Source organism: Petromyzon marinus, chromosome 43, assembly GCF_048934315.1.
Source record: "Petromyzon marinus isolate PM22_M1 ecotype Great Lakes invasive population chromosome 43, UKy_Petmar_22M1.pri1.0, whole genome shotgun sequence".
Lineage (NCBI taxonomy): Eukaryota > Metazoa > Chordata > Hyperoartia > Petromyzontiformes > Petromyzontidae > Petromyzon > Petromyzon marinus.
This window is the reverse complement of record NC_133709.1, coordinates 671,953-960,310: the sequence shown is the minus strand read 5'-3', so window position 1 is coordinate 960,310 and position 288,358 is coordinate 671,953. Positions and strand designations below refer to the sequence as shown.

The 288,358-nt window shown below is 51.0% G+C and overlaps 1 protein-coding gene and 1 long non-coding RNA gene across 4 annotated transcripts; one reads left to right on the top strand and one right to left on the bottom strand.

Moving 5' to 3' along the window:
* The first annotated feature begins 64,878 nt into the window (after positions 1-64,878).
* On the top strand, positions 64,879-233,561 carry CA10 (carbonic anhydrase 10). 3 transcript variants are annotated; one of them, XM_032970236.2, is made up of 10 exons: positions 64,879-65,759; positions 68,470-68,627; positions 87,745-87,828; positions 155,803-155,945; positions 209,467-209,652; positions 212,148-212,243; positions 213,292-213,364; positions 218,791-218,945; positions 229,347-229,521; positions 230,602-233,561. In XM_032970236.2, the coding sequence occupies exons 2-10, from the start codon at positions 68,564-68,566 to the stop codon at positions 230,622-230,624; spliced, it is 999 nt and encodes a 332-aa protein (XP_032826127.1). In that variant the 5' UTR covers positions 64,879-65,759; positions 68,470-68,563; the 3' UTR covers positions 230,625-233,561. The 3 variants fall into 3 exon arrangements, with proteins under 3 accessions (XP_032826127.1, XP_032826128.1, XP_075929797.1); XM_032970237.2 differs by lacking the exon at positions 64,879-65,759 and adding an exon at positions 65,826-65,849; XM_076073682.1 differs by lacking the exon at positions 64,879-65,759 and adding an exon at positions 65,911-65,933.
* LOC116951545 (uncharacterized) lies at positions 148,702-150,454 on the bottom strand. Its single transcript, XR_004404254.2, has 3 exons — positions 150,325-150,454; positions 149,237-149,317; positions 148,702-148,828 (listed from the first exon to the last, which is right to left on the bottom strand). It is a non-coding gene; the product is annotated as an uncharacterized LOC116951545 (long non-coding RNA).
* Positions 233,562-288,358: the final 54,797 nt, after the last annotated feature.

Below are 288,358 nucleotides of genomic sequence, written 5' to 3'. Positions count from 1 at the left end.
GGTATAGACGGAGCGTCAATTTGAGCGCTTGCTAATGACTCGATTCTTGCGAATGTCCGTGTTGTTCAGGAGCTCCTGAAGAAGAATCCGCGGACGCGTTCTTCGTCAGCCGCGTTCCATTCGCGTAGCTGCCATTCCATCGCCGGTCTCGACCATCGGTCGTCACCAAACAACAATTGCATTGATAATGAAGGACATGACTCTTATCATTTTTACGGTTATTAAATGGGAGCGGGGAGACTTGATTGAGCTACCCACTATTGTTTAGAGGTGGGGGCGAAGGTAGATGGATGTATGTTTGTTGAACTTCTTTCACACCGTAGGTAGCCAACTATGCTACGGAATAACGGTTATAGAGGCAGCAGCGGAGTTGTGAATGAACCCTAGGGATGGAGCGACAGATGATACGGAGCTTTTGTTGTTGTTGTTGCTGCTGTTGATTTTTCCACAAACAACGTGGGGAGGAAAATACTACGGAGCGTATTGCGTTTTATCACGGAGTGTTTCACCACGGAGTGTTTCACCACGGAGCGTGTCACCACGGAGTGTTTCACCACGGAGTGTTTCACCACGGAGCGTGTCACCACGGAGTGTTTCACCACGGAGTGTTTCACCACGGAGTGTTTCATCACGGAGTGTTTCAACCACGGAGTGTTTCACCACGGAGCGTGTCACCACGGAGTGTTTCACCACGGAGTGTTTCACCACGGAGTGTGTCACCACGGAGTGTTACATCACGGAGTGTTTCACCACGGAGTGTTTCACCACGGAGTGTTTCACCACGGAGTGTTTCATCACGGAGTGTGTCACCACGGAGTGTTTCACCACGGAGTGTGTCACCACGGAGTGTTTCATCACGGAGTGTTTCATCACGGAGTGTGTCACCACGGAGTGTTTCACCACGGAGTGTGTCACCACGGAGTGTGTCACCACGGAGTGTCATCACGGAGTGTTTTATCACGGAGTGTGTCACCACGGAGCGTGTCATCACGGAGTATTTCACCACGGAGTGTTTCACCACGGAGTGTTTCACCACGGAGTGTGTCACCACGGAGTGTTTCACCACGGAGTGTGTCACCACGGAGTGTTTCATCACGGAGTGTATCACCACGGAGTGTGTCACCACGGAGTGTTTCACCACGGAGTGTTTTATCACGGAGTGTGTCACCACGGAGTGTTTCACCACGGAGTGTTTCATCACGGAGTGTGTCACCACGGAGTGTTTCACCACGGAGTGTTTCACCACGGAGTGTGTCACCACAGAGTGTTTCATCACGGAGTGTATCACCACGGAGTGTGTCACCACGGAGTGTTTCACCACGGAGTGTTTTATCACGGAGTGTGTCACCACGGAGTGTTTCACCACGGAGTGTTTCATCACGGAGTGTGTCACCACGGAATGTTTCACCACGGAGTGTTTCACCACAGAGTGTGTCACCACGGAGTGTGTCATCACGGAGTGTTTCACCACGGAGTGTGTCACCACGGAGTGTTTCACTACGGAGTGTTTCACCACGGAGTGTTTCACCACGGAGTGTGTCACCACAGAGTGTTTCACTACGGAGTGTTTCACCACGGAGTGTGTCACCACGGAGTGTTTCATCACGGAGTGTTTTATCACTGAGTGTTTCACCACGGAGTGTTTCATCACGGAGTGTGTCACCACGGAGTTTTTCACCACGGAGTGTTTCACTACGGAGTGTTTCACCACGGAGTGTTTCACCACGGAGTGTGTCACCACGGAGTGTTTCACTACGGAGTGTTTCACCACGGAGTGTGTCACCACGGAGTGTTTCATCACGGAGTGTTTTATCACGGAGTGTTTCACCACGGAGTGTTTCATCACGGAGTGTGTCACCACGGAGTGTTTCACCACGGAGTGTTTCACCACGGAGTGTTTCACCACGGAGTGTGTCACCACGGAGTGTTTCACTACGGAGTGTTTCACCACGGAGTGTGTCACCACGGAGTGTTTCATCACGGAGTGTTTTATCACTGAGTGTTTCACCACGGAGTGTTTCATCACGGAGTGTGTCACCACGGAGTTTTTCACCACGGAGTGTTTCATCACGGAGTGTTTTATCACTGAGTGTTTCACCACGGAGTGTTTCACCACGGAGTGTGTCACCACGGAGTGTTTCACCACGGAGTGTTTCACCATGGAGTGTGTCACCACGGAGTGTTTCACCACGGAGTTTTTCACCACGGAGTGTTTCACTACGGAGTGTTTCACCACGGAGTGTTTCACCACGGAGTGTGTCACCACGGAGTGTTTCACCACGGAGTGTTTCACCACGGAGTGTGTCACCACGGAGTGTTTCACCACGGAGTGTGTCACCACGGAGTGTGTCACCACGGAGTGTTTCACCACGGAGTGTGTCACCACGGAGTGTGTCACCACGGAGTGTGTCACCACGGAGTGTTTCACCACGGAGTGTGTCACCACGGCGAGGACGTGCGGCGTCACAACCCCCGGGGTGCACGCGGAGACTCAAAAACGCCGCCTCCTCATTCACAGTCACCGTCCGTGCGTCTCCATTATTATTTTTATTTTTTCCGCTGAAAAAAAGTCTGCACAGTCACAATTTAAACGCCATCAAGTATATTGGAAGATTATTCGCCGCCCGGCGGTGTCAGCGTGCAGCGGTCGCCGACTCTGAGCACACGCGCGAAACGTGAATTTCGAGCGAATAAAAAACAATATTTGGGGGGGACGGGGTGGAAAATTTACGACGCCTTTACATAATGTGCGCGTGTTGCCTGTGCACGTGTGCCCGTGCGTCGCGCGACGATCATTTGTCCGTGTAAAACTCCGCGCGTCTCGCTCTTTATCCGTCGAATGCTGCGGGAGCGCATTGGTAAGTAAAACACACACAAAAAAACCTCGCAGATGCATCCATAAATTGAGACTCCGTAAACATAATTACGCATTTGATCATATTTATGGCCCGCCACATTCTAAAGCCAGTCAATGATTTAATTCAAATGTAGCACGCGGGGCCGCGGTAATGATATGCCAACTGCGCGGCGGGTTTGAGAACGGAGCCGTGCCCAGATGGCGGCCACCTCGCCACTCAGAGGGCCTCTTGGCACGTCGACCCATGGCGGCGTGCAGCGAGAGACGCCACCGCTTCTTCTTCTGCTCAAACACGAGTGACATTCAACTTAATTAATTGAGAACTCCTCTCATTGACATTATGTTGCTGTTGTTGCTATTGCCGGTCAGTTTCGGCACGCGTTGCGCATCCCTGAAACATCAATTGCGTGGGCAATGCCGGCGTCTGCTGCCTGGCGAGTGTTTGAAAAGTCCTCGCTGCGAGTGACTCCGTGCAATGGGTGGCAGTGTGGCGCTCAGACTCTCGTGTTCACGGCGAGGCGGGCACGGGGGTTTCATCCCTAACCTGGGGGCGCATTTCTGCGCCGAGATGTTTGTATTCTCTCCTCCTGTTCTTCGCGGGTTTCCCCCTGGGGGGGTTTCAGATATTGAACCAAACATCGCGAGAGCTGAACAATTATCTGCCAATTACTCTCTTGGGATCACTCCCAGGAACATTGAACCCCACCTGTGAAACTGAAACTGTGAACACTTGGTAGGACCCTCCTGAAGAAGAGCATTGAGACTCAGTGAGGCTATCCTGGCTCAACAAGCATCATCATCATCGTAATAAATAACATGATTAATAATAACAACAGGTTACTCGGTGCAGCGTCTGAATTATTCACAACATTATTGTTACGTGAGCATCGTGTAAAACAATTATATACAAAGTTACTGAACACATGCCTAAAGGTCCAAAATGTCAAACGGCCAGAGCAAAGTTTGCGCCGTGAAATTTGTGAGAGATAGCAGTGAGCACTGTCGATAACAGTTAACATGTCTTAAACTGAGCAATGTTGATCCGAGACCTTTGCGACGAGGAGCAGAAAAATTATTGTTGTTACCTGCAGTGTGGTGAGTGTGTGAAGGAGTTAGGGAGTGGATGGGTGAATGGGTGGGTGAGTTAGTGGGTGGGTAGATGAGTGAGTGGATCGGTGAGTGAGTGGATGGGTGAGTGGGTGGGTTGGTGAGTGGGTGGATGGGTGAGCGATTGGGTGGATGGGTGAGTGAGTGGTTGAGTGAGTGGGTGTGTGGCTGAGTGAGCGAGTTAGTGGGTGGTGGGTGGGTGTTGTTGTGACATGTAGTGCGGTGGCGGTGATTGACCACAGTGTGGTGGATGAAACGAAACGGTCAATGTCTTGGTAGCCCGAGTCCTCAACGTGGGTGGAGGGAATCAATGGACACGAATGCGCGCTGTGTAACGTAACCGAGGGCCGTCACGTGATCGTAACACGAACCGTGGGGTAGCGAAGGGGCGTGCGTGTGAGGCAGTAAATGCACCACACTACAGGGGGGTGTGATAGCGAGGTTAAGAGACGCATCGCATTCGCAGGGCGAGTTTTTGATGGATTACCCAAAACCATTCCAGTCGAGCACGGAGGTCAACTTTGGCGAGACGCGTGTAAGAGGCGAGAGTCGTGTCTCTGTGCTTTTTGTACAGGTCAGAAAGTTGGACCGTAACAAAGCAACGAGGAAAATAAAACTCCCCCCCCCCCCCACCATTGCTTACTGGCTCCCGTGGATATTGCCACGAATTTCATGTAAGGATCTGGTCAGCCACGAGGATGTGTGGGAAGAGGAGGTGCAGGGAATGCGTTGTGGGGCAGGAGGCCACGCTGCGGATATGACGTGCGCAGGGTGGAGGAGGAAAGGCGTCGAGATGAGACGCGCAGTGGCAGCCAGGACCTAGAGTGGTGGTGCTGGTGGTGCTGGTGGTGGTGGTGCTGGTGGTGGTGGTGCTGCTGGTGCTGGTGGTGGTGGTGCTGGTGGTGGTGGTGCTGGAGGAAGTGGTGGTGGTGGTGGTGCTGGTGGTGCTGGTGGTGGTAGTGGTAGTGGTGGTGCTGGTGGTGCTGGAGGGAGTGGTGGTGCTGGTGCTGGTGGTGCTGGTGGTGTTGGTGTTAGTGGTGGTGCTTGTGCTGGTGGTGGTGCTGGTGGTTCTGGTGGTGCTAGCGGTGGTGGTGCTGGTGGTGGTGGTGCTAGTGGTGGTGGTGCTGCTGGTGGTGGTGCTGATGGTGGTGCTGGTGGTAGTGATGGTGGTAGTGATGGTGGTGGTGCTGGTGGTGCTGCTGGTGTTGGTGCTGATGGTTCCGTGTGCTCCGCAGCCACAGATGGAGCGCCGCTTGCCTCGTGGTTCACGTCCGCGTGTTTCGAGTCGCCCCGTGTGAGTGAAGCGTCTCTGCTTGTTCCCCGCTCCCTCCTCTCTCTCTTCTCGTGCTAAACATCGGCCCACTCAGTGCCCCTTCCTGGCAGCCTCGGAGCCTCCCGTGGCTCGCCATCCTTGGTGCTCGTTTGAAGCGAAACGACGAAGCGCTGCTGCTGCCGCACTTTGATGTCGATCCGAACAACGCATCAGCTGTCTCCTAGTCACTGGCTGCTTGTGACTCAGCTGTCTCGTAGTCACTGGCTCCTTGTGACTCAGCTGTCTCCTAGTCACTGGCTGCTTGTGACTCAGCTGTCTCGTAGTCACTGGCTCCTTGTGACTCAGCTGTCTCGTAGTCACTGGCTCCTTGTGACTCAGCTGTATCCTAGTCACTGGCTCCTTGTGACTCAGCTGTTTCCTAATCACTGGCTCCTTGTGACTCAGCTGTCTCCTAGTCACTGGCTCCTTGTGACTCAGCTGTCTCCTAATCACTGGCTCAGGACCAACTTTCAAGAGGGTCCCGCTTCACCCCATCGCATGGCTGTATGGCCAATTGCGTTCATGGCAGTTTGGCTTCTTGATGGGGGAAATCGGAGAGCCCGTGTCTGCAACACTGCTGTGTTTACAGCAGCAGTAGCAGCAGCACAGTGTTGTTATATCGATCTGTTTTGCTTGACGGAAATTAAATACAAATGCGTCGCACACTTCAGATCTCACAGAGGCATCGCGTGTGCGTGCGTGCATTTCCCTCCCCTGCAGGATATGAATATGTGTAATATTATAATAATAATACAGTAGTAGTAGCATCAGCAGTCGTAGTAGTAGTAGTAATAATACGTAGTATAATTAAAGTCTGGAAGGTGACCTTTTCTGCAGATGGAGAGAAATGTATGAAATTAAGAATTCATGAATTCATATAGGTCGCAGGATGGCTTGTGAAAGGATGCATGATGATGATGGTGGCGGTGGCGGTGCGGGGTTTGGCATCGCTCGCTCGGCTGCCGAGGCTTCTCTGCCGCCGCTGCCACTTTCACAACCACAGCAAAGGCGCGCGCCGAGCGCTGCTGCGTCAGAGGACTCTGGGTTCGAGAGGGCCCTGTCGAGCCGGGCAGAGCCTCTCACCGCGTTGAGCAGCTTTTGCCGGGAGATATTTCCTCCGTACATCGCGTGCCGTGTGAAGAAGTGTAAATCGTGCAAGAGCGTCCGTGCCGTAGGGATGAGCTTCTATTCATTCCGATCGCTCACATCGCGTGGAAAATGTAACGCGACCGTTCCTGCAGAAGTGACGTGGGCCGATGTCCCATGACGCTCACTTTTTATCGGGAGACATCTCCGAGGGTGATGGAATTTGTGGCGTACTTTCTTCCCGTGATGTCATACTTTCGGATCAATACAGACAATTATTTGTAATTCGCATCATCCGTATTTCATATCGAGGCCCGGGTTTTTTGGGGATTAATCCAAATATCGGGAACAGACCCCAAGGGCATGCGTATATATTAATAATGCGCGATTTGTTTGGAGGAGTGGTGGTGCAGCGGTTAGCGCACTGCGTTGGAAGCCTCGGTTCGCTCTCCAGGCAGAGCAAACGAGTGGCGAGTGAATTTTAAACGAGATCCGCCCCCCGCCACCCCCCTCCACCACCCAACCTTCAGCAAATCCCCATTGACCATCGCGGTGAAGTATAGTCAAACATTCTCCACGACCGACACAACGTTGCGGGGGGGAGGGGGGGGGGCGGAGGCGTTCATCCAGCAGTGGATCACAAAGTCCCCGTACGTTCATCAAAGTGAATTCCACTGGCGGTGCGTCTCCCCAATAGGAGCGACGTTTGTTTATTTATGTACTTCCTCGCGTGTTTCTCTGTGGTCGGCGACTTTAAATGTCGCAGCCGAGGCCGGGCATCCAAACTCTTTGCTTCTTTCGGGCACCCAATTTGGCCAAAATAAAAAGAAAACCTCCTCGTGACGCAGCGCAAGGGGCCGCGTCACGAGCCGCGTCACGAGTCGCTCCAAGCGGCGCTCCTCGTGACGCAGCGCAAGGGGCCGCGTCACGAGCCGCGTCACGAGTCGCTCCAAGCGGCGCTCTTTATCAGATTCACAAACTGCTGCTCTGAGGAATGGCATCGTCGTGGGGTTGGGGGAGGGAGGGGGGGCATGGGGGAAGGGCTGAGGGGGGGGGGACGAAGTGGGGATGGGGGTTGAGGGGGGGGGGCTGGATGCGTGCGACGTTTTCCGTGTCGAACGCTCGCCGCCTTTGTCTCCCCAGTGGCGATGTTTACACACCGCACAAGGTCCTCATTTAAGGATGAGCCGACCTAGCGGAGGCCCAGAACCGGTTCAAATAATCGTCACTGGTGATGTTGGCGGTCGTGAGCGGGAATCGAACTCTGGCCGCCGGGTTCGTAGCGCAGCGCGCTAACCTCTACACTGCCCCTGCCCACTCAGTACACAGACACACACACAGACACACACACAGACACACACAGACACACACACAGACACACACACAGACACACACACACAGACACACACACAGACACACACACAGACACACACACTCGTACGTGCAGACACCCCTGCCGTGATTGAGCGATTCACTCCCTCGAGGTTCCATCTCAATGGTTGCGATTGAGGGTCACGAAGCGTGCCACTTTGGGCACCCGGAGCCAGCCGTGGCACAGACGGCGACTCAAACCCCCCGAGTCGCGACTACGCAGGAGGAGGCATCGTCACAGCGGTGCACGACTCCCACGACTCCCGGCGCAATTGTCTGGCTCAACCAACTCGACGTGACATTGTCGATGTTTATACTCTCTGGTTCTATTCGGTAAAGTCACGTAGGTAAAAAATAAAATAACAAAATTCTCACGACGTTTCGGCCACAACACAAGCGGCCTTCATCAGGTGAAGGGACCAGGCTGTCTCGAGGACAGCGCTGGAGTGAAACACAGCCACGCTCAGACCGCGACCTTTAAGCTGTGTGCGAGGAAACAAGGTGCCTTAACAAATGAATTAGCATAAAAATTAGCATTTGATTGGCCGCCTTAGCATGATGAACGGTGTAGAGGTGGTGTACATGCGGGTGAACATGCCGGTTGGCGAGGGGGGGAGGGGGAGTTTACCTATTGATGGTGTGAAAAGGGAATTTTTAAGAGCTGCGAAAGTTTGGGGTAACACTACTTGAAAAATATACTGTACCATTGAAAATTAGTTTAATGTTTGGTTCGATTTAGAACATCTTTCCAATGGTTGCTTAATTTGAAACCATCTTCTCGGTGGAAATTGTGTCTGTGTTTGTAGATCTGAATTGCCTCGTGAACAAATCTCTGATAAAAACCCGTGGGTTTGCAAAGAACCTTGGTATCGGAGAAAATTATATCGTGATCACCCACAGCGATGTAACAGTGATCAGCTGCGGCAGAAGAATTAGTTTTGCCGTGTTTCAAATCTGATTTGTGCTCGCGAATTCGGTCAGAGACATGTCGCTTTGTCTCCCCGATATAGCAATGACCACAGGTACAACTCAATTTGTAAACCCCGGGGTATTGTAAGCCAGGAATGACATCCTTCACGGATGGGATCAGATCACGAATTTTGTGTACTGTATTGAACCGGATCTGGATCTTGTGTTTGTTTAGAATTTTGGAAATCTTTTTAGTAACGCCTGCTATATATGGTAGTGTAATGGTTTTGACCGGAGTATCAAGTGGTTGTTTCTGTATGGAGGGAGAAACAGCTTGGCGGATGGTACGGTCAGAGTATCCATTCCTTTTGAGGGCCAGGTGTACATGTTTTAATTCACTGGTCAGGTGGTGTTGGTCCGAAATGCAATGAGCCCTATGGTCTAAAGTTTTGATGAGAGAATTATTTTGGGCTGGGTGGTGGTGGGAATCAGGTTTCAAGTAGGAATCTGTGTGGGTGGGTTTCCTGTAGACAGAATGCCCCAATGAGCCATCAGGTCTCCTCTCAAACAGAACATCTAAGAATGGTAGCTTGCCATCTTTCTCCACTTCCATGGTGAATTTGATGGCGGGATGTCTGGAATTGATGTGATGTAGGAAAAGGTTCAGAGCTGGGAGGCCATGTGGCCAAATGACGAAAGTGTAATCCACATATCTCTTCCACAGGGAAGGTCTGAGGGTGGAAGTCTGGATGGCGTCTGATTCAAATTTCTCCATGAAAATATTGGCTATCACTGGTGACAAGGGGGATCCCATGGGGGTACCCTCATTTTGTTTGTAGAAGGAGCCATTCCAAGTAAAGTAGGTATTGTTGAGGCAGTGCCTAACCAGTGCAGGTGTGTCGGGGTCTAGTCCATGTTGGACCAAATTTTCAATTATTTCCATGGTATCAGGTACTGGGACCTTGGTGAACAAAGAGACCACATCGAAGCTGACAAGGATATCGTCAGGGGACAGTACAACGTCTTTGACCATAGAGACCAATTGGGCTGAGTTAAGTACTGTTGAGGCGGTCTTGCCAGTGAAAGGCAGCAAGGTATCTGACAGAAAACGGGCTAGTCTATAGGTAGGGGAGTTGATCGTGGATACGATGGGTCGTAGTGGGGTGCCTTCTTTATGAATCTTGGGAAGACCATATAATCTAGGGGGTCTTGCAGCAGAAGGTTTTAGGGAGGGACGTTTAGTTGGGTCGATTAGGGAGGTCGAACTTGTGATGATCTTGTTGTTTTTTTATCGCTAGGCTATTGGTAGGGTCATTTTTTATTTTTGAGTAACTTCCATCGTTGAGCAGATTCTGGATTTTGTTGTTGTATGAATCTTTATCCATAATTACAGTAGTGTTGCCTTTGTCGGCTGAGAGGATGACTATATCACTTCTGTTTTTTAAATTCGCGAGTTCAGAGCGTTCATTTTTGCTAATGTTACTAATGGGTTTCTTAGCATTCTTAAGAATAGTGGCTATTTCAGCTCTCGCAACGTTTGCTTGGATGTGTCCTATGCCTTTGAGGGCTACATCGACCTGAGAGATGATATCATCTACTGGTATGTGTTTTGGGGTGACAGCAAAATTCAGTCCCCTAGCCAGTACTGTTTTCAGATTGTCCGAAATCGGGGTGCTACTCTGATTAATGACGATTTTGTTAATATCTAGTTTTGTTATATGTGTAACTGGGTTCTTCTTTGATAGGTGGTTGAATTTAGAAATCAGGTTAGCTTTACATTTGACTGACAGTGAATCAGCAGAAGAAGCAGTCATGTTGTCTACGTCGATGTTTCTCAACGTCAACATCAGCAACGCGAAGAAGTGTCACGATTATTAGATTCACGAATCGATAATGTTGTCTGTCTCCCCCCCCACACTGTGGAGAGTGTAGCAGTCTCTGGCGACCCCAAGTATCTTGCAAACGAAGTCATCGCCGTCGTCAGCAGCCCGCCACGAGGATTGTTACCCCTGTCGGACTAACACGATTTGCGCTCAAAAGTTTCCCGCTCGCGAGAGAAACTTTTCGCGCTGATTGCCGCTGCCCCCAGGGTCCCCCCCGCACGGACGAGAGCGCAGAGGGGAGACGGAGCCACCGCTTTTAATAAAAAAAACACGAACGAAACGCCTTCGCTGTCTTTTCTTTTCGTAGCCGCAGAGCAGCGCCCCGCGCGACTCGTGCCGCAGATTTACGTCGCGCGCGATATCCTCCGCACGAATCCCCGCGACCGATGTAAACATTGCGAGGGCCGAGAGGGTTATCTTCTCTCTCTCTCTGTGCAGAATCGTCCTCCCCGCTCCATTATTGCCTTCCGTGCAGGAGCGGCGGCGGCTGCGGCGGCGCCACCACGAGGTGACTTATCGTCTCTGGGGCCCCGTCTCCTCCTCGTCCGAGAGGCGACCCGCAGCGCCTCTCCCCCCCCCCCCCACCGTGACACCTCCGGCCCTTGAGATGAACACCGCGGCCGCTGAACGATGCGTTGTTGTATTCGGCGAAATTAGTACCGCGTGAGGCCACCGGGTCACTCGCTCCGCGCAAGCTTCCATGCACCAGCTCACACCTGCACCACCACCGTCATCATCATCCCCCTCCACCCCTCCTCCCCTTGCCGTCTTCCTTCCATCCTAATGTTGGCTCATATTACTAATTAAATCACCAGCTGCCATCCGAGCTGCTGACATTGTCGGGGTGACGTGGGTTTGTAAAGAGAAGGTGGCCCTTTTCCTGCTCCTCCGAGGATCTGCGTTTGCAGCGCTGAATGAGGGCTCAGCACGCTGAGCGTCAGCATTCTCCACCACCACCACCACCACGCTCATGGTTATTTCGTGTGTGTGCATTGTTTAATTTAACGTCGAACTAGGACCCCGTATATATATTAGAGGAGATCTGTGCCTTCAACGTCTGGCAGATCACAAGCGTTGGTTCAAGCTAAGCCTGACACTGCTGATGAGACGCCGTGCGTCGAAACTTGGTAGAGTGTTGTTTATTCTCAATCAATGCTGCTGAAATGATGCACTCCCAGAAGGCTGTGTGGCCGATGTGCTTTGTGAATAAAAATACACTTTTAATGTGTTTTATATTGAAAGACTAATTTGAGAAGGAGACACTGCCTACTTTTTTTATTTCATTGCTTATATTCTTCACAAGGATGCTAATGATTACTTTGTGTTGCTATCAGCAGAGCTAGTAGTTATTTTAAACCATTAAGGACCAGTCAAAGTTAATACTGACTAATTACCGCTCAGCTTTGATTAATGCTGATTATAAACGCTGACACTGTGAAATATGGGGATATTTAGCTGACCACCCTATTACTTTGTGACCCTATTGATTTACAGGGTGTTTCATTTAACATCATTAATGATTTAAGCCTTTACCATTAGAGTGTCCTTACCTCTCTTAGCAAAATATTTATTTTGTCTCACACGTGACCTCTGACCCTCTGAGGCCCCCATCTCCCTCCCCTCCGGTGTTTTCAATGGAGAAGCGATTTGGTTTTTTTTGGCAGTTGAATTATTTTCCCATAATACGGCCCCATTTAGCGATGTACAACTGGGTCTACGCCGAGGCCCAGCTGGTGCTGTGGAATATAACGTTTGTTATCCAAGAAAGCTTCAATTTGTTTTATTTATCTTTCTCCAGGTGAGAACTCGGGAGACTACGATGAGTCTCATTTGCAGGACCGAGCTGGGTCACCAAAATGACAGCAGCGATGACGTGGAACCAAATTACAGCGAAGACAAAACGAGAGCACAAAAACCACCACGTTACAGGAGCTATGCAAATAAAAAAAACACAGCGTTCATATTTACATCGCTCTTGTATTAAGTACTACGCTGCATTCATTGCAATTTTCAATAAATATAACAGATCATTAAATGTGGATCGTAGCCCCGAATCACGACAATCCATAGGATTATCATGGGCAAAAGCAAAACGTGAATCGATTCTTGAATATAATTCCATCACCCAAGGCGTGACAATTTGATTGACCTGCTGGGTCTGGGTGGGAGTGGTGAACGGTTACACCTGTAATTTATGAAAGTGTATAAGGTAATTAAGTATGATTTTAGCACATTAGATGTTAAGCGTGTACACGAAAAAAACTATAAAGACCACAATCAGCTATAATCCATTGAACCGAAACAGCGCTGTATTTTAGTAATTCGTTTAATTACATGGCTCACTTGATTGAACGCAGCCTAGTCAGATTGTCTCATAATATAAGTTTTGTGTATCGGCTATTTTCTTTCTCATTGAAAGCGTGGTTGTGCTCATTTTGTTGGCCTCCGCAATTATTTGTGTCTTAATATGGCCATTTAAATACGTGAACGGATTGTGGCCGAGATCCAAAGGAGTTTGCAACATCTGCTGATATTGCACAGTCCGCCCAAATCGCGTTGCCTTCTGCACGCCGAACACGAAGCCTCGCAGGAGCGAGAGCCATAAATCTGCGCCGGAGTCCGGGCTCGCGGAGCGAGGGTCTCGGCAACACTCAGAGAGAGCCACAGTCCCTCCTGCGACACGGGGAGACACAATCCCAGCGTGCACCACTGTCAGCCGCGATTGGCGAAGCTCCGCACCCTCGACAACACCGAGGCGAGAGGAGCTATTTCCGTTCACGAGCGAGGGATGGACGCGCTAATTTTATTTCTTAATACAATAACTGTCGCTGTAGGTAAAGGCGCAGCCCTGCACGTTGCTCGTTCACGCCGCTGCTGGCAGATGGGCCTCCATCACAGGGGGTCTCTATAGGACCCCACCTGCCCCACCCTGTCGCGTGGCTTCACGTGCCTACTTTAACACGCTGGCCAGACGCCTGGGGGTTGGTGGAAGGACCCACACTTTACCCCACCACACGCGGGCTGCTGATAGACTCATCGTGATGAACCCCCTTGGACTGCTCGCGCGGGTAGGAGGGGGCGGGGCTGCTCACGGTGTTTAAATTGCCGCGCCGGGAGATCGAATTGATGGCCAATCCCCCACCCGCACTCACTCGCGCTGGTGAAGTATTTACTATTTTTCATATACCAGGTAAGGCCCACTGAGCTATGTAGCTATTTTTCAGAAGCGAACTGGCCACAAATGATAGCCCAATAAAATAGCTTATCGCGTGGAAATGTGTAGCCAAACATCCTAAACGCATGATTTTGATTATAAATGTGGGTCGGGATCGAACCCGCGACCACGTGTATACCTGGCGAGGTAGTTAACATCTAGCCATCATGGCGCCTTTTGTGGGTCACAGTGTGAGTTTGTGTGTCTGTGTGAGTCTATGGGTCTCTGTGTGAGTCTGTGGGTCTCTCTGTGTGAGTTTGTGGGGTGTCTGTGTGTCTGTGTGAGTCTGCGTGTCTCTGTGTGAGTATGTGGTTCTCTGTCTGTGGGTCTCTGTGTGAGTCTGTGGGCCTCTATGTGTGTCTGTGTGAGTTTGTGGGTTTCTGTGTGAGCCTGTGGGTCTCTGTGTGAGTCTGTGGGTCCCTCTGTTAGTCTGTGTGAGTCTGTGGGTCTCTATGTGTGTATGTGTGAGTTTGTGGGTTTCTGTGTGAGTCTGTGGGTCTCTGTGTGAGTCTGTAGGTCTCTATGTGTGTCTGTGTGAGTTTGTGGGTCTCTGTGTGAGTATGTGGGTCTCTATGTGTGTCTGTGTGAGTTTGTGGGTTTCTGTGTGAGTCTGTGGGTCTCTGTGTGGGTCTGTGGGTCTCTATGTGTGTCTGTGTGAGTTTGTGGGTTTCTGTGTGAGTCTGTGGGTCTCTATGTGTGTCTGTGTGAGTTTGTGGGTCTCTGCGTGAGTATGTGGGTCTCTATGTGTGTCTGTGTGAGATTGTGGGTTTCTGTGTGAGTCTGTGGGTCTCTGTGTGAGTCTGTGGGTCTCTATGTGTGTCTGTGTGAGTTTTGGGGTCTCTGTGTGAGTATGTGGGTCTCTATGTGTGTCTGTGTGAGTTTGTGGGTTTCTGTATGAGTCTGTGGGTCTCTGTGTGAGTCTGTGGGTCTCTATGTGTGTCTGTGTGAGTTTGTGGGATTCTGTGTGAGTCTGTGGGTCTCTGTGTGAGTCTGTGGGTCTCTCTGTTAGTCCGTGTGAGTCTGTGGGTCTCTATGTGTGTCTGTGTGAGTTTGTGGGTTTCTGTGTGAGTCTGTGGGTCTCTGTGTGAGTCTGTGGGTCTCTATGTGTGTCTGTGTGAGTTTGTGGGTCTCTGTGGTGAGTATGTGGGTCTCTATGTGTGTCTGTGTGAGTTTGTGGGTTTCTGTTTGAGTCTGTGGGTCTCTGTGTGAGTCGGTGGGTCTCTATGTGTGTCTGTGTGAGTTTGTGGGTTTCTGTGTGAGTCTGTGGGTCTCTATGTGTGTCTGTGTGAGTTTGTGGGTCTCTGTGTGAGTATGTGGGTCTCTATGTGTGTCTGTGTGAGTTTGTGGGTTTCTGTGTGAGTCTGTGGGTCTCTGTGTGAGTCTGTGGGTCTCTATGTGTGTCTGTGTGAGTTTGTGGGTCTCTGTGTGAGTATGTGGGTCTCTATGTGTGTCTGTGTGCGTTTGTGGGTTTCTGTGTGAGTCTGTGGGTCTCTGTGTGAGTCTGTTGGTCTCTGTGTGAGTCTGTGTGGATTTGGCGGAGGGGAAGTGAGCGATGGCGAGACGTAGATGTGTCCCCGATGACGTCTCGATCTTGAGAAAGATTTAAAAAACCCATCGACTTCACCGCCATTCCACAGTAAAGGTTAAGGAGTTGTGGCGTTGAGCGAATCGCGTCGTAGTCGCTGTGTCCCCCTCTGCTCGTCGGCCCGTCCGCGTGTGTCGCTTTGTCATCGTATCCGCCTCCCGGGCGCGCCCCGTCCTCGCCCCCGACTTCGCCACGCGTCAATGACTGCGACGCTCTGCGGAGCGTGGCACGTGCGCGGAGTCTCGCCCGAATTACCGCAGCGCCCGGCATAAGGGCACGGCCGTGAAAATAGACCATAAATAATCGAGACTGCTCATACCGCGATGGGGTTCTCTTACTGACGCACGCATTGACTCGCGCGCGGTGAACTTACCATTTTCCGCATTGCATTTCCTTTTTCATTTAAACAAACCTCAGAAATTGCCCTCGGCTCACCGAGTCGGCCTCAAGCATCCCAATGAACGGAACGAGCTGAGCGGTCGGCGTTAGGCAACCCCAAGAGGCCGAGAGACAACCACGGAATGCGTACTTGTGTTTTGCCGCACCTACGTTTAGCACCGTTGGCTACGTACGGTGTGAAAGAAGTTCAACATGTAAGGACTCAAAGCTTTCGTGACTGCAGTAATTCATATTCTTAGTTTTTTCGGTATTTGTTGTTTCCCTTCAACGTGACTTTACCGAAAAAACTAAGAATATGTAAGGACTCCTCTACTCACGAACATTCGACTTACGAACTTTCAGAGGTACGAACAAACCTGTCCGTATGTCCAGTTGCCTGCTCGGACCGAGAGTCGTAAGTTCAACCGCCGCGCAATAGATGGCGGTGGTGGCATCTACATCTGTAGAACATTGAAGAACCAGTGCCATCTACATCTGCAGAACGTGAAAAACCAGTGACATCTACATCTACAGAGCGTGAAGAACCAGTAGCATCTACATTTACAGAACGTGAAGAACCAGTGGCATCTACATCTGTAGAACGTGAAGAACCAGCGGCATCTACATCTGCAGAACTTGAAGAACCAGTAGCATCTACATCTACAGAACATGAAGAACCAGTGACATTTACATCTACAGAACATGAAGAACCAGTGGCATCTACATCTACAGAACGTGAAGAACCAGTAGCATCTACATTTACAGAACGTGAAGAACCAGTGGCATCTACATTTACAGAACGTGAAGAACCAGTGGCATCTACATCTGTAGAACGTGAAGAAACAGCGGCATCTACATCTATAGATCGTGAAGAACAAGTGGCATCTACATCTGTAGAACGTGAAGAACCAGTGGCATCTACATATGTAGAATGTGAAGAACCAGTGGCATCGACATCTGTATAACGTGAAGAACCAGTGGCATCTATATCTGCAGAACGTGAAGAACCAGTGGCATCTACGTCTGCAGAACATGAAGAACCAGTGGCATCTATATCTGCAGAACGTGAAGAACCAGTGGCATCTACATCTGCAGAATGTGAAGAACCAGTGGCATCTACATCTGCAGAACGTGAAGAACCAGTGGCATCTACATCTGCCGAACCTGAAGAACCAGTGGCATCTACATCTGCAGAACGAGAAGAACCAGTGGCATCTATACATCTGCAGAATGTGAAGAACCAGTGACATCTACATCTACAGAATGTGAAGAAGCAGTGGCATCTACATCTGCAGAACGTGAAGCACCAGTGACATCTACATCTGCAGAACTCGAAGAACCAGTGACATCTACATCTGCAGAACGTGAAGAACCAGTGGCATCTACATCTGCAGAACGTGAAGAACCAGTGGCATTTACATCTGTAGACCATGAAGTACCAGTGGCATCTACATCTGCAGAATGTGAAGAACCATTGGCATCTACATCTGTGGAACACGAAGAACTAGTGGCATCTACATCTGTAGAACGTGAAGAACCAGCGGCATCTACATCTGCAGAACTTGAAGAACCAGTAGCATCTACATCTACAGAACATGAAGAACCAGTGACATTTACATCTACAGAACATGAAGAACCAGTGGCATCTACATCTACAGAACGTGAAGAACCAGTAGCATCTACATTTACAGAACGTGAAGAACCAGTGGCATCTACATTTACAGAACGTGAAGAACCAGTGGCATCTACATCTGTAGAACGTGAAGAAACAGCGGCATCTACATCTATAGATCGTGAAGAACAAGTGGCATCTACATCTGTAGAACGTGAAGAACCAGTGGCATCTACATATGTAGAATGTGAAGAACCAGTGGCATCGACATCTGTATAACGTGAAGAACCAGTGGCATCTATATCTGCAGAACGTGAAGAACCAGTGGCATCTACGTCTGCAGAACATGAAGAACCAGTGGCATCTATATCTGCAGAACGTGAAGAACCAGTGGCATCTACATCTGCAGAATGTGAAGAACCAGTGGCATCTACATCTGCAGAACGTGAAGAACCAGTGGCATCTACATCTGCCGAACCTGAAGAACCAGTGGCATCTACATCTGCAGAACGAGAAGAACCAGTGGCATCTATACATCTGCAGAATGTGAAGAACCAGTGACATCTACATCTACAGAATGTGAAGAAGCAGTGGCATCTACATCTGCAGAACGTGAAGCACCAGTGACATCTACATCTGCAGAACTCGAAGAACCAGTGACATCTACATCTGCAGAACGTGAAGAACCAGTGGCATCTACATCTGCAGAACGTGAAGAACCAGTGGCATTTACATCTGTAGACCATGAAGTACCAGTGGCATCTACATCTGCAGAATGTGAAGAACCATTGGCATCTACATCTGTGGAACACGAAGAACCAGTGGCATCTACATCTGTAGAACGTGAAGAACCAGTGGCATTTACATCTGTAGACCATGAAGTACCAGTGGCATCTACATCTGCAGAATGTGAAGAACCAGTGGCATCTACATCGGCAGAACGTGAAAAACTAGTGGCATCTACATCTGTAGAATGTGAAGAACCAGTGGCATCTACATCTACAGAATGTGAAGAGCCAGTGGCATCTACATCTGCAGAACATGAAGAACCAGTGGCATCTACATCTACAGAACGTGAAGAACCAGTGACATCTACATCTGCAGAACTTGAAGAATCAGTGACATCTACATCTGCAGAACGTGAAGAACCAGTGGCATCCACATCCGCAGAACACAAAGAACCAGTGGCATCTACATCTACAGGAGATTATACAACTTTTAAAGCCAGTCCCCGTGTTTAGTTTACATGCCGTACAAAATGTTTGAAATTGACAAGAATAAAGTTGGGACTTACGAAAAGACCTCTGCAACCTTTACTCGGTCGTAAGTAGAGGAGTCTCTGCACATAGATACTCAGTGACAAGCGCTTATGGAGTACGGTCCATCAACCCGAGCGACTGACCCAGCGTTCACGGGGAAGCCTCCATCCATCAATGGGTTGACAAAGAGCTCTAGAATACAACAACCATGGCCCTCTGTGCTGCGCAGATAAATACAAAAGAAACGTATCATGCGCATTTTGGGGAAAAGGCTACTTTAGCTTGCACTTTTAAAGTACGTTTGAGTCGTCCCTGCAACAGATTGCCATGCAGGTTCGGGTTTCTGTACGGGTTTATTCCACGCATTGGTTAAATACAGGGATTCACACAGAACAGGAGAGTGCGGGGTCTTTGACCGCGGGAGACGGTTCTCATCCAGCAGTGGATCGACAAAGCACCCTGCACACGGACCCTCGCTAGGGTTGTTTGTTTATTCTTTAACCTTTGCTGCTGGGAGCATTGCAGTGAATATTTACCAACTCGACCGCTGCCGGGAAGGTGAGAGAGAGAAGAATGAATGAATGTTTGAATAACCCAGCCGGCAATGGGTCCTCATTGTAGTTTAGATGCATTCCTTAACTCCGCCCCCCCCCCCCCACTTCGCTCGTGAAGGGCTCACGAGTGACGTCATCACACCCACGCCTCTATTTAAGGAACGAAACAGGAGGAGGAGGAGGGGGAGGATCTCGACACAAATCTGGCTGATGTCCGCCTGATGATGCCGGTTGTAGTTACCTGCGAAACGTCACAGCACTCAGATTGTGAATGTTGTGGCTTTGCTCCCCAACACACAACCCGTGGTGCAGTCCTAGTATTCTACACTATACACTACACTATACACTACACTATACACTACACTATACACTATCATACACTACACTATACACTACACTATACACTACACTATACAATCTACTATACACTGCTATACACTACACTATACACTACACTATACTATACACTACACTATACACTACACTATACACTGCACTATATACTGCTATACACTACACTATACACTACACTATACACTACACTATACACTACACTATACACTACACTATACACTACACTATACACTATTATACACTACACTATACAATCCACTATACACTGCTATACACTACACTATACACTACACTATACTATACACTACACTATACACTACACTATACACTACACTATACACTATTATACACTACACTATACAATCCACTATACACTGCTATACACTACACTATACACTACACTATACTATACACTACACTATACACTACACTATACACTACACTATACAATGCACTATATACTGCTATACACTACACTATACACTACACTATACACTATACTATACACTACACTATACACTACACTATACACAACACTACACACTATTATACACTACACTATACAATACGCTATACACTACACTACACACTGTACTGTACACTACACTATACACTACTATACACTACACTATACACTACACTATACGCTGCACTATACACTATACTACACACTACTATACACTACACTATACACTACACTATACACTACACTACACACTATTATACACTACACTATACACTACACTATACACTGCTATACACTACACTATACACTACACTATACACTATACTACACACTACTATACACTACACTACACTATACACTACACTACACACTATTATACACTACACTATACCCTACACTATACACTGCTATACACTACACTATACACTATACTATACACTACACTATACACTACACTATACACTACACTACACACTATTATACACTACACTATACACTACACTATACACTACACTATACACTGCTATACACTACACTATACACTACACTATACACTAGTGCTGTACTAGTAACGAATTGGCACGTTCTGTTTACGTGGCAACCCTTACTGGTTGGCCGTGTCGAGTGGTGGCGAGTTTAACGACACAACGTTTATATATTTACGCGACCTAACCCCCCCCCCCCCCCAAAACCGAAATTATTTAAGAATGTTTGTTTCCTTGTAAGGAAATAAACAAATAACAGTGAGGTGGGATAATAAACCCTCTAGGTTGTGACCGCTGTCTCATCACGTGGCTGCTTTCTCGCTCCTCGTCTGCGGCTCTTCCTCCCACCTCTCTCCTCTCTTTCGACGAGAGCGAGCGAGCGAAGGTTATGCGGCGCGTTCCAAGTTGAAACAACAATGATTATTACCACCACCACCACCACTGTATGCTAACCACTCAGTAATGGAACTGGCAAACAAAACCTCCCAAATGCAGACCGATTCCGACAAAGAGTCCGAGCCTCGCTCCCGGAGAATCTCATTTGTCTGGAATATCTCTGAGGCCACCACACGGACGAGGCTGCCTGGGAGTCGCACACACGTGGGGTGAAGCGACATGGCGACCCACACCCATTGGGCGCTAAGCGGTTAATCCATCTGACCCTCATTTTCATGCATTAGAACAGCCGCTGTCTGCGCTAAGACGGTATTAATGGCTTTAAAAGTTGGGTAAAACGAAAGACACGCTTATTGATTTTTCTCGCAAATATTCCCAAAGCGAATATAACAAGGGGGGGGGGTCGAGTTTTTTTGGTTTCGCTTCGCGGATATTGTTGAAGCGCACAAACACGCGCAACCCCTGCCGCTTGAACCTCGGATATTACAATCTCCGTCTCCGCATTAGCGCACTGCCGCAAATAAATATCGACGGCGTTTTGTTTTGCTTTGGAGAGCAGGGAGGAAGCACATAGACGCGTGATATTCAATAAACAAGTGTGTGTGTATATATTTAGATATTGCCGATGGCCGGTACCAGCGGTGTCAAGATTGGCCTCTGTGGCGTAGGAGGCTCGTGAAGGACGCTGCTGCTAGCGGGCATTTGGAGGCAGTCGCCCTCCAGCAACAGCGAAACGCCGGGTGGCTAAAACGCATCAAGGTGGTACGGTAGTGGGCACAGGTGGTGCATCTGCCAGTCATCTCAGTCAGTCGACCCATAACACATGGGTCTGTCCTGCGAACGACTGACCAGCCTTCCTCACTTGGTGTGGCCTCCAGGTGTACCTAGCCTGGCACATATTCTGTGGAGATAGCACCACCACTTAGTGGCGAAAGCCGGTTGTTGTTGTAGTATAAATCTGAGCTGAATTAATCGCGAGCTGACCTCGGCCGAGCAATATAACCTCTTTGTAGCGCAGATTCTGTTGTGAACGCTGCACGCTGGAGAAGAGCTGGGCGGCAAGCCAGCTGAGACATTGGGCAGGTTTGTGAGATCCCTGGATCCACTGCCGCCGTCTCTATCCACCCAGCAGCATACGTGTGGGTTCGCTATGGTGGGGGGACGTGTTGGTACGCCCATCTCTACAAATGCTTCCGATATTAGCAAGCCACCCGAGCTATGTACTTTAAAATCTCGATTGAAAACTCATTACTTTACAACTGTCTTTTATATTTTTATTTGTTGTCTTTCCCCCGCACCTCTGATTAGCACGGTTGGCTACGTAGGGTGCGAAATAAATTCAACATACATAGAACATGAATACAACATACGTAGTACGTGAATACAACATACATAGAACATCAATACAACATACATAGAACATGAATACAACATACATAGAACATGAATACAACATACATAGAACATGAATACAACATACATACGAGAACACCTGGCCAAAGTGGAAAGAGTTGGCAAGGATACCCTCTCGACAGACCCTCGAGAGCTCCCGATAGTGGAGGCCTTTTCGCCAGCAGTGACTTGAGCGAGCCACTGCAGGGCTGCGCCTTTCCTCTTCGTATCTCTGCGAGGCGATGCTGATTCAGTGTCCGTGGGGTATCACGTGGCCCGCGCGTGTGTCTGTGTGTGCCTGTGTGTCTGTGTGCGTGTGTCTGTGTGCGTGTGTGTCTGTGTGCGTGTGTCTGTGTGCGTGTGTGTCTGTGTGCGCGTGAGTCTGTGTGGGCGTGTGTCTGTGTGCGTGTGTGTCTGTGTGCGCGTGTGTCTGTGTGCGTGTGTGTCTGTGCGCTTGTGAGTGTGTGTGCGTCTTTGTGCGCGTGTCTCTGGGTTTGTGTGTGTGAGTGCGTGTCTGTGTGTGTGTCTGTGTACGTGTCTCTGCGTGTGTGTATGTGTGTGCGTGTTTGTGCGCGTGTCTCTACGTGTGTGTATGTGTGTGCGTGTCTGTGTGTGCGTGTCTCTACATGTGTGTATGTGACTGCGTGTCTGGGTGTGCGTGTGTCTGGGGGAATCTCCATATGGTACAGATATAATGGGAGGCTGATCGATGCCCGGGTGCGGTCAAGGGATGGCTCCCTATTGCTCAACCACGTTATGTATGCTGATGATTTGGTTATAGCTGCTCATTCAGAGGAGGAGTTGGAGACGCTGCTGCTGAGACTGGAGCGTGCCACTAAGAGGTGGGGCCTTACCATCAGCCCCACCAAAACTAAGCACCTGCCTGGGTATTTTGTACCATCGGACACTCCACCCCCACAACTCCCAATCGGTGATGGGGCAGTTGTGGAGAGAGTGGAGAGTTTCCCATACCTGGGCAGTGTGCTTATGACCGGCTCCAGTTTAACAGTAGAGGTCTCACTCCGAATCAGTCGAGCGGCCATATCTTTTCATCGGTTGCATAACGCTGTGTGGAAGCTACTTGGTCTGCCGCTCCGCACTAAGCTTCAAGTCTTCTCGGCCACGGTCATTCCCTCCCTTCTCTACGCTTGCGAAACGTGGACCCCCCTAATGGAACATCTTCGCCGGTTAGAAACATTTAGGCTGGCCTGCCTACGATCCATCTTGGGTTTAACCAGACTGGATTGTGTGAGGAGCTCACAAATCCTTGAAAGATCTTGGCAAGGTCCCATCGGTGAGCTCCTCCGGCAGGCAAGGCTGCGATGGCTGGATCATGTAGCCCGCATGCCCAGCCACCGCATGCCGAAACAGCTTTTGTTCGGCCGGATCGAGGGGGCTAAACGGGCGCGGCACGGGCTAGAGAAGAGATGGAGTGATGTGGTATAGAAGGACGTGGAGCTGAGTAGACTTGCCGATGACTGGTACCAGCGGTGTCAAGATCGGCCTCTGTGGAAGAGGCTCGTGAAGGACGCTACTGGGCAGTTGGAGGTAGTCGCCCTCCAACAACAACGGAGGGCGGAGGAGCGACGCTCACAACAACGAGCGGAGCGCCGGGTGGCTAAAGCACAGCAGGTTGGCACAGTAGGGGGCACAGGTGGTGCATCAGGCAGTCATCTCAGTCAGTCGACCCGTGGCACCTGGGTCTGCCCCGTGACCTCCTGCCAGCGGGCGTTCGACACTCCACGTGGCCTCAAGGTGCACATAGCCTGGCACAAGCGTCGTGGTGACGTCACCGCCACTTAGTGGCGAATGGCGGTTGTTGTTGTTGTCTCTACGTGTGTGTATGTGTGTGCGTGTCTATGTGTGCGTGTCTCTACGGGTGTGTATGTGTGTATGTGTGTGCGTGTCTGTGCGCGTGTCTCTACGTGTGTGTGCGTGTCTGAAAGCGTGTCTGTGCGAGCGTGTGTCTGTGCGAGCGTGTGTCTGTGCGGGCGTGTGTCTGTGCGCGCGTGTGTCTGTGCGCGCGTGTGTGTCTGCGCGCGAGCGTGAGTTTGTGCGAGCGTGTGTCTGTGCGCGCGTGAGTCTGTGCGAGCGTGTGTCTGTGCGGGCGTGAGTCTGTGCGGGCGTGAGTCTGTGCGCGCGTGAGTCTGTGCGAGCGTGTGTCTGTGCGGGCGTGTGTCTGTGCGCGCGTGTGTCTGCGCGGGCGTGAGTCTGCGCGCGCGTCTGTCTGCGCGGGCGTGAGTCTGTGCGCGCGTGTGTCTGCGCGCACGTGTGTCTGTGCGCGCGCGTGTCTGTGCGGGCGTGTGTCTGTGCGCGCGTGAGTCTGTGCGAGCGTGTGTCTGTGCGGGCGTGAGTCTGTGCGGGCGTGAGTCTGTGCGCGCGTGAGTCTGTGCGAGCGTGAGTCTGCGCGCGCGTCTGTCTGCGCGGGCGTGAGTCTGTGCGCGCGTGTGTCTGCGCGCACGTGTGTCTGTGCGCGCGCGTGTCTGTGCGGGCGTGAGTCTGTGCGGGTGTGTGTCTGCGCGCGCGGCCGATCGCACCGATGCTGGCAAGTGGGTAAATGTCACGGCAGATGCTGCGCGCTTCCTATCTCGCGACGCGAGAACGTCCGGCGAGCCACGAGGGATTCGCGTGGCCGCCGCGCTCTGCCCGGCGCGTCAGATTAAGAGGGGACGCGGAGCGATAGCGCCGGAGACTCACGGGAGAGTCGCGACGCCGCGCTACGGCGGCAGCCGATAGCGTTTTGACCGAACAAGGAACGCGACACAAAGTCGGAGTGATGATAAGCGGCTCAAACGCCAGATGCCACACGCCAGATCAAATGATTCCAGCGCTTAATGTCCCTCACACGTGTCCGCACGCGCCCATCCGGGAACAAAGGTTACTCCGCCGCTATCCGCGGGGTTAGAAAGCCAGAACAGTGCCATACCGCCATCCAAAACGTATTTGCAATTTTATAGATACAGTAGCTTCTGAAGCCCCCCTTCGTTTTAGTGAACTTCCTGCAGAAGTCGCCATCGCAGAACTACCTCCGAGATCAATTCAAGTGACGTCAAGTCCACACAGTAGAGGGCAGCATTTCCTCATCCACTCTGCACGTGACAGTAATGTTTATCAGATGAAATGTAGGCCAATGTTGCGCAGCACGGAATGTTAATGCTTTGGGTTGGTTATTAGTGCAGTGAACAGCGGCTGGTCTGAGACCGCCAAACTCAGTGCACTTGATCACCACCTGGTTTAATCACAGGCGGCTGCTAACCCGTGGCCCCAGTGGCACCAGAGACAAGCGCCCTGACATTCTGAGCCAGCTGAACACTTCTGTAAACCCACGTTGAGTTCACCGCATTGCTAGCTGATGCTGCGTTGGCAATGACGCAGACGATCCCAGTGGTGCAGAAGATCCCTGACTGAGATCTTCCGTGAAGACCATGGGACACACATCCCCTGAAAACTGCATCGTCCACACAAACCGTGGCAGTACATGCTGATTATCGATGCACAAATGGAGCATTGTAAACTCTCCGCTCAGTGTGCGGAGACTGTGGTCCCCACTCAGAACGACTCAACGCGCGATTCACAACACACGAAGGAGCGGGCGTCTTCGTCGTCGTCATCGTCGTAGTCATCACAGCGATGATTCACCACTCCGCTACTCCTGACGCATTCATCCGACTCGTGAGCCACCTCGATGTAGAACCCCAGCTGCTCATCTCGACGTCGACGTCAGCCATGCGAAGAAGAAGAAGTGACGCACGATCGCAAATAAGTTGCAACTCAGCGCATTCGTCAAGAACACTGCCTTAAAATAACATAGGCAGGGTGGCGTACACGTCAGGAGACGCATGGTCATTTCATTTATTTTAACATTGGCAGTCAAATATGTTTATGTGGGCGCCGCGGAAGCCAGATGGGTGAACGTTGAGCTGCTTTCTCACCGTACGTAGCTAACTGTGCTCTTATTTGTGCAGATGTCAACTACCTCGCCTGCTATGTAGGATGTCGTGGGTTCGATGCCGCCCTGACGCCTGCTGCTGCTGTATATTTGGAGTTTGCGGTGTCTCTCTCTCTCCCCGTGGTGACGTGGATTTCTCTCCAGGTCTTCCGATTTTCCCCTCCACATTTAGAATGAACATCACCACGCGTGTAGAGTATTTGGCTGCTCTAAATGTCCACGTGATGAGCCACTTCGTGTCGCTATCATTTGTGGTCAGGTCGCTGCTGAAAAAGAGCAACACAGCTCAGTGGGCCTTACTTGGTAAAATAAAATAAAAATTAAATAGTTTAAATAGTTTATTCGTTAAGTTGATATTGTATCTGTTATCATTATTAAAATATCGATTGATCTCCTTCCTTTTCAGATGATATTGACGAAACTCGACAACCAAGGACTCGGAGCACATTGAAACGAAACGTAATTTTATTAACGTTCATAGGTGACAACTCCTAACAAAAAGAGAGTCCTGAATTCATCGCAAAAATATAATTCATGCATCGTGCATTCATGTTAACGGACGTTGGTTTGAACAATCGTTAAACTACGTGAAATAGCCTGAAAGTATTTGTGAACATAAATAAGATAGCCCTAAATGTGTCCTGGCTTGTGGGCCACCCTGTACAACAATTAACATTTTGCCTCATCAGAATCAGAATCTGTATTTATATCGGAGGAAGAGGAGGAATCCGATGAGCTATGGTGCTCTATTTCACAAATGTCCAGCACGGGTTCAGAACATTACACAGACGTCCTACAACAGCACCTGTCAAGGGTACTGTTGTAGTGAGTCTATGAACTGTGGTAGTGAGTCTATGAACTGTTATAGTGAGTCTTTGAACTGTTGTAGTGAGTCTATGAACTGTTGTAGTGAGTCTATGAACTGTTGTAGTGAGTCTATGAACTGTTGTACTGAGTCTATTAACTGTGGTAGTGAGTCTATGAACTGTTACAGTGAGTCTATGAACTGTAGTATTGAGTCTATGAACTGTGGTAGTGAGTCTATGAACTGTTGTAGTGAGTCTATGAACTGTTGTAGTGAGTCTATGAACTGTTGTAGTGAGTCTATGAACTGTTGTAGTGAGTCTATGAACTGTGGTAGTGAGTCTATGAACTGCGTTAGTGAGTCTATGAACTGTTGTAGTGAGTCTATGGACTGTGGTAGTGAGTCTATGGACTGTGGTAGTGAGTCTATGAACTGCTGTAGTGAGCCTATGAACTGTGGTAGTGAGTCTATGAACTGTTGTAGTGAGTCTATGAACTGTTGTAGTGAGTCTATGAACTGTTATAGTGAGTCTATGAACTGTTGTAGTGAGTCTTTGAACTGTTGTAGTGAGTCTATGAACTGTTGTAGTGAGTCTATGAACTGTTGTAGTGAGTCTTTGAACTGTGGTAGTGAGTCTATGAACTGTTGTAGTGAATCTATGAACTGTTGTAGTGAGTCTATGAACTGTTGTAGTGAGCCTATGAACTGTGGTAGTGAGTCTATGAACTGTTGTAGTGAGTCTATGAACTGTTGTAGTGGGTCTATGAACTGTTATAGTGAGTCTATGAACTGTTATAGTGAGTCTATGAACTGTGGTAGTGAGTCTTTGAACTATTGTAGTGAGTCTTTGAACTGTTATAGTGAGTCTATGAACTGTTGTAGTGAGTCTATGAACTGTTGTAGTGAGTCTATGAACTGTTGTAGTGAGTCTCTGAACTGTTGTAGTGAGTCTATGAACTATTGTAGTGAGTCTATGAACTGTTGTAGTGAGTCTTTGAACTGTTATAGTGAGTCTATGAACTGTTGTAGTGAGTCTATGAACTGTTGTAGTGAGTCTATGAACTGTGGTAGTGAGTCTATGAACTGTTATAGTGAGTCTATGAACTGTGGTGTTGAGTCTATGAACTGTGTTAGTGAGTCTATGAACTGTGGTAGTCAGTCTATGAACTGTTGTAGTGAGTCTATGAACTGTGGTAGTGAGTCTATGCACTGTGGTGTTGAGTCTATGAACTGTTGTAGTGAGTCTATAAACTGTTGTAGTGAGTCTATGAACTGTTGGAGTGAGTCTATGAACTGTTGTAGTGAGTCTATGAACTGTGGTAGTGAGTCTATGAACTGTGGTAGTGAGTCTATGAACTGTGGTAGTGAGTCTATGAACTGTTGTAGTGAGTCTATGAACTGTTATAGTGAGTCTATGAACTGTTGTAGTGAGTCTATGAACTGTTGTAGTGAGTCTATGGACTGTGGTAGTGAGTCTTTGAACTGTTGTAGTGAGTTATTGAACTGTTGTAGTGAGTTTATGAACTGTTATAGTGAGTCTATGAACTGTTGTAGTGAGTCTATGAACTGTTGTAGTGAGTCTATGAACTGTTGTACTGAGTCTATGAACTGTGGTAGTGAGTCTATGAACTGTTATAGTGAGTCTATGAACTGTTATAGTGAGTCTATGAACTGTGGTAGTGAGTCTATGAACTGTTGTACTGAGTCTATGAACTGTGGTAGTGAGTCTATGAACTGTTGTAGTGGGTCTATGAACTGTTGTAGTGAGTCTATAAACTGTTGTAGTGAGTCTATGAACTGTTATAGTGAGTCTATGAACTGTGGTAGTGAGTCTATGAACTGTCACCACTCCCCCTGTCCACTCCATCGCAGAGCCACGAAGCGCAGCGTTGAAGCTCGTGCACGCAGCAACATCTCAGGTGCCACGCTCTAGACCGGAGCTTGCATTGATTTCGGAAGCGGCTTCGGAATTCCAGAGGCGTCGTACCATTTGGCGATGCTCACGCATCACGCGTTGACCTGGCGTGACCCGGCCGTGGAAGACGTGCATCGCTTCTCACCGATGCAGGCGATTTACTATGCCACGACAATTATCTGAGAGCTTAGGCGATGTATGCATCCTCGTGGGATACGCGGCCCACGCGGTCCGCGACACAAGGCTCTCTGTCATCCCCTTGAGCTGCAGTCAACGCGTCACGCCGTTGTGTGCGCCTTTTGTGATTGGTGCTGCAATTACGATCCCTCAACACCCCCCCCCCCCCCCCCACTGTTATTGCTTTATTTAATTATTTCCCTTGGATTTGCAGCGTATTGTTAGTACATTATATATATTTATTTTGTTATGTTTAAAGGTTATGCTGCATTTGTGACCGTAGTGGTGTCACAGCCACGGCGGACGTCAACAGCGGCAGCTGATGAACCTGAACCGCGTCCTGGGGGCATCTCCTTCACCAGCCTCTACTGCCCAGTGTGGTGAAGTATGGTCAAAGCAACCCCATAACTGATACAGAGTGGGGGAGGCTTTCACACAATCGTTTATTTGGCAAATAACCTGTAAATGATTCTTTATTATTTGTATTTGTATTTATGCGAAGTCCTCCACGAGAAGATGAGCGGTTCATATCACAGCCCTTTGAGATCAAGCATATCGTTGTTTAATTGTGCAGTGGTTTTACATGAACATCATATTACTTACACGAATTTTATGATTCACCGCGTCATGTATCTGGTCGGCATGAATGGTATTTATTTAATTTGTGCATACATTATCATCAAAACACAGTCGAAATTAAATAAGAATCATATACAGCCCTTTGTCAATCCACTGCTGGATGAAAGCCTCTCCGCACCATGGAGTTATTCAACCATACTTCACCACGCCGGCCAATACGGGTTTGTGAAGAGGATGAGTCCCAGGAAAAGATCGGATATATTTTTTCTATCGATGTTAGCCACGGCTGGGATTCGAACTGTGGCTGCTGGGTCCGTAGCACGGTGCACTAGCCACTGTGCCATCACTCCCCGAGAAGTCTCTTATTACAAATATGAATCTAACGATTTACCACGCTTTATAATTATATATACCGGTGTGGCATGAATTGTATTATTAATCGTAATAATAAGAGCAGCATCATCATAATACAATAGGGATAATGAAAGGGGATATTTCATGGGAGTGCAGTGCGCAGACAGAGCCCTCCGAATCGCTATGCCACGCGTGCCCCGCACACTGCATTGGGGTCACAGGTTATACTTTAAAACATTTGATGTCGTGAATTCCATCGGGGGAAATGCAGCACGTGGTGAAGGTTATGTCACCATTTTCTTTTTGCCTTTGTTCGGTAATGAACATTCAAGATGGTAGCACATGAAAAGTGTAACGAGAATTATGTTTCCTTCTCTCTGCGCACAGAAACTATTGATTTATTTTTTCCCCAAAGTGAGATTATAATATTATTGCAATAAATATTAACGATGTCCTCTTTCCTTCATCACGCTGGGGCTGTGGGCCCCACCGCGCTGTGAACCCATCCACCCTGAGTTCAACTCTAGGTCAAGGCTAACATCAGTGCTGACTGGTATCTGGAGCCCATCCACCCTGAGTTCAACTCTAGGTCACGGCTGACATCAGTGCTGACTGGTATCTGGAGCCCATCCACCCTGAGTTCAACTCTAGGTCACGGCTGACATCAGTGCTGACTGGTATCTGGAGCCCATCCACCCTGAGTTCAACTCTAGGTCACGGCTGACATCAGTGTTGACTGGTATCTGGAACCTATCGGGTCTGAGTACACAGGCAGGGAGTATACAGGCAGAGGTAGTGGTGACGCAGTAGTGAGCGAGTCAAAGTTCCCAGCTCACGGCAATCGTCAGTGGCGAGTGACCACCAAATCCGCCCTGGACCGCATTGGCGAGGTATGGCCCAGCTACCCCCGTGACCACCGCGCAATGCATCATGGACGTGATGATCCATTCAGGCGAGCCCACTGACACACCTACAGCGAGCTGCGTCGTGTGGTGACATGTTTAATATTAACACGGTTAAATTAATAGTGTAGCCTTATTATAAAGGGCTCACGTAAGCTAATATTTAACGTTTGCATGCTATATATACGGTAGTGGCTTTTTTAATTCAGTCGAGCTATGAATGATAACATTTAAAAATATATAATATAATCGAATGTTGTGAAATCGCACCTGAGGAGCGCTTCAATGAAGCGGGTCACGCGGCTGATGTGGAGAGTGACCGCTGCAGCGACTCATGTCGAGTGACCCGGTGAGGATTTCCTCCCGGCTCAAGAGTGAAGCGTTGTGGTCATCCAGCACACCGGAGATGACACGGAGTGTGCTCCTCGCTCTCGCGATCGGCGCACTCCCTCTGTGATTTACATCGCCGGTTTCCACCCCCCACCGTGACCCCCCCACCGTGACCCCCCACCGTGACCCTCACCGTGACCTCCACCGTCACCCTCACCGTGACCCCCACCTCGTGGCTCAGAGGAAGACCCCGCGAGGTTGGATCCCCGACGCCTTCCTGCTGTGCCGCTTCTCCCCGCCGCTCTGCAGGGTGTGGGGAGCGGTGGTGCAGCGGTTGGCACGCTGCGCTGTGAACCCCGGCCACTTGAGTTCCATGCCTGCTCACGGCCAACAACATCGGTGACGAATATCTGGGCAGGTCTTGGGCGTCGCGTAGGTCGACTCAGCCTTAAATCAATGCCTGGTGCGCTGTGTAAACATCGGCACTCGGGAGACAAATGTGGCGGGACGTGGTGCTGACGACCAAGCCCCTGGTGTGCCGTGCCGGCCTTCATAGCTGCTGCCTGCTAACAGCACTTGCCCCAACATAGGGGGACCTTTGTCGATGCGTGTGCATGCTTTGTTTACAAAATACGACTACGATTGCTAACAAGAGCACGACTTGCAATGCTTTCTCCTCCCTAGATCAATACTGCACACGATGCGTGTGTACGTGCATGTTACAAGATTCGTACGCATTGATATGCAATGCGTGCTTTTAGATTTTGCATGCTCCATTAGCAACGTAATTATATTAGTAATAATGCACGGACAATTGTTTTCCATGTTCTACTGAGCTATCAGGTAGGGCTCACCGAGCTACGTAGCTCTTTTTCGGAATCGACTTGACCATAAATTATAGCTCAACGAAGTGGCTTTTGGTGTGGAAATATACAGCAGCCAAATTCTCTACCGCTGGATGAAGGCCTCCCTATACCATGTCGGTCACAGGGAACGGGGGTGGTTTGGCCATACTTCACCACGCTGGTAGTTGATGCGGTGAGCCCACGACCAGTTCAGGTATCACTCGCGAAGTGATATTAGCCGTGGTTTGGGAATCGAACTCATGATAGTGCAGTGTGCCAACCACTGCACCACAATATCTGTGCTGGTGTCTCTCATCTCCACAGCATCCCCCATATCCCGTGTCGCTGTGTGGAGTGCCTCCACCCGAGTTGGAGATTAGGAGATTATGATATTTGATCCTTTACCTTTATTGATTATTTGTGTGCTAATTCCAGCTGTAGATATGTACAACCGAATCAATATCTATGATGTTGTTGGTATATGTGTGACCTTTATTGCCATCGCGTTCTGTGGAGATTGCAAACTCCCTTTTTGGACCTAACCCACGGCTGAATGGGGACGAACTTCTACCTCCAGCCGTCAAGGGCAGCCCCGCCTGAGTTCGCGACCAGGCCATGGAAATCACATTTCACAAATGATGGAACATCCGCTGCAGCCGACTCCGATGTGATGATGCGAGATGATTTTTAAAAAAAATAAATGAAAAATGATTTAACCCGAAACGCAGCTGTAACATGTTTGTATGTAGGGGATACATTGTATATATATGTGCACGTTGAGGGCACTTCACTTCGTGGCGAATGGCGGTTGTTGTTGCTGTTGTAGTTGTGGTATATACACGGTGTCCGAAAATGAATAGACCAAGAAGTAAGTTCAATAGTTTTATTGTTTTAACACGTAGGCGGCTGTCACGACCAATATCGTCCATAATATATCCATAATATATTGTGGATGTTATTCGAGATATTCTAGATACAGACATACGTTGTATATGAATATATACACTAAAGCTGTAAGTTTTAGTTTGTTGTGAATATTGATTGGTATTTTCTCTTTCAGGAGAACCCCCATTTTCTGATATAATGACAAGTCCGTCCGTTCACCCGATTTCTTTTTAAAGTGAAGTCTACACTGGGAAACCAAGGGACCTTGAAGATCGTTGATGCTGCTGTGTCATGATTCATCCCTACAGCTGTACTGGAACATCTTTTCTCAGAGTTTGAACCCCGAAGTAGATTGAATGCAGAGAATGATTGATTATAGTGAACGACGAACGACATGCAGAAGTTGATTAGAAATTCGAGAATACCTAATCAAAAACATAAAACATTAAATCACCTTACAAGTCTATTACATGTATTCACATTACATTTATACCAGTGTCTCGAATAACAATACGCCTTTCAATATTCTTTCTGGTCCATTCATTTTCGGACACCCTCTGTGTTTGTGTGTGTGCACTGTGAACCGGTAATTAGTCTTGTGCTGTGACAGACTCTGGAGTCGGTGATTAATGTCCCCGTGTCCCCGTGCCCTCTCTCGCCGTTGTCTTCACAGCGGCCTCCCCAGCCCCGCCGCTCTCCCTGGCGCGCTCGCTCTCTGCTGCTGAGGTCACCCCAATGTTGAAAGGCATGAGAACATAATAATAATACAACAACAACAAAAGTACAATACAATAAAAACGCTTCACATCGTGGGGGGAATTTCACTGCCACGTGGTTATGCACGTGGTGCGAGCCGCGCGGCGCTATGCCTGGCGCGCTGCACTGCGGACCCGGCCACCACGGTGGCTAGGAGATGTTAACTACCTCGCCTGGTGTACAGGAGGTCGTGGGTTCGATCCCGACCCCTGACGGCTGCTGCTGCTGCTGTATATTTGGAGTTTGCGTGTCTCTCTCTCTCATCATCATTATCACGGTGGCTAGGAGATGTTAACTACCTCGCCTGGTGTACGGGAGGTCGTGGGTTCGATCCCGACCCCTGACGCCTGCTGCTGCTATATATTTGGAGTTTGCGTGTCTCTCTCTCTCATCATCATTATCACGGTGGCTAGGAGATGTTAACTACCTCGCCTGGTGTACAGGAGTTCGTGGGTTCGATCCCGACCCCTGACGCCTGCTGCTGCTACTGCTGTATATTTCGAGTTTGCGTGTCTCTCTCTCTCTCCTCGTGCTCGTGTGGATTTGTCTCCAGGTCTTCCGGTTTTCCCCTCCACATTTATAATTAATTATTATTAAAATTAATTAAAATTAAGAAAAAATTGATTATAATTAATTAATTATGATTAACACCACGCGTTTAGAGTCGCTGGCCGCTATACATTTCCACGCGACAAGCTACTTGGTTGAGCTATCGATTGCTTCTGTAAAAGAGCTACACAGCTCATTGGGCCTTGCATCGGTGGCGAGCGCCACCGGAACCGGTCTTGGGGCCTCCCGCGGGTCGGATCAATGGGGCGCGTAAACATCAGCAGCGCTGGGAGAGACAAAGGCGGCCGAGAGGTGGTGCTGACCTCACCACCTCCTTCACGCACCATGCGCGCCGTTCGCTGACGGTCCTCGCCCCAACAGTCCTCCCAGGCTGACGTGGGATGGTCGCGTCTGCTGTACGTGGACAGCACACACCACGGTGGCCGTGTGCCCGTGCCTTGCCGCCTACACCGTGGGTCTGCCATTCGAGCCAGAGTCATGAACTCTCCCGATGAATTCTCTGCAGGTACTCGACAGCCCTCGGTGGAGGCATTAAGACTGCCGTCCCATCTGCCTCCGTGTTAAATATATAAACAAAGGCACACGTGTACGAGCAGGTCACACCGCGCGTCTGTTGCTGCCGGATAAAGCAAGGTTGACACACAGCCGCCGTTGCGCAAATAGGGGGCTTGGTGCATTGGTGGCGTTGGGTGAGGGCGGCATAGAGCCTGGGACTACACGGCAGCTTCACCGACCTGCGGTGTCACAGAGTGCAAGGTAAAGGGGCAGCCCTGCAAGTGCCACGGCTGGTGGAAGGGTCCAGAGCTCGCGAGATAGCTATAGAACCCCAAAGTTATACTTCAGCCGAGTCTACCACGCTGGCTAATGCATATTGTAAGCATGGGCGAGACATTCTAAGGAAGTAAAACTCAGTTTAATACACAGCGCAATTCACACCCGGCCTCGCAGCGCTTTACAACACAATGCCAGTAGAACAAAAAAAGCTCCTTAACAATAAAACTAAGAGTAAAACAACCCTACACAGACGGATACGCAAGCGAAAATAAATGTGTGTGTGTGTTTCAGACGAGCCCTAAAAAACCCCGACCAACGGAGCGTCCCTAAAGGGAGCGGGGCATCGGTGTTCCCCACAAGCGACGCGCCTGGCTGTTGGCATCTCGATCACCACCGGTCCAACGCACATTTTGTCCGTAGCCTTCAGCGTGCCTCTGTCCGTGAAATGTACTCAAAGAACTCAGCACGAGAAGACCCGTCCTCCCCCGGAGGCATCTAATTGCTCGTCTAATTTCTGGCGTGCTCTATTCGGTGCCTTCCCCAGGCTGTCACGCGGCAGAACATTACATCCCGTACTCATTGGTTCTATTCGGTAAAGTTGTTTTATTTTTAACCTACGTGACTTTACCGAATAGAACCAATGAGTATGGATCCTTGCAGTCACGAAAGCTTCAAATCTAGAATTACATCCCGTATCTTGTTGATCTCATGACATGTCCGAGAACTCTATCTGGACTTTCTCGAATGATGGAGAGATCGAGTGGATTGTGAGGGTTGGAGACTGCACTTAACGCCACGGGCTCTGACGAGAATTACATATGCTAACATAGTTTTCCCATGACCAGTAATATACATTGGCATATTAATTATGTAGTTACATAATAATTTCCGTTAACATACGAAGCCTACAGTAATGTTTTTTTTTTGTAAAAAAATATAAATAAACGCATTTATATTAAAAGTGAATTTGGCATCGTATTGCATAAGTTGGCAATGTGAACCAAACCAGTCAATCCCTTATCAGTGCCTCCTACCTCATTACAGACCAATTCAGACCTTATTGGTCACCCCGTGTCCCTTATAAATCTCAACGTTCATCCTACAAAGTCCCACCACGAGGGAGAAACACAAACAAATAGACATTTCTCGTCGTTAGCCCCTAGTGAAACGGCTGCACGCCGTATGGACCTGAAAACTCAATGTCCCTATACAAAGATACGGGGCAAACCGTACGGATTGACAGTCAGCTTTGGTGCACACACTCGATACGAGTTGAGCGGTGAGAAAGTTCGAGGCGCAGCAGGGAGACCACGTGGGGCGCGGCAGTGGGTGGGGTTTGTATCGAGCCTTCCACACACACAAACATCTGCCTTCGTCTGTCTTCATCATTACAAACAATACACAATTGTTATTATGAACAATTGTTTCTGTTTGTTTGGTGGTGGTGGTGGTGATGTTGCTGATGTTGCGTTGGTAGTGGTACACGAAGGCAATTAACACACAAACAACAACGCGGTACATTTGTCAATAAGACTGTGGTCTTAAAAGAAAATAATCTATAAAAGGCGACGTTTCGGGCAATGGCCCTTCTTAGCAGATAGAGGTCAGAGTGCAGTCTCCAACTCGTACTGACCCTTTCTTTGGCCTCTCTGTGCTCTGAAGAAGGCTCATGGCTCAAAATGTCGCATGTTGCAACAATTTCCCCATTAAGGCCACACTGTGTTGAGCTTTTTGGTCTTCATCCCAGCTCTGCTCAACGACAGCTTTTGTAAGATCCCGAATGAGGTTAGAGGATAAATCACACAATCATTACTGTCATCGTGAGCAATGCAACCTAATAAACAAGCAGACATACACAATATACGAGTATTTTTGTTTACACATCACATCAACCACACATCCCATCAAAAAAGATGGTAATTTATTTTTTATTGTTATATATAAATTGTGATGTATACACTGCACAGTATATAGTTTAACAACGCTCGTTTAGAGAGTGCATCGTCCCCCGCAGAGCGAAGTGCGTGAGGCCTAGCGACCGCCACGTGTCGAGCTGAGATGCCCGCGCAGGAGATGCCCCAGGGACAGGCTCCCGGGATCTGTGCACGCGAGGCGCTCGCTCGCTCCGGGGCTTTCCGCGCCGTTCCAGCCCAGCCACCCACCCCATCAATTATAGACTCTGGCATCGAATATCCATTTTCACCGTCCTCCTCCAGAGCGCACGGCCGGGATGTCTTCACTTCGGCTGTGCGGCGGTGGTCCGTGCGGCGTGCGGCGGCGCAGGGCGGGACGGTTCACTGGGAGGGCCCCTGGGAGGGCCCCTGGGAGGGCCCCTGGGAGGGCTCCTGGGAGGGCCCTGGGAGGGCCCCTGGGATGCCCCTGGGAGGGCCCCTGGGAGGGCTCCTGGGAGGGCCCCTGGGAGGCCCCTGGGAGGGCTCCTGGGAGGACCCCTGGGAGGGCTCCTGGGAGGGCCCCTGGGAGGGCCCCTGGGAGGGCTCCTGGGAGGGCCCCTGGGAGACCCCTGGGAGGGCCCCTGGGAGGCCCCTGGGAGGGCTCCTGGGAGGGCCCTTGGGAGGGCTCCTGGGAGGGTCCCTGGGAGGGCCCTGGGAGGCCCCCTGGGAGGGCTCCTGGGAGGGCCCCTGGGAGGCCCCTGGGAGGGCTCCTGGGAGGCCCCTGGGAGGGCTCCTGGGAGGCCCCTGGGAGGGCCCCTGGGAGGCTCCTGGGAAGCCCCTGGGAGGCCCCTGGGAGGGCCACTGGGAGGGCCCCTGGGAGGCCCCTGGGAGGCCCCTGGGAGGACCCCTGGGAGGCCCCTGGGAGGGCCCCTGGGAGGCCCCTGGGAGGCCCGTCTCGCCCCTCGTCGCCCTTGGCTCGGCCGGCACCGTGACGCACACATGCGGCCCCGCCCGCCACGACCGCTCATAGCAGCAGCGTCCGCGCGGCGAGGGGAGCGTGGGGCGCACCGCCAAACCCCCCCAAATGCGACTCTCGCCCTGCTGCCCGGAGTCCCCACCGGTAGAGCAGGGGGATGGACACATTACAATGTAACGCAGCAGTGGGGAGACTCTCCTCGGTGAACCCCGCGTGCACTTCATCCGACGAGCGGCTGCGGGAGCGCCGCTCCCACGGGAGCGAGGCCGTGTCGCCCCGAGGCACCGCTACGCCTCCACGCGCCGCGTGGACCACTCCGGAGCCGAGTGGCTCACAAGGTCCGATGCACAGAGGCATTGTCAACTCAGGAACGCCTCACTGAGTCTCAAGACTCTGTTTTTTTTTCAGGAGGGTCCTGCCAGGTTTCCGCAGCAGGGGACGATGTTGCTATCGTTAATCCCGACTGAGTAATTTTCAGGCTGTTATTCTCCATTGGGATGTTTGGTTCAGCACCAGTTACATTGTGTGTGCGTGTGTTGTTGTTGTTGTTGTTGTTTAGCTTTGGGAGGAAAGCGGAGAACCCCGGAGGACACCCGTGCAGAACAGGGGGAGAGAACAGAAAGGCGCCCCAGTCGGGAATGGAACCACGGACGCGTCTTGCTGTAACACGCGAGTGCTGACCACAGCGCTACCTCCCTGCCGCCCAGATGGACGACAACAGATGTGGAAACTCGGCTCTGATTGGTACGACAGACGCAGTGCGGGATGTTTTTTTCCCCGGATGATTCTGTTGCGCGTAGTTATTTTAAGATGTTCTCTGTTCATGTTATTGCTTGTTGCGGTTCCGCCCGAGTCAAGAGCCGCGTGGCTCACAGGGCTATACCTAATAAATGAAACTGGAACTGAAAACAGGGGCATCTGCAGCAGCAGCAGCAGCCGCCGCCTTGACACCCATCGGGTAGGCAAGCGCATTCAGCCATGCGCAGCTAACGCGACGTCAGCCAGCCTGGCGGCTTTCCCCACAGCAAGAGGCTCAGAGTTACTTCCTGCTCTTAACTTTTATTTCCGACGCGTAGTGTTAGCCGCTCTCGCTCGAGATAATAAATAGCATCTCTCTTGGAATTCTGCAAGGTGCTGCATCATTCTGTCTCGTTGGAATGTGGAAACAATAATGGTTATGTACACAAATATATATACTCACGGGCGTTTGGCGCTGCAGTTCACATGAGTTCGATTCCAGGCCACGGCTCACATCGGCGGCGAGATGTATCTGGCCACCCCCACCTCACCAACCCGCAGTGACCGGCGTGGTGAGGTATGGCCAAAACAACCCCCATGACTCGCACGAAACGGGGACGCCTCCTCTCTCATCAGTAAATTGACACCGATCTGTACGTACACTTGTGACTGTCAGGACCGTTGTCAGGCGATGGGTTAATTATGTAAACGTATATCGCGATACCATGTCATGTTTTGCCAACCAGGTAGTCGGAACAATATTGTGAGCGTTACCTCGAGCTAGCGGATTGCGCGAGGTGTCTGTAGGTGCCGTGCGGTGACCACGAGGCAGAAGCCCACAGCCTCGGCAGCGCGGGGCCCCTCGCCTCTAAGAATGTCAACAGTTCGGGAACAATGCAAGAATGAGACGCGCAGGGCTCCTAACAGAAACACGTTTCTTTTAAGGCGCATATGAATAATACTTATTTTTTCTCTTCTTTGGTTCTTTCGGTAAAGTCACGTAGAATGAGAATAAAATAAAAAAAATTGATAAAATAAAATAACACAATAAAATTCTCACGACGTTTCGGCCACACCACAAGCGGCCTTCATCAGGTGAAGGGACGAGACTGTCTGGAGGACAGCGCTGGAGTGTCCTCATGCATGCACGTTTGTATTCTATATACACTATATATTTGTATATATTTGTATTATATATTGACAGTTGCTGAGCGCAGGGCCCAAGGGCATAACACGTCGAATGGCCAGCAACAAAGAGCACGATCAGAGTGGCGCTGAATACAAAGAGTATGAGCTTGGGGGAGAAGAGCACACGATGGTGGGAGAGGGGCTCGCATCGTGGAGCGGTGCGAGGGAAGCAGCAGAACGAGAAGTGAGGTGACCTGCGGTGTGGTGAGTGGGTGGGTGAGGAAGACAATGGGTGAGTGACTAAGTGGATGGTAAGTGAGTGGGTGAGTGTGTTGTTGTGACCTGCAGTGTGGTGGTGGTTAAACACAGGGTGGTGATGATGGTGGTGGTGGTGGCTGAACGCTCGCTGTGAGCAGCCACGAGAGTTTCGATCTCACCCCGAGCCTTCGCTCAGCTAAAGCCAACGGCTGCAGGCGCAAGCCTCGCTAGTTCCCCAGGAGGCTCCGTCTGGATGTCTCTCTCACTTTGTTTTTATCGCAACCCCCCGCACACCCCCTTGCCCCCCCCCGCTCCCCTTTGCCCCCCCCGCACACCCTCTTGCCCCCCCTCCGCCCCCCTTTGCCCCCCCCGCCCCCCCCGCACCCCTTTGCGTCCCCCGCCCCACCCGACCCCTCGTAAAAACCCCATCCAAGCTGCCCGACGAGTTGACGGACGTTTGACGTATTTGAAAACGAACAGCCTCTTACCAATATATAAAGTGTTTTTTCTTTCTACATTCCATCAGCAACACGCCCACCCGAGAGTGATGTTTTTCTTCCCACCAGCATTGGATTCATCCGAGCAAAATCTGAACATGTTTCGACATTCAGTGTCTCATCAGCAGGGTCAGGCTGGCTTTAACAAATGACTGCTGAACTGCAAGATGTTGAAATGCAAGGATCCTCTCTCTTAGACATGGGTCCTAGCTCAACGTATAACTTTGTAATACGCAAAATGAAGATCACATTTAATTGAAGATGACACTTCACACGTAAAGTAAAAATATATTCTGGGAAAGAAACAGAGAGGTTTACGTTCGAACTTGCTTTAGAAATATAAATAGAAAACAGCATTCATTATACGTTCGCAGTAATGCTGCAGTGATTTCCATGGGATTGTAATCGTTAGCTGTTCATCTGCAGATCGCCACAAGTAGCAGACCTCACGCCGCGATAATTCATGATTGTCACCGTCCTTTGGAAGGTACTTAATAACGGAGGTTTAGCTCTTTTTTCATTGCTTATCTGGTTAAAATTGAGATAAAATTAAATGTGTATTCAAACATCTTCCAATTAAATTAATGCGAACCTCTTAATGAAATAGCTAGAAACTGCTTACAAGGATAAATGAATATTATCCCAGCCCTTCATTAATATGCATGTTTGCATACGTAATTTTTCGTAGCGAGACTTGTGAAGGGAAGGGCTCCGCAGAGGCTCCAGAGTAAAGAATATTACAACGACCGCACGCCTTGCGGGGAAGGCCCAAGAGTGGCGCTTCCTCCGACAAGAGAGAGAGATCTAGAATCCACTTCCTCCCATGAGGGTTCTGTAGAGGCCACAGTGAAGAGCCATGCGAAGTGGCCCGAGCACAGGAGAGGACATTGCCAGTCCAAATCTGGGCAGCAGGGTGGTGGTGTCAGGATGGTGGTGGCAGGGTGGTGGTGTCAGGGTGGTGGTGTCAGGGTGGTGGTGGCAGGGTGGTGGTGGCAGGGTGGTGGTGTCAGGGTGGTAGTGGCAGGGTGGTGGTGTCAGGGTGGTGGCGGCAGGGTGGTGGCGGCAGGGTGGTGGTGTCAGGGTGGTGGTGTCAGGGTGGTGGTGGCAGGGTGGTGGTGGCAGGGTGGTGGCGTCAGGGTGGTGGTGGCAGGGTGGTGGTGTCAGGGTGGTGGTGGCAGGGTGGTGGTGGCAGGGTGGAGGTCTGTTAAGACTATACAGGGGATCTTTGTCTTTGATCTTTGTGTGTGTGTCCTCTTGTGTGTGACTGTGTGACTGTGTGTGACTGTGTGTGTGTGACTGTGTGTCCTCTGGCTCCCACATTATTTAACACCTATTTTGACCACGTAGTTCGTGAAGCCTTCAATAGCTGTACCGGGGGAATCTCCATTTGGTACAGATATAATGGGAGGCTGATCGATGCCCGGGTGCGGTCAAGGGATGGCTCCCTATTGCTCAACCACATTATGTATGCCGATGATTTGGTAATAGCTGCTCATTCAGAGGAGGAGTTGGAGACGCTGCTGCTGAGACTGGAGCGTGCCACTAAGAGATGGGGCCTTACCATCAGCCCTACCAAAACTAAGCACCTGCCTGGGTATTTTGTACCATCGGACACTCCACCCCCACAACTCCCAATCGGTGATGGGGCAGTTGTGGAGAGAGTGGAGAGTTTCCCATACCTGGGCAGTGTGCTCATGGCCGGCTCCGGTTTAACAGCAGAGGTCTCACTCCGAATCAGTCGAGCGGCAATATATTTTCATCGGTTGCGTAACACTGTGAGGAAGCTACCTGGTCTGTCGCTCCGCACGAAGCTTCATATCTTCTGGGCCACGGTCATTCTTTCCCTTCTCCACGCTTGTGACACGTGGACCCCCCTAATGGAGCATCTTCGCCAGTTAGAAACATTTAGGCTGGCCTGCCTACGATTCATCCTGGGTTTAACCAGGCTGGATTGTGTGAGGAGCTCACACATCCTTGAAAGATCTGGGCAAAGTCCCATCGGTGAGCTCCTCCGGCAGGCAAGGCTGCGTTGGCTGGGTCATGTAGCCCGCATGCCCAGCCACCGCATGCCGAAACAGCTTTTGTTCGGCCGGATCGAGGGGGCTTAACGGGCGCGGCACGGGCTAGAGAAGAGATGGAGTGATGTGGTACAGGAGGACGTGGAGCTGAGTGGACTTGCCGATGACTGGTACCAGCGGTGTCAAGATCGGCCTCTGTGTAGGAGGCGCGTGAAGGACGCTACTGGGCAGTTGGAGGCAGTCGCCCTCCAACAACAACGGGGGGCGGAGGAGCGATGCTCACAACAACGAGCGGAGCGCCGCGTGGCTAAAGCACAGCAAGTTGGCACAGTAGGGGGCACAGTTGGTGCATCAGCCAGCCATCTCAGTCATCTCAGTCAGTCGACCCGTGGCACTTGGGTCTGCCCCGTGACCTCCTGCCAGCGGGCGTTCGACACTTCACGTGGCCTCAAGGTGCACATGGCCTGGCACAAGCGTCGTGGTGACGTCACCGCCACTTAGTGGCGAATGGCGGTTGTTGTTGTGACTGTGTGACTGTGTGTGTGGCTGTGTGTGTAAGACTGTGTTTGTGTGACTGTGTGTGTGTGTGACTATGTGTGTGTGACTGTGTGTGTGTGGAAGGAGCGGTGGTGCAACGGTTAGCGCCACGCCACGCTACGAACCTGGTCCCGAGTTCGATTCCCGTTCACGGTCATCACCAGTGACGATTATTTTAACCGGTCCTGGGCCTCCCCTAGGTCGACTCAGCCTCAAAATGAGTACCTGGTGCGGTGTGTTAACATCGCCACTGGGGAGACAAAGGCGGTCGGGCGTGGTGCTGGCCACCCAACCTCTCGTGTACCGTTTCGGCCTTCATAGGTGCTCGCTAACAGCACTTGCCCCTACAGTCTGTTAAGGCTATATGGGGGATCTTTGTATCTTCGTGTGACTGTGTGTGTGGAGGGAGCGGTGGCGCAACGGTTAGCGCCACGCTGCGCTACGAACCTGGCTTCCCGAGTTCGATTCCCGTTGACGGTCATCACCAGTGACGATTATCTGAATTGGTCCTGCACCTTCCCTAGGTCGACTCAGCCTCAAATGAGTCCCTGATGCGCTGTGTAAACATCGTCACTGGGGAGACAAAGGCGGCCGGACGTGGTGCCGGCCACCCATCCCGTGCCGACCATCACGGGTGCTCGCTAACACCACTTGCCCCAACACTGCGGTACGACTATACGGGTGGTCTTTGTCTTTGGCGAGTCGCTCAGTAATTTAATCGTCATCATTTGCGCCTCACTCGCGACGCCAGCCATGTGTTTTGTTGTTGAAAATCCCGTTTTCAGACGCGCCTTTGTGTTGATGTTCTCAAATTAACAGCTATTGCCCGACTTACACTGGAGCGAGAATGAGCCGTGCTCGATGCACTTTAATTGATACAGGTGCGTATGTTTGCTAATATTAAGGGCTTAGTTCTAATTGCAGGCCTCCCCTGCTCGACGGAATTTCCGCGAGAAAAAAAGGACGACGTACAGTGTTTCACGTGGGACTCATTAAGAGATAATTATGCTCTATATGCAAATTAATACATGAATTGTCGCGCACGTGTTATGAGACACCGCGAGCGCTATTTGAAGCTCGCGTATTTGTTTTCTTCCAGCCACCATCCAAATCAATCTGTGCTGCTAGTGCTGCCTGTACTGATGTCTACGTGCTGTGTGTGATGCCTGTACTGGTGTCTACGTGCTGCGTGTGATGCCTGTACTGGTGTCTACGTGCTGCGTGTGATGCCTGTACTGGTGTCTACGTGCTGCGTGTGATGCCTCTACTGATGTCTACGTGCTGTGTGATGCCTCTACTGGTGTCTACGTGCTGCGTGTGATGCCTCTACTGGTGTCTACGTGCTGTGTGTGCTGCCTCTACTGGTGTCTACGTGCTGCGTGTGATGCCTCTACTGATGTCTACGTGCTGTGTGTGATGCCTGTACTGGTGTCTACGTGCTGCGTGTGCTGCCTCTACTGGTGTCTAAGTGCTGTGTGTGATGCCTCTACTGGTGTCTACGTGCTGTGTGTGATGCCTCTATTGGTGTCTAAGTGCTGCGTGTGATGCCTCTATTGGTGTCTAAGTGCTGCGTGTGATGCCTCTATTGGTGTCTAAGTGCTGTGTGTGATGCCTCTACTGGTGTCTACGTGCTGCGTGTGATGCCTCTACTAGTGTCTACGTGCTGTGTGTGATGCCTCTACTGGTGTCTACGTGCTGTGTGTGATGCCTCTACTGTGTCTACGTGCTGTGTGATGCCTCTACTGGTGTCTACGTGCTGTGTGTGATGCCTCTACTGTGTCTACGTGCTGTGTGTGATGCCTGTACTGGTGTCTACGTGCTGTGTGTGATGCCTGTACTGGTGTCTACGTGCTGTGTGTGATGCCTCTACTGGTGTCTACGTGCTGTGTGTGATGTCTCTACTGTGTCTACGTGCTGTGGGTGATGCCTGTACTGGTGTCTACGTGCTGTGTGTGATGCCTGTACTGGTGTCTACGTGCTGTGTGTGATGCCTCTACTGGTGTCTACGTGCTGTGTGTGATGCCTCTACTGGTGTCTACGTGCTGTGTGTGATGCCTCTACTGGTGTCTACGTGCTGCGTGTGATGCCTCTACTGGTGTCTACGTGCTGCGTGTGCTGCCTCTACTGTGTCTACGTGCTGTGTGTGATGCCTGTACTGGTGTCTACGTGCTGCGTGTGATGCCTCTACTGGTGTCTACGTGATGTGTGTGATGCCTCTACTGTGTCTACGTGCTGTGTGTGATGCCTCTACTGGTGTCTACGTGCTGCGTGTGATGCCTCTACTGGTGTCTACGTGCTGCGTGTGATGCCTCTACTGGTGTCTACGTGCTGTGTGATGCCTCTACTGGTGTCTACGTGCTGTGTGTGATGCCTCTACTGATGCCTACGTGCTGTGTGTGATGCCTCTACTGGTGTCTACGTGCTGTGTGATGCCTCTACTGGTGTCTACGTGCTGTGTGTGATGCCTCTACTGGTGTCTACGTGCTGTGTGATGCCTCTACTGGTGTCTACGTGCTGTGTGATGCCTCTACTGATGCCTACGTGCTGTGTGTGATGCCTCTACTGGTGTCTACGTGCTGTGTGTGATGCCTCTACTGGTGTCTACGTGCTGTGTGCTGCCTCTACTGGTGTCTACGTGCTGCGTGTGATGCCTCTACTGGTGTCTACGTGCTGTGTGATGCCTCTATTGATGTCTACGTGCTGCGTGTGATGCCTCTACTGGTGTCTACGTGCTGCGTGTGCTGCCTCTACTGTGTCTACGTGCTGTGTGATGCCTCTACTGATGTCTACGTGCTGCGTGTGATGCCTCTATTGGTGTCTACGTGCTGTGTGATGCCTCTATTGGTGTCTAAGTGCTGCGTGGATGCCTCTACTGGTGTCTACGTGCTGCGTGATGCCTCTATTGGTGTCTAAGTGCTGCGTGGATGCCTCTACTGGTGTCTAAGTGCTGTGTGTGCTGCCTCTACTGGTGTCTACGTGCTGCGTGTGATGCCTCTACTGGTGTCTACGTGCTGTGTGATGCCTCTACTGGTGTCTACGTGCTGTGTGATGCCTCTACTGGTGTCTACGTGCTGTGTGTGCTGCCTCTACTGGTGTCTACGTGCTGTGTGATGCCTCTACTGGTGTCTACGTGCTGCGTGTGATGCCTCTACTGGTGTCTACGTGCTGTGTGTGATGCCTCTACTGGTGTCTACGTGCTGTGTGTGATGCCTCTACTGTGTCTACGTGCTGTGTGTGATGCCTCTACTGTGTCTACGTGCTGTGTGTGCTGCCTCTACTGGTGTCTACGTGCTGTGTGTGATGCCTCTACTGGTGTCTACGTGCTGTGTGATGCCTCTACTGGTGTCTACGTGCTGTGTGTGCTGCCTCTACTGTGTCTACGTGCTGCGTGTGATGCCTCTATTGCTGTCTAAGTGCTGTGTGTGCTGCCTCTACTGGTGTCTACGTGCTGCGTGTGATGCCTCTACTGGTGTCTACGTGCTGCGTGTGATGCCTCTACTGGTGTCTAAGTGCTGCGTGTGCTGCCTCTACTGGTGTCTACGTGCTGTGTGTGATGCCTCTACTGGTGTCTACGTGCTGCGTGTGATGCCTCTACTGTGTCTACGTGCTGTGTGTGATGCCTCTACTGGTGTCTACGTGCTGTGTGTGATGCCTCTACTGGTGTCTACGTGCTGTGTGATGCCTCTACTGGTGTCTACGTGCTGTGTGTGCTGCCTCTACTGTGTCTACGTGCTGCGTGTGATGCCTCTATTGCTGTCTAAGTGCTGTGTGTGCTGCCTCTACTGGTGTCTACGTGCTGTGTGTGCTGCCTCTACTGGTGTCTACGTGCTGCGTGTGATGCCTCTACTGGTGTCTAAGTGCTGCGTGTGCTGCCTCTACTGGTGTCTACGTGCTGTGTGTGATGCCTCTACTGGTGTCTACGTGCTGTGTGTGATGCCTCTACTGTGTCTACGTGCTGTGTGTGATGCCTCTACTGGTGTCTACGTGCTGTGTGTGATGCCTCTACTGGTGTCTACGTGCTGTGTGTGCTGCCTCTACTGGTGTCTACGTGCTGTGTGATGCCTCTACTGGTGTCTACGTGCTGTGTGTGATGCCTGTACTGGTGTCTACGTGCTGTGTGATGCCTCTACTGGTGTCTACGTGCTGCGTGTGCAGTCGTGCATAATCACAATTAACAACAACAACACTCTCGACACATTCGTCAATAACAACGCTGCCATTCTAATACTGTATGTATCGTTTCGGGCAATGCCCCTTCTTCATGTACCTAGAAAGAGCAAAATAGGTGACATCGTCCAATGGAACTTCACGAGCTATGAATAAGAGGTGTTGCCCGAAACGTCACCTTAACGCATGGAGACGGCACGTCGCCTGAAAAGCCGCCTGCAATATTGGTAAAGATCGTCTTAGCTCGATAATCCTTGCCTGAAACAAACTAACGGACTGATACACTTCTCTTTTCGAGGCAGTGTTAGCGATGACTGCGTCGCGTTTTCGCTGCGGTTGTTTGGTGCTGTTGCGATCACCACGGGAGTGTTGACGACCACGGCGCAGCAGACGGCGCGTGACATCTCGACGGTTTAACGCACCCGCCCGAATAACCAGGGCGACCTTCCCGGCCCGAACCGCGAACCTCTTGCAACGGAGCCGCGAACGCGCTCCCGAGGGGCCACTGTGACGTCACCGCTGAGTGCTGAGCAGCAGCCCATGGGGGAGGGGGGCGGGGTGGGGCGGGGGGTGGGGGCGGGGGGCTTCCTCCTCTGTGGATCCATTCGTCAGGGCGCGGTGTCGACGTGGAAACGGCGACAAACCAACCGAGGGCTTTGCCTTTCGGCAACATCCCGTGACCGCCGCGTGCCCCGGTGGGAGGGACCGCTGATTGCTAATTCCAATAAAAGCGGCAGTTCATTTCCATTCAAAAAACAAGAATGGTGCTGGGGAAAGCAGCGCATTGCGCAGAGGCGAAATGGGAAATTAAAGACAGGCCACAGCCGTGCGATTGTGACCACGTGACCCAATCTATGGACCACAGAGTAAATCACTGTGGGGCTGTGCTCTTTGAACAGAGGAGGAACAGCGACACGACACGAACTCTCTCTCTCTCTCTGCTGAAGTCCTCTCGTCGTGGCCAGCAGCAGCAGCAGCAGACCTCGACAATGGCACCAACGAACGCGTTGCTGCTGCCATCACACGCAAGGCGGCTCGTTCTAGAACCACGATGCCGTTGTCTAGGATGTGAGTTGTTCTGAGCGCCGTGGCGATAGGCAACTGGGGACCGGTTTCGTCATCACTGGGACTCATCAGCACAGTACAGTCACCAACGTTCACTGTCTGCTGTCGCTCACCGTGGCCTAGGACAACGAGACCACAATGCACATCCCGAGGGCATGCTGATGCACAGAAGCGGTTCGCTTTGAACACATCGTTGTCGTGTCTTGGATCAATAATATTAATTGGTGCCCGTGTCTGAAATGTCCTCGGCAATGCAGACCGGGCAAGATCAGTTCTAATTAAAATTTAAACATCCCAAACTTTAATGCCCACGGGCCATACATGTGAACGCATTGACTCATGCCAGTAGACACCCACGCACGCAGAGTGACAACCACAGGCGCCCGTGGCCTTGCCTGCTGGGAGCGGCGCTGGCTTCCCAACTCGTCGGTGGAACCTCGTTCTGTTCCCGTCTCTTTGTTTGGAAGATTCTCCCTGCTCCCCCCCCCCCCCCCCAGCTCGAGCCATCGTTTATCAATCCGGAATGGTGATGTCAACATCTCCACTCAATGTTCTTTTGTAAAAAAATAAAAAAGGGGGGCACCGAGCCTGCCTGTTGTGGGGGCCCAGTGACCCGGGACAGGGGCCTGCCAGTCGGGGGCAATGGTTGCCGCTGCGTCATCCCAACTCAGTCATTTGCGGTGTCATTATTTTCGAAATTGGGCAAATGCGGACCCTGACGCCGGCACACAGCGGCCGACTCTTGTGAATTACATCAGGAGATCTTCAGCGTCTTTACGCTGATGGCGCGTAGTAGTGTCGTTATTGTGGTTATTATACATCGCAGTAGTATCCAGGGCGGCCCGCTTGATGAGAACCGTGAATCTCTACAACGAGCGGCGAGCGAGCGACCTCGGAAACGCGCCACTGCCCTTGTGCTGACGAGTGCCTCTACGAAACATCTTTAGAAAAAGAGCTTTATAGCTCATCTGATTCCTCCAGTAGAAATACATCATCTGATTCGTCCAGTAGAAATACATCATCTGATTCGTCCAGTAGAAATACATCATCTGATTCCTCCAATAAAAATACATCATCTGATTCCTCCAGTATGAATACGTCATCTGATTCCTCCAGTAAAAATACGTCATCTGATTCCTCCAGTAAAAATACGTCGTCTGATTCCTCCAGTATAAATACGTCGTCTGATTCCTCCAGTATAAATACGTCGTCTGATTCCTCCAGTATAAATACGTCGTCTGATTCCTCCAGTATAAATACGTCATCTGATTCCTCCAGTATAAATACATCATCTGATTCCTCCAGGAAAGATACATCATCTGATTTCTCCAGTATAAATACGTCATCTGATTCCTCCAGTATAAATACATAATCTGATTCCTCCAGTATGAATACGTCATCTGATTCCTCCAGTAAAAATACGTCATCTGATTCCTCCAGTAAAAATATGTCGTCTGATTCCTCCAGTATAAATACGTCGTCTGATTCCTCCAGTATAAATACGTCATCTAATTCCTCCAGTATAAATACATAATCTGATTCCTCCAGTATAAATACGTCATCTGATTCCTCCAGTATAAATACATCATCAGATTCCTCCAGTAAAAATACATCATCTGATTCCTCCAGTAAAATACGTCATCTGATTCCTCCAGCAAAAATACGTCATCTGATTCCTCCAGTAAAAATACGTCATCTGATTCTTCCAGTAAAAATACGTCATCTGATTCTTCCAGTATAAATACGTAATCTGATTCTACCAGTAAAAATATGTAATTTGATTCCTCCAGTATAAATACGTCATCTGATTATTGTACTGCACGCACGCCGCGCACGCAGGGGCTGCTGCTTTTCGATCTGCTCGTTTGCGTATTTATTTATTTACTTACTACGTCTGAGTTAAACCGAAGGGGGTTGTTGACCAATTAGAGGGCCAATTACAGCGGCAAATTGAACGTGCCCCGTTAACGGGAAGGCATCGAACTGTGGCGCGCAGGAAACGTTACACGGGCGATTAGGCGCGTCAGCATGTGTGCCCGCGCGCCCTCTCTCCAGCCATGTCGACCCTGCTGCTGCTGCACATGCTGCTGCTACACGTGCTGCTGCTGCACGTGCTGCTGCACCTTCTGCTGCTGCACGTGCTGCTGCTGCACGTGCTGCTGATGCACGTGCTGCTGCTGCACGTGCTGCTAGCGAGCACCTCGTTAGGGCTGCCACCGTGCGTCATTGTCGAGGGGTGGTGTCGTTACCACCACTGCCGCCGGCTGTCTCCCCACTTTCGATGTTTTACACCCCGACCCAGTCACGCATGCAAGGCTCAGTTCGACCTCGGGGTGGCCCAGATATCATTCGCCACTGTTGTTGTGTGGTTGGGAATGGAACCCAGGTGAGCAGGATTGTAGCCTAATGCGCTAACCACTGCGCCACCGATCGCTCCACACAAAGACAAGACAATCCCATATAGCCTTGAACAGACTGTTGGGGCGAGTGCTGCTCGCGAGCTCCTGTGAAGGCCGGAACGGCACACGGCGGGGGTGGGGTGGCCAGCTCCACGCCCGGCCACACCCACCCACAGACACGCGCGGGTACGAACGTGACTCAGATGCACACAATTATTTAATGAGCAACCAGCATCATATGACAATTGGCCATACCCCGGGGGTAGGTTTTGTGCGTGTGTGTTTTATTCATCGTTAAATTAGTTGCGCTTTCCAAGGACGTGTCGCGAGTGAGTGCCATCAGACACACATTCATCACCACGCGAACGCAGCAAATGCAAGTGGCCGCATTTCCCGGGCACCGCGCTCCTCGATTCCTCTGCCCCCTCATCCTCCTCACTCCTCCTTCTCTCTCGTCACTGCCGACATTCGTCACACGGCGACTGACGAGGAGGTTGCATGAAATGACGCGGCCTACCCGGTGTGATGGTGGTAGTGGTTGTGGTGATAGTGATGGTGATAGTGATGGTGGTAGTGGTGGTGGTTGTGATGGTGGTAATGGTTGTGGTTGTGATGGTGGTGGAAGTGATGGTGTTGGCAGTGATGGTGGTGGTAGTGATGGTGGTAGTGATGGTGTTGGCAGTGATGGTGGTGGTAGTGATGGTGGTAGTGATGGTGTTGGCAGTGATGGTGGTAGTGATGGTGGTGGTTGTGGTGGTGGTAGTGATGGTGGTGGCAGTGATGGTGGTGGCAGTGATGGTGGTGGTAGTGGTGGTGTTGGTAGTGGTGGTGTTGGTAGTGATAGTGGTGGTAGTGGTGGTGGTGGCAGTGATGGTGGTGGTTGTGATGGTGGTGGCAGTGATGGTGGTGGCAGTGATGGTGTTGGCAGTGATGGTGGTGGTAGTGATGGTGGTAGTGATGGTGGTGGTTGTGATGGTGATAGTGATGGTGGTAGTGATGGTGGTGGTTGTGATGGTGATAGTGATGGTGGTAGTGATGGTCGTGTTTGTGATGGTGGTGGTAGTGGTGGTTGATGGTGGTAGTGATTGTGGTAGTGATGGTGGTGGTTGTGATAGTGATGGTGGAAGTGATGGTGGTGGTTGTGATGGTGGTGGTAGTGGTGGTTGATGGTGGTGGTAGTGATTGTGGTGGTAGTCATGGTGGTAGTGATGGTGGTAGTGATGGTGGTGGTTGTGATGGTAGTGGTGGTTGATGGTGGTGGTAGTGATGGTGGTGGTAGTGATCGTGGTGGTAGTGATGGTGGCGGTAGTGATGGTGGCGGTAGTGATGGTGGTGGTAGTGATTGTGGTGGTAGTGATGGTGGTAGTGATGGTGGTAGTGATGATGGTGGTTGTGATGGTGGTGGTAGTGGTGGTTGATGGTGGTGGTAGTGATAGTGGCGGTAGTGATGGTGGTGGTAGTGATAGTGGTGGTAGACAGGTGGTGGTTGTGATGGTGGTGACAGTGATGGTGGTAGTGGTGGTTGATGGTGGTGGTAGTGGTGGTTGATGGTGGTGGTAGTGATGGTGGTGGTAGTGATGGTGGTGGTAGTGGTGGTTGATGGTGGTGGTAGTGATTGTGGTGGTAGTGATGGTGGTAGGGATGGTGGTGGCAGTGATGGTGGTGGTAGGGATGGTCGTGGTAGTGATGGTGGCAGTGATGGTGGTGGTAGTGATGGTGGTGGTTGTGATGGTGGTGGCAGTGATGGTGGTGGCAGTGATGGTGGTGGTAATGATGGTGTTGGTAGTGATGGTGGTGGCAATGATGGTGGTGATAGTGGTGGTTGATGGTGGTGGTAGTGATTGTGGTGGTAGTCATGGTGATAGTGATGGTGGTAGTGATGGTGGTGGTTGTGATGGTGGTAGTGGTGGTTGATGGTGATGGTAGTGATGGTGGTGGTAGTGATGGTGGTGGTAGTGATGGTGGTAGTGATGGTGGTAGTGATGGTGGTAGTGGTGGTTGATGGTGGTGGTAGTGATTGTGGTGGTAGTCATGGTGGTAGTGATGGTGGTAGTGATGGTGGTGGTTATGATGGTGGTGGTAGTGGTGGTTGATGGTGGTGGTACTGATGGTGGTGGTAGTGATGGTGGTGGTAGTGATGGTGGCGGTAGTGATGGTGGCGGTAGTGATGGTGGTGGTAGTGATTGTGGTGGTAGTGATGGTGGTAGTGATGGTCGTGGCAGTGATGGTGGTGGCAGTGATGGTGGTGGCAGTGATGGCGGTGGTAGTGATGGTGTTGGTAGTGATGGTGGTGGCAATGATGGTGGTGGTAGTGGTGGTTGATGGTGGTGGTAGTGATTGTGGTGGTAGTCATGGTGATAGTGATGGTGGTAGTGATGGTGGTGGTTGTGATGGTGGTGGTAGTGGTGGTTGATGGTGGTGGTAGTGATGGTGGTGGCAGTGATGGTGGTAGTGATGGTGGTAGTGATGGTGGTAGTGATGGTGGTGGTTGTGATGGTGGTGGTAGTGGTGGTTGATGGTGGTGGTAGTGATGGTGGTGGTAGTGATGGTGGCGGTAGTGATAGTGGCGGTAGTGATGGTGGCGGTATTGATCGTGGTGGTAGTGATTGTGGTGGTAGTGATGGTGGTAGTGATGGTGGTAGTGATGGTGGTGGTTGTGATGGTGGTGGTAGTGGTGGTTGATGGTGGTGGTAGTGATTGTGGTGGTAGTGATGGTGGTAGTGATGGTGGTGGTTGTGATGGTGGTGGTAGTGGTGGTTGATGGTGGTGGTAGTAATGGTGGTGGTAGTGATGGTGGTGGTAGTGATGGTGGCGGTAGCTATGGTGGCGGTAGTGATGGTGGTGGTAGTGATTGTGGTGGTAGTGATGGTGGTAGTGATGGTGGTAGTGATGGTGGTGGTTGTGATGGTGGTGGTAGTGGTGGTTGATGGTGGTGGTAGTGATAGTGGCGGTAGTGATGGTGGTGGTAGTGATAGTGGTGGTAGTGATGGTGGTGGTTGTGATGGTGGTGACAGTGATGGTGGTAGTGGTGGTTGATGGTGGTGGTCGTGGTGGTTGATGGTGGTGGTATTGATGGTGGTGGTAGTGATGGTGGTGGTAGTGATGGTGGTGGTAGTGGTGGTTGATGGTGGTGGTAGTGATTGTGGTGGTAGTGATGGTGGTAGTGATGGTGGTGGTAGTGATGGTGGTGGTAGTGATGGTGGTGGTTGTGATGGTGGTGGCAGTGATGGTGGTGGCAGTGATGGTGGTGGTAGTGATGGTGGTGGTTGTGATGGTGGTGGCAGTAATGGTGGTGGCAATGATGGTGGTGGTAGTGGTGGTTGATGGTGGTGGTAGTGATTGTGGTGGTAGTCATGGTGATAGTGATGGTGGTAGTGATGGTGGTAGTGATGGTGGTGGTTGTGATGGTGGTGGTAATGGTGGTTGATGGTGGTGGTAGTGATGGTGGTGGCAGTGATGGTGGTAGTGATGGTGGTAGTGATGGTGGTAGTGATGGTGGTGGTAGTGGTGGTTGATGGTGGTGGTAGTGATTGTGGTGGTAGTCATGGTGATAGTGATGGTGGTAGTGATGGTGGTAGTGATGGTGGTGGTTGTGATGGTGGTGGTAGTGGTGGTTGATGGTGGTGGTAGTGATGGTGGTGGCAGTGATGGTGGTAGTGATGGTGGTAGTGATGGTGGTAGTGATGGTGGTGGTTGTGATGGTGGTGGTAGTGGTGGTTGATGGTGGTGGTAGTGATGGTGGTGGTAGTGATGGTGGTGGTAGTGATGGTGGCGGTAGTGATAGTGGCGGTAGTGATGGTGGCGGTATTGATCGTGGTGGTAGTGATTGTGGTGGTAGTGATGGTGGTAGTGATGGTGGTAGTGATGGTGGTGGTTGTGATGGTGGTGGTAGTGGTGGTTGATGGTGGTGGTAGTGATTGTGGTGGTAGTGATGGTGGTAGTGATGGTGGTAGTGATGGTGGTGGTTGTGATGGTGGTGGTAGTGGTGGTTGATGGTGGTGGTAGTAATGGTGGTGGTAGTGATGGTGGTGGTAGTGATGGTGGCGGTAGTTATGGTGGCGGCAGTGATGGTGGTGGTAGGATTGTGGTGGTAGTGATGGTGGTAGTGATGGTGGTAGTGATGGTGGTGGTTGTGATGGTGGTGGTAGTGGTGGTTGATGGTGGTGGTAGTGATAGTGGCGGTAGTGATGGTGGTGGTAGTGATAGTGGTGGTAGTGATGGTGGTGGTTGTGATGGTGGTGACAGTGATGGTGGTAGTGGTGGTTGATGGTGGTGGTCGTGGTGGTTGATGGTGGTGGTAGTGATGGTGGCGGTAGTGACAGTGGCGGTAGTGATGGTGGCGGTATTGATCGTGGTGGTAGTGATTGTGGTGGTAGTGATGGTGGTAGTGATGGTGGTGGTTGTGATGGTGGTGGTTGTGATGGTGGTGGTAGTGGTGGTTGATGGTGGTGGTAGTGATTGTGGTGGTAGTGATGGTGGTAGTGATGGTGGTGGTTGTGATGGTGGTGGTAGTGGTGGTTGATGGTGGTGGTAGTAATGGTGGTGGTAGTGATGGTGGTGGTAGTGATGGTGGCGGTAGCTATGGTGGCGGTAGTGATGGTGGTGGTAGTGATTGTGGTGGTAGTGATGGTGGTAGTGATGGTGGTAGTGATGGTGGTGGTTGTGATGGTGGTGGTAGTGGTGGTTGATGGTGGTGGTAGTGATAGTGGCGGTAGTGATGGTGGTGGTAGTGATAGTGGTGGTAGTGATGGTGGTGGTTGTGATGGTGGTGACAGTGATGGTGGTAGTGGTGGTTGATGGTGGTGGTCGTGGTGGTTGATGGTGGTGGTAGTGATGGTGGTGGCAGTGATGGTGGTGGTAGTGATGGTGGTGGTAGTGGTGGTTGATGGTGGTGGTAGTGATTGTGGTGGTAGTGATGGTGGTAGTGATGGTGGTGGTAGTGATGGTGGTGGTAGTGATGGTGGTGGTTGTGATGGTGGTGGCAGTGATGGTGGTGGTAGTGATGGTGGTGGTTGTGATGGTGGTGGCAGTGATGGTGGTGGCAATGATGGTGGTGGTAGTGGTGGTTGATGGTGGTGGTAGTGATTGTGGTGGTAGTCATGGTGATAGTGATGGTGGTAGTGATGGTGGTAGTGATGGTGGTGGTTGTGATGGTGGTGGTTGTGGTGGTTGATGGTAGTGGTAGTGATGGTGGTGGCAGTGATGGTGGTAGTGATGGTGGTGGTTGTGATGGTGGTAGTGATGGTGGTGGTTGTGATGGTGGTGGTAGTGGTGGTTGATGGTGGTGGTAGTGATTGTGGTGGTAGTCATGGTGATAGTGATGGTGGTAGTGATGGTGGTAGTGATGGTGGTGGTTGTGATGGTGGTGGTAGTGGTGGTTGATGGTGGTGGTAGTGATGGTGGTGGCAGTGATGGTGGTAGTGATGGTGGTAGTGATGGTGGTAGTGATGGTGGTGGTTGTGATGGTGGTGGTAGTGGTGGTTGATGGTGGTGGTAGTGATGGTGGTGGTAGTGATGGTGGTGGTAGTGATGGTGGCGGTAGTGATAGTGGCGGTAGTGATGGTGGCGGTATTGATCGTGGTGGTAGTGATTGTGGTGGCAGTGATGGTGGTAGTGATGGTGGTAGTGATGGTGGTGGTTGTGATGGTGGTGGTAGTGGTGGTTGATGGTGGTGGTAGTGATTGTGGTGGTAGTGATGGTGGTAGTGATGGTGGTAGTGATGGTGGTGGTTGTGATGGTGGTGGTAGTGGTGGTTGATGGTGGTGGTAGTAATGGTGGTGGTAGTGATGGTGGTGGTAGTGATGGTGGCGGTAGTTATGGTGGCGGCAGTGATGGTGGTGGTAGTGATTGTGGTGGTAGTGATGGTGGTAGTGATGGTGGTGGTTGTGATGGTGGTTGTGATGGTGGTGGTAGTGGTGGTTGATGGTGGTGGTAGTGATAGTGGCGGTAGTGATGGTGGTGGTAGTGATAGTGGTGGTAGTGATGGAGGTGGTTGTGATGGTGGTGACAGTGATGGTGGTAGTGGTGGTTGATGGTGGTGGTCGTGGTGGTTGATGGTGGTGGTAGTGATGGTGGTGGTAGTGATGGTGGTGGTAGTGGTGGTTGATGGTGGTGGTAGTGATTGTGGTGGTAGTGATGGTGGTAGTGATGGTGGTGGTAGTGATGGTGGTGGTAGTGATGGTGGTGGTTGTGATGGTGGTGGCAGTGATGGTGGTGGCAGTGATGGTGGTGGTAGTGATGGTGGTGGTTGTGATGGTGGTGGCAGTGATGGTGGTGGCAATGATGGTGGTGGTAGTGGTGGTTGATGGTGGTGGTAGTGATTGTGGTGGTAGTCATGGTGATAGTGATGGTGGTAGTGATGGTGGTAGTGATGGTGGTGGTTGTGATGGTGGTGGTAGTAGTGGTTGATGGTGGTGGTAGTGATTGTGGTGGTAGTGATGGTGGTAGTGATGGTGGTGGTTGTGATGGTGGTGGTAGTGGTGGTTGATGGTGGTGGTAGTGATGGTGGTGGTAGTGATGGTGGTGGTAGTGATGTGGCGGTAGTGATAGTGGCGGTAGTGATGGTGGCGGTAGTGATCGTTGTGGTAGTGATTGTGGTGGTAGTGATGGTGTTAGTGATGGTGTTAGTGATGGTGATGGTTGTGATGGTGGTGGTAGTGGTGGTTGATGGTGGTGATAGTGATGGTGGCGGTAGTGATGGTGGTGGTAGTGATAGTGGTGGCAGTGATGGTGGTGGTTGTGATGGTGGTGAGAGTGATGGTAGTGGTGGTTGATGGCGGTGGTAGTGATGGTGGTGGTAGTGATGGTGGTGGTAGTGATGTTAGTGATGGTGGTGGTAGTGATGGTGGAGGTAGTGATGGTGGTGGTAGTGATGGTGGTGACAGTGATGGTGGTGGTAGTGGTGGTTGATGGTGGTGGTAGTGATGGTGGTGGTAGTGATAGTGGTGGTAGTGATGGTGGTCGTAGTGATGGTGGAGGTAGTGATTGTGGTGGTAGTGATGGTGGTGGTAGTGATGGTGGTGACAGTGATGGTGGTGGTAGTGGTGATGGTTGTGATGGTGGTGGCAGTGACGGTGGTGGCAGTGATGATGGTGGCAATGATGGTGTTGGCAGTGATGGTGGTGGCAGTGATGGTGTTGGCAGTGATGGTGGTGGTTGTGATGATGGTGGCAGTGATGGTGGTGGCAGTGATGGTGGTGGTAGTGATGGTTGTGGTAGTGGTGGTTGATGGTGGTGGTAGTGATGGTGGTGGTAGTGATAGTGGCGGTAGTGATGGTGGCGGTAGTGATGGTGGTGGTAGTGATGATGGTGGTGGTAGTGATGGTGGTGGTAGTGGTGGTTGATGGTGGTGGTTGTGATCGTGACGGTTGTGATAGTGGTGGTAGTGATGGTGGTGGTAGTGATGGTGGTGGTAGTGATGGTGGTGACAGTGATGGTGGTGGTAGTGGTGGTTGACGGCGGTGGTAGTGATGGTGGTGGTAGTGATGGTGGTGGTAGTGATGGTGGTGGTAGTGATGGTGGTGGTAGTGGTGGTTGTGGGCGGTGGTAGTGATGGTGGTGGTAGTGTTGGTGGTCGTAGTGATGGTGGTGGTAGTGGTGGTTGATGGTGGTGGTAGTGATGGTGGTGGTAGTGATTGTGGTGGTAGTGATGGTGGTGGTAGTGATGGTGGTGATAGTGATGGTGGTGGTAGTGGTGGTTGATGGCGGTGGTAGTGATGGTGGTGGTAGTGATGGTGGAGGCAGTGATTGTGGTGGTAGTGATGGTCGTGGTAGTGATGGTGTAAGTGATGGTGGTGGTTGTGATGGTGGTGGCGAATGCTTTAATGCAGACATACATTTCTCGCATTTTTGTGGCGTGAAGAAGGGCCATTTGCCGAAACGTCGCCTATCGTTTTTTTTTTGTTAATTGTGCTCGTGCACCACTTCCAACGCGGCAGCATCACCAAATAAAGTATTGCTGGTAAACATGGAGGCCAACGTTAAGCCAACGTTGGGCCAACATTCGTCCAATGTTGGGCATCAGCTCTTGTTGCGCGAGTGGTCACCGCACCTCGTTGGCCTTCGGCCACGCGAGATCGCCTGGCCACCCGTGGTTGCTTCGCTCGCCGGCCTCCAATTCTCTTCGCGCGTCCAAACCAGCGCAGCGCGCGCGCCCCTCCGTGTGACCCCTGCTCGCAGCCCGGACCGCGACTGAACAACGCGGCAGAGCAAAGGGAGGCGTTTGCCAGTGAGGAGCAGGAGGGGATGTAAGCAAGGGCAGCGGGGCAGATATCCACTCGACAAACAAGACCGGCGGTGTTCTCATCCCCGTTGCAGGGAGAGAGATGGGGGGTAGAGACATCCGATCGATGTGCAATCAATTCGGCATGAAAGGCACGGACGCACGCACGCGCGTGAGTCGCACACACACACACACAGCCACCGCATGTGACCATCACGTGACATTGTGTTTAACAACAATGACCCAAAACACACGGCCAAGGCAACAAAGGAGTGGCTCAAGAATAAGCACATTAATTTCCTGGAGTGGCCTAGCCAGTCTCCAGACCTTCATCCCATAGAAAATCTATGGAGGGAGCTGAAGGTTCGAGTTGCCAAACGTCAGCCACGAAACCTGAATGACTTGGAGAAGATCTGCAAAGAGGAGTGGGACAAAATCCCTCCTGAGATGTGTGCAAACCTGGTGGCCAACTACAAGAAACGTCTGACCTCTGTGATTGCCAACAAGGGTTTTGCCACCAAGTACTAAGTCATGTTTTGCAGAGGGGTCAAATACTTATTTCCCTCATTAACATGCAAATCAATTTATAACATTTTGACATGCGTTTTTCTGGATTTTGTTGTTGTTACTCTGTCTCTCACTGTTCAAATAAACCTACCATTAAAATTATAGACTGATCATTTCTTTGTCAGTGGGCAAACGTACAAAATCAGTAGGGGATCAAATACTTTTTTCCCTCACTGTACGTGACATGTGACATGTGACGTGCTGGGGCAATGGCTGTTCTGCATAGCACACGCACGTGCACACGTGCTATTGCGAAGGGCCATTGTCCGAAACGTCGCCGATTATCAGCTTTATTTATTTATATTCAGGTCACACAGTGCGATTGGCGAACGTGTTGAGTGTTGTTGTTGTTGTTGAATGTGTTCGTGCGTCACTACCAACGCAACTGCAGCATCACCAGCTCGTGTTTTATTCACGACGGCGTTGCGAAGTGTCTGCTTTGTTCTCTGTGAGGTGATGTGAGTTGTTTGTCTTCTTTCCCATCAATGGGATGGAAACAAATTATTTGGAGCTCTCACGTTTACAAATCTCGAGGGGTGGGGGGGGGGATTAACAAATTTCATTTTCTGAGTTGTAATTACATTATTATTGACCCAGGAAGGCCTCGCCGAGTCCCAAGACTCGTTTTCACGTTTTCAGGAGGGTCCTGCTACATTGGGACGTTGGCCAAATTAATTTCTGAGTGCGATACACAGTACACATTTATTTGACGTGATTCCAAATGTTGAGAAAAAAGTTCATATTCATTTTTGTCGATTAAATCGATGACTAGACTGATTGTAATTGACAGAGATACACTCACAGAGATGTACAGGAAACACACGAGTACCTTCAGACTCACACCGAGACCCACAGACTCACACAGAGATCTACAGACTCACACCGAGACCCACAGACTTACAGAGATCTACAGACTCACACCGAGACCCACAGACTCACACCGAGACCCACAGACTCACAGAGAAACCCACAGACTCACACCAAGTCCCACAGACTCACACCGAGACCCACAGACTCACACAGAGATCTACAGACTCACACCGAGACCCACAGACTTACACAGAGATCTACAGACTCACACCGAGACCCACAGACTCACACCGAGACCCACAGACTCACAGAGAGACCCACAGACTCACACCAAGTCCCACAGACTCACACCGAGACCCACAGACTCACACCGAGACCCACAGACTCACACCGAGACCCACAGACTCACACAGAGACCCACAGACTCACACCGAGACCCACAGACTCACACCAAGCCCCACAGACTCACACAGAGACCCACAGACTCACACCGAGACCCACAGACTCACACCAAGCCCCACAGACTCACACCGAGACCCAGAGGTCTGCTCCTACAGCACCCCAGAATCTGCTCTCAGACCTTCCCCTTGCTACCCGGACTCGTGGCGACCTCGAGTCCGGGTAATCGGCCGTCCCCCATCCTGCACGTGTCTGAGAGCCGGAGTTGATGAAAGCCTTGGGCTGGTGCGTGGCGATAAGCACCAGGCTGAGGTGGCTGACCACACTCTTGTAAAGCGAGGCAGCACAACATCACACAAGGGGGCATCAGCGGCATAGACACACACGCACGCACTGAGAATCGTGGGCTATGGCAGCCCGGTGACAAAGCGCTGTATATCGCGAGCCCCCCATTCGCTCTCGGGAAGCAGCCAAGGGTTTCATTTTTCAGACGGAGCACTCCGGGGCAGAGCTCCGGAAAATATGTTGCGCCCCCCCCCCCCCCCCCGTCTGCACCAGTTTGTATGTGGGACGGGGTCCAGAGGGTTTGTTTGTCTTCCCCAGAAAATATTTCCCAATGAATGAATCTCAAGACAGGGCCATCCATAGGGGGTTGCGGGGCCCGGGCCAAACCCCACTGTGTGGGACCCCCCCCCCCCCAGCACCTTCAAACTAAATCGGAAGTGTTCCATCTGACACCGTCACGTCGACGCGCGCCCCCCTCCCCCCCAAAGCGCGGGGCCCAGGACAGTCGCCCCAATTCGCCACACCATATAGACGGCTCTGTCTCTACGTATCGATTTGTTTTGTTGGTCTCACGAAGCATGCATCGCATCTCGTGCGCAAATATCGAGAACTTACAATGCCATGCAAGTTGAATGCAAATGCTGTGGCTCGTGCATTATTACAGCTGCACGAACGAGACGACACAAATGATCCAAACGAGGAAATAAATAACAATAATATACCCCTCTGGCCTTTCTGTGTGCTGTGAAGAAGGGTCATTGCCCGAAACGTCGCGAATTATTCGTTTGCTTTTAAGACCGGAGTGTTATTGAGGAATGTATCGAGGTTGTTATGTGTTCTCGTGTACCACTGGGAACACAGCAACATCACCAAAACAAGCGATGTTTTCAGTCGAATTGTGATGCTTGAGACAATCCCTGGCATTTGGACGGGGAGGTGAACGGCCTTGAAGGTGGCTCACACGCGGAGCGAGCGGAGTTTACGCCGTTAAGGCGGTGGTGAACGTGAGAACTGCAGAGCAAATAGCAAACACAAATGAACCGTGGCAAAGCGCCAAGGTTTTGGGTGAGTGTGAGGGTGAGTGGGTAGCACTGCACATAGCCTCAGCAGTGAGCTTCTCACGGAGCCCGCATGCCCTGCCACCGCATGCCCAAACATCTTCTGTCTGGCGGGATAGAGGGGGCTAACCGGGCGCGGCACGGGCTAGAGAGGAGACGGAGCTGATTTGGTACAGGAGGACGTGGAGCTGAGTGGATTTGCCGATGGCTTGTGCCATCGGTGTGCCTCTGTGGAGGAGGCTCGTGAAAGACGCTCCTGGGCAGTTGAAGGCAGTCGCCCTCTAACAACATTGTAGGGTGGAAGAGCGACGCTCACAACAACGAGCGGAGCGCCGGGCGGTTAAAACGCAGCACAGTAGGGGAGTACAGGTGGTGCACCTGCCAGTCGTCTCAGTCAGTCAACCCCAGCGTGCCTTCGACTCTTCACGTGGCCTCAAGGTGCACCTAGCCTGGCACAGGCGACGTGGTGACGTCACCGCCACTTAGCGGTGAAGGGCGGCTGTTGTCGGGATAGCACGAGCGAGCTGCTAGGGGCTCTGTCTCACGTATCAGACGGTGAGGAACGTTGCCGATATATCTGGCAGTACACCTGCATTGCTTTAAATAATTCGAACTGCTCATCAGACACGAAATAAACACACCGAAAAGGCCCTGTGGCTGATGGGATCTGTAAAAGAATTAGAATTACGTTATATTGTATTTCGATATTTTTTTGTATGCGGAGAAAGATATGTGCAAGGAGACGTCGCGTTCTGCTCATGTATTTAGTTGGGGTGAGGGTGAGTGGATGGGAGGGAGCTCCTGGCTGGCTGGGGGAGTTATTGGCTGAGTGATCCACACTTCAAACTGCTAGCTCTCACCTCCCCAATGCATATGTTCCACTCTTTGATTCCGGTGTTTACGACGCTTTGCAAGGCCGGCAGCAATGTAGCTGCCTTGTAAGACGCGCGGCTGGGCGGCAGAGTGTAATTGAGGGATTATGAAGCAAGCCACGCAACGAGGAGCCATGGAGGTTTCTAAACAGAACGCACGAGTGAGTCCCCGGTGGAGGAGGATCAGGGAGAGGTGGATACCGATTTGAAAGAGATAGATAAATAGATAAATACATCCTTCGAAATAAATGAGAAATGCCAACGTGGCCGAGGTAGCAACGAAGGCGTTGCAAAGCGCGAGCGAAGTGAGCAGGAGGAGTGAATGGGCAGGTAAGCGGTCGAAGGACGTTGCATTCTAAATAGAACTGGGGTAATCGATGATTTAAGTCATGGGTTACTCGACCGATGATTATTAATCAGTCCGAGTAATCGACTCACGAGACCACATCAAGATAGTTGGGGGCGGAAAGGAAAAGTCTCGCTTCGTTTTTCACGACGCGTGCCGCTGGACGGGAGGTGATACGAGCAGGGCTTGGCCATGTAATCTGCATAAGCATCCGCGTTACGCTGAGCGTGGCATATTGTGGACAGGGGAGGGGGGTTTCCCGCCTTCAGGGTGCAGGATGTGTGGCCGGTTGCCATTTTTAAAGGGACTCTGGAAATCGACGACCAAGGCAGCGAGTGGCGCGTCACTGCTTTTTTTGGATCGACGAATCGACGTGGGGGACGAATTGTCCCCCCCCCCCCCCCAGCGCCGAGTCTGACCACGGGTGGCACTCTGGCGGAGGGCACACGCTGTGCTCGGGTCGGAGCTGTCGATTCAGGACGTTGGCCTCGTGCCGGCAGCCGTGTCGAGTCTGCGACGGCGCGCAACGTGAAGCGGAGCACGGCCCCCCGAGGAGAACGCCTCGCGCGTGGCTACGTTTAGAGCACGAATGCATACAAAAAGCCTCCGTACAAAAGCACAAACGCAACCGACGGCACGTAGCGCTGCAGCTGGCCAAATGCAATTCCCAGATCTTGTATAATGTCACGGGGAACATCGTGGCTGCGACATACCTAGGACTAAGGATGTTGTTTTCGTGAGAGCTATGTTCTGGTCGTTGTTTGCGATGCTGTGCGGCAGCGCGGTTGTAATGGTGCGCGCGAGGGAGGAGGCTCCCTCTCTCGACTGGTTTGCCGGCTTGTACCACCACCACCACCGCCGCCCATGTTGTTGTGGTGGTTGTTGTTGTTGTTGTTTCCCTGGCTCCACCGCTTCTGCCGAACGCACGCGATGGTGAGACCCGGTCACTGTTCGCACTCACCACCCCCCTCCCTTATTTATTTAATTCATGTCGCACGTGTCATTTAATGATAATTACTTCATATGTAATTGTAGGGGTTGATTGTGGCTCAATAGCTGCTGCGAGTCTGGCTACTTATACGCCTATTTGATAAAAGTGGAGATTAGTAAACGTTGCAAAAAAAATCTCTCATCAGGCCCCATGGTGTAAGCGAGTGCACTCTCCAACTTTGAACGTCTACCCTGCGTCTCTCGATGAATGTGCTATGTAGGAGGCCCAATGCCCGAAACGTCGCCTGTTATATATATTTTTTAGATTACAAGGCGCCAGAGTCGTCGACGAATGTGTCGAGTTATGTGTTTTTTTAATGTTTTGTTTGAATAATTATTAAGGCGTGGCGCCGGCGTGAAGGCGAACGCAGCAGTGACGCTGTCTTCTGGCCCCTCGTGGAGACTCTCAGTCGTTTCTTCGCCGAATTCATTTTTGAGCGCTGATGATTGATCGTCCGGACCAAATAAACCCACCCACACAACATAGACAGGCGGAGGCTGGGGGGGGGGGTATGTGTGTGTGGGGGGGGGGGGGGTATGGAGGGTGCTACGCGGTGGGGGTGCTATAGGGGCGAGACAGACACGCACGCGCACGCAGCCACGCGCGTGCACACGCGGGCGCTCCGGCGAGCGGAGCGGTGCGGAACTCGGAGCGCGCGGCACGAGAGGCAAAGCGTTGGCGCCGTGCGACTCCGCGTCGGAGTTTTTGGAGTGACCGGATGAAAATTTACGACGGAGAGAGAAGAGAGAGAGAAGAGAGAAGAGAGAGAGAGAGAAGGGCCCATTCATAATAAAGGGAACGACCGAGCTAGGGAAGAACACGGAGAGAACTAGCGGCGAACACGCGGTGGTCGTGGTCTCCAGCCAACTATCGGCTGCTGCAAGCATCGTGTTAGATAAAATAAATATATAAATGGTGCGTTACAATTACATAGTGTATATAATATAGTTCTGACACACCTAATATAAATGCCATTCTTGCACAAGCACTAAACGCTATATATCGCCATATATACACAGCAAGCTGTGGAGTTGGACGACAGCCCGTGTATAAAACGCGAACGCGCCCGCGTGTGTCTGATGCACATCTCGCGCACGACGCGCGCGAGCTCCGCGCGTCCAGCGGCAGCGGCGGAGTGCGGCGCGGGTAGCCGGAACCCTCGGGGCGGGTGGGGGGGCGACCTCGAGCGCGGTGCTCGGAGGAACGATTCCAGCGGCGGTGTCGGTGACGACGCACGGGGCACACGCCACGCACAGCGCAGCAGCAGCAGCAGGAAGCATGGTGAGCGGATAACGAGCAGCTGGTAGCAGCAGCAGCGGCGGCATCAGCAGCGGCTGCAAGCGGCAAAAACGCAGGCGGAGACAATTTCGCATTCTTCGCCTGCAAAAGTGGATCCTCCTCCCTCCAGTTCTTCATCATCGTCGTCATCGTCACCATCGTCGTCGTCGACACCACCAGCCGGACGGCCTGCCAGGTGCGCAAAGCGAGGATTGCCTTCAGTCTGTCGCGACTTGTCCCGACCGGGCACCCTGACGGAGCGTCGCGACGCTTGCCCGAGAGAGGAGTGAGTGCAGCTGCGGGCGTCCGCGCGTCCACGCGTCGCTATCTGCCCGCCTGCCTGCACGACGCGTGTCTGTGTGCTCTTCCCGTGAGTCTTGTTATCACCGTCGGCAGCCAGAGTCAATCTACTGCTGGATGAATGTCTCCTAATAATCCTCCTAGCTCCTGCAACACGCGCTCACGTGCGCTGTGTCGACTGCGGTGGTATTCGGCCGGCGTGTTGGACGCCAGGCGTCCGATATGTTCAGTGTATGCAGGGATTTAATGCGGACGTTTATGGGGATATTGATTGTTTGTGAATATGCGGCACGTATATACAGGATACACAGGGATTATGTCGAAAAAGGGATAGAGGGACGCGCGGATTGGAGAACATACGCAGGCGAAAGACGTCAGCCAAAACTGCGAAGGAAAGTCAAATTGGGCAGGGCGCGTCGCTACGAGGGTTGAAGAATGAAGACGAATGGAGGAGAGGCAGCCGAGGAATGGGACGCGTCCGAGAGGACGTGAACCGTAGGGAGATGGAGCGGCGAAATCCGCTCGTGGTGCGCGGGTGCTGGGTTCATTCTCACGTCGCAGGACCGTCGGAGATGTCTGTGGTTTGGGGGGACGCCTTCATCCAGCAGCGGTTTGAGCATGGCTGTTGATGCTGATGTAAATATTGAAATGCGCATGAAGTGAGGGAATGCGTGCGGTGCACGTTCGTGGCTAGGGTTGGTGGATCACGCAAACGCGTGGAACTCCCGAAAGGAACTCAGCAGAGCTTCTAGGTGGCCAGAAGATGGCAGTACAGCAAAGTGCGTTCAATGAGTCAATGAGTCTGGGTTCAATGAATCTGTGCGGAGCCTGGAGTGCTGTCATCCCCTGGGGTGCCGTGGCGTTGGGATTCCCGCGGGTTCGAAGGTTTCCTCCCAGGTGAAGCCAAAAGTCTCAATTCTTGGGATCGGCCAAAAGATCCCAATGCAGCACTCTCCTGAAAATAGTCTTGAGGTTTTTTTCCTGAATAAACAGAGGACACTATTATCAATGTTCTTGGTTCTTTCGGTAAAGTCACGTAGAAGGGAAATAATAAAATAATAAAAATAAAACATAATAAAATAAAATTCTCACGACGTTTCGGCCACAACGCAAGCAGCCGTCCTCAGGTGAAGAACAGAGCTATCCTGGACGCTGTCTTTCCGACAGCTCTGTTCTTCACCTGAGGACGGCTGATTGCGTTGTCGCCGAAACGTCGTGAGAATTTTATTTTATAATGTTTTATTTTATTATTTCCCTTCTACGCGACTTTACCGAAAGAACCAAGAATATGAATCCCTGCAGTCACGAAAGCTTTAAATCGAAAATTATCAATGTTATTATTATTCAAAAGTTGTATTGAAACCAAGGGCGCTGTTACACTTGAAAGTGAAATACTCACGAGAAACCGGAACGCGCCTTCAACCCGACCGTGGCGGTTAGCGGTGCCATCAGCCGGTCACGGATTCCTGGTTCACTAATTGGTTAAATGTGTTGAACGTGAAGTAGCAGAACTACGAACGCGTGCATTAGAGGCGAATAACTAACGAGCGACGTCTTTTTATGAGTATCCGCTTTACAGAGTTTCGCACGACTAAAATTAAGTAATTGTATGAACACTGAGGGGCTCGTAATTAAAACTCACGAATGGGCGTCGTGCGTGCATGAGTAGAGCATCACTTAAAACCCAGGTACCGCCCCCACTTCCCCCCCAATCACCCCCACCTCCCCCACTTCCCCCCCAATCTCCCCCCCCACTTCCCCCCCAATCCCCCCCCCACTTCCCCCCGAATCACCCCCAACTCCCCCCCAATCATCCCCCCCCCAATCCCCCCCCCCACCTCCCTGTCGAGGGGAGGTGGGGGATATTCCATAATAATTTGTGAATTCTTTGTAATTCGCTCGGTTGGCAGTGGTGCACAAAGAACAAACTCGCCACATCCGTCAATTACACTGTGGCCTTGAACATTACAAAAAACAATCTATCATAGGCGACGTTTCGGGCAATGGCCCTCCACATCATATAGAGGTCAGAGAGATGCAGGCGTTGCTCTATGCTTTCTGAAGAAGGGCCATTGCCTGAAACGTTGCATATAATGCACTGTTTTATTGACGAATGTGTGGTGTTTTTTTATGATGATAATTATGCCCTTACCCAAGCATGCCTTGCTTGATGAGTCTCGAGGCTGTTTGTCAGGCGCGTGTGCCTGGTTGGACTGTGTGGCCACTTATTGCATCAAACGTAACCCGAACCGGCGGGTGATACTCAACAACCAAAACAACTCCGCACAGATGCACTCAAGAATCCATCGCTGCACTCCCGTCTCCTAGTCACCTCCGCAAGCCGAGCTCACAACACCTGCTCGTCCCCCCATTCCCGAGGCTGGGTGCCGCATGACGGGCTGCTAATCCGGCTTAGCGGCGTTGCTTTGCTCCGGAGATCGGGCGTCGTGAATGCAGTTTCACTTCGGTCTGCGTTCCACACGCAAACGATTCTCTTTCTCTCTCCCTCCTCTCTGTTCTCTGTCTCCCCTCTCTCTCTCTCTCCCCTCTCTCTCTCCCCTCTCTCTCTCTCTCTTCCCTCTCTCTATCTCCTTGCTGCCGTGCAGATAATCACGCTGGACCTATTAACGGAACGCAGCTAAATCGCGTTCACGGACGGGGGACTCTCTCTGGAGTTGATGCACCGCATCGGACGCAAACATGGGATGTTCTCTAGAAGTGCTGCTGCTGCTGCTCCATACGAACCTGCTGTTGGGCTCTGCAGGTGAGATTTGTTTCCATAGTCCACGTAAGCCGCGCGCGCCGTTTGGTACAGCAGAACGTCACCCCACGAATCTGGTTATCCACGGGAGTTGTTGAGTCGTTCCTCCAATTATCCGCGATTGCTCGCGGTCCCCCACCTTGCGTTGTTGATTTTCGGGACGACTTCCCTATTGTGCGCGGATAAGAGAGAGTTGGAGCTTCAGAATCGTCCCATTATCTGCTATTTTTCAAAATAGTCGCGTTATCTGCTGATAAAGCCGCGGGTGACAGGATATGTAGCGTATGGAGCTGTGCTATTGATGAAATATTTATAATTAATATTTCTGAAAAATGTCCGTATAGCCTTTAACAGACTGTTGGTGCAAGTGCTGTTAGCGAACATTAATGAAGGCCGGCACGGCACACGATGGGGTGGGTGACCAACACCACGCCCGGCCGCCTTTGTCTCCCCAGTTCTGATGTTTATACTACCGCATCATGTGTTCGTGTAAGGGTGAGTCGACCCAGGGGAGGCCAAGGTGGGGTTCAAATATTCCCCACTGATGTTGCTTGTGAGCGGGAATTGAACTCTGGTCGCTGTGTTCGCAGACGCAGCGCGCTAACCACTGCACCACCGCTCCCCACTAACACTACAATTCACACGCGTTCTATGTAGGCTGACTCGGGCATTTTCACCAAATGTTGCGGTTTGCCTATCCTATTAGAACCGAGCACGTGACAATATAAAAATAGGTCATTATGTAACTATGTACAGCACTGTATATATAGACACACACCCCAATGTGACATTACCCAATGGGTAACTCTCGTCCATTATTATTATCCATGGCAATAGAACGACCCAACAAATCCCGCGTGTGTGCATGGTAGTCGTGTTGATGTGTGTGTGCTGTGCGTAGCTGTTAGCGCGGCCAATCCCAGTAACAATTATCTGAACCGGTGCCTCGGTGAACTCGGCCTCAAATGAGTAGCTGGTGCGATGTGTAAGCATCGCCATTGGGGAGACAAAGACGGTCGGTCATGGAGTAGCCCACCCACCCCCTCGTGTGCCGTGCCGGCCTTCATACGTGCTTGTTAACAGCACTTTCCCCAAACGTCCGTTAGGGCTTTACGGGGGATCTTTGTCTCTACATTTACACACCCGGGGTTGAAATCGCTTCATGTGGAGGTGCTGGATGGATTGTTTCATCCATCGCAGGATCGAGACAGCTGGCAGCGACTTGAGGAGGCAATGGATTGACCGTTGACCGATCCAGCAGTGAATTGATCAGGGGTGATGTTGATTGGTTAATACGTTATAGATATGTGTGTGTAGCTCGGTGATTGATTACACGGTAATAACATTACAAGGACAATGCAACCAGGTGTACATGAATAATTATCATCGCTCCGTGGCAGGCTGCTGTGCAGGAAAATGTTAAATTCATATTAATTCACAGCGCTTTGTTATTCCATCGCTGGTGAAAGAGATCTCCTCCATGCTGCGTCCGTCACGGGGCACTGTTGACTATACTTCACTGAGATGGTCAGAATGGGTTTATGAATTGAGTGTGGGGGGGAGGGAGCCATGACTGCTTCAGACATCGCTCGCCACTGATGTTAGCCGTGGCTGTGAATAGCAAATCGGGTCACGAGGTTCACAGCGTTCCAGCCACGTCGCCACTGTTGGCCGTGAACACGATTTGAAACTCGCAGCCAGAGGCCCCAACGATGAATGTGACAATTGTTGCCATCTTCACGTATTTGTATTACCTGCTGTAATTCCGTGACGGTGGAATTGGCCATAGCCTACTGTAGCCACGCATTACATATTCTTCAATAACACGCTGGCCTTAAAAGTAAAAATATATAATAGATGACGTTTCAGGCAATAGCCCTTCTTTATAGCACATCACAAAACCTCACTTATTTTATATATATTTATTTCCAGGCCAGAGTGGTACTGACGGATGCGTTCGTAAACATGTGTGTGCTTATGCGCCATTGGCAATGCAGCAGCAGCACCAAATTATATAAATATACGCACGGCGCGAATGCGTGCCATGCCTTGTGCAATGGGTCCTTGGGAGAGGGTGCAGCATTGAGCGCTGGAGTCGGAGTGAGCGGCGACCACAAACTCCCTCCCCGGCTTCTCGAGCCAGAAGGTGCCGCAAATCCACGTGGATAAGTGCGCGCCGCGCTGTCGAGGGGCCATCATCCGCGGTGGAGGCGCACCCAGAAATACAAACAAATAAAGAATCACACAAACACCGCGGTTCAAATCATTCCACGATACTACATTTATTGCACGTAAAAAGAGAAAAGTCTTCATTAAGTAATATTACATTTTGATTAAAAGCGTTCGTGACTGCAGTAATTCATATTCTTAGTTCTTTCGGTAAAGTCACGTTGAAGGGAAACAATAATATAATAAAATATATTTTAAAAAACGTCGTGAGAATTTTTTATTGGTTTTATATATATTTTATTATTTTATTGTTTCCCTTCAACGTGACTTTACCGAAAGAGCTAAGAATATAAGTAATATTACATTAAGTAATTTTACATTAATTAATATTACATGTGTATAAAATGCATTGGGAATGATACGTAGTTAATTTAGGATTTTTACGCGTGTGAAACATCTCAAATGGCTCGTGGCATTTCTAATAGCTGTCCAAAACTGTCGAGTGATAAACTCCCCCCCCCCCCCACTCACACCCCTCCTCATCCGTCCCCTCCCCCGTCCACCTCCGGCTGGCTACACCTCTGCTCCACCGCACATGCTAATGTCATATCATGGGGGCATGCGTAGCTGAATTTCAAATGAGTGTCAGATTGCACATCTGGGTCATTTTTTAGTGTGGCCCCCTCTCTCCCCTCTCGCCCTCCCTCCCCTACCTGCCTACCTCCCTTCCTCTCCCTCCTCCCTCCCCACTCCCACCTCCCTCCATCCACTCCCTCCCCTTTCCCCCTCCCTCCCCTCTTCGCTTCTCTTTCCTCCCCCCCCCTCCCTCCCCTTCCCTCTTTTTAAAGCGTATTATATTAGCAAAGTCACGTGACGGCATTTAACGTTTTGTCATCTGCACGTAGCGAATGCAAGAGAATAACAACGTTCGTCGCGATATCACTGCCGTGTGAATGGCCGCTGGCTCATTGAGCAGTGAGCGCGGTTTCCGTGTCTGCAGCGTGAACGTCTGCAGGTGACGGGGCTATCGGCCGTTTCCCACGAGGGCGTCGCGGCTCTGTGAGAATGCGGAATCGGGACTCTTTGTTTGGGACCGTAGGAGTGCACCTGTCCCATCGGAGGCGTCGGTAATCCACGCATCGTGAGCGCGGCAGCACCCCGTGGCATAGGGCAGTGGGAACGCGAGCCGAGCATTGGCAGCGGCGTTAAGACCGCGCGCGCGTCTGCCGACGGCGGCTACATTACTAATAGAGCCAAGTCGGGCTCCCCGGAGTTGGGTGGGGGAGGGGGGGGGGGCTGTTTGTTTGCAACATTAAAGTCGCGCGTCACTTTGGATCCCACTGTTAGAATTGTGAACGTCCCACCCCCCCCCCCCCCCATCCACACAAGAAGCGCTCGGAGTGAGGCTCGGCGAGCCGGCTGGAACTACAAAACGAGCGATTAGCTCAGAGTCTGTCGGTGCCTGAGGCATTCTCGCCGATTCCTCTGAGAGCCGGGACTCTGAGCGTGGCGGCGACACCTGTAATTGAACCGCAGTGCGGGGGGGGGGGAGGGGAGGGAGGGGGTGAACTTTGGGCCAATTCCTCCGGCGGGGTCCCAGGATTCACAGCCCCACACCTTCCCTGCATGGCCGCTGTTACATGATAGGAATTACCCGCTTGGGTAATTGTGGGCAAATGAGAGCGGGCGCATTACACGTACCGCTGATAAATAAATACCCCAACTGCTATGAGAACAGAGCGTGGGGCCGCCTCGCCGCAACCTGTACAGCTGCCACAACGAGAACGCGAACAAACACGCACGTGGAGCGAGCCGGCGGTAATTATCGGTGTATTATAAATCCCCTGACTGCCACCAAGAGAAGCTCTGCATGAACGCGTGCGTTGTCGTAATGTGCGTGCGTTTGGCGTCGAAGCGGAAACGGATGCGCGGCGCATGCGACCGGTTGCACACGCGTGGCTCGGTGCGTGGTTCACGCGGTACACGCGTGGTTCACGCGTGGTTCACGCGCGATATACGCGTGGTTCACGCGCGGTATACGCGCCGCAGCGGAATGAAGCAAAACCACTCGACAAAGGTTCCGTGTCAACAACACTGTGGCCTTAAAATAAAAATGCATGTATAATCGATGACGTTTCAGGCAATGGCCCTTCTTGTCCCTTCTTCTTAGCACATTTATACCAGCAGTGTAATAGAGACGGCAGCCGCACACACACACACACACGCACACACGCGCGCACACACACACACGCGCACACAAAAACACACACGCGCAAACACACACACGCGCACACATAAACGCACACGCGCACGCACACACGCACGAACACACACACACACACACGCGCACACAAAACACAACAACAACAACCGCCATTCGCCACTAAGTGGCGGTGACGTCACCACGACGCTTGTGCCACACAAAACACACACACACGCACACACACATACACGCCCCGGTGTGGATGTTCGCGCCTCGCGTTGATGTCAGCTCTCGCTCGCTCCGCGTGCCGGTGCCGCTCGCGCGAGTCTCGTCGCTGCCAGCGTGCCCGAATGACTGCTGCTGGGAGTTGGCGAGTTGGTGGATTTCAGGCAGGTGGCGGTAGGACGCAGGTGCTGACTGTTGGGGGTTGCCCGGTGTTGGGGTTCGGTGTGGGGTGGCTCTGGTGGAGCCCCCCCCCCCCCCCCCGGCTTGGAGCCAGCCGGAGAGCGCGCGAGCGGCTGTTGCTCGGCTGCGCCCGCTTGGGTGTCCACGGCGGCACGGGGCTGTCGCTGCACGCTCCCCGCAGCCGGGGGTCGTCACGGAGTTGAGGTGCGGAGGAGCGAGGGGATGGCATTGGTTTTGGCACCGTGCACGGTTGTGCTGCGATTACTTTCCATTCTCTTGCTGACTTATTGACTCTGGACTCACTCGGTAATTCACTATTTTATTTTACTTCTCTTTAATAGACTTGCCATTTTCCCGTAATGGAAATATTTTTGGTTAAACTCCTATTAAAAACTCCACGCGCAATAAAGATTCAACCTGAATAATGCTATAATTAATCATGCATATCGTTTCAGCTCTGTGTTACTAACTGGCTTGGGGGTGGAAGGGTGGGGGAGTGGAACCGGTGGTTAGCGGGGAGTGATTGCTGCCAATTAGTGCAGACCGAGACACGTGCAGCAGCCAGCTATTTATCTTGTACACTTATTTATAACCCCCCCTTCCCCCCACATAACGCCATTGATCAAATTACATCTCACAAACGCTGTAGGATTTTTGTAACGTGCACAGTTTTCGCACGGAGGCGTGGGAGTGAAAATCCACGGGCAAAGCGGCGGGAGGACGGTCAGAACCGGCGCCAGTAATTTCCCGAGCTCTGTGATCCTACATTGGGGTTGTTTGGCCAGCCCCTGCGGACGCCCGCTCGTCTCCACAGTGGCCACGCGGCACACTCTTGCTGGGCGCCCCAGTTGCAAGCCCTCATTGATGAACCCGCTGGGCCCGTGCGCCTACGACCGAGAGACCCTCCGTGCCCAGCGGCACAACAACCAAGAGTGAAAGTTCATGCTGTGGTGCCACGTGCGCCTGCTGTATCCTCCGCCGCTCAGGCCCTTGCCAAACCTCCTGGGTGGCTCGGGCGGCAGCAGTTTTCTTGCAAATTGGCGAATGTGTCTGCGAGAAAAAACAAAACGAATACAATAAAAAAGAAAGCATCGATACATCTCTTCCCGTGGGTCCAGTTTTGTCGCTGCCTCCTCCTGCTCCTCCTCTTCGTCGTCCTTCAAATCGTGACTCGTGGAAGATTCTCGCGAAGCACGCACGTTTCTCCACTGCTGCTCTTTCATCGGTCACGTCTTTTTTTCTTTTGCGAACAAAAAAGCGCATTGTGGTCCGCTTGTCTTAGTTCACCACGAAAAATAACTTTGAACAAATATGACCGATTAATAGCAGCAGTGATGCAGTGACAGATAACTGAAGACCGGTTTCATTATTACAGTGAGGGAAAAAAGCATTTGATCCCCTGCTGATTTTGTACGTTTGCCCACTGACAAAGAAATGATCAGTCTATAATTTTAATGGTAGGTTTATTTGGACAGTGAGAGACAGAATAACAACAAAAAAAATCCAGAAAAACGCATGTTAAAAATGTTATAAATTGATTTGCATTTTAATCAGGGAAATAAGTATTTGACCCCCTCTCAATCAGAAAGATTTCTGGCTCCCAGGTATTTTTTTATACAGGTAACGAGCTGAGATTAGGAGCACACTTTTAAAGGAAGTGCTCCTAATCTCAGCTTGTTACCTGTGTAAAAGACACCTGTTCACAGAAGCAATCAATCAATGAGATTCCAAACTCTCCACCATGGCCAAGACCAAAGAGCTCTCCAAGGATGTCAGGGACAAGATTGTAGACCTACACAAGGCTGGAATGGGCTACAAGACCATTGCCAAGCAGCTTGGTGAGAAGGTGACAACAGTCGGTGCGATTATTCGCAAATGGAAGAAACACAAAAGAACTGTCAATCTCCCTCGGCCTGGGGCTCCATGCCAGATCTCACCTCGTGGAGTTGTAATGATCATAAGAACGGTGAGGAATCAGCCCAGAACTACACGGGAGGTTCTTGTCAATGATATCAATGCAGCTGGAACCATAGTCACCAAGAAAACAATTGGTAACACACTACGCCGTGAAGGACTGAAATCCTGCAGCGCCCGCACGGTCCCCCTGCTTAAGAAAGCACATATACATGCCCGTCTGAAGTTTGCCAATGAACATCTGAATGATTCAGAGGACAACTGGGTGAAAGTGTTGTCGTCAGATGAGACCAAAATGGAGCTCTTTGGCATCAACTCAACTCGCCGTGTTTGAAGGAGGAATGCTGCCTATGACAGTTTAACACGTAGGCTTTCGCGACCAATATTATTCATAATAACGGTTTTTGGGTTAGATCGCGTTTATTTATAAATGTGTCGTAACCCTCCACCACCCGACACGGCCAATCAGCAAAAAAAGTGTCACGTTGACAAAAGACAAATAATTCACTACTTTAGCCCACCGGTGTGTTGAAGAGTGAATCCACATTTACAGTTTGAGTACGACGTTTCGCTGGTAAATACATCCAGCATCATCGGGCAATTCGCCAGAATGGTAAAGCCCTCGCTTGCTCCCGGTTTTATATAGAGCAGCAGGGTGACGTCATCACTTAACTCATATCAGGTGCAGTGATTAGAGGCGGAGGGGGGGGTATTGTAATTATATAATCGATTAGTAATCAGTCATTGGTTATGATTAATAATGAGTTGTAGATTAGTAATTCTTTAAATCAAAATGTAATGTGTATTATTTAATAATACGCTTCCAGGCCGACACCAAGAACACCATCCCCACCGTCAAACATGGAGGTGGAAACATTATGCTTTGGGGTTGTTTTTTCTGCTAAGGGGACAGGACAACTTTATCGCATCAAAGGGACGATGGACGGGGCCATGTACTGTCAAATCTTGGGTGAGAACCTCCTTCCCTCAGCCAGGGCATTGAAAATGGGTCGTGGATGGGTATTCCAGCATGACAATGACCCAAAACATACGGCCAAGGCAACAAAGGAGTGGCTCAAGAAGAAGCACATTAAGGTCCTGGAGTGGCTTAGCCAGTCTCCAGACCTTAATCCCATAGAAAATCTGTGGAGGGAGCTGAAGGTTCGAGTTGCCAAACGTCAGCCTCGAAACCTTAATGACTTGGATAAGATCTGCAAAGAGGAATGGGACAAAATCCCTCCTGAGATGTGTGCAAACCTGATGGCCAACTACAAGAAACGTCTGACCTTTGTGATTGCCAACAAGGATTTTGCCACCAAGTACTAAGTCATGTTTTGCAGAGGGGTCAAATACTTATTTCCCTCATTAAAATGCAAATCAATTTATAACATTTTTGACATGTGTTTTTCTGGATTTTGTTGTTGTTATTCTGTTTCTCACTGTTCAAATAAACCTACCATTAAAATTATAGCCTGATCATTTCTTTGTCAGTGAGCAAACGTTCAAAATCAGCAGGGGATCACATACTTTTTCCCTCACTGTATTTACTGTGCTGATGAGTCCTAACGAGGACGAAATCGGACCACAGTCGTCTATCACCGTGTCGCTGCTGTGCTCATTCGGTCACAATTGCTCAATATCATTGTGACGGTGACCCAAGACGAGAGGACCACAATGCACCTGCAGAACGCAAAGTTGCTGTATGTTCTCGACTGGACACGTTGCTGTGTCGCTCTTCATGCTTCTGTTTTTGTTTTTTCCCGGCCTGCACGCTTATTTCGTTGTGCTGGGGGTTTCTCATCGTCAAATATATTTTGCAGCTCTCCAGATTTCCACGGTGAAGTTAACAGAGAAACCCAGAAATGACGGCAGGCGCGCTAACTCATCACCACCTTTTATTTGTGCTGCTGTTCATTAAAGGGAGCTGCTACGTTGCTCGCATTGCAGATCGTTGGTTGCAATGCAGATCGTTGGTTGCAATGCAGATCGTTGGTTGCAATGCAGATCGTTGGTTGGATTGCAGGTCGTTGGTTGCATTGCAGGTCGTTGGTTGCAATGCAGATCGTTGGTTGAAGTGCAGGTCGTTGGTTGCATTGCAGGTCGTTGGTTGCATTGCAGGTCGTTGGTTGCATTGCAGGTCGTTGGTTGCAATGCAGGTCGTTGGTTGCATTGCAGATCGTTGGTTGCATTGCAGATTGTTAGTTGCATTGCAGGTTGTTAGTTGCATTGCAGATCGTTAGTTGCATTGCAGGTCGTTGGTTGCAGTGCAGATTGTTGGTTGCATTGCAGGTTGTTGGTTGCAATGCAGATCGTTAGTTGCAGTGCAGATTGTTGATTGCAGTGCAGGTCGTTGGTTGCAGTGCAGTCTCGTTGGTTGCATTGCAGGTTGTTGGTTGCAATGCAGATCGTTAGTTGCATTGCAGATTGTTAGTTGCATTGCAGGTTGTTGGTTGCATTGCAGGTCGTTGGTTGCAGTGCAGGTCGTTGGTTGCAGTGCAGATTGTTGGTTGCAGTGCAGATCGTTGGTTGCATTGCAGGTCGTTGGTTGCAGTGCAGATTGTTGATTGCAGTGCAGGTCGTTGGTTGGATTGCAGATCGTTGGTTGAAGTGCAGGTCGTTGGTTGCATTGCAGGTCGTTGGTTGCAGTGCAGGTCGTTGGTTGCATTGCAGGTCTAACCAGTTCGTTCCTGCAGTGCGCCTCCTCTTGTTGACGCGTCATCTTGGCGCACGGTGTTGAGCCCAGATGTGTCCCTGAGTGGTTGTTGTGTTTGCTGTCGCCCGTCTCGCGCATGCTGATCACTCCCCTACCCTTGGCTCTGTTCGTCTTCTTTCTCGTTAACATTTTTGACATTAAATTGTCGTTCCAGCGTTCCGCGTTTTGAGATTGGAATTTGCGCGAATGGCGCTATCGGGAAAAAAAAGCCCCACATTATTTATAGGATTTGCAATTAATGCAGGCGTTTGCGATGTTTCTACGGCGCGGCAAATTAATTATCCACGAAGCAACTTTGTATCCGTGGCACGCCACGGGAAGGGGTGGAGTGAAGGGTAATATGCGTGGGGATGAAGACACAAGGAATGGCGGGAAGGGAGAAGAGAAAGGATGGGAAAAGGGTCGGAGAAACGGGAGCGAGGGGTCAGGCGAGGTGAGGGAGGAAGAGGCTGCACCAGGAACTCAACGCTGCTGTACGGGGCAGCGGCTGTTCTCACAGGGGGCGGGGTTCAGAGTGGAGGTGGACACACGCCGCCCCCACTTTGATCTACACTCACAGTCAGGGACGCGTTGTCTAGCCCAGACGTCCTGGCGAATAACATAATTATGGGATTATATATATTATTTCGGGGAGCGGTGGTGCAATGGTTAACGCAATCCACTGTGAACTCGGCCACGTGACTTCAATCACTAACTCTGAAAAGAGCAGTAAAGAAAATGCATCAACACGCTTGTACCCCTAAAATAATATAATTTAAAACACTTTATATCAGCGTTGACAACAATAATTTAAACTCGGAAAGTCAGATTCATGGCCACGGCTAACATCAGTGGCGAATGATATCTGAACTTGTCGTGGAGCTACTGTACCTCCTTTTACCAACCCACTCTGACCAGATTGGTGAAGTATGGTCAAACAATCCCCGCGACTAACACTGCATAGGCAACGCCTTCATGCAGTATTGGATTAACATAGGGCTGTACGTTGTAGTGGTATTGTAGTGTTGTGTTCTTCAACGGAGATGCACCATTGAATAACGTGGTGTAATGAAGGTGAACTATGAAAGTTGAGGCTCCCTGTGATAGCGCCAAACTGCGGAAGCGTGGTTATTAAATTAGTTCTAAAGGGCAGGTCTGGAGCCGATTCCTAATTGACCTTCATTTGCTCATTTACAAGTGGCACTTACAAGGTCAAGAGAGCAATTAGCGAGGCTCGACAAAATGTGTCAACTCCCGAGTTACCCAAGTAGTCGACCCGTGCTGGCTGATCGATTACTTGGGTAGTCGATGACTAAGTCAGGGTGTAGCACTGCAATACGTGGATTATGTTGAACGGCGCTGATTTGTGGCCCCAGCAGCACAACTGCAATGTTATGTTGGGGCTGCAAGCAAGCAAAAACTGAAATAGATGGCAATACGATTGGGATGGGATTAGTGAGTCAGCACAGAGCAAGATACCTGTGGGAAACACCCGAGGTGATGTGACTGACTTGAGTGGTTTACAAGTCTCTTAATGTTGTCAATAACGGTGAACGAATGACGTGAGAATCATCTTGAAATGAGTGGCGTTACCAAATAATCACTCTTATTCCCTGTACGGATACATCGGCAGTGCTTCAAAGTCTGCTCTGGGCCAGGCCAGTGGGCCGGGTCAGTGGGCCGGGTCAGTGGGCCAGGCCAGTGGGCCGGGTCAGTGGGCCGGGTCAGTGGGCCAGGTCAGTGGGCCGGGTCAGTGGGCCGGGTCAGTGGGCCGGGCCAGTGGGCCGGGCCAGTGGGCCAGGCCAGTGGGCCGGGTCAGTGGGTCGGGTCAGTGGGCCGGGTCAGTGGGCCGGGCCAGTGGGCCGGGCCAGTGGGCCAGGCCAGTGGGCCGGGTAAGTGGGCCGGGTCAGTGGGCCGGGTCAGTGGGCCGGGCCAGTGGGCTGGGCCAGTGGGCCGGGCCAGTGGGCCGGGCCAGTGGGCCGGGCCAGTGGGCCAGGCCAGTGGGCCGGGTCAGTGGGCCGGGTCAGTGGGCCGGGTCAGTGGGCTGGGTCAGTGGGCCGGGCCAGTGGGCCGGGTCAGTGGGCCGGGTCATTGACCTCTCGTTCTGCTCGTATGACAATGGGAGACGGGGAGGCGGCAGGTGACTGCTGTCTGGCGGCTCAAACAGATACCCGACGACCCTAAGGTCGCCGGTTCGATTCCATCTCCCGACACGGCAGTGGAATTAACGGCGCACGTTTCTAAGACCCCCCCCCTCTCCGCCTATGTCCACCCAGCAGCAGTGGCCACGGGTTCAACCGCGGGCGATCGCGTGGCCAGCTGGAGCTCACAATTTCCCAAGCTTTGCGGTCCTCTATATATTAAGGTGTAATCGGCCACATTCAACGAGAGTCTTCCCGCACGATTAACGAATGTGTGTTGAGCTATGCAACGACCGACGTCATCTTTCGTCGGTACAAGGATGCCGCTGTAGACGATGCGTGGCACTTGGCTGGCCACACGGCAATGGTGATGTATTCGCCGTTGTTCGGCCTTCTCTGTGGCAAGCGCTTGCACACATGCTGGGCTGAAATACAAATGCAGGCCATTAAGTAGCAACAGGTTACATTTTGATTTAAAGTTTTCGTGACTGCAGGGATTCATATTATTGGTTCTTACGGTCAAGTTACGTAGAAGGGAAACAATAAAATAAGAAATATATAGTACTAAACTGCATTGTTTTTTTATTATTTTATTGTTTCCCTTCTACATGACTTTGCCGAAGGAACCAAGTATATAGCAACAGGTTATTTATTGGGATGACTATCAGTGCCGGATTATCCTAGTAGCAAAAGTAGCTACATATTTAGTAGCTACGGGCCCCGGACTTTTAAGGGCCCAGTGCTAAATCCTTTCAAGCTGTCAACTCCGATTCAGTGATTCTGCACTTGCTCTATTACTATAGTACTATACTGCCTTCAACTTGTATGAACGACTGGGTCTTTGAGGTTAGCGATTTGTCGTTTACCTGGCTGTATAGCAAATGAAAAAAATACAATTACTTTACTATGCAAGTTAAACATTTACGTGTTTTAATATTTATGTGCTTATTTTATTTAGGGCCCCTTTATAACATTTGCTACAGGCCTCGCACTAGCTTAATCCGGCACTGCTGACTAGGGGTGACTAGGGATGACTAGGGGTGACTAGGGATGACTAGGGGTGACTAGGGGTGACTAGGAATGACTAGGAGTGACTAGGGATGACTAGGGGTGACTAGGGCTTACCGACCGCCAGATGAATTGTCATTCATCTCGTTTCTCTCCTCCCTAACCACTGTCCCCTAGACTCGCTTCTGGCACCCACCACCCCATAACGATCCCTCCCCTCCATTGTACCTCGCTTACATCAACAACACAATATACTTTAACCTGTAAGTTTTGAACGTTACAATATATATAAGTGCTTAAGTACGCCGCCGTCTCTTCTACCGTTTCGATTTTATTCTCTTGAGACTCATTGCCCATAATTAGTATAGATGTTTTAGAGTATTTTAGTATTTTGGAGTATTTAATGACGTGCAGAATTGCATTATCGCATTTCTCACAGAATGTTTAAAGAATATATATTGACCTATTTCCCTTGCTTTAGTAGCCTCGTCCACTAGCACATTACCAATATTGACGTTTTACCAGCAACACATTTACTAATTAAAATACCATAACGCTTAGGCTACAGCTCCTGACTTGTGATGGACCGTTGCCCAATACATCGCTTATTGTCCACTTTTATTTTGAAATAAATATTCTTCTCATGATTTTCCATTCAAGGCGTTTTCTATGATGAACGTCTTTTTGTTGTTTTGTTACTTCTGCTGCTGCACGACTGCCAGGCTAGCATCGCCAAATAGTTTGTAAATGTATTTGGCCATGGCAGGAAATTGGGACACGGGCCATCATAGCCCGGTGTGGAGGGGACGGCATGTGGGGGGGGGGGGATCTGAGAGGGGGGGATCAGGACGGACGATTCTTCCTGCCCCACGTGAGTCATCTATTCAACTGCTTCCGTGTCCCATTGGCGCTCAGGACCTGTGCTGTGGACGCGCGTGAGGCGCCATATCACGTCATGCATTGCTGGAATGTAGTGTTTATACATGTGTAGTGGCCTTATTGACGACGGAGAGTTATTCTTTGGAGGCAACACGTATTTATTACAGACACTTCACTGTACAGTGGCTAATCTGATACTTGAAGAGGCAACGGCCTCTTCACCCGTACTCTATAGAGGGAACGTTCCCCGAGCCTTAGCCCACGCTGGCTCCCTGGTTCCCTCTATCCTGGTCCTCTCTCAGGAGGCTGTCTGACCTGGCCCAGCTTCGGCGCAGGTCCCGATCACCAGGCACACGAGTCCGGCCCTCAGAAGGACATGGGGCCTCGTGGCTCTGGGTCACACCCTGGCTTGCCTTGCCCGGCCCTCAGAAGGACATGGGGCCTCATGGTTCTAGTGTCACACCCTGGCTTGCTTTGCCCGGCCCTCAGAAGGACAGCGGGCCAAAGGAGTTCCAGGGTCTGGCTAGTCGATCTTCTCTCTTCACTGGCTCTTCATCTTGCTTGAGTCGAACTGCCCCTCAGCTCTCCGGGTCCCCCTTTTTATACTGTCCCTCACTGAGGGGCGGGGCTGGGAGGGATCACAGCATCTCCCACAGCCCCCCAGGGTGGTGGCCGTAGCAGACGTGTTTGTGGCCACCGCCCTACAACCACGTGTCACCCTCCCGTAACACCTCTACACATATTCTTAGCTCTTTCGGTAAAGTCACGTTGAAGGGAAATAATAAAATAATAAATATATATAAAAAAATATCACGACGTTTCGACCATAACACAAACGACCGTTTGTGTTATGGTGAGAATTTTTTTATTGTGTTTATATATTTTATTATTTTATTGTTTCCCTTCAACGTGACTTTACCGAAAGAGCTAAGAATATGAATTACTGCAGTCACGAAAGCTTTAAATCAAAACCTCTACACATGTATAACACTTGTTAACCCAGCGAAAGGCTCGCCGAGTCTCAACACTCTTTTTCAGGAGGGCCCTGCCAATTTTTTTCGGTAGGGGGTGGGGGGAAAAGATCGCTATGCGCGTTTCCCTAATTGAGTAATGTTCTCACGTGCGGCTAGCTTGGACCCACGTCGCCGGCACACAGTGATCCGACTCTTCCACGGGCGCCCTCGCGGGATCTCTCGCGTGCACTGTGAAACAGACGGCGCGTGCTATTTTTCGGTGCAATGCGCGTGCAGTGTTAGCCAGGGCGGCCTTCCGGAATGGAACGGCGAAGCTCCGCGAAACGCCACGAGCGTGGCCCACGCTGTGCCGCGTCACCGCCCCGTAACGACGGTGATGGTGATGATGTAGAATGGGGTGGGGAACGTCCGGCCCGCGGGCCGTATAAGGCCCGCGAAATCATTTGGTCTGGCCCTGCCAAGGAAACCGCACGACTCGAAATTCAATGAATCTCGGAGCTTTTTTCAAAGCAACATAAATTTAATTTTGTATGGCCCGCGAATGATGTTATAAATATCCAAATGGGCCTTGGCAGAAAATGGTTCCCCATTGGTGAGTGATAATAATGGCGATGATGTAGATGATGGTGATACAGATTATGGTGATGTAGATGATGGGGATGATGTAGATCAGTGACCTTTCCTGCAACCATGCACCCCTTTGGTTCTCAATCGTAAAAAAAATGTAATAATGTTAAGAAATACAGAGGGTTTGATGAAACAAAGTAGTTTTACTTACGTGTCCGTGCTTAATTTGTTTCGATGATTTGCCTTGTAAAAAAAATCTGGTAATGTCTCGCATCCCCAGAAAGGGCATCTCGCACCCACAGGGGGTGCGTACACCTCAGGGTTTGAACCACTGATGTAGATAATGTAGATGATGGTGATGATGATGTAGATGGGTTCCTGGCTGGGGCGGTCCCCCTAGGCCTGGTTAAGGATTCAAGGTTAAAGGTTCAAGGGTCATCTTCACGGGGTCACGACTCCGAGTGAATACTGCGCGGGTTCTGAATCTCACAACCCCTCCTTCCACGCCCCTTGCCAGGAGTCAATAAATTGTCACAAATCAGGGTGACCTGCTAATCCTCCTTCGTCTTATTTACGTGTTTCATCTCCTCTGCACTGCTGGCTGTTTAAGTTGCTCCACAACAGCAGCCAACGCCATTCGCCACCAAGTGACGGTGACGTCACCACGGCGCCTATGCCAGGCTAGGTGCACTTTGAGGCCACCACGTGACGTGTCGATGGCTCGCCGACAGGAGGTCTCGGGTCAGACCCAGCAGGTGCCATGGGTTGGCTGACTGAGATGACTGGCAGATGCACCAGTTGTGCCCCCTATTGTGCCAACTTGCCGCATGTAATCATTCTCCGCCCTGCTCTCCGTTCATTGTTGTGCGCGTTGCTCCTCTGCCCTTCGTTGTTGTTGGAGGGCGACTGCCTCCAACTGCTCAGAAGCGTTTTTTTTCACGAGCCTACTCCATATGCGAGTGTAACAGCGGCTCGTGGTTTTCATATCGATCGACTTCTTATCCCGCGTGCTTCGACGTGCACGCATCATCAGCGCGATAATCGGTTTAATATTCTAAATGGGAGAACTGCCCGCGGTGCCAGGTGGATCGTGGCGGAGTGCCGTGGCCACAGCGGCGCACCCAGCGACATGCGCGCGGTGCACAGCGTTTGGGTAATTAATGGATTGACAACGTGTGAAATAAAAAGAAGGAATCCTGTTAACTAGAAACGATCACCAAGGCAACACCGCTCATCCCCTCCCCCTCTCTAGTCCAGTGTCCCAGGGGGCACCCGCAGTGGTGGAGATCATGGGGGGGGGGGGGGGGTGCGGGGGGAGAGCTTTGAGCTAAGCCTTCTCATCAGCAGTCCCTGCTTAGTCTCACATGTTATCTTCCACTAGCCCCCTGGAACATATTTCCATCATCAGCAGCAGCAGCTGCTATGATCAATCTACTGCTGGATGGACTTTCCATGCCGCCGCCATCTCACGTGTAGCCGCTATGTAGGCCCGTGGCAGACCGTGAGGGTGCCGCTGTGAACCGCCACCACGAGCGCCTTGGCAGGCGGCCCCGGCGACGAGAGACGGCGCTCGATCGCCCGGCTCCGCGCGTCACCTTGCCGAGGGCGCAAAGAACAAAGGCGCTTTGATTTTGTAGCCCTCTTAACAAAACTCCGCGTGCAATGCGCAGGGCGTGCAGACGCACACGGGGTGGAGCGCGCGGTCGCCTCCACAACAGCCCCAGGCCGTTGTGGCGGTAACCCGTTCAGGCGGGCACGGCGCACCGGGTTGAGGTGGGAGACCCGGGTGGAGTCTCCACTCGAGCAGCGCGCAGACGACGCAGGAGTTGTTGAGAATGTACCAGGAATCTAGCCAATCGGGCACGACGTTGTGCGCTACGAAGAAGGGACATTGCCCGAAACGTCACGTAAAAATGTTTCCTTTAAAGGCCACAGCGTTATCGACAAGCGTGTTTCGAGCGTGTTGTTGTTGTTGCTGCTGCTGCTGGGTGCATCTCAGTGCCAACGCAGCTGCATCACCAAATAGTTTGTCAATCTATGTTGTCACGGCGGGGTTTACTGCGTGACTCCTCTGGCAGTGTGCACCATACTTAATGTCCCCCTGCATTTGCCGGGGAGAGTCCCTACGGCGTCGGCCCCACGGGGGAGCAGAAAGAGTCCACGGCGTGGGGAGCTCGGGGCACGCGCATCCTCCCGGAGCGCGCGGGGGCTGCCAACTCGCGGGTCGAGGGTTCTGTCCGACAGGAGGTGGCACGCACCCCTCCCCGCTCCCCTGAGGCTGCCCCGCATTATATTATTTTGATTAGCTAAAGCGAGTGCCCAACGGAGCGGGAAGTTAGCGACTTAAAGAGTCGCACGAGTCCCACGATTTGAAACAAAAAAAACACACCCGTCCGAGTGGCCCGGGGCGCCTGTGTCGGTGTTGGTGCCGCCACGTGCGTGTGGCAGGAGCCCTGGGCCCGCTCGCCGCACACCGCCACGGGCGTGCGCACCCCCCACCCCGGCGCCCTCCAGGAACGCTCTCCGACAGCCCAGCGCGTTCCCTCCGCGGCGCGAGGGTAATAACGATCAAAATGACAAGGGCATTAAATAGTGATGCACAATGCGAATTACACACCACGCAAAAGATTTCGTCAATACTTCAGTTAATGGGCCTTCAGCAGCTCTCGCATAATGCCGCCTTGTCCGGCCTGCTGTCGTGACACTCGCCTAAGTTGGCATCGGTGGAATTCCTTTTCTGCTCACCGTTGGGGAGGAGACGTGGAGGGAGGGGGGTTGTGTGGAGCGGGCGACTGCCAATGCAAGAAGTTGGCTACGATCCAACGCCATGGTCTTCAGCGGACGCATTATTGGCGGTCACACGCAGCCCTGCAGGAGAAGCGAGCGACTCCGTCGCGTCTCAATTAAGCCTGATCTTCGCGTTGGGGGAATTGTTTTAGATTGCATTTCTGCGTTGCGGGAAATTGGCTGGGGGGCAGGGGGGGGGGGGGATTGCTGAGCTTGGCATTACCACCGGCCCTGTCACTGCGATGTTGAGGAACGGCTAAGTGTATGTACTTTGCTTCATAAGCGTCGAAATAAAATGCACCGCTGTGCATTGTACGCAGTCAAGCGTGTGTGCTGCTGCTGCATGTGTACTATGTGTGTGTGTTGACTAAATAGCTGCAAGGCACGTGTGTATTTGGCAGCAAACAGACTGCATATTTAACTCCGTTAACTTCTTCTTTGGTTCTTTCGGTAAAGTCACGTAGAATGAGAATAAAATAATAAATTGATAAAATAAAATAACACAATAATATTCTCACGCCGTTTCGGCCACAACACAAGCGGCCTTCATCAGGTGAAGGGGACGAGACTGTCTGGAGGACGACTTGTGTCGGCTTGCTTTGAAATGGGGAAACTGCGTGGGTGCATAATAATCGTGACTTAATAAACGATCGCGTCCTCAGCGCCGCGGTATGAGCAGTGCATGCAAGCCGACTCGGGCTTTGACGTTTTTTGTAAGCTGCTCGTAAATCTCAAAGCTGTCCCCTGCTAAATGGAGACACGAATCAAATGAATTGAGAAGCCCACCAAAGTGCAATGGTTGCGTGCAGGGACGCACGTGTGGTGTGTTTGTGGTGTGTGTGTGGTGTGGTGTGTGTGGTGTGTGTGTGTGCGATGAACGGAACGCACCGCTACCGCGGGCTGCTAAGGTTAACGTGGATGTGGAACAGAAGCAGGCGTCCTCACCTGTTGATTCCTGCGTCGAAAAAGGTGCCTCATTAAAAAAAAACCAGAGAGACAGAAAAGCCATCCTTTAATTGGTTCGCTCGACATTTTGCCTACAAGTACTTGAACTCCAGCGGGGCAGCAGCGGGGCAGCAGCGGGGCACGCTCCCGCGGTGGAGTAGACACGTGGTGTGTAACACACAGACGACCTCGGCGCTGGCAAAACAACAAAAACCGCTCCCCCTCGCCCGACGCTGCCAAGAGCGAGAGCGGAGGAGCGCGTGGCAGGGCGAGGATGCGAGGGCGCTGGGCTCGAGTGAAAGGTCTCCACTTCTCATCCCCTTCTCAACCCCTCCTCACCCCCTCCTCACCCCCTCCTCACCCCCCTCTTCGTCCCCTCCTCACCGCACCCCCCCGCCCCCTCCTCTCCGTGGTTGTGTCGTGTGCGCGCCCACAGGCGCCGCAGCTCAGTACAGCTCTCAGAGAATACAAGACGACTGGTGGACCTACAAGGAGATCCCGAATGGCAACTTTGTTCCAGGTGCGTGCGCGTGGCTATCGTGTAAACGATGTCGTGTGGCCAGGTAACCCGCACGGACACCTTGAACCCCCCCCCCCCTCCACTGGACTCCTGCATGTCGACATGTGTAAAGGTGCAGCCCTGCAATTGCTTGCTCACGCACGCCACTGCAAAGGGAAAGGTTCTCACTACATGGGTGCTCACAGAGGGCCTCAACAAGTGGGTGCTTTGGCCTACTCTTCCACGCCGGCCACACGTGACCTGCCGATGTACTAACTGGTACCCATTTAACTTCCCTATGCTTTGCACTCCTATCGTGGTTTTTGTACTGTTTGTTGTTTTAACGTTCTGACCCACCCCTCCCGGACATCTGTGAAATAAGAGCTTTATAGCTCATCGGATTTCTCTATTATGAAGAAATATTCTGATTATGAGGCAGAATTTGTTTATACTCGAGGAATCCGATGAGCTATAAAGCTCTTTTTCACAGATTTCCAGAGGACATTTTGACGAATGGGTGGACAGCGACGGGGGGCGTAGGGGAGTGTGGTGGGGGTGCGGGACGTGATTTGCTTCAACTACCGTGCCGTGACATGGAATCGAACCGGCGGCCTTTAAGTGTTCAAGCCCGGTGTGCTTGACCCATTACACCACGCAGCATTTAAAATTGGTTTGCAGCAGGTGATGTGGATTGTGAAATATTCATGCTTGAGAGCTGGCTCCAGAACGACCTGTACAGCTCGAGAGATGTGGTCAGCTTAGACTTTGTCAGAACTCCAATTCCATGAGGGCGGTGAATTGAGACGGTGGAACGTCGTAAAGTCAGGACTTTTTAATCCCCTATTCTTGTTCAACCGATATTTAACAACATGTGCCATAATTATAACACGAATATTTACAATACCATTATTCCCCATTTAAAAAATAACACAAATACAGATGGGGCATTCGAGGTCTTTATCTGAGAAGCTGCGAAGGGCATTCTGGGAAATCGCTCAGTGGGTTGATGATGCTATTGGCCGGTGTGAGGAGCTATAAACGCCTCATAATTTTAAGTTTATGGGTGAGATCGCGTAAATATAAATATGTCGTTAACCCACCACCAACCGAAACGGCCAATCAGAAAGGTTTGTCACGTAAGCAAAACGTGCCAATTGGTGGCTACTTCAGCACACCGGTGTGTTGGAGAGTGAACCCACAATGTCTACATTCCGAGCACGACGCTTCTCTGGCGATTACAACCAGCTTCATCAGGCGATTTTAATAAGATTGGTCGCTAAAGCCTACGTGTTAACCACCACCTGTCCTTCTGTAAGTTTGTTGATTTCTGAACCTCTGAATCTTGTTCACGGGTTCCTTTTACCGGATTTAACGCCTAGCCTGATGTAAATGCGGAAATTATTTTGAGATTATAATTATTACAAACTTAGGGGTAGTCAGGACAACGTGTAGGTCAATTGTCAAAGTAAAAAATTATGCTGATAATTCATAACATAACTTCATGATAAAATAAATAAAACCAACAATATCTACATCATTAGACCTCCTTTGCCAGTACCAAAATGTAATAATAGGGTTTTTCCCCTTTTTTTGGCAACAAAACTGAAACCTTTTTACGAGGATTCATGTCTGCATTTACCACGATACCTGCAGTCAAAATGCAAACAAAAAACATACTATGATAATATATGCATTGTTCTTGAAACTGATTGGTCCACGCCAAGGGACGGCTTTCTCTTGAGCCTCGACCCAATTGGTGCTCGACCAGATGACGCCTTTTGGCGTTGGTGCTCGACCAGATGACGCCTTTTGGTGTGGACCAATCGGTTTCAAGGACAATGCATATATTATCATAGTATGTTTTTTGTTTGCATTTTGACTGCAGGTATCGTGGTAAATGCAGACATGAATCCTCGTAAAAAGGTTTGTTTTGTTGCCAGAAAAAAAGTGGAAAAACCCTATTAAAACCAATAATAGTTACAATGACATATATAACGAATATAATCAACATTAGAAGCATACATATATTTACCTCGGCCACATACCTGTCCATGTTGCATGGCGTTGTGATTGTGGCAGATGATTGGCGGTGGGGGTGGAGACGTCATTCTGAGCAATGACGGCAACGCCCACAGCGTTGTCATCTCGCGAGGACGCTGCAGTTATTTTTTTATTTTACAAAATTTTACGCGGAATCGCAGAGCCTTTTAAGAGCATTTGCCGCCCTCAGGCCCTTAGAGGTCACGTTTGTGCAGCCGCTGCGATTTCCATTTTTGCATTTTAATCTCGATTTATTTTTCATTAAAAAAAAAATTTCCCTGCTTGAAAGCGACGTCGAGCACTTTCATTTTTTCTCGTATTGGTGAACAACAGTAACGACTGTTAAGAGTGGTGGTGGTGGCAGAGCCGCCTCACGCATCCGCAGGGTGATAAAAGCAGCAACTATAACACGTCATCTGCAGGCTTTAAATATCTTATGTTCAACACGCACAGTGTAGAAACTAAAAATATGACTTAATGTGGTGGCGGCTGAGTAAAAGCTAATTCATATTGCATATCCCTTATGCGTTTTTCACGAAACTGTCCTCGATTTTAAACTTTCATTTAAAACAATTTTAGTCAAATACTTTTAGGTCTGGCATCAAACCTAAAATGAGGCATTGCTCAAAAACATTACTTTGAGCAGGCGAACATGTCACAGTGTGTATATATAAAACGCAGCTTTGATCAGAGAGCATCGTATAAAAAAAGTATTAAAGAACAAATGTAAAAACTGATGACTGACTGAATATCCACCGTAGTGTCACCTACCGTCGGTGCAACTACGCTCGCCGCTTGCACGATGGATATCTCAACAGACGTATCCGGAGTCGCGTGGCTGCGCTGGGGTTAATCGATACCGCACGATGAACCTGGCAGCCTTCGTCAGATTGCCGACCACGGCTGACATCGGTGGCGAGCGACGGGAAATGTCCCCGACTGCGCGGGGCGCACCGCTGACGTATGGCGGTGGGGGTGGGTGCGGGACACCTTCCCAATTTTTCGTTTCCCCGCATCGCTTCTCTCGCTCACAACGCACGACGACGCTCCTCTTCCTCCGCTGCTGCTGCGCGCGCCACGTGGCGTTCGTCTGCTGGTGCGGCGCCGCTGCTGTGCGTTGGGGGGTGAGGGGGTGAACCTCGACCCGGAGACTCGACGAGGCGAGGCGCGCGCGCTGCCGAGTTAAGTCCGGCTCGCGTTAACTCGGCGGCCCTAGTTAATTTGCAGGGTTTAAAAAAAAAACTATTGTTGTCGTTGCTGCTGCCGTTGCTGCATAGCTTTGGTTTAATTCCATACGAGTGGGAATTATTTATACCGATTTTAAACCCAACAGCCTCCCTGGAGAGGCTGTGCAGGAGAGTGGAGCATGGCAGGGGGAAATGAGCTGTACACACACACACTCTCTTTAGAAGAATGTGTACACTCACACACTCTCTGTAGACGACAGACAAAGGAGAAGAAGGAGGAAGGCCAAAAGCCTCTAGGGGCATGGAGTTGACAGCAGGAATGGTCAGGGGAAAAGAGTTCCAGATGACCTCCCACTGAACGAAGGTTGAATATAGTCTTTGAGAAAACAGCCGTGGTTGCTGGAGTGAAGAGTGCGTGCAGGAGATAGTAGAGTGGGTTGGGAGAGATGATTGGCGCGTGTGCCAGTCCGTGGAGGATCTTGAACACGGTTGAAGGCTGTCTTGAAGTTGATCCGGGATTGCATTGGGAGCCAGGGGAGGGACCGCAGTCCGCGGTTGATGAGGCCACATTCGTGGCAGCAGCTGAGAAGTGCGGCAGTAGTTAATTTAAATTAGCTGGAGTTTGTAGACGAGGGATTTGGGAAATTTATAGAGGAGAGAGTTTGAAAGTAGCCCCTTCCATTATTTAACCGGGGAATTAAATAAGCGCATTGAGATGCACGAAGGAGCCTTACTGCTTTTGCGACCTGAGCGATGAAAGCGTGGACGCGTGTCGCAGCAGCAGCTGGGGAAGGTCAATGCCAGATACGAGAGACGTTGTTCAGGTGGAGGGACAAGGTCCTGCAGGATGAATATACGGGGAATGGAGGGATCAGTGTCAGCTCCGAGGCGTCGCAACACCTATTACCAGTGCGGTGCCAGGCTGTATGGGGCGCAGGCTCAAACTGCTGTGTGCACCATTTGCCACCGAGGGGTTGGTCCCCTGGCGTTTAAAAAAAGAAGATCTTTGTATCCGGACAAAATTCGAAGCAATCCAAGATGAGACCACGTCAAGTGAGGATGTGAGCGTGGACCGAGGGGATGAGCTCGTGCTGTCCATGGCGACGCAGATGCTGGCGAAGGAATAATCGTTGACATGAACACTTTAGCCGGAAGGGAGAGAGATCTATGAATTAGAGCAAGGGATCCGAGCACAATAATGAGAATAATCTTCTTTATTTATAGACCGCCTTTCATACCACAAGGTTCAAGGCACTTCACACAAGTGAAGATAAAATGAAACATTTACAAAGACAAATGTTCTAAAGACACTCACGAAATAATGAAATACATGAAGTGCGAATTTTCTTTTTTTTTACGAAACAAAACTGTGAGATGCCAGAATAAAATAAGACGGCAAAAATTTTGTAGATAGGCCTCAAGCCTTTGTTTAACTGGAGCGACTGCAGACTCGTGGACACGCGCAGGGAGCGAGGGAGGAGTGAGTGGTCTGTGGAGTCGAACATAGCTGGAAGATCACTAGAGACCACTAGAGGCCACGAGACACCACGAGAGACCACCAGAGACCACGAGACACCACGAGACACCACGAGAGACCACGAGAGACCACAAGAGACCACGAGACCCCACGAGAGACCACGAGACACCACGAGAGACCACGAGACACCACGAGAGACCACGAGACACCACGAGAGACCACGAGACCCCACGAGAGACCACGAGACACCACGAGAGACCACGAGACACCATGAGACACCACGAGAGACCACGAGACACCACGAGAGGCCACGAGAGACCACGAGACACCACGAGACACCACGAGAGACCACGAGAGACCACGAGAGACCACGAGAGACCACGAGACACCACGAGACACCACGAGACACCACGAGAGGCCACGAGAGACCACGAGACACCACGAGACACCACGAGAGACCACGAGAGACCACGAAACACCACGAGAGACCACGAGACACCACGAGACACCACGAGAGACCACGAAACACCACGAGAGACCACGAGACACCACGAGACACCACGAGAGACCACGAGAGACCACGAGACACCACGAGAGACCACGAGAGACCACGAAAGACCACGAGACACCACGAGAGACCACGAGACACCACGAGACACCACGAGACACGACGAGGGACCACGAGAGACCACGAAAGACCACGAAAGACCACGAGAGACCACGAGACACCACGAGAGACCACGAGACACCATGAGAGACCACGAGAGACCACGAGAGACCACGAGACACGACGAGAGACCACGATAAACCACGAGACACCACGAGAGACCACGAGAGACCACGAGAGACCACGAGACACCACGAGAGCCACGAGAGACCACGAGACACCACGAGAGACCACGAGAGACCACTAGACACCACGAAAGACCACGAGAGACCACGAGAGACCACGAGACACCACGAGAGACCACGAGAGACCACGAGACACCACGAGAGACCACGAGACACCACGAGACACCACGAGAGACCACGAGACACCACGAGAGACCACGAGACACCACGAGAGACCATGAGACACCACGAGAGACCACGAGAGACCACGAGACACCACGAGAGACCACGAGACACCACGAGAGAACACGAGAGACCACGAGAGACCATGAGACACCACGAGAGACCACGAGAGACCACGAGACACCACGAGAGACCACGAGACACCACTAGAGACCACGAGAGACCACGAGAGACCACGAGACACCACGAGACACCACAAGAGACCACGAGACACCACGAGAGACCACGAGAGACCACGAGACACCACGAGAGACCACGAGACATCACGAGAGACCACGAGAGACCACGAGAGACCACGAGACACCACGAGAGACCACGAGACACAACGAGAGACCACGAGAGACCACGAGACACCACGAGACACCACGAGAGACCACGAGACACCACTAGAGACCACGAGAGACCACGAGAGACCACGAGACACCACGAGAGACCACGAGAGACTACGAGAGACCACGAGAAACCACGAGAGACCACGAGACACCACGAGACACCACGAGAGACCACGAGACACCACGAGAGACCACGAGAGACTACGAGAGACCACGAGAGACCACGAGAGACTACGAGAGACACTACGAGAGAGACTACGAGGGAGACTATGTTATATTATGAGAGACTACGAGAGAGACTACGAGAGAGACCACGAGAGAGACTACGAGAGAGACTACGACGGAGACTATGTTATATTACGAGAGGCTACGAGAGAGACCACGAGAGAGACCACGAGAGACTACGAGAGAGACTACGAGAGAGACCACGAGAGAGACCACGAGAGCGACTACGAGAGAGACCACGAGAGAGACTACGAGAGAGACTACGAGGGAGACTATGTTATATTATGAGAGACTACAAGAGTTGTTTGGTGGTCGCTGCCTCTCAGAGCAGTGGGGCCAGCCCGTTACAGAAAGTAACATTGCATCTGATATTAAAGCTCATCTGTCTCATCTTGTTCAGTGTAGTTTGGATTGATGTAATATCTGTTCCGATTTTGTAAAACGCTCAGACGGGGTTTCCCGTCACTTTTTTGGTGTTTCGTGCTGAACTAAACCCCTCTGATTTTGCGTTTTTCCGAAGTAAATTTATCTTTCAATATTGCCGATCGAGAGGCGTTGATATGAGAACTGTTAATTGTCACTCGCAAATGTGCTGCGCAACAAACCCGGCGACCCGAGTTTGATTCCTGGCGACAGCTAAGACCAGCGAGCAGTGATTCATCGTCTGGTCCTGGGTTTTCCCATCCTTAAACCCGCACTGACCAGCGTGGTGAGGTATGGTCAAACAACCCCCACGATGACACGGTGTGGGTAGACCTTCATCCAGCAGTGGATGGACAATGAACTGCGAATTATGCATTTTTTTTATTTTTCACTCAGATGCCGGCAGCGGCTGTGGTTCGCGTGAGCAAACCAAGCAAAACACTCAGGGACCCAAACAACTTAAAGGCGTTCATACAAAAGTGGATCACCAAATCTAAACCCTCATGCAGAACCCAAATAAACATAAGCCGATTAAACACAGAAAGGCGAATGAACCTCTCCTCAGGTATATTGTCAACAGGTTTCTCGTCGCGTGACACTTTGTTATTGAACATTGCTTTTCTCTCGGCTCGATACATCGCTCGTGTCCCATACCTCTTCTGGCATCTCACTGCGACTTCAATAAATAGCCGAGCGCCGCCCCAAGCCACATGGGCCGGCACCGCCTCTGGACGCCTCTGGACGGTGCCGGTAACTCGGACGTGGCACGCGCGGCGCGGTCAACGAGGCCCCAACCGCCACCCCGAGACGTCTCCCCCTACTGACCCCGCGGCCTCGTCCACAGGTCGAGCCCGTGCCCCGACAGCAGTGGTCTCCACTCATTCTCAGAAGGGGGGGGGGGGGAGGCACTTTGGCCACCACACATTTGAAGCCACTAGGATTTGACAGCAGCACGACGATGGGGGGGGGGGAGGGTGTTCACCATCTGTGTATTGTCGGGGGCCGCACTAAAGGCCACCGTGGGCCGCCAGTGACCCGCGGACCTTGCGATGGAGAACGCCGCTCTGCAGGGTCGGAAGGCGGGCTGGGTGTGTGGGGGTCCTGCCATGCGGGCGGGCGGGCGGGCCGCGGTGACGAGTCCAGGGAGTCTCGTTAGCCCGAGGCCATCAGGCCCCGCTGCACCAGGGAGCCACGCGGCTTGGTCTTTGTTCTCCACCTCTTCTGGGCTCGGGCCCCGGGCCCTGGAGGGGCCGACTGTGGCCCACGGCCGCGTTGTGAGCCCCTCCCCCACCCCCACGAGCCACCATTGAGCTGTCGTTGTGTGACAGAGTTTGTTGATAACATATTAATTTAATAATTAATTGGTGTCCTGTTGTGGAGTAAAGTGAGGTGAACTACGCTGATGAGGTGGTAAGAGAAACTGAAATGTGTGGATAGAACACCAACAAACCGCTGTCATCATCAGCCATGGCCAATCCACTGCTGGATGAAGGCCTCCACAAACTTCAGTCATTAATGCATGGGGCAGAGCAGACATTCGTACCGCTTCAGATATCAGGACTCTGGTTGTCACCGATACAGCTATTCATGCTGCCAAAGTTAACTGTTTGATGATCTCACTCATTCAAAACGGTTACCGCGTGATTCACGATTATTGGCCACGGGGATAACATCGGACACCACGAAAGTGATACCACCTCGGGCGGAACTGACGAGTGACGTCTCTGATCTGGGCTTGTCACCGACACGCATCACGTTCATCCACCTCGCACCCTCACACGAGCTCATTCGATCGCTCCATCTCCCCGGTGGACAACCTCTCCGATGCGTTTCATTGGCCATCGTCCCGTGCAGCCGTGACGCACGCGTCCTGCCCAAGGCCCTCTCACCGCTCCGAGCGGTGTGATCTGTGTACGTGCAATGCGTATGTTGAACCTCTTTCGCACCGTACGCAGCCAATCGTGCTAATCGCCTGCGCGTGTTCTCTCGTTCACGCTGTAAATAATTTGCTTGGCTCCGTTGAGTTCACGCACTCTGCTTTGATGTTGTCGTGTGTTTTTTGTATATCAAGGGTCCTTTTCGGAACGGTCCCTGTCCAAGCCTACTTGAGGTGTTTGACGAGCGAGAGTGGCGTGCACAATCTGTGCTTGCTCCAGTGGTCCATGCAACCCATTCGCGTGGCCTTGTCTTTATACAAACTCAGACGGGCAAGAGGCATAACGTGCTCAATGTTAAACAAACATTCAGGACATGTTAAATGCTGAACAGGATATGCGTAATGATGCGATCCGCCGTTGCTTGCCGTGCTCTTAGAATTTGGAATGGTAGAAGGGTGGGGAGGGGGGCCGACTCTTTCACAGATGTCTGCCGACGTCTGTGAAAAAGAGCTTTATAGCTAATCGGATTCCTCCAGTATAAATAAATGATTCTGGCTCCACGGGTATCTCGCGGGTGCGAGAATCCCCCGCGGGGTTTGTTGAGTCGCCGTGAATCGTGGTCCGCGTTGTCTGCGCAACCCCAGAGTTGTGTCGGCCGCGATCTCAATCCCGGGCATCGTTTCATCAGCCCAACGTCCAGGCGAGAGATGACACCACGGGCGGCCGCGGTGTCTTCTGGGTACAGAGAGTTCCCTGTTCCCACCGGCTCTTTCGCCGGGGCGAGGAAGTCATTTCGGGTGAAATTCTGCTGCGCGTACCTTTAGCGACTTAACGGCACGCAATTTTGCCGGGGAGATTAATCGTGCCTATTAACCAAATGTGCTTATTCACCGCTGGTAATTTGCACACCTGCTCAGCGTTATTGGCACCCAGGTGAGTGCGTCTCTCCGGGGGAGGGCTTTCTCCGTGCTCGAGGACCGCGTGAGCGTTTTAGAGGCAGCCTCGTTAGATCGTAGGGGGTGCTGCCGTGGGGGAGTGGTTAGGGCGATGGAATTGCAATCCACAGGCGGCCGCTTCGATCTCCCGGTGAGGCAGCTAAAGCACGTGAGCGAGTTTCTTAAATCTCCACCTCCTACACCACCTTTGAAGAGCTGTCACTGGGTACGCGCACGGTTGATCGATGGGGTAGAATGTGGGTAACCACCGACCTCTCCCCAGACGTTGGACCAAATTACTCCGCTAGGATGGGGCTCTGGAGAGCTCTCCCTCGCGGAGGGCCTTTGCTGTCAGCAGTGGTGTAGCAAAGCGATTGCAGGGCTGCACCTTTAACCTTTGATGTAGGCCTTGGTGGAAGTCGACATTCTGGCCAGGTTTTTTTTCATTTGTTCCAATTGTTTGTGTTCTTATTCAGCTCGGCTCAGGTCAGACCTAAAAGGGTTATAAAGTAGATTCAAGACAAGAGGGGCCTTCCTCCAGAGATTAAAGTTCATTTTGTTGTGTTGACAAATTCCCGTTTTATTTTGTGTTTTGTTTCCATGCCCTCGACACACGACGCCGTTATTGCACTTTTCTTTTCAAGCCACACAATTTCACGGCCCCTGCCGCCCTTCACACATCGCTACGAAGAAAAGTTGCTCTTTCTCTCCCCAAACGTACTTTCGTAATTTGACTAACATGTGACAACTTGACTTTATTGAGTGCGCCGTTTTATACAATTTGTATTTATATGGCGTCTGAATTCATCTCAAGACGCTGTGCAAAGTGCAAGTGCCATGTGGCATGGAGAGGAGTACTGTACACACACTTTCTTGAAGGAAGACACGGGCAGTAGAGGTGAAGGAAGGACATGAGCCTGGACTTGAACCGGTACTAGGAGTTGAAGGCAGCAACAGGCATAGGAAGAGCATTCCAGACTAAGGGGGCAGCAGAGGAGGGAGTGACCTCCCACAAAGCGATGGCTGATCGGAGGCTTTGATAGAATGCGTTGGTTGCTGGATCGAAGATTTGCATGAAGGGGAGAGGAGTGAGATGAGAGGGGAGAGGTAGGCAGGTGTGGGTCCATGGTGGATCTCAAAGAAATTGAGTGGAATATTGAAGTTGATCCCAAATTAGATTGAGAGCCCGGTGTATTGGGAGCCAGTGGAGAGATCACATAGTTAGGGGTGATCTGTTTGAAGTCTGCCAGTGGCAATATAGATCACCTGGAGTTTGGAGATGAATGATTTGGGTAAGGCCGCAGGGGAGAGAGTTGCAGGAGCCAAATCAAGAGGCGATGAAGGCACACATGTGGTGGTGTTCTCAGCAGCATCAGCAGCTGGGCCACAGTGGCAGACAAAGTAGTTCGTTGAGGTTTTTTGATATTCCCGTGAATGCTCGGAGCTTACATTTGAGAATCCCGGTCCAACGGAATAAGTAAGCGCTTGTGAGTAACTCTTCACAATGAAGTAACGGTCACACTTAACCGTGCGGGTTACATCCATCACTTGGCGATGCTGCCGCTGCTGCTGCGTTGGCAGCGGGTGCACAAACAACAACAAACAACAACAACAAGAACCCCGACACTTTCGTAAATAACGACACTGCGGCTTTTAAAGGAAACGTTATAATAGGCGACCTTTTCGTCAACGACCATTGCGTACGTGCTATGAAAAAGGACCATTGGCCAAAACGTCGCCTATTATAGGTTTAATAATTATTATAATTAGTTTCCCTTTACAGGCCACGGTGTTGTTACTGCTGAGTGTGAGCCCCGTGCAGGCGGCGAGTGGAAGCGGCGTGCCAACGGCCCCCATCACCATCCGCCCACCCCACACAGGCGCTAGGGGCGCGTTGTAGGGGCGCGTTGTAGGGGCGGTGGAGCGAGAATTGGGACGGGGGCGAACAGCAGCAGCGCGGCGCGCGCTCTCCTCCCAAGGACCTTTTCATTCCTTTTTTTTTAAAACGCCGTTGAACGGAAGAAAAAAACACGTTATGAAACGACCGCACAAAGCAAATTGGTGACCCGAGAGACAGCGAGAGAGAGAGAGGAGCGAGAAACGGAGAGACGGAGGAGCACGATTGCAGCAACTTCAAACTCGCTCTGTCCTCCCGCCTCTTATGGAAGTGCCCCCCCCCCCAACTCCTCCTTATTTTTGTATTTTGGTCGCTCCGGCAGCTTCGGCAGCACCGAGAGGATATTGGAATGTACGCGGGGAGTGGCGAACCCCTCTTGTGCGGGCCCAGCCCGGCCATGCCCTGCCCGTTCCTCGGGCCCAGCCCGGCCATGCCCTGCCCGTGCCTCTGGCCTTGCTCTGCCCGGCCTAGCAGGGAGGGGGGGAGGCGCCGCCGCCGCCCCCGCTCGTAGCGTCGCTCGCTTCTTCGTTGAGCCCCGCCCCTCGAGTTGTAAGCGATTATCGACGTTTCGCTGCTCCGGGCATACACGGCGCAACGAGCCGTTGTGTGCTGTCGTGTTGCAACCAGTACGTAGACTGAGTCGCAGCGGTTAGTTAAGTAGCTCGTCACTCCGAATTGGTTGTTGATCAACTCGGGGGAGCCCGACTCTGTGGGGGTCAGGACCCGTGGCCGGGAGGGTCGCGCCTTGGGACGTTGTCACGGAGATCTCGCGAATGAAGTCAGCCGCCTGAATGCCTGCGGGGCACCTCAATGCCATGCCAGGTGTGTGTCTCTTGCAATGGCTCCATCTCTGCATAGTCCACCATCTCTCAGATCGACGACACATGTGCCCCACCACGTAAACACAAAGATCCCCCGTGTCGCCTTAACAGGCTATTGGGACGAGTGACATTAGCGAGCACCTAGTGAAGACCGACACGGCACACGACAGGGTGATGGAGTAGCTCGCTTGATGCCTGGCCACATTTCTCTCTCCAGTTATGGCCACCGTTTCCACAGTCGACCAACACGGAAACACGTGTCTCAGTCAGCACGAGGTCTATAAACACTGAACACCGTTTACTGGCATCAAGTTCAACACGGAAACACCGACATCACTTCTCGGCACAAATCATTTCCTGCCACCCGAACACAGAGGCCAACTCCTGGACCATCTGGGTCGAGCCGTGACAAGTGGCAACCCTCCCAGGACGAGTCTGGTGACCAAGGGGAAGGCCTGAGGTCAGATGCTGGGAGACTGTTAGAGCAGGTCTATGGGTCTCTGTGTGAGCCTGTGGGTGTATGTGTGAATCTGTGGGTCTCTGTGTGAGTCTGTGGGTCTCTGTGTGAGTTTGTGGGTCTCTGTGTGAGTCTGTGGGTCTATGTGTGAGTCTGTGAGTCTGTGGGTCTCTGTGTGAGTCTGTGGGTCTATGTGTGAGTCTGTGAGTCTGTGGGTCTCTGTGTGAGTCTGTGGGTCTATGTGTGAGTCTATGAGCCTGTGCGAGTCTGTGGGTCTCTGTGTGAGCCTATGGGTCTCTGTGTGAGCCTATGGGTCTCTGTGTGAGTCTGTGTGTCTCTGTGTGAGTCTATGGGTCTCTGTGTCAGTCTATGGGTATTTCTGTGAGTCTGTGGGTCTTGGTATGAGTCTATGGGTGTCTGTGTGAGTGTAAGGGTTCCGATACGTTTCTGTAGATCTCGATGTCAGTATATCTAATGCTAGATGCTGGGAGACTGACAGGGCAGGTCTATGGGTCTCTGTGTGAGTCTGTGGGTGTCTGTGTGAGTCTGTGAGTCTGTGTGAGTCTGTGGGTCTCTGTGTGAGTTTGTGGGTCTCTGTGTGAGTCTGTGGGTCTCTGTGTGAGTCTATGGGTCTCTGTGTGAGTCTAAGTGTTCCGATACGTTTCTGTACATCTCTCTGTGAGTGTATCTCATGATCGATGCTGGGAGACTGTCGGGGCAGGTCTCGGAGGTGGCTCTGTGTCTCCTGCGCCGCAGCCGTGGGATCAGGCGGCGGGGAGCACGCGTGGGGGTGGCGTAACGCGTTGGCCGTGGTGACGTCTTGGTCTTAGCCGTGGCTGGAGATCGAACAGAGGGGGCTGCGTTCGTAGTGCAGCGCGCCTGCTAACCACTGCGCCACCGTTCCCCGATGGATGTTCAGTTAGTGTTATATAATATTTCTTCATGAAATAATCATTCAAGGCACGGAATTTTCGGGACAGAATGCGCACAACTTGTGACCACGCTCTGAACTGTTTCATTTTCTTTTCGGTAATGTAATGTCGATGTAATTGGCGCGGAATTTCGTTTTTATGAGACATTACCATGCGCAGACTCGACAGTTGTAACTCAGCGAGATTTTTATCTTTTTAAAATGCCGCGTTTCATTAATTCTTGTTCATATTGCTCTCGTGGCTTTTTTTGCATTTTCCTCCCAATCCATTCGCTCATCAACCCCATTCCCAGGCGTGTATTCGTTCGTACGATATATAGCATCAGCAGCAGCATCAGCAGCAGCATCAGCAGCAGCATCAGCAGCAGCATCAGCAGCAGCATCAGCAGCAGCATCAGCAGCAGCATCGCAGTAGTCGTAGTAGCGCCATATCGCGGAAACCCTTCCGAGCTGCGCCGGCTACGGGAGTGCTCTCTCGCTCTGATCTCTGAGTCAGTGATGGGGTGGGGGCTCAGTGTAGTCACTGGGGGGGGGGTAGCGAGGGCTGGGGGTGGGGGCTCAGTGTAGTCACTGGGGGGGGGTAGCGAGGGCTGGGGGCTCAGTGTAGTCACTGAGGGGGGGGGGGTAGCGAGGGCTGGGGGCTCAGTGTAGTCACTGGGGGGGTAGCGAGGGCTGGGGGCTCAGTGTAGTCACTGGGGGGGTAGCGAGGGCTGGGGGTGGGGGCTCACTGTAGTCACTGGGGGGGGGGGGGGTAGCGAGGGCTGGGGGGGGGCTCAGCGTAGTCGCGGGGGGCTCCTGCTGTGTAATTATCTGGCCGGCTGCGTTGTTCGCAACTTTCCCCTCGCAAGCCGCGGCCTCCCCAACGCATCAGCGCCAAACCTCCATCACGCCAAATCTCTTCCACCAAATTGCCTAAACACTCGCATTGATTTCTCCTGAATCCTAAGTGGCCGAATGTTCAAACAAAAACATTCGGCCTGCGTGTGTGTAGCGTGCGGCCGCTACTTAGAATGCATAAGGCTGCTTTAAAAATATAACGGTTAACTAAATGGTGGTTTAACGTGTTCGCGGGATATAGTTCATAGTTCATAGTTCCATTTATTTGGTTCGGCTCTTGAATCGGGTGCAACCGCAACAAACAAAAAAACCAAAACAATAACGAGAAAACATCTTAAAGTGACGATGTGACTGTGCAAACAGAAAATCCAGGAAAAAAAACATCAAAATATTCCTGAAATAGCACCGTACACCAACGCTGTGTGCAAAAATCCCAGTGGGATGCAAGTCAAACAACAACAACAAACAACCACAAGACAACTAAGATTAAGGCCATCAGTCTAACTCCGTACTACAATAAACAAAAACATGTCCAAAACAAAAAAACTTTTCGAAATCACCAAAATAAAGCCATAAATGCAATGTAACAGTGATCATAGGAACTGTGACCGAATTTTCACAATAAACGACATAAACAACATGCAACACCAAACCCTGGAGCCATAGCTGGCTGCATGAGTCACTCCACAACAACAGAAACATCAGTCGGAGTATCACATTTTTCAATGCACCTTTAAGATCAGCACACTAAATCAAAATACAGATAATACTTTGCAGCGGTCATCCGGAGCGAAACATTTTATTTTATTTTAGGCCACTGAATAGCAGTGGCAGCTAGGGGTGGAAAACTCCTCTTGAGCAGTTTTGAGTGAAGATCTCATAAGTAGTGATTCAAGTTGCAGTTTATTGGCAATAGCATTCCAGACCCTGGGGGCATCAATAGCAAAGGCCCTGGTGCGTGGCAGATGTGGGTGCGTGTGTATGTGGGTTGACGATCAATGTTGCCGATAAGCAAAACTGATCGCTTTGATATTTCGAGCATCACAAAGAGGCCCAGAACAATTCCACAGACGAGACGCACGACGTGCATCGTATCGCAGCGTTGGGAAGGTCTTCCGCTTCCTGCGAGTGGATACGGGCTGAGTTGCAACTATAAATCCGTGTCCAAGTGGTAAATCTATCGGCTGCTGCTGGCTTGAGAGGACAGCGATGGTCTCTACCGCTCGCGCTAGCGGAGACCGCTCGCAATGTACACACAGAGGCAGAAAGACTCACACGGGAACACGTGGACTCACACAGTGACACGTGGACTCACACAGAGACACGTGGACTCACACAGGGACAGGGAGACTCACACAGTGACACGTGGACTCACACAGAGACACGTGGACTCACACAGGGACAGGGAGACTCGCACAGTGACACGTGGACTCACACGGGAACACGTGGACTCACACAGTGACACGTGGACTCACACGGGGACACGTGGACTCACACAGTTACACGTGGACTCACACAAGGACACGCGGACTCACACAAGGACACTTGGACTCACACAGTGACAGGGAGACTCACACAGTGACACGTGGACTCACACAGTGACACGTGGACTCACACAGTGACACCTGGACATACACAGTGACACGTGGACTCACACGGGGACACGTGGACTCACACAGAGACACGTGGACTCACACAGTGACACGTGGACTCACACAGTGACACGTGGACTCACACAGGGACACGTGGACTCACACAGTGACACGTGGACTCACACAGTGACACGTGTACTCACACAGGGACACGTGGACTCACACAGTGACACGTGGACTCACACAGTGACACGTGGACTCACACAGGGACACGTGGACTCACACAGTGACACCTGGACTCACACAGTGACACGTGGACTCACACAGTGACACGTGGACTCACACAGTGACACCTGGACATACACAGTGACACGTGGACTCACACGGGGACACGTGGACTCACACAGGGACACGTGGACTCACACAGGGACACGTGGACTCACACAGGGACACGTGGACTCACGCAGAGACACGTGGACTCACACAGTGACACGTGGACTCACACAGTGACACGTGGACTCACACAGTGACACGTGGACTCACACAGGGACACGTGGACTCACGCAGAGACACGTGGACTCACACAGTGACACGTGGACTCACACAGTGACAGGGAGACTCACACAGTGACACGTGGACTCACACAGGGACACGTGGACTACACGGGAACACGTGGACTCACACAGTGTCACGTGGACTCACACGGTGACACGTGGACTCACACGGGAACACGTGGACTCACACAGTGACACGTGGACTCACACAGAGACACGTGGACTCACACAGTGACACGTGGACTCACACAGTGACACGTGGACTCACACGGGGACACGTGGACTCACACAGAGACACGTGGACTCACACAGGGACAGAGAGACTCACACAGTGACACGTGGACTCACACAGTGACACGTGGACTCACACAGTGACACGTGGACTCACACAGTGACACGTGGACTCACACAGGGACAGGGAGACTCACACAGTGACACGTGGACTCACACAGTGACACGTGGACTCACACAGTGACACGTGGACTCACACAGGGACAGGGAGACTCACACAGTGACACGTGGACTCACACAGTGACACGTGGACTCACACAGGGACACGTGGACTCACGCAGAGACACGTGGACTCACACAGGGACAGGGAGACTCACACAGTGACACGTGGACATACATAGTGACACGTGGACTCACACGGGGACACGTGGACTCACACAGGGACACATGGACTCACACAGTGACACGTGGACTCACACAGGGACAGGGAGACTCACACAGTGACACGTGGACTCACACAGTGACACGTGGACTCACACAGTGACACGTGGACTCACACAGGGACAGGGAGACTCACACAGTGACACGTGGACATACACAGTGACACGTGGACTCACACGGGGACACATGGACTCACACAGTGACACGTGGACTCACACAGGGACACGTGGACTCACACAGTGACACGTGGACTCACACAGGGACAGGGAGACTCACACAGTGACACGTGGACATACACAGTGACACGTGGACTCACACAGTGACAGGGAGACTCACACAGTGACACGTGGACTCACACGGTGACACGTGGACTCACACAGTGACACGTGGACTCACACAGTGACACGTGGACTCACACGGGGACACGTGGACTCACACAGAGACACGTGGACTCACATAGGGACACGTGGTTTTACAGAGATCCACAGACTCGTGACAGTGAGCCTCCTTGATGTGTTATGAAAAATAACCATTGCCCAAACTTAACCCATTACATGTTTTTCATTTGAAAGCGGCAGTGTTATTGACGAATGTGTTGAGTTGTTTTGTTGTTGTTGTTGTTGTTTATTGTGAACCAGTTCCAACGCAGCAACATCGCCAACTTAATGCGTTTGATGGAGATTTGTGCGAATAGCCGGAGTGGGCGGTGCTTTGTGACGTCACAATCACAGCCCCCGCCCCCCGTCACCGCGTGGGGAATTTCCCGCGTTTCGGTGGCCGGAAGCCTCCGGCGCTTGCCATTTAAAAGTGGTTTACAAATACTAATCGTTTGTCAAATATTACATCGTATTAACTTTTACATATTTTACTACGTAACGTAGCGGGGGGGGGGGGGGGGGGGCGTGGGAATAATCCAGAAGAGGAATGACGAAGATCGAGCAAAGCGACGATGCTGCCTCGATTAAGACAACCGCGATGGAAATGAATTCGGTCCCGTCATCGACGGAAGCGAGCAATGACCCCGACGACGCTGACTCATTGTCGTCGAGTCCTCGTTCCAGGACCCCGCCGGTCCGGCACGGCAGTGCCTCGGGCTGCGGGGATCGATACGCCGCGCCGACGCCGCTCCCCGCACGACGAGGGCTCGCTTTTGACGTGCGGGGCAACCGCGAGCGACGGTTGCGCTGAGAGGTGCACGGGCGTTGAGTGCCTCCCCGATCGATAACCTATCGGCTGCCGTTTAAGCAGGAAAGGCAGGTAATCCAGATTCCCGATCTCTCCCCATTAGGGGCCTGCTCCTGCGTGCCCGCGGCCGCTGCAACGGCGTCTCGCTAATTCTCTGGACGTGTAATTCCGTGCATCGCTAACAAACAGTAAAATCACTGCGCCGAGTGTCGTGGCTCCGGGCGACTTTGTGGAATCTCCGCGGTGCTCCCCCCCCCCCACCTCGACCCCCCACCACGACCCCCCACCACGACCCCCCACCACGACCCCCCACCACGACGTCCTCGCGTGGAGGAGGATGCCGCACGTGGGTGCGGTTGTCAAGGACTTCGACTCCCCCACGTGTCTCGGGCGCCGTGATGACACGGTGCAAATCAAGGCGTCGCACCAAATAAATAAAGAAGTCGTCGGCTAAGGTGAGGACAGCATAAGAAGTGTAGACGCTAATTGAGAGAACGGAGAGAGAGAGAGGGGGGGGGGGTCAATGAGTCTTGCGGTGAGGTTTGAACCGAATTATGAATCTCGCCAGCCCCGAGGGACAATGAGTTTAACTGACTCGCAGTGCGCCGTTTGTGAAGTGCTCCTGGATTAAAAGTCGTCTCTAAAGCTTTTGAAGATGTGTGGCAGGTTTCAGTTGGACAGTGTTGCTTGTCTGTTTTTTGCCAACGCAGACCTCTCTAATTGCCGTATTTTGCATACCTAACGAAGTAATGCATTCAATCGGCATTTACATTCTCGTTTGGTTGCAATTAGCGCCTCCATGAAAATGTTATTACGGTCCCTTGTTTGATACAATATTGATTGTAAAAAAGATGTCAAAGTACATTTTCTGTTTGTATCAAAGTCATCGCGATGAGGGTCAGAAACGTTGCATCTTAAAAAGTACGCAGATTTGTGCTTTCAAACGGTTCGGTGGCCGTGTTGGTGTGCGCGGCGAGGCATTGCTTCTCAAGCTCGCATCTGTGGCTGGGACATCAACTCGCGCAGCAGCAACAGCAGCAGCGGTAGCAGCAGCAGTCGTAGCGGGAGCAACAGTAGTAGCGGGATATGCAGCAGCAGTAGTAGCAGCAGTAGTAGTAGCAGCAGTAGTAGCAGGATCAGTAGTAGCAGCAGTAACAGAAGTAGTAGCAACAGTAGTAGCAGGATCAGTAGTAGCAGGATTAGTAGCAGCAGTAGTAGCAGCAGTAGTAGCAGGATTAGTAGCAGTAGTAGTAGCAGCAGTAACAGAAGTAGTAGCAACAGTAGTAGCAGGATCAGTAGTAGCAAGATTAGCAATAGTAGTAGCAGCAGTAGTAGCAGGATTAGTAGTAGCAGCAGCAGCAGTAGTAGCAGCAGCAGTAGTAGTAGCAGCAGTAGTAGTAACAGCAGTAGTAGCAGCAGTAGCAGCAGTAGTAGCAGCAGTAGTAGTAGCAGGATTAGCAGTAGTAGCAGCAGCAGCAGTAGTAGCAGGAGCAGTAGTAACAGGAGTAGCAGGAGCAGCAGTAGTAGCAGGATCAGAAGTAGCAGCAGCAGTAGTAGCAGTAGTAGTAACAGCAGTAGTAGCAGCAGCAGTAACAGCAGTAGTAGCAGCAGTAGTAGCAGGATCAGTAGTAGCAGGATTAGCAGTAGTAGTAGCAGCAGTAGTAGCAGTATCAGTAGTAGCAGCAGCAGTAGCAGCAGTAGTAGCAGCAGTAGTAGTAGCAGGAGCAGTAGTAGTAGCAGCAGTAGTAGCAGGATCAGTGGTAGCAGCAGCAACAGTAGCAGCAGTAGTAGCAGGAGCAGTAGTAACAGGAGTAGCAGGAGCAGCAGTAGTAGCAGGATCAGTAGTAGCAGCAGCAGCAGTAGCAGCAGTAGTAGCAGTAGTAACAGGAGTAGCAGGAGCAACAGTAGCAGGATCAGTAGTAGCAGCAGCAGTAGCAGCAGTAGTAGCAGGAGCAGTAGTAACAGGAGTAGTAGCAGTAGCAGCAGTAGTAGCAGGAGCAGTAGTAACAGGAGTAGCAGGAGCAGCAGTAGTAGCAGGATCAGTAGTAACAGCAGCAGCAGTAGTAGCAGGAGCAGTAGTAACAGGAGTAGCAGGAGCAGCAGTAGTAGCTGGATCAGTAGTAGCAGCAGTAGTAGCAGTAGCAGTAGTAACAGGAGTAGCAGGAGCAGTAGCAGTAGTAACAGGAGTAGCAGGAACACTAGTAGTGCGTGGCAAAATCTTGAGAGATCGGATAGCTCAACACGTGGCATACTTGATCACGCAATATTGTGCGTGTTGTGCATTATATATAGAGAGCTTTGCATCGAACTAAGGCCTCATATATATCATTGTCCTTAAACTACTGGAAATTCATCAGCATTGGTTCGAGAAGAATTATATTCTTCTTTACGCGGAGGAAAGAAATGGTTAGGAAGCATTTTGTTGGTTAATCTCTTTAGTAACTTGAATGTAGTGGCGTTGCTGTTTCATTATACAAAGTGCAAAATGTAATGCGGCTTATGATCTCTGAATCGTGTTGTGCGCTGTGCGCATGCCTCAACCACTGTCCGTAAATATTTAACCACGTGCCCAGCGAGGCTGTGCCCGGCAAAATATTGTCAGCTGCTGCTGATGACTTGATTCGGCTTTTGTTTCGTATTGACATCGCGCGATTCGTTATGGACTGCTCAGCTCTTTGTCTGTTGCCTGCATTAAGTGTTTGTTAAATTGATGCAACCACATCGGGCTTCAGAGTAACGCAGTGCATGATGGGCAATAAATCGTGCTTTTACAAACATGAACTCGCTGTTGATCATTATTACTCCGCTTGTTTACCAAGGAAAGCCTCGCTGAGTCTCAATAATCTTGTTCATGAGGATCCTGCCAAGCGGGGCGCTATTGCTGCGATGTGTAATCTTCATCGACTAGTCTGCAGGCAATTTCCCAGCATTGAGATGTGGTTTGAGCCATACCAGTTACTGTGTGTGTATGTTGTGCTATGGGAGAAACCCCATGCAGAACTGGGCGAGAGAGAACATGCAAACTCAAGACAGAAAGGCGCCCGGGTCGGGGATCGAACCCAGTGCCTTCTTGCCGTGAGACGCGAGTGTTACCACTGCGTGCCACCACCCTGGCCGCCTCATTAATTGTATTGATTTGTCTTCGTCCTCCACCAATCCTGAGCTGCCAAGCACCGTTGTCTTGTGCGTTCAACGCTGGTGACGCCTCATCCCAACGGAGCGAGCGATGGGGAATGGCCTGGTCACGTGGATGGCACTGCACGGGGACCTGGGTTCGAGTCCACGTTTTAACAGCCCGTCATTTAAACCGGGTCCTCAAGTTGATGGTCTTAGCTCGATCGCAAACGACCGCTCAAATGCACCCCCTTCATGCTGATATTTTGTGTGTCACCACTGAATGTGTCTGAATGCCAGTTCTCAGAATGATTAATGTTGATTCGCGTGACATGCGGTGAACACGATCTGCAGGGCTTGCATGCGGTCGAGTGCGCGCCCTTGTCGGTGTGAACAAAGAGGCTGTTGGAGCGATTTTTAAAGTAGTTCTGTGACGTAATCTTCCAGGGCCATTCGCTGACATGGGGTGGGACACCGCTTGCTGCCAGAATTTGAGTGAGAAGTAATTTCGTTTCATTGCCAATGCCACACAAAAGCGGCATCATTTAGAACAGAACAAAACAACTCGAGAGAGAGATACAATTCAATATGGTGAACATGTCGCGAATGGATTATGAATTCCGGTGCCACACACGGGGCCAATTCCCAGAAGGCACTGCGGGCCTCCCCACTGCAATCTGCTGCTGTGCTCCCGCAAAGTGCCGACGCACGAGGCGACATTTAGCCAGCGAGACGACAGACCATCCTCTTAGCCTCCTTTGAAATCCTTTCTGGGCAGATGTTTGAATATAAATGCGAATTTTAATAGTTTATGCTGGGGTACTGAATGTGTTTGAATCTCATTACTTAAAAGTGGATGTTGTGTACCAGTAGCATCCTTCCAGAATTCCCAGGACGGGGGGGGGAGTTAAATTCTGCAGAAACAAAGGCGGAGGAGACATCGCCTCCGGTGGTGACACTTTGTGTTGTTGTTTGCTCCAATCGTGCATATGTCATTGCCCGTCGCGCGCATGTGAAATGTACAGTACGTTGTTTTGCGATTTTCAACGCAACGAAACGGGGGCTTTAATCAGTCAGCATTAAATCCGGCTGCTGTCGACTTGTACCTGAATAATTAATCAGGGCCAAAAGGGTTGGGGCCAGAGTTGAGGCCGCACGGGGCAGATTTGGTCATGGAATGAAGGCGCGGGACTTCCCATGACCTCTGCGTGACCTCCCCCCACGTAGCACCCTTCCATTACGAGCTTGGAATCCCCACGGGGGTCTCCATGGAAGGAACTGCTGTCTGGCGAATTTTGTTTTTATTCTTTCCAACTTTCAGCTCTCATTACATGACTAAAATGTGCAACTAACTGACTTGCAAATTGAAAATGTGCAACTAACTGACTTGCAAATAAAATATGTGCACGATGCTGAAAACTAATTTGGTATTGTTATGCGCCCACGTAAATTGGCAACTTTGAAAATAATGCGCGGCAATTTATATCTATCTGGTTTATTCGCTGGGTTTGCAGCAAAAATGCAATTAGAGAGTGAGCTGATTAGTCTGGTTACACACGTGTGGCCTTTTTAAAATGTATAATACTTTGCTTACGTATTTGTATTTGATTTCTTTCAACGCATGCCCTGATAATCCTGCATCGGTCACTAGAATCGTCTTTGCGAGAAACGCGGTTTTTAGAGTCAGTTGGCCAGGTGTAAATATTCGACATTTGCAGTAAATCATGCCATTTGTATACTGCGTGAGTGGGTTGTGAGCTCGGTTGTTACTTATCATAGTGATGTTGCAGAGTTTTACCTTTCGTGGACTTTCCAAGTGGCAGGATATCTAATGTCTATTTTCCTGACCATTCCTGTTTGGCAGGCCTTGCTGGAATTGTGGATTGACCCTGCGACCTCTGACCTTCACCCTGAAATGCCTGCGAAGACAAAATGGCCCTGTATCGAACCATCCCTCAACATTCCATTTGTGTTCATCAGGCGCTTCCTGAGACACTGGGATGGATGGATGCATGGATGCGTGGATGGATGGCGATTTGAGAGGGTATCGTGTTAAACAGAATCGTTCTGCAAATATCTCCCATATTCATCGTCCACCAAGGGGATGAATCCCACTGACAGGTTTCCACGACTTTAACCGCATGGCTCAGTGGTAGGGGAAGCGGCTCGCGATTAAAGGTCGCCAGTTCAAATTCTGGCTGTAGGTTGACTCGGCCCATCATCCATCTTGGCTCGAAAACATAGGTACCACTTTGTGGAGAAGTCTGCATTGTTTGTCCTATGGAGACACTTCCGCCATACCAAAGTGGAATTTCCACCACCATCTCAGGAATGGTAACTAAAGATCAGCACCACCTCAATGCTCATAGGAGGAGGAAATCACTTTGACTTTGAGTACATTGGCAAATTAATTGAATACATAAGTACGCATTTAAATTATAGAAATGCTTAAGTCTATCAGGGCTGCCTTCCTTTAGAAAAGTATCTGCCATAGCAAAATGCATCATTCACAAATGCCCAAGGTTATACAGCTTACCGGTGCATTAACTCTCCAGGCACTTAGATGCATGACTTATTTTCAGCGATAAATGTGAGACAGAAACAGGCAAAGCTATAAACAGCATTGCCCCAAAGATGCTGTATTTGGAAGATGTCCAAAATGCAACTTGGGTATCATTTGTGTTAAGCTGGAGAGTGTATGTGTGTCGTCTGTGCAGTCCCCGGGAGACGGCAGTGACGCTTAATGGGTAGCGTGAATTCGATTTTTAAGTTTCAAGCAACGCACATTCGCGTATGGTAGAAAAAGCACCCGGCCTTTGTGCATTGTGCAAAAAAAACACATCAACGGTTCCTGAAGCACTGCATTGTGGGTGAGCAAATGTGACCGACCGACAGGGGCAGGTGAGAGAGTTTGATTCCTCTCCGAATTGGTCCTGGCCACCCCCTCCACCCCCACCCATCCACCAACCCACATTTACCAGTATGGTGAAGTATGGTCAAACACCCCCCCCCCCCCCATAGCCAACACAGCGCAGAGAGATATTCCAGCAGAGAGATATTCCAGCAGAGAGATATTCCATCAGAGAGATATTCCATCAGAGAGATGTTCTAGAGGAGAGATATTCCAACAGAGAGATATTCCATCAGAGAGATATTTCAGCAGAGAGATATTCCAGTGGAGAGATATTCCAGCAGAGAGATATTCCATCAGAGATATATTTCAGTGGAGAGATATTCCAACAGAGAGATATTCCAGTGGAGAGATATTCCAACAGAGAGATATTCCATCAGAGAGATATTCCAGCAGAGAGATATTCCAGCAGAGAGTTATTTCAGTGGAGATATATTCCAGCAGAGAGATATTTCAGTGGAGATATATTCAAACAGAGAGATATTACAGCAGATATATATATATTTCAACAGAGAGATATTCCAGCAGAGAGATATTTCAGTGGAGATGTATTCAAACAGAGAGATATTACAGCAGATATATATTTCAACAGAGAGATATTCCAGCAGAGAGATATTCCAGCAGAGAGATTTTCCAGCAGAGAGATATTCCAGAAGAGAGATATTCCAACAGAGAAATATTCCAACAGAGAGATATTCCAACAGAGAGATTTTCCAGCAGAGAGATATTCCAATAGAGATATATTCCAGCAGAGAGAAATTCCAGTGCAGAGATATTCCAGTGGAGAGATATTCCAGCGGAGAGATATTCCAGTGGGGAGATATTCCAGAGGAGATATATTCAAGTGGAGAAATATTCCAGTGGAGAGATATTCCAACAGAGATGTATTCCAGCACAGAGATATTCCAGTGGAGAGATATTCCAGCAGAGAGATATTCCAGTGGAGAGATATTCCAGTGGAGAGATATTCCAGTGGAGAGATATTCCAGTGGAGAGAAATTCCAGTGGAGAGATATTCCAGCAGAGAGATATTCCAGTGGAGAGATATTCCAGCGGAGAGATATTCCAGTGGGGAGATATTCCAGAGGAGAGATATTCAAGTGGAAAAATATTCCAGTGGAGAGATATTCCAGCAGAGAGATATTCCAGCAGAGAGATATTCCAGCGGAGAGATATTCCAACAGAGATATTACAGCAGAGAGATATTCCAGTGGAGAGATATTCCAACAGAGAGATAATCCAGCGGAAAGATATTCCAACAGAGATATATTCCAGCAGAGATATATTCCAGCGGAGAGATATTCCAACAGAGAGATGTTCCAGTGGAGCGATATTCCAGTGGAGAGATATTCCAACAGAGATATATTCCAGTGGAGCGATATTCCAGTGGAGAGATATTCCAACAGAGAGATATTCCAGTGGAGAGATATTCCAGTGGAGAGATATTCCAGCAGAAAGATGTTCCAGTGGAGAGATATTCCATCACCACGACGCCAAAGCGCTGTCAGGTTTTATCTCTCCGTACTGTACCTATCAAGGTGATTAAAAAGTAAGTATCGGTGTCGCGGTTTGGCCCGTTAAATTTTTCAGCTTACTGACCCCTCCATCTCCAGAGCTGGCTGGAGGCTTTAATGAACAACAGCGGAGTACCTCATGCTTGGCTGCCGCTGGGTGGGACGTAGGGGACTGACGACGTGCAATTTATGTATGTATTGAGACGACAGGTGAGGCTCTTTGAGCCAAACTTCCCCCTCCACTGAAGATTCAGGAGGGCCACACAATCAGAGAGGGTCCTTTCTCTCGAGTAAGATCGGCAGGTCACCCATCATTGCTTCGGGCGAGCTGGACTGATGAAACGGTCCAGAGTGCTGCTCGTCTTGATCCGTGCTGCGCAATGTACGCACTCCCACAAGGCCGCGTGGCTGGTGGCTTGTGTACGAAATGCTTTGTGTTTGTTTCTACGTGGAGCGATGTATACGTGAAGGAGACGCATTGTCTGCTTTTCCGTTTAGTTTTTGCAAATATTGGTGGTATAATTGTTTTTCTACAAGGCATAGGTAAGTGTGACCACGTGGTAATATTTTATTATGATGTGTACCAAGCCTCGCGCAGTGATATGAGTACATCTGCATTTCTGCCATAGTCCTCTGTTCATGAGGAATTCGATATTACCGCAGCATGTAATTTATGTGGTGCTGCATTCCCAGACGTACACTCTCTGGCCTATCCCTCTGTTCCGTGAAGAACGGTCACTGCACAAAACGTCATCCTAGGATATTTACTTTTCTTTTCAGGGCAGCGCTCTTGACGAATGAGTTGGATTTTTACGTATTGCTCGATGTAAATTTCCTCCCAAAAAGTTGTCCTCCCTCGAAACGAATAGAGTCAATCCATCCAGCCACGGAATTCTGTGTTCAAGGCTATTTTAAATTGAACATGTGGTTGCCCCGCTCCTGCAAAATATATACAAGTGTACGGCAGTAAATAATGTAAGTGCGCATCTGTCGGCAAGCGCATGAGAGAATTGGATGCATTTTATTATAAGCTGGGATATTAAAAGTGTGGCTGAATTTTCAGACTCATAGGACATCATCCTTCTCCTAACTAGGGTGCTGCAGCTGCTGCTCCTTAGCCAAAGGCTGCTGCTGCTGCCCAGAACCATATTTTATAAAATCTCTCAAATCAAGCAGGGCTGGATCTGGCCAAGGGTGCGGATTATGGAGAGCAGCTCAAATCATGGGGAGAACAAAGACTCCTATTCACGTCAGCAGTCCTGCTGGGTCTTCCGTGGGGGCATTGTCACAATGTATGTCACAAGCAGAGGCACGGATGAATGAATGAGTGCTTGTCACCATGGCCATGGGAAATGAGACCCGTGCCGTGCCGAGCTCTTCCACGATGAGCCTGGCATGGTTCGTCTCCTGTCCCAATGCTCCGTGGACTTCCACTCCTCGCACCCACCCCCACTCCCCTGCCCCCTCCCCCACTCCCCTGCCCCTCTTCTACACGGTTGAGAGAAACAATCATCATTATTTTTTAAACAGAGTTTAACGTATTCTTCAGCTTATGCTATCCCAAGCGATGCTGTATTGGAGTCACTTTTAGCCATGCGGTTTAGAATATTCAAAAGTATAAAGCCCTGACGTTGTCCTGCGACAGAGGTGGTGGCACCTTCTCTCCTGCGGCCCCGCTAAGGATGCCGTGAGTCGAGCCCCCTCGCTCACTGCCCACCCCTGGCCAGGATACCAGATGTATTGTGGGCCCCTTTCACCTCTCGGGGTCCGCTTGCTCTCCCACTGCCCACGCAGCACCCAGCGATAGTCGACAGGTGAACACAAAGCGCGTGGGGGTTGACGAACGCCTTCCCCCGTGGTGCGGATTGTATAGAGCAATCCGCCGTGGCTTTTTTGCAGACTGTCCGTAAAGCGCGTGAGAGCAATTTCCCACGAAGGATTACGTATTGCATCACCGATGTAATAAAAATGAAATTTAACGCGTGCCGGGCACGTGTGTGTTATACAGGGTCGTTTTGAGGAGCTCGTGCTTGCTACGAATGTTCCATTTGCCGAGGCTTTACGACAATAACGTTACAATAAATCGTGTCGGGGGAGAAAAAAAAAGCACGTGCTCAATACGGATGTTTCTCACTCATAGTGGCCCTTTGATGGCTGCGGTCGGTGCCGTGCGAGCGTGAGGCAGGGCCCTCTGTGGGACGGGGAAAGCGGCCAGTCGTGTGCGAGCATGCGAACGGGCGACATTTCTACGCCAAACGTCGCGGTCGTGTCCGTCGTCTCGTTCATAAATCGGCCGCCCATTCGTTTGCTTCGGAAGAGCCCCACGTGATCGGGAGCCGCGGTCACGTGTCTTGCCCGCTAACCCGCTCCTTTGAGCCGCAGCATCCGTCGTCGTCGTCACCGCGCGCGAACCGCTGAGTGTAGGCACATGTTTTGTTTTAATGACCGAGCTGTGTAATGCGAGTGAACGAATGTCAGTCGCGGTGTGCGACACGGGCTCGCTCGCTCGCTCGCTCACGCACGCACGGACGCACACACGCGCGTGCCTGGGTGTGATCCTGAAAGTGCCGAGATCCCTGCTGGCCCTACGAATCCCTGCGCAAGGAAGAGACAACCCGTCTCTCGGTGGAGAGAGCCGGGGGGGGGGGGGCGGCGTGGAGCGTTGGTGTGGGGCGAGGGCCGAATTCCGCCACTCCCAACAGACACGGGACGTGCGTCGCGCCATGAATCGTGCATTATGAAATCGGGGGCGCGAACGTGAACAGGGGGCGCGTGGCGCCGGAGGGAGCAGAGGGCATTGGGCGGTGTGCGGTGGTGGAGGAGTCGCCTCGTGTGGCGGCCCTTGCCGAGCTGCGCCTCCTCAGCGCGGCCGCAGCGGCGGCGGGCTGCCACCCACCCGGTCGGAGGGAGGCGGCCACCCCGGCTCGCTGCCTTGGCATTCGTGCCAATTCGCGAGTGCGAGATGCCCGACCCTGAACTCCCTGTGACGACCAAGCCAGAACGGTCTTCACCGCAATACCGCGACGTGCACCGGGCGGCTTTCTGTCGAGCTCAACGGCGGACGCACTGCACCAACGCTTTGAGACGGGGACTCTTTGATTCTTTCGGTAAAGTGAAGTAGAAATAAAATAAAATAAATAATTAGAATACGACGTTTCGATTGCAACACAAGCAACCGTCATCAGGTGTGAAAGATTGCAAGCTCGAAGAGAGATACATATACAGAGCGAGAGAGAGACAAACACAGATACGGGGAGAGACACATACACAGAGAGACATACACAGAGAGAGTGTTCGTCTCTCTCTGTGTGTGTCTCTCTCTCTGTATATGTGTCTCTCTCTCCGAGCTTGCATTCTTTCACACCTGATGACGGTGTTGCATTCGAAACGTCGTATTCTATTATTTATTTTATTTCTACGTGACTTTACCGAAAGAACCAAAGAGTAATTCCTGCAGTCACGAAAGCTTCAAATAAAGATTTGAGATATATGTATTTTTTCTTCCATCGGGTAAGGCCACGTAACGATCTGGCCACGTTTGTTGTTGTCGTGTAACCCTGCACCACCCGACACGGCCAAACAAATACAATCCTCGCGCGGTGTACAAGCGTGTAACAACGCGCTAGTTAGCATTGTATCAGCTCATCCTCTGGTAAAGTTGAACGATTGTAACAAGCAAACAGAGCAATTCGATATTCGACGTTTCACTTGAAACGGTGTCGAGCATTCTCAGGTCAGAATATGTGTGTACAGTACGTTGAACTTCTTTCGCACCGTACGTAGCCAACCGTGCTAATCGGAGGTGCGGTGGAAGGACAACAAATTTAACACAAAAATCAGTTCTAAAGAAATGAGTTTTCAATCTCGTTGATTTTAAAGTACATATCGGAAGGAAGAACGTTCCAGACGGCCACAAAGCACATCTGAAAGCGCGCGATGCAGTGACCGTCTTTGGTCGATGTCGAGCCAGAAGTCGCTGCTGTGAAGATGTCCGGAGTTGGCGTGAGAGTTGACGAGATCAGGAAGATCGGTTCACACTCGTGACCGCGAGCACCTTCGTGTTGAAGTGCCACTGTGGTGAGTCGTGAGTCCACTGTGGTGAGTCCACTGTGGTGAGTCCACTGTGGTGAGTCCACTGTGGTGAGTCGTGAGTCCACTGTGGTGAGTCCACTGTGGTGAGTCCACTGTGGTGAGTCGTGAGTCCACTGTGTTCAGTTCACTGTGGTGAGTCCACTGTGGTGAGTCCACTGTGGTGAGTTCACTGTGGTGAGTCGTGAGTCCACTGTGGTGAGTCCACTGTGGTGAGTTGTGAGTCCACTGTGGTGAGTCCACTGAGGTGAGTCCACTGTGGTGAGTTCACTGTGGTGAGTCGTGAGTCCACTGTGGTGAGTCCACTGTGGTGAGTTGTGAGTCCACTGTGGTGAGTCCACTGTGGTGAGTCGTGAGTCCACTGTGGTGAGTCCACTGTGGTGAGTCGTTAGTCCGAGCAGCCCCTGCATCACGTGATCCGAGAGTGGCAGTGGTGCGGAACAAGTGGAAATTTAATTACTGCGAGTATGGAAAGGCCTTCATCCGCCAGTGGATTTGATCGACAAGCGGGTTCTCTCGTGGTACAGCATGGACGTTCGCTCGATTGAGCAGTGAGCTAGTCCGCGTGAGTGCGTGCGGTGTGCAGGGGCACTGCTGGACATTGACTGCGATTTAGTTTTGGTCACAGAACGCCTGTGATTAATAACATCCTCCAAGGCAAACTAAACAACCAAGTTGAAAGATAAATATAAAATACAAGGACGTCAAATGAGTGCTGAGAAACCGCCTCAATGTCTGTTGTAGGGGTGGGTGGATGGTGGTGGGGTGATTGTGGTGGCGATGGGGGCGATGGGAGGGTGGTGGTTTTGTGGGCGGTGGTGGTGGTGGGTGGGCGGTGGAGGTGGCGGCGATGATCGATGGAGGTGGTGGGGGCCCGTGGATGGTGGTGATGGAGCGGTTAGCGCGCTGTGCTGCAAACCTCACGTCCCGAGTTGGATTCCCACTCAGGGCCTACACCAGTAACGATTATCTGAACCGGTCCTGAGCCTTCCCTATGTCGACTCGGCTTCAAATGAGTTCCTGTTGCAGTGTGTAAAAATCGCCATTGGGGAGACAAAGGCGGTCGGGTGTGGTGCTGGCCGTTCACCCCCTCGTGTGCCTTGCCAGCCTCATTCATAGGCGCTCGCTAACAGCACTTCTCCTCCAAAGTCTGTCGAGACCATGGGGGGGGGGAATCTTTGTTTCTGGTGGTGGAAGTGGTGGCGGAGGGAGGGTGGGTGCTATCCCATTTATCTGGCACGACCCTCGCGGGAGATGTGCCCATTGAAGCCACCGCGGATTGCAGAGGAAGCCATCAATCACTCAATTAGCCGTGCTGACGAGCCGACTAAGAATAGACTCGGAGCAGAGCACTTCTGATCAAGATTTTAAAATGACAGATTAAAACAAAATATTTCGTACACATGTTTGCAAGGGAAGGCCTGGGGGGGGGGGAGAGGGGGTGTTGTTCTCCATGGAAGACGAGTAGCCGTGTGCGCTCTAGAGATGGTGACGTTTAAGTAACAACATGACATGCGTAAGAGAGGGACAGAGTATTTCTCACACGATCACGGTTGTAATAACACGGAGACAACTTTCAATTACGGACGCTGTGTGTGTGTACGGTTGCCATTGGAGAGAGAGGGTATGGAGTGTCCCGAGCATCACTCGGCGCGGAAGGGCACCGTGCCTGCTCCTTGTCAGCGCCTCCTGGCCCCAAGCCCGACCCTCGTTATTTCTGACCTTGGCAACTCAAGCACGGCACAATCATTCATTTAAACTCTTCCAAGGTTTCTTGCGCAGCGAATGGCCAAAAAAATAAACGGAAGAAAAGCAATCCCTTCTCGACTCAGATGTTGTTGTTTACCTTATATAAACATCACTGAGTCTCAAGACTCTGTCACGATGGGACTGTTTCTGCAGCAAGGGACAATGCTGCTGCCGCGTTGCGTGTGATACCCATCGAGTGTTTTGCAGGTAGTGTTTCGGCATTGGGGATGTTTGGTCAATACCAGTTCCACTGTCTGTGGTTGTTTTTTTTATTTGGCTATGGGGGAAAAAAGTGAGAATCTGGAGGAACGCCGTACAGACAAAAAGGCGCACGAGTCAGGACTCAAACCCAGGCGCTTCGTGCTGCCAGGCACGAGTCTCATCACGGCGCTGCCACGCGGCCAATGAAAGTGTCACGTGTTGATCATCATCATCATCAACCCAGCCTCTCGCCTTCCGTGTGCAAAGTCACAGCAGTGCAGTCGCCGCCTTGAGAGGCGCAGCCCTGCAACTGCCAGCCCCGGCCACCGCTGGGGTAGAGGCAGCGCCTCCCTGCCACGCAGGCCGAGGAGGGGGGGGGGGACCCCACCCACCCCCCACCCACCCCCCACCCACCCCCCACCCACCCCCCACCCACCCCTCACCCACCCCTCACCCACCCCCCACCTGCCATTTGCACGCCTGTAAATGTAAATAATCAGGTGAGCTTAATTTAATTAGGCGATAATTAAGCATGACTAAGTGCCGGTGTGAAATGAAAACCTCGGCGATGGTGATTTAATTTGTTGCTGTGAATCTGAATTTGCTCCTGAGCATGAATGTCAGAAGGGTGTTCTGCGTCGCAAGCTCCGTGTCTGTCGATGGGGGGTAGGGGGGGTTGAGGTTTGGGGGGGGGGGGACGTCTCTTACCCTGGGGTAACTCAGCAGATGTGATTCATTCACCCGATGTGCCTTCAGCTGAGCCAGACTAATTAAACACATTCGTTGGCCACACTGCGCTGGCGGAAGTGCACAGGCGCATGTAGCACGAAGCCACTCAGCACAGCCTGGACAAGGAGAAGTATCCAGGACACGTGTGGAGCTTTTCCGTTTGTTTTGTGTTGTGACGGCGTGGCCAGGTGGATCGGCGGAGGGGCTCGCGGCTCGCATTCGGAAGTTCGCGAGTTCAAATCCTGGGTCACGAATTGGCTCAGCCCATTATCCTCTTGGGGTCGATACTAAATGAGCAGCACTGTGTGGCAAAGTCAACAGTGGTAGTCGGATGTTACAGACGATCTCGCACCATTGGAATGTGGAATGTCCACATTGGAATGAAATGAGCACCGCCTCGATGCTCGTTTGTGCAGGAGGAGGAACCCTCGGTGGTCAGCAGAGCCGTCCCCAAGGGCATGGCGAATCGGGGCGACCGCCCAGGGCCCCGTGCTTTAGGGGGGGGCGTTTCGACGTTACGGTGTCATTGGGGAGCCCACACGGTGTGAGTTGCCCCGGGCCTCGCACTCCCCCCCCCCCCCCCCATGGACGGCCCTGACTGTGAGTGTCTGGAGGTGCGTGGTCTGAGTAGAGGGGCGTGGTATGAGTAGAGGGGCGTGGTCTGAGTAGAGGGGCGTGGTCTGAGTAGAGGGGCGTGGTCTGAGTAGAGGGGCGTGGTCTGAGTGGAGGGGCGTGGTCTGAGTGGAGGGGCGTGGTCTGAGTAGAGGGGCGTGGTCTGAGTCGGGGTGCGTGGTCTGAGTAGAGGGGCGTGGTCTGAGTAGAGGGGCGTGGTCTGAGTGGAGGTGCGTGGTCTGAGTAGAGGTGCGTGGTCTGAGTGGGGGTGCGTGGTCTGAGTGGGGGTGCGTGGTCTGAGTAGAGGGGCGTGGTCTGAGTGGGGGGGCGTGGTCTGAGTGGGGGTGCGTGGTCTGAGTAGAGGGGCGTGGTCTGAGTAGAGGGGCGTGGTCTGAGTGGGGGTGCGTGGTCTGCGTAGAGGGGCGTGGTCTGCGTAGAGGGGCGTGGTCTGAGTGGGGGTGCGTGGTCTGAATAGAGGGGCGTGGTCTGAGTAGGGGTGCGTGGTCTGAGTAGAGGGGCGTGGTCTGAGTGGGGGTGCGTGGTCTGAGTAGAGGGGCGTGGTCTGAGTGGGGGTGCGTGGTCTGAGTAGAGGGGCGTGGTCTGAGTGGGGGTGCGTAGTCTGAGTGGGGGTGCGTGGTCTGAGTAGAGGGGCGTGGTCTGAATAGAGGGGTGTGGTCTGAGTAGAGGGGCGTGGTCTGAATAGAGGGACGTGGTCTGAGTAGAGGGGCGTGGTCTGAGTAGAGGGGCGTGGTCTGAGTGGGAGTGCGTGGTCTGAGTAGAGGGGCGTGGTCTGAGTGGGGGTGCGTGGTCTGAGTGGGGGTGCGTGGTCTGAGTGGGGGTGCGTGGTCTGAGTAGAGGGGCGTGGTCTGAGTGGGAGTGCGTGGTCTGAGTAGAGGGGCGTGGTCTGAATAGAGGGGCGTGGTCTGAGTGGGGGTGCGTGGTCTGAGTAGAGGGGTGCGTGGTCTGAGTGGAGGTGCGTGGTCTGAGTGGGGGTGCGTGACACCGACCCCTCGCTTCTTCATCAAAGCCGGATTTGCGTCGCTACCATTATCCGCCGGCAAGAACGACGTTTCTGACAGCGGAAAAAGCACAAACAGAAAGTCCCGGCGCGCTCTGAGCATTCCAAGATCACGACACCAATTAGATGCCGGAGACACAAACAAACAAAAAACACCTCTCGCCGTGCGTCGGCAGTCGCTCGCTCGGGATGGAGCCTCTGTCAGAGGACTCCGCGTGCGCGAGGCGGATGGGAGAGCGACCTCGCGCTTGTCGGGACGTTCACGAGGGCAGCTTCACCCCGCGCGGTCAGCGTGTGGCCGTCGGTAGAGCGAAGACGCAGATTTTAAAAAAAGGAAAGAAAATTGTGCGAAACGTATCACTGGATTCGTGTTTCCTTTGCCTCCGTCCTTGAGTTGATGCCTGCTTTGAAGGCAATGTCGCGAGAAAAAAATTGGCTAATTTTAACTTGTTAGTGTTTGCGAGATGCTAAATTGCGTGCCCTACATCCTTTGCCACGTTACATTTGTCATCGTCTGCATGCCGCTCGTCTCGACAGCTGGATAATTACATTTCTTTGCTAAATGTGCAAAACTCGATATATATGAGTGTATGTAAAAAAAAACAACTAAATATGCTCAATGAATACATTATCAGCGCCGTGAAGTTGACGCGTTATTCCGGTTGCCGGAGACAGACGGACGCCCCAGAATCGTGAATCGGTTGGCGGGGTCGCGTGGCCGCGTGAGCCTCGAGGGAAGCCGCCGCGGGCTCCGTGCACCCGCACGGAGGAAAGTGGCCGATTAATCGCGTGCGGTTTGATGACGGGAGGGAGGGAGGAGGGGGAAGGGAGGGAGGAGGGGGAAGGGAGGGAGGAGGGGGAAGGGAGGGAGGAGGGGGAAGGAGGAGAGGGGAGGGGGGGAACGAGGAGAGGGGAGGGGAGGGAGGGAGGGAGGAGAGGGAAGGGAGGGAGGAGAGGGGAGGGAGGGAGGGAGGAGAGGGGAGGGAGGGAGGGAGGAGAGGGAAGGGAGGAGAGGGGAGGCAGGGAGGGAGGAGAGGGGAGGGAGGAGAGGGGAGGGGGGAGGGAGGAGAGGGAAGGGAGGGAGGAGAGGGGAGGGAGGGAGGGAGGAGAGGGGAGGGAGGGAGGGAGGAGAGGGAAGGGAGGGAGGAGAGGGGAGGCAGGGAGGGAGGAGAGGGGAGGGAGGAGAGGGGAGGGGGGGAACGAGGAGAGGGGAGGGAGGGAGGGGAGAGAGGGAGGGGAGGGGAGAGAGGAGACGGGAGGGGAGGGAGGGAGGGAGGAGAGGGAAGGGAGGGAGGAGAGGGGAGGGAGGGAGGGAGGAGAGGGGAGGGAGGGAGGGAGGAGAGGGGAGGGAGGAAGGGAGGAGAGGGGAGGGAGGGGACGGGATAGGAAGGAGGGAGAATGGAGAGGGGAGGGGAGGGAGGAGAGGAGAGGGAGGGAGGAGAGGGGAGGGGAGGGAGGGAGGGGAGGGGGGAGGGAGGAGAGGGGAGGGGAGGGAGGAGAGGGGTGGGGAGGGAGGGAGGGGAGGGAGGGGATTTCCCTAGCTCGGCTTGTCTATCCCCAGGATTGTACTCTCAAGTTGTCATCCCTGGAGGGAGGGAGGGAGCGAGAGATAACCGATGTTGAATATCCAATGCCAGGGCTGGGCCTGGTGACTGCTCGCGTTGGAGAACAGGAGGTGCTGCAGGATTGGGTTTGCCTGTGTGGTGGCCTGGAGGAGATGGGAGCAGAGCAGTTGATTCTTGAATCACTCGGTGTGGAGTTTTGAATGTCACCCCCTTCCTGTGCTCCGTGGGTTCCCCCTACAACAAGGCAAGCACTCATTATTAGGTTTGGTCAAACAACCCCGATGTAGCAGGCCTCATCTGTTTGACTATACTTCACCGCGCTGGTCAACGTGCGTTGCTGAAAGTATTTCTATTTGATCCCTCGCAGTGGAGAGTTGACAGATCGCGCACTCCTCTCGCGGACATTCAAACACCCGCACGGCGCGCACATGGCGTTCTTCCCTTCCCATCTCCCATCAAACCATCAAACCCATTCCCATCTTCTCATCTAGCAAACCATCTCCCACCAAACCATCTCCCACCAAACCATCAAACCCATTCCCATCTTCTCATCTAGCAAACCATCTCCCATCTTACCATGAAACCATCTCCCATAAAATAATCTCCCATCTTCAGATCTCCCACCAAACCATCTCCCATCGCCCATCAAACCATCTCTCATCAAATAATTTCTCATCTCCCATAAAACCATCTCCCATCTTCTTATCTCCCATCTTCCCATCTCCTATCAAACCATCTCCCACCAAACCATCGCCCATCAAACCATCTCCCATCAAATAATTTCTCATCTCCCATCTCCCCATCTCCCATCAAACGCCGGCAAGTGGCGTTCTTCCCTTCCCTATCAGTACATGTGTCTATCAGTACAGGTGTCTATCAGTACAGGTGTCTATCAGTACAGGTGTATATCAGTACAGGTGTCTATCGGTGTCTATCAGTACAGGTGTCTATCAGTACAGGTGTATCTCAGTACAGGTGTATATCAGTGTCTATCAGTACAGGTGTCTATCACTACATGTATCTATCAGTACAGGTGTCTATCAGTACAGGTGTATATCAGTACACGTGTCTATCAGTGTCTATCAGTACAGGTGTCTCTCAGTACAGGTGTATATCAGTGTCTATCAGTACAGGTGTCTATCAGTACAGGTGTCTATCAGTACATGTGTCTATCAGTACAGGTGTCTATCAGTACAGGTGTATATCAGTGTCTATCAGTACAGGTGTCTATCAGTACAGGTGTCTATCAGTACAGGTGTCTATCAGTACAGGTGTCTATCAGTGCAGGTGTCTATCAGTACAGGTGTCTATCAGTACAGGTGTCTATCAGTGCAGGTGTCTATCAGTACAGGTGTCTATCAGTGCAGGTGTCTATCAGTACAGGTGTCTATCAGTACAGGTGTCTATCAGTACAGGTGTCTATCAGTACATGTGTCTATCAGTACAGGTGTCTATCAGTACAGGTGTCTATCAGTGTCTATCAGTACAGGTGTCTATCGGTACAGGTTTATATCAGTACAGGTGTCTATCAGTACAGGTGTATATCAGTACAGGTGTCTATCAGTGTAGGTGTCTATCAGTACAGGTGTGTATCGCCGCGCCTGCAGGCGTTACCTATTCTCTTTTATAGGCAGGTCGTGGCCTTCTTCGAGATGCCGCAGTTGGCGCGAGGTTCATTGCGCCAACCAGCAGATGCAGGCGACATATACTGCCTCATTTGCGTATTGATGCCCACATAATTTACATGTAAATGGGAGAAAACTGACGGGATTGTAAAACTGGACCCCCCCCCCCACCACTGCCACGGTATCCCTCGGTGGTCCTTGGCCCCCTTCATAAATGATGCACGGATCCATTTTCTGGGAGAGATGTAGAGATGCGTGCGCCAGTAGCGCGCTGGAGCAACCCCGCTGGAGCGGGCCCCTTCGCGGAATGCGCTGTGAGTGTGAGGGCCTCCCGCCTGGGGCCCTCCGTGACGTGCTGGAGGTGCGTCGCTTATATAATCAGCGCAGCGTCGCCAATGAGACGGTTCGTCAGCCTCGTGTCGTCTCGTCTGTGTCTTGCGACCTTCAAGGAAGGCGCCCGGCACCCTTCCTCGGGCTTCAGACATCCTGCTCCGGCGTTCCGTGCCACGTTCTCTGGATTGTTTTCATTTGTTCTTGCGTGCCCATGCGTGTCATCAACACGGGGTCAAGAGTAAACACGTGGTCAAGAGTAAACACGGGGTCAAGAGTAAACACGTGGTCACGAGTAAACACGGTGTCAAGAGTAAACACGTGGTCACGAGTAAACACGGGGTCCAGAGTAAACACGGGGTCAAGAGTAAACACGTGGTCAAGAGTAAACACGGGGTCAAGAGTAAACACGTGGCCAAGAGTAAACACGGGGTCAAGAGTAAACACGGGGTCAAGAGTAAACACGGGGTCCAGAGTAAATACGTGGTCAAGAGTAAACACGTGGTCAAGAGTAAACACGGGGTCAAGAGTAAACACGGGGTCAAGAGTAAACACGGGGTCAAGAGTAAACACGTGGTCACGAGTAAACACGTGGTCAAGAGTAAACACGTGGTCAAGAGTAAACACGTGGTCAAGAGTAAACACCGCCCTGCTTGCAGATGAATAATTTTGCACACGAGGTGGCCGGCTGACTCAGGGGGTCAGACACCCTGAGCCAGTTCCACTGAGATTCTGGGTTTGAATCGAGGTTTCCGCCGCCCCGTGATTAAAGCGCCTTCTCGAGTGGGGCAAGTTGATTGTCGCAGCTCGGTCACCATTGACTGCGCAAGTTAATTTTGGTTGTGGGCTAAATTCCAGCTCTGATTATAATAAAACTGCTGTGTTGATTTGGCTACCACGTGGCGGACGTGTCTCGGCAGCCTGGCACGTTCGGATGCATAGCAGCGCCCTTCGGCAAACGAAAGGTCCCCTGAAAGAATCTCTCTTAAGCACGGGGCGATGCACCGCTCGGCAAATGCGACGATTTAGATGGATGTGTCCGTGGCATTATGGAAACCGCGCAGTTGGGATAACGTTGGGAGGGGGGACAGGACAAAAACAAATAAATAATTGACGTGTCACTATTCACGACAATCACCACCGCCACCACGGACCTGTGATTCAGAGACAACCCGCTTCTTCTGCTCAGCCAGAATCTACGGCTCCCATTCTCTTTCTCCATCTCTGCTTCTATTCCGTGCCAGGCCTCTCGTCATATCTCGTTGAACCGCGTTTTCCCCAATCCAAAACTAGGCTAAAAACTAAACTATTTATTTTGTATTTTACCAGGTAAGGCCGACTGAGCTACATATCTCTTTGTCAGAAGCGACCTGGCTATCGCAAATGATAGCTCAATAATGTGGCTTATCATGTGGACATTTATAGCAGCCAAATACTCTAAGCACATGTTTGTAAATGTGGAGAGAGAAAACGGAGGCCCCGGAGAAAATACCAAGGGAGAGAGACACAAACTCCAAATATACAGCAGCAGTAGGCGTCAGGATGAGGACCTAACCCACGACCTCCTGTCCACCAGGCGAGGTAGTTAACATCTCCTAGTCACCGTGATGATGAGAGAGAGAGACACACGCAAACTCCAAATATACAGCAGCAGCAGGCGTCAGGATGAGGATCTAACCCACGACGTCCTGTACACCAGGCGAGGTAGTTAACATCTCCTAGTCACCGTGATGATGAGAGAGAGACACACACAAACTACAAATATACAGCAGCAGGCGTCAGGATGAGGATCTAACCCACGACCTCCTGTACACCAGGCGAGGTAGTTAACATCTCTTAGTCATCGGGCCGCCCTCACGCTCGCTCTCACTCTCCTCCTCCTGTCCTGCACCGGTGGCATTTCCAGAGCCTTCTCATCGACGGGTATCACTGTGGCTCCGTGGCTCTCTCGATGCACATCTCTGACTCTCCAATGGACTGGCCTTGTCTTTAAGCCCCGAGAGCAGCCCGGAGGGCAGGAGGTGTCTCCTCTGGCTGTCTCCCTCCCTCGCCTTGTGTCTACTTCATCCTTGGGTCCACTCGTCCACGCGCCGTGCTCTGCGCCAGGAGGCAGTTCACGAGCACCGGTGGCCGCGGTTTGGTTCCATCGGAGGCTTCAGGCCGATCGGCCGTGAGTCGCCGCGCTCTTTGCAGGAGGTAGAGGCCAACGCCTTCGCGAAGGGAGTTCGCGAGAGACCGGCAGTGTGGCCTGGGTGGAGGTGCTGATGATTGAGGCAAAGGCGGGGGGGGGAGAATCCTGCTTGTAGATCGGCAGCCTCGTGCAAGCACCGCACGTGGTGGCCTCGTGCGGAGGAGTGAAGGCGCGACGCGGGGTAGGGTGGAGCGAGCAGGAGGCGAGAGTCGGTGGAGAGTCCCAGCGGTCCCCTCTCGAGTAGAGCAACCGCTCGAGTCGCCCTCTCGGTGCGGGGTAACGAACGGAGTCGTCCTCCCGGTGCGGGGTAACGAGCGGAGTCGTCCTCTCGGGGCGGGGTAACGAGCGGAGTCGCCCTCTCGGGGCGGGGTAACGAGCGGAGTCGCCGGGCTGCCGCGCGGGCACTGCAGCGCATCAATGGCGCCGTTGTGGTGGTTGTTGTTGTTGTTGTGTTCGTGTTAATGTAATCAAACATTTCACGCGTCAGATCCCCCTTGCGATGCAGCGTCTCGCTGGCAGAAGTGTCCAGGCGACTGACGCCCGCAAAGCGAACACGCGGTGACACGCGCACACACACACACAAGGCAACTTATCTGCATTCGTGAAACTGAATTTCACACCCGGCCAGCCACGCAAATAAATAAATATAGAGAGAGATAATTAGACAGTTGCAGATGTTGCTGTGCGCGAGTTTTGATTAAAGGGTTCAACTCGCACAGAGCCCGGGACGTGACTGGGGGGGGGGAGACCGCCCGGGTCCCCGCAGCCCCAACTACCTCGCCCGATGCACCTTCATTTATAACCCCGTAAAACTTTCCCAACCTGTCAACAGATGCCAATAAACTTTGCGGCTGATGAATTATGAATGTCATGATGCTCAGCCTGTGTCGGACGCCTTGTTTTTTAATGCGATGAAAGTTTCCCGCGGTCTTGCAGAGGGAGGCTGGGCACTACTGTCCTGGCGAGCGGGGCATTCAAATTTATAGCCGCTCATTTTAAATTATACGCGACGTTCTTCTTCTTTAAGTTTTTTTGTTGTTGTTGCGTCTGGATCCCTGACCCCTGTATCGCTGCTTCGCCGGGACACGAGGGCAGGCGAGGATGGGGCGACGTGGGAGCGGGAGAGTTTGAGCAGCGGGCAGCTGGGAGCGGCGTTGCGAGTGTCGCGAGTCATCCCGAATCCCTCCCCTGCACCGCTCATGTACCCACTGCTGCACTTCGCACGGACACAGAGCAGACGTATAGTGCACATGCAGGGACCATAATGCGGAATGTGTCTGCCTTGCATTTCCTTGTTATAAAAACAATCTATCCTGAAGTGTACAGCGTGTGTCCCGTGGAAGCAGTAAAGTTCGTCGTTGGCCGGTGGTGGCGTTCAGCTGCGCCTGGTGAGTTCGCACACAGAGGGTGCTGATCGCTGCAGATGCAACGATCGCATCGCGAGCTGAGTGAGTCGCTGTCGATCAACGCGAGCCAAGAGCGAATCGCTGCGCTTTAATGCGTCATTTTGGTGGTCCAGGTCACCCTTTAAAATGAGACTGCATCGGTGCCTGCGGAGTTCTCGCCTCGTGAAACGAAGTCAACGTTGAACTCGATCGCGTCGCGCTGCGTCTCCGGGACTCTCGTGCACCCAGCTCGTCTCTGGATTGGCACACCAACAACACCGAAGCCGAATGGGTACCCAGGTTGGGGCTTCAGAGCGCTGCGACCGGGATTCAGTGTCTCAATGGACGTTGTCAGGCTCGCTGGTAGAACTGGAGTGGGCGCGTGAACGGTGACCATAGCTTGGCGGTATGCTGGATGTGGTGTGACGGCTGCAGATTTATTTTCCGGGTCAGAGACCCGGGCAGGCCCAGCTGTAATCAAAGCCCTGATTGCAGCGAATGCGTAACCTGTTTCTGTCCATATACGTTCGCAGATAGAGAGATATCCACATTTGTCACGTTAATCCACTGCTAGATGGCAGCCTCTCCACGCCATGTATATGGTAGGGGTTGTTTGACCATACTTCACCAGACTGGTCAGAGTGAGTTGGCCAAGTGGGGTGGTCTCGGTCCGGTTCAGATATCACTGATGTGAGCTGTGGCTGGGAGTCAAAGTCGGGTCGCTGGGTTCACAGCGCAGCGTGCTAACTGCAGCGCCACTTCTCCACCGCTCCACGCTGACTCTGATCAATCCACTGCTGGATGAAGGCTTCCCTTCCCAATCCGGCGCCATATCTTATGTTCCCGCGACAGTCACATGACCGCTCCCGCGTATCGCCCTCTAACTAACCTAACTAAAATACAAACTAAACTACTAACTAATCAAATAAAATGAATCACGACACACGGACGCTTGTGTTGCGCCCGAAACGTCGTGATTTATTTTATTTTCTACCTACGTGACTTTACCGAAAGAACCAAAGAGTATGGATTCCTGCAGTCACGAAAGCTTCAAATCAAGATTAACCTAACTAAACTACTAACTAAACGAAACTATATTCATTTTATTTAACCAGGTCAGGCCTACTGAGCTATGTAGCTCTTTTTCAGAAGCGACCTGGCCGCAAATGATAGCTTATGTGGACATTGATGTGAGCCAGATACTCTAAACACAAGTCTCTACGTGTGAAGGGAAAACCAGAGGACCCGGAGAAAAACAGCACGAGCACGGGAAGAGAGACACCGCAAACTACAAATATACAGCAGGCGTCGGCGTCGGGGTCGAACCCACGATCTCCTGCGTACCGGCGAGGTAGTTAACATCTCATAGCCACCGTGTTGATGATGATGAGAGAGAGAGAGACACCGCAAACTACAAATATACAGCAGCAGGCGTCGGGGTCGGGATCGAACCCACGATCTCCTGCGTACCAGGCGAGGTAGTTAACATCTCATAGCCACCGTGTTGATGATGATGAGAGAGAGAGAGAGAGACACCGCAAACTACAAATATACAGCAGCAGGCGTCGGGGTCGAACCCACGATCTCCTGCGTACCAGGCGAGGTAGTTAACATCTCATAGCCACCGTGTTGATGATGATGAGAGAGAGAGAGAGACACCGCAAACTACAAATATACAGCAGTAGGCGTCGGGATCGAACCCACGATCTCCTGCGTACCAGGCGAGGTGGTTAACATCTCCTAGCCACCGTGTTGATGATGATGAGAGAAAGAGAGACACCGCAAAACTACAAATATACAGCAGCAGGCGTCGGGGTCGAACCCACGATCTCCTGCGTACCAGGCGAGGTAGTTTACATCTCATAGCCACCGTGTTGATGATGATGAGAGAGAGAGAGACACCGCAAACTACAAATATACAGTAGGCGTCGGGGTCGAACCCACGATCTCCTGCGTACCAGGCGAGGTAGTTAACATCTTATAGCCACCGTGTTGATGATGATGAGAGAGAGAGAGACACCGCAAACTCCAAATATACAGCAGCAGGCGTCGGGATCGAACCCACGATCTCCTGCGTACCAGGCGAGGTAGTTAACATCTCGTAGCCACCGTGTTGACGATGATGAGAGAGAGAGAGACACCGCAAACTCCAAATTTACAGCAGACGTCGGGATTGAACCCACGAACTCCTGCGTACCAGGCGAGGTAGTTAACATCTCCTAGCCACCGTGTTGATGATGAGAGAGAGAGACCGCAAACTCCAAATATACAGCAGCAGGCGTCGGGATCGAACCCACGATCTCCTGCGTACCAGGCGAGGTAGTTAACATCTCATAGCCACCGTGTTGTTGAGAGAGAGAGAGACACCGCAAACTACAAATTTACAGCAGACGTCGGTGTCGGGATTGAACCCACGATCTCCTGCGTACCAGGCGAGGAGGTTAACATCTCATAGCCACCGTGTTGATGATGATGAGAGAGAGAGACACCGCAAACTAAAAAATAGCAGGCGTCGGGGTCGGGATCGAACCCACGATCTCCTGCGTACCCGGCGAGGTAGTTAACATCTCCTAGCCACCGTGTTGATGATGATGAGAGAGAGAGACCCTAAACTCCAAATATACAGCAGGCGTCGGGGTCGGGATCGAACCCACGATCTCCTGCGTACCAGGCGAGGTGGTTAACATCTCCGAGCTGCCATGTTGGCGGTCACGCCCAGGCCCCCCCTCCCCGCGCGTTGTTCGTGCAGCGCGTCTCGACACGCCGCCGCATTGAGACAACGACGGTGCTCATCACGTGGTCACCACGTGGTCACCACGACGGTGCTCACCAAACGTGGTCACCACGACGGTGCTAACCACGTGGTCACCACGACGGTGCTCACCACGTGGTCACCACGACGGTGCTAACCACGTGGTCACCACGACGGTGCTCACCACGTGGTCACCACGACGGTGCTCACCACGTGGTCACCACGACGGTGCTCACCACGTGGTCACCACGACGGTGCTAACCACGTGGTCACCACGACCGTGCTCACCACGTGGTCACCACGACGGTGCTCACCACGTGGTCACCACGACGGTGCTAACCACGTGGTCACCACGACGGTGCTCACCACGTGCTCTCCACGACGGTGCTCACCACGTGGTCACCACGACGGTGCTCACCACGTGGTCACCACGACGGTGCTCACCACGTGGTCACCACGACGGTGCTCACCACGTGGTCACCACGACGGTGCTCACCACGTGGTCGACACGACGGTGCTCACCACGTGGTCACCACGACGGTGCTAACCACGTGGTCACGACGACGGTACTCACCACGTGGTCACCACGACGGTGCTCACCACGTGGTCGACACGACGGTGCTCACCACGTGGTCACCACGACGGTGCTAACCACGTGGTCACCACGACGGTACTCACCACGTGGTCACCACACGCGTCGTCGTTATTCAAATGGGTTGCGGCCATGTTAAGTTCTCACAAAGCGAGACGTAAACAAACAAAAGAAATAATTTAGAAATCAAACATTATTAAACACGAAATTGAAACGGCTACACGGTGAAAAATGTCACCTCTTTAAACGCCTTTAATCAGCGGCGTGCCTTAAGCTAGCGATGGGCGCCGCTCGAGCATTATTTAAAACGAGCCGTCCGTCTCTGGAGGGACACTTGTGCACACGGACATCAGATTGGGTTCACAGCCATACATAATTCAGCAGATTCATGCAATATTTAGTATTGGACGTGGGCGGGGGTGTGAAGGAAGCGGGGCCACGCGCAGTGCGAGATATAATTTGGTTTAATGTATGCTGCAAAAAAAGAAATGGGTTTGCGGCAATAGAACCTGCGACTTGGCTCGGATTCGTCTGGAGGATGCTCCTGATATATTTCTTTCTCTGTGTGTGCGCCTGAAACACACGGCCGAGATTTAACCGCTTCATGGACGCACACTTACACATTCGGGGGTCCCTACAAAGCTGCCTTGGTGGGGGTGGCGGGGGGCATTTTATTGTGCCTCTGGTAAACTTTTTAAGCAACAAACTCCCGCACAGGAGTCGCATTCAATGTATGATGAACGCAAGAGAGGCGGTCGCTTCTGCCCTGTTTCCACCCCCCCCCCCCCCGTAACTACTAGGTCAACAATGAGTTAAAACGGTTGCGCAATTTTTTGCAGGATTTTTCGTATTCTTTCGTTCTTTCGGTAAAGTCACGTAGATAGAAAATAATAATAATAAACTAAAGTGAATACAAATTAAATAATACAAATCTAATAAAAAATTAAAATAATTTGAAAAAAACACTAATGTAGACTGTAGCCTGGTTCTTAATCGGAGTGAGTGTACTGGCAGTCTATAATATAGACTGTAGCTTGGTTATTAAGCTGGGTGAGTGTACTGGCAGTATATAATATAGACTGTAGCCTGGGTTTTAACTTCGGTGAGTGTACTGGCAGTCTATAATATAGACGGTAGCAATGGTTATTAAGCTGGGTGAGTGTACTGGCAGTCTATAATGTAGACTGTAGCCTGATTTTTAACCTCGGTGAGTGTACTGGCAGTCTATAATGTAGACTGTAGCCTGTTTTTTTACTTCGGTGAGTGTACTGGCAGTCTATAATGTAGACTGTAGCCTGTTTTTTAACCTCGGTGAGTGTACTGGCAGTCTATAATGTAGACTGTAGCCTGTTTTTTTACTTCGGTGAGTGTACTGGCAGTCTATAATGTAGACTGTAGCCTGTTTTTTAACTTCGGTGAGTGTACTGGCAGTCTATAATGTAGACTGTAGCCTGTTTTTTTACTTCGGTGAGTGTACTGGCAGTCTATAATGTAGACTGTAGCCTGTTTTTTACTTCGGTGAGTGTACTGGCAGTCTATAATGTAGACTGTAGCCTGGTTTTTAAGCTGGTGAGCGTATTGGATTGTTCGCGCCATGGGACAAATAATTTCATTGAACTGAATGAGGCCACGCCACAGCAGCGAGAGTTAATGATTAGTGAGATAATATTTTTTGCCGAGCCCTGCAAGGGAAATGATAACAAACGCATTGCTCGCCGCTTAATTTATTACCTGCCACATCTTTTCTTTTTACAGCCCGACATTTTACTGTCTCCTTCAGTTGGGGTTTGAGGGCGCAAGTGACACTGGGGAGGGAGGGAAAATATATAAAGAGGTGTTTTTTTAATGTTAGAAAGAGACTCAAATGCACGCCCTGAAGCCCATCCGAAGGGAGCACAACCAATGATGAGTAATTAAGATTTATGAATGCATCCTTTCTTTTCATTACTTCGTAAAATTCCGCAGAGGAGGTGAAATGTTTTGGTCGTTTTGTGTGTTCGTACGAAAAGTGCCCGCGAATGGGAGAATAAAACGTACGGTGGTGAGAGGGGTGGCGGTCCGTTCTGTGGTGACGGACCGTTTTCGAATGGACATCTGAAGTTTCACGTTTGCGGTGTTCAACATGAATACATGCGCTGCAGAGTGCTGCATGTGTAAAACACCTTGCGTGCTGCTGCTGCTGCATTGGAGTGGTGGTGCACAAAGTCACAACAACTTTCATCAAAAACAATATGGCCTTCAAAGTAAAACTATACAATCGGCAATAATTATGGCAATGGCCCCTTCTTCCTTAACAACACAAAGAGAGAGAGAGAGTCCAGACAGAGATACTGAGTGGACCCGAGTTGGAGCCAGCACATTATTACATCGTGGGGCCTGATGAGAATTACACGCACGCAGATGTTAAATTGGCACACGAATCGCTACCCAACAGCAACTGTTCCGCATGAGTAACGCCCCGTCCGCCTCCAGGGGGTACCCCGAGAGGTCGAGAGGCGTGCGGCCTGTGCGGGCCTCGTGACTTGGAGCGGGATCCCACTGGGGCGCCGTACGTGGAAATTGACACCGTGCGGACACGCTCACAAACGAGAGATGTCATATTCTTTGAGTCTTTCGGTAAAGTCACGGAGATAGGTTCAAAGGAAATCACAAAATAACCGCTTGTGTTGTGATCCGAACGTCGTAGTTTTTTGCTATTTTGTGATTTTCTTTGAACCTATCTACGTGATTTTACCGAAAGACCTAAAGAATATGAATTCCTGCAGTCACGAAAGCTTTAAGCGAAGATTAAACGAGATGTCGGTCCGTATCGAGGGATCTCCCACGTGCAATATTTGAAGACATTTCAAAGGAAAGGCAGTCAACGGGCCACGTGGGAGCAAGTGTGGGCGTGCTCTGCGATTGGTGGTAAGGGCAGTGCTGAAACAGACGCCACCTTATCCACGGGACACAGCCGCACGTGTGCTCCCGTCAAACCTGGGTCGATCAAAGCTGTTGCTGTAAACTGTCGCAAAGTTCAAGGTAATATCAACTGATCTCAGTGCAAATCAATTTGCTGCCACCCGAACGCAGCAGACGCCGATTCCCGGACTGCCCGGGTCAAACTCAATGCCCAGACTGCCCCAGGCTACCCCCGGGCAGGTGGTGACCATTGTGGGGAGGTGTTTAGCAGCGCAGAGCTCCGTGTGATGCGGAGCTGAGGCTTCGCGTGTTGGACAAAGTACATTGTGTGGGACACGCATCTCATCACTCTACCGCGCCAGGGCGGAGTGGTGGCGCAGTGGTTGGCTCACTGTGCTAATAACCGTGGCGACCATCAGTAGCGAGTTGACATCTGAATCGGTTCTGGACCAACCCTTGAAGTCCGGTCAAAAAGAAGAACCCCCAAGACTGACGCAACGTTCGGAGGCCTTTGAACAGCAGTGGAACGGCAAAGAGATGCAACCCATTATTTAGATATTTCCACATAAACCATGCCTTTCAGAAACACACGAACGAGCTGAATGTTCTTGTATCCCCCCCCCCACCTCCCCGCTCCGTGTCCGCGGAGACGCGTTCGCTCATGTTTATTGAGACGTGGACCTACAACCCCAGCAGCGCCTCTCCACCTAATTATCTTTTTTTTTAAACCACATTTCTGGAATTTGCCTTTCGCGTCCCTCATTAGCACGCAACCATCGGGCGAGAAGTCGCCGCGTGCAGCTGTCGCGCACTCACGAACGACACGGAAGTCGCAGGGAGCCCACCAGGAGGCGGCTCCACGTCTTCCTCCACGAAGGTCATCCCCACGCAGGGGGCTTTGATCGCGGGCGATGCCCCCCCCCGTCCCGGGGGACTTTCCCGGGACGAGGGGGGGGGACTCCTGGGAGCACGACGTCGCCTGCGAACCCACGGGTGTCATCGTCGTTCTCGGGAGGAGGAGGAGGCCGCCAGGCAGAGCCGCGCGCGCTCTGGGTCTCTGTTGGAGGCTGGAGACTCGACGTCTTTGTGTCCAAGGTTTTGGCTCGCATCATTTTAAGTTGAATTCATGGGGGAGATACGTCCTCTGCTCGTTACCACTGCCCCCTCTCCACCTCCCCACCTCTCCCCGCTGATTGTAATCGCTGCACGGAGCTAACGGACCATCGTGTAGCACGAACACGCACGCGAGCCAATGTTTAATCGTTGTGAAGTTACTCGTTAAAATAGTAACGGTATTTCGTTAAGAGAGGACACGAGTGAAGAAAGCTCCCGTGGTGTTATCATGTCCCGCCCTTGGCAGTGGGCTGCCGGATGAAGGCCATGGGCGTTGTTGACCATACTTCACCAGGTTTGGTGAAGGGGTTTTAACGAGTTCACACGTCACGGTGTTGGTAGGAGTGGATGTCGGGGCGCGCGGTTTGAAGTGCGTTGCGTCCACCACTGCGGTCCAGCATCCCCGTGCGCTGTGTCGCGGAGCTGTGAGAATGTTGGGGTGGACGGTGGTAATGCTGCGGAGCGCTCGACGACGTCCGACGTTTCGCTCAACGCGCTGGGGACTTCTCCGGGAACTGAATTGAGCAACTCAGTTCGTGAGTTCGCAACACGTTTGAACGCGATCTCACATCGACGCGGTACTAAAATATAAACAGACGCCTGCAGAGATGTGGAGGAAAGGCGAATATTGTATTTTAGGCGAAGGGGGTAGACAGAAAGAGGGCGGCACTGTGGGGAGAGGATCCCAATCAGTCACGAGACATTTGGATGCCATGAAAACGGTCAGTCACGGGCAATTGCGCTGCACAATCCATTCCCTTAATAAACTGCGGGCAGGCGGAGCGGAACGTCGGACATCGTGCCGAACAAACGAGCCGAGAGCGCGTCGGTGAGCCGGACGGCGCAGCGAGACGGCCGCCGTGCAGTGGGGCGATCGGCGCACTGGGCGGCCGGGAGCGCCCTCGGACGTGGGTCTCTCGCAGGGACGCGGGGCCCTCGCAGGGACGCGGGGCCCTCGCTGGGACGCGGGGCCCTCTCAGGGACGCGGGGCCCTCGCTGGGACGCGGGGCCCTCTCAGGGACGCGGGGCCCTCTCAGGGACGCGGGGCCCTCTCAGGGACGCGGGGCCCTCTCAGGGACGCGGGGCCCTCGCAGGGACGCGGGGCCCTCTCAGGGACGCGGGGCCCTCTCAGGGACGCGGGGCCCTCGCCGTGCAAAGCGGCCGCCCTCGTTCGCGCCGATCGTCTCGGCTCACCGGTGCCAGGAAGCGGCTACCGACCCACCCGTTGGTCGCCCTGCGAGTGGCGCGCGGGTGAATTCACTTTGGCAACAAATAAGAACAAATAATACGTCGCGGAGCTCTGTAAAATAAATGTTTCCGAGTCTAACTTTATTTCGAAGAGCGCTCACCAATTATGCAAAAGCATGTCTTTATAATGTCACTCACCGCACACGCGATGCGTGCCCGTGCCGTGTCAGCTGCGGGTGATGTTTACCCACCGCGCAGAAGGGCACGGAACGCACAAACCGGGCTGTGGTTCGTTTTCAGCGGTTATGAAATGTTTTACAGAGATTAAGAAATCCGCTGCAACTAAGAGGCACTTTTACACCACATTTTCCACGGCATGCCATGCTAATTTATTTAAAGTGCATCGCTAATTATGATGGCAACCAGATTATTAAAGTACCACTCTGGTTTTCAGTTTAACATCGTCGTGTTTACCTGCTCGACGTATTAGTTAAACAGGTCGCACTCATACATATTCATACGAGTTATTCAAATTTTCATCGACGCAGTTACTGGATTATGATTTGACCAATTACGAGACCGTAATTTGGACCGGCATGCACGAGCAGGTCGGTTATTGCTGCTTTTCATTTGGACGGCTGTAACGATCTCTTTTCGCCGTCTTGACATCACAGGAACGCCCACTCGCGCTCCTTCTGTAGGGATGGAGCAGCCGTCACAGCACCGCGTGGTGCAGTAGCGGGCGCTTTGTCACGCGACAGAGTAGAATTTCAACGTCCGGGAGAAAGCATTGGCTGTCACGGCTTTACAAGCGCGCCAGTAATCGCTTTGAAAGCTCCTGAACGTGCAACACGCCTGTTATCCTCGTCTACTCGCGTTTCAATGCGTCGTGACAGTCTGTATTAAACGACGGTGCTTGAGCATCGCAACGTTTCAGCTTCTTTGGTCGTGACGCCGGTTCCACCCCCCCCCCCTCCCCCCCGCTGGTAACGTCGTCACCGCGCCGTCTCGGAGCTCCCTGGATCACGATTGGATGAATACACGTGCTCCCAAAACAACAACAACAACCCACGCCGGATGGCCAAAGGAACAAAGCACCGTCGACTCGTAATTCTATCGACGACGGAATGAGAAATTTGAATCTCGGACACGTGATTAACCGAGCGAGCTTTCATCTGAGCCGCTGAACCCAAATCTTAAGCTTGAACCCAAATCTCAACCACCGCCATCGCTTGGATGGAGAGCTTGCTCAGGGACGACGCGAGGAGCCTGCCCCAGGCCGAGACAGAGAGGGGCTGCTTCGGACCGAGTGACGAGGTGTCGTGGTGTGGCGCTCGCCAAGCCCGCCAGAGGACACTTGACTGGCACATCCGAGCTGCCCCAGGAGGAGGGCAGGGCAGGGGGGTGAGCGCACTGCGCTAGCGAACGATCGAACCACGCTTTGATTGCCGGCCACGACGTCACGGGTGGATTTCCTCTGGAAAGACTGGCCCCTGTCACACGAACATGGAACATACACCACGGGACCAGGGCTGTGAAGAGCAGATGAACTCCACCGCATTGTGACGCGAGTGGGTCGTCACTTTGACCTTGTTTGTTGTTGACACAGCCGTTACAAAACCAACGAATGCAAGCTGCGTAACTCTCCTCGGCTGAGCGATCGCTCCCTCGCGGGGTCAATGGGAGGGCGGCGTTGCCTTGTGTCGGTGCGCTGCGTCGAGGACTCATCAGAGCCATGCAAGTATTCATTAAGGGCCAGGCGAAGATTGTGAACGGCTCCGTCCTCCTCCCCAGTGATTGATCGGGAAGCCAAACATTTACATCCATTGGAAGCCACCGCACGGGCCTCGCGGGAGGCGACATTTGATCCAAAGCGTTATTAACGCGATCCCTGTAACCGGCGTCATTAGCATAAACTGAATAGCCGTAAAGGTCACCTGTGGAGATCACATTTCTCGCGAAACGTCCGGCGGCCGAATTGCGAACGGAGGTGCCGCATGGGTGTTGGAGGGCTGGTGTGGGTGCTCATGTGGGGGAGGGCTGGTGTGGGTGCTCGTGTGTGGGAGTGCTGGTGTGGGTGCTCGCGTGTGGGAGTGTGTGGGAGGGCTGGTGTGGGTGGGAGTGTGTGGGAGTGCTGGTGTGGGTGGGAGTGTGTGGGAGTGCTGGTGTGGGTGCTCGTGTGTGGGAGGGCTGGTGTGGGTGCTCGTGTGTGGGAGGGCTGGTGTGGGTGCTCGTGTGTGGGAGTGCTGGTGTGGGTGGGAGTGTGTGGGAGGGCTGGTGTGGGTGCTCGTGTGTGGGAGTGCTGGTGTGGGTGCTCGTGTGTGGGAGGGCTGGTGTGGGTGCTCGTGTGTGGGAGTGCTGGTGTGGGTGGGAGTGTGTGGGAGGGCTGGTGTGGGTGCTCGTGTGTGGGAGGGCTGGTGTGGGTGCTCGTGTGTGGGAGGGCTGGTGTGGGTGCTCGTGTGTGGGAGTGCTGGTGTGGGTGGGAGTGTGTGGGAGGGCTGGTGTGGGTGCTCGTGTGTGGGAGGGCTGGTGTGGGTGCTCGTGTGTGGGAGGGCTGGTGTGGGTGGGAGTGTGTGGGATGGCTGGTGTGGGTGCTCGTGTGTGGGAGTGCTGGTGTGGGTGCTCGTGTGTGGGAGGGCTGGTGTGGGTGCTCGTGTGTGGGAGTGCTGGTGTGGGTGGGAGTGTGTGGGAGTGCTGGTGTGGGTGCTCGTGTGTGGGAGTGCTGGTGTGGGTGCTCGTGTGTGGGAGTGCTGGTGTGGGTGGGAGTGTGTGGGAGGGCTGGTGTGGGTGCTCGTGTGTGGAGTGCTGGTGTGTGTGCTCGTGTGTGGAAGTGCTGGTGTGGGTGCTCGTGTGTGGGAGGGCTGGTGTGGGTGCTCGTGTGTGGGAGTGCTGGTGTGGGTGCTCGTGTGTGGGAGGGCTGGTGTGGGTGCTCGTGTGTGGGAGTGCTGGTGTGGGTGCTCGTGTGTGGGAGTGCTGGTGTGGGTGCTCGTGTGTGGGAGTGCTGGTGTGGGTGCTCGTGTGTGGGAGGGCTGGTGTGGGTGCTCGTGTGTGGGAGTGCTGGTGTGGGTGCTCGTGTGTGGGAGGGCTGGTGTGGGTGCTCGTGTGTGGGAGTGCTGGTGTGGGTGCTCGTGTGTGGGAGTGCTGGTGTGGGTGCTCGTGTGTGGGATTGCTGGTGTGGGTGCTCGTGTGTGGGAGTGCTGGTGTGGGTGCTCGTGTGTGGGAGTGCTGGTGTGGGTGCTCGTGTGTGGGAGTGCTGGTGTGGGTGGGAGTGTGTGGGAGGGCTGGTGTGGGTGCTCGTGTGTGGAGTGCTGGTGTGTGTGCTCGTGTGTGGAAGTGCTGGTGTGGGTGCTCGTGTGGCCGCCCTCCTCTGCCCACTTACAAAACAATAATTAATTAGTTTTTCCGTCTCTCATTTATAGTTTCAAAATTTTCAGGTTAATTTCTACACGTTTTGTTCGCCGCGCTTGCTCAAGAGAACGTGAGCTTGTACGTCGCGTGTCATTTTCACGAATCGACCAAACCTCCACGCCTGCGAACCCGACGGACGCACCGTGCACGGCTACCGGGCGCTGTCACTCACCGCCTGATGCGCCCCTGCGCCTCTACACCCCTGCTAGGCCGGCCCCGTTCGTCTCCGGGGCGTGCCTCGTGTGTACGCGCACGTTAAATACCCATTACTCCATCGATCCGTGCGCGCGTGGCGCAGCCCTGTTCCAATGCGCATTAAGCGCTGAGAGGTATTGACGCCTGCGTTGAACGCTCCTGCCCTGTCCTCCCCGTTAAACCCCGGCCCCGTCGTGGCGCGCTGTCCGCCCTGCGCGGCTGCTCGATGCCGGGGTTATTTTCCTTTCCTCTCTCCAGGAAGGCGCCGCCGACCTCTCTCGGTCTCCCATTCGCGAATTCCCTTGCGCAGAATTCGCGACCCGCTACGCGCCGAGGAGTGCATCCCGCGCGATCCGGCGGCACGCGGCGTCCACGACAGCCTTGAAGCTATTTGTCCGTCGGTATTCGATTGGGTGTGTTATTCATTGCATGCATCATGCATAATGCATAAACTATATATTAATTCGTTTGTATACTTTCCATTGCTCGTGAGCTACGCACGTTGATGGTATGCGTCAGTCGAAACCCTCCTTGACAAACGAGACGTCCCATCGTCTCGAGGCGTTTCATTTTTTTCCCGGTGGAATGTTTCGGTAAATGGTCGGGACATGATGACCAGTGTGCGCGCTCCTATAAGGCCTCTGAGCGATGCTGTGGGCGGTGCTAATTAAATAGTTAAAATAATATAAATAATGAAAATAATATAAATAATTGTAATAATTGAAATAATATAAATAATTATAATAATTAACATCGTCTCTCCCGCTCTTTGTGCCAACACCGCGGGCGTTTCATCGCTCAGCGTAAATCAAAAAAATGTGAGTGAGTTTCTCAGCGTGTGGGGTCATTTTTTGAATTAGAGAGCAAAGGGTTCGGGAACTTTACGGCATCATTTGGAGTAAAATTCATTTTCATGTCGTGAGAGGTTCATTTTATTTTATTATTTCATGAATAATTTAAAGAAAAAGTCTATTCCTGTGCCGCGAACCTTCACACACGCGGTCGCTCCTCTAGAGGCATCGATTGCGCTCAGCGACCGAATGGAAAAAAAACATTTCCACCGCTCAACATTTATTTCCAGAAAGCCATCACAGTGGTGAGCGCTCGACCCGCTAAACGCCCTTCGTTCATGAAATAGGGTATAGCAATTGCAACGTGATGCGGAACGTTCACGCATTGATCAGGAGACGCAACACGTGTAAGCATTTGGCTATATAGAATTGGGGTGAAGAGGTAGAATGCGTCGTGAGTTCTAATCGCTCCTTAAAGTAGTCGGCTGGCGGTCACGTGGCGACCCTCGACGAGTGAGGAGCTTCGCGAATCATTAAACCAGCGGGGGACGTCAACAACAACAAAACGAAATCTCCCGCACGCACGGTTCACGCGCAGCCCTGGCGAGTCTGCCCGCTGCTCGTGGGGCGTGAACCGTGAGTGACTGAGTGAAAAGCGACGTCTTTCGCGAGCCATCGGTGGAGACTGTCGAGGGCTTCGGTGGGCCGACGCTGGCCTCGCCTCACAGCCTTCTCCGGGGTCTTCAGATGCCCCTGCAGGTGGCGGCGGGTCTGGCCGTGGCGTGTGCGGGGGAGCCGGGAGCGCGTGGCCGTGGTGGGGGTCACAGGCTGGAGAGGAGACAACTGACGGATTGCGTGATGTTATTGTTGTTGTTGTTGTTCTTTGTGGCGGGGTTTTTTTTGCGTGTAAATGTTCACCCTGTCGCTGACGGACGTCATCCATGACAGCCACAGAGCTCGTCAAAAGTCAACAGTGGGCCCTGTTTATAAATGTCGCTAAAGCCAATCGCTCTGTGTGCGCGTGCGGAGCGGTGGCGCAGTGGTTAGAGCAACGCGCTCCGAACCCGGCGACCCGAATTCGATTCCTGCTCACGGCCAACAGCAGTGGCAAATATCTGAACCGGTCCAGGGCCTCCCCTAGGTCGAGTACCTGATGCAGTGTCGAAACATCAGCAATGGGGAGACAAAGATGGCAGGGAATTGTGCTGGCGACCCATCCCCTTTCGTACTATTCAGGCCTTCATAGGCGCTACTCGGTAACAGAACTTTTCCCAACCGTCTGTTAAGGCTATAGGGGGGATCTTTGCCTTCATGCTGGACATATCTATATTATGTACAGGTATGAAGTATGTATCGCAAAGTGTGCCTGAGTGACTGGGTTCCATTTTACTGGTGTTATTGTAGGGCACCGAAATGTGCAATTTGGCACAATAATATTTGACTCTATGCTTATGACTCAAAACAAAAATGGTTTTAGAATATCAGCTAAGCACTGCGCCACTGCTCTCAACAACCACGCGCTAATGCAGCATCGACAGCACAGTTCGCTATTGAACATTTCTATCACGGGACCTTATTACGCCCTTGTGGTGTTCTGTGTTGGGCTGTGAGGATCGGTGCGGGCCGGGCCCCTGTGGAGGTCAGCGGGCAGAGGGGTGGGGGAGGTGGCGCAGAGGGCGAGGGGCTGCGAGTGGGAAGGGCTGGACGCGGTGGAGCAGGAGGAGCAGGAGGCGGTGGAGGGCGTTGGCCTTCGACGCTTCAGCGATCTGACAGCTGCGCAATTCGGTTGACTCCAAAGTGCGCCGGTCTCCTCGCAGCGGAGCCCGGACAGGGCCTCTGCCACGCGCCCTGCACCGCGAGCGCTGCCCTCGCTCGGCGCTGCCCTCGCTCGGCGCTGCCCGTGTCGAACGGTGCCCGCCAAGGGGTCGTCCGCTTACAATTGGACATCGGGTTTCACGAGTTTGCTGAAACTACACAGACACAGATTCCCCGGGTAGGCTGTAACATGCCGTTGGGGCAAGTGCTGTTAGCGAGGCACCTGTAAATGCCAGAGTGACGTGCCGTGGGCCGGGGGCAGCATCACGCCCGGCCGCCTTTGTCTATCCTTCGCTAATGTTTACATACCTCACTCAACCTAGGGGAGGCCCAGGGTCGTTTCCAATAGTTGCCACTGATGTTAGCCGTGGCTGGGAATTTAACTCGGGTTACCGGGTTCGGCGCGCTACAAACACGCAACACGCACTTGGTAGCTTGAAGATTTTATCCTCAGAGCTAAAATTTCCCCATGCTCCACGCGTCCTCCAAGGCGCTGGTGACATCGTCTCGAGATGTCACGAGACTTCCTGGTGCTCGGCAACATCTTAGCTGTGCTCGCATTTGTAGACAACGATAACCAAAAAAAACACAATGCTCGTGCAGGCTGGGGAAAGAAAAAAAACCTGTAACATTTCACACTTAAGACGTGTCCGGAAACCTCTGTGCAATATGGGCAATAGCCATCAAATTGATTGTCACATCACAATTGTGTCACTTCACAATACACTTGAGTAAATGTGACCGACAGCAGCACTGGTGCAGACATGAGACGGCTGCACTGGTTTCGTCACACTTAGGACTCATCGGCACAGTATATTTACCCATGCTCACTGCTGATGACTCCTAATAACGATCAACCGCTCCACCGTTGTATCTCACTGCATCACTACTGCCTGTCAGTCGGTCGCATTTGATGAACAATTTGTTTATCTGACGGTGACCGAAGGTAACAAGGAACCCAGTGCACTTCTTCAGGAAGTGCTGGCGGTATTGGCAGCCAGCATTGCCATCTCCATCTCAGCCGCGACTGATTCCAGTGCCTCTGGTTCCACGCTGTTGATGATCGCTTCGGGGTTTTTGTGTTGTCGGGTAAAACGACCAAAGAAAATATGCAACATGAGAAACATGTTGGCACATTTTCTAACGCGCACTTCAAACTGCAGTCTAATTATAATTCTATTCTTAGCGCCGATACATTTACGGACACGCGTGCATTTTCTTTTCACAGCTGACGAGGCCCCGCGCGGAGAGACCCTTGACCTTAGTGGATGAGGCGCATCACCGCGGCACCACGAGATGCCGAGGTGCTCTGTAACAGTGTTGCTGGGGCCCCTGAGCAGCCGTGGAGTTTGCACTCACCCCCCACCCCACCCCACCCACTGTTAGAATATAAACTCCGAGTGAGATGACAGAAGCGATGTAAACAAGAGACATAATCACAGATAAATACTGCAGTCGATGCGCGGTGATTCGGTGAGATTCGACGTTTCGTCGATGAATCGCACGAGGCTTGGCGTCAGTCGAGCCACAGCACCGAGGTGTGCTCCCCGTGACCCCCCCCCCCCTGCCCAAGAGCCTTCCACCCCGTGACCCCCCCCCTGCCCAAGAGCCTTCCACGCTTCCACGCTTCCACGCTTCCACGCCACGTGGTGGTGGCGGGCGGCCTTGCTGCTGCCGCCGCCACCGCTCCGCGTTGCGCGCCGGGAGGCTCCGTGAGCCCTCGCGGCCCGGCGACCCCCGGCGGGGAGCGGCCCCTGTGGCTGCCAACAAGGCGGCTTCGTTTAGCGAGGCGGAGTCGAGAGACCGGGGATAGAGGCGTTCTCGTTTGCAAGGGTGACCTGGGGCATCAATCAGTCTGCCGGTAGGAGGCGATCATTAGCTGCCGCTCTGTGCGTCGTCCCGATCGAGTCGCTTTGCGAGAAACGTTTTAATCTGGGAACGTTTGGCGGCTGTCGTCGACACGCAACGCCCTGCTGCGACTTGCGAACTCCTTCAGGGGCTCTCTTCGGGTCCACGGCGACATGGACGGCGCCATTCGTTGTTGTTAGTTATTTATTACCGTGGTTATCGCGGCCGCAGTAATAATCGGGGCGGCCGCTGCATTCCAACCGTGAGCGGCCACCGCTGGGCCGTCGTGCGGGCCGTGCGGGTGGCTCCTGCACCCCCCCCCCACGCCCCACGTCCCACGGTGTCCCGCCTCCTACGCTCGCTGACTCGCGGCTGCCCGACAAAACGCGAGAAAACATTTCCACCGCGGATGTAAAATACCAAAACAAAAACGCAGACAAAAACATTCGAGCGTGGAGAGAGAGAGAGAGAAGGGAGGAGGGGGAATTAATTCTGCAGTTTGACGAAGTGTCAGGGCGCCGTGTCCTGTGGCCCACGGGGGCCGGCAGCTCAGCTCCCACGGGACGGGTCGCCTCGATCCCCGCGGTTCGCACGCCGCCTACGGGAGAGGTGGAACCCACGCGTCGCTCCGACTTGGTCGTTGAAGTTGCAACCTCGCGTGGAATCGCGCGCGTGTGTGCGTATCCACGTGCGCGTCTTGTGCACAATGGGCTAGTGCGCTACCTCTGCTGTGCTACCATTCACCCCGATGGTAAACAGAGAGTTCGGTAATAGAATGGAATCGTCACTGAATTGTGACGAATCATTGGAGGATCAGTGGTGGTGGGGTGGGGTTCCGGACTCGCCATGAGATGTGAACTCGTCCTGTTCCATCAGTGTGGAATCCAGTGTTGCCTCCTCGCATGTGTGGCTTTTCTCGGGGTGCTCAGTTTTCCTCCTCCTCCTCTCTTCGAGGGCGAGCGTCTACTGTGCGGTGGGCCGCAGCCCAGTACAATTTGAAATTGTTTTTATCGCTATTTAATTTGTATTGCATCGCAACAAATGGTGGGATCGCTGGGCGAGGTGAATCTCACTCTCTACGAGAGGCGTGACCGAACTGCGGCTCGCGAGCTGCGTGCGGGCCCTCTGGCAGTTCAATGGAGAAACAAAACTCGGATAATTTGACGTGGTCGCTTGTAAAAGTTTCAACACAATCGTCGATTTGAAAGAGGAAGAAATCTGCGGAAGCCAGTGCAGCTCGGGGCACTCGCGAGCGGCTGCCTCCTGTCGACTCGCGACCGCTGCTGGCCTAGCGGTAGGACACGTGTCGTGTGGTCGTTAGCAACTCTGCAGGCCGGCGGGTGAACTCGCCGCAGCAACTCTCTTGGATTTCATTCTCAGCAGGCCGTGACCGCCGCTTGGCTCTCTGCGTGCGGAGCCGCGGGCACGCGGCCCTGGGGAGCGGCGACGCGGGGGGTTCACGCACAGCCCCCCCCCCCGCCCCCCCCCCCCCCCACGAACCCGGCCACCCGAGTTCGATTCCCGCTCGTGGCCTATATCGGTGACGAAAGTCGGAACCGGTCCTGGGCCTCCTAATAGAGTCGGCTCAGCTTTACAATGGGTACTTGGTGAGGTGTGTAAACATCAGCACTGGGGAGACAAAGGCGGCTCAGCTTTACAATGGGTACTTGGTGAGGTGTGTAAACATCAGCACTGGGGAGACAAAGGCGGCTCAGCTTTACAATGGGTACTTGGTGAGGTGTGTAAACATCAGCACTGGGGAGACAAAGGCGGCCGGGCGTGGCGCTGGTCACAGCCTCCCCTCGCATGCCGTGCCGGTCTTAATTAGTGCTCCTCGCTCACAGCACTCGCCCCGACGGTCTGTGAGACGCGATGGGGGAGTGGGTTGTCTTTGTGTGCGGTACCATCTGTGTATGTGGGAGGTGTGGAAACTAATAAACAACAAACAACAACAAGAGCTATGTCAGAGGTGCAATGTTACCTCAATTTGGCAAATTTTCAAACCAAACGCGTTCAAACCGACGGTTGCATTCTCTTGCACATTTCGGGGTGGGAGGTGGGGGGTGTTTTTGTTACTTTTTTTGTAATCCGCTTGCAAACCGCGCCGCGCTTCATCCCTCGCGGCCATCGCCGCGTGACTGACAGCGCAGGAGTCGGGTCAAGGGTCACGGTAATCTGTGACCCTCTGCATCTCTTTAAGGTCACCGTCTCACTCGTGTCAGCGCTGGACGAGCGCTTCCGTAACAGGAGAGAGAGAGAGCGAGAGAGCGCTCGCCGACGGGAATAGCGGCGTGGAGCCTCGCGCCTGTTGGCTTGGAGCCTCGCGCAAGTGGAGGAGGTGGTGGAGGAGGTGGTGGAGGAAGTGGTGATGGTGGTGGTAGTGGTGCTAAGGAGGGCGCGATGCGCACGGCTCGCAGGGAGCGCGGCAGAATTCATGAATCGCATCTCGGATTTCGACGACAAACGTAATCCATTTGTTACAAATTAATGAAGACGTGTTTGTTGGTGAAATATTTGCGTTTTTCTGTGTTTACTCGGGCTTTGATTGTATTTCCCTTTGCGGCACCTGCGTGAAAATCAAAACAATTTGCCGTCTGATAGCAGCGGATGCGGCGACGCGCGCGGGGAAAAGGCGCCTGGATTAGGGCGTCGCGATCCTCGGCTCCCTCGTCCCGTGGCACCAGAGCCCTTTGATTTCGAGATAAGAGTCGTCACAATGGCATTTATGGCACAGTGTTCATCTTTTATTCATCTCCAGCCCTTCCGAGAGTGGAGCTCGCTTGAGCGTCATTTTCCTGCTTCCATTTTCGCGCGATGTATCGGGGTTGTGTTTTCTGCTTTTAAAGTTCCTAGCGTTGGCCACAGTTCTCTGGTTCACGGGGAGAGAAAAAAACAACGTCAGTTTCAAACACTGAGCTCACTTTAAACACATTTTATAATATGAACGTATATTTATAAAACACATGCTCAACGTACTTTGAAATTACATGAACTGGTCTGGAGGACATTCAGAAAGACCGAGATGGCAATACGAACGTGATGTTCTGCTTAAGGTCACGCGCTGTCTGCAAGCGAAGTGTTTTATTTGTAATCTAACCTGAAGTAAAAAAAATACATGCGTCTCTGTGTTGCTCTCAGAAAATCAACTTGGGTTTTTTTCATTTACAGATTAATTATGCGTGTCTCGATTCCGTACATATATTATTTATATGATGGCAGTGTGCGTGTATGCATTATGTATGTACTATATATACACACACAGACACACGAGACCTACTTTTTTGACTTGAGTATAACTTTCAAGATGTAATCGTGAAGAACTCTGAGCTGTTATCTTGAGAAGTAAGTCCCTGGTGGCCTTTATCAAATGAGAGGCAGAACAAAATCCCATTATGTCGCGAGAGGAATCGGCTTAGGTTCCAAACCGATCGGAAACGGCTCACGTATTCTCGCTGACATTTAAAGAATGATAAATAAAGGAGTAAAAAAATATAGCCTTGCAAATAAGTTAAAAAAACCCCACCCCCAACAGGAAAGAAAGCGAAACACTTCCCCATGCAAACATCTCAGAGAAATCAAAGGCAGCGTCGTTCTCGGGAAAACGCCCGTGAATAATTCATGAGCTGGGATTTTTGTCCACAACACAAACTCCTTTTAACCTTCGTGACCTCTGGCAGTGCTCTATTTTCCTCGAGCCGTCCTTGCGCTAAAGTCCCGCTCGAGGAGAATGGCGGAGCAGAGAGCGGCGCGGCGCGACATGCAGCGTGAGCGTCGCCTCGCCGTGGTGGGGGCCTGGCGAGAAGTCGTCCTCCCCTGCCACGGCGAGCAGCGAGCCGTCGATGCAGGATGCTTCTTTCTCAAGGCTCCTGCCGTATACAGCAAAGTGACTCCCTCGAAATAAACATGTTGAATCTCCAGGGCACAATGGTTCGTCAACTTTGGCCCTCGAGTCATCGTGAATGCGTTGTCGCCGCCGTATGGTAGGAGCTATAATGATGTTGAACATTCATTCGTTATTCGTTTCTTTTCGGTTTGATCATTGTGTGGGTATAATGGCAATATTTAACTATTGTAGCACTTCACTGCCCGACAGAGCCAGTGACATTGAGTTGTCACGTGGGGCAAATATGCCAATTTAGTTTATGGACACAACTGTAATATAGAAAACAAGCAAAATGTTAACAATGTTAACAATGTTAACAATGTGTACAAACACGTTTCGCTGGAGACCACAACCACCGCCATCAGGCGCTGGTTGTATGACCCGACTTCCACACAGGTCAGTGCGGATCACAACATTAAATCTTAAATCTTCTTTTTCAATCCCAACCCCCTCCCTTCTAATACAGTATTATCTCATAATACCTTTCCTCGGGACCGTCTTGCACAGCCTCAGACATCCGAGTCGGAGGTCAGTTCCCCGCTGGGCCGTGGCTGAACATTATCCCCGCTCCCTTCTGCCCGCCGCTTTTCTCGGCAAGGAACCTGCAGCTCTCAACACGCTGCTCTTTTTCTCAATGCCCCCGCCTCTGCCCCTAATCATAGCCCCCCCCCCCCACCTCCTCCTCCTGCCACAATCGTAATGTGAATCCAGGGAAGGATATTTCTGCTCACGCACGCCCTTTTAACCGTTCGGTGGTGTCCGGCCTCACCCAGGCCCGCGTTTCTTACAGTGAGAGAAAAAAAGTATTTGATCCCCTGCTGATTTTGTACGTTTGCCCACTGACAAAGAAATGATCAGTCTATAATTTTAATGGTAGGTTTATTTGAACAGTGAGAGACAGAATAACAACAACAAAATCCAGAAAAACGTATGTTAAAAATGTTATAAATTGATTTGCATTTTAATGAGGGAAATAAGTATTTGACCCCCTCTCAATCAGAAAGATTTCTGGCTCCCAGGTGTCTTTTATACAGGTAACGAGCTGAGATTAGGAGCACACTCTTAAAGGGAGTGCTCCTAATCTCAGCTTGTTACCTGTATAAAAGACACCTGTCCACAGAAGCAATCAATCAATCAGATTCCAAACTCTCCACCATGGCCAAGACCAAAGAGCTCTCCAAGGATGTCAGGGACAAGATTGTAGACCTACACAAGGCTGTAATGGGCTACAAAACCATTGCCAAGCAGCTTGATGAGAAGGTGACAACAGTTGGTCCGATTATTCGCAAATGGAAGAAAAACAAAATAACTGTCAATCTCCCTCGGCCTGGGGCTCCATGCAAGATCTCACCTCGTGGAGTTGCAATGATCATGAGAACGGTGAGGAATCAGCCCAGAACTACACGGGAGGATCTTGTCAATGATCTCAAGGCAGCTGGGTCCATAGTCACCAAGAAAACAATTGGTAACACACTATGCCGTGAAGGACTGAAATCCTGCAGCGCCCTCAAGGTCCCCCTGCTCAAGAAAGCACATATACATGCCCGTCTGAAGTTTGCCAATGAACATTTGAATGATTCAGGAGGACAACTGGGTGAAAGTGTTGTGGTCAGATGAGACCAAAATGGAGCTCTTTGGCATCAACTCAACTCGCCGTGTTTGGAGGAGGAGGAATGCTGCCTATGACCCCAAGAACACCATCCCCACCGTCAAACATGGAGGTGGAAACATTATGCTTTGGGGGTGTTTTCCTGCTAAGGGGACAGGACAACTTCACCGCATCAAAGGGACGATGGACGGGGCCATGTACCGTCAAATCTTGGGTGAGAACCTCCTTCCCTCAGCCAGGGCATTGAAAATGGGTCGTGGATGGGTATTCCAGCATGACAATGACCCAAAACACACGGCCAAGGCAACAAAGGAGTGGCTCAAGAAGAAGCACATTAAGGTCCTGGAGTGGCCTAGCCAGTCTCCAGACCTTAATCCCATAGAAAATCTGTGTAGGGAGCTGAAGGTTCGAGTTGCCAAACGTCGGCCTCGAAACCTTAATGACTTGGAGAAGATCTGCAAAGAGGAGTGGGACAACATCCCTCCTGAGATGTGTGCAAACCTGGTGGCCAACTACAAGAAACGTCTGACCTCTGTGATTGCCAACAAGCGTTTTGCCACCAAGTACTAAATCATGTTTTGCAGAGGGGTCAAATAATTTTTTCCCTCATTAAAATGAAAATCAATTTATAACATTTTTGACATGCGTTTTTCTGGATTTTGTTGTTGTTATTCTGTCTCTCACTGTTCAAATAAACCTACCATTAAAATTATAGACTGATCATTTCTTTGTCAGTGGGCAAACGTACCATATCAGCAGGAGATCAAATACTTTTTTCCCTCACTGTACATCTTGTGCAGCCCGCTCGCTCCCCATGCACCCTCTGGTCACTGTTGCAAATGTGAAGCGTTGTTCTGTGCGGAGTTTGTCTGTATGGTGTTTGTCTGTGTGGTGTTTGTCTGTGCGGAGTTTGTCTGTGTGGTGTTTGTCTGTGTGGTGTTTGTGCGGTGTTTGTCTGTGTGGTGTTTGTCTGTGTGGTGTTTGTGCGGTGTTTGTCTGTGTGGTGTTTGTGCGGAGTTTGTCTGTGTGGAGTTTGTCTGTGTGGAGTTTGTCTGTGTGGAGTTTGTCTGTGCGGAGTTTGTCTGTGTGGAGGTTGTCTGTGTGGAGTTTGTCTGTGTGGTGTTTGTCTGTGTGGTGTTTGTCTGTGTGGAGTTTGTCTGTGTGGTGTCTGTGCGGAGTTTGTCTGTGCGGAGTTTGTCTGTGTGGTGCTTGTCTGTGTGGAGTTTGTCTGTGTGGTGTTTGTCCGTGTGGTGTCTGTGCGGAGTTTGTCTGTGCGGAGTTTGTCTGTGTGGTGCTTGTCTGTGTGGAGTTTGTCTGTGTGGTGTCTGTCTGTGTGGTGTTTGTCTGTGTAGAGTTTGTCTGTGCGGAATTTGTCTGTGTGGTGTTTGTCTGTGTGGTGTCTGTCTGTGCGGAGTTTGTCTGTGTGGAGTTTGTCTGTGCGGAGTTTGTCTGTGCGGAGTTTGTTTGTGTGGTGTTTGTCTGTGTGGAGTTTGTCTGTGCGGAGTTTGTCTGTGCGGAGTTTGTCTGTGTGGTGTTTGTCTGTGCGGTGTTTGTCTGTGCGGAGTTTGTCTGTGTGGAGTTTGTCTGTGTGGTGTTTGGCTGTGCGGTGTTTGTCTGTGTGGTGTTTGTCTGTGTGGTGTTTGTCTGTGCGGTGTTTGTCTGTGTGGTGTTTGTCTGTGTGGAGTTTGTGCGGTGTTTGTCTGTGCGGAGTTTGTTTGTGTGGTGTCTGTGCGGTGTTTGTCTGTGTGGAGTTTGTGCGGAGTTTGTGCGGAGTTTTTCTGTGTGGAGTTTGTCTGTGTGGAGTTTGTCTGTGTGGTGTTTGTCTGTGTGGAGTTTGTCTGTGTGGTGTTTGTCTGTGTGGTGTTTGTCTGTGTGGAGTTTGTCTGTGTGGTGTCTGTGCGGAGTTTGTCTGTGCAGAGTTTGTCTGTGTGGTGCTTGTCTGTGTGGAGTTTGTCTGTGTGGTGTTTGTCTGTGTGGTGTCTGTGCGGAGTTTGTCTGTGCGGAGTTTGTCTGTGTGGTGCTTGTCTGTGTGGAGTTTGTCTGTGTGGTGTCTGTCTGTGTGGTGTTTGTCTGTGTAGAGTTTGTCTGTGCGGAATTTGTCTGTGTTGTGTTTGTCTGTGTGGTGTCTGTCTGTGCGGAGTTTGTCTGTGTGGAGTTTGTCTGTGCGGAGTTTGTCTGTGCGGAGTTTGTTTGTGTGGTGTTTGTCTGTGTGGAGTTTGTCTGTGCGGAGTTTGTCTGTGCGGAGTTTGTCTGTGTGGTGTTTGTCTGTGCGGAGTTTGTCTGTGTGGAGTTTGTCTGTGTGGTGTTTGGCTGTGCGGTGTTTGTCTGTGTGGTGTTTGTCTGTGTGGTGTTTGTCTGTGCGGTGTTTGTCTGTGTGGTGTTTGTCTGTGTGGAGTTTGTGCGGTGTTTGTCTGTGCGGAGTTTGTTTGTGTGGTGTTTGGCTGTGCGGTGTTTGTCTGTGTGGTGTTTGTCTGTGTGGTGTTTGTCTGTGCGGTGTTTGTCTGTGTGGTGTTTGTCTGTGTGGAGTTTGTGCGGTGTTTGTCTGTGCGGAGTTTGTTTGTGTGGTGTCTGTGCGGTGTTTGTCTGTGTGGAGTTTGTGCGGAGTTTGTGCGGAGTTTTTCTGTGTGGAGTTTGTCTGTGTGGAGTTTGTCTGTGTGGTGTTTGTCTGTGTGGTGTTTGTCTGTGCGGAGTTTGTCTGTGCGGAGTTTGTCTGTGCGGTGTTTGTCTGTGTGGAGTTTGTCTGTGCGGAGTTTGTCTGTGTGGTGTTTGTCTGTGTGGAGTTTGTCTGTGCGGAGTTTGTCTGTGTGGTGTTTGTCTGTGCGGTGTTTGTCTGTGCGGAGTTTGTCTGTGTGGAGTTTGTCTGTGTGGTGTTTGTCTGTGCGGTGTTTGTCTGTGTGGTGTTTGTCTGTGTGGAGTTTGTGCGGTGTTTGTCTGTGCGGAGTTTGTCTGTGTGGTGTCTGTGCGGTGTTTGTCTGTGTGGAGTTTGTGCGGAGTTTGTGCGGAGTTTTTCTGTGTGGAGTTTGTCTGTGTGGAGTTTGTCTGTGTGGTGTTTGTCTGTGTGGTGTTTGTCTGTGCGGAGTTTGTCTGTGTGGTGTTTGTCTGTGTGGTGTTTGTCTGTGCGGAGTTTGTCTGTGTGGTGTTTGTCTATGTGGTGTTTGTCTGTGTGGAGTTTGTCTGTGTGGAGTTTGTCTGTGCGGAGTTTGTCTGTGTGGTGTTTGTCTGTGTGGTGTTTGTCTGTGCGGAGTTTGTCTGTGTGGTGTTTGTCTGTGCGGTGTCTGTGCGGAGTTTGTCTGTGCGGAGTTTGTCTGTGTGGTGTTTGTCTGTGTGGTGTTTGTCTGTGGAGTTTGTCTGTGCGGTGTTTGTCTGTGCGGAGTTTGTCTGTGCGGTGTCTGTGCGGAGTTTGTCTGTTACTCCGCCTGTTCTGCCACTAGATCCCCAACCCCCGTAGCTGAAATCTACATGTAACAATCGTAAGATGTAACCGGAATTTGGCCAAAAACATCGCAACGCTGCATAATTGACTTGCAAACGACTCCACTGCCGATCACAGACAGCGGAACCATCGCCACCCTCCTCCCCCTACTACGACCAAGTTGGCAGGACCCTCCTGAAACAGTCTTGAGACTCGGCCATACGTTTCCTGGCTAAACAAGCGGAATCGCCGTCATGAAGTAGAACTTGAAACACAGCTGATGGGTTTACGTCCATGACTCGGGAATGTGCCATGATCGCGCGCACACGACTCGTGCCAATATTTTTGTTACTCGCTAAACGAGGACCACGTTAGCACATAGGCAAAGGCGCAGCCCTGCAATGGCTCGCTCTCTTCACGGTGGGCAGAAACGCCTCCACGAGAGGGCGCTCCAGAGAGCCCCTGTAGGAGGTATTCGGTTTACCCTTCCACGCTGCCCAGACACTTTGAAAGAGGTGAGAGTACCCACACTTTAACTCACCGCCTATCCACTAAGCGCGCCGCACGTGGTGTGGTTACGCTGCTGCTGCTGCACGCACAGAGGCGGTGGTGGAGGGAATTTCAGAAACTTGCGGGAGATCAAACGAACCGTCGGCCTCCCGAGTGCGCCACCCAACACTGAACACCGCTTAAGCGCTGCACACCGCGGTACACCGCTTAAACACACGCACGCTGTGTTCGTCGCTTAATGAAGAGGCTCCCCACCACTGCGCCCTGCTCTCGAGTCCTTTACAGCGGCTCGTAAAAAAAAAGTGCCAACGATGGCGCTTCATGGAGACGAACGCGGCGCGCGAAGCGTCCGGTTTTGTTGCACGCAGCAGGCCCACGGAGGCTCCTTACGACTCCCCCCCCCCCCCCCCCATCTCTCTCTGTCCACAGGGCCGGCGTTCTGGGGGCTCGTGAACTCCGGCTGGAACTTGTGCTCCGTCGGCAAGAGGCAGTCGCCGGTGGACGTGGAGACGGGACGGATGATCTTTGACCCTTTCCTGACCCCGATGAAGATCAACACGGGCGGCAGGAAGGTAAGGGGCTCCAGGCAACCCCTTTTGCCAACCACGCGAATTGGTGAAACGCGCGAGCGACTTCGCTGAATCAGCGCAGTGCCGCCCGCTCGCCTCGTCTGGGAATCATCGAGGCCCGGCGCCGGGCGGTCGCCGCCCCCGGCGAGGCGTGAATGGCGGCGAGGCTTTCGCGGGGCGCGGTGATGATGAAGCCCGCTGGGATTCTCGGACCCTCTCGCTTCGTGCGAAAGCGAAGGGTCTCGAGTCGTCTCCTGGGAGAGGCCACACACTGGAAATGGCAACGACGTTGACTCATCCACGCAGTCGGGGGGGGGGGGGGGGGTGATAGGCACGCGGCGCCAATCGTTGCGAGCCACATCGCCTCGAGTCGCTTCGGAATGCGCCTTGAGTTCATACACGGAGGGTCGTACACGTCAGATTACTACCGCGTCTTCGGTAGGCGGTATGTACTGACGTTTCAAAAAACTCACGTGTTTTTATCGTGCCACCTGATTTTGAGGACTTTTTCTTAGCAGCCCATCATCTTTTCACGGTCGATAACATTGACACCACTTTGTGCTAAAGTAGATGCACTCCCCCCGGCCATAGGAATGTGGAATATCCACGGCTGGCTCAGGGCTGTAAACAGGAGATAAGCACCAATGCGCGAATGCTCATTTGAACAGAAATCGCTTTGACTTTGCACACCTTAGCTGATGAGACGAGGTGCCCTGGTGGAGCATCAAACGTTGTGTGTGTCATCCACCAACCCTCACTGCCTCCACAGTGCGAGATTACAGGTCACTTGCAGCATGCACTACAGCGTGTGTGTGTGCGCATGTCTACGTGCGTGTGTGTGTGTGCGTGTGTGTGTGTGTCTACGTGAGTGTGTGTGTGTGTCTACGTGCGTGTGCGTGTCTACGTGAGTGTGTGTGTGCGTGTCTACGTGCGTGTGTGTGTCTACGTGCGTCCGCGTGTCTACGTGTGTGTGCGTGTCTACGTGCGCGTGTGTGTGCGTGTCTACCTGCGTGTGCGTGTGTGTCCACGTGCGTGTGGGTGTCTACGTGCGTGTGCGTGTTTATGTGACTGTGTGTGTGCGTGTCTACGTGCGTGTGTGTGCGTGTCTACGTGCGTGTGTGTGTCTACGCGTGTGTGTGCGTGTCTACGTGCGTGTGTGTGTGCGTGTCTACGTGTGTGTGTGCGTTGACAATGATACAATTCAAACAACAATTTCTCCACGGTGAAAACCAGCATTCAAATGAAAAAAAATCTGTGCTAAAAAAAGACAAAAACACACAGCACTCCCCCTTCTCATGGCGTATGCCGGCAATGCAACGTGTCCAAGAGTTTACAGATACCATCGTGATAATAAGTAAATATTAAAACAGAAAATTGGCATTTTCAAAATTAAATCTGTTCACCGATGCGGTGGGCATGCTCCTTCCCTTGGGTTGGTCGCCTCTCTGTCCATCGGCTGTCATCCCCTGTGAGCACGTGTCCTGTTCACAATGACCGAACGTGTGGACGCGGCACAGCTGCCCAAGATGGATTGCGTCCACGCGAATGACATATCGAGGAGAACAACCAGGCCGTAGAGAGCCGGGGCGAGGCGCATGCTTGGAATGACATTGGGAAGGCAGAGGGACGCATGGATGAGAACACGTGCGCAGGGCAACGACTCCGTCATCCACACCGCAGTGTTTAAACAATGAAGTGGACGATGGTCAAGATTCATAATTGAGTGACGGGCAAGGAAATGGAACGCGTCCGATGGACACGTCCGCTCCAGGAGATGGAGCGATGACATCGGTTCGTGTGCTTGGCGCTCGACAGATCGTCGCATCGCGGGGGGTTTCTTGAGAGGCGACGTCGACTTGGCGAGGCGTTCATCCAGCAGTGGCTAGACCACGGCTGCCGATGACGAAGACTCCCTCAGCCGTGTACGCGGCGCGCACGTCCGTGTCGCGTGCTGCGCCTCTGGCGGAGCGCGCGGTGCTCACGATAACCGCGGTCGTTCCGCGTGACTCCGCCGACGTGGTGGCAGGAGGCGCGCGGCAGCATCGCCTGCAACGGACTAAACTTTTTCGCGCGACTCGGGTGACTTCGTTGCTTGACAAAATACCGAGCCCGCGATCAGTTGGTGGCCGCGTGGATGATTTGCGGCGGGGTTTGGGATCGCGAGCGCGAGTGAAGCTCTCCCAAGGCTGCTGGCCAGCAATGAGTGCGGTCTCTCGTCGCCGGCTGTAAACGGCTTCTTACGCAAGAGTCGCAGTGAATCTCCACTGCTTTGTCGACGCGTGCGTGAGTGAGCGCGTGAGTGTGTGCATGTGTATGTGAGTGTGTGGGTGCGTGCGTGAGTGTGAGTGCATGCGTGTGTGTGAGTGCGTACGTGAGTGTGTGAGTGAGTGCGTGAGTGTGTGAGTGAGTGCGTGAGTGTGTGAGTGAGTGTGTGAGTGTGTGAATGCGTGCGTGAGTGTGTGTGCGTGTGTGTGAGTGTGTGCGTGCGTACGTGTGTGTGAGTGAGTGCGCCAGTGTGTGTGTGTGAGTGCGTGAGTGTGTGAGTGAGTGTGTGCATGAGTGTGTGAGTGAGTTTGTGAGTGCGATAGTGTAGCGGTTAGCGCACTGCGCTATGAACCTGGCGACCCGGGTTCGATTCCCGCTCACGGCCAACTTTAGTGACGATTATCTGAACCGGCCCCGGGCCTCCCCTAGGTCGACCCAGCCTCAAATGAGTACCTGGTGCGGTGTGTAAACATTGCCACTAGGGAGACAAAGGCGGTCGGGCGTGGTGCTGGCCACCCAACCCCTCGTGTACCGTTCCGGCCTTCATAGGTGCTCGCTAACAGCACTTGCCCCTACAGTCTGTTAAGGCTATATGGGGGGATCTTTGAGTGAGTACGTGCGTGAGTGTGTGAGTGCGTGCGTGTGTGTGAGTTTGTGTGTGAGTGCGTATGTGCCTGAGTGCGTGCACGCGACGAACTGCAGATCCATCCGCCGTTCGCGTGAAATTCACGTGACGATATATTTTATTGCACCCTAGACACCCTCACAAACAAGATGTTCCATCCAAATGGATTATTATCCAAGTAAAAATATTCTGTCTCGTTAAGTCATCTACTTGTGGTGATATATTTAATGGACTAATTGCTCCAGATCTGAGATGTGTGTAAACTATATTCGTTGTATTTCCTTGCGCGTGATAATAGCAATAGTCATTCACTGCCTGTTTCGTCAGTCCACTGCTAAATTGAAGGTTTTCCTACGCCGCGTCGCACGTGTAGGATGCGTCACCACGCGTCACCACGCGTCACCGCACGTCACCACGCTGGTCAGTGCTGGTCGATGAAGGGGATCTCGTCAGAGCTGGGAAGCTAAGCAGGGCTGAGCCTGGACAGAGCTTGCGATGGGTGACCGCCGCCATGCACACAGTAGACCGGTGTAGTCGCCGTTCTGGGCAGCGCATCGAGACTCACTTTGTTCTACCCCCCTCACTATCGCCAACACGATTTTTTTTTTACCAGGTAGGGCCCACTGAGCTATGAAGCTCTTTTTCAGCTCAACGAAGTGGCTTATCATCACGTGGAAATGTATAGCAGCAGCCAATCACTTTAACGCACGTTGTTGATTTAAATACGGGGAGAGAAGAACCGGAGGACCCGGAGAAAATCCACGCCACCACGGGAAGAGCATGCACACTTCACATATACACCATGCGTCAAGGTGGGGATCGAACCCATGGCCTCCTGTACACCAGGCGAGGTAGTTAACATCTCGCCACTGTGGCGCCACCAACGTGGTGAAGTATGGTCAAATATCTCTCACGGCCTCCAGAGCATGGCGGGGAGGGGGGCGCTTCCAGCAGCGGACTGACGATACCGGGGGCTGCACTCCTGCGGTGGCACTCGGCGAGGGTGAGCCCGCCCTGTGATCCACTCCTGCCGAGGCTCCGTGACTCTGCATCTGTCACGGAGGCAGGGACCCTTGGGGGGGTCAAACTGCCACAGGTCAGTGTTGGTCACGTGCGCTTGTGGGCACGTGCAGGAGGGGCGCGTGCGCGGGACAGCGGCGCACGCGCCTAGGAAGGGGTGCAACGCTGGGGCCAACGCTGCACCTTTACTGGGCAGTCGTGTTGACAAATTAGTCTGCGTAACAGACACGACGCGTCGCCCCGTTCGTGAGGCGGAACTGAATAGTGGCTGTCACTAGGCCTGAAGCAGATGAGGGCCTAAAGTTGTCATGAATCTTGAATCATAACCTCACGGCAGCCCAGCCCCGGCGAAGCTATTGGCGCAATATTAATTAGATGGTTTGCTCAAAATACGCGGCATTTGCATGCGTGTCATAGCAGGAGATTATGGTTGATTGTATTTCGCTTTCCTGAAGTGCTAGGTGGCAGGAATCGCTCATGCTGCGTTCACGAGAGTGGAGTCGGCTCTCCGCTTGTCTCGCCCTTTGTGGAGTTCATCTCTCACACTGGGAGTTTTATTTCTCCGGTAATGCCACGGTGAGCATTTGTTGGAATGCTCCGAACTGAAAGGTGAGATCGTGAAAAAAATGTGTATAAAAAATATAAATATAATCGTGGGGGGAAGGGTGGGAGTGGGCAGAGGCTTGCGGGCGGGCATGGAAACAGAATTTAAATCAAACTGCGCCGCAGCTCGAGTACAAAGCGCGTTGATTTGCTCGCTCAAAGGAAGCCGTCCCGATATTCCAATCTCTGGGCTCCAGTTGCCTCTGACATTTTACGGTGCGCAAACATGGCGGCGCATTTAGCCGTGTGGAAGGCAACGGTGTTGTGTGCGCGCGTGTGAAATGGAGTCGCCATCACATCCTTTGGGAATGAGCCAAGAAGGCGCCGCTCTCTCATCCGCCCCGGTAGACGGTGGCGATGCCGTTGTCCCAGCGATGTCGTCATCGCGCGACCCTGTGTGTGACTGCGGGCCGTGAACATTGACGGCGCGTCGTGTCCAGCACCCCGGAGGCCCAGCAGCCCTTAACCTGTTCAACTTTCAGCGGAGCACTTTAGAACTTCACCTCCGACGAGCGCGGTGTTTCTACGGAAAAGAAGTTCAACATACATGTGGACGAAGTTACATTGTTACAGGCAATGTGGGAGTGGCGGGGCAGGGCAAGGGCTCTTAAATGTATTGCCAAGTTCTGAAGAGTAACTTAATAGCCACCCATAGTGCTTTGACTGCTGGTTTTAATGAACCTTTCCAAACGCATTTGTTTCCAGTGCGCGTTCGTTTTAAGCAAGACAAATGAAAGCCAAGGGTTCAGAGAAATTAACATTTGCTGTCAATTGTGTTAAACTCGTAAACGCATTTTCTCTCCCTCGCCCGAGTGAGGCCACGCGGGAGGGCAGCGTCGTCTCGATTGTAGCAACAACTCCTGCTCGAAGCCGCGCGATGTTCCCATTGTAATTGAAAGGAACGTTTCCGTCGTCCCCAGCGCTCGAGCCAGATCGTGGCTGCCGTGGCGCGCGATGTTTGTGGTTGTTTCACTCCGACGCCTCTCTTCCATTCCCTCCCGCCGACTCGCGGCTCAGTCTCAACAACAATCCGTCACCACGGCGGAGCGGCCGAGCGGCTCCTAGCGGGCGAGGTCCGGTGCCTGTCGCCTCAGGCAGGATTCTCCTGAAAAATAGTCTTGAGTGGTCCATTCCTAATTCCTGATGTGTCACACTTGGTAAACAAGCGGGATGATTAATCGTGATGACGACGCGTTGAGAACTTCTTCAGAAACTGAACTGAGCAACTGAAGAGGTGACGGCGAAGAGCCGATGATGTTGAGTTTAGATTTGTGTTTGCGTAATCGTCCCCTCATCTCTGCCAAGACAGGCGAGCAGCGCGGAGGGAGAGCCCTGAGGCCACGGGCCCTGAGTCCGGTCATGGGGGGACTCGTCGACGATGAGCGATGGCCCCGTTTCGCCACCGACCACGTGCGCTGGCCACGTGTTTTAGACGAGGGGGAGCGATGGGGAAGAGGGCAGCGCTGTGAAGAGAGCGAGTGACGAGGCGTGGACTCGAGCAGAGAGACAGTCCGCCATGCAGTTCAGTTCGTAACGCTACGCTGCCGTCTTTTATGAACCTCGCTACTTTTGTTATTGGTGGAACATAGCTTTCCCCCGAATTCCCTTGGAGTTTTGTAACAATTTAATAATTTTATGCTGGGGGGGGGGGGGAGGGTTCCTGTTTTAATGCACATTTTTTTCTTTACGATCTTCATTTCCAAAACTGGCGGAAAAAAGAATCTATCGGTTTAATTTGTATTTGCCAAAAGCGAGCGGAGGAGCAAAAAAAGAAACGAATTTAATGTGAGGGGTTTTTTCCCCTCTCTCTCTCTCTCTGCAGGTGATTAGTGTCTAAATTAGCGGAGCTGCACGTTTTGCATCTATGCATAATTCATGAAGGGCTCACATTCCGTCACTGGCTGAGGCCTACAGCCCCATCTGCACTTCCACTCTCCACCGTCATTAGATTGGGCATCTCGTGAGTAAGAATACGGGGGGGGGGGGGGGGTGGAGCGGTGGCACAACGGTTGGCGCACTGCACTTTGAACCCAGCAACCCGAGTTAGATTCCCGGCCACGGCTAACCTCAGGGGTAAAGTGATGTCACACCTGGTCCTGCCTTCCGCTACCAACCACCAACCCCCTCCCCACCACCTCATTCACCAACCCGCACTGACCAGCGTGGTGAAGTATGGTCAAAATACCCTGTGATTGACATGAAGTGGGGGGCGGGGGGGCGTTCGTCTATTGGTGGACGGAGAATGGGTCGAATGTATTTACTAAGTATATTATATTGGGAATTCCGTGAGTAATACCTCCGATTGCTGCAGAGGCAGCTGATTAAGCATCCCCCTATGGGCTGCTGTGTGCACGCGTGCGTGTGTGTGTGTCTTTGGAGCAGCGGCGTAGTAGTCAGATTACTGCGCTGCAAACCAAGCAAACCCGAGTTCGATTCTCGCTCACTGCCGATATCGCTGATAGATATCTCAACCAGCCCTCAGCCTCCTCTGGGTTGTCTACTAAGCACACTGCTAATTGTGTACTGTACGTCAATTGTGTACTGTACGTCAATTGTGTACTGTATGTCGATGGTGGTCTAAGACAAAAACAACGACGCACTTCTTTGGGAAATGCCGCTGCATGTTTGCAAATGCACAAAGGCCGTGATTTGTGCACGGTCATGTGTGTGCTTTTGGAAGGACGTGAACCTGAACCTACGCTTGCGTCTGAGCCTTGGGGTGCATGAGAGGAGAGCCCCGATGGCGAATTATTTTTGTGTACAGCTCAGTACCCTCGGGTATAGAATCATATTTTATCAATGCGCAGCGCTTGCAGTTAAAATGTTAAACCTCCCCAGAATGCATGGGCAATGTGCAGCCCTTTGCAAGCGCTGCACATTGCCACGGTGAAAATGCCTCGTGTAAAAATAACGATAAAATAGGAATGTATGCCCCTTTGCATTCCACTGCTGGATGCAAGCTTCCCAACACGTTCCGGTAATTGAGGTTGCGTGACCATACCTCACCACGCCGGTCGGTGTGGCTTCGTGAAGGGGAGCACCCAGACTGGACCAGCTCAGAAATCACTCGCCACTGACGTTAGCCGTAGCCGGGAATTGCATTCCGTTCTCAGGGTTCATATGCTGCAGCCCGCTAACCACTCCACTCCTGGGCTAAAATTGCATCGTGTTATCTCCGAATTCCATGACACAGGAGATCTGCAGGGCTCTGGGTTCACTTTGTTCAGCTAATTATTTACTCGTGTTCGTGATCACACGTGGGATATTTTTTTTTTAAACCAAACTCAATTTGATTTCACCACATTGGCACTCTCTTATCGTGCTTTTTGCCTTATTTTTGTCAAATGCAGACATCGCACACGTATTAGGGTCCCGATTAACGGAATCTCACTCGCAAATTTACTCGGGCCGAATAAAACAACATATTAAATACGAACCTCCCTTTAATATTATGAAATACCTCTTTAATATTCGCAATGCATTGCACGCGGTGCGCGAGGTCAATGCTCACATTGCTGAAGGGGGATTTTGTGGACTGCGGGGGTAAAGATTTCACCCTCCCGCTGTGGCGACGTTCACCCACTGCTGCTCCCGCCAGGTGTCCTGGCGGGAGCAGCAAAAAAAAACACACAAAAAATCCCCCGCGTGAAAAACAAACGTGGCGTGAACCAGAGCGGCGCAGAGCGGCGCAGAGCGCCACCCGGGCGACTCCGATGGTCGCGTCAACGCAGCGCCGCCGATTCCTCGCCGCCCCTCACGCCGACCGCACGTACGCCACGCGGAACTTCCTTCGCGCCGTGCGCCATGCGGAACGTGGCCCAACGGTGCTCGTCGACTGCTCAGTCACGAGCCGCTCTGGAAGCCGAGTGGCTCGTGACTGAGCGCCGACGCCTGCGGCGATCTGGCGACGTCACCCCCGCAGCGAAGCAGTTTGGATCGAGCAAAGTCATCGTCGTTGTTTCCTTCTTCCTCTTCTTCTTCTTCCTCTTCTTCTTCCTCTTCTTCCTCTTCCTCTTCTTCTTCCTCTTCTTCTTCCTCTTCTTCTTCTTCTTCCTCTTCTTCTTCCTCTTCTTCTTCTTCCTCTTCTTCTTCTTCCGACCAAGAGTGAGCACCAAGTGAGAAGCATTGCTCCTGAGTTGTTTAATGAGGGGCGGGTCCACCCCCACACAGAGATAGTTTCGCAAATAGGTTTAATGAAAATATTTCACACGGAAAATCCATTGACGTCAAGCGCCTCGCTTGCAAGAGTGTCCAGCATGGGGTGTCAGCTGACGCACGGACACGGAGCAAGCGCGTGGTGACGCAAGCACACGCCTTACTTCTCAATCTGTAACCTACCCAGCAGTACCCACACACGCCTTACTTCTCAATCTGTGACCTACCCAGCAGTACGCACACACGTGCGTTCTCAATCTGTGACCGACCCAGCAGTACCCACACACGTGTGTTCTCAATCTGTGACCGACCCAGCAGTACCCACACACGTGCGTTCTCAATCTGTGACCTACCCCAGCAGTACCCACACACGTGCGTTCTCAATCTGTGACCTACCCTGCAGTACGCACACACGTGCGTTCTCAATCTGTGACCTACCCCAGCAGTACGCACACACGTGCGTTCTCAATCTGTGACCTACCCCAGCAGTACCCACACACGTGCGTTCTCAATCTGTGACCTACCCCAGCAGTACCCACACGCGTCCAAACGCACAATTAGATGTGTTAGAAATTAAGCGGTGCACGCAGCCGGTTCGTACCGAACGTAGTCTTGCCGGAACGGTTGCAAATGCCGTGCAAGTGAATTGCAATTGAGCATTGAGAGCGCTTGAGAGCGGCGTTGTGGTCGTTGGCGTTGTGCGGGAGATGTCTCCGCGTGGAGGCGTCGCTGCGTCTGAGCGGGCGCCTGCCCCTGGCTGCTCCCTCGCTGCCTGTCGCCGTGATTAACGACGCCGCTCCACTAACCCAAATGTTTTCGCCAGAGTGGACGGGCTTGTTGGTGCCAATTACTCCGGGGCTGGGGTGGCTCCGGCTTCCTCCACCTTCAGCCGTCTGTGCCCCCCCTCACCCCCCCCCCCCGTTCCTAACCCGCGTCTCCACCCGCGGAATGAGCCGCGCGCGTTCCTCCTTCTCAGGAGTTCTCCTCGCACCGAGAGGCGCCGTGCAGTTGTGGTGAGCGGAGCCCTAGCACCGGCACGTCTGTCCCACTTCGACCGCACCCAAACAAAAGGAACGACATTCGTGAGGATTTCATTCCGCGCCGTTGTGCGGCGCCTCATCTGCCACGCCACACAAATGCCCACGTCTCGTCGTCGTGGTCCATTCGTCAGCCCTTGGGTGTTATCATCCTGCAGCTTTTGTCCGCGAAGGCACCGCTGGGCGATCGGTTCGACCTCGCGGGTCTCGTCGGCAGAGTCGGGCCTGCGAGCAGAGACGAGTCACGTGAAATGAGGGAAGAGTTGCTAAGAGCTGCGACTCGTGGGCGGTGCGATATCAGCTAACTTCTCTGCAATACCAGATGCGTTAGCAGAAGCTTCACCGGGACGGCTGCTCAGAACCGGCAGGTTTCTAAGAAACGTGCCAATGCCTGCAGCACCGACGACTCCGTAGCAGATGTACAGTCATGCCGCTCTTCTGAGTAACAGACGAACAGATTGAAGGCGTTTTAAAGGTGGTTTCATGTTGTACGAATCGCATCTAGTGATGTTGATTTTCAAAAAGCGTTTTGCACTTCAATCAGGACTTCAATGTCTATACATTTTATATTTGACAAAAAGCTGAGTAAATATGTAATAACTCATTATTATTATTATGAGTATGTCAAAAGTACATGCATGCTCTCTACATTCTATTAATGAGTCTGGCACAACATTTAGGAGCTAAATGTAAATTACTGTACGTGTACGTCTATCAATATGGGTTTTTTTTTACTTTAGCAGTCCACTCCTAAATGTAAGTCCTCCTCATGCCGTGTCAGCCGACGGAGTTGTTTGACCACACTTCACACCGCCGATCAGCGCGGCTTTGGTGAAGTGTGGTTTTTACTTTACACGTTTGATGTGAAAAATAGCTCCATAGCTCATCGGATTTCTCCAGGATAAATAAAGATTCTGAAGTGGAGGGGGGGGGATGGTGCAGTGAGAGAGGCGGTGGCGGCGAGCCATGCCCCACACCGTCGCCGATGTTATCCGACGTTAACCACGGCCAAGATTCAAACTCGGCCCACTGGATTCGTGCCCTGTTCGTATAATCGCGCGAATAAACATCGCCGCTGAAAGTGATTTGTGAATGTAGATGATGCTGTCAGCGGTCTCACGCCGCCTCATTATCCACGGACATGAGCAGGGTGGGTGGATGGGTGGGGGGGGGGCTACACGGGAACTTTTATTGCACGCAGCCTCTTGAAATTATGGAGTCCAAATTTACTTCGAAAGCGCCTTCATGACGACGCCATGCCAGTCGTGAGTTACGTGCCAAGGCGCACGAGGCACTGCACAGCCTTGGGTTTGTTTGTGTTTCAGTGAAGACGACGGCGCAGACGACCCGGGGTCTCTGGCAGTTCGGCGGCATTGTGCGCTCCGCAGAAGGCCAAGTGGTTGATGGGATGCAAACAACTACAAAATCTGAAACTTTTATGTGTTATCTGGAGGGACGGGTTTGTGAAAGAGGCGCATTGTCTGCTGGGTCCATTGCGCTGCTGTTGGTAGAGTTTGCTGCCACTTTCCCAGCACTTTTACTTTGTGATCAAATTCATTCTTTAAGATCAACGGCAAATATCGGTGGCACCACACGCGGTTTAATTGATGTATATTTACGCAAACCCAAATGCTGCACTAAACTTTTTGGTATGATTTAATCATCGGCCACGTTCTATCCACCGCTGGATGAAGGCCTCCCCACGCCAACGGAACTCCCCCCGAGTCCAGCGAAGCCGCCACGGCTGTCTCGCTCCTGTGCACGAACCGTTGACCACACTTGACCACGATGGTCAGTGCGGGTTGGTGGGGGCACGGTTGATGGACGTGGAGAAACATATATTAGACAACAACAACAACCGGGGATTTTGCTTCACTGCCCTCTGTTTCCCGCAGCGCAGCACTTTGACAAGCTGTCACGGGGTATAAATAGATAAATACCCAGGCTGTATATCTCCTTCACACATCTGTCCCTTCGCATTAAAAAAAATTATCGCATTTTTCCTACGAATCTCGTTAACTACAACATCTCCTGGGAATGCAAAATTTCAGCAGCATTGATCCAATGCAAGCAACATCTTGACCGGTTTCGACACAGTGTCTCATCAGTCAGGCATGCTTTCAGCAATGCTCGTGAAGTGTCGATGTTACAGGCAAGGACCCTCTTTTTAAGATATGGGTCCCAGTTCGATGCAATGTATAATAGTACGTAACATTCATTTGCGTCGTTGTGGAGAGTAGCTTATACCTTCTCTAGATTTAAAGCTTTCGTGACTGCAAGGATCCATACTCTTTGGTTCTATTCGGTAAGGTCACGTAAAAAACAACAAAAAATAAAAAATTCACGACGTTTCGGCCACAATACAAGTGGCCTTCATCAGGTGAAGGGACCGTGCTGTCATGAGGACAGCGTTGGAGTGAAAACAGCCAAGCCCAGGTCGCGTCCTTTAAGCTGTGTGGGAGGAAGCAAAACGCTTGACAAAGGAATTAGTATAGAAATGAGCACGATATACGTAGGAGGTGCATGGGCCATGATGGACCAGGAGCGGGTGGGGACCATGACGGACCAGCAGCAGGGGGGGGGAGTAGAGTGAGTGAGTGGAGTGAGTGAGTGGAGTGAGTGGGTGGAGTGAGTGAGTGGAGTGAGTGGAGTGAGTGAGTGGAGTGAGTGGAGTGAGTGAGTGAGTGGAGTGAGCGGGGTGAGCGAGTGGAGTGAGTGAGTGAGTGGAGTGAGTGAGTGGAGTGAGTGAGTGAGTGGAGTGAGTGAGTGGAGTGAGTGAGTGGAGTGAGTGGAGTGAGTGAGTGGAGTGAGTGAGTGGAGTGAGTGAGTGGAGTGAGTAGGTGGAGTGAGTGAGTGAGTGGAGTGAGTGGGTGGAGTGAGTGAGTGGAGTGAGTGAGTGGAGTGAGTGAAGGGACCAGACTGTCCAGAGGACAGCGCTGGAGTGCACACAGTCAAGCTCAGACCGCGACCTCTAAGTTGTGTGAGAGGAAGCAGAGCGCCCTGACAAAGGAATTAGCATAAAAATTAGCATTTCATTGGCGGACTTTGAATGAAGGACGATGTATTGTTGGGGAGTATGTGCAGACAGGCGAGGGAGAGAGGCGGGAGCCCACATATTGATGGTGTGAAAAGGGAATTTAAGCAGCTGCGAAAGTTTGGGATACCACTACTTAAAAACATATACTGTACCATTGAAAATTAGCTTAATGTTTTGTTTGATTCAGAACATCTCTCCAATGCTTGCTTAATTGATGGACCAGGAGCGGGTGGGGACCATGACGGACCAGCAGGGGGGGGGGAAGTAGAGTGAGTGGAGTGAGTGAGTGGAGTGAGTGAGTGGAGTAAGTGGAGTGAGTGAGTGGAGTGAGTGGAGTAAGTGGAGTGAGTGAGTGAGTGGAGTGAGTGAGTGGAGTGAGTGAGTGGAGTGAGTGGAGTTAGTGAGTGGAGTGAGTGAGAGGAGTGAGTGGGGTGAGTGAGTGGAGTGAGTGGGTGGAGTGAGTGAGTGGAGTGAGTGAGTGGAGTGAGTGAGTGAGTGGAGTGAGTGGAGTGAGTGAGTGGAGTGGAGTGAGTGAGTGGAGTGAGCGATTGGAGTGAGTGAGTGAAGTGAGTGAGTGGAGTGAGTGAGTGGAGTGAGTGGAGTGAGTGAGTGGAGTGAGTGAAGGGACCAGACTGTCCAGAGGACAGCGCTGGAGTGCACACAGTCAAGCTCAGACCGCGACATCTAAGCGGTGTGAGAGGAAGCAGAGCGCCCTGACAAAGGAATTAGCATAAAAATTAGCATTTCATTGGCGGACTTAGAATGAAGGACGATGTACTGGGGAGCATGGGCAGACAGGCGAGGGGGAGAGGGGGGAGCCCACATATTGATGGTGTGAAAAGGGAATTTAAGCAGCTGCGAAAGTTTGGGATACCACTACTTAAAAAAATATACTGTACCATTGAAAATTAGTTTAATGTTTGGTTTGATTCAGAACATCTTTCCAATGGTTGCTTAATTTGAAACCATCCTCTCGGTTGAAATTGTGTCTGTGTTTGTAAATCTGAATTGACTCGTGAACACATCTCTGATAAAAACCCGTGGGTTTGCAAAGAACCTTGGTATCAGAGAAAATTATATCGTGATCACCCACAGCGTTGTAACAGTGATCAGCTACGGCAGAATAATTCGTTCTGCCGTGTTTCAAATCTGATTTGTGCTCGCGGATTCGGTCAGAGACATGTCGTTTCGTCTCCCCGATATAGCAGTCACCACAGGTGCAGATCAATTTGTAAACTCCGGGGTACTGTAAGTCAGGAATGACATTCTTCACGGAAGGGATCAGGTCACGCATTTTGTGTACTGTATTGAACCGGACCAGGATCTTGTGTTTGTTTAGGATTTTGGAGATCTTTTTGGTAACGCCTGCTATATATGATAGTGTGATGGTTTTGATCGGAGTATCAAGTGATTGTTTCTGTATGGAGTGAGAGACAGCTTGGCGGATGGTACGGTCAGAGTATCCATTCCTTTTTAGGGCCAGATGTACATGTTTTAATTCATTGGTCAGGTGGTGTTGGTCCGAAATGCAATGAGCCCTGTGGTATAACGTGTTGATGAGAGAATTCTTTTGCGGTGGTGGTGGGAATCAGGTTTCAAGTAGGAATCTGTGTGGGTGGGTTTCCTGTAGACATAACAAACACAAGATCCTGGTCCAGTTCAATACAGTACACAAAATCCGTGACCTGATCCTTTCCGTGAAGGATGTCATTCCTGACTTACAGTACCCCGGAGTTTACGGATTGATCTGCACCTGTGGTGACTGCTATATCGGGGAGACAAAACGACATGTCTCTAAACGAATCCGCGAGCACAGATCAGATTTGAAACACGGCAGAACGAATTCTTCTGCTGTAGCTGATCACTGTAACAACGCTGTGAGTGATCACGATATAATTTTCTCCGATACCAAGGTTCTTTGCAAACCCACGGGTTTTTATCAGAGATTTGTTCACGAGGCAATTCAGATTTACAAACACAGACACAATTTCAACCGAGAGGATGGTTTCAAATTAAGCAACCATTGGAAAGATGTTCTGAATCAAACCAAACATTAAACTAATTTTCAATGGTACAGTATATTTTTAAGTAGTGGTATCCCAAACTTTCGCAACTGCTTAAATTCCCCCTTTTCACACCATCAATATGTGGGCTCCCCCCTCTCCCACTCGCCTGTCTGCACATGCTCCCCCCCAGTACATCGTCCTTCATTCTAAGTCCGCCAATGAAATGCTAATTTTTATGCTAATTCCTTTGTCAGGGCGCTCTGCTTCCTCTCACACAGCTTAGATGTCGCGGTCTGAGCTTGACTGTGTGCACTCCAGCGCTGTCCTCTGGACAGTCTGGTCCCTTCACTCACTCCACTCACTCCACTCACTCCACTCACTCCACTCACTCCACTCACTCACTCCTCTCACTCACTCCACTCACTCACTCCACTCACTCACTCCACTCACTCACTCACTCCACTCACTCACTCCACTCAACCACTCCACTCACTCACTCCACTCACTCACTCCACACACTCCACTCACTCCACTCACTCCACTCACTCACTCCTCTCACTCACTCCACTCACTCACTCCACTCACTCCACTCACTCACTCCACTCACTCACTCCACTCACTCTACTTCCCCCCCCCCCCCCCCCCTGCTGGTCCGTCATGGTCCCCACCCGCTCCTGGTCCATCAATTAAGCAACCATTGGAAAGATGTTCTGAATCAAACCAAACATTAAGCTAATTTTCAATGGTACAGTATATTTTTTAAGTAGTGGTATCCCAAACTTTCGCAGCTGCTTAAATTCCCTTTTCACACCATCAATATGTGGGCTCCCCCTCTCCCCCTCGCCTGTCTGCACATGCTCCCCCCCAGTACATCGTCCTTCATTCAAAGTCCGCCAATGAAATGCGAATTTTTATGCTAATTCCTTTGTCAGGGCGCTCTGCGCTCTGCTTCCTCTCACACAGCTTAGAGGTCGCGGTCTGAGCTTGACTGTGTGCACTCCAGCGCTGTCCTCTGGACAGTCTGGTCCCTTCACTCACTCCACTCACTCACTCCACTCACTCACTCCACTCACTCCACTCACTCACTCCACCCACTCACTCCACTCACTCACTCCACTCACTCCACTCACTCCACTTACTCCACTTACTCCACTCACTCACTCCACTCATTCACTCACTCCACTCACTCCACTCACTCACTCACTCCACTCACTCTCTACTCCCCCCCCCCCCCCCCCTGCTGCTGGTCCGTCATGGTCCCCACCTGCTCCTGGTCCATCATGGCCCATACACCTCCTACGTTCATCATGCTCATTTCTATACTAATTCCTTTGTCAAGCGCTTTGCTTCCTCCCACACAGCTTAAAGTACGTGACCTGGGCTTGGCTGTTTTCACTCCAACGCTGTCCTCATGACAGCACGGTCCCTTCACCTGATGAAGGACACTTGTGTTGTGGCCGAAACGTCGCGAATTTTTTATTTTTATTTTTTGTTGTTTTTTACGTGACTTTACCGAATAGAACCAAAGAGTATAGCTTATACCTGTTTATTTTGTGACTTCTACTCTCCAGAAGAACAGAAACGATTGTTGTTGCGTCATAGAGCTGCCCTGGTGGTCACCCAATCCCAGCACTGTCCAGGCTCCAAACCTGCTTGGGTTCGGAGATGTGACAATCGGGAAAATCCTTGCGTGAACTCAGCCACAGGCACTGGATATCAACTATTTTGCCCAAACCGTACTGAGGATTAACTAGCAGGACGCTCTGCTGGAATTGAGCTAGTTGACTTGACACCTGGCAATGGGCTAGGAAATAGACTGCAGATGCATCGAGGCCCTATATTGGTATATAACTCCTACATCGTCCTCGCAAACCAATAAACATTGCGACGAATACATTAACCGGTTACAGATGGGCGCGGTTAGACTCACAACGGAAAACAAAAATAAACCATAAAAAAACACTTCCTCAAATAAAATTATAATGACATTACATGTGTTTTGCCGGGTGTCATTTGTCCCCGTGCAATAAAGTTTTTTTTTAATATATATAATGTCCCATCGTTGTTTTGAGGTCATTCTGCCGTTAACCCTCCCCGTACACGCGACGCCCACGTGACGCCCACGCGATGCACACGTGACGCCCACTGATGCACACGTGACGCACACTGATGCACACGTGACGCACACGCGACAGAAGCACGCGAAATGCGAGGTGCTCATCCAGGGTCCAATATTGCAAAATGAAATTAAGAATGTGCGTTGTAGTTTGCGTGGAAGCGTGGCGGCTATGACGGGGGGATATAACTCTACTGGCATTCCAAGATCTGCGGCGGAGGCCAGGTGGCGGTCTGAAAATTAGAATACGTTCTTTTATCTTCACATTAGTTTGCCGAGTAAACATCGATTACTACGATAAATATAAATTGCAGGGTAGGTGCGATGTATTTTTCTTATCCTTATCCCGGCCGCCGAGTTCATTAATACAAACATATGTCAATCGACTCTGGTTAGTCCCTGTCTCAAACAGCGATGTGTGGAAGCGTGCGCCAAGTGTAAACACTTTATAACCCAATCTCAGCCAAGGCATCTTCATACGTAGGATTTGTGGATGATATTTTTGTTGTTGTTGAGGACAATATCAGATCTTTTAGCGCATTTTCAGATGCTTTACACATGCTAAAGTTAGAGGCCTATTGAGATCACGATAGTGAGGTCACCTGACGCCAAGTGTCGTCGCTATTGGCGGGAAAAAAGCACAGAAAGTGATTTCATTAAAGTCAAACGCATTTGTCAATAACGCTGTGTGGCCTTAAAAAGAAGACATATCATAGGCAACGTTTCAAGAAATGGCCCTTCGACCTTGAAAGTCACTTCCTGTGACGTGTTTTTGAATCAATCTCAAACGAAAAAATAAATATATTTCGTTTGCCTAAAATTTCAATCAATTTGCAGATTTTAGAGATTTTAATTCGAATCTATGTATGTTGAACTGCTTTCGCACCATACGTAGCCAACCGTGCTCATTGGAGCTGCTGAGGATGGACAACAAACTCAGCACAAATAGCAGTCCTAAACAAATGAGTATACAACTTTGATTTAAAAGTGCATAGCTCCAGTGGATTCCTAATATCAGAAGGAAAAATGTTGGGAACGCATCCCTAATATCGTTACATCGTTACACACAGTCCACGACCCCCATGGTCTTCCCAGGGGAGCATGTTGTGTGGCACTGTCCTGCTGGCACGACGACTTTGACGGGGCCAGTGGCGTCCCAGTGAGCATGCAACGGTGGGCCATCGTTGCCATCCATTGACACACAAACGTTGGCTCAACGTTGGCCCGCGACGTTCCGTATTAACCGGAGTGGAGCCTTCGAGTGGGATGCCGCTGCGCTCTGCGATGCGTGCAGGTGGTGGTGCCACGCTCGGCCGCCCGTCCCGATTTCTCGGCGGCGCCAGCGCCCGGGCGGCCACAGCTTGGCGCTCGCCCGAAGGGGTTAAGCCGCAGCGTCTGCGAGCAGGCATATGGGCCGCGGTATTGGCCTGGCTTAATTGATCCCCGATGTGCACAGCGCAACATGAATCTTATTTTTTATTGCCAAGTCGTGGGGATGCCCGGCAGGCGGGCGCAGATGTGAGGCGCCGCGAAACGCGCACGTCGAGCGAGCACACGCGGCGCACGCGCACCCGTGCACGTGCGGTGTTTGTGCGCGCGCGCGTGTGCACGTGCGGTGTTTGTGCGCGCGCGCGTGTGCACGTGCGGTGTTTGTGCGCGCGCGCGTGTGCATGCGTGCGGTGGGGAGCGGTGGCGCAGCGGTCAACGCTACGCTGCGTTACGAACCCGCCGACCTCGGTTCCGATCCCCGCTCTCGGCCAACACCGGTGACGATTATCTGAACCGGTCTCGGGCCTCCCCTAGGTCGACTCAGTCTCAAATTAGTACCTGGTGCGGTGTGTAAACATCGCCACTGGGGAGAGAAAGGCAGTCGAGCGTGGTTCTGGCCACACACCCCCTCGTGTGCCGTGCCAGCCTTCGCAGATGCTCGCTAATAGCACTTTCCTCAACAATTTGTTAAAGCTATAGGCGGATCTTTGTCTTTATTTGTGTGTGCCCTTGCCTGGGTGTGTGTTTCTTGGTTGTATGTGTGTGCAAGTGTGTGTGTGTATGTGCTTTCCTGGGTGTGTGTGCGTGCGTAGGCATGCTATTTCACATGCACAAGTGTAATTGAAACCTGATTAATCATAATGCAAATTAAAAATGCATCTCATTTTTGTGCAACCAATAGAAGCTCAGTTTAGCACTTGAATCTGCTGACAGGTCGTTTTTTGCATTGTCGATGTAAACTGGATAATTAATGGTTCGTTTAGTTTTTTGTGGTAATTTGAATGTACAGCCATTTTATCAATCCACTGCTGAATAGGGCTTCCCTATACCTTGCCAGTGGTGTGGATTATTGGACCATATTTCACCACGCTGGTCAGTGTGGGTTGGTGAAGTGGTATCCCTGGACCGGCACTTGTATCACAAGCGACTGATGTTAGCCGTGACCAGGAATCAAACTCGGGTAGCCAGGTTCATAGTGCAGCACGCTCACCCACTGCGCGCATTTTCTGTGTCCTGTCCAAAATCTGTTCAACCAACAAACTTGTTACACGGGGGTGAACATTTGTCACGGGGCATTTGAACAAAAACAACAAAAACCATCGATTCGCTTTTAAACAAACCTCAGTCGGACTTAGTGGCCGATTTGTTACCACCGCTAACAATGTTGGAGCAGTCCGGTCGTTGGGAGATTCTGCATCAGTGCGTGATGTGAAAGAAAAAAGTGGACGACAGCGAACGACGCTCGAGACACGGGCACGGGCGCGTCGCACAGAGCGCCGGTCCCCGACCAAGGTCCATGGGGCCCCACCGCTCTCCACCGCTGCAGTGGCAGGAAGCACTCCAAACGCCTTCGCACAGGAGACTCCAGCGCCGTAAGCGAAGGTCCTGATTTTGCTGCCCGGGGCAGGAGAGGCATCGGCTGGCGGTTTTGCTGTTCGCTTTTAGGTCAAAAGGCGCGTTTTGAAATTGCAACGAGGAAATCGGCAGCGGCAACGACATCGACGGGCGGAGAAGAGGACTTGCGGACATTTGTCGCCGTCCGTGTTTCCCTGCATTCAGGACAAATTTGGCGCGGCGTAGGGACTGGATTTCGATTCACGGCTTAATGATCTCGGCAGAGAGCAGAGTGTCTGGGCGCAATGTGCGATGAGAAAAATCACTTTAATATCTGGAGTGCCTTGGCCCTCTGTAATGCTCCGTTTAAAACGATTGTTCTGAATTCGCCAGTTACCGTTAATCTTCCCCGCTTCCAATTGGAAAACGTTCTGGCATTATAGGGTGGGCAGATGAAAAAAAACACTATGTTTATATATGCGCGCACGTGCGTGTGTGTATAGAAAATAGTATACGGGGAGCGGTGGTGTTGCGGTTAGCGTGCTGTGTTCCGAACCCGGCAACCCGAGTTTGATTCCCACTCATGGCCAATAGCATTAGCAGCGAATATCTAAACCGCTCCTGGGCCTCTCCTATCTCTACTCACCCCTTCAAATGAGTACCTGGTCCAGTGTATACCAAACATTAACACTGGGGAGACAAAGGCGACCGGGTGCGGTGTTGGCCACAACACCCCTTGGTAGGTGCGCCATAGCAGCCTTCATAGGTGCTCGCAAACAGCTCTTGCCCCAACCGTCTGTTGGAGGCTACACGAGGGATCTTTGTCTTTATATAGAAAATAAAGCAAAAATAAACCACCCTCAAAGGCTCCCCGGTGATTTACCCTCGCACAACAAACTCAAAGGGATCTGTTTGCCCAGGCAATGCAAATGTGGGCCCCGCTTATCTCTCGCCTTCTCTGTGAACTCCAAATCGTTTCAACGATAAAGTCCTCGCTGTCAGTTTTGTTCGAGCTGCTATCAAAAGGCGGTTGTCCTTTAAGTGTGAAATCTGATCGTCGCAGAGAGCGTGCGAGCGGGTGAGCGGAGACGTGGTGGGGTGGGTATGGGGAGGTGGTGGTGGAGAGTGATATCGTTGGGGTGTTGATCCTTTGTTAGCGGCATCGCTCACCGCGGCGCGATACGAGGGGCACAATCAATCAACGCGACTTGCCATCGTCACAGAGGACGCGAGAGAGACGACCAACGAATGCGCTTCGGGAACCTTGCAACTCGCGTGGAAATGTCATCGCACGACGCTCCGGAGCGACGTGGAGAGACGACGCCGTGCGTCTGGATGGACCGGCTGGTGGTGCCGTGGGTAGGGCGAGGTTCTTGAGGACATTTATCCGAGCTGGATTTCCAACCACGGCTAATCGTGAACCCTACACGAAAACCTACTTTTTTATTTGACCAGGTAAGGCCCCACTGAGCTAAGCGGCTCTTTTTCAGAAGCGACCTGGACAGAAATGGCAGCTCAACCAAGTGGCTCATCGTCACGTGGTAATTTATAGCAGCCAAATACAAATAAAAACCCGCACTGAGCGAACGCGGGTTTGGTGACGTATGGTCAAACAATCGCATTTACCGAAATGCGCTGTGAGGCATTTCACCAGCAGTGAATGATTCATTATTACCGTATTCTCCAGGTTAAAAGACGCGCGATTTTCCCTCTGCATTTTAGAGCAAATGTTAGACGGAGTCTTGCATGTCCAAGCATCGTTTGATCTGCAGAATACGGTGTCTCTAGAAAGGACGTGTTGACTGGTGTGTGTGTCTGTGTGTGCATACATACATGAACAATCGTGCAATGTTCAGGAGTGACTAAAAGACGAAAGCGTCGTTTTTGATCCTGGCATCATCTTCTGAATAACAAAAAAAACAGTCCGTGGAGCCATTTCAGAAACCTCCCAAGGGGGACAGTCCCGAACCCTCAAGCTTGGTGAGAATGACATTCCGTGCATGTTTCTGGTATATATCAACAACAACAAACAAAAATGTTGGGATCTCAAAACCGGGGGGCTCGACCCCATCTCGACCCCTCCCGCACCACTGTGGACTGAGGCGTATGTCACGATATTTGCCAGATAAAAGTTTGCACATTTAGCCGACTGGGCTTACTGCTGCTGCTGCTGCTGCCTCGTGTGAGAGTCCCCGGGGTCACGACTTCACGCTCGGGCAGAGGGTCGCGGGCGAGGAACTCATCGTGGTTGACGCTGCGGCCATGTCACCTCGTCGTCCTCGCAGCGAGAGTGCGATGGGCCACTTCCAGGACGCCCAACGTCGTAGCCAAAGCCGCGAGCAAGACCCCCTGGGCCACCGCTCAAGGGGACGGCCGCGGCTGAGAAGGGCCCCGCTCCATCGGGGCATTTTCCGTGCAAGCCAAGGCAGAGAGGCACGTTGAGTGGACGATTCATATGTATATATATATAAAACACACACAAGTCCTGGGCTGCTGTGTCTGATACTGCACTACACGTGACCTCTATTCAACACCAACAGGCACTTTACTTGCGACAGATGGATCCCCCCCCCCCCGCCTTGGTAATTATTTGACAATCTAATCCCAACACTGCCATGTTGGTGGTTGACATTTTAACGCGCTGGCCTGCACACAACAACGCGCCGTTATGTCGTGCATGTGAAATTGACATAATCAGCGTTGTGTCCGCGTGATTAACTGAGTTAGGGTCGGGGTGGGTAGCGGTTCTCTGCGCGCCCCGGCGTAATGAACGCGATCCGTTCCCCAGGTGCATCGGCCCGCCGGTGTAGTCATCACCCGTCAGCGTTCCCGATCGCGCGCTTGGCCCGTTTGGTCTCTCATTCCGCGCCAGATGAATCGGGAGCTCGGGCAAATGGAAGTTCAATAGACGGGGGCGTTGGTCGAACAAAGGGACGAACGGATGGATGGATAATAATAGTAACGAGCATAATAAGAACGACGTGTTAGGTCACAGCGTTTGTGTGGCCGACGCGATGCTCAGCAACTCCACGCCAAGTGGCTAGCAACTCCGCGCCAAGTTTCTAACAACTCCACCCCAAGTGGCTAACAACTCCACGCCAAGTGGCTAACAACTCCACCCCAAGTGGCTAACAACTCCACGCCAAGTGGCTAACAACTCCACCCCAAGTGGCTAACAACTCCCCGCCAAGTTGCTAACAACTCCACGCAAAGTGGCTAACAACTCCACGCCAAGTTGCTAACAACTCCACGCCAAGTGAGTAACAACTCCCCGCCAAGTTGCTAACAACTCCCCACCAATTGGCTAACAACTCCACACCAAGTTACTAACACCTCCCCGCCAAGTGACTAACAAGTGGCTAACAACTCCCCGCCAAGTGACTAACAACTCCCCGCCAAGTGACTAACAACTCCCCGCCAAGCGCGGCGAGGTACGGTCACGGATCCTCCGTGACCGACACTTAAGTAGTGGCGGAGGACTTCGTGCAGCGGTGAACGCGCTGTGAATTCGTACTTTATCTATTTATTCGTGGACCACGTTTAATCCCCCAGGGGGCCACTGGGGAATTGTAAGGCGGCCGGTGGATTCGTTGGGCAGCTGCGGCGTCTGTGAGGGCCGCGTCTACCATCGGCGCGTTCTCCACCGTGCAGCCCACGCAGCGTCCCAGCACAACTCGCCTGCTCCTCACCCCAGTGTGGAAACAACACGAGGAGGCGGTGGGGGGGGGGGCAGCTGGGGGGGGGGGGTGATGGAGGGGGAGGGGCAGCAGAGCAGGGCCGTATGCTGTGCCCCCTCCAAGGGCCCCCTTGACTCCCATGGCTGCTCGCTCCACCACCTGCAGCCTGCAAAGTTGCTCCCTCGTCACTCGATTGGGTGGCCAGGCCCGGCGCGTGTATCGCCCGTTGCCTTCGCGTTGCGATTGTTCAGTCAGAAGTCCTGGCTGGCCCACGTGTCCCTGGCCACGTTGCCCGGCGGAGCGTGCGAGGGGCGACGTGCAGCTTGGTTCCTCCTAACGCCGATGGAGGTCGGATCCTGGCACGTGCACGCGTTTGGTGCGCAGCGCCTCGCAGCGAGAAGGACCTGGGTTCGACTCCTCAACTCGGGCGGGCGCATATCCGTGCGAAGTGCACACTTCCTTCCTCCGTTCTGCATGGGGTTCCCCCGTGATCTCCGGTTATCTCCCTTAGGCATGAAAACGCACGAACATTATATCACTGGTGTCGGTCAAGGATCCCAATGCAGGAACTTCCTCGCTGTGGCTTTCCTGGGAAAGTGACTCATCATTATTCTTTTATTATTTGGATGATTTCAGCTAACAAGCCGCTGCTAAAGCCAACCTTCAGCGCACCGAGCGTCCGCTCACCCCGAGAAAAACCGATAAATATAGCGCAGCGTAACGTATTTACTTGGCCTGCGTGAGCTGTACGGATGTCCTTCCTTGTGCGGCGGGGACGACGCGGCGTGGAGGGAAATCGATGCTCTCATATTGATTTCGGGCCATGCGGTTGAACGCATCCGTCCTGTGCAGAGATATTAAAACAAAATCACGAAACACAAAATTGATATCGCAAAGGAAACGCGTGAGGAGCTCGGGCTCGACAGGCGGGGTGGTGGTGGGGGGGGTGATCGCACCAGGATCCACAGACGCATTCGGCCGCCAACGACGTGGAACTTTGATTCAACTTGGATCCGCTGGAATTTACCGGGCCGCTTACCCTTTATTATTTAGCCCAGCCGTGCCCAGCGTTATTACGTTTTTAACAGCTTGGGGAATTACCGCTCGGGATTTTGTCTCGCGGCGTTATTGAGAAGTCGTGCTCTCTGCTCTGTCGGTGAAGAGGCCTGCAGCGCGTTGTGCGACCCATCCGTGCCGGGAGTGTCGTGGCGCCAGCGTCGGCATTGTTGTACAGGGACGCTCTTTTTTTATTTGGCTGATAGACCCCCATTGTGTAGAGGGAGTACCCCAGTCGATTACGTGTGGAAAAACCAGCGCAGCAGTCCTGTGTGTTAGCAAGCCTGGCTCTGCTGATGGGGCTGAAAAGGTTGGAAGCGGTGAGCTCGTTGAGAGGCATGCGGCTGGTTGACAAGGCCAGTAGGTCACCACGAATAAGACGATGTTCTTTTTCTTCTTTGGTTCTTTCGGTAAAGTCACGTAGAATGAGAATAAAATAATAAATTGATAAAATACCGAAAGAACCAAAGAAGATGAATCATTGCAGTCACGAAAGCTTTAAATCGAAATTTAACGATGTTCTTTGTTTCGTAGGGAAACTGTACAGCACGCATGTGGGTTCATTTCGCTACCAAGATCAGAGTAAAAAAGTTAACGTATTCTGTCGGAATCCGATAAGCTATAAAGCTCCTTTTCAGAGATGTCCAGTAGATGCTTCGCAATGTCGCATGTTGAGTAGTTACGCTTGGTGCAATGGGACGTGTCCGAGAGGACGTCTACCTTGGAGATGGAGCGATCAAATCGGCTCACGTGCAGGGCTCTGTGCGGATCGTTCCATCGGTCGCAGAGCCGCGAGGGACAGCCGCGACTTGGGGGAGGCCTTCGTCCGGCCGTGGTGACGATGACGACGATAACGACGATGGTGACAATTACAGCGATGCGATGATCTCAACTTACTTTACCCCTGTTTTTTTCCTTCCATCGTTCTCAGGACAGGGTCACGTTTGTGCTAACAGGCTGCGCTCTCAGAAGAATATTTGATATTTAATCGGGCGGCGAGCTTTATATGCAAATACATGCAAATGATGAAAACCCACACGCAGGGGCACGCGTGTGCCTCGTCTAATTGTCTGAGTCATATTTCAAAATGTTCAGATATTAGCCGCCAGAGCTAACGACGGAGTTATTTAGTTTATTGGTCATATCGTTTGTTGAATGTAGAGACAGCCCTGGGTATTCAGGAGAGAATAAGCCTGTAAAGTGGACATTTCAAATATCATATTTTAGAATTCTTAAAAATTACACGAACGGATCCATGAATCATTTGAAGAGCTCTCCCCTCTCGAGCGTCAGAGGAGGAGACGAGCGAGCGTACGACTGGCAGCGGCACGAGCCTGGGGCCCGGCTCGCCACGGCGCGGAGGACCAATCCCTCGGAGCCCGCCGCTCCGAAGCTCTCGAATGAAAGCAGAACAAAACAACAACCGCCAATAAACACAGCATCGTTAAGGCTTATTTGATTAATTTGGATCTGTTTTTAGACTTGTGAGCTTTCGTTGAGGTTATTTCTTTTTTGGCGAGAGTCGACCAATAGTCTACGGTGACCTTTCGTCCCCACCTGTGGCGGCGTCGATGAGGTCAGCAGCTGAGATCACCACAGCTTTGGAGATGGGCACGTCGTCGTACGGTGCATCGCGCCGAATAGCAGTAGAGGCGCAGCCCTGCAAGCGCTCGCCCTCGCCACTGCTGGCGACTGGGCCTCCCCTGCCATGAAGCTCTAAAGAGAGCCCCTTTCAGAGGGTATTGTGACCTCTTTTACGCAGGCCAGGCACCTGGGGAGAGGTGGGAGTACCCACATTTTAGCCCACCACATGCGACCTGCCAATCGACTAGCTATGGCGCACCCGTTAGTACCGCTGGGTGGACAGAGGCGGCGGCGGGGGGGGGGGGGGAGTGATTTCAGAAAAGCGCCACCGTTGTTACAACCGCCGCGCTCGGAGGTCGAACCGGTGACCTCCGGATTGCAAGTCGAGCCTGCTGACCATCACGCGGCAGCAGCAGCAGCAGCTCCAATGTACCAACTAAAAGGGGCAATGGAAATTATTTGTACGTGACGATTACAGCGGCAGTGAAATGTTAAGGACAATATGATTTAAAAAAAACGGTAACGAGCCGTGACATACGTGAAGCTGGCAACAGGATTCGAGGTGAGGGCTTCGTTGGCTGATGGCCCAGGGAGACTGGGCTGGGGCGGGCGGCGGAGGTCACGCGCCGTCGAGGGAAACGGCCACTCATCCCCGATTCAATAGGGCAGGGATTTAGCAAAGGGCAGCAGCCCCGATGGGCCCCGTGAGCCCCCTCGGGGCCGAATTGAGCGACGAGCAAAACGTCTGGCGCATTGAGCGCCGAGCACGGATTGGGTATCAATAGCGATCGTTGAAGGGGGAATGTTCGCCGTGCACGTAGAGGTGTTTAATGGCGAACGTGAGACTGCACTTCTCGTGTGGAGACAACGAGAGTGGATGATTGATGATGATGATGATGCCGGCGGTGGTGGTGGTGGTGGTAATAGCAACGTCGATTGTTTACCCAGCATAGTCTCGCTCAGAGCCTCGCGACTCTCTGTTGCGCAGGAATATCTTGCTGCAGCTGCGGGATGTTTGGCCATTCCCATGAAGGAGTGTTTGTTTGACATCTTGTGGGAGGGGGAACCAGCATGCGTCTCTCGCTCTGCTCGCCTTCCGCAGTTTCTTTCACTCGCTTGCTCAGTGTCCACGATGCTGTTCCGCGGTTTTCGGCTGGCAGTGTGCACTGATTGAACGCTCGCTTCTCCGGACAAATTCGTGCGTCGCTTTGCACCATCGACTTTAGTATCCAGACGAACTCCGCCCTACCCTTGTTCGCCCTCCTCATTTCATCAACTGGAGAACCCGGATAAAACCCACCAGGCACATGAGAGGAGTGCCACTCAACACTGCCTTGACACCTCGTGGCCCCAATCCTACAACACCTGGCAAGCCCACGCGGTCACCCATCAAATGAATTACCAGCTTTAACGCTGCTCGGCTTCTGAGATCTTACCAGATCGGGCACTGTCTCGGAGATATGGATGTGAGCAATAGTGACCGTGTAACGTCGGCTAAAACATCGAGTCAGTGTGGATTACGCGATACAAGAAAAGTCGACGGTGACAAGTAGAAACGGTGACAAGTAGAAACGCAATCACGGAGACTTTTGTTGGAGCAACGTTGTCCGAATGGGTTTTGGAAATGCTAGTTATTGCTGGTTCTTGCCACGCTTTCGCTGTTATACAGATACACGAGGCTATTGCACATTACTATGGCAAATAATAGGTTAATTTCAAATCTCGCTTAACATGTCTGATGCCACTTCATCTATCAACTAATTGCACGTAGTGAATCATTATTGATGATTGGGCTAGGTCAAATAATAATATAACCAAATCTGTTTCATTAGGAAGCCTCCACCAACTAATCTGGACAAACAAATTAGATCGTTGTGTGCACGAGGGTTTGATATGCCCATTATTTTTTGTTTATCTCATTCGTGAGTTGAAGAACAATCCCCAGAGCTAAAGTTAGTAATTAAATACGCGACGTGTCGTTTGGAACTGCGTGAAACATCATCGGGACAAAATCCACAAAGTCCGAATTAACAATCCAGGAAGTCAGAATCACTGACCCCACTTCCTTGAATTTGCGTCATAACCTCACAGGACCAACCAGTCAGATTGAAAACAGATATTAACCATTTAACATTCATATACCCTGTTCAAATGTTGGTAAATGTTATCTGGGCCAATGATTTAATACGATATCCATCATTCGTTATGAATACTCATGAAACCTATCGCGTGTTACATTTGAGTGGCGGGGCCACGAAGCTGCGATGAGCTTCTCGGGATCGGTGCCGAAGCTTCCGTAGCGTTCCCCGATTCGCGCCGCCCGGCTCTGCTGGCGCGTCTCGGGCTGGCCCACTGCCGTGGCGTCCCGCGGCCGAAGAAGCTCCTCGGGCACGCGGCCGCTGCCCCGACGTTGAGTGGAAGTGGCGCTGCGACGAGGCAGAGAGGGAAGTCGCCGTGCGCGTGTCGCTGCCGCCGTCAAAGCAAACGACGAATTTTCTGCAAATGGCATTTTGAAAGTTTAATTAGAAAGAGGCCGAGAGAGAGAGAGAGCGGCACAACGCGTGCCGTCGATTTCGAAATGCCATGGGATGCGGATAAAATACATTCTGCGTTGCCGGTTAATATGAAACTCTTAAGTGCTTGGAATAAATATCCAAGCGAAATCAAGGCCACGCGCATGAGGCCAACAACATTGGGTGATCTGTTTGCAGATACCCCTCTAATAAAATGTATTATTCGGTGGGTGCTGCTGCTGCGTTTGCAGTAGTGCGCAAACACAAACTATGTGAACAACTCGACACGTTCTTCGATAATGCGGTGCGGCCTTAAAATATACAAATATAATAGGCGACGTTTTGGGCAATGGCCTGTCTTCACAGCGCTGTGAACTTTGTGCTTTGGCGAAGGGCTATTGCCCGGAACGTCGCCTATGATATATTGGTATTCATATTAAGGTAGTGTTATTGACAATTGTGTTCTCAAGTGTGAGTTGTTCACTAAATAACGGAGAAATTATAAAGAACACAACATTTAATTTCGGAGCCTCTACCACGTCTCACACCAATCTCGATGCGCATATCGCATCACGTGCCACTCTTCTGATACGCTGTGTTCAACGTAGCCACTCTCATTTTGATTCCGAAATTCAAAGATGCACGCAATCTGCGGTAATTTTTAATCCCGAGTCAGAGATGGGTCATTAGAAATCGGTGGGGCATCTGTAAATGAACCACAACGTGGCACGTGAGCACGGGACACGCTTCGAGGGGGTGCGGACACCTCGTGCTTAAAAGTAAAATTTTACTTTCCAGAAAGAAAAACAAATCTGTCCTTCCCACACTTCTCTTTATTAACACGCACGCGTGTACATTGCCAAAACGGCAGCACTTGTCACGTGCTACGTTGCCACGTGCGACTGGCCGGGTTTGTAAACATCTGACACCGCTCGCCCCCTTCCATTCGATACGCGTGCTCTGAGCGACCGCGTGCGCCGCTTCCTGCGAGTCCTTCGTGGGGTTGTTCCACCCGGAGCGCCGTTCGATCACGCGGTCGCAGGCGATCGGCCCGAGAAAGGGTTAAAGTGGTGCGGGGCTAAATCTAATTTTCATGAATTTAATAATGCTCTGCGGAAAATGCGATATTAAAACAGCGTTAATAGTTAGACCAGCGAGCGACTTGTGCAACAAAACTTAATTATCAAAAGACAATTTAATGTAATGTTTTTTCTCTGCCCATCTCAACTAAGTGCGCCTCGATCGGCGAGTCGCTCCTTTTTGGTTTTTTTAAGTTCACGATCGTTTTCCCCCCTTCCCCTCTTTACTTTTGAATCCGCATTTAGTGAATTCTCCGTGAATCTATTCAGCAGTCATGGTGGGGTGGGGCGGGCCGATCTGGGTCCCGGTGGAGCGGTAGGGGCCACCTGGGTCCCGGTGGGGCGGTAGGGGCCACCTGGGTACCGGGTGGGGTGGTAGGGGCCACCTAGGTCCCGGTGGAGCGGTCGGGGCCACCTGGGTACCGGGTGGGTTGGTAGGTACCACCTAGGTCCTGGTGGCGCGGTAGGGGCCACCTGGGTCCTGGTGGAGTGGTAGGGGCCAACTGGGTACCGGGTGGGGTGGTAGGGGCCACCTGGGTCCCGGTGGGGAGGGCCGGGCCGACTTGGGCCACGACCGCAACTCGGCCACGGTGGGACGATCACGAACTGCGACTTGCCGTCAAAGCATCCGCCGCTCAATTGGCCGGGCTTGGCCGAGCGAAATGGCATAAACGGGACAAATGAGTCCTGAGTCAAACGCACGGCCCCCACGCCAACACAGCGCAGGGCGCTCTTCTGGTCATTAGCCAAATTCAGGGTCAACATTCTGTGACCCCCACATCTTCGCTCCTCGCCATCCTTGTCTCAACAAAATAATTAATTTGCTGCGGTCAGCGAGGATGAGATTGCGTGCAGTCTTAGGCAGGTGACGTGTGGGTTATGTAGCTCTGATTCCCTGTAATGGCATGAAGTGTGGGGCGCGTCTGCCTTCCTTTTCCTTTGGAGAGTCAACCTTTTTTGTTATGATAATTAGCATGTAAATTGTTTTTAAGTTCACGCTAATAGGCGAGGCAAGTGGGTCTCTCCCTCTCTGGTTTAATGTCACAGGATTATATTTTTTCACGGAAGCTCCATGCACTCGTCCCAGATGCCTGGTGTAAATGTTAATACATTCATTTGTCATAAATGCAATTTACACAAGACTCTCTACCTGCAAGTTTGATGAGATGGTTAGCATTGGCTGGGCCTAGGTGGATACTGCGACTGGACACACAAATGGAAAATTAAGTCATCCGTGTTTGTCTTTTCTTTGCTTTTTCTTCATCACATTCCGATCGTGCTATGAGCACCGTGTCACGAGACGAAGCCCCCATTCAGAGGTCTGACGGCAAAGCAGTGCATCACCCCGTGTCGGTCACTGGTCCTGTCACAGAACTAGTTGTGAAGTCTTTCAAGCGTCGTGCTTCATCTTGCACCAGCCGGCTTTCTTCTACTGCGCGAAACCTTCCGGGAAGTAAGGCTTCAAGGGACCCGTAATAATCTCCGTCGGCAAGGATGTTCACGTGCACCCTCTTGTTGCAATTCTCATTTGTGTGAGATATGTCAGCGTGGTTTTGTCCGACCTTCACGCTGCCTAAACATTGCCGTGCTCCGTAGGTGAATGAGGCGTGGATTTGGTTTTCAATAAAGCGTTGCACCCTCCCAGAAAAGCGTCAGGGTTACGAAAAATGACGCTGCCGACGATGTCTGATAAACAACGCTGCTACTTCTGCACCCCGAGGCGTTTGTCATGGGCGCGTAACGCTTGCAAGTTGTAGCAGTTGTTGCTGTTGTGGCTGTTGCCGGGTTTCCGATTAACTTCCTTTTTTTAATTTGAACAAGTGTTGTTTCTTCGAGAAAATGTTGGGGGGAAAATCGTTGGGATGGAAAAATAAATGTGGTGCGTCCTTCCGAATATAAAACTTTACAGCGTCCGTTAAATGTTCTCAAATCATTTCCTTGGGGGCGCAGTGAATGCGTTTTAAGACAACGTACACTGCACGCGATAGATTCCGCCCAATCAGAGGCCGGTGCTGGGAAACCGAAGCTCAATCCATTTGAGTCCCCACTTTGGTCATAAATTTGGCGAGGTGGCTCGCAGTTCGACGGTTATGAGTTCACATCCCAGCTGGGGGGGCTGACTCTGCCCATCATCCTTCCTTGGGTCCATAAAATGGGTTCCACTCTGTTGGGAAGTCAACAGTGGTTTTCCTTTTAGATAGACTGGTCCCCGCCCGAGGAATGTGGAATTCCCTCCTCTGGCTCAGGGCTGTAAATTGGGACTCAGGAAAACGCCTCGGTGCTTGTTTGAGCAGGAAAGCACTTTGACTTATTTTTTTTATTGCAGACGAAACACAAAGTACTTGTTCCTACTTTGGAATGGAAGACCAGTGACCATGAACGTGGTTCAACTTGAAATTTCCACGCACTCCTCGCTGCTTGTTAACAGCACAGCGCAAAACATTGCATCGTATAATCTGGCGGTGTTTGTAAAGATCTGAAACCACGGTGATGCTGATGATCATGGAAATACAGGGGCACTTTGAGCTTTGATTATTGCTCAAAGCACTCAACGCATTTGTCAACAATACTGTGTGGCCTTAACACGAAACGTATATAATAGGCGACGTTGTGAGAAATGGGCCTTCTTCATAGCACATAACAGTCCATTATGTATGTGCTGTGAAGAAGGTCCATTGACTGAAACATCACATATTATACATTTGTTTCCATTTAAGGCCACGCAGAGTTATTGACGAACGTGTTGAGTTGTTTGTTATTTGTACTTGTGCACAACTGCAGTAGCAGCATCCCCAAATAATGCGGTTGGTTCTTGCAGAGGCTGCTATGGTGTGCAGGGGCAAAAGAAAAACTTTAGCCTGAGCAGTCGATCCCATCCCGCCTGGCCTCCACCTGTACCAGGTTGCTGTTGACAGCATTTGGATGAGTTTATTGATCGTTCCTTTATGGTTGGAGTCCGTTACCACGTGTCATTTTAAAGGGAAACTGTTATCATAGCTCCACAGGAAAAGAGGCGATTGCCGTAGATAAGTGATGGACAATAACAGTGCCGAGCGATGGTCTCCCCTTACAAATAGGTGGTGATGTCATCGGCCCAGAGTGACCACACTACCTGACCCTACGAGCCATAAACCAAAAGCTTCATATGACCAAGAGCCATAAGACCCGCGTGATAAATCGTGGTCACAAGGAGTGGTCGCTTGGAGCGGTCACATGGGGTGGTGGTCACACTGTTGGTTTGGATTTAGAATGTGAATAAGCGCCCTGGGAGTGCTCATGCCTGCCTCTGCTTGCGTGGGGTGAGTGCCCTGGGCCACTCCGGCTTCCGCAGATTTTACGTTTCAATGTAAGTTGTTTTGAAAAGTTAAATATCATCAGCGTCTCTTGTCAAGGTGCGTTTGAACTGCCAGTGAGCCACATGTGGCTCGGAAGCCATGGTTCTTCCATTCCTGTCGTAGGCATTCAAATGCCAAGCTTTGCAGCTTTGGTAATACCCCACAGAGAAGCACTGGTGGCCTGATAATAATAATATGTTAAGCACCGGTGGCCTATGGGAATTGTAGCTGCTGACTTCGTGCGAACTGGCCGGCTGGTAAGCACGCTAATCACTAGGCTACTCGAAGCCTCATTTCGGAGCGCTTTTCCCTCCGGGCCTAGCTTAGGCAGTGTCCCACGTGGCTCCCGTGGGTCCTGCATCAAGGCGGGTGCTCTCTTTTGTGTGACACAGGTAATGCTCGGCTTTCCATGGCCAGATTATTCACCCGGTTTTTGAACGAGAACGTGCTTGTGAAACTAAATAAATAAGGGACATGTCTTTACGCACGCACGACACCGGTTTAGTCATGAACTGCTTCTCGCTTGCCGAGAGTCTGCGGCCCGGAGCCCTCGTGACCACATCTGTTTTAGATTTAACTGACCCCCCCCCCTCCCCGCCCCGATGAACCCAGATAATCAACAGTTGGCTGAGCATGAGCCCTATGTTGTTTATTATTTTTGTATATATATACAGCGGTGCCTCTCCAATAGGAGCAAGGAATAACCTCCCCGTCACTGAAACTCCACTCAGCGTCCTTGGCTCAAGTTCCCTCCCTCCGGCCTGCGCGATCATCACTTCTGCCATCGTTCCCTTGTCACAACGCCGCACTCCACACCGAGCTGCCCCAGAGGGCACTTGCAGGTGGCGCCCCCCCCCCCTCGCCTTCGGGTCGCCACCTGTCCGGGTTCAACCCGGGCGGTCCCGGGAATCGGCATCTGTGGTCGGGTGGCGGGAATTGATTTGCACTCAGACCTGGTGGCACTGTGTAGAAGCTCACGGCAGGGTATCCGCCGCACGGGGCTACAGTGGACTCGGGCTGACTGCGAGACGCGTCCGGGTTGGCTCCGTGCAAAAAGGTGGCCACGCCACGTCGGCTTCCTCACCGCTGTTGTGTTGGTGACGCCGTCACCTTTACCTGTAACGATTCAAACTTCTACCGCAGGTTAATTAAAATACCTGTGACCTCGTTAGATTTGCTGTGCGTGCGTGTTGATTGGTGGTGCCGTCTGCCGCCGTCACCGCAGCTACCTGCAGTGTGCCTTGACACGTCTGGTTTGCCTAATGATGATGATGAGCTACATTTCATTCCGTGGAGACTACCCATGCCCGTTGAAAAGGCCTTCACTGTAAAATTCATGAGCAACCTGCTATATTGGCCGGGTGCTGGATGCAATTCATGGTCTCTCAAGCTCCGCGCGACTGAATTTGATGCAAACTCAATTTTAGAACGGGTTCATCTTTTTCCAGTTATGGGCGGAGGGAAGCCACCGAGATGATTCACCGCACCGTGCGTGGCAGCGTTCATATTCTCCCTCGCCTACCCTGAGGATTCTGGGCACCACTGGCTCCGGTGCCCCCGCGTTGCGCATCGCACCGCTAATTAACCCCACCGCCTCCACTTGACACCGGCAAGGTTGGGCCGAAGGGGGCGAGAGTTGGGGGGGGTAGAAACTGAATGTTGGTGGCGTGGAGCCCGCCTCGTTCACGGAGATGTCTAAAGCCCTGCTGCCGCACCTCCGATTGATGCCAAGTATGGCGCGAAAGAAGTTCAACATACAGTAGGTGCATCTCCGTGTTGGCACCGCGGAGGTGACGTGCTGCGTTGCAGGCAAGCGCGGTGGACCGGAGGGCGATCGGGAAAAGTCAACACCGCGAGAGAGAACAAAAAACCCACGGCCTGCCTGATGAGAAAACAGCACGTCCCGGTAGCGCACGCCGCTCGCCATCGCTTTCCCCGTGAACGCCGTGGCTCTGCCGTGTACGTGTAATCTGTACTTGGAATATGTACTTAGAACGTGTAATGAGAACGTGTAATGAGAACGTGTAATTAGAATGCTATGAATTCGTTAAATGCGCGGCACAACGAAGAGCGCCTCTCATTTCTGTTCGAGGAAGCCCCCTCGCCTCGTCGCCCGCCAGGGCGGTGGTTGTCCCACCGGCAGAAATCTTGCCAGGTGAGGAGGGGTCCAAACGATGGAAATTGAAGCGAGCCCATTTCTTCAAAGTCCTCGGTTTTCTTAATTAAAGAAAGATATGCCCCGTCATTTCCCTTCCAGCTTATTAAACTCCCTTTGTGAAAAATACTCCACCGATTTTCTTCCAATTAGTAAAGGTCTGGTGCATGTATAAAGTTCAATTGGCTGAGGTAAATTAACGTCTTTTTAATGTGCCCCTGTGATTGGGGCCGGTGAGCCGTGTTAGCTTCGCCTTAACGACGGTCCCTGGAAGCCCTGGCAAGTGTCGTGGCCCGTGCTGGAATGGCTCACTGCGGTGAGCGCTGTGTTTACAAAATTAAATAGGTGCAGGCTGTACCATAACTCAGCAGTCGATTTGTCCTCGAATATCGAATTTATCAGATGTGTACATTAACAACGATTGGAATCGTTTTGCTGAGCACAGGCCCCGGGGTCTAAACTGTCAAGCGGTCAGCACCAAACAGCATCAGGTGCGGTTCAGATGTCACTTCACCTTCAGCTGTGAGTGAGAATCGAACTCGGCCCGCCGAGTTCACCGTGCTGTATGCGAACCACTGCGTCATTGTCCGAGTGTCGGTGACGATGGAAGAATTCGCTACTTACGTCACGCGAAATCGGGGCTCGTATTCCGCGTGTCTGTACTCCGTGGTGGTTCGACCAAACTCAACGTTTTCAAAGCTCAGTGCGAATATACATTCGGGCACTTTGTATCACAATGTAGCAGCAACCGACGTGAACCCCTTGAACGCGGTGCACTGCCAGCGATTGAAAATGACGGCCTTGAAAAAAGGGGTGGGCACAACCCACTGCGGCTTACCACAACCCCAAACATCTTCCGCTCCCTCTCATTTCCAGTCGTGCGCTCTAGCTACGCTCATATTTACATTTGCTTTAACGACGCCTTACAAATCACAACACGATGGGCGCGCCCGCGCCGCCTCGGCGTGGCGCTCGCGATGCGGGCGTCCCAAGGCCGGTGTGGAACGACGGCGGAGGCGCCGCTCGCTCGCTCCCCCTGCCCCCTCGCTCCCCCTGCCCCTCGCTCCCTCTGCCCCCTCGCTCCCTCTGCCCCCTCGCTCGCTTTCTCTCTGCCCCTTCTGCCCCCTCGATCGCTTTCTCTCTGCCCCCTCGCTTCCTCTGCCCCCTCTGCCCCCTCGCTCCCTCTGCCCCCTCGCTCCCTCTGCCCCCTCGCTCCCTCTGCCCCCTCGCTCCCTCTGCCCCCTCGCTCGCTTTCTCTCTGCCCCCTCGCTCCCTCTGCCCCCTCGCTCCCTCTGCCCCCTCGCTCCCTCTGCCCCCTCGCTCGTTTTCTCTCTGCCCCCTCTGCCCGCTCTGCCCCCTCTGCCCCCTCGCTCGCTTTCTCTCTGCCCCCTCGCTCGTTTTCTCTCTGCCCCCTCTGCCCCCTCGCTCGCTTTCTCTCTGCGCCTCCGACGCGACGAACCGGGGGGCGCCGTCAGAGCGGCGCCTCCGGGACTCGTGCGCGGGACGGCGGGAGACAGAGAAAGAGGGGAGGGGGTACGGAACGTCGTCCTGTGCATATTCACGGTGATCTCTGTGTGATAATAGAGTATACGTTAAGAAGAAGAAAAAATAATAACGATGCCAGTTATTTAATGGGGAAAAGTCACAAAGAGTCTCGAGACTTTTTTCAGAATGGATCCTTTACGTGAATTAAATGACGGTGTGATGCAGCTGCTGCATTGGCGGTAATTAAGAGGAGCAAGTGGAATCCTCGCTTTGTGTATCTCTCGCTTTGTGTATCTCTCGCTTTGTGTATCTCTCGCTTTGTGTATCTCTCGCTTTGTGTATATCTCGTCTTGTGTATATCTAGCGTTGTGTTTCTCTAGATTTGTGTATCTCTAGCTTGGTGTGTTTAGGTCTGAATTATCCCGCGATGTTTGAGAGACAATGTTTGCTGCCTGGGTGAATTAATTTCAAGACGTAAATAAACGGCGTTCAATGACCCCACGAGGAAAATACACCACGCGCTACGTTTACAGGGGACGCTTCCGTGCTCTGATTGGCAAGCGAACTGGACTTGCACAATTCAGAGGTGGCCGGTTCGATCCTCTCAGTTCCACCATGGTCTACGCCTTTCTTTTTCTCTTCAAATTCGACAAAACTGGACCACGACGCCGGTACAACGTGGCCTACTCTTGCGAGCGACGTCACGGGATCTGTGACGTCCGCAGCGAAGCAGAGGGCGCCGTTGCAGTATTTGTGCGGTGGATACACGCGCTGCAGCATTGACCAGGGCGGGCTACCGGATTCGAAGCCGCAAAAACCTTTGCAACGAGCGGCGAACGCGCGACCGCTCAGCCGCATCACCGCCCAAATGACGCACTCCCAGAAGGCCGTGCAGCTGATGGGATGTGTAACAACAACCCAAAATTTTGCGTGGATGTGGACGGAGAGATACGTGAAGGAGGCACATTTGCTTATTTATGTCGGTGCCGAACAGAGCCAGCTGCCTGTGATTACAACCAGAACCTCCTCCCCTTGCTTCTGGGGTTCATTGCCTCGTCCACTGCGGGCGAGACACGTGGCCTTGACACAGGCACAGAATGGCCAGGCTCTTGTGTAGAGTGTCTGGGGATCCTTAATATCCATGGGCAGATGGCGCCTTTTTATTTTCCTCTTCTTCCTCCGCCGTCTCCACCTGCCTGAAGGTGGCGCGGGTTGGGGGGGGGGGTCATTCCTGTGGGTTCTTGCGCGTGTTTAACTATTTAGAGTCGGCTCTGTGCGTGTGGGTGTACATCTATATGTATGTATAGCGAATTGTTTTCTTCTTAAAGGTCAACCCTTCACCTGGTGCTCACGTCACTGCCAAAAAAAGCCCCCTGTTGGATTTGCTGCTAATATTTATTTATTTGTGTTGCTCTGCAAGAGGAAGGTCCCCTGAGATGGTCTGGTGGGCCAGGGGGTCAGCGTGCTGAGCCGATACCGTTGGCAGTCGTGGGTTCGAGTCCGGTCACCCGCTCCTGATTGAACCAGTTTCTCACGAGTGGCGGCTTGACGCGCTCAGCTCTGTCACTGTGCACAACAGAAAACGTCTTTGCGTTTGGATGTACACAGTTCGGCGTAATTCAATATCGAAACAAAATTGGAATTGAATACCAGCTAATAATAATTTCACCTGATGATGATCGCTTGTGTTGCAGTCGAAACGTCGTGAGAATTTTATTGTTTTATATTTTTATTATTTTATTGTTTCCCTCTAATGAGCGAGTGTTTGTGCATGAGAGAGGAAGCCGGAGCGCACACATGCGAGGGGGCAACCCTCTATCCCATACAGAAAGGGGCAGACGATGCGAGTCCACACTCTGCTGGGCCGCCTCCTCGATGCCCACGGGAAGGGAGTTTTAGCAACATTTTTGCAATCCATGTGGAAAAGTACAGCGCCCCTGTGAATGTCAGCAGCAGTTATGGTATATATCACCTTCAGCTGACCGTTCTATTTGATGTGGTGTGGCACGGCTTTGTGGGAATTCCATTGGATTTTTCATCTCACGGCCTGATGCCAATTGCACGATTGTACCCGCATTTAACCCCATCGCAAACAGCGTCGCTCTCCGCTATGGCAGCCATGTGATCACCTTGCAGCCGAGAGGATGTGCACTGTGCGCATACTGCCAATTAAAGATCAACCCGCCAGGCGCCACAACTTGTCAACTCATCTTGTGAGGTTCCTAAAGATGATTGTACATTTCATAGGCAATGTTCTACGCAGTATTTTTTTCTTTCAGAATCAGAATATATATTTATAGTGGAGGAATCCGATGAGTTATGAAGCTTTTTCACTGATGTTGCCGCTGCTGTTGCTGCTGTTGCTGCTGTTGATGCTGTTGTTGTTGTTGCTGCTGCTGCTGTTGCTGTTGTTGCTGCTGTTGCTGCTGTTGATGCTGTTGTTGTTGTTGCTGCTGCTGTTTCTGCTGCTGTTGCTGCTGCTGTTGCTGCTGCTGCTGTTTCTGCTGCTGTTGCTGCTGCTGCTGTTGCTGCTGCTGCTGTTGCTGCCTCGGCTGTGCGCCCCGCGTGGTCCCGCGGAGAGAGGCTGCGGTGGTGGTGGCGGCGGCTACATCAAAGTGGCAATTAGGGCGCTTAGCCTGCGAACAGGATTGCCAACCGCCAGGGTCACCCAGCCTGCCGAGTGAAAGTCCTACAATTAAAGAAGAGGAATGTGTGTGAGCAGCATGTGGCTGTGTGTGTGTGCACCTTCGGCGTTCATAGCTGCTACTCGCTAACAGCACTTGCCCCAACCGTCTGTTCAGGATATACGGGGGATCTTTGTCTTTATGTACACGCTGGAGTCGTGGCTGGTAAGCGTCGTGGTTAACGAGCCGCGCTACTACAAACACAATGACTCGAGTTTGATTCCAGTTACACCGATACAATTGTTGACGAATATACGAACCAATCCTGTGCCTCCCCTACGTTGGCTCAGCCTTCAAAGAGAACCTGGTGCAATGTGTAAGCATCGCCACTTGAGAGACAAAGGCGGCCGGGCGTGCTGCTGGCCACCCACCCTCTCGTGTGCAGCGTCGGTGCCAACAGTCTGTTGAGGCTATGCGGGGTATATCTGTCTTTTTTGTATGAGTGTGGCTGGTTGAGTTCGCGTGTGCTTGCCGTGTGTGTTAGAGGGATGCCTCGCGCTGCTGAGCTGCTTGCTTCAGAAAATAAAATCCTTGGCAAATTTATGCAGAATGGAGTCCTGCTTACGTATATAATTTTACCCAGAATGCTCCTCAACAACGCATGAGTTTGTATACAACATTGGTTTTTTTTGTGCTGAACAGGGCCCTGTCAATCAGAGTGATGATACTAATAATAATGTTTGGTTTTACAGCGCATCGTTCCGTGTCAATTTCATCTCACAATTGCCAAGGGACCACACACAAGGGACAGGCAGCCAGGCAACGAGCCGGCACCAACAACTTCCCCATGCTCTGCAGTCCTCTTTACATTAAGCCAATGAATTAGTTCATAATCGAATCGAGTGCTTCCGCCAATACGATCTGGCAAGCTAGCAGCATTTGTTTAAGTCGAGAACAACAGAAACATACATTGTGCAAACCTGGTCATTTAAATTTATTTGTCATTGAAATAAGAACCTTATCTACAAGGGCAATATCAAGAAGGCCACTGTAACGAAAAGAATTGTGAAATAGCCGATGTTAATCCCTTCATATTCAAATGTGAGCATTTCGGAATGTACGACAATCCGAATCGAAACAGAGAGGAGGCGTGACGGATGTTTGGCGACGGGGGCCGGCGTGGTGATAGACGAAATGAAAATAATTAGTTTGTAAACAGAAAGAAATGTCAGACGAAGCGCGGTTCTGCCGGTGATGGAGGAACTTAGCAGAAACTGTGCACACAACCTTTATGAGAATAATGGGCAAACGTTCCCTGCCTACGATGAGCAATGAATCTATCCCGCGTGGGAGTAATATCGCCGCCACCGCGAGGCACCGCCCATTCATTCTCAGGCTGTTGACGAGACGAAATGATGCAGGGACCTTCCCCGCTATGCGAGTAACGAATGCATACGAGAACCTCGTGGGTTTTTACTTATGTATTGATTGGGTTTTCGTGTTGATCTGTTGTTTATATTCTACGTACACATGTGTACACGTACAGGCGTAGAGGTGGCTGGGTAGCTCAGGAAGTCGGAGGAGCAGCAGTATCAGCACAGCTGAGAAGCCTGGGTTTCTAATCCAGGTGTCGCCGACCCAACTGTGGTTAAATCAGTTTCTCACGTGCGTCGGGTTTATGGTACCCAGCCAAATGCCTGCACAAAAACCGTGTTTGGGCTTTCATTTAAATTGGCAAATATTACAGGGAGTGAGAATTACAAAGGTTGACTGTACTGCCCCGTGCGATGAACAACCCCGTAGCAGGGCGCATGGGGAAGTGTTCACCGGAAGGGATCTGGGAAGTCATTCCGGCATATCACCTTCAGCAGCCCGTTGTCAAACACATGGGGAGATAAACTCATTGATTGGCTGAAATACATCTTGAATATATCGAGGATCACAGAGCTTGGGCAGTCGTTAGTGCCGCGTGGTGGCTGCTGCTGCTGCTGCCTTCCGTCTTGTGTCCGTGGTTCCTCCTCGTCACCGTCATCATGGCGCCCCTGAGTCGTCCCCCCTCTCTACCAGAGCGAGGAGCGGACACTGCGTCGGCTTCGGCGCGTGACAACTTGACACTTTATACTTCTTCTGCACTGCTCTGCGAGGGTTCTGAATGGACACGTCGTCACGTGCTAGGATGCCACAATTGGAACGCAGTTGGTGGGGAGGGGGAACAAAAAACGAAATGCGATTTCCATCTCGGCAATAGAGGTGGAACACGTGGGCCTTGGCCACGAGCAGCACCGTCGCTGGCGGTGGTGGCACGGGGAGCGCGGGCACCCTGGGTCCAGGGCAAACGTTGCTGCGTGAAGTCACTCTTCGTGCGGGTCGTGGCGAAGGTGTTCGGTTTGGGCGATCTTGCTTGTTACTTTATCGAATTTAAAAACAAATTTCATTATTATTATTGAAATACAATAAATTCCCAGCAGAAAAAGGGCCTCGGATGATATCCCGAGACTTTCAGGCGGACGTTGCTTCGTGTGCTTGAACCATTTGCCTGCGTGTCGTGGCGCAAAGCAATGCCCAACGTTGATTGCGTCGCGGTGTTTGGGCGCGCGTCTATTCAGAATGAGACTCTTTGTGGAGACCACAGGAATCTATTAACGCGGCGTGTGCCGGGGAATTCATTGCATCGCTTTTACCTTGAGCCGTTCTCAGGCGCAAGACCGAGGCTGAGGACGAGGCCGGCGATAAAACAAGTTAAGCCAATAACGTGTGGACGCCTCCATTCCATCCCACAAACGATACCACAAGAGCGATGTAACATTCCGTGAATTTCTGCCAAAGCCGTAGAATGCTCAAATATTGCATGTCGACGGAAATGTGCCGCAAATTACGGTTAAAATGGCACATTTCTTTTTATTAATATAATAATCATAAAAAAAGAAATTACACCGTGTCATCGTAAGCTTCCTTAAGCCAGGAGCCTTTGTTTTCGTAATGCAAACACAGCAGAGAAGTGTCGCCTTGCAGAGACCGCGAGCTCGCTCCGAGACATCGCTGATGCTGCTGCTGCACCAGCGCCGGAGTGAGCCACGGCGTCACGTAAACCGTCACGTACACCGTCACGTACACCGTCACGTACACCGTCACGTAAACCGTCACGTACACCGTCACGTACACCGTCACGTAAACCGTCACGTATCACCGTCACGTACACCGTCACGTACACCGTCACGTACACCGTCACGTACACCGTCACGTAAACCGTCACGTAAACCGTCACGTACACCGTCACGTACACCGTCACGTACACCGTCACGTAAACCGTCACGTACACCGTCACGTATCACCGTCACGTAAACTGTCACGTAAACCGTCACGTACACCGTCACGTAAACTGTCACGTAAACCGTCACGTACACCGTCACGTACACCGTCACGTAAACCGTCACGTACACCGTCACGTACACCGTCACGTACACCGTCACGTAAACCGTCACGTACACCGTCACGTACACCGTCACGTAAACCGTCACGTACACCGTCACGTACACCGTCACGTACACCGTCACGTAAACCGTCACGTACACCGTCACGTACACCGTCACGTAAACCGTCACGTACACCGTCACGTAAACCGTCACGTACACCGTCACGTACACCGTCACGTAAACCGTCACGTACACCGTCACGTACACCGTCACGTACACCGTCACGTAAACCGTCACGTAAACCGTCACGTACACCGTCACGTACACCGTCACGTACACCGTCACGTAAACCGTCACGTACACCGTCACGTACACCGTCACGTACACCGTCACGTAAACCGTCACGTACACCGTCACGTACACCGTCACGTACACCTTCACGTAAACCGTCACGTACACCGTCACGTAAACCGTCACGTAAACCGTCACGTAGACCGTCACGTAAACCGTCACGTAAACGTCACGTACACCGTCACGTACACCGTCACGTACACCGTCACGTAAACCGTCACGTACACCGTCACGTACACCGTCACGTAAACCGTCACGTACACCGTCACGTAAACCGTCACGTAAACCGTCACGTAAACCGTCACGTAAACCGTCACGTACACCGTCACGTAAACCGTCACGTACACCGTCACGTACACCGTCACGTAAACCGTCACGTACACCGTCACGTACACCGTCACGTACACCGTCACGTAAACCGTCACGTACACCGTCACGTACACCGTCACGTACACCGTCACGTACACCGTCACGTAAACCGTCACGTACACCGTCACGTACACCGTCACGTATCACCGTCACGTACACCGTCACGTAAACCGTCACGTAAACCGTCACGTACACCGTCACGTACACCGTCACGTACACCGTCACGTAAACCGTCACGTACACCGTCACGTACACCGTCACGTACACCGTCACGTACACCGTCACGTAAACCGTCACGTACACCGTCACGTACACCGTCACGTACACCTTCACGTAAACCGTCACGTACACCGTCACGTAAACCGTCACGTAAACCGTCACGTAGACCGTCACGTACACCGTCACGTACACCGTCACGTACACCGTCACGTAAACCGTCACGTACACCGTCACGTACACCGTCACGTAAACCGTCACGTACACCGTCACGTACACCGTCACGTAAACCGTCACGTAAACCGTCACGTAAACCGTCACGTAAACCGTCACGTACACCGTCACGTACACCGTCACGTAAACCGTCACGTAAACCGTCACGTACACTGTCACGTACACCGTCACGTACACCGTCACGTACACCGTCACGTACACCGTCACGTAAACCGTCACGTAAACTGTCACGTACACCGTCACGTAAACCGTCACGTACACCGTCACGTACACCGTCACGTACACCGTCACGTACACCGTCACGTAAACCGTCACGTAAACCGTCACGTACACCGTCACGTACACCGTCACGTACACCGTCACGTAAACCGTCACGTACACCGTCACGTACACCGTCACGTACACCGTCACGTAAACCGTCACGTACACCGTCACGTACACCGTCACGTACACCTTCACGTAAACCGTCACGTACACCGTCACGTAAACCGTCACGTAAACCGTCACGTAGACCGTCACGTAAACCGTCACGTACACCGTCACGTACACCGTCACGTACACCGTCACGTACACCGTCACGTAAACCCTCACGTACACCGTCACGTAAACCGTCACGTAAACCGTCACGTACACCGTCACGTACACCGTCACGTAAACCGTCACGTAAACCGTCACGTAAACCGTCACGTAAACCGTCACGTAAACCGTCACGTACACCGTCACGTAAACCGTCACGTAAACCGTCACGTACACCGTCACGTACACCTTCACGTAAACCGTCACGTACACCGTCACGTACACCGTCACGTAAACCGTCACGTAAACCGTCACGTACACCGTCACGTACACCGTCACGTAAACCGCCCTTCAAGGGATTCTCGCGCAAGTATCCGCAGTGATGCCCACGGATCAGAGGATCCGAATGAAGGCGCCCGTCTGGGCAGGAGGAGGAGTCGTGCCGCCCTCGGGATGTACTGTCCACACGCGGTGATTTGAAAGTCGATTTGAAATGTTTTGGGCGCAGATTTAGTGCGTTGCGTTTCTAAGTTTGGTCTAGCAAGCATGCTGTCACGCGATATATGTACATATTGATATTTATATTGAAATCATATTGAAATCATATTTTTATGTGTTTCGATCGTTTAAAATGCGGTTCATCCCCCACCCCCTTCAGCAGCCCCCACTTACTAGAGTGGTGAAGTCTGGCAAAAAAACTTGTTACCGAATCAGGAGTCCCTCATCCAGCAGTGGATTGACATTAGGCCGTAAATTATCATAATTATTATTGTTATTGCCTGCACTGTGTTTAAAAATTATGCAAACGAACGGAGGTACACATCTGTTTTGAAACTGCCTACATTACGGTTTAATATGTATATAAAATATATGTATGAAGCAAATTAGTAATATAATAACAGCCATCATGACATTGAAGAAAGATATCATTTTAAACAATTTAATTACCTTTTATTTCCCCTTCAGCACAGCAACGCAATGTTAGTATATCACTGGTTCATAATGAGCAATTCGTGGATTAAAATTGTTCTGTCACTGTATGCCCCATTAAGTATTGCTCACGGACAGATGTGTGACCTGACGAACTACGAGCTTTGTGCCATCTGGCCCTTTATCCGAGTTTTATTGCATCGGGTTTCCACGGTAGTTTTTTTTTGTCATTCGCTGCATCCATCAGGAATGGGATGGACATGTGACAGGAATCTCTGCGCCATTTGACGGGCGTGGACTTGAAATTTGACGGGCAAGATCAGGGGGACAGGCGGCTCAGCGGTAGAGCCAAGGGGCTCGCAATCAAATGGTTGTGAGTTAGTATCCTGGTTGGGGCTTTGGCTCAGCCCATCGTCTCCCTGTGGTCAATAAAAGAGGTACCGCTTTGTGGGTAAGTAAACGGTGGTCGTCCTGGAGAGAGACTCTCCTGCGCCATAGGCTCGGGGCTGTAAGCCGGAGATAATCGCCACCATGATATCGCTCGTGTAGCGAGCAGAGTAAGACCAATACCAAGCTTGTGTTGCCTTGTGTGGTGGGTTTTTTCTAAGAGGACGCATTGCCACAGAGATGTTTTTTTCTGGTTTTCACTGCAACGATTCATCCCCACCGTAGGCTTATCTGGAACTTTCAGTGCATTTCTGTCTTGCAGCAACACGATCGCATGCCTGTCACACCAAATTAGGGCACAGTATATGGGTTCCAGCATTCTTTGTTATTGGCTCATAGGACTTTCGTCCTTATGGGACGTGACCTTAACCAGGGGTAACACGGGAGAGAAAAAGAGGGGATAGAGCGAATGTGAGAGATGGAGAACAATTTTTTATTGGTACGACGCTGACAAAATTGGTGCAGTATTATGTTGAATTTCAGGGTTGCAGCTAAGGTCCAGCGCATCGCGTTACGATTCAGAGCGCTGCGCTGATGGAGGCTGCGTTCTCCTCTCCCCGGCGCAGGCGCGCTGTGTGTGTTTGTGTGCGTGTGTTTATTTGTCTGTGTATTGTTTTGCTTGTGTGTGTGTGTGCGTGTGTTGATTTGTGTGTGTCTGTGTATTTTTTTGTTTGTGTGTGTGTGTGTGCGCGTTTGTGTATATGTTTGTGTGCGTGTGTGTATGTGCGTGTTTTTTTGTGTTTGCATGTGTGTGCGTGTGTTTGTGTGTATGTGGGGAGCGGTAATGCAGCGATTAGCACGCTGCGCTATGAACCCGGCGACCCGAGTTAGATTCCCGCTCACGGCCAACACACCTGTGATGATTATTTGAACCGGTCCTGGGCCTCCCCTAGGTCGACTCAGCCTAAAAATGAGTCATAGTGCGTTGTGTAAACATCGCCACTGGGGAGACAAAGGCGGATGGGCGTGGTGTTGGCAACCCACCCCCTCGTGTGCTGTACCGTCCTTCATAGTTTCTCGCTAACAGCGCTTGCCCAAAGAGTCTGTTAAGGCTATACGGGGGATCTTTGTTGTGTGTGTGTGTATTTGCGTGCGTGTGTTAGCGCCTGTATGTGTGTGCGGGGTTTTCCGCGAGATCTGTGTGAGCCATGTGGAGACGGAGTTTTAATGACTTACCTCTGAAGTAGCATACATTACAGAGATTAAAATGCCAGTCATTAAAAACTTTTGCTTTCATTTACACACTGCAACATCTAGACACTCCTTAATTGACAAATAGATGCGAGTAGGAACGTGGCAATATTTTAGTGAATTAAAAACACGCTGATATCCTTTATGGATGCATTCATCATTTTTTTTGCCTTTATAAGTTCAAATTGTGCAGGGTTAGCACTTGACACAACTCTGTTGCACGGCAGAGGGCTTCAACAAAGATTCCCGTGCACTCGGCGGGTTTCAAAGGGAAGCGTTGCTCATGTGAACATCTAGTTCTGGCGTGGCGCGCGATGCAAAAATTCACTGGTCTTTCATTTGTCTTCACGTATTTCATCAGCAGAGATATCGGGATATTCAAAGCCAGTTGGTGCTCTGCCGAGAGTCGATTAACACGCGGGTTATTGTTGTTTTGCACATATATGAAAACAAATTGATAATTTCAATGCAACCTTTCCTTTCTGAAATATCAAAATGCTGAGACTAGATGGAGAACCGTGCCAAGTGTTGGGTTTTATTCCTGAAAATTCGCGCGCAATAATTGGGCAGTTTAATCGAGGTATCGACTGCCCCCTTGGCTACACGTACAACAATACCGTGTGTGGGTTTTAATTAACATCCATAGAGGATGGGTATAATTTTTAATGGACACTAAAATTCAAGGGATATTACTTTTTTTTCGGGCATGCAGACTGAATTAAGTAAAGGTCTGCCAGAAGAAGCTGTTAAATTGTCTAGGCTTATAATAATACAAACTAGTTGGCCTGTGGCTACCTCTACAGCACTCAATGTATGCTGCATGTATTTGATTATATGCGTGTCTATTACCTTAAATCAACAGCGAAGTTAATCATCTGTAGGCAGTGCCCCTTCCTCTTTATGCCCTTCCCCCTTACTCCTTAGGCTCCACCCCTTACTCCTTAGACCCCACCCCTTCCTGATTACCCCCCCCCCCCCCCCACCTATTCCTATTGTGGCTCCACGCCTCTCCTATTTGGAGCCACCTCTTCTTATTTCGACCCCGTCTCCCTCTGTTTGGGTAGTGGTGGGAAGGGGAGGCACGTCAAATGTCCAAGATGAATTGCAAAAGAGAAGGGAACGGGAAAGGGAAGAGAGAAGAAAAAAAGAATGGGAAATAAGAGGAGACGGATGGAGAATGAATGGAGAAACGGGAGCAAGGGGTCAGGAGAGTGAGGAGGAGGCTACATCAGGGCCTCGAAGCTGCTGCTGCTCCACGGTGGGGAGGGGCTCACAGTGGGGGTGGCAACACACCAGCCACGTGATTTACGGGCGGCTTGAGCTAGTTTCGAGATACGGATGGATGTTGATGCATCGCGTCGTCATGCTGCCCACCGATCGTCGGGGTTTTTTATTGGCCGCACTAATCTCGGGTCGCTCGCTGCTTCGGTGGCGTTTCTCGCCACGCGCGTTTCTGAAATGGCGTGAAAAACGGTGAGAAAACGTCGCTGGAAATGTATCGACAGGCATTCTTTTCTTTCATTGCTTTATATTTCATTCTCTATTGCATTGTCTACAGTATGATGAAGTGTAGCCTTTTTAATGTGAACATTTACAAATACTCCACCATACTCTGTATGTAAATGTGCAACCCTCCATTTGCGTGCGTGACACTGCCCTGCTTTATTACTCTGTGAGTGGTTCAACGTTCAGGGTTTTCTAGGCTGCGTCCAATTATGCGATTCTTGAAATAATGTTTTATTATTACTGCTATTTCCAGCCCTTTGTCAATGCACTGGTGGATGAAGGCCTCCACCCCTTGCTGTGTTGGTCACGAGCGTTGCTTGACCATACTTCACCACGCTAGTCGGTGTAGGCTGGTTCAGACATCACTCGTCACTGATGTTAGCCGTGGCTGGGAATGTGCTATTAAAAAGGACCATCGCCCGAAACGTCGTCTGTGCCTTCATAATTGTATTTTAAGGCCGCACGGTGTTATTGACAAATGCGTTCGAGTTTTCCTTTTTTTTACAACAATATCAGTCGCGTGCTCCAGAAGACTGCTGTTGCTGATAGAATGGCCATGCTGGGCACATCTCTTTGCAATTTGCTGTCTACAAGCCTCCTCCCCTTCCGAAGAGGCGCATGAGTTCCGCTCGATGAAGCACGCCATCGAATGTTTTAGCTGTGCAGTTAGCTTGAATTAAGTCCGCGTTCGCCGTGTAAACACGCGCGCTCGTGTTGACACGAGGCGCGTGCGTTTAACTCATTCACTGGCGTCCTCCCGTCTTGTGGACACGCGGATTTTACGAGGCGCTGTGTGTCGTGGATCTCTGTCCGCGTCTGGCAACAAAGTGTGCAGTTTCTCATTCCGCGATTAAAACGTGGGGCTTGACCTTGTGACCTACGAGGGATCGCCGGGATAAGGCGCCGAGCCTGACCAGTGCCAGGAAACGCACAAAATGCCTCTCCCATTCCCGATTGGAGTGGAATCTTCCAGTCTTTAAATCGGAGATGCAAAGGTAAGGCTGCAATTTCCTGCTCACGCCACTACAGGTGGAAGGTTCTTCACTGGAGGGAGCTCTATAGAGCCCCTCTAGAATAGGGTATTTGGCCTACTCTTCTACGCTGCTCATACGTCCTAGAAGAGGTGGAAGTACCCATACTTTACTCCACCACGTGCGATCTGCCGCTCGCCAACTACGGCACCCGCACTGCGTTCACCGATGGGTCCACACAGGTGTAGTGGGTTCACGGGACACGGAGACGGTGGAGTAGAGGCAGCACTGTTTATTCAAGGCTTGGCAAGGGTTACACTGGGAAGGGGTAACGGCCCCTCCACCCGTATACACACTGGGACACCCCCTAGGCTATCAGCCTAACCACTGTGCTCCCAGTTCCTCCGCTACAGGCGCTAAGGGAGGCTATCTGACCTGGCCCTGGTCATGGCACAGGTCACGGCACCCCACCAACCAGACTGACCCTTAAAGGGCTCCGGCTCTGAGGCTCTGGGGCCGCACCACTGGCTTACCCTGCCGGCCCTCAAACGGACTGCGGTCAGGGAAGTCCCAGGGTCTATCTAGCCGGCCTTCCTTCTTCACTGGTTCTTCATTCTTGGCCCCAACACACTGCCCCGAGCTCTCTGGCTCCCCGCCCTTTATGCCCATACAGCACTGAGGGCGGGGCTATAGCGGACGTGGTTGTAGCCACCACGGTGTGAGATTGAAGAAACTTGCCCCGTGTGTGAACCACCGTTCCGGGAGATAGAATCTACTGGACATCTGTGAAAAAGAGCTTTCTGGCTCATCGAATTCCTCATTGTGATTCTGGAATCGAACCAGCGACCTCTGGATCGCGAGGGTTGACCACTGCCCCAAGGCAGCATTTCTGCCCACGCTGTGGTGCCCACGCTGGGGTGCCCACGCTGGGGTGCCCACGCCGTGGTGCCCACGCCGTGGTGCCCACGCCGTGGTGCCCACGCTGTGGTGCCCACGCTGGGGTTGCCCACGCTGGGGTTGCCCACGCCGTGGTGCCCACGCTGTGGTGCCCACGCTGTGGTGCCCACGCTGGGGTTGCCCACGCCGTGGTGCCCACGCCGTGGTGCCCACGCAATTCTGACCATGGGGAGGGAGTTTCGCGACATCTGTGTGACCCGCCACCCCTCGCTGCCTCCTCAGTGCTGGATCGCCGGCTCACGCGGCCACCCCCGACCGGCTGTATGTACGTACGTTGAACTTCTTTCGCACCGTACATAGACAGCCGTGCTAATCGGAGGTGCGGGGCTGGAAAAAAAAACACTCAGTCATGGAAATCGCCAAACATCCCAACGGAGCAGGTCCTTACTTAAAGCGAGTTTTCAGAATCAAAGTATGTGTTTATACTGGAGGAAGCCGATGGGGCTATGAAGCTATTTTTTTTCCCACGGATGTCCTGTAGAGTCTTAGTAGTGTTGAGACTCGGCGAGTCGTTCCCGGATACGTGGCGCTCTGCTCAGGGCGCGAGGAAGGCGGAGGAGTGGATTTGGGCACGCAGGAGCGCAGTGCAACGTGAATGCACGCACGCGGTCTGCAAAAGAGCAGCCCTCCCTCCCTCCTTCCCTGCGAGGGAGTCGCCGTTTACTCTGTCGAACATTGGTAGAGCGCCGGCCGTGGGAGTGATTAAGGGAAACGCTTAACGCGCACCAATCGAGGCGCAGGGTAAAAAAAAAACCTCGCCATTCTCCTTAACGAGAAGTGGTGTATCGTGTTCCCTCAACAATTAAGCACAGCAAAGCAATTCCAGATGTTTTTCCTCTGCGCGCGCGTGTGTGTGTGTGTTTGTTTTTACATTATAGCCTTTAAATTGGCTTGTAAAACTTGAGTAGCGCGTTGCCTCCAAATGAATGCGCGCGTGCGCGCACGCCGAAAATCCTCGTTCGTGAACTGCCAGGCAGCCAGGCAGCGCGTGCCGCTGGCAGACGTCGCGGGCGTTCAAAGTCGCAGCTGTCTGCTGGAGTCTGCCGGCAAACAGCCACGGCGCTCGGCGCCAGCCTCATTTCCTTTACCGACAACGCCGATCTTGCACGGGCGGGGCAATCGCGTTTAACCGGTGGCGAGAACTCGGGAAAGATTTCACCTCCAGGTTATTAAATGCACGGATGTTCTCTCCCCCCCCACCCCCCTTGTTCTGCGTGGGTTTCCTCCGTGTTCATCCCACAGCGAACAAAACAATAACACACGGCGTGAACCGGCGTTGGCCAAACATCCCAATGACGAATAATTACCTGCGAAACACTCAATGAGGATTACACAAAGCAACCTGTACCGCGATACAACTTGGCAGGAGCCTCCTGAATAAGAGAGTCTCGCTGAGGATTTCCTGGGTAAATAAGCAGAATGATAATAACAACAACAGGAATCATAATATTTCTCTTCTGCACGACCACAAGCGTTCGGCTTCTCGCCATTTGTCTGCCACTGCGCAGGGAAGAGAGAAGCTCGGAGCTGCAGAGTGCATGACCACAACACCAGCCGCTCCTTAGCATGGGCTACTTATTGTTGTTGTGGTTGTTGTTCAAATCAATTCAGCAAAAACCATTGTCATCTGAAGTAGTTTGTTCGGGGGGGATATGAGAAGCTTGAACACGAAACGCAAGCTGCTACACGCCAGGCTGTTGGCTTCCCAAGCAACAACAAACTCCCAACAGAATGTAGCGCACCTGGAGAGAAACGATTTCCTGCGAGAATCAGCGGCGCTCAAGCAATGCGCGCAACAGGCCACGACAGGGAAACGCGCGTCTCGCTTCAAAGCCAAGTCGCTTGTGCGCCGGTGTCCTGAGCAATGAACTGCATGTGCCTCTGCACTTGCCATGATTGGCGGTGTTCCATTATACGCTACTACTGCTCGCTGCTGCATGCTGCTGCGGATGCACATTGCTGCTGCACGCTGCTGCTGCACATTGCTGCTGCACGCTATTACTGCTCGCTGCTGCACGCTGCTGCTGCACGCTGCTGCTGCACGTTGCTGCTGCACGCTGCTGTTGCACGTTGCTGCTGCACACTGTTGCTGCACGTTGCTGCTACACGTTGCTGCTACTGCTGCTGCACATTGCTGCTGTACGCTGCAATCGCATGAGTCATGTTTGTCTGCAAGAACCGCGTTCGCTGTCGAGAGGGATGCGCGCGTGGATCGGCGCTCGCTCGCTCGCTCGCTCAATTTCTCGCCCGCCCGGAGCAAGCAGAGCACGCGGGAGCATCAGTGATGATGCTCGCGCGCAGAAACGGGCGTGAAATAGCCCCAGAAGGTGTGGTCGGCGCAGAGGGCTGCCTGCATCTGGGTCGTGTCGCCCGTCTCTCGGCGGTGGATTCGGCGGCGGTAAATGTCAAGGGGCAAATTCGCAAACTTTTCTGCTCCGTTTGTGTGTGTGTGTTTGTGTAAATGAAGCAGCGCATTGCCATGTGCTACTTATCCTTGCGCCGCGTGCGTTGCCTTTGTGCGCCACATTATTAACAGCAATAATGAGCGCGTTGCAACAACAACAAATTCAAGCGCGTCATATTATTCATCACAAAGGGCACTCTGCGAAGGCGCGTCCGTGGGCCCGCCATGGCAAGCGAAGCTTCAAGCGTCGCGGTGCAATGTATTGTTGTTTACCACTTGGACCCATCCCACGAATGTCCGCTTGCAGTGCTCGCTAAATAGATTTCTGGCTATAGAAGTGTTTTTTCAAGGGTGCTTTTTCGTCATTCTGCTCGTAATCGAGATGCAAACGTCACGCGTGGCTGGACGGTGAAAGAAACCCTCTGGAGGGCGGAGCAACTTCGAGAAGATCCTTCTCGTTTGTAGGGAACGCCTAGGGAACCGTGAATAATTAAAGTACGCGTTATTAATATATTAATATTACCTTCGCACGTCATTAACACCCAACAGATTAAATTAACACTAAATAACTTGAAAGCAACTGAATATTTACAAGGTAATATGCGTATATACTTTGGGTGTTGCTGCCTTGGAGTGGCACGGGGCGGGCGAGACGCGAGTGGCACTTGGGAGTGGCACGGGGGAGTGGCACGGGAGAGTGGCACGGGAGAGTGGCACGGGAGAGTGGCACGGGCCAAGCGTTGTCCTCCAGCCGGGTCGCTTGGAACGCCGCTCGGCGGTCGTCGACCCAGACGGCGTCCTCGTGTGTCGGCGTGCGCGTGCAGATCAGCGGCACCATGTACAACACGGGCAAGTACATCTCGCTCCGCCTGGACAAGGAGCACCTGGTCAACGTGTCGGGCGGTCCCATGACCTACAACCACCGCCTGGAGGAGGTCCGCATCCACTTTGGCAGCGAGGACAGACAGGGCTCGGAGCACCTCCTCAACGGGCAGGCATTCCCCGGAGAGGTGCGGCGATCGGGAACGGACACGGCTCGCGCGTCTCACTCTCGTCCGTGCTGTGTTTTGTTGTATGTGTGCACGCGCGTACGTTGAACTTCTTTCGCGCCGTGCGTAGCCAACGGCGCTAATCGGAGGTGCGGTGGTTGGCGAGTTGATGGCGTGGCGGCGGCCATTCGTGACTGCACAGGTTTGAGGTTTGCACTTAATCCAGCTCCGAGAAGCGACAATATCGGAGTTACTGTCAAGTGACGACCATCGTTCTCTCTGGCAGTGCCAGTGAGGAAGTGCTACCCCCTGGTGCGGATAAGAGGCCGCTGGAATGGATTCGAGAAGCCGGTTCCGTGTTATCTCCTTATCTCACGACGACGACGACGATGATGATGATGACGCCGATAGCACAATCAGCATAGAATGTGGGCGGGGGGGGGGGGAGACAGACAACAAAAAATCTTGCGATCATTAAAAGGCGCGTTAGCAACGTACATCATGCACTATAAATGCAAATGCGTACGCGATGATGCTCTAGTGTGAATGTCAGCAATTAAGCCGCGTCGCACCTGCAGTTTACCGCACAATCTGACACTCTGTGTTGACAGCTGCTCGTGGTCACATCACCTTGCCGTTAAAGGACTGCACATCCTCGACAAATGCCGAAACAGATTAATCCATTTGCCGCTCGCCTGCCTTGCGTTTGACGGAACGTGGCTCACCCACGACTTCCCCACAGCCATTATCAGCAGTGGCCATTCCTCTGACCTTTAGCTATTGCTGTTTATTCCATTTTAGCCGCGTAGTTGTCTTTTTTAATTACTCTAAATGGTCTCACAGGGGTTTATTGATGCATAATTTATTCAGCTTGTAGCCATAAACCCGATGTTGTTTAGGTAATAAAAGCGTTACGTCAAAAAATTTGCGGGAGGATCATGACGTCGTTTTCAATCGCCCGTTCATTTGCGACGGAGGCACCGCCAGCGTGGCCCAGCGATGGCTCCGCGCCGCGGAGCGCGCACGGCGAGGCCTCGCCAAATTACCACTGCAATTAAGGAAGATATACATTCACCCGGCAATGGTGCGACAATCACAATTAGAGCCTTTAGCGACACCAATCGCAATATTCATGGCATTTTCACAATAACACAAATTAACGCGTCTGCACGACCTTGACCCGCCGTTGCCCTCCGGACTTCCAGGTGCGACTTTCCGCATTTTCCACCTCAACCGCCACAACCTCCTCCGTATTTCAAGTCACCACTTTGTGGCCTATCAACCCAACTACATACATAATCATGAATCGGCTGAAACACTGAACTGCGTGTATAGATATCCCCCCGTCTCCCGCTGCATCAAGCCCGTGCTAATGCTACTCTTACGATAACTTTACTGTATTTGCACACAGTGTCAGTCGTGCAAATTTCATGCCAAAACGCTGCGGTAGGATTTTGTAACGAGCACGGTTGTCGCGCATGGATGCGTGCGAAACCACAGATGAGCGGGAAGGCAGACAGAAGCGGCGCTCCCAACAATTGCCCAAGCGCTGTGGTCCTATATTTTGGTGTTGTCTCGCCGTTCTCCCATTATGCACCGCAGTACATCGCCACGGTGTCAGGACGAGCGAGCCGAGAGCGCAAGAGGCGGCGCGCACGCTCGAGCGCAGAGCGCGCTGCCCCGTGCTCGGTTTGGGATGCGGTGCATCGATCGTTGTCCATTCCTTCGCTCGTTATGCGTGCGTCGATGGGCCTCCGAGCGGTGCACGTGGCGTGTAGCTGGCTCGAGTGAAAATCCCCTTGCGACCCAGATAAGTCGGGCGGCTTGTCTGGGTCGTTTGATTGCGCCGGTTGGTGTGGGTTTGGTGCAGGTGGGGAGCCATAGACGCTGGAAGCGTAGTATAGTATAACTATGGATTTTGCTGCAACGGAACACGGTCCGTACGCCACACGGCGGTCGCCCATCCAATCCCTCTCCAGGCTCAACCCCTGCTCAGCTTCTGCGACGTGACGAGATTTGGCGATTTCGGGACACAGGAAGCAATCCTTGCGACGGTTGATCACGTCCAATCTATGCAAATGAGATCAAAATGTAACCATTTATAGACGAACGTGGCACGGAGGCCAAGAGGATACAAATGAGATGGTGGGGGAAGGGGTGTGTGTGTGTGGGGGGGGGGGGTTAAGACAATGCAAACGAGACCAGACAAAAGAGTGGGTTTCTTGATTGAAAGTGAAACCTGCCCCCTCCCCCACACAATTCCCGTAACTGGCGTGGGAGGGGGGGGAGTTGGGTGCCAGCACGCGAGCCGCTCTCTTGTTTCTCGGCCATCGAAGAGGGACGGAGAGGATTGCGGGCAACGGGACGAGACCACCGCCCGCGTCATTCACCCCCAGCGCACTGCATCCTAGCAAGGGCTGACATTTACCGAAGACCTTTTATATCTCGGTGGCGTTGTCGTTGTCGTCGTTGTTGTTGTTGATGCCTCTCGCACGTCACGTCTCATTACTCGGCAGGTTCAGCTCATCCATTACAACCACGAGTTGTATCCCAACGCGTCGGAGGCTGCGCGGAACCCCAACGGACTGGTCGTCGTCTCCATATTCATTAAGGTTGGTTGTGTGCCCGGAGCCTCACGGGGGTGCCCGGAGCCTCACGGGGGGTGCCCGGAGCCTCACGGGGGTGCCCGGAGCCTCACGGGGGGTGCCCGGAGCCTCAGGGGGGTGCCCGGAGCCTCACGGGGGTGCCCAGAGCCTCACGGGGGTGCCCCGACCCTCACGGGGGTGCCCGGAGCCTCAAGGGGGGTGCCCGCGCAACGTCGCCTACCGCGAGGTTGGATGTCGCTGCCGCGCGTCCGCGGGCCGGCTGCGCTTCCATCGGCGTTGTTCGGTCCCAAAGGCCGTAGGTCGTTTTACGATTACCAGCACCACGCTTCTTAACCCAGCAAAGCCTCGCAGAGTCTCAAGACTCTTTTTGTTTTACCAGGAGGGTCCTGCCAAGTTTCCGCAGTCGGTGGGGGCGGGAGGGGGGGCGATGTCCCCCCGCGTGCGTAGTCCCAACCGAGTCATTTGCGGGGCGTTGGTGGCCACTGCCGGCGGTCACGCACCTGGCGCTGGAGGGGGGCTCACCACACAGATGGGCGGCGTGGTGACGTCACCGCCCCCCCCCCCCTCCTTGAGGGGTTGGGGTTGTATATAAATATATAATTAGGGAGAGAGGGGGGCTTATCGTCTGCGCATTTTTCTCTGCAAATAAATTGTCAACTTAGAGCCCCGGACAGAATGGATTTGCTCCAGTGGAGACATTGAGCTCACTGACAATTCAACAAAAAGTCGCAAGCCCCGATGCAGCAACGGTTTTGTTCGAATAATGTGATTATATTCCCCGTGCGTGTCGTGCCTCTAGTGGCTGCGGGGGTCAAATACGATACGTACAAGTCAACAAACATTACATCTTACCCATGATATTCAGTGATTGTATCGCGAGCTCAAGAATCAACTTTAATTGTTACACCCAACTAGCTGTGTCAATAACCCACTGACACTTGAAGGTGCCGTGAACAATGATGTCACGTGCTGTCTTCAGTCGGTGCTTACTGGCCGCGCCCGTGCGAGCGAGTGTGTTTGTGAGATGCAATCGTATTGTCTGTTTCTGTTGCAGGTGTCAGAATCTCCAAATCAATTTCTGGATAAACTCCTGAATCGAGACACCATCACGAGGATCACGTACAAGAGTAAGCCGTGTGGTTTTGGCAGAGCGATGCGCGAGCGGAACGATCGGCCCCGAGCTCGCGCTGCGTTACTCCGGCGCTCGATCGCGCGCGCACAACCCCACGTCCACTTATCCACCGCTTGACGACATCATTCACCGGTGCGGTACAGCGTCCCAGCGTCGCGTGTCTGACCGTCACGGATCCGCCCCGGCCAATTTAAGCGCCTCGCCCGCCTAGCGCAGGTGGCTCCAGCGGTAGAGCGAGCGGCTCGCAATCCAGAAGGTTGCGAGTTCACATCCTGGTACTGCTTTGTATGAATGTGGATTTTCCACGGCTGGCTCTGTACTTCCTTCAGCGCTCATGTGAGCATCAGGAGATGGCTGTGACGATTGTGAGTGTGGGGGTGGCTGTTATAGGAAGATCACCAGCAGCTACCTAGGTCGCAGCTTTGCTGTAGCTCATCACGGTGGATGAGCCACCAAGGAGATGGCGGTGAATAATTCAGAGTGCTCGCGTTAAATATGGATTGAGAAACGCACGGGGAAGGTCGCAGACAGAAGCTTGCTTTTCTCTCGGTGTGATACAGTCATTGCAGCTGAAGGCTATAAAAAATTCAGTTGAGTTTAATGTATGTTGCAATTTGCTTTTATTTTCAGGAAAATATCTGCATACACAAATTTACAATTAGTCTTTCTAAACAAGGCTGCTCCTTGTTGTTTTACATACTGAGGCTCTCTCTACACTTCGTGAATATTAGCAAAATTATGTCCAAGCATAAGCGTATGTGTATCTTATTTTATGTAACGGTTGCATTCATCATGCATGGTGAACTAAAGAGCGGCTGGGTGACGTTGATCAAGAAAAGCAACAGAGCATCTGCCTTAATCAGGACACGCAGCCCCGGACGAGAAATATGGCTCAGAACCACAGACGTCAGCGACGGATAAAAACGGAACAAAACGCTGGAGAGTCGACGACGTGAGTGCGGAGAGATGCACGCTGGGAATTTCACCCAGGAACGGAGGGGAGGGGCGCACGGATCGGGCAACAACGCGAGCAAGCGAAGCGTCGGGAACGGCGAAGGGGCTGGCTCTGGAACGGCGACGGTGGACTCGGGCGGAACAGCAGGCGGCGGCTCAACGGAGAACGCGGAGGATAGCCGAGATTGGCGACGGAAGGGCAGCGCGAGAGGAGATGATGACAGGAACGGAACGACCGCCACAGAGACGGAGCGAGCGATGGGCTCGCGCGCACGAACGACATGGACTGTGGCATCGGTGGTGGTCCGGGGCTGACGATGCTGTTGCTGAAGGGGAAGGGCACAGTGAGTGCCGCTTACAATCCACCATACATGCGGCCCCGCTTGCAAGAGTTGTTCTCTCCCAGCCAGTTCCCAATCATCTCGCCTCTAAGCCTGGTGATTCGTTCAGCATGCGTGCCGTCCGCAGTGAGTTGCTGCGCTCGTGGCCAGAGGACCTGCAAGCCGCGAGGCGTCGGCGCGCTGGCGCGCAATCGAAGTCGCGAATTCTGTCAACGCCCACGGTCGAGAACAAAGCCAAATGTTTGCATGGCTTCTCAAGATACCTTGTTGATAATTTGCAAAATGATTTGCCAAGTGCCAAGCGCAGATGGGCGACTCCACGCACGCCGTCATCCTGTCTCTCTGCCGTCCCTCTCGGAAGAAAGTTCCAAAAATATGCACAGTAGATAATTTTCGTGAAAATAATTGACTGTTAAAAGATGGTTAAGCCTTGGGGGGCTTTGTGGCGTTATTTCATTATTATTTTATAACCCCTGAGAACAGGAGCAGTTTTAATTAAAACGATACTCGCACAAGTGCTGGTAAGGCGAGCGGAGCGACCAGCACAGTTGCCAAGACTTTTTGAGGATTTGTTTGCCTTCAGGGGCCTTTCTGAAACTATGGGTAATATCTTAACTTAAAGCTTTCGTGACTGCAGGAATTTATATTATTTGGGTCTTTCGGTAAAGTCACGTAGATAGGTTCAAAGAAAAGAACAAAACACAAAATTACGACGTTTCGATCGCAACACAAGCGGTCAACTTCAGGAAAAGGGGGGTTAGCTTCCAAAGGCAAAATTTATAAGGGTTTGAAATGGGCGTAGCCCATATGTCAGCAGCCAATGTAAATGCAAGTAATTTACTGAAGGATCATCAATTAATTTAAAACCACAAAAATAATCATATATCCAAACTGCGCGGGCCCGATTACTCACACGTCCGCTCGGACGGCTCCCCCCGTTCGGCGCGATCGCCACGGCGGTGTGCGACGAGAGAGGGAGAGAGAGAGGGAGGCCGTCTCTTCTTGTCTCGAAGAATCTGTGCCGTGGTAGAACGCGGCCCGGCCGAGCCCGCCGGGGGCCCGCCCGTCGTTCTCGAGCCGATGGGCGCTCGCCGGCTCCGTGGCCCCTGTGGGACAACCGTGAGCAGTTTTGATCGTCGACTCTCCATCGGGGAAGCCAAGTCGTGCCCAGCGTTCACGTCGACTCTCCATCGGGGAAGCCAAGTCGTGCCCAGCGTTCACGTCGGCTCTCCATCGGGGAAGCCAAGTCGTGCCCAGCGTTCACGTCGGCTCTCCATCGGGGAAGCCAAGTCTTGCCCAGCGTTCACGTCGCTTCATTTTGTTTAGCATTTTTCTTCTTCTTCTTTTCCACCGCCGCTTTTCCGTGGCCGTGCCGCTGTCGGCGCCGCACCGCGGCACGAAGAATCGGGTCGGCGACCCTGCAGAGCGGCGCGCCCCACGTGTCAGGAAATAGCCGACTTTTCTCCGGACTCCTCTCCGAGAAGCCTTCTGAGTGCTCCCTTGCGTTCTCTACACCGCAGGGCAGGGAGGGAGGCAGGCAACAGCCTTGTCCCGCCGCAGTCAATTCCATGTTTGTAATTCTCAGAGTTGGGATTTAGCCAAAGGAAACGACAAACCAAATTGTGACACCGTGGATTGTTGTGCGGTGAGTGGTCGTTTTGACACCGTAGAGGCAACTTCCCGGTCGTCTGGAACGCGCCCGTCGTGCGGGTCCTGCACATCAGCAGCAGCAGCGTTCGATCTGCACAGACTTTGATGACACACCTAAAGGTCCCACCTCTCTCTTAAAGGCCCCACCTCTTTGGCCTGGCTTGCGAGCGACGCTGAACTTGGCTCCACGCCTCATGGTCATTTAAATTAATGCAACATTGTGCACGACAAAAACGTTGTTGTTATTACTATCATCAGCTTGTTACACTCGGGTGGCTGGGATCCAGAGGAGGGACCAGGATCTCGGTGCTCCGACCTCTGAGCCACTCGGCCACTGCGCACGTTCAGCTGTGATCTGGAAGGCCCCGTTTGCCTGTGGCTCATATTTCATTCTCGCGACCAAATTAAACCTCCCTTACCAAAGTTCAACTCCTAGTTTGGGGTTTACTCAGCTCATTATCTTTCCTTCCACAGTTAAATGAGTACCACGTTGTAGAGATTCGCCCCTTCCATAGGAATGTGGAATGTCCACCAACGGCTCAGTGCTTGTAATCTGGAGATGATCGCCGTCTCAATTATCACTTGAACAGCAGGAAATGACTCAATTGCACAGCATCCACTGCGGGAGTATATTTAATCATATTATAAGTAATGATACATGAGGACTGTCTGCATTTAATAATAATATAGGTCACTATTGTTCATTAAAAAATATCCACTTCAAACTAATACAGTGATTAAGCAGAATGAGGCGCGTAAGCGAACATTAGTAGCCCGCTCATTCACGTGTGCTGCTGGGGGGTGCGTGTGTGCTGCTGGGGGGTGCGTGTGTGCTGCTGGGGGGTGCGTGTGTGCTGCTGGGGTCTGCGTGTGTGCTACTTGGGGTGCGTGTGTACTGCTGGGGTCTGCGTGTATGCTGCTGGGGTCTGCGTGTGTGCTGCTGGGGGTGCGTGTGTACTGCTGGGGTCTGCGTGTATGCTGCTGGGGTCTGCGTGTGTGCTACTTGGGGTGCGTGTGTACTGCTGGGGTCTGCGTGTATGCTGCTGGGGTCTGCGTGTGTGCTGCTGGGGGGTGCGTGTGTGCTGCTGGGGGGTGCGTGTGTGCTGCTGGGGTCTGCGTGTGTGCTGCTGGGGTCTGCGTGTGTGCTACTTGGGGTGCGTGTGTGCTGCTGGGCGGTGCGTGTTTGCTGCTGGGGGGGTGCGTGTGTGCAGCTAGGGGTGCGTGTGTGCAGCTAGGGGTGCGTGTGTGCAGCTGGGGGTGCGTGTGTGCAGCTGGGGGGTGCGTGTGTGCAGCTGGGGGGTGCGTGTGTGCTGCTGGGGTCTGCGTGTGTGCAGCTGGGGGGTGCGTGTGTGCTACTTGGGGTGCGTGTGTGCAGCTGGGGGGTGCGTGTGTGCTACTTGGGGTGCGTGTGTGCAGCTGGGGGTGCGTGTGTGCTACTTGGGGTGCGTGTGTGCAGCTGGGGGTGCGTGTGTGCAGCTGGGGGTGCGTGTGTGCAGCTGGGGGGTGCGTGAGTGCAGCTGGGGGTGCGTTTGTGCAGCTGGGGGGTGCGTGTGTGCTGCTGGGGTCTGCGTGTGTGCAGCTGGGGGGTGCGTGTGTTCTGCTGGGGTCTGCGTGTGTGCAGCTGGGGGGTGCGTGAGTGCAGCTGGGGGGTGCGTGTGTGCTGCTGGGGGGTGCGTGTGTGCTGCTGGGGGGTGCGTGTGTGCTACTTGGGGCGCGTGTGTTGCAGTGAGCCGAGTCTCCTGCGGTGCTGTTTAATTCTTGACGGACTCTCGTTTCGCGCTTTCAAAGTGAACAATCGGTGACACTGCACGCTCGGATTCACCAAATCGACGTTCATCCTCGCAGCAGTTTTGATGGACGTTGCAAACTTTCAGTGGACAGCGTAATTGGAGCTTGAATCCGATTTAAAGACGGAATTGTGTGGGCCATCACAAACAATTACAACTGTGAACTAAAACGATTACGTATGTATGTGTATATGTTGAACTTCTTCCACGCCGTACGTTGTGAAAGGGAGCATTCCGTTTGTGGCAAAGTTCACTCGCGCGGATCGCCGAGCAAAGGTCACTTTCACTGTGCGCTTCAACACTCGGCGTGCGTGCCGGTGTTGGAACGCAGCGGGGCACGCGCGAAGTCCCCGTTGGGTAAACACCACTTTGCTCCATGTGCACTGTTTGCAAGTGGACTTAGATTAACAGCGTTACAAGTCGAAGCGTTAACGCACTGCGCGCCTGTCTGCATTCGGGCGTTTTGTACAAAGTTTATCGCAGTCTCGGTGGGCATTTATTTGATTTAAAAAAAAATGTACAAGCAGAAGGCTGCGCTAATTTGCATGCGGAGACGGGTGGCGTGATAATTAAACGCAATAACACCGCTCGTGCTTTGCCACTTAATGAGAATGTTTTTGAAAACGCAACTTTTTCTTGACGCGTTGAGAGTTGATTGACTCCCTCCCGACCTCCTGTGGGTGGTGCAGACGACGCGTACCTGCTGCGCGAGCTCTCGGTGGAGGACGTCTACCCCGAGACGCAGAGCTACATCACGTACGACGGCTCACTCACCACGCCGCCGTGCCACGAGACCGTCACCTGGATCATCATGAACAAGCCCACGTACATCACCCGCGTGCAGGTGCGTGCCGCTACGGCCCCTCCCATCGCGCGCCAGTACATCGTCGTCTTGCCGATAAAGGTGCGTGGGGCCTGTGTAGGGCCGTGTTCCGTAGGGCCGGGTTCCGTAGGGCCGCGTGCCACAGGGCCGTGTGCCACAGGGCGCGTTCCGTAGGGCCGCGTTCCGTAGGGGCGCGTGCCATAGGGCCACGTTCCATAGGGGCACGTTCCGTAGGGCGCGTTCCACAGGGGCGCGTGCCGTAGGGGCGCGTGCCGTAGGGGCGCATTCCGTAGGGCCGCGTTCCACAGGGGCGCGTGCCATAGGGGCGTGATGCTGCCAGTAATGCCAATGACGTCACCGAGCTCCGCCCATTACCATCCATCCAGCGTCACGCATTGAAGCAGAGGTGGAACTTGATGTCCCCCCCCCCCCCAATTAATTTCTTACGTGTTTAGTTGAGTAATCGGACCGATCACCAGAAATGTAATCCGATTACTCGATTTAATGAAACTAATCATCCGCGTTATTGTGGAGAATGACGGCGTGCCACGTGGTGAGAGCCACGTGAGGGAGTCACGTGGTACGAGTCGAGGGCACTGCTGCGTGACAACCTCTGCCCAGGCGCAGATTGCCACTTCCCCTCCATGCCTCTGCTTATTCGTGCTGCATCCACATAAGAAAACATTGGATCATGGCAAGAATAATACATAAGTTGTATCCCTTTCTCAATCCACTGCTGCATGAATACATTCCAAAGCAGTGTTAGCCATGGGGCTAGTTTTATCTGATACTACACCACCTTAGTCAGTGCAGGAAGGAGCACGAACCACTGCACCACCGCTGCACCCAATTACATAAATATGCACCTCACTGACTTTACACTGCGTTATTATTATTTAGAAAGAAGGTTATACACACGCCTAATTGAATACACGGCAGTTGTCCTTTGCTCACCACTTGCTAAACAGCAACAACAACTGCACTCTCACCGCTGCCGTGGCTGTGACACGAGGGTAGCCACCAGGGCCCGTGGTGATTGGCAGCACGGAGGCGGACGGGCACACAGCAAGCAGGAGACCGCCTGGCCCTGGGGCTCACGAGACCCGTCCAAGCTCCAAGACGATCGTTAGAGTTTTTATTATTTTTTATTTGTTTTATTTCTCCAATTCCCCCAAGCGGGCTACCGGATGCCTGCGTGACGACGCTCACGTGCACGGCGAGGGCGGTATGGCGGAGGAATTGTCCTGGAATATCAAAGCAGGAAAGAATAGAAAGGAAGGAGGAAGCAAGACAAACATGAGAGAGAGAGAGACCGCAGAGGTGTGTCGCTCGGCGAGACGCCACGGGGAATTGCAACGGGATACGCATCGACAAATGGACGTGCAAAAATCAAATTGTAAACAAAGCGAGTGAGCTTGCCAAGAAGACGTCGACTCTGATTGCAGTGACATCAGGTTTAGCCTACGAGGGGTACCGGGCGGTCGCGTAGCGGTTCGCGCGCCACACTACGAACCCGGGGACCCGAGTTTGATTCCTGGCCAAGGCTAACATCGATGGTGTCTCAGTTGCTCCCGTGCCTGTGCTGCGGCAACCCGTGCTGATCAGCGTGGTGAAGCATGGCCAAACAACCCACAAACAAGCGACACAGCAGTGGATTGACAAAAGGCTGTAAATGTATTTCATTATAATTCCAAATGTTGTCTCTGGGGCAGTTTTGCCAGGACAGATTTCTGGGCAGATGGCACGAGGTGTGTGCGTCTCGGACGGGCGCCCATGCCGCTACCTACACGGCATGGGCGGACCGCCTGCCGATCATTCCCTCACCTTGCTTCACCCTCGTTAACTGAACACGTTCAGCTCGCCAGAGAGGTCAGAGCAGCGTCGCCCACAGCTCCCCCAGCCCAGCTCTAAGATCTGCTCTGACACTTTGTGGTGAAGAGCTCCTGCAACGTGCAGCAACTGTATGTATGTTGAACTTCTTTCGCACCGTACGTAGCCAACCGTGTACCATCCTCTGAATATAGACATATGTAGTGCAATCAATGAACTGGTCTTCGCCTAACCCTTACTCTAGCCATGGCTCTACGGTCCATAATGGCCACTCTTGTGCATTTGGGCAAAATGTTTGCCACTCAAGTGTGTAAGACGTGGCTTGCAAGACTTGGATCGTTTTTTCATCCATTGGCTCCACAGGCATGGCAATGTGGACAGGCTGACAGCCATTGAGCAAAAATGACGAGCAGCAGCAGATGCATCGAGCGTCAACAAGCGCCTGAGAACGCGCGGTTGCGTGGCAGTTCGTGCACCGCACTGAGAACCCAGCCACTCGAGTTCGATTCCTACCCGCGGCCAACATCGGTGACGAATATCGTCACCTGGTCCTGGGCCCTCCCCGAGATCAACTCAGCCTCAGATGAGCACCCGGTGCGGTGTGTAAACATCAGCACTGTTGTCGTGCCGGCCCTTTGTAGGCGTTCTCTCACAGAACTCGTCCCAACGGCCTGTCGAAAGATGATAAAGTCGGGGGGTGTGGAGGTCTCTGTGTGCACGATGGCTGAACGCTGGGGCAATAAACATCGCCACGGGCTTTTACAAAAGATGTTCCACACGCCCCGCCGCCGTCGAGCGAATGGCGTTCGAGGTACATTTCTACTGAAGCAGCGGCTGGAGATTCCAGTGCACGCACAGTCACCTCTTGTGCTCAGAAGCCTCAGATGTGGGGCCCCGCCGACACTGAACGTCGAAAGGCCTCAACCTGTACTCGGCAAGGCCTAGCTGTGTGTGCCATTCACGCTTAGGCCTGGGCACGCTTCATTGATAAGCCTGGATATTGCCCGCTATGTGTTCTACACACAAAAAAAAAACAGTTCCTGAGCTTATGATGAAACACCCGAAGATTGGTTGCCACTCTAATTTACTTCCCAATTATTATTTTTATCAGCGGGAGTCTATTCTCAACAGATGTCTGATGCTCTGCAGTCGCTTTAGCTGTGCTCTGCGTACGCGAATATTCTGTTGTAAAATGCGTCATGAATTATGTATGTTTTTTTTTTTGGCCGCGGAAGTCCCGTTTGTTTGTCGTTAATTTGTTTACAGAGTTCGGTTGCATCTCATTAAATAGCATAATTTACAGATTTTATATTTTTTTCATGCCAGCGCTGCTTTTCGAATTAACGATTCAAAATGTTTTTTAATTAATATTATTATTATTCTTCGCCGAATGCATATTCACCACAAACCAAAGCCTAAAACTCTGCAGTACTTGGAAAGAGACTTCCAAGAACAAAATATGTATCGAAACCTTTTGAAACCGATGATATAAATATTCACTAGAATAGCAAAGACATTACTCACAAGAGCTCACAAGTTGAGAGGAAACACAGCTTCATGCGTTTGTTAAAGCATTCTTGATTGTTGTAAGTGTGATCAGTCGCCACTTTGAGTCACTCCCAGACGGGAAAGCTCCTCCGTGGATCTGGCGTTGAGCGAGGGCATTTAAGAGAGAAGTTGGTTTTCAATATCACTGTTAATCAAGCCCCTGGGTGCTCAACAGGGCTTCAGCAGTTGTATCTTGCATTATTAGGAATGATTTTTGCCGTCCAAAAGACCCTTCCTCCAGGGTTAATCCTATAGTGGCTATAGCCCCATCGCATTTGCATCGCTATCGACCGTTTGCGTCCACGGAGTCTCGGTAAATTGTTGGAGTCTCGGTAAATTGTTGGTGGTTACGGTCCGGCGGACGGAGTTAAAACGGCATGGAACTGGGTTTGTGTTCGCCTCGCGTGTGCCGCAAGGAGGCATGCGAGGATATGGGAGGCTCGTCGACCAACACGCTCGCTCGCATTCTGCATTCTCTCGATGGGGGGAGGGGGGCAAAACATTTTTCTCGAGTTAAAAGAGTTTTTGACATGTATGTATCTTGCTTCATGTTCTATAAAAAGGCTTCATTAAAAATGTCACCAACAATATACGTCCATTCCATATATAATGCATGCGTCGTTTTAAAATTGTCATCTGGCAATGTAACAAAAAAAATAACTAAACGCACGTTCAGGCAATGTCTCTTCTCCAGAGCACACACGTGGATATGTGCCATGAAGGGTCATTGCCTAAAACGTCTCCCGTTATGCATTCTTCCTATAAAGGCCACGCAGCGTTATTTCACGAATGTGTTCATATTTGCGTGTGTGTGCCCTTTCGCACCATCTCCATGTCACCGTATCTGAATCCGACACAAACGCGTTCATAAATGTGAAGATTTCTACGAACGGCTCGAAGCTTCACAATTGACCCAACGATCCCCTCGTGGCGCCGTGGTGTGCCAGGCGGGGCGTCTGCCCGTGGTGTGCCAGGCGGGGCGTCTGCCCACACACTCTGCATGACAAGCGCGACCTTGCAGGCAGCATCTGTGCCATACGGCTCCAGGAATTGCAGCACCATTCAGGGATGCACACAAGCAATGTATTAGCATAAATTTAGAAATAACCATCATGACTAATGAGCAACCACAATGTAAATTAAATCTAAACAGGCGGGGGGAGGGGGGGTTAGACGTTTGCAAGGCCGATACAAAATGTACAATTATTTCAGGTGCTTTTGATTCCATCCTTGAAATGTAGATTTATTAATAAAATAAATTGGATTTTTTTTTTTTTTTTTCCCCCAAAATTAATAAATATGGATGAGATCCAATCCTTGAAGGTAATAAGGAATGATTGTGTTGGCACTGGAAAGCCAAACAGCACTTGTGTATGAAATTGGCAATCACTTAGTTTGTTCAGCACTAAAACTAGGTGTTCCAAGCAAACTGGTCGGAATCTGACAAGTGAGTTAGAAATATGCGATCGTTTTTTGGTTGTGCCCCTTTGGTAAATTATTTATTTTGAATGTATATAAACTATATATACCGCGAGATGCACTGTTTCGTAGTTTTAACCACTGTGGATCACAATTTTGTTTTAGGTGTCTGGAAAAAAAATTAACCATGGGTGCAGTTTACCATTTATAACATGTATGAAAAAATGTGAGACTCTTCGTTCTGATTTTTAGATCGTGCGTTACATCTCTGTGTATTTCAAGCGTTTGCACGCCAACAAAAGTGACCTCACCATCTGCCATTGACACCAGTTTCGGTGGGGAGGCCGTGGAAGGGTCGTCGTATTATCAATATCATTTCCGATTTCCCAAAAAAATCTTAAACAGCCGCGTTTTTTTTTTGCACCATTCAAAAAAAAATGTTGTATCTAGGTTTAATTCTCAGATTTTTCAGACTAATCCCAAATTCGGGAGCACATCCCTTTAGAATGGCACTGACCTGAAGCCCTCTCGTGGCCAGCGAGACCTCGACATTGGCATTTGGCTCCTGAACGTCGTTCAGCCACTGTCGTCACGCGCATGGCTAGGAAAGCTGTTACTAACGAGGCAGCCGTTTAAAGATATTGACCGTCGAGGTTCAATGTTTGGGGATGTATGAATTATGAAGCGTTTGCCACTTGCCATCATCCTCAACAGTCGACAAGAGAGGCATTCGAAACCCACGCAGCCGAGACTTCGGTGGACTGCCGGCGCTCTCCGTCAAACCTCGATACGGTGCCAGCACCACGGCCAGCAACACGTGGGAGGGTTCCAGACATTCAACTCTTTTGCAATACAATTTGGCCAGCAACACGTGGGAGGGTTCCAGACATTCAACTCTTTTGCAATACAATTTGGCCAGCAACACGTGGGAGGGTTCGAGACATTCAACTCTTTTGCAATACAATTTGGCCAGCAACACGTGGGAGGGTTCGAGACATTCAACTCTTTTGCAATACAATTTGGCCAGCAACACGTGGGAGGGTTCGAGACATTCAACTCTTTTGCAATACAATTTGGCCAGCAACACGTGGGAGGGTTCGAGACATTCAACTCTTTTGCAATACAATTTGGCCAGCAACACGTGGGAGGGTTCCAGACATTCAACTCTTTTGCAATACAATTTGGCCAGCAACACGTGGGAGGGTTCCAGACATTCAACTCTTTTGCAATACAATTTGGCCAGCAACACGTGGGAGGGTTCCAGACATTCAACTCTTTTGCAATACAATTTGGCCAGCAACACGTGGGAGGGTTCCAGACATTCAACTCTTTTGCAATACAATTTCCAGACTAACAAGCGCACTCACGCGCGCGTGTCTATAGTGTTATTAACCTAGCTCAAGCTGCAGTCTAATTATAATTGTTTTCTCATTGGTGAATTCTTGACGAGCACCGTAGTTTGTGCTGCCTGGGTGTTTCGCCTGAATGTTGGATGTTCTCTTGAAGGGACTACAGAAAGCGCCGCATTTATACAGATTCGTTAATTTCTTTATACTACTACTAAAAACTCGCTTGTTTGCCCGTTCAAGGACGGGTGTATATTGCAGTAAATATGAAATACAGGGTGTTTAAAAAAGATGGACACGATTTGAAATCGCCATATAACCACGAACCGCCCATGAATGAAACTCTTACCACTTGAAAGAGCAGGGCATAGCTTTTTAAACGGTTACCGCTAGATACCTCTCCCAGGGCACAAACAGCCCCTAGCCTCAGTCATTCTCTAGATGGTGACCCCAGCGCACAAACAGCCCCTAGCCTCAGTCATTCTCTAGATGGTGACCCCAGCTCACAAACAGCCCCTAGCCTCAGTCATTCTCTAGATGGTGACCCCAGCTCACAAACAGCCCCTAGCCTCAGTCATTCTCTAGATGGTGACCCCAGCTCACAAACAGCCCCTAGCCTCAGTCATTGGCAAGACGGCGACCCCACCGCAACACAAGGGGCGTTTTGCGTTCTGCAGTTCAGCAAGACTGAATCCGTAATTGCGGTGCAGCGTGCGTTTCAACGGCGTTTTGGCATGGATCCTCCAATGTCAAAGAGCGTTCGTCGTTGGTACCGACAGTTTGAGGAAGCTGTTGATGTAAGGAGAAGAGCACAGGGCGACCACGCACCTCAGAGGAAAACGTAAGAAGAGAGGCGTTTGGGACGAACTCAACTATCGTCTCGATGTTGTCCTACAGCAGGTGAACGGCACATAGAGCATTTATAAAATGGTTAGTAAAACTTGATAACTCATTAAACCGTTTGTAACTTTTTGTGTAATTGTAATATTTTGCCATCGTGAAATATACTGCTTTGAAATTGGGTCCACATCTTTCAAACACCCTGTATTTAATAGAAACATTGTTCAGCTCATTATTATATACATATTCTTGGTTCTTTCGGTAAAGTCACGTTGATAGAAAATAAAAAATAATAAAATTATTCATGAGGGAGGGGTTGCCCCATGTGGAGTGACGTCACCCGTTAATGGTTATTGGGGAGGGGTGCGGCATGTGGAGTGACGTCACCCGCTCATGATTATTAATGAGGGGAGGGGTGCGGCACGTGGAGTGCGCAACCTTCTTGCGCGTTTGTGTAAATTTCCACGCGCGTATGAATATTAATGAAGGGGGGGGGGGCTCTTTTGCAGTGACGTCACGCACGGATGTAGCAGTGTGCTGCGTAGATTTATTTTTACCGTCACTTTCTTTAAAGAAACGTCATATTTGAAGCGATTTTTCGTAATAAATTATTTAATTCAGCTCGACCTTCCTCTGCGTTAGTGTCAAAATCCACCCACTCATGAATATTAATGAGGGGGTGTGCCTCATGTGGAGCGACGTCACGCGGGGGGATGGACCTCATGTGGAGTGACGTCACGCGGACAGAAATTTCTGGGTGATAATAGTAGGTAGTAATAATTTCAAATTGTAACGCTGCGCCGCCGTGGCAGTGTCCGCTCCCCACTCTCAGAGAGAGAGAGACAGGACGATTCTTAGAGGCGCAAGGAGGAGCACCCACAGACACGAGCGGGAAGGCAGCAGCAGCGGCCACGCAGTTAACCGGCACCAAATCCCCCCCCCAAGCTCTGCGGTCCTCTACATATGAATGTGTTTTCGGCCAAGTAATGAGCGTTCACGTGTAGGGCGAAACGAGAGCACCTGGAGAAAACCCATACAAGCGAGGGGGCAACACTCTATGCCTTAACAGATGTAAAAGGTGGCGTCCACACTTTGCTGTGCCACCTGGCAAGCCAGGGTGTGACAACCTCCTTGACACGCACAGGAAGGGTGTCACAGCATCCGTGTGCGATCCACGAACCCTCGCTGCTACCTCGACGGCGCTGGTTAACGCTACCCGCGTGCATGGACATCTATCGTCGCCGTGACATGGCCAGCAAAATCGAGTCCATGCAGTCTGCCTGTGTTCAAGCGTTGCGCTGAGTGGCATCTGTTCCTATTTCTCGTGGAGGCTCATTAATATATAAGTGGATTGCACTTTCACTTTGAAAGTTGTTACAGGTGCAGAAAATGTATTTTTGGAGCATCTTATTAAACCTATTATTATTGCAGGCTCACATGAATAAATAAATTGTTTAAACAGTTGTGCAACACAAAAAGGCAATATCGTAGCCATGCAATATTGTTTCCTAAATTAATAACTAGCCATATGTATGTTTGTGTGGAGAGCGGTAGCGTCGTGTTGAGCGCACTGCGTCATGAACCCGGCAACCCGAGCTCAATTGCTGCTCACGGTCAACACCGGTGACGTTTATCTGAACGAGCCCTGGGCGTCCCCTAGGTCGACTCAGCCTTAAATGAGTACCTGGTGCCATGTGTAAACATCATCATCAGGGAGACAAAGGCGGTTGGGCGTGATTCTGGCCACTCACCCCTCGTGTGCCCTGCCAGCCTTACTAAGTCCTCACTAACACTTTCCCCAACAGTCTCTGAAGGCTGCACGGGGGATCTTTGTGTGTCGCCCACCCCCAATAACATAGCAGTCTTGTCTGGACAAACCGGGACCATATTCTAGTCTTGGCCTAAATTACTGATAAATTAGTGAATAGCTGGTGTCTGGTATAAACTAATGAATGCGTTGACTCATTGACATAATATCGGTCCTTCAGCTCAAAATACAGGCACGGAAACACGCATCGTCGTCAGCCATGATTAATCCACTGCTAGATGAAGGCCTCCCCGAGCCGCCCGCCCGCCCGCCACTGCTCACAGCTTCCTCCCACATGTGTAGTGACAATCGCAGTCACTACACAGGTGGACGCTCGGTCAATCCCGCTCGTCTGACGTTGGCCCTCCTGGCCCCTGCGAGGCGCCTCCCTCCGAGAGCGGACCGTGCGGCAGCAGCGGCGGTGGTGGTGAGTCACAAGTCGACGTCTTCGTGATTCTCGGTATTTTCTGGCTCCCCTCCCCCAGACAGCTCCGGCAATGATACCTTGCTCTGTAACCAAATAAATAGGCAGACAAAACTCCTCTCCGCATTAACAATGAAGGTATTCGTTTTACACAGCCCACCAGCTACACGGCCTTCTGGGAGTACGTGATGTCAGCAGCGTTGGGTCAGCGCAAGCAAAACTCGGGACCGGTTGTGACATTCGGTGTCTCATCAATAGAGGCAGGCTCGCTTGAACTAATGCTGGTGAACTGCCCGATGTTAATAGGCCCTCTCTACCAGATGTGGGTCCGAAATAAGTATAGATACTTTATAGCACTCATAAAATACTGAACGAATGTGTATTGTACAAAATAATAATGCGAGTTAGTTACAGGTGACGTTTGCGCCAAGTGTCAAGCGATAGTGAGCTGTTGGTGCAATTAAAGCATTGTTTTGATCATGAGCGCTGGTGAAAGTCAAATGAGCATTTACAGCCATTTGGCTGAAATGAAAGTCCACCGTTAATAATACAGAAGTAAGTGTGTGTGTGTCAGTATTAAGAATGAACTATATATTCTTAGCTCTTTCGGTAAAGTCACGTTGAAGGGAAACAATAAAAGAATACAATATATATTTTTATATATAATTTTTATTGTTATATATATTTAATTATTTTATTGTTTCCCTTCAACGTGACTTTACCGAAAGAGCTAAGAATATGAATTACTGCAGTCACGAAAGCTTTAAATCAAAATTTAATGAACTATATGTTTAAAAAATAATTAGCAGGAGCCTGAGCATACTTCTTAACATTCCTCCGTGAAAGCCGTCTGACCTCCTCTTGTACCGTGAATGTCTAAGTGTGCTCCGGCAATTACGTGCCGTGCACCGCTCGAAATGTCGCTCCCCTCCCCAACGGCGCAGGTTCATTTCATCCGCTCTGCCGCCTCGGCCCACCCAGCCGTGTGGACGGTTGATGCGGTCGATCGGCAAAGCTGCGTGTGGGTGGTGGGGTAAAACGTGGGTACTCCCAGCTCTTCCAAAGCTGTCTGCTCAGCGCGTAAGAGTGGGCCCTCTGTGCAGGAAGGTGAACCTTGGCACCTCCATTGGGAGGCCTCTTTCGGCCAGCAAGCGGCGGTGCGGTCGCGTGCCTTGCGCCCTCACGCCCCCGCCTCTCGCCCTCCACAGATGCACTCGCTGAGGCTCCTGAGCCAGAGTCAGCCGTCGCAGATTTTCCACAGCATGTCGGACAACGTGCGCCCGACGCAGGGCCTCAACAACCGATGCATCCGCACCAACATCAACTTCAGCCAGCCCGGGAAGGACTGCCCCAACAAGAAGCCGCAGAAGCTGCAGTACAGAGGTGCGCGCCGCGGTGACCGGCAACGGGAGGCCGTGGCGGCACGCGATCGGTCGAGCGGGTTGGAACGGCCGTGGCGGTCGTCTCTCGCCAGCGTTGGCCACCGCCGCTCTGGGGTTTGATCCGCAGCGGGGCAGCTCCCGCGTAGCGCGGCTCTCTTTTTCTCGCGCGTGGGGCACCTCTGGCCCGCCTCGCTGCAACTGAAGCCGGTTAACCTCTCCAAGACGTGCGCCCGTAGAGCCTTGAAAGGCTGAGCCGAGCTCACGCGCCACCTCTCGTGCTGTGAATTAAAATGTTGCGCGCTTCAAACCGAAGCGGTGCAGTTTGGGTACCGCAGGCGCAGCCTTTGTCCTCGAGTGAACAACCGCAAGGGGCGTGGGTGAACGTGTGGCGGGGGCCGTGCTGGCCGGGCGTGGTGCTGGCCGGGCATGGTGCTGGCCCCACCACCACCTCCCGGTGCGTTGCAATGCCGGAATAATTAGTAGACTTTCGCCCAGGAGCGAATTAAGTCGAAATGTAGGTTCATTGTCCGTGTGTTTGCGTGTGTGTGTGTGTGTTTGCGTGTGTGTGCACGCACAGGCGTTCTGTCACGTTGTTGTCAAGCTGTTGATCTGAGTGGACTTAATTCCTATCTACTTCTAATCCTGGATTTGCCACCAGCGAGATCAGACTTTAATTAATCACGGGTTAAGATGTGAGAAAATTATCCTGTCATCGCTGGAGGTGAGCGCAAGCTTTAATGAAGGCGGCTGTGGTGTGCCTCTCTCCATACCCAGGACATTGCTTGCAATAAAATTTCAGGTAGAAAATATAAAATAAAATCAATTTAGAATTGTGCTGATTGCCATGAATAATTGGCTACATGATTTAATTGGATACTGTTAGGGTAGTAAGGTGTCAATTATTGAACCATTAAACATCGTGAGCTTTGAAGCTTTAAAACATAATTTTTACTTTGCATCTATACTGTATGTCAAATTATTCAATTACTGAATTTAAGCCAAATTAAACACATCCGATGTTTCATAGAAAGTTAATTAAAAAAATAATGAAAATGCACTAATTGTCAATTTTCTCTTGCAGTTAATGAATTGATTCTGAAATAATGAAGATGTGAGCAAAGGCCTTGACTGCAGCACTTTGAATGTTGTCGAGGCAGAACAACAATTTACAAATACTGGACAAAAAGATTTAACAGAGCTAAAAGATAAATATATATGACAGCTAATCCCGGCTGTAATTGTGTACATTTCGTAAACAATAAGAAAACTAGGTGACAGGGCACTGTCCCTGACACTTGCTCGTAAAGCGACGCCACCACAGCCGACGGGGATCCATCGCGTCCATGAAGACGCCGCTCGAAGACGCGGATTACCGGAGTCTCGTTGAGAGGAGGGGAGAGGAGTCTCGTGACAGGCACGTGGTCCCAAGCGTCCCACCAACACCGCCGCCACGGCGCTGAAATCCCCGGCGCCATTCCACGGTGCCAGGGACCGCCGAAACGATTCACAAACCCCGGCGGTAATGAAGGCAGAAAGTTCCCGACTTCGAATACAAATGCTGCTTGACAAAAGGCGCATCAAACGGGCGTTTTGAAGCAGACAATCCGAGGGAAGAGGACGTGCGCTCTCCACTTCAAAGGACCTTTACCGGACTAATGACTGCATTCTGCTGTTGAATACGGTGCGAGAGCCGGCACGATGCGTGCACTTGCAGCGCGGACAGACGCGGGGTTGCTGGGGGCCCACGGTCATCGCACGCACACGGACGCGCACGCACGCGCGCGCACACACACTCACGCACGCACGCGCGCGCGCGGACACACTCACGCACGCACGCACACACGCACGCACACGCGCACACACGCACGCACGCACGCACACACGCACGCACACACACACTCACGCACGCACACACGCACGCGCACTCACGCACACACACACTCTAGCCTATTCAGTCAAAGAGTTATGTCACAGCCTTCGCTGTTTGGGGGGACTGGAGCCTGCGTAAAGCACTCCTCGTCACGTGAGCACACTCTCGCCAGGACCACCACTCACACGTGTGGTGTATAAATGTACACGTAGACCACAGTGCATATGCGACCAACTTCGGGAATGCAACGTTATATGTACGGTGGGGGGCAGGGGTATGGGGTAGGCGTGCACAGGGGCATTGCTATTTTATTCCCAGCTGGCTAGCGGGGGGTGGGGGGGGGAGGTAGCGTCGCGACGAGGCCGCGCTGCGCTCCCACGCGCTCGTGGTCGCTCCCCGGCGGGCGGCGTGCGAGCCACCCGGGGGGGGGGGGGGGGTCTCCCGGGGCGGCTCGGCTGCGCGCAAATTGTGAACGCCGCGGATATTGTCGTGTGGATGATGACGGCGGCGGTAATTATTGATGAATATATTCCGGCAAACAAAAAAATTGTGCAGCTCAGCTTCTGTGGCCAGTGCATTCATTTTTCAGGCTGCTGTTCAGGCATAGGTAGCATTCGACAGGCCCCGGTGGCTGCTTGAGGCCAACGGCTTCTGCCTTGTGTACAATCGCAGATGAGGTCGAGAGGTTGTCCCGTTGGAACGGCGGTAACGTAAGTAAATTACGGAGCTCGTCAAGTTCATCGCTTTTTGACAGTTGCCTAAAAGTGTGTTTGTTTCTTAGTCCACACTTGCCCATTCACTCAAACTCAACAGCCAAAGTAGAATCTTCTTCAAGAAAGGGCCCAGCCTACAAAGCAAAGCAATTTTCTTGACCAGGAATGTTTGCGTGGTTTTAACAAAATAAAATAATTCCATTGCAATGGCTGACAACAAGCCTCTTGGATCTAATTTTTATTCATTCGGACCCTGCCAAGTACAAAGCAATGGGCAAAACTTTGTCATTTATTGTGTTTTTAAGTTGCACAAGTTGTTATTGTCGTCGTCGTTGTCGTCTCTGTTGGCATGACATGAACAGTTTGGAGTTTGCAGCCTCGTGGGGGTGTGCTCGGTGGCGCACGTAATGTGTTGGAACTAAAATAATCTGGACATGGGGGCGCACGGGCAGCGCAATGACTGGCCCAGCCAAACGAGCTGAGGGTTTGGCAGAGACGCGTGGATAACCGCTCGTGCTGCTCCATTTCCTGCCAAGGAAATACATTTTTGGTCACTTTGCCCATGCTCCGCAAAGCCACTGAAAATGAAAACAATCAAGCAGCACTTTTGTGTCAGGTTTTATCTGACCCCACGGAAATCCATGGAATGGCTTTCATTTACTCCTTCTGCAGAAACATGTCGAAAGCAGGTGATTTTGCAGAATTTTATTACCATGTCCTGCACAATTTATTGGAAAGCAGCTTGTATGACTCATACTTGCTGCATCCGCATTTCACATCGCGGCGTTCTAATTTTGCGCTTCTCAGCCCCAGCGATGAGCTTGAAGATATTATCTGAATTGCTCGAGCGTTACCCCGTCGTCGTTTCATTGTTTTATTTTCGCCACGCTCGTGACCGGTGTGCATCGATGCCGACGTCGGAGAGGTCGAGTGCCCGAGATGAACAGACGCGACGAGACGGTGGTTGTCGTGGCGCGGCATCATCGTTGAGCCCCAGCGCTGCCGCCTGCGCTCGTGGACGTCTGGAGGCTGCGTGAAGGCTTCCCGTGAGCCCAGCTAGCCCTTTAATAGGCAGGCCACCCGCAAGCATTGAAAGAGAAAAGGCAAATACTTTGTTACGTGTCGAAATGAATAAGCAGATATTGGGAACATTATTGCATGGACCAGTTTAATATATCAAAGTATTGCGTTGGGGTTTTTTTCTTTCAATTGCAGCCTAGAAAAGCTTTCAGTCAGTTGGATAACTTTGATATGAAGTCTATTTTGCGTTTGTTTATTTAGTTATGGTGGGCGTGGGGGGCGAGCGGTTGTTCCGTTAATTTTCAAAGTATGCCAATTGTTGACATTTTCTTTGTTTTCCCGTCTAGTCCATTTAAGTATATTGACTTGAATTGCAGTGGTGTTCAGGACTCTTAATCAGACATGAATTTATCTGGAAATAAAGTACATTTAATTTGATGTCTGTGCGTTTGCTGACATTTTGTGTTTTAAATGGTTCGTTTTCTGTCGCATTATTATTTTGCCGTAAAGGTCACCTCTTGCTGTTTGTTATTTTAATTTATACATCGTATCAATTGCAGGGGGACGGGGGGGAAACATCTCAAAGCACGTTACCGCAACGATTGGGATTAAATACAACCTAAACATGGATGTGAAACGATGCAGAGTTACATGTAAGTGAAGGAACAATACAATAACACGTCGTCGAGTGTTTCATTTAAAATGCTTTCCCAAAGCTTCCATATGCACGGTCTAGTAGAATTCAACATTGACGAACTGCACTGCTGCTTAGAACTCTGGTACAGAGCCAGCAGGCACACGGTCGAGAGGCGCGGTCGGCAGGGCACAATAACAGGCGAGAGCATGGAAGCCACTGGTGCTCGGCAGCGTGCTGGAGGTTTCACATCTCTCACCTTAATCTCTCGTCCTGCAGATGAGGCAGTGCAGAGCGGTCCTGCGTGCTCTGTGGACATTAAAGGTCTCCGGGAGCATGTTTGGCAAAGGGCAGCAGCGTGAGCCCCACGTGACCTTGCTAGAGTTCCACGGCAGCCCAATGAGGATATCCCCCCCCCCACCTTCCAGCCCCCCCCCACCTCCCCGTTCGTTCACGCACAGCAGCACAAATCTACGATTTCCCTCTTGTAGGTGGATATCATTCCAGATGAGACGCACGCATCATGGTGGATTTGTCCACCCAGAAGCGTCGTCACATCTGAGTTAACGAAGCCCCCCCCCCTACGCCACCCCCAAGCGGGCCTGTCGCTCAGCACGGCGGCAGTGAGTCGGCGACTGCTCTCGAAGACGTCGACCGTGATCGTTAACAGAATCGGCATATTTATCTAAACTGCAGGAGGAATCCGATGAGCTATAAAGCTCTTTATAACAGATGTCCAGTAGGGGCACGGGGTCAGAACGTTACAACATCAAACAATACAAAACACGATAGGAGTGCAAAGTATAAGAAAGGTGAACAAATCACTTAAACAAATATGGAAGAAAAAAATGTACTTACCAGGTAAGGCCCGCTGAGGAATAAACTTATTTTTCGGAAGCGACCTGGCCACAAATGATACCGCAACAAAGTGGCTTATCGTGCGGAAATTTACAGCGGCCAATTTCTGTAAATAATCTAAACAAATAATCTAAACAAATGATCTGTAAATAATCTAACGGCGCAGGACAAGAAGAGGAAGCCTCTCGTCGGCGTCGTTGTCCTACGGAGATTTTGCACCGACGGCCCACGCTCGAAACTCAAATCGAATCTGAAAATGCATCGTCACTTCTAGGCGAAATGTGATTTGTAACGAGGTGTTTGCTTCTCTGGCTGGGAACGTGGCATGGGACGGCACACTGTTGGCATCCATGATATTGCATCGCTTTTCATTTTCCCCATCGTAACGAATATCTGCGCACGTTTACAATTTGCATCAAATCAAACAACGGATACAGCTGCTTTAAGGGTCCAGGACGAAATTACCGTGACCGTATCTAAATTAGCATGATAATTGCAGGAAAATTTTTTGAATGGTTGCTTACATTAAAGTGCCTTTTTTATTTTTAAACCATTTTTTAATTACCAATGGGTCAGATGTCTGCAGAAATGGCCTGTGAAGTTAAATTGCATTATATCATCACACCCTGGACACACACAAACCCACACACAGCATGTCCGCACTGTGGACCTATTAGTGTAGGGAAGCAGGTGGAGAAGACAATGTCACCTTAGGGTGAATTAAAAATTGGGGAGAATTTGTATTCTACGTAAACCATTCTCATCCAGATTCCTGTTTAACTATTGAACTGAGAAACTGGCATCTTTTCTTAGTCCACAGATTACAGCCCTTACGATATATAATTACTATTGACAGCCCTTAGTCAATCCACTGCTGGATGAAGGCTCTCCCCATGCTGTGTTGGTCAGGCGAGTGTGTGTGGGGGGGGGGGGGAACCATACTTCACGACGCTGCAGTAACGGTTTCATGAAGAGAGAACTCAGGGCCGGTTCAGAAGTCACTCGCCACTCTTGTAAGCCGTGGCCCGGAATCAAACTCAGGTACGTGGATTCACACCCCGTATATGAACTTATTTAAATACAAATATTTGTACGGTAAAAAAAACACACTTGTCTGAATGCCAGCTATTGCCTTGTCTCAAATTAATTGTCTGAGGCCAGTGTGAATGAACAGCACTTCTACTTTATTACGGGGTTTTCTTTTGCCATGGGGTGAAAGGTCGATTCGGAACTCTCTGAGACCCCACGTTAGAGAACGGTCCATGGAAGGAGGTGTCACAGAACTGCTTCTGAAACCCCTTCAAGTGCCCTCTTCTCCACACCGTGGGGGGGCTGCAATTTCCTCCCGCTCGCTTTGCATGACAATAAAACACCGACATGCTCAATTCTCACATCGCTCGAATGCAGCTAAATTTAACCAACATCCGCATGTAATTTCGTCACCGGGTTGAGGTTCAATCGCAGGCGGCTGCAGCCCGAATCCCAGCGCGGGATCTCAGCGGTGGTGCCAGCTCAGCGCTCTCCAAGCCTTATTGAGCCACGGAGTCACCTCGGCAGGCACGGAATCTCGCGCCCACCCATCGTAAGTGATGCCAATCTCGCGTCCACCCATCGTAAGTGATGCCAATCTCGCGTCCACCCATCGTAAGTGATGCCAATCTCGCGTCCACCCATCGTAAGTGATGCTAATCTCGCGTCCACCCATCGTAAGTGATGCCAATCTCGCGTCCACCCATCGTAAGTGATGCCAATCTCGCGTCCACCCATCGTAAGTGATGCCAATCTCGCGTCCACCCATCGTAAGTGATGCCAATCTCGCGTCCACCCATCGTAAGTGATGCCAATCGGCCATCAAATCCCCACCCCGATGCATCATCGGTTCTACAATAGAGCGGTTTAGGGCGCCACTGCATACATATGCATGTTTCTAGACTTATTGTGTCGCACAAACCTGTGGCCTTCGGCTCGTCGGTAGCTTCAGCTGGCCGGCACGGTTTATTGAGAAAGACGAAAAGTCCATCTGGAAAATGTAACGAGTCCGTGAGCTGCAGTGCCGTGTGACCATGGCACCCCGACTGAGTGGAGCAGTGGGCAGTGCGAGATGTCCCGCAAGTCAATTTGCTGTTACATTGCATTTATGGCTTTTATTTTGGTGATTTCGAAAACGTTTTTTTTTGTTTTGGCCATGTTTTTGTTTATTGTATACGGAGTTAGACTGATGTCCTTAATCTTAGTTGTCTTGTGGTTGTTGTTGTTGTTACTTTGACTTGCATCCCACTGGGATTTTTTGCACACAGCGTTGGTGTACGGTGCTATTTCAGGAATATTTTTGATGGTTTTTTTTCCTGGATTTTCTGTTTGCACAGTCACATAATCACTTTAAGATGTTTTCTTGTTCATGTTTTTTTTGTTTGTTGCGGTTGCACCCGATTAAAGAGCCGAATGACTCACAGGGCTATACCAAATAAATGAAAATGAACTATGAACTGTTTCTCTCTTCTCCCGTCGCTTGCACAATCCTCGTAATTTTTAATGCAGCAATTAACACATTTCACATGAGAAGAAGTGGTGACTATTTGGAAGCTGTAATTATTTTCTTGAAGTGTACTTCAAAAAAATAAACAAAACTCACCTAAATTTCTGCCATATTCTCAGAAATTGCGAGCAATTAAAATTAATTGTCCTCTGTACAGTTTCTGGATGACGTCACATCCAGTCAACTCCCTGTCTCACACATTACTCATCGGCTCTTCTTGTGAATTTCATGCAAACCCGGGACATTATTAAAACAGAATAATCATACTACGCCTCGAGTTACCTGGGCACCTCTTCACCCAGACAATAGCCCCATCGTTTGTGGCTGCGGTGCCACCCAAACTGGCTGGGTAACTGGCTACACGGAATTTTCCGTGCAACAACTAACACTGAATTGAATTGATACGGAAGAAGAACAAGAAGACGTTCGGAAGACATTACAATTATAATAATGGCGACACCAAAGAGGTGGGAGTAACGAATACAGAAGACTGACCACGGGTGATTTACAATTCCTCAAACATTTCAGTTTGTGCTCCTGTTGATGTCATTCTTTCGACCGAATATTATTTACATCCTAGAGAATGTGAAAAACCTCACAATAACGTTATTATTGCTGTTTTTATTATTATTATTATTACGTGAAAGAGTAATTATTTTCAGTGCTCCGAGTACACGGGGTAGTGTGCATGTATTGGAAGCGTCACTCTGCATGCACACCGATTCATTTGTACAAAAACACCCCATCCGCCTCTCTCTTGTCTCTCTTTCATCACTCTACCCCACTCCGTGTCCCTCCAACAGTTTGTTTTCCTTTCAGGCAACATTTTGAATGGGATACATTTCCATCGACAGTACATAATTTATATAAGATTTACGGTATATAAAATAAGGACCATGACCCCTAAACATCATTCGATTAGGCTAACATTTCACACGTACGCATAAATTCAACAACGAGAAACAATCCCATTTATGAGATGCATTTTGAAAAGCAAGAACCCCTCTAATTGTTATACGTTGCGGACGTTTTTGAATCCGCTACTGTATGGAGGCCCCCACCACACTGCGGGGCCTGTTTAACCGCCATTCCCCACCATGACCAGCGCGGATTCACCAACGGTGGATGTCCGGGACCAGTTGAGGCATTTCTCGCTCCTCTTATCCAGTTCCCTGTGCCACTCACCCACAGTGCGTATGCGGCACGTGTGTGTGTGTAACTTTGTGGGTGGGTTAATTAAGTTGAACTCGCATTACCGGCGAAGTCGTAGAAATGTGCGCCTTCAGGCAGGGCCACAATAAAATAGACGCATTGAATTTAAATTCGCATTGTATTCATGAACAGATTTTCCAGCTCTTGCCTCCAATACCAAATTCTTTGTGCACACATCGGTCATCGGTGCGTGAAGCGTCAGGGTGATGTTCGTGCAAAAGGCATTATTGTTGTTATTGTTATCACCTCGCTCGTTTGCCTGATAAATCTTCACGAATCTCAAGACTCTTTGTCAGGAGGCACCTGCCAAGTTTTCGAATTAGGAGGCCAATGTTGTTATTATTATGTCATTCACATTGATATTGTTATTGTGTGTCATTCACAGTGATATTGTTATTGTTTGTCATTCACATTGATATTGTTATTGTGTGTCATTCACATTGATATCGTTATTGTGTGACATTCACATTGATATTGTTATTATGTTTAATTCACATTGATATTGTGTGTCATTCACATTGATATTATTATTGTGTGTCATTCACATTTATCTTGTTATTGTGTGTCATTCACATTAATATTGTTATTGTGTGTCATTCACATTAATATTTATATTGTGTGATATTCACATTAATATTGATATTGTTATTGTGTCATTCACATTAATATTGTTATTGTGTCATTCACATTGACATTGTTAGTGTGTCATTCACATTAATATTGTTATTGTGTCATTCACATTCACATTAATATTGTTATTGTGTGTCATTCACATTGATAGTGTTATTGTGTCATGCACGTTGAGTAATTTGCAGGTATATTTTCATCATTAGGATGTTAGTAAAATACCAGTTACATTGTGTGGGCTTGTTTTATTTTTTATTAGCGATGCAAGCAATCTGGGGAACCCAGAGAAAGCCCATTCAGAACGTACACACTCAAGCCAGCGAGGAGGAACCCAGGCACCTCTCGCTGTGAGCCACGAATGTTACCACCGCGCCTACCACCACCACCATTGCCGTCCCAATTAGCATTGCGCTCAGTCCACGATGCAGTCACTGCATTGCCGTGCAGTCGGAGGCACATTCGGTCTAAACTCGTTACTCACAGCGTGCAGTCACTAAAGGAGCCATCGCCTCATTAAATTAAAATATTAAGGCAGCCCTCTCGCGAATCCGGGCCGGACCATTAAAGGCGTGCGTGCGATTGTGCTGATGGGATGGACTACACGCCAAGGGTAATGCTTTTTTCCCCCTTCCGTGGAAATCAAGCCCGCGTAGCCGAGTCGCGCGCGGAGAAAGGGTTCAAGAGGGAGGGAGCGAGAGCGAAAGGGAGGGGGAGAGAGAAGGGGAGAGAGGGAGGGAGAAAGAGAGATTTAATTAACGGAGCGGGGAGGCCGCCCGTGGGAATGGGTGGCGGGGAGGGTGTCCAATGCAGCTCCTCGTTTCTCGTTTTGAAACATCCTTTGCCTTCAGCCCTATTAGGAATGGAGAACACAATCGCAGTTTCCATAAAATCGTCTCTTGCGCCTCCATTTCATTGGAGGAGTCCTCCCAAGGCGTGTGCGGCGACGTGGTTTCCGCTCGTGCAGTTGCGACCACAGGACCTACCACTGGCGGTGGGCAGTTCTTCAGCAGAGCTTCGGGTGGTTTACAATTTATGTACCTGCAGCGTTTCTGACAATAGCCATGGTGATGTCCTGCTGCTCAAATGAGTGTCGATGCCGTTGCCTCTTCTCGCCTGTTGACATCCCTGAGTCACCTGTGGAAATGCCACACTCCGAATGCAAGGATTGAGTCCCCACGAGGTACTCATTTAACCGACCCTGGAAGGATAATGAGCTGAGTCAACCCCAAACCAGGAGTTGAACTCACAACCTTCTGATCACGAGCCACTCGTTCTTCCACAGAACCACCTGCTTGTCATGGCTAATTATAAGCGGTTCAACTGGTAAAGGAGGTTTCATTTGGTCGCAAGAATGAAATGATAATTGAGCCACAGGCAAACGGGGCCTTCCAGATCACAGCTAAACGTGCGCAGTGGCCGAGTGGCTCAGAGGTCGGAGCACCGAGCCGGGACCGCTTCGAGAACCTGGGCCCTCCTCTGGATCCCAGCCACCCAAGTGTAAACCTGGGCCCTCCTCTGGATCCCAGCCACCCAAGTGTAAACCTGGGCCCTCCTCTGGATCCCAGCCACCCGAGTGTAACCTGGGCCCTCCTCTGGATCCCAGCCACCCGAGTGTAACCTGGGCCCTCCTCTGGATCCCAGCCACCCGAGTGTAACAAGCTGGGATCCCAGCCACCCGAGTGTAACCTGGGCCCTCCTCTGGATCCCAGCCACCCGAGTGTAACCTGGGCCCTCCTCTGGATCCCAGCCACCCGAGTGTAACAAGCTGATGCTCTCAGTATGGTCACCGGGCGACTGCGCACACACAAACACAACCCCCCTCCTCCTGCATTGACGCCACGAGCCTCTCCTGTTCAACGGAGCCCTGGAGCCGGCAAGTTCCTAGAGCATCACGGAAAGATGGAGGCGTGGATTTATCATGAAGGTACAAAAGGCCACGAATTCGTTCCTCCCGGCAACCCCCCCCCCCCCCCCCCGCCACGTTAATTATTTCAGGTCTTTGTAGATCCACTGCTGAATGTTCAGCCTCCCCACACCGTATCAACCATGGCGGTCTGACCGTACTTCACCATGCTGCTGGTCAGGGCAGATTGATGGAACGGGGAAACTAGACCCAAGGATGGAACTCTTCCAGGCTCGCGGTTCGGAGTGCGGTGCGCGAGCCGACGTGCCACGGCGTGTGGTCGCTGCCCCTCCTGCCCGCAACGACTCTCGCCTGCGTTCGTAAATGCGGCAACGACGTGGACATTTAAAAATGCCCAAAAACAGTGCTCGGAGCGGAGCATCTCTCTGTTTTATACCGCTTGGTCACTCGGTGTCGCCCACGCCAGGTGCGTCGGCGAGCCCTTTGAAGCTCTGCGGCCCCGGCATTGTTCGGGAGTGGGTCCGCTCCCGTAGAATATTGATTCAGCCGAGACTTTGGATCAAAAACGAACAAAAAAACTGCAAGTCACATGAAGAGGCTTCATATTTATATATTTTCTTCTGCTCCTACGTCCGCCTGAAACACCAAAACATTTGGGCGTACTGATCCATCAAAGTGCCAGGCCTTTTCTGTACTACAAGGGAACGCTCTTGAAACACTGTACGGCCGGGATCTAGCTGTCGCAATTCATCAATGTAAAATTCCTCCGTGTGAAACAAAGTCAACGAAGTCAAACAACAATTCCGTGTCGGGTTTGCTTCCCCGAGGCGATATTAGCGCCGTGCACAGCGCCCCGCTGGTGTAATTGTCGTTCACCTACAACTTGCTGATGAATAAGGACTCGCTCTTAAACTTGACAACGGACGGTGAAGAAGATAATGATGCTGCTGCTGCTGCGGTGCCGTGGTGTGTCGTTATCTCTCTGCCGAGTGGAAACGCTCACTTCGATCGTTTCATCGGCACGATTCCCAACGTTCCAATCCCAGCGCGTCACATTGAATACGCAGCCCCTGAAGAAGCTCCCAGCATGCGGATCAAAACGTTGGACACGATGGCTAACACAACGAGCGGAACAACACGAGAACACACGGGAGGCACCTTCTTTTGGCATTTTGCCAATTCCATTGAATGAGTATTGGGGCTTATATGGGAGGAGACTGGAGGAGCTGGAGAAGACGCCACGCTCGCGTTTCATGCTGCATATCCTCGCGTTAAACCTGGGTGAGAGATTTATAATTGATTCCGCCACCATATAATTACCATCATGGCATCAATGTCGCGGTGTTGGCGTACGCTCTTAACTCGGTGGAACACAGTGCGATTCTTGGCCAGCATCAGCGGCGAGTGATACTTGAACCGTGCCTTGATCCCCAAAGCCACCACCGCGCACTGAGCAGCCCCGTGACACAGGCATTCGGGAGGGTTTCATCCAGCAGTGCGTTGACAAAGGACTGTGAGAGCTTTGTTGTGTTCTACTCACCAGCATGCCCTTAGTCTAGCCTGACCAAGGCTACTCGCTATGTCCGCCCACGAATCATTTGATGCGGACAACAAACTTCACTTATTCATTACAGCTGCGGAAGTGGGCACAGCGATCGTTTACAGTGTGCCGTGCCTATTAAATGGGGTGGGCAAATTAGTGTAATCTACACTGTGGCATGAATATATTATCAAGAATAGTATTGTACATAACAAGGCGAGTTGAAACTTCGTCGTGTGAATGTCACACGTGTCGAGACTCTGGCAAGATTTTCTGTTTTAAATTTGCAGGGTTTTTTTTTAAAGTGTGATCCTGAAATCAGCTTTAGGCTAAAAATGATCGCCTCCACACATCGTGTCTTATGACTCTTAATTACGTGGCAAAAAATATTTTAAGTAGATACAAGTTATACAATTCGGTGATACGCATTTCACACGATTATTTTGCCAAGCGCTGTACATGTCATTCATATTTATTGCAAAGACCAAATCGGGCACTCGGATTCTTTTGCGTTGAGGCTCACTGAGCTAGAAAGCTCCTTTTCATGGCTGATGCGACGGTAGCCAGCTCCTTATACATGGGGAGAGAAGGTTTACACTGAACAAAAGTCGGCATATGTTATAAACACGACAAGTACATAACGCGAAGTAACCAGAACTGTACTTTATTGGTTCTTTCGGTAATGTCACGTAGGTAGGAAAGAACCAGAACGATGTAGAATGGGAATCGAGTGAGAAGTCCAACACGGTCGCGCTATGCATGACACGAGGGAGAGAAATCCAATGCACGCTCTTTAAAATGACATTTACCGCAGCAATGATTCAAGTTGCGTTACCCATTTTTAATTAACAGTCATTCCACAAATGGAATTCTCACAAGTGGCTTTACGAACGGAAATCGCAAAAAATGTGCGTAACTTTACAAATATCACAGGGCGTTATGTTTTTTTTTAATTGTACAGACGACTGAGACGAATTGTCCCCACAGAGGCGAGGCACCAAACCGTGGTCTGGGGCACTGCTGCCCTCACCGCTGACTCCTAAATCTGAACGCCTCAAACCCGCCACCCAAACGCGAACTTTGAACCTTCACCTTAACCCCTAACGTTAAAACACAAACCCCTAACAGCAACCTTGCCCCAATCTAGAGCGGCAAGAGCAGAAGCAGCAGCAGCAGCGTCCTTTCGTGTTCCAGGTCGGGGAGGATAAGCAATTGGGAATTTGAAAGGACCTTTCGGTGGGTAAGCATAGCCTATCAACTATAAAACTAATTACCAAGCAATGTCTTCGCTAATTCAATATCCTCACGGTGTCAATTCTCCCGTAACAAGATACTCTGCTGTCCCGGTGCGGCGCTGTGACGTGTAATCGCATCAATGTATTCATGGTCAGGACAGCGAGTTTCATCCCGAGGCTTCATTCCGCAGACCTCTTTGCATCCTAATAATTTCCTTTCCTTTTTAGTTTCACGCCTGTGGGTTTTTGGTCATCCTCGTACAACCACCATTGTTGTGACTTCCGAAAAACCCATAACACGTCATGCCTGTCTCAAGTCAGTATTTTCTTTGTGTGTGTGTGTGTTTTTTTTGTCCAGATCTTTTATCAATGTCATTTTCTATTTTCTACGGAAAAGAAGCTCGGAAGGAACCCAGTGACTGTGCGCGACTGCGCCCAGCCTCATCGTCACGATTGTGCGTGTGCACCAAGCAGCAATTAACGGTGTAACAAACAGAACAACATTCTGCTGGGCGGTGCATCTCTCGGTCTAGATTATTCTGCAAAAGAAGAAGTTGGGATTGCTGGTGCCAGTCTATTGTATTATGGAGATAGCATGCTAGATAACTGCAACGCATCACAGCTCAGTGATATAATAATCAATCAACCCTGGAACTTAAGATGCTCTCAGTACGTGGAGCGAAATGTCGGACCTTGTGACGAGCAGAACTCGGTACGGCCAGACAGACGCATCCGAGAGGAGCGACGCAGCAGAAGCAGCAGCAGCAGCACAACCGCGACCACCTTCACGGGGAGGCCTGCAAGTCCCTGACGTGGCACGACTCGGCGACCGTGTGGAATAATCGTACCGCAGGTGGCGTGGAGAGCTGTGACATCAAACTCAAGTCTGCCCACGCTGACTTCATCTAAATAATTTACCGCGATAAATAAAATATTGTTATTTCAATATCGTTGACATATTTTAATTATTCATTAATATCCTCTCGTTTTAAGATTCTGCTGCCTCTTGGTTGCTCTGCTTTTATCTGAGGCCTGTGAAGATGCACAGTGTCAGCCAGCACTCAAGTGGGACCGACTGCCCACCTATTAAAGTTGAGCTGCAGCAAGATCGTTTCACACGACGTTGAGTGATGACACGCGATCTGTCGCGCCATTCTACTACACAGGAGTGTGTGTGCCACTGAACAATGGGGCGCAACACACGTGCTCACGTAACATTACATTGCATTCTTTTTGCAGCCCAAAGAATGAATCTGTCACCCGATGTGTTATAGTGGAATTGTGCAACATCGTGGCATTCGGGCTGGGTTTCAAGTCGAGAGCAATGTGCGCATATTGCGGTGATGCCAAAATGTAGGTTGTTGCTGACCGCGTGTTTGCAACAAGTGGATAAGACTTGTTATGCGAAACGTCATCGGCGTCGCTCAATCATTGCTGTGATTTATTTCAGTGGGATGGGGGTTATGGGCCATCGATGACCCTGGAATGTAGCAGTTCATCTGCGGTTTAATGGACAGAGATATGTGCTAGTACCTCAAAGTTATGATTGCATGAAAGATTGTGAAAAATAAATAACAAAGCTTGACTTTTTGGCCACAGGCACAATGACAGTCAAAGGTCACACCACCAAACTCTCTAAATGATGCATCAACATCAACAACCAACGGCTGTTTGTTTGAATTGCATCAAAATGCAGCCCTGAAACGTATTTCTCCACTCGTGCCTGGCTGTCAACCCACACGGTTTACCCGCATTCTTGTACAGGGAAATTGAATTTTCAGGTCCTTACGGCATACAGCCGTTGCAATACGGGCAACAACAATACATGTCTATTTGTTTGTGTTTTTCCCTTACTTTTGGACTTTGTAGGATGAACGTTGAAATGTATAAGGGGCACGGGGTGACCAATACGATCTGACTTGGTCCGTAATAAGGTAGGGCACTGATAAGGGGTTGACAGCTGTGCTAGTGGCAGCTGTGGAGTGCCCCCCAGAGAGGACTTTGTCCGTCTCTTCCATGCTGGCGAGAACCTCTTGGACAAGGTGCGAGTAACCCACACGTTTACCCCACCAGAGCCCGAACTGTGGACCTACAGTAACCCACTGCAGTTGCGCTCCTCCAGTGGAGGAGGGACCGCAGACCTGCACGAACGCTCTCCTGAAGCCCTCTCGTCGCGGCCGGCAGTCCTCGCTCGACATTGGCGGCATCCCCTGGCTCCTGGCGTCATCGCCGCGCTCGACACGAGGATGGAACCGGCAGCGCCACGCGGTGACCCAACAACGGCCGACTCCTCGTGGTGCCACCGCCCGATCCGACTGCTGAGTGGGCCGAGTCGGGGGCGTTGTGAACGGCAGCACCGAGAGAGATACAACCGCGGTGTGAGGGGGCTGTCTTGTGGATTGTACGCCCCGTGTGCTTTCCCTTCAACTGAATGTCTGATTTGAATTAAACATTTGGTTCTCAGTCACTGTGGGGTGAAGGGGTGGGTAATTTGAGAGGCGCTCCCGACTGCTTCTATCTGTAATTGAAATTCATGTCTGCATAAAACGCAGCCTCAGAGATTGTTTATTTTATTTTTCTTCTCGTACTCCAGTGGTGTATACAAATTTAATTTCATGACAACAATGTTCTCAGGGGGGAAAAAAAACCCCGTAACAATTGATCGGTTCTCGCACTTACATTCTGGTAACATAAATAAAAGGGATGTATGCTTACACTACTTTAATCCGCTTTTCTCTGCTATCCATGAAAGGAGTTACATTTTACTCGGCCTGCATTGAATTGTAAAGCGTTGTAAATGATTATCTATCCACGTAAACGTATTATATCGTCATCTCTTCGTCGAATACGAGGGGTTAGTTGGTGGCTGTGCTGGCGTGGTCGTGACGATACGTCACGTACCCAGGGTATGAGCGAGCTGGAAAGGGCTTTTCTCTCTCCTCTTGTGGCTCTGCCGCAGCTGTCGTGCTCGCGAGCCGTCTCGGCAGCCTTCTCCACTCGGAGCACTACGCATAATCTGCTCTTTTACGTAATACAAAAAAATGTGTGTGTTGAACTTCTTTCGCACCGTACGTAGCCAACCGTGCTAATCGGATGTGCGGGGGGAAGGACAACAAACTAAACACAAGAAGCAGTTCTAGTAATAGGTTTTACCCTTTTAACTGGCACAAAAACTGACACCTTTATTCAAGGCATCATGTTTGCAATAACCACAACACAAGCAGTCAAAATGCAAACAAAAAAGACAACTCTGATAATAATATGCACTGTCCTTGAATTTGATTGGTCCACACCCGAGATGGCTTTTCTTAGAGCCTAGTCTCCATTGGTGTTGGAGGTCTCATAATGTAAATGCTCACCACGAGCCCTCAATACTCTGATAGTGCGCTGTTTTTGAGTTGTACGCCTTTTGGCGTCTTCTGGTCCAACACAAATGGAGACTAGGCTCTAAGAAAAGCCGTCTCGGGTGTGGACCAATCAAATTCAAGGACAGTGCATATTATTTTCAGAGTTGTCTTTTTTGTTTGCATTTTGACTGCTTGTGTTGTGGTTATTGCAAACATGATGCCTTGAATAAAGGTGTCAGTTTTTGTGCCAGTTAAAAGGGTAAAACCTATTCCTATATCTTGTTACTGGCAAAGGAGGTCTCATAATGTGAATGCTCACCCCAAGCCCTCAATACTCTGATAGTGCGCTGTGTTTGAGTTGTACGCCTTTTGGCGTCTTCTGGTCCAACACCAGTGGAGACTAAAGGGCCTCTAAGAAAAGCCGTCTCGGGTGTGGACCAATCAAATTCAAGGACAGTGCGTATTATTATCAGAGTTGTCTCTTTTGTTTGCATTTGTGACTGCTTGTGTTGTGGTTATTGCAAACATGATGCCTTGAATAAAGGTGTCAGTTTTTGTGCCAGTTAAAAGGGTAAAACTTATTCCTATATCTTGTTACTGGCAAAGGAGGTCTCATAATGTAAACAAGAAGCAGTTCTCAAGAAATTAGTATTTCAAGCGAGATTTAAAAGTGCAGTGGCTTCCTGATGAATGTCGTGATAATGTGTACTGTGAGGCTTTTGCAAGTTCAGCATTGGGGATGTTTGTTGTTACAGCCACGAGTTGAAACCAGAGGACCCACAGGAAACCCAGGTGGTTCTTCCTGTGAAGCACTCGTGTTAACACTTCGCCGCCAGCCGTTTACCTTCATATGGATAAGGAGTGTTTACACGTGTGGGTAAATGTTCTCCTTGAATAATAATGATAAGAATTATCTTGATAAATAATAATTTACAGGCCGTTGTCAATCCACTGCTGGATGAAAGCCTCAACACATTGTGCTGGTCATGGCACTTAATTAACCATGCTCCACCAGGATGGTCTGTGCCGGGTTCGTGCGCGTGGCGATACAGGACCAGTTCGGGCATCACCCGCTACTGTCACCTGCGGCCCGGGTTTATAGAGCAGTGCGTTAACCACTGTGCCACCGTTCACCCACAGTCATCGAACGAGGTTATTGGGGTTGTTCACCATCCTTGACCTCGCTGATCACTGGGGGTAGGGGAAGGGAGGGGGGGTCGCTTCAGATATCACTCGCCACTGATATGAGCCTTGGCCGGGAATTAAACTCAGGTGGCTAGGCTCGTAGCGCTGACAAACCAAGATTTGATGTTAACCGTTCGCTATTGCATCGCGTGAAATTGCTTCCCGTTTAGAAATCGGATGCAAGATATGTTCAAACCCCAAGCAAGAGCACTTCAACAAAGCAGTCAAATGTGTCCAAGTAATTTAGAGTGTCGTTGAGTGTCACCACAGCTGAAATTATTTTAGGACTGAAACAACAAATACAACCTCTCTGTACGCTAAATATATATATAATACACATTATTTGCACTTATTTTTCCGGCAAGGGCATAATGTCTCAGGCGACAATATATTTCTATGAAAGTTGCAAAGTACGTAACCATAACTTGTAAAAACCGTGAAGGTTTGGGAATAAACTTTATTTTCCTTTCGGAAATCTCTCTTCCTAATGGTGACAAATGCGCCGCTTGTCTGCACTTTCGTCTGGCCGCCTCGGTTTGGATTTCAATCCAATGTCTGTGGACAGCTCCAGCGAATGCTAAAGGGATGCGCGGGGTGTTCTCGTGAATACAAATCGTGGGTTGCTTTACGGAACTACAACTTGTGGACTTTCTATCCCTTCCCCCTTCCTACACGGGAATCCGTCTGCCCTTGCCAGAGGCGCGCGCCTGCCTGCCTGCCTGGTGCGTGACGGGGCCTGTGGGGACCTCTGCAGTCAGTTCCCACGCACGCACGGAGATGCCGTGAATAGTACCCACGCCTTGCCTACCAGGGGAGGACTCCCAATGAATAAACTATGAATACCAGAGGGTTGGCCTCATCATTAAAATGTTTTGTTTTAATTTTATTTATATAACAGGGATAATCGACTCTTCTTCTTCTTGCCTATGGCTAAATGCCAATGTCGAGGTCTTGAGAATATTTAAAATTTTAGTTGGTTCACTCGAACACCTCAATGGCCCTTAGAATCCAGAGATAGCGGTAACACTGAAGGCTGACGTTGCAAGCAATGTTATGAAGGAGGGCCATTGTACAAAACGTCAGTTTCTGTTACAAGGTCCAGATTGTTTAGCTGCTTGCTGCTGCTGTTCTCTTACCTCTGTCACGAATCCCATTAATCGCGCGCGTTCAAGGAATGTGAGCTCAGGCAACGTTTAAAATCAATTTGTGTGCTCTCGCATGGGAGATTTGCAGTCACTGCGGGCGCCCCGTACTCGGGAGGGCTTACGCAGAGTATCTCGAGTCAGTCGACAATCCCCACATTTAAAATAAACCCCCCTAGCCCCACTGATGAATACAATGTTCCCACTGGGAGCTTCGCCGTGACCAGCTGCTGGGGTTTTTTGGTTTGTTTAATATTTAATGTGGCTTAAAACTTTGGGTTGCTTTTTATGTTAAACGTAGTTGCTGAGCGCAGGGCCCGAAACTCCACTTGGCCAGCAAAGAGCAGCACAATGAAAGTTGTGCTGCTCTTTGCTGGCCAAGCAGGGGTGTGGTGTGGGATGGACACTCCAACTGAATACCAAGAGAAACGAATACTCTGACCGTACCATCCGCCAAGCTGTTTCTCCCTCCATACAGAAACAACCACTTGATACTCCGATCAAAACCATCACACTACCATATGTAGCAGGCGTTACGAAAAAGATCTCCAAAATTCTAAACAAACACAAGATCCTGGTCCGGTTCAATACAGTACACAAAAGCCGTGACCTGATCCCATCCGTGAAGGATGTCATTCCTGATTTACAGTACCCCGGGGTTTCCAAATTGAGCTGCACCTGTGGTGACTGCTATATTGGGGAGACGAAACGACATGTCTCTGACAGAATTCGCGAGCACAAATCAGATTTGAAACGGCAGAACGAATTCTTCTGCCGTAGCTGATCACTGTTACAATGCTGTGGGTGATCACGATATAGTTTTCTCCGATACCAAGGTTCTCTGCAAACCCATGGGTTTTTATCAGAGATTTGTCCACGAGGCAATTCAGATTTACAAACACAGACACAATTTCAACCGAGAGGATGGTTTCAAATTAAGCAATCAATGGAAAGATGTTCTAAATCAAACCAAACATTAAACTAATTTTCAATGGTACAGTATATTTTTTCAAGTAGTGGTATCCCAAACTTTCACAGCTGCTTATTTCCCTTCACACCAACATTATGTAAACTCCCCTCCCCCCGCGCCTGGTCCATCATGGTCCCCCCCACGCCTGGTCCATCATGGTCCATCATGTACCTCCTACGTACATCATGCTCATTTTTATGCTAATTCCTTTGTCAAGGCGCCTTTGTTTCCTCCCACACAGCTTAAAGGACGCGACCTGGGCTTGGCTGTTTTCACTCCAACGCTGTCCTCTGGACAGTCCGGTCCCTTCACCTGATGAAGGCCACTTGTGTTGTGGCCGAAACCTCGTGATTTTTTTTATTGTTTTATTTTTTACCTACGTGACTTTACCGAATAGAACCAAAGAGTATGGATCCTTGCAGTCACGAAAGCTTAAAATCTAGCACCGATTAATTATGGATTAATTCAGCTTTGTTTCTCGCGTCAGATACCTGTTCTCGCAATGTGTGTTTGGGCTACGCGCTAGGTGAGAGTTATAATGAAGTGTCGAGGTTAGGTCACGGCCTCTTGTTGAATACAGTATACATTGTTTAACTTAATTACATGTGAATTACCTGTTGGTTTGCGATGTCATTATGCTTTATTACTCACGTTTCGTTATTGTAATAACCAATAATAAAAACACAATCAAATACAACACAATGGTGAGCGTTGTTTAATTTATGTGGCACGTGCGCACGTCTCTCCCTTAAAGGGCACTCTACAATCATCGACTCTTTTCTTCTGTCACAGGAATGTCGAATACGAACTCCAGGCACGAACACAACGCATAACGCACTCAATGCGCGTTGTTTGGGGTGCACTCGGGATGAACGCAGGCATAAGCCGATCTCCCCTTGTATTACTCCACGTTTTTATTTAAAATTGTATTTTAGTCCGTCGGCCCAAATTGTTTTTTTTCCGAAACAAGACAGCTCAGCGGCACGAGGAGATTCGGGGCCGGTAGCCGTCGCTCGATGCTGAGTCGGGGGTCGCCTCTGTGGGAGATGGAGCGACGAGATCGTGCTCACACGCAGGAGTTGAGCGGATCGCGGGAGGTGGCGATGCGCGCGGGGTTGCCTTGAACCGGGCGGGTGTACCACGTGGCTCGTCGCCACGAGGTTGGTGCCCGACACGCGACATTAACAAGGCGGTGTGAGTGAGTCACAATACCGTGGTGTGAGTGAGTCACAAAACCGTGGTGTGAGTGAGTCACAATACCGTGGTGTGAGTGAGTCACAATACCGTGGTGTGAGTCACAATACCGTGGTGTGAGTCACAATACCGTGGTGTGAGTGAGTCACAATACCGCGGTGTGAGTGAGTCACAATACCGTGGTGTGAGTGAGTCACAATACCGTGGTGTGAGTCACAATACCGTGGTGTGAGTGAGTCACAATACCGTGGTGTGAGTCACAATACCGCGGTGTGAGTGAGTCACAATACCGTGGTGTGAGTGAGTCACAATACCGTGGTGTGAGTGAGTCACAATACCGTGGTGTGAGTGAGTCACAATACCGTGGTGTGAGTGAGTCACAATACCGTGGTGTGAGTCACAATACCGTGGTGTGAGTGAGTCACAATACCGTGGTGTGAGTGAGTCACAATACCGTGGTGTGAGTGAGTCACAATACCGTGGTGTGAGTCACAATACCGCGGTGTGAGTGAGTCACAATACCGTGGTGTGAGTGAGTCACAATACCGTGGTGTGAGTGAGTCACAATACCGTGGTGTGAGTCACAATACCGTGGAGTGAGTGAGTCACAATACCGTAGTGTGAGTGAGTCACAATACCGTGGTGTGAGTCACAATACCGTGGTGTGAGTGAGTCACAATACCGTGGTGTGAGTGAGTCACAATACCGTGGTGTGAGTGAGTCACAATACCGTGGTGTGAGTCACAATACCGTGGTGTGAGTGAGTCACAATACCGTGGTGTGAGTGAATCACAATACCGTGGTGTGAGTGAATCACAATACCGTGGTGTGAGTGAGTCACAATACCGTGGTGTGAGTCACAATACCGTGGTGTGAGTGAGTCACAATACCGTGGTGTGAGTGAGTCACAATACCGTGGTGTGAGTGAGTCACAATACCGTGGTGTGAGTGAGTCACAATACCGTGGTGTGAGTCACAATACCGTGGTGTGAGTCACAATACCGTGGAGTGAGTCACAATACCGTGGTGTGAGTCACAATACCGTGGTGTGAGTGAGTCACAATACCGTGGTGTGAGTGAGTCACAATACCGTGGTGTGAGTGAGTCACAATACCGTGGTGTGAGTGAGTCACAATACCGTGGTGTGAGTGAGTCACAATACCGTGGTGTGAGTGAGTCACAATACCGTGGTGTGAGTCACAATACCGTGGTGTGAGTCACAATACCGTGGAGTGAGTGAGTCACAATACCGTGGTGTGAGTGAGTCACAATACCGTGGTGTGAGTCACAATACCGTGGTGTGAGTCACAATACCGTGGTGTGAGTCACAATACCGTGGTGTGAGTGAGTCACAATACCGTGGTGTGAGTCACAATACCGTGGTGTGAGTGAGTCACAATACCGTGGTGTGAGTGAGTCACAATACCGTGGTGTGAGTCACAATACCGTGGTGTGAGTCACAATACCGTGGTGTGAGTGAGTCACAATACCGTGGTGTGAGTGAGTCACAATACCGTGGTGTGAGTCACAATACCGTGGTGTGAGTCACAATACCGTGGTGTGAGTGAGTCACAATACCGTGGTGTGAGTCACAATACCGTAGTGTGAGTGAGTCACAATACCGTGGTGTGAGTGAGTCACAATACCGTGGTGTGAGTGAGTCACAATACCGTGGTGTGAGTGAGTCACAATACCGTGGTGTGAGTCACAATACCGTGGTGTGAGTCACAATACCGTGGTGTGAGTGCAAATCGTTTAGAAACAGACGGCGACGCTCGTACCGCGGTGTTGTGCGCTCTTTTTTCAAACAATACACTTCACCTGAACACATATTGATTGCATGGGTGTCATTGCAGTTGCGAACCCGGGTTAATCGCAGGTGGCCGCAACACGGGTTCGAACCGAGGCCAACTCAGCGTTCTGACCCCTGCAGCACCGCGCAACCTCGCCCGGGGCTGCTTTTAAGGCTCTCGGATGAAAGTGTTCCACTGGAGGACGAGGCCTGGGGCTACGCTGCGTTGACGAGATGTTAACTACTTCGCCTAGTATACAGGAAGTCGTGGGTGCGATCCAGACCCTGACACCTGCTGTATATTTGTAGTTTGCACATTCTCCCTGTGGTCGCGTGAATTTTTCTCCGGGTCCTCCGGTTTCCCCCTCCACATTGAGTAAGATTTGAGTAAAATGCGTTTAGAGTGTTTGCCTGCTATGTAATAGGCAGGTCACTTCTGAAGAAGAGCTACGTAGCTGAGTGGGCCTCACCTGGTAAAAAATAAAATAAAACTCAAGACAAGCAGCACGAGAGAAGAAGACTCATTTGATGAGAAGGCGACAGTCTTCTCAACAGCGCGAGTCTTCCAGTACGCGTCCCACGTGCTCCACCGTCTTGTTTGACTTCATGATGAGTCGTCGCATGTCGGGGTCACGATTGGATTGGTTCACATCGTGGCGGGTAAAGCAGCCTCCCCGTGGCTGCCAGGCAGGTTAAGTGGGTAGCTCAATGATCTGTATAATAAAACGTGTAACTTCATTACATTAGCAATTTGTAATTGGTATCCTTATTACACATCTCAAAGTAATTGGTCATTTGTGGCTAAATTACATTGCTTTTAGTATTTTGCAATTTATATCTGAATTACACGAATTCCTATACTTTGTCCATCTGAAGCTGAGCTCGGAGAGCTACGGATACAATATTCTCTGCATTACAAGACACCCCCCCCCCCGACCCCGGTATTTATAACCAAATGTCAGTGGTGCGTCTTATAATCTGGTAGCTGTGAGCGCGCACGTGCGCGAGCCCAGAGACCAGATCTGTGCAACTTCATCGAGGGTGCATCTCACTTTCCAGAGCGTCTGATAATCCGGAGAATTCGGTACTCCGGTGAATCGATGGATCGTCGTTACCCCCCTCCCCCCCTCTAGCCTCGGCTACTTTGGCTCCAGTGCCCATGCCTGGTCCAGGTCCTCGCGGTCATTTTTAAAAAAAGGTTCCACAGACCGGCTGATGAGAGAACAAAACAACGTGGATTTGCAGCCGGGGGTTTCGCCATCCAAGCCGCGATTGATTTGACACCTGACATTAAAATATTGACCGCTAGATCTCACTTTGAAGCGAAACAGTCGTTGCAATGTAAAATTATATCATGCACGCTCCGAATTGTTGTTTATATATACACACGCGCACACGTTTAATCGACGTTATGAACACATTGGACGCTAACGAAGTGTCGAGAAGATACGACCGAGAGCTCGTCGCGAGTCGGTAAACTGTGTGAACGGGGCCGCTGCGTACGACAGAGAAATAAAACTGAGATCGATATCAACAAAGGGGCGGCAAAAATAAATAAACAAACAAATGAACAGATACTTAGATTTGAAAAGTTAAAAGGTCGCAAAAAAATTCAAAGGGTTGTGTGCCATTCTCTTGTGAAAAATGTCAAGGGCATGCCTTTTTATGGAACACAAGAGCGTCATCAGATAAAAGGGAGGCCCGTGTCACATGACGATGAGTGTCATCGCCACCAATTATTTCGTGGTGAAAGAAAAAAAATAAACTCCTAGCGTGAAGTGCAGAGCTAAAGAAAAGAGGGTGGTGGAGAGACCGGCGATGGGTTTTGGGTCGAGATGTAAAAGGGGCCCGCCAATGGCAGCGCGAGGAATTACTCATTCTTTTGTGGAGGTGGATAACGTCCTCCTGATAAGGGCATCGCCTTTATCGTCGTGTTTCTAAAAGCAGGCCAGACCCTGGGCCTTGTTGCTACAATAGACATTGCTCCCCACGGTCCGACACAGCTTCTCTTTGTGTGGCCAAGTCGCCGGCGTGAGTTGTACTTTCAAAACGGCTGCGTCGCCTTCTTCAGCGCATCTCCTCCGTAACGAGCGCGGCGTGTCGCAGTGTGCTGTGGCGCATCGCATGGGCAAGGCGGCGTGGCAAGGCCAACGTGGCTCTAACGAGAGAGATGTGCAATTTTAATTTGCCCTTCCCTTGTGATCAACCTTTGTGCACGCTTTGTGCTTGTGTATAGATAAATAAAAAAAGAGAGAGAACGATGTGCCCTAGTCTGAGTGCACGTCTGGCACTTGATCGGTGCCACCCTACCCGGGTAATGGGCCAGGGTCTGCGAGCCCGGCAATCACCAGCAGCAAAGAATGCAGCGCATGCCGAGATCTCTGTGTCGGTGCAATTGTGCGTTTGTTGGTGGTGAATGAGCGGAACGAGTGCAGCGTTTGGTTGTTGCAAGTGGTTCACAGCAAGAAGAGAAAAAGGAGTGATTTTGATGTCGGTAGAGAGAATGTATTTTAAAAGCCTTTCTTATCCGAGAAATGTTGTCCGTGCACCTGCATTGCACAGTTGTTTACATCTTCATAGAGGAAGTCTTTTCATAATGCAACTGCTAACGGCGCACGTACTCTCATTCTTCACCCTGGCGACACTACAGAGGCAATGTATCATTGCGATTTGATGTTCAGACTTAATGTTTTATTTAATAAGAAAAAAATATGAATCAGCAGCAGTTCTCCGGGGACCCACAACATCAAAGCTGTAGGTCTCCCTAAAGCTTGAGAACAGCAACAACAACAAACAACAATTGGGTGTTTAAGGGAAGGGAAAGTCCATCGTCGTTCTCTATGGGGCCGTCGAGAGACAGAGCGAGGCGCAGACAATAATCCAAGATTCTACCCCTAGCTTCGGGGTCCACGATAACCTTCAGGGCAGACACAACCGGGACGCACACAGCTCGAATATTGCGCCTGCCACGATAACGATCAGGCACATCACTATATTCTTGGTTCTTTCAGTAAAGTCACGTGAATAGAAACAAACAAATTTAAAGAATACAAATAGAATAAAAATAATACGTTGAAAATAATCAAATTAAAAAACCCCACGACGTTTCAATCGCAACACAAGCGGTCTTCATCAGGCGGAGAGAAAATACCGCTTGTTTTACGATCGAAACGTCGTGGGTTTTTTGCTTTTATTATTTTAAATTTTTGCTATTTCTTATTATTATTTAAATCTGATTTTATTATTTTAATTTTATTTTTTTAGATTTTTTGTTTTCTATCTACGTGACTTTACCGAAATAACCAAGAACATGAATTCCTGCAGCCACGAAAGTTTTAAGTCAAAATTTAGGCACATCACTGTTCAGGCTCCTCGCGGACACTTCCAAATGTATGGCTCCCTGCCTAGCAATGCCATGTGTGGTGCCACGGCTGGGGAGCAACACACACGCAGCGCACGCACGTAGTGTCCTGGCGAGGGATTGCTTGGCACATCGGGTTTTAATCCGAAGGGCCCCGAGAGGGAGAGTCCCAACCCTCACAGGACAGGTTACATTGCGGTGCCCCTAAATTGGCTTAAAATTGTATGGGCGCAGAAAGAAATGGTTCACTGGGCCAACCACAATAAGTTATTCACGACATGGGGGGACTGAGGGTGGAATAGTAAGCAAGAAGAGCATGAGGTCAGGAGAATCGCAGCGCCACTGCCGCCCCCCTCTCGGCCCTCATACCGAACACGCACTCGCAGGTTGTGTGTTCGCCAGCCGGGCGCCCTTCCAGATACCCAGCAACGAGGGACAATGGATGGGCGTCGCCACCACCGCGGCGCTCGACGGAGGACACGGTAACAGGGGGGGCGGTAACAACAGGGCCCTTTGAAGCGAGGGGATTAGGCCACGAAGAGAAGGCCCAGCGGAGCGACGGCGAAAGTAAGCGCACGATTGGCTGTGCGGTACGACGTCACCCTGGAACTTCGAAGTTTAGGGAATAAAAAGAGTAGCCCGGGACGATTTTGGGTTGCTTGTCTTCAACCTCTGGGCCGCCAGGACCCACTCGCTGCCGTCCCGCCTCCTCGAGCCACTCGCAGTATCCGAGCGAAGCCAGCGAGTGCCGCTACGAGGCAGTGATAGGTGAAGTTTTCTCTCGTCCTTCTCCCTCCCGACTCTCACCGCGTCCGTGCGACGCCGTGAGTACAGCTTCGAGGTACGTGGTAGGACGTTTCAGTGACTGGGCACTTAGGCAGCAGTAGGCTCGGCTCTTCTCGCAAAATATCCCCTCTCCAGCTAGTGCGCATTTGCACCGTGAATAAAAGTCAGCACAGAGCATCGGTGTGGTGCCGGTGATTTGTGTGTGGAGCGACTGTGTGTGGAGCGACGCGTTGCGAGAGGAGCGACGCGTTGCGAGAGGAGTGACCGCGCAGCCGCAGCGTGTCGCGCGCGTGTTAGGGGCCATCGACAAATGACGTCACGCGATTTTGGCCGATTTTTGATCCCCCCCCCTCCCCCCCTCATCACACGGCATCACAAAAAGTCAGACCCCCCTCAAATATGACGTCACAAAGCTCTGTCCCCCCCCCCAAAACCATATTTCCATTTCAAATCACTTTAAGCTATTGTTATTGTAGTGCGTATTTAATGTGATGCTGCACTGATGTTGTAGGAGAAAACATTAAAAAGGAGGTGTTGGAAAGCTGAAATTTAGCATAAAATTCACTTGAAAATATTGAAAGTCTAACTAAAATTGCAGATGTTCAGAATATTATGTTGAAATTCTCTTTGGTTCTTTCGGTAAAGTCACGTAGGTATAAAATAAAATATATTAGATCACGACGTTTCAATCGCAACACAAGCGACCGTCATCAGGTGGAACAGATACAGCAGGAGAACTGCTGACATCGAGATTGAAATTCTCTTATAATTATAAAATATTAAAAGTAATTATAACTATAAAAAAATACTTTAAACTTTGAAGTATAACGAAGCAAAATGGAGACGCAAAATGCTCATTCATGGAATAAATAAAAGGTGACCTTAGTACATTTAAATAATCAAATAGTTAATCATTAAAATTAATCACAATTAGTTTTGTTTTAACAATTATGAGCTAAATGATGATGTCACCCTGCTGCTTTATTTAAGACCGGGAGCAAGTGAGGGCTTTACCATTCTGGCGAATTGCCCGATGATGCTGGATGTAATTACCGGCGAAACGTCACAGTACTCAAACTGTAAATGTTGTGGATTCACTCAACACACCGGTGGGCTAAAGTAGTGAACTATTTGTCTTTTGTCAACATGACACTTTTTTGCTGATTGGCCGTGTCGGGTGGTGGAGGGTTACGACACATTTATAAATAACGCGATCTAACCCAAAAACCGTTATTATGAATATAACAATACATTTAATTAAGTAGAACGTGTTGTTTATATGTATTTAAAGTTGCGCATTTTGATGTGACGTCACATTTCTCACCCCCCCCCCCCTCGTCACACATCGCCACAAATGTCCGACCCCTCCACCCTCCCAGGTGCGTGACGTCATTTATGGACGGCCCCTTAAGAGGCAATCTCCCGCAGGTGTGGGTGCGGTCGTGCAGCTGTGCGCCGCGTTGGCGTGAGTGGTGGTGTACACGTGCGAGTTAACTCCGAGCAGTCTGTCCATGTCCCTCGGAGAGGTCGCGAGCGCGGAGGGGGCCGATCACTCGGTCGGCGGGGGCCTGGCGGGAGGCGATCGACGCGGTGGAGGAGGGAGCGGAAGGGGCGGACGTAGCGCCCCACCTGCCCAGCGGGGGCGGTGGGGGTGGACAGCGGCCCACGCACGTGCTCACTGCACGCATGCACCGCGAGGACTGCTGGGAATGTCCATTCAGATCGTGTAATAAATGCAAGTTTGCTTGAAAATGTGAGTTGTGTATATATATTCATAGTATACATGTAGCATATATTAGGCGCAGTGGGTGATATCCCAAATTGTAACAATGTTTAATGAAGCGTAACGCGTTTTAATTAATGGTCATGAGCCGTGCCGCGACACCCGTGATCGGGAGGCATGGTGACGTAGGAGTGACGTCACCGTGATGTCACCGCAACGTGCCAAACTGATTTTAAAGTCGCAATTTTATCGAAGTTGGGCCCAACAGCCTCAGACACAAAGCACGGGTTGAGTATCGACAACAAGGCCATGCACTTTTGGATTGCACCGCTATGTAATGTTTACCCATGCCGAGCCAAAGCAACAGCACAATTAGCATTTTTAAAATGAACAATACGTTTGTTGCTAAATACTCGACAACATAATCTGGTTTTATATTGTCAATGTTCATTTGAACCACCCAGCACTGAAAAAGTGCCTAACATATACGCTTTACTTTGGTTGATGTTATCTTCAGGTAATGCAAGTTGATTTTGTATGAACCAGCTGTGAGAGGTCAAGAGACCAGGATGAAGCTGCAATGATGAACTCCCAGAAGGCCATGGGGCCAATGGCTTGCATAGAGAAGACAACTGTACTTTCATGTGGAGAGGACACATCTTGTCTGCTTATATACTTTGTTTTATATGTACGTATATTCTCCACGACGACGCCATCATGAGTATCGTGTCAAAAAAAATCGAAGAACATGCATATACATACCACGGCTGGCAGAGCGCACCTCATCTGGAACATTTGCCTTTTGAATCGATGCAAAATATCTCGTGCAGCAGAAGCCATCAAACAAACGGGGTCGTGTTACGAACGTGGTTGCCGATATCGCCATGATAATAACCAATGCCCCAGGGCAGGACTTTACCGCTGGGGGTGGCGCAGTAGCAAGCGCAAGGACTGAGCGGATCGCAAAGCGGTGCTGTGGTCGCTTCTCCGGGCCTGACCTGCAGGCCTAGAGGGATGCTGCTTCGAGCTGAGCGTGGAGACTTTACCCCCCGAGCAACCGCTGTGCTGAGAAGCCCTCTCGCCGCGTCCCAACATCAGAGCGGCATGCGACGCTTCTCGTGTTCGGTACATGTGTCGCTCGTGGTATAAAGAGGGAGCAAAGTACATTTTAGAGGCACCATTCGTGGCCTTCGCTTGAATATTCGGCAGTTTACTGAATATGACATGAGCGTCACAGTTGAGCAGTTTGTGGAAATTACCTAGAGTTTGTGTTTTTAAGCGGGTTGATAGTTTTGTTCATTTAAGACTCCGTCAATAACAAAAAAAACCTGCAAGCGTTGTGTTTTAAGTGATTGCATGACGCGTGCTTTTATTGTCAGCTGAATTGTGACTAATCATCATGTTAAAGCTATGCCGACAAAGTGTTGCACTTGCGTAAACAAATTATCAGATAACTCATTACCTTCTTGGGAATGTGTCACGTCTCGAGGAAAATCATTGTTGTTGTTTGTGTTGTAGGATAAGCCTGCCTAGGTAAAGACGTCACCGAGCGCTGCGAAATCACCTACACGCGCAGCGGCACGAATTAACATTGTCATCTAATTATCTGAAATTGCGTTATAGATTTTATTCAATTTCACACCCGCTGTGACAGTCACCTTGGAGAGATTTCATTGTTTTTCACCTCGAATGTTCCTTCATTTGTCAACTGAAAGAAAACGGATTTCACTGCGAGCATTGTATAAGCACGCTCCCGTGTCGACGCATCCGAGTGACGTGGGCGGTGATGTGGCCCAGGTGGTGGCGCTGTGTCCGCCTCTCGTTGCAAGAGGTTCACGGTTCGACTTCCAGCGGCCGCCCTGGTTAATACTGCGGGCGTACTGCGTTAACTTTACAAAAACACGCCGGCGTCCTCACAGTGGACGTTAAAGATCCCATTGTTACAAAACTTAAACAATTACCAGCAAATTACTACATTTGGAAAGCAATCATTATTCCTTACTTGTAAAAACCTGGAAGGACCCTCTTTTTTATTGTTTGTTGATGCAACTTGCTGACCCGCCCGTACTGGACATCTGTGAAAAACAGCTTCATAGCTCATCGGATTCCTCCAGAATAAATAAAGATTCTGATCTGATTCTGAAAAAGTGTAGTGAGACTCCGTGAGACGTTCCTGGGTGAACAAGCGAAAAAATAATAAGAAAATAATCATCATAAAGGACGTAATAAGCATAACCAACATAATACCAGCCAGCCGTAGTGACATGGCGGGAGCTCTGTTCTTATCCACTGTTGAATCCCCCATACCCTACGGATCGTGGGCGTTGTATGGACATCCTTCACCACGCCAGCGTACCCATCACTGGTAATTGGGGCCAGCCATTCCAATAAATGATTTTGCCTGTTGCTTCAAAGCTGTGAAAGAATGAACCTCCTGATGAATTGATACACGAACAGACTGCTAAAACGAAGAAACGACTCGAGTAATGAATGAACAAAACGACGGAAAAGAGAAGAGTGGGAATATCATTGAGTTGGATGCAACAATGGCAGTGGAGGAGGACTCGACTTCAAAGTTTGTGATGCAATCGGTTAAGAGAGGGGATGACCACGGGGGAATCGTTAATTCCTCGTGGAGGATACGCGGCACTGTGCACAGTGTGAATTGGTCATATTATTTAATGCGACCGCGCATTTTTGCTCACGCACTTGACTCAATAATTGGTGTGTCACGCTGCGTCGAATCACAAATTGTAACCCTTTTTATATCAACTTTAATTACACTGAAACTAGCAGACGATCGCGTGGCATGTCACGGACGGCGAGTGTCATTTTAGTTGTAAGCGAAGGAGTGCTTCTGGTGGGCGGAGCAAGGTGAGTGCTTGGTGACTTGTGCCAGCTGAGCGTGACGTGATTGGTGAGAATTCGGTGAGTGCCTGGCGAGCGGCGACGCATCATTAACCCTGTTACAAAATACCGAGGCACGCTTTTCATCATCATGCAACTACACACACACGCAACATCTTCATCGAAGGGTTTTATAACTCAACATTGCAACGTAGTCATTAAAATAAATAGCAGCATCGTGTTTTAGATCTGGTGCCATTTGATGTTTGATTGTAATTTATATTTCAGTCTCTTTTTGTCTTTCCGTTTGTTTTCACTGTCGCCTTTGAATCGTTTAAACATCAACACGTGGTGGACCGCGGTTTCGTGCGTGTCTCCCTGCACTTCGCTACAGATCGGTTCGATTCCAGAGTCGGGCGCCTTTCGGTGCAGGTGGCATGCGCTCGCCCTGTCCTGCTGAGCGTGAGTGCACAGGTCCTGGGTCTCGAGATAAGGCGCCATGTACACCTAAGATATGAGATAAAGAAGGGCACCCCCCCCCCCCCCCAACTTCCACAGTGGCTGGAGCTGCTTTGATTCTCGTCCCTGCGCTTTGCAACATAGACCGATCTCTGTCAGGCTCAGAGCTAATGATCAACACGTTCGTCCCTGTCCTTGCTGTTAGTGGTTGAAACGGTTTTAAATTTAGATTTTCTCACATTCCCGTGCTGCGCTTTGAATAAATTAGTCTTAGTTGGTTCTCTCTGGCCCTGAAGAAACGCATGTCACGTGATACCTAGATAATTACTGGTGCATGGTTCCACCTGCATGTCACGTGACATATAGATAATTACAGGTGTGTGGTCGCACCTACATGTCACGTGATGCTTAGAAAATTACAGGTGCGTGGTTCCACCTGCATGTCACGTGACACCTAGATAATTACAGGTGGGTGGTTCCACTTGCATGTCACGTGATACCTAGATAATTACAGGTGTGTGGTTCCAACTGCATGTCACGTGATACCTAGATAATTACAGGTGTGTGGTTCCACCTGCATGTCACGTGACCCTAGATAATTACAGGTGCGTGGTTCCACCTGCATGTCACGTGATACCTAGATAATTACAGGTATGTGGTTCCACCTACATGTCACGTGACACCTAGATAATTACAGGTGCGTAATTCCACCTGCATGTCACGTGACACCTAGATAATTACAAGTGTATGGTTCCACCTGCATGTCACATGACACCTAGATAATTACAGGTGCGTGGTTCCACCTACATGTCACATGATACCTAGATAATTACAGGTGTGTGGTTCCACCTGCATGTCACGTGACACCTAGATAATTACAGGTGCGTAATTCCACCTGCATGTCACGTGACACCTAGATAATTGCAGGTGTGTGGTTCCACCTGCATGTCACGTGACACCTAGATAATTACAGGTGTGTGGTTCCACCTGCATGTCACTTGACACCTAGATAATTACAGGTGTGTGGTTCCACCTGTATGTCACGTGACACCTAGATAATTACAGGTGTGTGGATCCACCTGCATGTCACGTGACACCTAGTTCATTACAGGTGGGTGGTTCCACCTGCATGTCACGTGATACCTAGATAATTACAGGTGTGTGGTTCCACCTGCATGTCACCTGATTACTAGATAAATACAGGTGTGTGGTTCCACCTGCATGTCACGTGATACCTAGATAATTAGAGGGGTGTGGTTCCACCTGCATGTCACGTGACACCTAGATCATTACAGGGGTGTGGATCCACCTGCATGTCACGTGACACCTAGATAATTACAGGTGCGTGGTTCCACCTGCATGTCACGTGATACCTAGATAATTACAGGTGCGTGGATCCACCTGCATGTCACGTTACACCTAGATAATTACAGTTGTGTGGTTCCACCTGCATGTCACGTGATACCTAGATAATTACAGGTGTGTGGGTCCACCTGCATGTCACGTGACACCTAGATAATTACAGGTGCGTGGATCCACCTGCATGTCACGTGACACCTAGTTCATTACAGGTGGGTGGTTCCACCTGCATGTCACGTGATACCTAGATAATTACAAGTGCGTGGATCCACCTGCATGTCACGTGACACCTAGATAATTACAGGTGTGTGGTTCCACCTGCATGTCACGTGATACCTAGATAATTACAGGTGCGTGGTTCCACCTGCATGTCACGTGATACCTAGATAATTACAGGTAAGTGGATCCACCTGCATGTCACGTGATACCTAGATAATTACAGGTATGTGGTTCCACCTGCATGTCACTTGACACCTAGATAATTACAGGTATGTGGTTCCACCTGCATGTCACGTGACACCTAGATAATTAGAGGTTCGTAAATCCATCTGCATGTCACGTGACACCTAGATAATTACAGGTGTGTGGTTCCACCTGCATGTCACGTGACACCTAGATCATTACAGGGGTGTGGATCCACCTGCATGTCACGTGACACCTAGATAATTACAGGTGCGTGGTTCCACCTGCATGTCACGTGATACCTAGATAATTACAGGTGCGTGGATCCACCTGCATGTCACGTGACACCTAGATAATTACAGTTGTGTGGTTCCACCTGCATGTCACGTGATACCTAGATAATTACAGGTGTGTGGTTCCACCTGCATGTCACGTGATACCTAGATAATTACAGGTGCGTGGTTCCACCTGCATGTCACGTGACACCTGGATAATAACAGGTGTGTGGTTCCACCTGCATGTCACGTGACACCTAGATAATTACAGGTGTGTGGTTCCACCTGCATGTCACGTGACACCTAGATAATTACAGGTGCGTGGTTCCACCTGTATGTTAAGCGATACCTAGATAATTACAAGTGCGTGGATCCACCTGCATGTCACGTGACACCTAGATAATTACGGGTGTGTGATTCCATCTGCATGTCACGTAGTACCTATATAATTACAGGTGTGTGGTTCCACCTGCATGTCACGTGATACCTAGATAGTTACATGTGTGTGGTTCCACCTGCATGTCACGTGCACCTAGATAATTACAGGTGCGTGGTTCCACCTACATGTCACGTGATACCTAGATAATTACAGGTGTGTGGTTCCACCTGCATGTCACGTGACACCTAGATAATTACAGGTGTGTGGTTCCACCTGCATGTCACGTGACACCTAGATAATTACAGGTGCGTGGTTCCACCTGCATGTCACGTGACACCTAGATAATTACAGGTATGTATTTCCACCTGCATGTCACGTGACACCTAGATAATTACAGTTGTGTGGTTCCACCTGCATGTCACGTGACACCTAGATAATTACAGGTGTGTGGTTCCACCTGCATGTCACGTGATACCTAGATAATTACAGTTGTGTGGATCCACCTGCATGTCACGTGACACCTAGATAATTACAGGTGTGTAGTTCCACCTGCATGTCACGTGACACCTAGATAATTACAGGTGTGTGGTTCCACCTGCATGTCACGTGACACCTAGATAATTACATGTGCGTGGTTCCACCTGCATGTCACGTGATACCTAGATAATTACAGGTGTGTGGTTCCACCTGCATGGCACGTGACACCTAGATAATTACAGTTGCGTGGTTCCACCTGCATGTCACGTGATACCTAGATAATTACAGTTGTGTGGATCCACCTGCATGTCACGTGACACCTAGACAATTATAGGTGTGTGGTTCCACCTGCATGTCACGTGACACCTAGATAATGACAGGTGCGTGGTTCCACCTGCATGTCACGTGACACCTAGATAATTACATGTGCGTGGTTCCACCTGCATGTCACGTGATACCTAGATAATTACAGGTGTGTGGTTCCACCTGCATGTCACGTGACACCTAGATAATTAAAGTTGCGTGGTTCCACCTGCATGTCACGTGATACCTAGATAATGACAGGTGTGTGGTTCCATCTGCATGTCACGTGATACCTAGATAATGACAGGTCCGTGGTTACACCTGCATGTCACGTGACACCTAGATAATGACAGGTGCGTGGTTCCACCTGCATGTCACGTGACACCTAGATAATTACAGGTGTGTGGTTCCATGATTACAGAATGAAGTCATTACATCCCCGTCGTTCATCAACGGCTGAATGTGGATAGTTTGACCATACTTCACAAGGCTGGCCAGTTTGGTGGAGTGCAGTGGTTCACCCAATACCACGTGATGTTAGCCGTGACTGGGAATGCACCTCAAGTTGCGAAATGTCTAAATCAGTATTGATGTATACGATGTTAATCGCAGATGGTTTAAAGTGAACATCGATATTAGAACGCTCGTAGCATTCCGACTGTAAGCTCCCATGTTTTTACGGCGACTCTATGGTTACATTGGCAAGCATAATCAGCATATCATTTGAACAGTGCATGCAGAGAAAAATGAATTGCTGATTAAATATACGCCTTAAACAGATGCGTTGATATCAGAAATACATTTGCAATTACATCATGCGATCTACGAAATAAATTGGACCAACACCTTTGCCTCTGAGTGGCCTGGCAGCCACTCACGGCAAAATTAAATCTACCACCGCGTGCGCAGTCACGCACGAGTGTGCGTCGCCCTACGGAGGCATGTTTTGCAAATCACTGTGCCTAATTGGGGTTAATTACATGGCTAATCACAAATGTCCCAACATTTGATTCGTGTCAATGAGCGTGTAGCCATGCAAGGAAGAGCAGCCCTATCGCGGCTTCAAGTTCGGATGGTAAAAGCTACCGCGTTCCTCGGCCCCTAAGGACCATCCCAATTTAAATTTATGCACATAACTTTACCTGAGGAATGAGAAGCGAGCCAACTTTGACAGCAACATCTCTCACCAGATCCCCGTAGAAGCACAACACAAACACAACGAGCCACGTGTTAGATATCTACTAGAAACACAACACAAACACAATGAGCCACGTGTTAGATCTCTACTAGAAACACAACACAAACACAACGAGCCACGCGTTAGATCTCAACTAGAAACACAACACAAACACAACGAGCCACGTGTTAGATCTCTACTAGAAACACAACACAAACACAACGAGCCACGTGCTAGATCTCTACTAGAAACACAACACAAACACAACGAGCCACGTGCTAGATCTCTACTAGAAACACAACACAACGAGCCACGTGTTAGATCTCCACTAGAAACACAACACAAACACAACGAGCCACGTGTTAGATCTCTACTAGAAACACAACACAAACACAACGAGCCACGTGTTAGATCTCCACTAGAAACACAACACAAACACAACGAGCCACGTGTTAGATCTCTACTAGAAACACAACACAAACACAACGAGCCACGTGTTAGATCTCTACTAGAAACACAACACAAACACAACGAGCCACGTGCTAGATCTCTACTAGAAACACAACACAAACACAACGAGCCACGTGTTAGATCTCTACTAGAAACACAACACAAACACAACGAGCCACGTGCTAGATCTCTACTAGAAACACAATACAAACACAACGAGCCACGTGTTAGATCTCTACTAGAAACACAACACAAACACAATGAGCCACGTGTTAGATCTCCACTAGAACACAACACAAACACAACGAGCCACGTGTTAGATCTCTATTAGAAACACAACACAAACACAACGAGCCACGTGTTAGATCTCTACTAGAAACACAACACAAACACAATGAGCCACGTGTTAGATCTCCACTAGAAACACAACACAAACACAACGAACCACGTGTTAGATCTCTACTAGAAACACAACACAAACACAACGAGCCACGTGCTAGATCTCTACTAGAAACACAACACAACGAGCCACGTGTGAGATCTCTACTAGAAACACAACAAAAACACAACGAGCCACGTGTTATATCTCTACTAGAAACACAACACAAACACAACGAGCCACGTGTTAGATCTCCACTAGAAACACAACACAAACACAACGAGCCACGTGTTAGATCTCTACTAGAAACACAACACAAACACAACGAGCCACGTGTTAGATCTCTACTAGAAACACAACACAAAGACAATGAGCCACGTGTTAGATCTCCACTAGAACACAACACAAACACAACGAGCCACGTGTTAGATCTCTATTAGAAACACAACACAAACACAACGAGCCACGTGTTAGATCTCTACTAGAAACACAACACAAACACAATGAGCCACGTGTTAGATCTCCACTAGAAACACAACACAAACACAACGAGCCACGTGTTAGATCTCTACTAGAAACACAACACAAACACAACGAGCCACGTGCTAGATCTCTACTAGAAACACAACACAAACACAACGAGCCACGTGTGAGATCTCTACTAGAAACACAACACAAACACAACGAGCCACGTGTTAGATCTCTACTAGAAACACAACACAAACACAACGAGCCACGTATTAGATATCTACTAGAAACACAACACAAACACAACGAGCCACGTTTTAGATCTCTACTAGAAACACAACACAAACACAACGAGCCACGTGTTAGATCTCTACTAGAAACACAACACAAACACAACGAGCCACGTGCTAGATCTCTACTAGAAACACAACACAAACACAACGAGCCACGTGTTAGATCTCTACTAGAAACACAACACAAACACAACGAGCCACGTGTTAGATCTCTACTAGAAACACAACACAAACACAACGAGCCACGTGTTAGATCTCTACTAGAAACACAACACAAACACAACGAGCCACGTGTTAGATCTCTACTAGAAACACAACACAAACACAACGAGCCACGTGTTAGATCTCTACTAGAAACACAACACAAACACAACGAGCCACGTGTTAGATCTCTACTAGAAACACAACACAAACACAACGAGCCACGTGTTAGATCTCTACTAGAAACACAACACACACACACAACGAGCCACGTGTTAGATCTCTACTAGAAACACAACACAAACACAACGAGCCACGTGCTAGATCTCTACTAGAAACACAACACAAACACAACGAGCCACGTGTTAGATCTCTACTAGAAACACAACACAAACACAACGAGCCACGTGTTAGATCTCTACTAGAAACACAACACAAACACAACGAGCCACGTGTTAGATCTCTACTAGAAACACAACACAAACACAACGAGCCACGTGTTAGATCTCTACTAGAAACACAACACAAACACAACGAGCCACGTGTTAGATCTCTACTAGAAACACAACACAAACACAACGAGCCACGTGTTAGATCTCCACTAGAAACCCAACACAAACACAACGAGCCACGTGTTAGATCTCTACTAGAAACACAACACAAACACAACGAGCCACGTGTACTGACCCTTCTAACACCGCCGCAGCATGCACTGCATGCCATAATGTTGGCATTTATGAACATCAGATTGGTATGAATAACAGAGTTATGGAACTCTATCAGAATATATGAGTAGAGCAGTGAAGTAAAGCATCCAAAAAAACGATCACATGGGGAATCAAAATAGTGCTTACAAAATCAATGTTAAATAAAAGCTAACGATTCAATTCCCTGCAGTGCAAATTGGCGCAGACAGCTGCACCCAGTGGTATGGTGGTGGTTATCACGTGATGCTGTGAACTCGGGGAGCCGAGTTCAGTTCCTGGGCCACATGGTTAACATCAACGGTGAATGTCATCTAAATCAATGTCTGGGTCCTCACTTCACCAAAGCCATATCGACCGTTGTGGAAATGTATAGTCAAACAATCCCTATGGCCAACACATGTGGAGAGGCATCCATCCAACAGTAGTTTATGATTCGAAATGTTTGTAATATAAGAGAGGGGGTAGAGTTGTTTTGGCTAAACAATGTGGAATAGCTGTGAGGCCATCCTCATGATTGCACAGAGATCCTCACCCAACTCTTACATCATTGAAAACTAATTTATTTAGAACTGCTTCTTGTGTGTTAGTTTGTTATCCTTCCCCCGCACCTCTGATTAGCACGGTTGGCTATGTACGGTGAGAAAGAAGTTCAACATACATATGCAATGACATGATGACACCTACTAGCTGGGAAACAGTAGCACGGGTACGGGCACGGTTAAGACAACATCCAATCGGAGAGGCAGAGGTATATGGGGCAAAGGTACCAGGTGGGGTTGGCCGAGATGCTCCAGGAACCTGCTCGAACGTTCCTCGAGAGGGCGTTGCCGGAGGCGGGGCCTAGCCACGCCTGGGGAGATATAAGGTGGAGCAGACCCGGGGCTCGGGGTTCGCGTGTGGATTCTTGGGTCCGTGCTGCGTCGCTGCTGGCCGTCATCTCTCTCCATCGTCCGGCCACGTGGAAGATCTCCTGCGGGGTTTCCATCGCCATCCTCGGCTACGCCGCCAGGCAGCGGCGTAGCCGAGTGAGGGCGGTGGGACCACGCCGAGTGATCGGCTGCGTGTAGCCAGTAGAGACGTTAATATCTAAGTGTTGTACCCAGAGTGAGAAGAATAAAGTTGTCCTGTGTTGTGCCCAGTGTGAGAGATAAAAGAGGAAGTACCCTCTACACGATGTGTCGCAGAAGTCGCTGGGTTTGAAGTGTCTCATGTGTGAATCGAGCCCCTTCGCAACCCCACAGCGGACACGTCGGGACCTTGCGTTGAAAGTGGACACTCGGTCCAAAGCCGAGTGACAAACGAAGCCACTTTTTTTCAAGCTGGATGAGATGCAGACCCATGAACTTACATTTAATTGGAGGGTAATTTAATTCAAGAGACGGTCACAAAGTGATGTATTGCTCAAAGCATCGGAGGCAACGGTTCATCTCGATTTTGTAGCCACGATAAAAAGATGCCAGACTCGATTTAGTAGTTTACAGATAAACTTTAAAAAATTACATAATGGCCAAATCACCCACAAAACGTGGATCCCATTAGAGCTGAGAAGCTAAGCAGGGCCGAGCCTGGACAGCGCATGGGTTGGGTGACGGCCACCGTGTGCACAGTAGACCGGTGCAGTAGACGTTGAGGGCAGCAGAGGGGAGCGCAGCGAGACCCATTGCTCTGTACCCCCCTCCCCACCTATGTACAACGGGGTAGAGACACAAATTAGTAATGTGTGCACCACCGCAACGGACGGTGCGATCGATGCGCGTTACCCTGCGGAGCACAGAGCGGTCTCTGCTGGGCGATGGTTGCCCTTTGCCTGTTAATCAGTTCGCCTTCTCAGTATCGATGATGCGGTCAAAAGACCTCAGCTCTGGGACAGATTTGTTCTCTTGGACTAACGATGCCTGCATAGGCCTGGCCTGAAACTGTCAGGATCACCGTGCAGCTGATTTCTCAGCAGCTGGTGCAGCTCACGTGGGTTCCAGGTTATCCTCCCAAGGCCAGCAGACAATATTTGGAGGAACTTTTTGATCTGGTGCTTCAGGGCTATTTCTCCGAGCACAGACAATGAGACATTTTAAAGTGCAAGGTATTGTAAAACTCGCTTTCACATATCTCATCATATTGATATATATATATTTTTACAACGGCAATTATTTTTCCACGAAACCTTCATGTCCCAATATCTGTTTTTCCTGGAGGGTCATGCAAGAGGAGGATATTTGCCTACATCCCAAATATTAGTGTTCAATATCTGTAAGGAAACTAGAATAACCCGCCACAGCCCCGTGCCTACAACACCTGACAAGCATTGGTGGTCACCCACATACAAGCACAGTACAGTCCTGACCAGGCTCAAACATGCTTAGTTTCTGAGATTCATCGAGGTCGAGGGCATGCGGGGAGATTTGATTGTGAGCGCGGTAATTTAAAGTGAATGTTAAGCCTAGCTACCGCAAGCAATCACGTGCAGTAGGAATATTGCAAGGGCTAGCGACCCGCACAGAATTGTAATCATTGGCATACATTCTAAATCCCTAATTAGCATTATTTGCTTCATTGCATGGCAATGATAATCCCTAATTTACCCAAAAACAGCTCATTGTAAAACACATGATGATATTTATATCTGCATCATCTTGACTTGGTCGTGAAACCTTGATTCAAAGCTGCAAAGCTCAAAGCTTGAATCAAACCTCAATCCATACACGTTGAAAATGAAGATACTGACCGTGGGTGCATATCCTGCCATCTATTTACGCGGAATGTACCAGATCACGTGGGGCATCGAAGGCTAAGCAGGTGGGGGCCTGGCTTATACTTGAATAGGTGACCACCAGTCCATGCCAGGTGTTATAGGCATGGGGTGACAGCAGATGGCAGCACAGCAATGTATACGGTCTGCTCGATGGATTGCAGGGACCATATTCATATACTGTGTAATTCTGTATGTATGTATCCTTGATTGCCATTCATCGACCAATGGCAGGGTCTATGAATGGCACTGGTGGGAGTGGAGGTGGTGACGAATGGCCTGTGTGTTTGTGCGTGCGCGAGGGCCCACCAACAGGGCCGGCGTCTCCTCGGGGCCGCTGCCCCCGCCTCCTCCAGCCGCTCGCCACGGCGCACAGCGGTCGGGCCGCCACGCATCGATCGGGCAGGCGTCGTGTGCTTGCGCTTTGCGTCTGCGAAGGGGTCAAGGGTTCCTCGGCGGTCGAGTGAGACCGTGTCCAGGATCCATCATGGGGAGGAGACACAGGGAGGGCAGCAGGTGAAAGCCATTTGCCTTGGTACCACGGGGCTGGTCGCAAATGCGGCTGGGGTAACTCGTAGATGCTCGCGAGTTCGAGCAATATTTGCATGCGCAACCGTGTGTGTGTGTTTCCCCCCACTTGTATATTTGTCATTGGCATTCTTGTCACGAAGGGTACTGACGTCCTTCATGGGTCTCTAGAGCGTTGATCTCAACACCGTGTAGCACCTAGCCACTAGGGCCACGCGCTACGTCCAATTCGAGCACCGGAGCAAGGCAGAGGGAAAACAATCACGGCTCCCCCACCACCTCCCCTGGCAGAATACCTTTAGCTTTGTGTTTGTATATACCGATAATGCTCATCACGTAGACACAGCGTGTTGCCAACACAGTGACATGCAGTACGCTGCTTCGTCTCCTCCAAGACTCACCAAGCCCCTTGTTTATGTCTCAGTCCTCCTTGGATCGAACCCGGCAGGTCGTCGCGATTGTCTGTTCATTAAAAAAAACTCTCAATTGTGTTACCATGCAACGTAACCAAAATGTCCTTTAATGTCTCAAATCAAGATTTAAATATCTCAACGTTTGCAAATTGTAACTTTCACTTTATGCTCCCCTGCACATGTAAAACAGTCACACGAGAATTGAATCGAGTTATAATGTGCTTTCCATAAAATTGGATGGTTAATAAGAAATATCAACATTCCAAATGTTTGATGTAAAATACATTTCACTCTTAAGCATTGGTTGCCCTCGAGGTTACACATTTCTTTCAATCTGTTAGGGCCAAGAGTCAAAAATTATCATTAACATTCCTCCCACACTTTACATAATTGGGTTCCCCTCCGTCTCTTCCTTAGGACTTTAACGTAAAAAAGTTGGACCATTAATTTGATCGTGACCAGCTTACTTCAATAAAATAAATTAGGTTGCTTTTTGTAAGTACGGTGTTGTACATCTTTCAACGTTGGTTGCCGCAAAACTGATCTGCATTTTTAAGTTTACTAACTCTTGAAACTCTACCACCACAGCAGCAGCTATATCACTTCACCCTCATCTGCTGGCACAACCTCTAAAAACCCAGGGCTTGGGTCTCTCTACCCAGTGAACTCCAGTGCCTGCAGGTAATTATATTCGCCTTGCCATGCCAATCCACCAATAGTTACTCTTTCTTTTGTAAATATTCCATTGCAGCTGTTGGGTTTTTTGGAGTGTGGTTTTATTCGTGAAGTCGCCTGTCACAAAGGCTTTGGCTGACCAAGAGTTGTGGAGGCCTACACTCTCCCGGTACCACGGTGGAATGAAAGGCAGCAACCTTTAGATGGAAGTTGCCGCTGCATTCATTTGTCAGTCACCTGAAGGGAAAGAGACATGCAGCGGCAAATGTGTTGAAATGTACATTTGTTGACAATGACAGCTAATGCTGGTTTTCTTTAACCAAAGATTAGCGCGCTCAAATTGAACCGTGCTACTCTGCAGGGGGAAAGTAACCATATTGCCTTTCTTGTAACGTTCGAAACAATGAAAGAGGAGAAGTATTTCTCAGGGGTGGGTGAATGTGATCACTCGGCCCTGCACACACACACGGGAGATGAGAGCGGTTTTTAAGCGGATTCGCGTGTGAGATTCCATTAGCCTGCACAAGGCACGCGCCAAAACGCAGTCGCAAATTGGTTTAAAATTCACCGCGTGAGGCGGGGGTGAGGTCGAAGATGTGTTGGATTAATTTCGGGCCTAGATGCCGTACTCTGGCGTTGTCCGAACGTGTTCTTCCTTTCGGATTTATCCCAAAATGTGATCTCACCGTAAGTCTTGTCACTTCGCACGATGTCACGACCTCGCTCTCACAACAAATCAACTATTTGCCGTCACTTAGCATAGGGTGACATCGCTTTCGTTCATGCGAAGACAACTTCAATTACCACGTCACGTAAAATGACCCGACAATCCCAAACACTGTCGTTAATGTAAAAAAAAAATATTTCTCCAAAGTCTGAAATTTTAAAATTCTAAACTCATCCCTCGCGTGCGATCACAAGGGAGCTCCTGCCCCACAATGTTGTCAACTTGATCGTCGAGAGAGAGAGAGAGAGGTGTCCTTACGTAGGTTGTATGGCTCTGAAAATTGTGACATCACCATCGAGTTACCATTTGCTGGAAATAAAACTTTAAAAACGTGAAGCTGTTAGTACTCTGTTACCGAGATGGCGGATTTGTTTTGTTATTTTTGACAGGGCGTGGGAAGAACACATAAATGACCACGAGGCGTCAGGATAATAGGGCTTGAAGGCGGAGCGGGGCACGGAGGCCGCGGCGGTTAATTTGGTCACTGTGGCCAGTGGCCGCGCATTGTCAACAGACTCGAGAGATCTTAATGACGCACGCGTGTGCAGATGCACACGTCCACAATGCCCCCCGTACAAATTGGAACTGAAGTGGCAACACACACGCACGCACGCGCGCACATACACACACGCACGCGCGCACATACACACACGCACGCGCGCACATACACACACGCACGCGCGCACATACACACACGCACGCGCGCACATACACACACGCACGCGCGCACATACACACACGCACGCACGCGCCTGTACGTGCGCGCGCGCGTGTGTGTGCGCGAATTGTCTTCGAAACTAGCGAGTAATTTATTGTATTCGTGAGGACCACTTCAAGTGCAGCTTTTGTGTCTCATCATTGTGGGAAGCGGTATAGTAGTGATGAGCGCGCTGCGCTTTGAATCCAGCGACCCGAGTTCGATTCCAGCTCATGTATTTGAACCGGTTCCTGGAGACAAAGGCGGCCGGGCGTGGTGCTGGCCACCCACCCCCTCTGTGTGTGCCGTGCCAGCCTGCAGCGCCGCGCGCTAACAGCGCTTGCTCCAACAGTCTGAAGTAGTGAGTCATTTATTACTCTTTGGTTCTATTCGGTAAAGTCACGTAGGTAAAAAAATAAAACAACAAAAAATCACGAAGTTTCGGCCACAACACAAGTGCCCTTCATCAGGTGATGGGACCGGACTGTACAGAGGACAGCGTTGGAGTGAAGACAGCCAAGCCCAGGTCGCGTCCTTTAAGCTGCGTGGGAGGAAACAAAAGCGCCTTGACAAAGGAATTAGCATAACAATGAGCATGATGTATTTAGGAGGTACATGATGGACCAGGCGCGGGGGGGGGGGTAGTTTACGTAATGTTGGTTTGAAGGGAAAATAAGCAGCTGTGAAAGTTTGGGATACCACTACTTGAAAAAATATACTGCACCATTGAAAATTAGTTTAATGTTTGGTTTGATTTAGAACATCTTTCCAATGATTGCTTAATTTGAAACCATCCTCTCGGTTGAAATTGTGTCTGTGTTTGTAAATCACGATATAGTTTTCTCCGATACCAAGGTTCTCTGCAAACCCATGGGTTTTTATCAGAGATTTGTCCACGAGGCAATTCAGATTTACAAACACAGACACAATTTCAACCGAGAGGATGGTTTCAAATTAAGCAATCATTGGAAAGATGTTCTAAATCAAACCAAACATTAAACTCATTTTCAATGGTATAGTATATTTTTTCAAGTAGTGGTATCCCAAACTTTCACAGCTGCTTATTTTCCCTTCAAACCAACATTACGTAAACTCCCCCCCCCCCGCGCCTGGTCCATCATGTACCTCCTAAATACATCATGCTCATTGTTATGCTAATTCCTTTGTCAAGGCGCTTTTGTTTCCTCCCACACAGCTTAAAAGACGCGACCTGGGCTTGGCTGTTTTCACTCCAACGCTGTCCTCTGGACAATCCGGTCTGTTCACCTGATGAAGGCCACTTGTGTTGTGGCCGAAACGTCGTCATTTTTTGTTGTTTTATTTTTTACCTACATGACTTTACCGAATAGAACCAAAGAGTATGGATCCTTGCAGTCACGAAAGCTTCAAATCTAAAAGAGTTATTTATTGTTGAATTCCGGAACCACTTCAGCTACAGCTTGTCATGCACCACAGGCTTTCAAAGCTTGCAGTCCACTTTGTTGATGGGTTGGAACGACAAAAGGAAAATATGGAAATGTCACATCAACGAAAAGAAAAAGCCAACCGAAATCTTGTTACAATACGGCTGCTCTTTATGGGCATTTGCAAAATGCGTAGCGCTGTACCAAACAACACGGTGAAGCTCGCCACTTGAAGAACATGCTGTCACATTGCGAAGGTTTGCAGCATCAGCTTTGTTCATCATCAGCCACGGTTTATGCACTTCTGGATGAAGGCCTATCTACGCTGACACCATCTCGTACAGTTTTGTGATGCCAGCAACCATATCTCTCCTGCACATGAGGTGGTCATCCTCTCAGGAGGTGCATACCCTCCTTTGGCTGCTATTCCATTACCAATCTTGCTCAAATGCTAAATCCATTACAACCCAGCCCACTCACTTTCATGACAGGCAATGTGATGTCTCTAATGTGCTTATGTTTTCTGATTAATGTGTTCCATTTTATGTCTCTCAATGCAACTCCCAGCATGCATCTGTCCAGGTGTGCCTTTTCAGGTTTTATTCCATTTTCTTTGTCATTGTTTTCAGTATTTTATCCACGTGTCAACAGGCACACACTGGTTCAGTTGGACTATTGTGTGCGCACTCCATACAAACATTATTTACAGGATCAGGGACCATAATGCATCATGCCCCGGTAAGGTGCAACGTACAGACAATTTTATTTATTTTCTTATTCACAAGTGAAAGGTAAAGGCACAGCTCAGCAAATGCTCACTTACGCCACTGCTGGCAGAAGATCTTCCACTCGACAGAGCTCTGAAGAGCCCTTCTAGTCGAGAGGTTATTTGGCCTACTCTTCCACGCTGGCCAGATGTCTTTGAAGATTCGTGAGAATCCACACGTGTAACCCCACCACACGTGTTAGCCCACCACACGTGTTACCCCACCACACGTGTAACCCCACCACAGTGTAACCCCACCACACGTGTTAGCCCACCACACGTGTTAGCCCACCACACGTGTTAGCCCACCGCACGTGTTAGCCCACCACACGTGTAACCCCACCACACGTGTAACCCCACCACACGTGTTAGCCCACCACACGTGTTAGCCCACCACACGTGTTACCCCACCACACGTGTTACCCCACCACACGTGTAACCCCACCACACGTGTAACCCCACCACACGTGTAACCCCACCACACGTGTTACCCCACCACACGTGTTACCCCACCACACGTGTTAGCCCACCACACGTGTTAGCCCACCACACGTGTTAGCCCACCACACGTGTAACCCCACCACACGTGTTACCCCACCACACGTGTTACCCCACCACACGTGTAACCCCACCACACGTGTTACCCCACCACACGTGTTACCCCACCACACGTGTTAGCCCACCACACGTGTAACCCCACCACACGTGTTAGCCCACCACACGTGTTAGCCCACCACACGTGTTACCCCACCACACGTGTTAGCCCACCACACGTGTTACCCCACCACACGTGTTAGCCCACCACACGTGTTAGCCCACCACACGTGTTAGCCCACCGCACGTGTTAGCCCACCACACGTGTTAGCCCACCGCACGTGTTAGCCCACCACACGTGTAACCCCACCACACGTGTAACCCCACCACACGTGTTACCCCACTATACGTGTTACCCCACCACACGTGTTAGCCCACCACACGTGTTAGCCCACCACACGTGTTAGCCCACCGCACGTGTTAGCCCACCACACGTGTAACCCCACCACACGTGTAACCCCACCACACGTGTTACCCCACCACACGTGTAACCCCACCACACGTGTTAGCCCACCACACGTGTTAGCCCACCACACGTGTTACCCCACCACACGTGTTAGCCCACCACACGTGTAACCCCACCACACGTGTTACCCCACCACACGTGTAACCCCACCACACGTGTTAGCCCACCACACGTGTAACCCCACCACACGTGTTAGCCCACCACACGTGGCCTGCCGATCCACCAGCTATGGTGCACTCCTCTACTGTTGGTTGGACAGACGCGGTGGGAGGTGGGGGTGAAAACGTGCCCGATTGCTTCAAATGCAGCTTCGTGAGACGGAATCGAATCTTGTAAATCCACTGAGAAGGAGGTGAGGTCGGAGTTGGGAGCTTAGATTCTTTGGATCACGGATTAGGAAGCATCGGTGGCGGCGTTGAGTAGATTAGCCCTTTAGAGTGATTGAGCAGCACTAAATTACAGCACTCGCCACGGTCTCCTTTGCTTTTCGAGTCGGGTAATGATGCTACCACAGGACACAAAGGGCAGTGTCGGTCTCTCCTAACGGCCGCTCGGCTTGCAACACCGTTCCGAATAAGGTTTATGGCGCAATGATCCTTGGATGGGCAGAATTGCTCTCGCCGGCACGGTCCGCATCACGAGCAGAGACGTTTTGTTACCAAGTAGCTCCTCCCGAGTGACCAAAATGCCCTCTCTCCTCTCAGACACCTGCTTTTCCGAAATCCGAAAACAGGAAAATTCCCGTGGGAAATTTTCCCACCAAGCCATAGCAAGAGGCATCTAGCAAAGCGGCACACTCGCAGACACAAAATCGATGCCGTTTAAATGAGCACGCTCTGCTAAATTCCTCTATCATGTTTTTTCTTTAATGTAACGATGTTGCCGCAGCGATTACAAAGGGCATTGCGGACTATAGCGGTCAAATTATTGGGGCGTTATACTCAATATTATTGTGATTTTTACGCGGCTGAAAAGGCAATCAATTGCGTGAGACGCTTGGGCGGTACGATTCACCAACGCGTGTGCTTGACAACGCAACTGCGCTTTAATCCTCTTCACAGGCCCGATTGTGGTTTTTTTTTATCATTGTCTGGACATTGTGTTTTGAGTACGGTGTATAGGCAGGTTTGATTACATTGGGAACAACGTGAATGTTTAATAATTGTTATGAAAATCCATGCGCAGTGCCTCAAAATTAAAGGGGAAAATATGTCGTGCAATATCTTTTTTCGTGAGTGTGCAATTAATTAAATAGTTTTATTCTTGCAGCAGAAGCTGGATATAAACTAAACCCTGATATAAACAATACATTCTTGCTTTACACTGGTGGGGGAAGATAAAGGGCAACTTCTGATACAAGCACACTACTTTGACTATCAGCACACGTGCTCCCAAGGGGTTAGCTATATCTAGCTTTGACTGAATGCACGGCGACATACAAACATGTATTTATCTATTTTACTGACAATGCTGCTTATTAAAGACCACAATGCCACAGATGCACACACATGCACATTCAATTGCTGGCTTTTTAACAGTATTGTTAACAAAAATCCAGTTAAATGAGTCTCGAGGTCCAACTTTCACGTCGTAATTGTGTCTCTTTGGAGAATGCGTTTCGTAAATCAGTGCTTGAGGGTGAAACAAAAGTGAACCACACACACAGAGAGAACGCGAATACATCTCTGCTGATCACCAGGGCAAAGCGCGTGGCAAGTGGCGCCAGCGATAGGTCCTCACGCTGTTGAACGATGCCCCTCTTTGGTGGTCACGTGGCTCGGTGGTGGAGCGAGCAGCTCACGATCGAAAGGTTGCGAGTTCAACACCTGGTTGTGGGTGGTTGGGTTGTCTCAGCCCATCATCCCACCAGGCTTGGTAGATTGAGTACCACGTTGTAGGGAGGTCAGCAGTGGTTGTGTTACGTAGACTCGTCCCCACCAATGCGACTCCACTGGCTCAGTGCTGTGAACGGGAGATGAGCACCGCCTCCTCCAATGCTCATTTGAGCAAGAAGTCACATTTGCACCCCACACTTTGAGAATCATCCCCTTAGCATAGTCAACATCTTAACTCCTGGAACGAACCAACATGCATGGTAGACGCTGATGCCCCAACGCACCCCAGCGTGTCCCCATCATCTGACACGGTCAACCACCAAACCCCACCTGCCAACGCGATTCACACGACTCATGTAAACCTCAAATATTTCCCAAAAAGAATGCCAATCGGTCGAAACTCCGACATCTTCCTCTCCTCTCAGTTGCAATAAAATGTATCTTTCTTAAATAAGCCGTTATATCATGCTAATTGATATTTTGTATGACATAGTCGGAAAAAGGAAGGCTCTGCGTGACGACTGGGATAAAGCGGATGCAATGAATGAAGAGGAGCTAGGTCAGACAGGATGGAAAGAACTTGAAGCAAGAAGCAGAAGTAGGGTGGTGTAAAGTTTCATCGATGAGTTCCTGTCATCCCACATAGCAATCCCACGTCGGAGACTCAATGTGAAACATAAATTAAAATTACTGGAATTATTAATTGGACGGTGGCGACTGTGTTCATCACAGTTCAGTGACCTCAATGTTGTCATCGAATTTTCCTTTCACGACCGTCCAAATGAAAGGTAATCAATGGCTCGTATTCACTCTGACAGTAATTGCAATTATTGTAAAATTATGATTGGCAATAAGCCATTAAAATTGATACATCCCGCAACCCATTGCGAGTTGACCTCGGTGCTGGACAAATGCTCGTGTCTGCTCGAGGGCGACGATTTTCGAAGGGTATTTAACCATCGCAAGGAGCTCTCCGAGACAGCTCCCAGCTTGGCAATCGACACAAACCTCACCTTGACACCCCGCTGACCGCGGGGTTGACCTACTTCCGAATTACGCACCCTTGGTGCATTTCTTGATGTACCGAGGACGTGGCAGTACATTTATTTATTTCTTGTGTGAAAAATGTCAATTCTTTGTGCCTTGTAGTATGCCAAACGAAGGTGCCGACAATCACGTGACCATCAACAGTTTCACAACTCTGATTGGCTATAGTTTCATGTGAGTTATTATTGGTCTCAATTCGACTGCAGTGCTTTATGGAGGGCTGGTGCATCGTACAAAACCAATAACACATCCATTCACCGCACGAGCATTGTTTACATGACCCGCACGTGACCAATGCGCTCTGCGCAGGTTTTGTAAATAAAGCCATCTCGCACAGCTAACGCGCACGAGCACAATCCCGTGGGGATGTGTCATGAACTGGCCTCAAGACACGGTAAACAAACAACATGTTTTGTTACAGAAGCACTCGGATGTGAGTCAGATGCTCTCCATCAGCCGCCAGTGTTCTGACAAAAAGCTCAAGAGGTTGCTCGCCACTCTAGATACCTAGAAATACCAAACCCTCTCAGCCTGGCATGCGCACAACCCCATTCGTGTCCGCTCACTGCTTCCAATGTCACGCAAAGGTCAACGGATTTCATAACGTACGGTGTATACCTCTATTTTCTACAATGGAATGATGTGCGTTAGAGGCCGACCGACATTCGGTTTCGGCGCCGAAAGTTGGCAAATGGCCTCTTTCGGTTTACTTTCGATTTCGGCCGAAAATCAATTTTTTACTTTCCGTTTCGGCCGAAAGTTATTTTTTTTACTTTCGGTCTGGTTTCAGTTTCGGCCGAAACTGATATTGACTTTCGGTCGTCATTCATCAACCGAATAACTATTTTTAGAATATAACGCTAGTGCTACGTATATCACTCTGCCTATCGGCCGGTCAGTCGGCGCTAGGCAATCCTATGCGATAGGCTGCAAACACACAAACGTACACACAAACACACACACACGTACACACAAACACACAACAACCGCCATTCGCCACTAAGTGGCGGTGACGTCACCACGACGCTTTGTGCCAGGCCATGTGCACCTTGAGGCCACGTGAAGTGTCGAACGCCCGCTGGCAGGAGGTCACGGGGCAGACCCAGCAGGTGCCACGGGTCGACTGACTGAGATGACCGAGATGACTGGCTGATGCTACACTTGTGCCCCCTACTATGCCAACCTGCTGTGCTTTAGCCACCCGGCGTTCCGCTCGTTGTTGTGAGCGTCGCTCCTCCGCCCTCCGTTGTTGTTGGAGGGCGACTGCCTCCAACTACCCAGTAGCGTCCTTCACGAGCCTCCTCCACAGAGGCCGATCTTGACACCGCTGGTACCAGTCATCGGCAAGTCCACTCAGCTCCACGTCCTCCTGTACCACATCACTCCATCTCTTCTCTAGCCCGTGCCGCGACCGTTTAGCCCCCTCGATCCGGCCAAACAAAAGCTGTTTTGGCATGCGGTGGCTGGGCATGCGGGCTACATGACTCAGCCAACGCAGCCTTGCCTGCCGGAGGAGCTCACCGATAGGACCTTGCCCAGATCTTTCAAGGATTTGTGAGCTCCTCACACAATCCAGCCTGGTTAAACCCAGGATGGTTCGTAGGCAGGTTAGCCTAAATGTTTCTAACCGGCGAAGATGTTCCATTAAGGGTGTCCACACACGTACACACAAACACACACGTACACACAAACACACACACGTCAGCAGCGAGGTTACAGCCATCAACCATGGTCTGCTAATGTATATACGACCCGTCAATAGATGGCAGCCTGTCTGGCTGAATGCGGAAAAACTGTTGTTTCTTAACTACAACATTCGTTTGTTTGGATAGAATTACTAAGTAAGTAACACCTAAAGATTTTATATTTAGCGATTCTTACTGCAGGTTTTGAATGATTAGTTCTACATTTATTTTTAATTAAAGTAGCATTGCATCATGACATTTCATCAATATTGTGTTCGGTAACTTCGGTTGTATACCTTTCTGTTTTGGTCTCGGTCGAAAGTGAAGTTAAACTTTCGGTTTCGGCCGAAACCAGAAATTCAGTTTCGGTCGGCCTCGAGTGTGTAACGTACGTGTGTGTGCCAGCGCCGTGTATGATAAGTGTACCGAGAATTGCAGTTGCTCAGGAGACACGACACTGTGGAACTATCATCCTTAGGAATAAAGTAAATTACCTGAACGAAGTGTGATGCCGCAACTACGGAGATACCTGGAATAGTCAACTATTTTTTTTATTATACCAGGTAAGGCCCGCTGAGATATTTATATACAGCTCTTTGTCCGAAGCGACCTAACCATAAATGATATAACTCAACGCAGTGGCTTATCACGTGGATTTTTTTTGCAGCTAAATACCAGATTCTCAACGTGGAGGGAAAAACCGGAGGCCGATCAAAAAAATCCACAGAACCACGTGGAGGGGGACATGCAAACTCCAATATTCACCAGGCGTCAGGGTCGGGATCGAACCCCACGACCTCCTGCAATACTAGGCGAGGTAGTTAACATCTCCTAGCCACCGTGGAGCCCCGAGAGAGACCGCCATACCACACATACACCATGCAAGAGGCGGTTAGCCACTTAACAATGTCTCCTCACAATCAATGGCCCCTTTAGGTTCTCTTCCCAGGCACCCTGGGCGTCAGCACTGCAGACAAGGGTCAGGGGCCGTCCATAAATGACGTCACGAACCTAGAGGGGGGGGGGGGTCAGACATTTGTGACGATGTGTGACGGGGGGGGGGGGGTGAGAAATGTGACGTCACATAAAATGTGCAACTTTAAATAAATATAGACAACACGTTCTACTTAATTAAATAGACTTTTTAAATAAATGTCTTCTTCAATTTCAGTTTCATTTATTTGGTATAGCCCTGTGAGCCATTCGGCTCTACATCACAGTGCAGCGCCACATTAAATACGCACTACAATGACGACAGTTTAAAGCGATTTGAAGCATGTTTTTTTTTTGGGGGGGTGGGGGCAGAACTTTGTGACGTCATTTGAGGGGGGGTTTGACTTTTTGTGACGCCGTGTGACGAGGGGAGGGGGGTCAAAAATCGCGTGACGTCATTTATGGACGGCCCCTTATGTACTTCTTCATCAGAGATGCGCAGGGGAGAACATTGGACCAATGCCTGATGATACAAAACATATGGCGTGCCATGGAGCGTGCAGCATCAACGGGCAGGGGACTATGGACACACTCCAGCGGGAAGGCCCGACCCACACACCCCTCTCTTTCTGTCAGTGTGATGAACATGTTGAGTAGCGAGTCCCGAGGTGACCTCACCCCGGGTATGCCTGCGAAGTGAGTACGGGAGCCTCGCTGGCACCAATGGTCACGATTGGCGTGAGGATCGCGGCCTCGTGGTCCGCCAGCAAATCGCGAGCCGCAGGGACGCAGCCAATGACGTGGCGTTTGAAAGGGATCCGGCCAATGGGAGAAGCAGTGGGAGTGGAAGCGGTTGAACGCAGTACCTCGAGTCAAAGTGCGGCTCGCACCATCTCATCCCTGTGCCCGAGGTCCCACCACGACCGTGGGCTCGTGAGCGCTGGAGACGCGATCCGTGCAGCGTGCCGAGACAGCTCGGAGCGGGACAGAGGAGGGCTTCGCTCGTGTTGCAGGTGGGTCTCTGATCGGCACTTCTCGTGCCTAAAAGTATGCGAGCTTGTTGATAAACACAGGTGGTGCGTATCACCTTGTCTCTGTGGGCACACGTGGTGCGTATCACCTTGTCTCTGTGAGCACACGTGGTGCGTATCACCTTGTCTCTGTGGGCACACGTGGTGCGTATAACCTTGTGTCTCTGTGGGCACACGTGGTGCGTATCACCTTGTCTCTGTGGCCACACGTGGTGCGTATCACCTGTGTCTCTGTGGGCACACGTGGTGCGTATCACCTTGTCTCTGTGGGCACACGTGGTGCATATCACCTTGTGTCTGTGGGCACACGTGGTGCGTATCACCTTGTGTCTCTGTGGGCACACGTGGTGCGTATCACCTGTGTCTCTGTGGGCACACGTGGTGCGTATCACCTTGTGTCTCTGTGGGCACACGTGGTGCGTATCACCTTGTCTCTGTGGGCACACGTGGTGCGTATCACCTTGTGTCTGTGGGCACACGTGGTGCGTATCACCTTGTGTCTCTGGGCACACGTGGTGCGTATCACCTTGTGTCTCTGTGGGCACACGTGGTGCGTATCACCTTGTGTCTCTGTGGGCACACGTGGTGCGTATCACCTTGTGTCTGTGGGCACAGGTGGTGCGTATCACCTTGTCTCTGTGGGCACACGTGGTGCGTATCACCTTGTGTCTGTAGGCACACGTGGTGCGTATCACCTTGTCTCTGTGGGCACACGTGGTGCGTATCACCTTGTGTCTCTGTGGGCACACGTGGTGCGTATCACCTTGTGTCTCTGTGGGCACACGTGGTGCGTATCACCTTGTGTCTCTGTGGGCACACGTGGTGCGTATCACCTTGTCTCTGTGGGCACACGTGGTGCGTATCACCTTGTGTCTCTGTGGGCACACGTGGTGCGTATCACCTTGTGTCTCTGTGGGCACACGTGGTGCGTATCACCTTGTGTCTCTGTGGGCACACGTGGTGCGTATCAGCTTGTGTCTCTGTGGGCACACGTGGTGCGTATCACCTTGTGTCTCTGTGGGCACACGTGGTGCGTATCACCGCGTGGCGTCTCTGTGGCCAGAGCTGGCTTCTCCCCAGCAGTGCGAGGCCGGCGTGGTCTAAGGGAAGACTAACAACACTCGAGTTCCGACATCCACCTGAGTGGAGGTGGTGGGGCCTGCGTGCTTGGGAGTTGGGGCTGCGAGTGGTGGGCATGATAACAGTGGCGGGGCGCGTGAAGCCTCTGAATCGCATCCCCACCACGGAGCCCAGCGAGGGTTCCTGGGGTACGCATCGGGAATACAATGAGGAGGGGGGGGGGGGTGAGACAAAGTTGCCGTGAGTGGCGTTTGATGCCCCACCGGTGAGTGGGGCAAGAGCTGCCCGCGCTTTACTGCGCCGCCACCTTGGGGCGGTGGGGGGCCTCCCTCGCCATGCTGAGGCCGCCTCTCGAGGGAGGGCCGCGTGGGCAGGCGCAAGGGAGCACAGCGGGGGGAGTGAGAGCAGGCGCGGTGCATTCTGGGCAAGGGTTCGCTGCATTGTGGGTAGAGGCGCGGTGCATTGAGGGTAAGTGGGAGTGCCTTGCCTGCTCCGGGTCGTCCTCTGGGAGGGCACGGAGGGCCAGGCCACTCGTGACGCCACTGAGACATCGGCGAGCGATTATATAAAGATTATTTAATGATTATAGAACGATTATATAATTATTATGTCATGATTATATTATATAATTATTATGTCATGATTATATTATAATGATTGTTATGATTATATTATATGATGATTGTTATGATTCTATTATATAATTATTATGTTATGAGTATATTATATAATGATTATGTCATGATGATATTATATAATGATTATGTCATGATTATATTATATAATGGTTATGTTACGATTCTATTATATAATGATTATGTTATGGTTATATTATATAATGATTATGGCATGATTATATTATATAATGACTGTCATGATTATATTATATAATGATTATGTTATGATATTATATAATTATGTGATGATTATATAATGATTGTCATGATTATATTATATAATGATTATGTTATTATTATATTCCAATGATTATGTTATTATTATATTATAATGATTATGTTATATAATGATTGTGTTATGATTATAGTACATAACGATTATGTTATCATTATATTATATCATGATTAAGTTATAATTATATTATGTAATGATTATGTTATGATTATGTAATGATTATGTGATGATTATGTAATGATTGTGTGATGTAATGATTATGTAATGGTTATGTGATGTAATGATTATGTAATGATTATGTGATGTAATGATTATGTTATGATTCTGTAATGATCCCGCCCCGGACTCGGCAGATCGGACTCCATGCTCCAGTTATCGCAACTCGCATCGACTGCCAGTCGAGCGACAGACGCACAGCAGGAGTCTTGCACTTTCGTCTGGTTAGGGACCAGAGCATGGACGAATGTCAAAACACTGTTGTAGTATTATACTGTTATCACAAAAATAACTATGAATTTACAGTATAATCACAGAAACAAGTACAGTATTAAAAATCTATGAATAAACACAAATATACGAGCTGCTCACTGAACGACTACGATTCAAAGACTGAACGAAAAAGACGTCGCGTGGCGCGAACGCCGTGGAAGGTTTTGGATTGAATCGGACGAAAGAGGAGAGCCGCGTGGACGAAATTTTAAATGTGGTTATGGTTGAGGACGGCCGAAAGCGCGAAGCGACGAAAGTCAAGTGGATGAAAGTCGGTGTCGCTGTAAGTGCCGTGCTCAGCCTGCACGCTTGCCTTGTTGTGACGCTGTGTGTTGAGACTTTAAATCGCGCAAGATTGCTTTGTGTAAACAAAAAAAACACCTTTTTGCCCGGTTACAGCATTTGTCTCGTCAATGTCTCAGAATTTGACGGTTAGAGCCCCAGGCAATTCAACAACAATGCTTAGCAACATGCATGTCAATGTTATCCCTGGTGGTCAACTAAAGTTATTCCACGATTTCTGTACATTATCAAAATTCTAACAGCATTTCATTATCCTCACATTTTTATTGTGGTTGTCCATCACAGCCGCCGGGCCAGGTAACGTCTGCTAATGAATTATAGAACAAACACTCGTGTCCAGCAGCCCTGTGTCCATCTGTCATGTCCACTGGTGGACGAAGGGCCTCCCTCCCCATAACTGTGTCAGTCATGGGGGCTGTTTGCTACGCCGTTGACCCCACGTGGTCAGTGTGGGGTGGTGATGGGGTGTGGCCCAGCACCGATTCAGATTTCACTCCACACCGATGACGATAGCCATGGCTGGGAATCTAACCCTGGACACCGGATTCGTTGTGCAGATCACAAACCACCCAACCGCAGCTCTTCCACTGCCTGCAAATAAGTTCAAAGTGTTAGCCCGATTTTGCGTATTACACTGAATGAACAATTCATGGAAGAATGTATCTTAGTGTACATAAGCACACTAATTTCGTTAATAGTCAATGTTCACAGATCTATTCTCTT

Coding starts and splice junctions, on each gene's coding strand:
- CA10 (XM_032970236.2), top strand. CDS start 68,564: ATGGGATGTTCTCTAGAAGTGCTGCTGCTGCTGCTCCATACGAACCTG. Junction 155,946..209,466: donor TCAACACGGGCGGCAGGAAG/GTAAGGGGCTCC, acceptor GTGCGCGTGCAG/ATCAGCGGCACCATGTACAA. Junction 218,946..229,346: donor CGTACATCACCCGCGTGCAG/GTGCGTGCCGCT, acceptor CGCCCTCCACAG/ATGCACTCGCTGAGGCTCCT.